The 288358-nt window shown below is 42.0% G+C and overlaps 1 protein-coding gene across 3 annotated transcripts; it reads right to left on the reverse strand.

Moving 5' to 3' along the window:
- Positions 1 to 4582: 4582 nt before the first annotated feature.
- On the reverse strand, positions 4583 to 108080 carry LOC126198924 (protein croquemort-like). Of its 3 annotated transcripts, none has more exons than XM_049935560.1 (9): positions 107883 to 108080; positions 95428 to 95572; positions 95186 to 95349; positions 94927 to 95068; positions 74950 to 75150; positions 70247 to 70458; positions 50296 to 50587; positions 32380 to 32453; positions 4583 to 5278 (listed from the first exon to the last, which is right to left on the reverse strand). In XM_049935560.1, the coding sequence occupies exons 2-9, from the start codon at positions 95545 to 95547 to the stop codon at positions 5065 to 5067; spliced, it is 1419 nt and encodes a 472-aa protein (XP_049791517.1). In that variant the 5' UTR covers positions 95548 to 95572; positions 107883 to 108080; the 3' UTR covers positions 4583 to 5064. The 3 variants fall into 3 exon arrangements, with proteins under 3 accessions (XP_049791517.1, XP_049791515.1, XP_049791518.1); XM_049935558.1 differs by having other exon boundaries at positions 95428 to 95575; XM_049935561.1 differs by lacking the exon at positions 32380 to 32453 and having other exon boundaries at positions 5094 to 5278; positions 95428 to 95575.
- Between the last annotated feature and the right edge of the window lie 180278 nt (positions 108081 to 288358).

Genomic DNA, 288358 nt, shown 5'->3' on the forward strand with positions numbered 1-288358 from the left:
TAAATGCATTTGCTAATGTGAACACTTTCTGTCAACAGATCTATTAAATAATTACTTTATGATCCACATTCTTCGAAAAAGGAGCTCTTGGAATGGAAAGAACAATAAGAAGGGACTAATAACAGTAACTGCATATATAATTTTCTTTTCAAGTACTTGGTAATTTCTTTTGTAGAAATAGTTGTGGTGCACCACTTTAATGACATAGATATTAAGATGTGAACAGACATTTCCCTTATCTGCATTGTTGTCTTTAGTGTACTATTTTTTCTGCTTGAGCTTTGTCATGTTTAGGTGTAAGTTATTGCATTTGCTGCTGCTGCTTGCCAGGCATAGTGTTACTGAATTTGACATTGTATTACTCTTTTAAGCCAGTTTTACTACTGATTTATTTTTATTGTTTGCTGCACATTGCCTTATATTAGTTGTAATATTGCAATTGCTCTGCTAATTTCTATAATGCTGCTTGCTTTGCAAATCTGCATTTTTTGTCATTGCTGTTTGCATTAATTGTTTTGTGCTGCTGCATTGCCTCGTCCCTTAGTTTAGCATCTGAGCTCAGTAGATTTAAGTTAGCTGGGGTAGGCCATATAAGAGAACAAGTCGTGATGAATTGGAAGAAATGCATTGAGAAGCTACAAGAAAATGGTTTGGCCAAAAAAGTATTTTGAAAGAGGATATGAACCAAAAAAGTAGGGTTTAGGGACAACAGGTTTAGGTAGGATTTTCTTGGAAATAAATGATGAGGTAAGATAATGGAAAATAAATAATGAGGTAAGGAATGTGTGAACACATAAATACAGAAAGCATGCTTCGATTGGATTTTTTTGGGTGGAAACAAATGTTGAAATAAGACGAAAGATCTATGGAATGAAGTTTTGGGTTGGACTGCAGTACCAAATGTTACACTGAAAACAAACCCTGCCCTTTCCTGTTGTGTTAATCTGCTATGTGTTTATGTACTCTTGTGTATTAGTATTTTTCCTGTCTTTATGTGTTTAGCTAATAAGATTTATGTTGTAGAATTTTTATAGTACTAAGCTACATTCACTATGATGAGGAATACTGTTATCCTCAAATATAATTTGCATTAATAATATGTTATTTACTTTGTAAAGATGTTTAGACATTATTTATTCTGTTTTGTTGCTCACATGTGAAGGTGATGTTTCAAAAGTTCTTCTGATCTTTATGTATGTACTTATGTCATGATTCCTGTAACACTGATGTACATGTATATTTCTATTCTTTTGTAAAGCCTGTATTACTACAAATGTTATCTGTATTGTTATGTTCTTTAATGATGTATTTTGTACCTTTGTTATTGTATTCTCATGTTATAATATTGTAATTGACACCAGTTCATCAAATTAATTAACTTGTAAGCATTCATTTCACTGCACACATTTCTGTTGGTCATAGTAATGCACAATATGTGAGAAGTTGGGACTGTTAGTGTTTGCACGTGTGTTAATAATTCAGCAAGGGACTGGACAACAGCATTGCTGGTTCTAAGGACAATTCCAAAAAGTTCGTGAGTGTACAAGTGGTGGTTTATGGACTTGCTACATTTTCTGCAAGACTTCTAAGGACAATTCCAAAAAACTTTGTGAGTGCACAAGTGGTGGTTATGGACTTGCTATATTATCTGCAAGACTCTTCAATGGTAATTGTGTAGCTGCACAGTCACAGCAGATGGCTGTTGGCCATCTCTACAAGGACTACAGTAGGTCTGCATCTTTGATGACCCACCAATACCATTATTTCTACAAGGACTACAGTGGGTCTACACCTTTGCTGACTCACCAGTACCATTATTTCTACAAGGACTGCAGTGGGTCTGCACCTCTGGTGGCCCACCAATATCATACTCTCTACCAGGACTACAGTGGGTCTGCTCTGTGATGACCTACCTACCAGTATTCTTCAAAACTTCAAATGACTCTGCTGTGGGTTTGCTCTGTTGTGGCCCATTACCTGTCTGCATGTCAAGAGGCAACACTGTCTTTCCGTTGGAAGGACAACACTAATTCTTCAAGACTGCATGGAAATCCACTAGTTCCGTGTGCATTTTCTTTTACTGCTCAAACATTGAGAAAAACACTGCTATTTTACTGTGATGAACGATCAGGACTGTCTTTATGGACTGTGAGAAAATTTTAGCTTTTGACCAACATTGTATCAATAAGTGTGTGCATTTGATATACACTCCTGGAAATGGAAAAAAGAACACATTGACACCGGTGTGTCAGACCCACCATACTTGCTCCGGACACTGCGAGAGGGCTGTACAAGCAATGATCACACGCACGGCACAGCGGACACACCAGGAACCGCGGTGTTGGCCGTCGAATGGCGCTAGCTGCGCAGCATTTGTACACCGCCGCCGTCAGTGTCAGCCAGTTTGCCGTGGCATACGGAGCTCCATCGCAGTCTTTAACACTGGTAGCATGCCGCGACAGCGTGGACGTGAACCGTATGGGCAGTTGACGGACTTTGAGCGAGGGCGTATAGCGGGCATGCGGGAGGCCGGGTGGACGTACCGCCGAATTGCTCAACACGTGGGGTGTGAGGTCTCCACAGTACATCGATGTTGTCGCCAGTGGTCGGCGGAAGGTGCACGTGCCCGTCGACCTGGGACCGGACCGCAGCGACGCACGGATGCACGCCAAGACCGTAGGATCCTACGCAGTGCCGTAGGGGACCGCACCGCCACTTCCCTGCAAATTAGGGACACTGTTGCTCCTGGGGTATCGGCGAGGACCATTCGCAACCGTCTCCATGAAGCTGGGCTACGGTCCCGCACACCGTTAGGCCGTCTTCCGCTCACGCCCCAACATCGTGCAGCCCGCCTCCAGTGGTGTCGCGACAGGTGTGAATGGAGGGACGAATGGAGACGTGTCGTCTTCAGCGATGAGAGTCGCTTCTGCCTTGGTGCCAATGATGGTCGTATGCGTGTTTGGCGCCGTGCAGGTGAGCGCCACAATCAGGACTGCATACGACCGAGGCACACAGGGCCAACACCTGGCATCATGGTGTGGGGAGCGATCTCCTACACTGGCCGTACACCACTGGTGATCGTCGAGGGGACACTGAATAGTGGACGGTACATCCAAACCGTCATCGAACCCATCGTTCTACCATTCCTAGACCGGCAAGGGAACTTGCTGTTCCAACAGGACAATGCACGTCCGCATGTATCCCGTGCCACCCAACGTGCTCTAGAAGGTGTAAGTCAACTACCCTGGCCAGCAAGATCTCCGGATCTGTCCCCCATTGAGCATGTTTGGGACTGGATGAAGCGTCGTCTCACGCGGTCTGCACGTCCAGCACGAACGCTGGTCCAACTGAGGCGCCAGGTGGAAATGGCATGGCAAGCCGTACCACAGGACTACATCCAGCATCTCTACGATCGTCTCCATGGGAGAATAGCAGCCTGCATTGCTGCGAAAGGTGGATATACACTGTACTAGTGCCGACATTGTGCATGCTCTGTTGCCTGTGTCTATGTGCCTGTGGTTCTGTCAGTGTGATCATGTGATGTATCTGACCCCAGGAATGTGTCAATAAAGTTTCCCCTTCCTGGGACAATGAATTCACGGTGTTCTTATTTCAATTTCCAGGAGTGTATTTGTTATTGTAATTATGAAAAATTTTTTCAAATCTGTATTGGCCACTGCCCAAAACAATTTGTAAAATTTTTTGTGGGGAGCATGGGGGCTATGTAAGTAGGCTGTTTAGGTTTTTATATTGGTAACGCCACGTAGCGCTCTGTATGAAAATCACTGGCTGTGCTGTGTGCAGTCTCTGGCTAGTTTGCATTGTTGTCTGCCATTGTAGTGTTGGGCAGCTGGATGTTAACAACGCGTAGCGTTGCGCAGTTGGAGGTGAGCCGCCAGCAGTGGTGGATGTGGGGAGAGAAATGGCGGAGTTTTGAAATTTGTAAGACTGGATGTCATGAACTGCTATATATATTATGGCTATTAAGGTAAATACATTGTTTGTTCTCTATTAAAATCTTTCATTTGCTAACTATGCCTATCATCTCTCCGCCACACACCGTTGGGTGGCTTGTGGAGTATAAATGTAGATGTAGATGTAGTAGTTAGTGCCTTCAGTAGTTTGAATCTTTTATTTAACTGGCAGTAGTGGCGCTCGCTGTATTGCAGTAGCTTGAGTAACGAAGATTTTTGTGAGGTAAGTGATTTGTGAAAGGTATAGGTTAATGTTAGTCAGGGCCATTCTTTTGTAGGGATTTTCGAAAGTCAGATTGCGTTGCGCTAAAAAATATTGTGTGTCAGTTTACGCACAGTCTTGTATAATTGTTCAAAGGGGACGTTTCAGGTGTATATTTTTATCATGTAGAAAACAGTACACAAAAAGTTACGTCTTACACATTGACTGTTACAGCGTTAAAGAGTTGTCTAACTACAGTGACTAGTAGTTGCTGAAGTCTTCCAACTCGTCCGGCGCAGTTAACAGGCAAAGAAAAAGTGCTCGTGGTAGATAAGATAATTGGCAGTAAAAAGTATCAAAAAGAATAGGTAACAAACGTATAGAATTGAAGAAATTTAAATATTAGTCAAGTTTGTATATATACGTTTTAATTAGCATTAAGCATCTACACCAGCGTCAAATTCAGTCCCAGGATCAAATTTTCAACAGGCAGTCGAGTGTTTGCTGCAATGAAGCGACGGCTGGTTCAGACTGTGTGGCATAACAGACATTAAAACTGACTCTCTCGAGTGCATAACTTCAAGCAGTTATTTGAGAACCCCTAAAAATCACAAAAGAAGCTTCAGGCAAGTGATAGACACCGCAGACTCTACATTATGTTGTACCAGGACTGAGAATTCGTTCAGAAAAGTATTTGTCTAGTGTTGTCTTTCTTATGTGAGATGCTGCTGAATCTGATGCCGCGGGAGCGACGACCGTGGCTCGATCTGATGCGCGTCGTGAGGCGTACTTAGCAAGACAGTCCTCGTCCACTGCACTTGTCATATCCGACACAAAATGTCATACCGGCGACTCCAGGCGCAGTTTATTCCGAGGGAAGTGGTCCAGTTACGAATCTTTCCATCCACGGCGCAGCGTCAAGATTCCGCCGACGAACACCATTATCAAGCCGATGCCTGCCATGCCAAAGAAAAGACCCATACCGAGCGCAGACGCATTCTTAATAAACTTTGCCAGCATGGCTAAATCTTCTGTTAGTACTGCCTTCTGATTAAACCAGAAAGCCGGAAAATAAATTCTTCCGGGCAGCTTTTCGTAGAACCTGTGGACAAACAGAACTGATAAAAAACAGAACGAAAATGTAATTAGTAAAATACACTCCTCTGCTGAATACATAGTTTCACAGCGCTAGCTGTACGTTTGGAAACCCGCAGTATGAGCCAATTCGTTATGAAGCCCGACACCATTATTTTAAGTGCTAAGCATTATTTGATTAAAAAGTATCGCAGGGGCTAAATTAGAGAGAATAAAAAAAAAAAGCTCGAAATTTCACTGAAGGTCCATTAATCACTAATAACGGTGCAACCAAAAGATAAGAGAAAAATAAAATTTTCTCCTTGTGGAATTCGTATTTGTATCAAATATTTACTCTCGACATAAAATTGTTACTGCTTTACCCTATACTAAATACTCGTAAGAGGAACGACAAAATGCTCATTTAATACCAGACCTGCGAGGGTGGTTTGATAGGTCTGGTAAATTTCCACGAAAGAATGTAATATTTTTGTTGCACCTTTGTGGTTGGTAAGCTTGATTATTCCAAGGATCGTATAAAGAATTTCAGCAATTTGCAGCGTACAATTCATTATTGACAGCCCTTTGAATTGGTCAGTGAATCGATTGCGATTCAAGATGAAGAAAAAAGTGTTTTGTGCTGTGATTAAACATTTGTATTTGAAGTTTTGGACTGCGGCACAAATCAAAACTGAGCTGGACGGAGTTCGCGCGGACTCTGCACCATCACTGAAAACCGTTTACTTTTGGATTAGCGGTAACAGTGGGGAAAGTGCATGAATTGGTCTTTCAGTTAGTTCCTCATCCATCCTATTCACCAGACTTAGCCCCAAGTAACTTCTTCCTGTTCCCTGACTTGAAACTTTGGCTTGCTGGGAACAAATTTTCATCAAATGATGAGGTGATAGTTGCGGTCAACTAATATTTTGCAGGCTTTGACAGAATCTATTTTTCCAAAGGGATGAAAAAGTGTGTATCTCTCAAAGGAGACAATTTCGAGAAGTAGGGTGAGTTCTGAAATTTTCCCGGCGTATTTCTTCTTCTAATAATTTCCGGGTATGCAGCCGGATCCCGTCGACATTCTGCCATGATATTTCGGCCCAGAGACGTCCGGCCATCATCAGGTGAGTACACAACTACTGAAGAGCCCAGGTGCAGTCGCGGTATGTATGCCGAATCTCGCGACTGCACCTGGGCTCTTCAGTAGTTGTGTACTCACCTGATGATGGCCGGACGTCTCTGGGCCGAAATATCATGGCAGAATGTCGACGGGATCCGGCTGCATACCCGGAAATTATTAGAAGTAGGGTGAGTTGTTTACGAAACAAATATTTTTCTTGCTTTTTTATCAGACTTATCAAACCACCCTGGTAAATTTTATGGTGTCGTACAATATTTCCGATAAACTTCTCCTTGGCTGAGCTTGCGATCTGGAAACTATTGAATATTATCTTGAAAACCGAACGCAGGTGGTATCAGTCCACGGAGCAATCGCCCAAGAACAAAAATTGGAGCATGGTGTATCTCAGGGATCTGACATAGGGCTTCTCCTGTGTCGTATTTATCTCAGTGATACAGGCTGTAACGATCACGTGTTACAGTTTGCAGGTGACATCACTCTTTTTGCCAAAGAAAAAACTTCACCACAAACTCTGCAAGCAACAGATGTGCTCTTTGAAAACGTCAAAGAGTAGTTCGTCAAAAATAAAATCAAGACGAACGAAGCAAAAACACATCATCTGATATACAGCCTCCGCACCGTTAGATGCCAGGATAATGTGGAGGCTTCCAAACTGCTGGGCTTCCCCCCTGACAGCAAACTATCATTGAATGTGCATACAGTGTACGTTCGTTCCAATCTCTCCCGTATACTGTACTTTTTGAGGACACTACAGGGTGTAGTAACTGACCAGTACCTAATAGTGCATTGTGAATTACTTCATAGCCACATTAATTAATTATGTGCTGCTGATATGGGGACACTCTTCAGGTTGCAAGAACGTATTGATGCTGCCTTCAGGAAGACTGGAACACTGCAAGCTAATATTCACCCATTTAGGAATAATGACTATTTTCAAGAAATATGTATTTTTGTGCCTCATCGGTGTAAAAGAAAACCAAGGAGATTTTAGCATGAGGCAAGAAATACATAATTGTAACACAAGAAACAAGAGGAACTTTGAAGTATCAAACTGTCGATTGTGTGAAACACAATGTTCTTTTCATCTGTTATATATATCGTTACCGTGAACAATTTTCTTCGTACACTATATGAAAAACTGTAAAAAGTCTTATGTACGTAGTTTTGACGCAGTCCATCCTGTCAAGACTGGTAAACGACGCAGCTCTAGTAATAAAGTAATATGACTATTGCTGTTTTTTGCGTCAACTTCCAAACATCGGCTCGAGCAACTGCTGCTGCTGCATCGGTCTCATCGGATTAGGGAAGGATGGGGAAGGAAGTCGGCCGTGCCCTTTCAAACGAACCATCCCATAATTTGCCTGGAGCGATTTAGGGAAATCACGGAAAACCTAAATCAGGATGGCCGGACGCGGGATTGAACTGTCGTCCTCCCGAATGCGAGTCCAGTGTCTAACCACTGCGCCACCTCGCTCGGTACCCGAGCAACAGCTCATCAAATGTTTCGTTAACATTTAGACTCAAAATGATTATTTCCGTTGCATAAATTGATGCTACCAAGGACTAGACAGAATTACCATAGAGACAGTTTCATTATCTGTGAGCAGTTTTGAATATACAAGGGTCACTCCAAAAGAAATGCACTCTATTTTTGTAAAAATACAGTTTTCATTCTGCAAATGGTTCAAGTGGCTCTGAGCACTATGGGACTTAACTACTGTGGTCATCAGTCCCCTAGAACTTAGAACTACTTAAACCTAACTAACCTAAGGACATCACACACATCCATGCCCGAGGCAGGATTCGAACCTGCGACCGTACCGTCGCGCGGTTCCAGACTGAAGCGCCTAGAACCACTCAGCCACTCCGGCCAGCTTCATACTGCTTGTGTGAAAGTTTTACAGAGTGCAGATACATCCTTCCCGCTTGTTTTAAAACTTAGTTCAACCTGTTACCGTGAGTGGCGCCGTCACAGCATGTCTTCAAGTTGGCTGCTACATTTGACGATCGTCAGAAGCAACGTGCTGTCATAGAATTCCTGTGCTGTGAAAACGAGACAGTGGAAAACATCCACAAGAGGTTGAAAAAGGTGTATGGAGATGCTGCTGTCGATCATTTAGTCGGTGGGCAAGCAGGTTACGTGATGAAAGCGGGCACGGCAGTATTGAGGACTGTCCTCGCAGCGGCAGGCCTCGTACTGCACATACTCCAGACAATGTGCAGAGAGTTAACGAGTTGGTGACTGCTGACAGACGCATCACAGTGAACGAATTGTCACGCTACGTTGGAATAGGGGAAGGAAGTGTTTGCAGAGTACTGAAAGTGTTGACGTTAAAACAGGTTTGTGCCAGGTGGGTTCCCAGGACGTTGACAGTGGCTCACAAAGAAACAAGAAAAACGGTATGCAGCGAACTTTTGGAACAGTACGAGAATGGTAGAGATGAATTTCTTGGAAGAATTGTGACAGGTGATGAAACATGGCTCCATCATTTTTCACCAGAGACGAAGAGGCAATCAATGAAGTGGCATGATACAAATTCACCGAAGAAAAAAAATTTAAAACCACACCTTCTGCTGGAAAAGTTATGGCTACGGTGTTTTACGATTCCGAAGGACTCCTGCTTGGGGACATCATGCCAAGTGCAACCACCAAAAATTCTAAAGCATTTGACGACACTGAAGAAACTTCAAGCACGACTGAGTCGTGTTCGACCACATCGGCAAAAGCAGGATGTTTTGCTGTTGCACGACAATGCACGGCCACATGTCAGTCAAAAAACCATGGAAGCGATCACAAAATTCGGATGGACAACACTGAAACACCCGTCTTACAATCCTGACCTGGCTCCATGTGACTATCATCTCTTTGGGAAACTGAAAGACTCTCTTCGTGGAACAAAGTTTGAAGATGATGACTCCCTTGCGCACGCTGCCAAACAGTGGCTCCAACAGGTTAGTCCAGAATTTTACCGTGCGGGTGTACAGGCGCTGGTTCCAAGAAGGCGGAAGGCAGTTGAGAGGGGTGGAAATAATGTGGAAAAATGACAATATTGTTCCTAAAGGATGTATCTACACACTGTAAAACTTGCAAACATATCGAATAAAAGACGTTTTTTTTAAAAAAAATAGTGTGCATTTCTTTTGGCGTGACCCTCGTATAAGGGGTTTTGGAGTAAAACGTTTTACAGAGGTGGCAGATTTTAAACACACTGTACAATCATTATCGCTTCGCGACATGCTTTGCGTTTTCCGGAGGACGCCACATGATGGCACCGGGTTTTGAACCTCATCTTCTTCTCATCATCATCAGACAACTCCAACATAACAGTACACTATACACCCATCCATTAAACTCTCCTGCACTCCACAAAGACACACACGGCACAATCATCACATATCTGCAACGAAAGGGGACAATGTGAGCTGAGAAAGAACGCTCTTGCCGCTATGCTCCTGAACCCACTCCACTGAATAGCCGAGCCAGCAATGCAGTTTTTACATTTTTTTACCGTAAGAATTTTCATTGTTGCCAACTCACCAAAAAAAAGAGCTTGTAATACGGTGCGTTCGGCAAGTCGCTGTGTACTGGGACACGAACATGGTGGTCTATCTGAAGTTTAAGGTGAGATTATCTCGAAAACTATACATCGGGTAAAAATAATGGGTAAGACAGATTCGTAAGCTCAAAGGGGGACATCAAATGATACTACAGGTGACACCCAGCCCCCGCCCCCTTGGGTGGGGCGGGGGGCAATTTTTAAATCTTAAATGGAAACACCCATTTTTATCGCAGATTCGGATTCTCCATAAAAAAGTAGTCAAGTTTTGTCTGAAACGTAGTTTTAAACCATTGACAGATGGCGATGAAATCGAGAAAAAAGTAAAATTGGGGAACAACTCTGATTTATTTAGAATTATCAAAGAAAGACATATCAAATCGACAAAAATGTGCACCAATTCTTTCGTTACGCCAAATTAAGCTATTTTTGTACAGAATGTACTGTATCCTACTTTTAGCGTTACCGAGGAACAACGACATGGACGTAGTAGAATGATGTTCCCATGGGGTGCTTCATTAGTGTGAGTCCCCCTGCCTCTCGCATGTTGGGGTGCTTCATTAGTGTGAGTCGCCTTGCCTCTCACATGTTGGGGTGCTTAGTTAATGAAATTAGCCACGAAGAAATTGTTCAAAATTATCCCCATTTGCTTCAGTGCATGAAGTCAAACGTCTGCGAAAGTTGTCCACAGTTTTGAGCAGCACTTCCCGTGGTATGGCTGCACACGCTCTTCGAATGCGTTGCTCCATATCGTTTCGGGTTGTGAGCTGTCTTTCATAAACAATATTTTTTAAATAACCCCCTCAAGAAAAAGTCAGGAGATGTTAGGTCTGGTGAACGTGGAGGCCACTGAATTGGTCCTCCGAGTCATATCCACCGACCAGGGCACCGTAAATTTAAAACGTTCCGCACATTTTTAGCGTAATGGGGAGCTGCTGCATACAGTTGGAACCACATTCGTCGCATAGTTTCTAAATCAACATCTTCCATTAGCTCAAGCAAATCATCGCGGAGAAGTTGTAAATAAGATTCCCCAGTAACATTTCGGTCAAAAAATACGGTCCTATCAAGTAACCGTTTAAAATTCGACACCAGCCCATTAACGACCATTTGTGTTGATTTTCAACGGGTCTGTGCCAGTATGGATTGACAGTGGACCAATAATGACAATCATGACGATTTAATTCGCCATTGATTTTGAAAGTGGCTTCATCGGTGAACATAATGTATCTAAAAAAAGTCATTGTCACCTCTTATCATTTCCAAGGTCCATTGGCAGAAATGCACGCTTATTTGCATATCTTTCGGCGTTAATGCCCGTGTCAGTGTGATATGATACGCATGATATTTATGTGCCTTAAAAATCCTCAAAACAGTTGATTTCGGTATTTCAGTTTGTCTGTGAATCGCATGACTACTGATTTCGGGATCCAGTTGAACACAGGCGAGAACGGTAAGGGCACGATCGTCATTTTCATTGTATTCGCGATGACGAGGGGGCGGTGCATATAGTCATTTCGAGCTCGTTGAGTGCAATTTCGAATAATGTTTTCGCTTGGATGTCGTCTGTTTGGGAAACGATCTGCATACAATTGAGGAGCTGCAGCGTAATTGTTATGGCATTCACCTAAAATTAACATCATATCTACAATCTATGTACAAGGATAGTGAGCCATGTTTCGCTAAAGAATAATTTACTTTCGTCAGTTGATGTTTACAGTTCACAATCTGAAAGTGAAGTGCCGTCTGATCGCATTACACTGGCCTTTATACTGAGCCATAGTTCGCAGTTTGGCCACGGTAGCGCCAAAGTCGGGTGAGTAATGCAATTGTGAAGAGTTCCCTAATGATATTTTAATACCATTCCGCTTCCCTCCATTAAACACTGTGGCAGGTAGGATACGTTTAGTAAAAAAAAAATAGCTTAATTTGGCGTAATGAAAGAATTGGTGCACATTTTGTATCGATCTGATGCGTCCTTCTCCAATCATTCTAAATAAATCAGAGTCCTTCCGCAATGTTAATTTTTCTCAATTTCAACGCCATCTGTCAATGGTTTAAAAAAATTTTCAGACAAAACTTGATTACTTTTTATGGAGAATCCGAATCTGCAATAAAAAAATGGATGTTCCCATTTAAGATTTAAAAGTTATCCCCCGCCCCACCCAAGGGGGCGGGGGCTGGGGGTTACGTGTTAGTATCATTTGATGTCCCCCTTTCAGCTTATGAACTTGTCTTACCCACTATTTTTACCCGATGTATAGTTTTCGAGATAATCTCATCCGAAACTTCAGATGGACCACGCTGTAGATTACATCGGAAATTCGAAACCAAGTTTGCAGACCTGTTTTTTCATAGAAGCGAGATTGCCTAAGGGCGAAGCACATGAGAGACGGATCACAGCGATCCGTCGCATGCGATCGCATCGTAGACCGCTCGTGTGAGCGCAAATGGCAGCGATCGGTCGCTGATCGCTGATGGCAGGGAAATCCCAAGCAATCTGATGAATCGCATGTGAAGTGTGGCAGTATGCATGCGTGGCTGCAACTCGCCTTTCTAGTTACCAGTAAGCGTGCTTGTGTGGTTTTGTTTCGTTTCACTTTGCGCATGCAGTGTAAGAACCTTGCGTTAGAATTTACAATTATTCAGGGACCATGAACCACTATGAGAAGTGAAGGTGAGACCAGAGTTGCCGTTTATATTATTATTTTGCAGGGATTTGCATTTTGAAACTTTTTCTGTAGAATTAGAATTGATGGGAAGTTTATAGTAATATTCACGGTACCACGGAGTACATCTGATAACTTGGGTTATTTATGAAACAATCACACGCATTATTAAAGTTCTTAACTCCTAAACAAATGACGTGTCATAATGTTAAGTGTATGTTTTAATTTAAATGTTCAGGACAAATCTATTATATAGTTATACTCAAACTGACCTTTATCTCATGTAATGAAACTTTCATTCAAACACTTCGTAAAGAAAGTTATGGTAATCGGCAGTACTGATATCGAAAACTTTCTAGACGCGTTAAGACTGCAAGTACTTAAAGTACTGTACTTGCAGTTAAACGATAGGACTAAAGAATCAAAAATGAATTGAGAACTAAAAAACGAAAAAACACCTTGTTTTAGGACACTGGAATGATGAAAGGAACCCACTTAACGTCAGTGGATAAAGTAATATATTGTATTAAGTAACATACGGTCCGCAAGGAAAGCATTTCAAAACAAGTTACTACATTACAGTGCCCATTTTTTTGAAATTTGTTATTTGCATGTATTCGTGGGAATATGGAGATCTATTGCAGCTGCTGCTAAACATAGCAGTCCATTTTCGTAGTGGAGCTTAGCTTCTCGACACAGTGACGTTCGTAATAAGGGCTGAGATTCCTTGGCAAATGGTATGCTACGGAAAGCCGCGATTAGTAACCCAAATGTGCGGTCCTTTAATTGGTTGAGTAACATGAACTGTTTGGATCAGCTGATGAAAGCTATTGAATACGATGTGCATCGTTCAGATGTCAAATTTTTTTAAAATTATGGTGCTTTCAAATGAGGAACGTATTATTTTGTTGAACATGTGTTTCGATAAAGTGATAGATAGATGGATTAACTGCAGGAGGAATTTGCTGAAAAATTCCCGGGAAAGCCATAACTCAGCGCAATGCGATTCGTCGACTAATTAAGAAATTTCGATGGGTAGGTTCAGTGTTAGATGTCGAACGAACTGGAAGACCATCTAAACCAAACTAGTAGAAGTTGCTGGAGATTTATGACTCTTTGGAGCAGAGTACAGCAAAATCATTGCGCAAGTTGCCACAAGAACAAGATATCGGGATTGTAACCATGCATGATGTATTAGGCAAACGCTGAAATTGTTGCCATATGAAGCGACAGTAGTGCAAGAATTGGAAGATGCGGGTCATGAAAAGTGAATCCCGTACTGCAAATGGTTTACATCTCTTTCTTAAGAGTAATATCACTGTTCTACTTGACGTCACCTTCTATATAGACGAGGACTGGTTCCACCTATCTGATCATGTTAACACACAATACACACGATTATGGTCAACCGAGAATCCTAGAGCAGTCCTTGAAACACTACTGCACGATCTGAGAACTGGTATGTGGGAAGCAATATCAACATAGCGCATTACATTGCTTTTAATGTCACCGAAGGTTGTTTTGACTTTCCTGTATGCTGAGTCAGTCCTACCGACAATAATTTCTCTTTAGATTTCTTCACATTTGTCATGCAGCCATTTCGTCCTAGCTTTCCTGCACTTCCTCTTTATTCCATTCCTCAGCGACTTGTATTTCTGTATTCCTGAGCCTCCCGGAAAAATATTTCTTCTGTTATCCATGGTTTCTTCGCAGTTACCTTCTTTGTACCTATGTTTTCCTTCCCAACTTCTGTTATCGCCCTTTTTTAGGGCTATTACTTATTGCTCTGCCTATACTCTTAGAGAACTTCAAGGGTATCTCGTCATTCCTTAGTACTTCCGCATCCCACTTCATTGCGTATTGATCCTTCCTGACCAATCTCTTAAACTCCAGCCTCCTCTTCATCATTACTGCATTGCTATCTGAGTCTATATCCGGTTCTGGGTGCGCCATATAATCCAATATCTGATTTCGCAATCTCTGTCTGACCATGAAGTAATCTAACTAAAATCTTCCCGTTTCACCCGGCCTTTACTAAGTGTACCTCCTCCTCTTGTGATTCTTGAACAGAGTATTCGATATTACTCAGCTGGTATTTATCTTTTCTCATTCTTGCCCAAAGCCCATATTCTCATACAACCTTTTCTTCTACTCCTTCCCCTACAAATGTATTCTATACCCCCAGAACTATTAGATTTTCGTCTTCCTTTAGGTACTGTATTACCCTTTGAATATCCTCATATGCTTTCCCTATCTCATCATCTTCAGCTTGCTCCTCCTGGATATCCGAAAGGGGGACTATTCCTGAATCTTTTGCCAATAGAGAGGTCATCATGACACTTTTTCAATTACAGGCCGCATGTTCTGAAGATAGACATTATGCGTCTGTTATGCAGTGGTTTCCATTGCCTTCTGCATCCTCATGTCGTTGACCATTACTGATTCTTCCGTCTTTAGGGGCAGTTTCTTACCCCAAGAACAAGAGAGTGCCCTGTACCTCTGTCCGCTCCCCCACCCTCTTTGACAAGGCCATTGGGAGAATGAGACTGAATTCTTAGGCCAGAAATCTTCGGCCGACATGTTGATTATTACTCAAAATTTAAGCGGTGGCGGATTTCGAACCCGGGACTAAGGGGAGCGGTACACCTCTCGATTGTATCCCATAATGTTTCGATGCTATAAATGTGATGCGATCTATGTGTCCAAATAATTAGTCGAATTGTCCAGAAAGTTCTTGAAACCAATCACGAACTACTGTGGACCGGTGACATGGCGCATTGCCACCCATAAAAATTCCATCGTTGTTTGGGCACATGAAGTCCATGAATGGCTCCACGTGGTCTCCAAGTAGCCAAACATAACGACTTCCACTCAATGACCGGTTCAGTTGGATCAGACGGCCAGGTCCGTTCCATGCAAACACTGCCCACACCATTATGAAGACACTACCAGATTGCATGGTGCCTTGTTGACAATTAGGGTCTATCGCTTCGTTAGGCTCTGCACCACACTCGAAGCCTGCCATCAGCTCTCAGCAATTGCAATCGGGACTCGTCTAACCAGACCACTGTTTTCCAGTCGTTTAGAGTCCAACCGATTGGTCACGAGCCCAGCAGAAGCGTTGTTTGTTAGCACTGACAACTCTACACAAACGCCGCTGCCTCCAGTAGTTAAATGAAGGCAGTCGCAACTGCGTTGTCCGTGGTGAGAGGTAAAGCCTGAAATCTTGATATTCTCAGCACACTCCTGATGCTGTGGATCTCGGAATACTGAATTTCCTAACGATTGCGGAATGCCCCATGCGTCTAGCTCCAACTACCATTCCATGTTAAAAATCTGCTAATTCCCATCGTACGCCCATAATCACGTCGGAAATCTCTTCACAAGAACCACGAGAGAAAAAAATGACAGCTCCACCAATGCACTGCCTTTTTATACCTTGTGTAAGGGATATTACTGCCATCTGTATATGTGTAAAACGCTATCCCGTAATTTTTGTCGCTCACCTGAAGATGAGAGGCATGTAGGCAATTGAAATATTGGATAGTATTAAAAAAAGCTGGTGGGTGTCTCATGAGTGACGACTCATCAGAAGACTGAGATACTCTCTTTGGCGCTCTAGTCTTCTGTTTTGTATCAGTACAACTTTCCCTCCTGTCAGGATTGTGTCGTCCGACTCAGAAAAACAGTTACTTTCCTGTTAGTGAATATACACTGCCTGACAAAAAGTAAAGGGGCCGGCCGGAGTGGCCGTGCGGTTCTAGGCGCTACAGTCTGGAACCGAGCGATCGCTACGGTCGCAGGTTCGAATCCTGCCTCGGTCATGGATGTGTGTGATGTCCTTAGGTTAGTTAGATTTAATTAGTTCTAAGTTCTAGGCGACTGATGACCTCAGAAGTTAAGTCGCATAGTGCTCGGAGCCATTTGAACCAAAGTAAAGGGGGAGGAGGAAAGGAAACTTCACGAGTTAAGAGGATATGTGATGTGATTTCAGTGACTAAAAGATGTACACTACTGGCCATTAAAATTGTTACACCAAGAAGAAATGCAGATGATAAACGGGTATTCATTGGATAAATATATTATACTAGAACTGACATGTGATTACATTTTCACACAATTTGGGTGCGTAGATCCTGCGAAATCAGTACCCAGAACAACCACCTCTGGCCGTAATAACGGCCTTGATACGCCTGGGTATTGCGTCAAACAGAGCTTGGATGGCGTGTACAGGTACAGCTGCCCATGCAGCTTCAACACGATGCCACAGTTCATCAAGAGTAGTGACTGGCGTATTGTGACGAGCCAGTTGCTCGGCCACCATTGACCAGTCGTTTTCAGTTGGTGAGAGATCTGGAGAATGTGCTGGCCAGGGCAGCAGTCGAACATTTTCTGTATCCAGAAAGGCCCCTACAGGACCTGCAACATGCGGTCGTGAATTATGCTGCTGAAATGTAGGGTTTCGCAGGGATCGAATGAGGGTAGAGCCACGGGCGTAACACATCTGAAATGTAAGGTCCACTGTTCAAAGTGCCGTCTGTGCGAACAAGAGGTGACCGAGACGTGTAACCAATGACACCCCATACCATCACGCCCGGTGATACGTCAGTATGGCGATGACGAATACACGCTTAAAATGTGCGTTCAGCGCGATGTCGCCAAACAGGGATGCGACCATCATGATGCTGTAAACAGAACCTGGATTCATCCGAAAAAATGAAGTTTTGCCATTCGTGCACCCAGGTTCGTCGTTGAGTACAGCATCGCAGGTGCTCCTGTCTGTGATGCAGCGTCAAGGGTAACCGCAGCCATGATCTCCGAACTGATAGCCGTTGCTGCTGCAAATGTCGTCGAACTGTTCCTGCAGGTGGTTGTTGTCTTGCAAATGTCCCCATCTGTCGACTCAGGGATCGAGACGTGGCTGCACGATCCGTCACAGCTTTGCGGATAAGATGCCTGTCATCTCGACTGCTAGTGATACGAGGCCGCTGGAATCCAGCACGGCGTTCCGTATTACCCTGCTGAACCCACCGATTCCATAGTCTGCTACCAGTCATTGGATCTCGACCAACGCGAGCAGCAATGTCGCGATACGATAAACCGCAATCGCGATAGTCTACAATCCGACCTTTATCAAAGTCGGAAACGTGATGGTACGCATTTCTCCTCCTTACACGAGGCATCACAACAACTTTTCACCAGGCAACGCCGGTCAATTGCTGTTTGTATATGAGAAATCGGTTGGAAACTTTCCTCATATCAGCACGTTGTAGGTGTCGCCACCGGCGCCATCTTGTGTGAATGCTCTGAAAAGCTAATCATTTGCATATCACAGCATCGTCTTCCTGTGGGTTAAATTTCACATCTGTAGCACGTCATCTTCGTGATGTAGCAATTTTAATGGCCAGTAGTGTATTTTACAAAGAACTTGGCAGTACGAGCCTACTTATGAATTTTACGTTGCACCCTGCACTGCTTCGGTTGGGAAGGGTGTCATAAAGCAGTTGCATCCTGTCCTGAGGCAAGACAGCTCACAACTGACACTGAGAAGGATATGACGTCAGAGGTGGTCCCACAACTATTCTGTCGTGGCCAGGTCTGGGGATCTTGTTGGCCACGAGAGTATTTCAGCATCACGCACACAGTTCAGAGACATGTCACGCGTGGATGAGCATTGTCGTGTTTCAAAACGGCACCACAGCTCTGTCGCATCAGAGGTAGCACGTGAGGACGCAAATATCCGGGACGTACAGCTGTGCCGTCAGAGGTCCTGAGTCACCGCGGATCGTGACCTGACGCCGTATCAGATGGGTTCCCGCACAGTGCCGCCAGCAGGAACACCGGTGTGCCTCCCCAAAATATCGGAACCCTGGAACTCTCCCCAAGTCGTCGTCACATTCGCTAATGATGGTCATCTAGGGCAGTGCTGAACACAATACGACGCCATTGAACAGCAGTTCGTGTTTTCCGGTCGCGGCACCACTCCAAACGTAGCCGTTTTGTTCTGGTATTAATATCTGTTTTGCTCTGGTATTAACGGCAGCTTTCGCGTGAGGCGATAATTCCTCAGTCCGGCTGATGCTAGGCTTCAGGATGACGCAGAATGTTGCAGACACTCAGTTACTTGTTCTCGGATGGCAGGGTCAGATGTGACGTGCTCGGTACAAAATACTGCGACGCTTCATTGTGGTGCTCAGACGTGGCCGAGCGGAACCTGGATAATGAGTATGTGTGTCCTCGCGCTCCCATGCAAACCAGCATCGGGATACTGTCAGATCCGAATGCCCCATTAATCTGGGTATGGCGCGATTCGACCAGCCAACCAAATGGATACCCGCAATGCGGCCCCCTTGAAACTCCGTCAAGTGCTGATAACGCCGACTCACGCGAGAATGCGGCAACTCCTCCACAGTGATCGCTCAACATCTGAGGCCGTTCACGCCCTTTATATATATCCTATCACATCTTCTAGCACTCCGGTGGCCATCTACCTATCACAGAAAATTGTAGCTCTGATCATTTACAGCCAACGGCCTTCATGCAGTGGTACCTGTGTTTCCGTCAGATCACCGAAGTTAAGCGTTGTCAGGCTTGGCTAACACTTGAATGGGTGACCATTCGGATCTGCCCAGTGCTGTTGGCAAGCTGGGTACACTTAGCCCTTGTGAAGTCAATTGAGGAGCTACCTGAATGAGAAGCAGCCTCTCTGGTCACGAAAGCTGACAGCGGATGGGAGAGTGCTGTGCTGACCACATGCCCCCCGAAATTCGCACCCAGTGACGCCTCTATGCTGAGGATGACACGACTGTCGGTCAGTACTGTTGGACCTCTGAGCCCTGTTCGGACGGAGTTATTCATTTGCAATCCTGCCAATAGTGCGTGGCTGTACATTATATATACAGGGTGGTCCATTGATAGTGACCGGGCCAAATATCTCATGAAATAAGCGTCAAACGAAAAAACTACAAAAAACGAAACTTGTCTAGCTTGAAGGGGGAAACCAGATGGTGCTATGATTGGCCCGCAAGATGGCGCTGCCATAGGTCGAATGGATATCAACTGCGTTTTTTAAAATAGGAACCCCCCATTTTTTATTACATATTCGTGTAGTACGTAAAGAAATATGAATGTTTTAGTTGGACCACTTTTTTCGCTTTGTGATAGATGGCGCTGTAATAGTCAGAAACATATGGCTCACAATTTTAGACGAACAGTTGGTAACAGGTAGGTTTTATAAATTAAAATACAGAACGTGGGTACGTTTGAACATTTTATTTCGGTTGTTCCAATGTGATACATGTACCTTTGTGAACTTATCATTTCTGAGAACGCATGCTGTTACAGTATAATTACCTGTAAATACCACATTAATGCAATAAATGCTCAAAATGGTGTCCATCAACCTCAATGCATTTGGCAATACGTGTAACGACATTCCTCTCTACAGCGAATAGTTCGCCTTCCGTAATGTTTGCACATGCATTAAAAATGCGCTGACCCATGTTGTCAGGCGTTGTCGGTGGATCATGATGGCAAATATCCTTCAACTTTCCCCACAGAAAGAAATCCGGGGTCGTCAGATGCGGTGAACGTGCGGGCCATGGTATGGTGCTTTGACGACCAATCCACCTGTCATGAAATATGCTATTCAATACCGCTTCAACCGCACACGAGCTATGTGCCAGACATCAATCATATTGGAAGTACATCGCCATTCTGTCATGCAGTGAAACATCTTGTAGTAATATCGGTAGACTATTACGTAGGAAATCAGCATAGATTGCACCATTTAGATTGCCATCGATAAAATGGGGGCCAATTATCCTTCCTACCATAATGCCGCACCATACATTAATCCGCCAAGGTCGCTGATGTTCCACTTGTCGCAGCCATCGTGGATTTTCCGTTGCCTAATAGTGCATATTATGCCGGTTTACGATACCGCTGTTGGTGAATGACGCTTCGTCGCTAAATAGAACGCGTGCAAAAAATCTGTTTTTTTTTTTTTTGGTCATCAGTCTACTGACTGGTTTGATGCGGCCCGCCACGAATTCCTTTCCTGTGCTAACCTCTTCATCTCAGAGTAGCACTTGCAACCTACGTCCTCAATTATTTGCTTGACGTATTCCAATCTCTGTCTTCCTCTACAGTTTTTGCCCTCTACAGCTCCCTCTAGTACCATGGAAGTCATTCCCTCATGTCTTAGCAGATGTCCTATCATCCTGTCCCTTCTCCTTATCAGTGTTTTCCACATATTCCTTTCCTCTCCGATTCTGCATAGAACCTCCTCATTCCTTACCTTATCAGTCCACCTAATTTTCAACATTCGTCTATAGCATCACATCTCAAATGCTTCGATTCTCTTCTGTTCCGGTTTTCCCACAGTCCATGTTTCACTACCATACAATGCTGTACTCCAGACGTACATCCTCAGAAATTTCTTCCTCAAATTAAGGCCGGTATTTGATATTAGTAGACTTCTCTTGGCCAGAAATGCCTTTTTTTGCCATAGCGAGTCTGCTTTTGATGTCCTCCTTGCTCCGTCCGTCATTGGTTATTTTACTGCCTAGGTAGCAGAATTCCTTAACTTCATTGACTTCGTGACCATCAATCCTGATGTTAAGTTTCTCGCTGTTCTCATTTCTACTACTTCTCATTACCTTCGTCTTTCTCCGATTTACTCTCAAACCATACTGTGTCCTCATTAGATTGTTCATTCCGTTCAGCAGATCATTTAATTCTTCTTCACTTTCACTCAGGATAGCAATGTCATCAGCGAATCGTATCATTGATATCCTTTCACCTTGTATTTTAATTCCACTCCTGAACCTTTCTTTTATTTCCATCATTGCTTCCTCGATGTACAGATTGAAGAGTAGGGGCGAAAGGCTACAGCCTTGTCTTACACCCTTCTTAATACGAGCACTTCGTTCTTGATCGTCCACGCTTATTATTCCCTCTTGGTTGTTGTACATATTGTATATGACCCGTCTCTCCCTATAGCTTACCCCTACTTTTTTCAGAATCTCGAACAGCTTGCACCATTTTATATTGTCGAACGCTTTTTCCAGGTCGACAAATCCTATGAAAGTGTCTTGATTTTTCTTTAGCCTTGCTTCCATTATTAGCCGTAACGTCAGAATTGCCTCTCTCGTCCCTTTACTTTTCCTAAAGCCAAACTGATCGTCACCTAGCGCATTCTCAATTTTCTTTTCCATTCTTCTGTATATTATTCTTGTAAACAGCTTCGATGCATGAGCTGTTAAGCTGATTGTGCGATAATTCTCGCACTTGTCAGCTCTTGCCGTCTTCGGAATTGTGTGGATGATGCTTTTCCGAAAGTCAGATGGGTAGTCGCCAGACTCATATATTCTACACACCAACGTGAATAACCGTTTTGTTGCCACTTCTCCCAATGATTTTAGAAATTCTGATGGAATGTTATCTATCCCTTCTGCCTTATTTGACCGTAAGTCCTCCAAAGCTCTTTTAAATTCCGATTCTAATACTGGATCCCCTATCTCTTCTAAATCGACTCCTGTTTTTTCTTCTATCACATCAGACAAATCTTCACCCTCATAGAGGCTTCAATGTATTCTTTCCACCTATCTGCTCTCTCCTCTGCATTTAACAGTGGAATTCCCGTTGCACTCTTAATGTTACCACCGTTGCTTTTAATGTCACCAAAGGTTGTTTTGACTTTCCTGTATGCTGAGTCTGTCTTTCCGACAATCATATCTTTTTCGATTTCTTCACATTTTTCCTGCAGCCATTTCGTCTTAACTTCCCTGCACTTCCTATTTATTTCATTCCTCAGCGACTTGTATTTCTGTATTCCTGATGTTCCCGGAACATGTTTGTACTTCCTCCTTTCATCAATCAACTGAAGTATTTCTTCCGTTACCCATGGTTTCTTCGCAGCTACCTTCTTTGTACCTATGTTTTTCTTCCCAACTTCTGTGATGGCCCTTTTTAGAGATGTCCATTCCTCTTCAACTGTACTGCCTACTGCGCTATTCATTATTGCTGTATCTATAGCGTTAGAGAACTTCAAACGTATCTCATCATTCCTTAGTACTTCCGTATCCAACTTCTTTGCGTATTGATTCTTCCTGACTAATGTCTTGAACTTCAGCCTACTCTTCATCACTACTATATTGTCATCTGAGTCTATATCTCTCCTGGGTACGCCCTACAATCCAGTATCTGTTATCGTCCCGTAATTTCTCTTGTGCCCAGTGACAGAACTGTACACGACGTTCAAAGTCGTCGCCATGCAATTGCTGGTGCTTAGAAATATAGTACGGGTACAATCGTTGTTGATGTAGCATTCTCAACACCGAAGTTTTTGAGATTCCCGATTCTCGCGCAATTTGTCTGTTACTGATGTGCGGATTAGTCGCGACGGCAGCTAAAACACGTACTTGGGCATCATCATTTATTGCAGGTCGTGGTTGACGTTTCACATGTGGCTGAACACTTCCTGTTTCCTTAAATAACGTAACTATCCGGCGAAAGGTCCGGACACTTGGATGATGTCGTCCAGGATACCGAGCAGCATACATAGCTCACGCCCGTTGGGCATTTTGATCACAATAGCCATACATCAACACGATATCGACCTTTTCCGCAATTGGTAAGCGGTCCATTTTAACACGGGTAATGTATCACGAAGCAAATACCGTCTGCATTGGCGACATGTTACGTGATACCACGTACCTATAGGTTTGCGACTATTACATCTATCACAAAGCGAAAAAAGTGGTCCAACTCAAACATTCATATTTCTTTACGTGCTACACGAATATGTATTAAAAATGGGGGTTCCTATATAAAAAAAAAAACGTAATTGATATCCGTTTGACCTATGGCAGCGCCATCTAGCGGGCCAACCATAGCGCCATCTGGGTACCCCCTTCAAGCTAGGCGAGTTTTGTTCTTTGTAGTTCTTTCGTTTGATGCTTATTTCGTGAGATATTTGGCCCGGTCACTATCAATGCACCACCCTGTATATATGGTCTGACAAAAATAAATAAATAAATAAATAAATAAAAAATAAAATTAAGCCCCTAGAAGATGGGCAAAAGTCAATGTATCGCTCTCTCTCTCTCTCTCTCTCTCTCTCTCTCTCTCTCACACACACACACACACACACACACACCACACTAAATAACTTTTTGTCCAGTAGCGAAATGAAAAGAATTTTCAAGGAAGTGTTTAGCTACCGGAGCGACTTTAATCAGCATGATTACCTTCCTTGTAACTACTAGGGTTGCCCAGAAAGTAATGCACCGAATTTTTTTTCTCAGCCGAAAGCATTGCTGGGAATGTGATACGTTACGTGTTTTTTTTTTTTTTTTTTTTTTTTTTAGGTCTCCTGAGTGAGGGCGCCTGGTTGCCGTCACTTCCGACAGATAGCGTAGCTGCAGGACAGTTTCAAAATGGCGTCTGTAGATGATGTACATTACAAGTAACGTGCCGTCATTGAATTTCACACGGCAGAGAAAAAAACTGTGGGGATTGTTCACAAACGCTTGTGTGTAAAGTGTATGGAGCATCTGCTGTCGACAGAAGTACGGTTAGTCGCTGGGCACGGAGGGGTGGAGCTCCACCATTTGCAGCGGTCTCGGAGACCGTCCACGGCTGTCACACCTGACATGTTGCAGCGAGCTGATGTTGTTTGGGCCGTTAAAGGATGCCAGTAGTGGAAGACATTTTAAGGACGATAAGGTGGTGATTCACACAGCGAAGCCCTGGCTCTGCTACCAGGACAAGGACGGGTACCGACAGAGTAACACGCCCTTGTTTCGCGCTGGAGGAAGGCCATAGAACGGGATGGAGATTATGTGGAAAAATAGGGTGTGTAGATAAAACACCATTCTTTCGTGTGTATAATTCTCATTATGTTCAACAAAAGCCGGCCGTGGTGGCCGTGCAGTTCTAGGCGCTTCAGTCCGGAACCGCGGGACAGCTATGGTAGCAGGTTCGAATCCTGCCTCGGGCATGGATGTGTGTGATGTCCTTAGGTTAGTTAGGTTTAAGTAGTTCTAAGTTCTAGGGGACTGATGACCTAAGATGTTAAGTCCCATAATGATCAGAGCCATTTTTTTGTTCAACAAAGAATTGTTACTTTCTGGGCAACTCTCGTATACTCGTTACGAAGATACGAACAGCAGTACTTTTTTTACATAGCACCCAGTATTTTTTATTCGGTAATCCACTTTCTCTCATCACGACCTGTTCAAAAACGTAAACATGACTAGACATGACGTTATTTAAAAAGTAACGAAAACTGATTTGTGTCTCCTGGTATTAGCACACAGTGCATGTCTTCTGTGTAACGTAGTTCGTGCTGACTGTGAACATGTGGAAACTCAAGGAAAACGCACACTGGTCACACAGGTGACCGCATTCAGCTGGAGGTCTGTGTGTGCGTATTGTACATCAAAGAAGGCAAGGTAGAAATCCTACTCATATATGGAGAATAAGGACAGAACCGATGACGTGTTAGAATGTGATATACACTGATTTTAGAAATGACAGTCTCCTGTTGCCACATTCTCGACGTTCGGATCCATCGCTACAAAATCGAGCACCGTAACTTCGGTGGCTTTGTCTGCGCTAGTTGCTCGACGACTCCATTGCCTTCCGTTAAAACCTACCGTTTCCTGAGGTGTCACACGACCGGAAAATATCTTTCGGTTTGATGGGTTCTTGTCAGGATATCGCCCTCTGCAGAGTTCTCTGCCGGTGTACGATTACGCCTATCTCCAACCGCAATAAAAGAAAAGCAATGATGATGCAGTTTTTGATCAGGGACTGCCCTTACTGTAGACAAAGTATGTTTAAAATTACTACAGTACTATACTACATGTACACTTATTGCAAATAAAAAAAAAAACAACATTACTGCATTTACTGTTGTGCTAACCCGTTTCTGATTGGAGAATTGGAAGACGCTGTTTCCATTGTCCGAAACAGTGCTTTTTTATAATTACTTTCTTTGTGATGCATTTGTTTATAAGCCCTTTGTTCTACAGTTGTACACTCCTGGAAATGGAAAAAAGAACACATTGACACCGGTGTGTCAGACCCACCATACTTGCTCCGGACACTGCGAGAGGGCTGTACAAGCAATGATCACACGCACGGCACAGCGGACACACCAGGAACCGCGGTGTTGGCCGTCGAATGGCGCTAGCTGCGCAGCATTTGTGCACCGCCGCCGTCAGTGTCAGCCAGTTTGCCGTGGCATACGGAGCTCCATCGCAGTCTTTAACACTGGTAGCATGCCGCGACAGCGTGGACGTGAACCGTATGTGCAGTTGACGGACTTTGAGCGAGGGCGTATAGTGGGCATGCGGGAGGCCGGGTGGACGTACCGCCGAATTGCTCAACACGTGGGGCGTGAGGTCTCCACAGTACATCGATGTTGTCGCCAGTGGTCGGCGGAAGGTGCACGTGCCCGTCGACCTGGGACCGGACCGCAGCGACGCACGGATGCACGCCAAGACCGTAGGATCCTACGCAGTGCCGTAGGGGACCGCACCGCCACTTCCCAGCAAATTAGGGACACTGTTGCTCCTGGGGTATCGGCGAGGACCATTCGCAACCGTCTCCATGAAGCTGGGCTACGGTCCCGCACACCGTTAGGCCGTCTTCCGCTCACGCCCCAACATCGTGCAGCCCGCCTCCAGTGGTGTCGCGACAGGCGTGAATGGAGGGACGAATGGAGACGTGTCGTCTTCAGCGATGAGAGTCGCTTCTGCCTTGGTGCCAATGATGGTCGTATGCGTGTTTGGCGCCGTGCAGGTGAGCGCTTCAATCAGGACTGCATACGACCGAGGCACACAGGGCCAACACCCGGCATCATGTTGTGGGGAGCGATCTCCTACACTGGCCGTACACCACTGGTGATCGTCGAGGGGACACTGAATAGTGCACGGTACATCCAAACCGTCATCGAACCCATCGTTCTACCATTCCTAGACCGGCAAGGGAACTTGCTGTTCCAACAGGACAATGCACGTCCGCATGTATCCCGTGCCACCCAACGTGCTCTAGAAGGTGTACGTCAACTACCCTGGCCAGCAAGATCTCCGGATCTGTCCCCCATTGAGCATGTTTGGGACTGGATGAAGCGTCGTCTCACGCGGTCTGCACGTCCAGCACGAACGCTGGTCCAACTGAGGCGCCAGGTGGAAATGGCATGGCAAGCCGTTCCACAGGACTACATCCAGCATCTCTACGATCGTCTCCATGGGAGAATAGCAGCCTGCATTGCTGCGAAAGGTGGATATACACTGTACTAGTGCCGACATTGTGCATACTCTGTTGCCTGTGTCTATGTGCCTGTGGTTCTGTCAGTGTGATCATGTGATGTATCTGACCCCAGGAATGTGTCAATAAAGTTTCCCCTTCCTGGGACAATGAATTCACGGTGTTCTTATTTCAATTTCCAGGAGTGTACGATTCTTGTAAGGAGTCATAAGCCTTGGTGCAGTCTATAACCGTTGTCTCCATAGAAGGAGTACGTTTGCATTATTGCCAGTCATAGTTCTACGTAAGAGGTGTGCTGCAAACATACTGGAAATTTTTTAATTTCTCGGGCTTCACGGCTGGTATACATCCGATTATTTTTAATTATATTGTTGGTACACGTGTTCCTGATGTACGTATGTTTGCCATTTTCTGCTGTTTTGAATATTTAGTTTATTGTTCACAGTCGAAAAGGTTATACGTGTTTTCAAGTGCTCGGCGAATTTTTACTTTCGAAAGTGATGGATAAAATTTAGCTTGAAGAAACGGATCAAAGTGCAGCACCGCATTTGAAATATTGAGTGTGGGGCATTTGGCGACTCTGCTATGAGTAAGACGTGTTTATGAGTAGTATAATTCAAAGGGAGCCGAGAAGACGTTGAAAACGACGACCGTCCTGGACGCCCTAGCGCTTCAATTGCTGACGAAAATGTGGAATAAGTGAAAAAAATATCTCTGGATAATCGTTGAATGACCATCAGAGAGGTTTCTGAAGATGTCGATATATCCTTTGGCTCATGTCAAGCAAATTTTTCGGACGTGTAGCAGCAAAGATTGTTCCGAAATTGATGAAGTTCGACTGAAGACGACGTTGTGTAGACATCGCTCAAGAATTGTGGAATGAAATCGACAACGATCCAGAACGTCTAAAGAAGGTTATAAAGGTGACGAAACATGGGTATACGGGCATGACTCCGAAATCAAGGCCGAGTCGTTGCAATGGAAACTACCTGAAGATCCAAGATCGAAAAAAATTCGATCGATCACATATGAAGATTCTTCTGACTGTTTTCTTCGATTAAAATGGTATAGTGCATCGTGAGTTCCTGCCTTACGGTCGTACAGCCAGTAAGATATGCTATCTGGAAGCCATGCGATGTTCGCGTCAAGCAGTTCGAAGAACACAAAAACAGAATTGCGGTAAAACAACTCGTGGAAGTTGTAATATTATTGGGATTACCGTCGCATGAAAGCTGTGAGTACCCTTGGAAAGACATTCACCTATCTGTATATTAAATGATCAACTTATGAGATGAGATCTATTCTTTGAAAGACATTTGTTTTATATAATTTACGAACTGTAAAGATGCGCATCTAGCACGGACGCTAATACATCGATTGCGCAGTCAAAGAAACATTTTAACAGAAGCTGAACTGACGTTCCGCTTCGATCTAAATAAAAGATGACAGTAACAAACTTTTGTAGATCTTCAGATTTTTAACGTACTTCTGCTTGTAATGTGAAAGCGTAAAGAAGGTCGACTTTAAGCTAGAAAAGTGAGCAGTCTTGCCAGCGTGCAGACAATATTATTAATTAATAAAATTAAAGTAATTTATGTTCGAAACTGTAAATCGGCAAGTTATTGTTATGAACGTGTTGAAAGTGCAAGAATTGTCTTTAACGTAGGAGAAAAGTAATGACTGTAATTTGTGACAAAAAAAACGTAAACCAAGGAGACAGCACAGGGCAGGCTGAAATCTGATCGCACCATACAGTTAGAAAAGTACTTATGTAAGTTATATTGTTTATAAATAAGCCCTAATTTGCAAGTGAGAATTGTTTGAATATATTTAGTGTTTACCAGATTTCTTATTCTGTTCTTTTCCTTTATACTTTTTAACCTCCATGCCATATTATTTTTATAAATGTCAAACAGCCTTTACTACAGCAGAGAATACTGCGGCATCCTGGTCGTGTACAGAAGGCCGCCCCTTGTCTTCTATACAACTCATAGCAGCCCCATTTATTAATGATTTCATTTGAAAATGCATTTTTTTACTGTTCATTGTTAAAGGTCCCTTAGGTAATTATAAAATTCATACTGATTACGTAAAGAAATCGGGGTTGTTCTTTTCCAAGTAATAGAAGTCTTTGCGTAATCAAAAACTAGCCTCCTTCTGACAACGATCAGGAGCCGACCAGAAGACGGACGTCTTCGACCGCTTTCGTGTCTCCTGTGGCAAAGCTGTGCCAAACTGGGAACACGACATTCTAGTATGAAACACAGATTTAAATTGAAAGAATTGAAATATATTCAACCTATAATTTCTTTTATCATACTAGAAAGATCCATCTCGATAATGCTCCGGCTGACACTTCAATGCTTGTTCGTGATTTCTCGGCAAAAATCAAAATTGTTATGTTGCCTGAACCACCGTTTTCGCTAGACATGGCCCCTGCAACTTCTTTCTATTCTCGAGGCTGAAAAGAACCTTGAAATAACGTCGTTTTGCCACAACTGATGAAATAAAAACAGAATCGATACTCCATAAAGAAAAGTGAGTTACAGAAGTGCTTCCGAGACTGGAAAAAGAGCTGGCACACGTGTGTTATATCTGAGGGTATTACTTTGAAAAGGACGAAGTTGCTGATGATGAATAAATAAATTCGTTTTACTTTTTGATCACATCTCGTACATCATTTATGCTCTCAGAAACTCTAGCCACTTTCCACTCCCACTGTTTCCTACTCACATATTGTTGTGCAGATATTTTTAGTGCAACACAGATATCGGGGGAGGGGGGGGGGTATAATTAAAGCATAGCTACTCACAGGGGTCCATTGTGAGTTGTAACTATCATAAGTCAGCTAAAATTCATTGACATCCAAACACAGGGATAGTCACCTTTGTTTTACGTAGTGCCCACTTTCATATGACTGTTAGTAGTAAAATTTTCTAACCGCCTACCGATGCCACAATAATAGCGATGTATAAGGGAGGGAGTTAACTTAATAAAATTTACAAATCAGAGATACAGAAAGTTAAACCATATAACAAGAATTACTTACCAAATACTTTATGTCAAAATTTCACGAAAAACTAATGAAAATGTTTTGAAAAATTCAACTGCCTACCGCCCACCATGAATGCTTGAACGCCCCCTAGTGGGTGGCAGGGACCAGGTTAGGGGTTGGGTTGTTTGGGGAAAGAGACCAGACAGCGAGGTCATCGGTCTAATCGGTTTAGGGAAGGAAATCGGCCATGCCCTTTTCAAAGGAACCATCCCAGCATTTGCATGGAGCGATTTAGGGAAATTATAATTGTTTTTTATTTTAATATACACGTGACAGCAAATAAAGAGACCTGTTGGGTCAGCATGAATGATCCATCCCAAACAAACCATTCTTGAATACTAATTTTGTATATTGTGTGTTTTGTGTGCGCTGCGCGCGAAGTTTGAATTGAGTTTGGCTGTGTGCCAGAGGCCGGCGGCTCTAGTTTTAACAAGTCGCCGGACGCAGATTTTTCAAACGTGACCTTGGACATGCGCCAACTTGTTTGTGCGCATGCGCGCTGTGGCTATAAATAGCGTGTTTCCCGTAGCTGACGCATAGTCGGCAAGATACCTCGTCGCAGGGTACATCGTGTCTTCCGATGGAGGCCTACTATTTATAAATCTATTTTGGATGTGGAGACTGACTATAACATGAACGTCAGTTCGTCCGTTTTGATTGATGTTTTAAAAGGACAGACTGTTTTTCGAGGAGGTCGTTTTGACTTTACTTTTTCTGTTACTGAAAATCCAGTCGGTCAGTGTTGGTTGACTGTTGCAATAATTCGTATTGATACTACTACCAAGTCTACAGCTACGTCTTTGGAGCAGATACCTTCTCGTGATGTTCTCGGTTACCGGACGTTCATGATTACTATGTCTGAAGTTCGTGGTGTTCGAGAAACTTCGACAAATTTTTTTATTGATAAACCTTTGTGTGTTAGGACAAGGAAGTCTTGCAAACTATTGCATGATGATAATATTTCTATTTTTGTACGTGGTAGAGGTGTTGATATGAAATGTAAATGTTTCCGGTAGCTGAAGCATAGTCGGCAGTATGCCTCATCGCAGGGTACATCGTGTCTTCCGATGGAGGCCTACTATTTACAAATCTATTTTGGATGTGGAAGCTGAGTATAACATTAACGTCAGTTCGTCCGTTTTGATTGATGTCTTAAAAGGACAGACTGTTTTTTGAGGAGGTCGTTTTGATTTTACTTTTTCTGTTACTGACAATCCAGTCGGTCAATGTTGGTTGACTGTTGCAATAATTCGTATTGATACTACTACTAAGTCTACAGCTACGTCTTTGGAGCCGGTACCTCCTCGTGATGTTCTCGGTTACCGGACGTTCATGATCACTATGTCTCAAGTTCGTGGTGTTGGAGAAACTTCGACAAATTTTTTTATTGCTAAACCATTGTGTGTTAGGACAAGGAAATCTTGTAAATTATTGCATGATGATAATATTTCTATTTTTGTTCGTGGTAGAGGTGTTGATAGGAAATGTAAAATAGTTGGTGATATGACTGTATATAATAGTATGTAATAAATTAAATTCTTCGTTAATCTATAGTTGGCTTTTTATTTTAATATACACATGACAGCAAATAAAGAGACCTGTTGGGTCAGCATGAACGACCCATCCCAAACAACCCATTCTTGAATACTTATTTTCTAATTTTTGTGTTTTGTGTGCGCTGCACGCGAAGTTTGAATTGAGTTTGGCTGTGTGCCAGAGGCCGACATATATGTCAAGAAAGATATATGAAATGTTCCATATGTAATGGACTGGGAATGAGACGTGGGCATAAAAGGTTAGTCAGTTGAAGAAAGGCACGATGTAGATTTCATTATTAACCCCCACTTACACAATTTGTTCAACATGAACAACGGAGACATCGAGAAGATGCGTTACAGTTCCAGATTTGCACCTGCTGGCCAAAATTGGAACAAATTTTTTCTAGTGTAAATCGGTTCAGCATTAACGCATTAGCGTATCTACCAAGTTTTGCTGCCATACGGTAATTATGGCCGGCGCTGGACCTACGTGAGTAGCTGGACTTTAATTATAACGATCTGGTAGAAAGATAAATGGGAGTCACAAAAAAAGAAAAAATGTCCAAAAGTTTGTGAATTCCTAAGGGACCAAACTGCTTATGTCATTGGTCCCTAGACTTACACACTACTTAAACTAACTTATGCTAAGAACTGCACACACCCATGCCCGAGGGAGGACTCGAACCTCCGGCGGGAGGGGCCGCGCAGTCCGTGGCATGACGCCTCAAACCGCGCGGCAGTAACAAATCTAGCTACATGCAATTACTCTGTAAAAAGCCACCAAAGACCACACATAAATCAGCCCGAGCATCCCTAAGAAACCGAGATTTCATTGTGGAGCTCGGGTTCACACTGGAAATGCACTAATTGGAGGCTGGTTAATACTCACGAAACTAGCTCCACAGGCTCCAACATGACGTTCAGCATGAGACGCGCGTTCACGTACAGGGGGATTCCCGTGAACTGAAAACATAAAAAGAGATCGCATGCAACAGAAGAGGCGCATCGGTGTTTGTGAACTCACATTAACTTGGAACAGAGTATTTAGATATTGGCTTGGCACAACTAGAATCAATTCAGGACCGTAATTGCAAGGAAAGAGTTTAGTTTGTCTTTTACTTCTTGCGTCTTGGAAATCAAGTGTTGTTTCTACATAAAAGAACTTCAAGTTCGCGCAAGAATTCATATGGTGAGGAATTTGTATATCATTACAGAATGACTACAGGCAACAGATACTTAGCGACATAAACATTGAACTAATAGCCGAAGTATAAATTAGATAGCAAATTCGTTTTTCATCCAGCAACGTAACCATTTATCTATCGAAAACCTTACAGAATTTCTCATCTTCATTTAGAAAAGCTTACTTTCGCCTAGGACGGCACATCAGCAATTACACAAAATTTGATCTGAAACAGAAGCTCCGACCACGTATCCGGTATGTTCCGCTCTATTGTAATGCGAATTATACAACCAGAAATCCACTTCCACAGTTCCGAAACCAGCTGGACTCCTTCATCCAAACTTCAGCTGATTGCGATCTGTCTCGGAGAAACTGCGGCTTCTTTTCTGTCCATTTTGGCAGGGAGACGTCCACTTCGAAGTATTATTCACAGCTAAGCAAATTTAGCATAGATTTAGAAATTTGGAATATATGGTTAACTGGTAGTTCTTCTGTTGCTCACAGACGTTCGCACTGAACAGTTTATGACTTAAAACAACAGTTTACAGAATACAAAAGGAGTTATTCAAGTAGAGAATTTTTTCTAGTCGCACGTACTGTCTCTGGGGTACTTCAAACATTTTAGATTTGGTATCTATTCGGAAGCATTCTTTAAAAAAATGCTATAGTTTATGCCTGAATGAAGTACGTTACAGTCATTTATACATAGCTACTCTCTTAATTAAAAATGTCGAAGACTTCTTTGTTTTTTTTAAAGCAACGTATTCATTTCTATAATCAAAATCACTTGCAAGTAGATGGTTCATTGGTAATTATTCCGTTGTTCAGAGACTATTGGGGAAGAAATCACATCTAGCGACAGATTCGGTATGCGGTAGATTCACCCAAGAACAGCAAAAATGTACGACGCATGCTGTCATTTAGTGTCGTGGAGTGCAAAGATAGTAGCATTACGACACTGGGCATGCCTACATATTGAGCAGAGCTGTCACGCGAACGTGAAGTGGCGCCAGAATTGCATTTTACATTGATTATTACAAATAACTCGAAGAATTGTCACTGGAAAATGGAAATGAGCGTGTGTCATTGTTGGCTGGGAATCCCCAACAGGGGAAGTTCGGCAGCGGAGTGCAAGTTTTATTTCAGTCGACGTCACATTGGGTGACTCGACGCCGATGATGAGGATGAAATGATGATGAGGACGACGCAATACCCAGTCCATGAGCGGAGAAAATCCTCCAACCCCGCCAGGAATCGGACCTGGGCCCGCTGCATAGGAGGCAAGACCGTAACCACTTTTTTTTTTTTTTTTGTTCGGTATTGTTCGTTGCGTTTTGTCTGGACGGACGCCACAAGACATCCCTTGAAGCTGATCATTAATTCCTTTACTCAGTTTTTTTTATTACAGAGGGCGAGCAGCACCATGACCGAACACGCCGAGCTACCGTGCCGGCTACTGATAGCTGTGAGCTAGTAACTGCTGTAATTGCCAATTACAGTTACAGATAAGACGCATTTAAACATTCCTGTAAAATATTTTTTCTACAATTGCAGTTGCACACATACTTCATATTCGTAAAATGCACTATTAACCCGGGGCATTTAAGACATTAACACCTGTCAGTATGACAGGCGCCAGCTTGGAAGGCAACAGGGGCTGGTCAGCTACACGCTACACTCCCGTAACTTCCCAGCAGCAGCGATTAACGCTGAGCGCCCATCCCACTGTAACGTCCTCCTCTGGTTTCACTTTCGGTAAAGAAAGAGGAAGCGGGCTGTGCAGCTGTATGCCGGCTGATAATCGTGTAGCGCCTACGATTCTCGAGCTCGTCTAAAAGACACGTGGTTTAGCACGCTACAGAGATGAAAGGATATACATTTCAGTGTTTCATACTGTTCGAGTACATATTATTATTTATTCATTGTAGTTTTAGTGAACAGGTGTATTTTTTAAAGATTTTAAATTATTTTCTGCGTAACGACTGAAGCAATATGGACGTACTAAACATGTCAAAAATGAGAAAATTCAGTCAAATAAATATGTGCTGGAATGTCCGTTGAAACATCCATTTGGAAGACTTAGTTTGAGGGGAGAAGCGACTTGATCGAACATGGACAGCCCACACCGAATCTTCCGCATTTAAATATACTAACTAAAAATTACGTCACACATTTTCAAGAATCATGGTACTCCTCCTACAAATGGTTATGTGGCTGTAAAGAGACATAAAAACTGTAGTGTTGGCCATGTGTTTTGTATTTAGGCAAAGTCAATATCTCACATCCTGTGGCTCAGTGAAGCTGTACCTGAAGCATCAAATCTGATGAAATTAAATGTAATCATTCCTCCAACCAATACTTCGGCGGAAACACCATTTTCGGCCTTGGATCAAGACTTACCTTCGAAATAAACAGTTGCTAACATGATTTTCTCACATTGCTTTGTTACCCAATAAAAACAACTGCTCAAATCCGTGAGGAAGCAAGTGTCATTCAACGATTCCGTGATTTAAGTTTTCGACAAGAAGGATTGCAGAATTAACCTCAGATATAAATCAAACTGTGCGTATCGAAACTTTTAATAACATCCTTATTCAGGCAGGTGGAATAACAGGTATTTTCCGAGTGTCTGGTATCGCTCAATAGGCCTAATCTTTGCGAGGTTGGGCCCTGTACTTTAATAGACAGCATACGACATTACTCAGTGTAATACTAGGGCGTGACGCGACGCAATAACGGATAATCGTAAAAAATAACATAATTATAAAAACAATGACAATAATAATAATTACAATAAAAATACCGTTACTTTTAACAATTTTAAAAGCGATTACAGTTACACATACCACACGCCTCGCCACTGTATGACAGGTACAATTCGGATTTCAACAGTGTGTGTGTATAAAGACTAGAAATCATTGCGACTATAATCGATAGTAAATTCCGAAAGCGTCTTGAAACTTGAACTAGGATTATTCAGTACTTTCCTAGTCGTTAACAGTACATGCTCATAATAATTACTTAACAGTGGTCGTATTCGATACTCCATGTGGTCATTGTTAGACGATGACGATGATGTTTGGTTTGTGGGGCGTTCAACTGAGCGGTTATCAGCGCCCGTACAAATTCCCAACCTTTCATGAATGATGATGAAATGATGAGGACAGCACACAACAACCAGTCCTCTCGAGGCAGGTGAAAATCCCTGACCCCGCCGGGAATCGAACCGGGGACATTGTTAGAACCAAATGTGACCAACGAATGTGAGCTCTATTACTAATCAAACATTTCGACTGCCGAAAATTAATGAAATTATGATTACAGTTCACCAGTAACCAGTGGAGACTATATCAACTGTTTTAACAGTGTTTTTAATAACGGTTTAAGGACTCATTTTCATAATAGTGAATGGTTATCTTTTCCAGAAAAGTTAAAACATAAAGAAAATTCCACAGAATTTAATGAGACAGACATTCTTTGAAATAAGGTAAAACAGAGGCTGTGCTTTAGAAGTACCTAGACAGGTGGGGTCTTTTTACAATGGAAGTTACAGAATCTCTGGTCATACGAGCAATAAACTACAAAGAAAGTGTTGAATTCGCGATCAGAGCTTGACAGACTGCAGTCCTTGCAAGAAAATTTTTCGTGTTTAAGCAAGTAGGAAGAAGAGAACTGCCTCTGCTGAGGATCGTTGCAAATGGACTGTTATATATTGGCCCAAAGGCTAATGGAGAAACACAAGGAAATTTAATTTGACAACTACTCATGAGACTATGTACCTTCGTCGTCCTACAGGTTGAAAGATGTGATCCACGCTAACAGATTCCACTCATGAAGCATGGAGAAGAGGACACTATTGTATGGGGATGTTTCTCCGTCAAAGATGTGGGCAGTTAATGCACCTGGTATCATGAAAGAACCTGGCTACTGGAACATTTTGGACAAACGTATGCCACAAAACGATGCAAGTGTACAATGAAAGTGACTGACTGAATCTTGTATTTAGGGTAATGCTTGTAAATTACTGTCCTTAAAAATATTGCAATTAATTTCATTCTAACAGGAAAATCATTTAAAGTCATATAATTTAGACTATAATCTGACTTGTGTACGTCATTATCTGAATGCACTGAACTGATTCCTTGACAATGTTTAACCTTAACATGAATTTTATGAGGAAACCATGTCCAGAAACTGAAAACATTTATCTGTGTTATCCTTCGTCTCATAGACTCGTACAGTGACGAACTTAACTGGTATGCTGAAATGGAACACATGCATATTTGTGCTCACAATGTGCGTTGTGTCAGCTGTTGCAAACGTGTTTAACTATTACTTTAGAGAGTCGTAGAAGGGAAGATGCGGAAGATTACTGGCTTGGATAAAAAAACGCTAAACAATCTAATATAAATCAACGTATCGTCAAGTCAAATTCTAAATAGCAATTAGGCTTCCAATTACAAACTTTTTAGATACGCACGACGCTAATTACTGAAGGCACATAAAGGGTTCCCACATATTACTGAAAGTACAAGTTCACGAAGTCGCATAACAATTATCGTTACAAATGACACTGAGATAACAAATTGAGAGATTGTATAAGAGCCTATAAATATAACCCTATTCCATGACCAAGATTCGAACGGGCTACTTCTGAGTCGAATAAAACCACACAAGCGTGCGCTAGCGACTTACACAGGCGGGTTGCCTGTAAAACCAACACCGTTATCGCTATGTAAGGAGTCATAATGTTTCACTCTAAAACATAAACTATAGCTTTGCTTGCCAGTTGATGGACTTAACAAGTACGTTACGGAACTGATTCATGTACTACCGCTCAAAAAGCTATCATATTCTACGCTTAGAGAACGAAGTGCTATTGGCGTCCTGTTCTACCGGCCCTGTCATTGCTGCGGACGAGTTATTTCCATATCTCGACGAGTAAATATGTTTTGAGCATTTATCATGAAATATATGTGTCTCTTGCTTTCATTTGCAAAATACTTCGTTTCGATATCTTGAGTTGTTTATAAAATATGGTGATTGTTATGATCCCAATGCGAAGGGTTAGGAATGGGCGCATGCGCAAGACCGTCTGAAATATATAAAAACCGATGAGACATTGTCCTGCTCTTAGTTTTAAATAAAATTTCGATATCTTATGTACATTTCATACACAGCAGTGTATGGGCGAAAATCAAATACTCACAAAGTTTTCGTACTGCGTTTTTACCTCTACAAACTGTTTAAAATTTCGTGCTGTGCTTTATTCCATTTGATGCAGCACAGTTAACTATGACGATTAAAGAAAAGGAATTCAGTCGAGCGACGATACGGAACTGTAAAATGTGCAAAAATCAAATTTTTTCGCTAAACAGTTTTCTTAAAATTGTGTGATAATAACAACAACAACAACAAATTGTTTCGTAGTGGCCAGAATGCCGTCTGTCAGCACAAGTAGCAGCATTAGGCGAGCAGTACAGCCACAAACAAAGGAGCTCTGCGCATAGAATGTAGGGAACACTTCTGTAACGGTCAAAGAGTTACAGTTTATAATTAATAGTTTAATATTGAGAGAAATACAATGAAAAATATGTAGGTATCAAATGGATTCAAACAGAAGCTGATGAATCGCCAGTCTTCGTGCTATGCCACTCAGAACAGCGCCGTTATAACAACTGCTGCTCTAAAATCCCTCATACTCTGCACAATTCTTTGCATGCAATGCTCAAAGAAAAATATTGACCTGGTGCTTGTGAGCAATGTAGCACGCTTAGTGCCGGCAGGGATGACGTCACTTCAGCGCACGCGCAGCCGAAACCAGACACTTGTGTCCCTTGTACGAGTTGATCGTAGCGTGGCTGACCGTCATTTGAGCACTCGACACTGGTCTCTAGTTATTGCGGAGAGAGAGCTACAAAACATGTTTCCGTCCATTTTATTTGCATACCAGCATGCATTCGTTGAGAATTGGATTAATTTTTGTGCGATCTCCGCCTCGCATTCAAAGAGAAATGGTATAATTTTTGTCTACAAGGTGTACAACTTTGCTTCCGCCGTTTGCCGATAGGATAGCGGTCGACAGAAACAGGTCGCAGACGTCAGACAGTTAGCTTGGACCTTATTCAACATAACATCATTCAAACATTAGTCGATTTGTGTCTGCATCATAAAGTTGTTCCTGATTGAAAATGTCAGTTTACGAGCCTAATTCTCTTCATTTGCAGGAGGTGTTACTGTCTTGTTTCAATATGAAGAAAACAGCGACTCAGTCTCATCGAATGCTCTCAAGTACGTATGGTAAGGGCGCTAATAGTGAAGGAACGTGTCGTGAGTGGTTTCAACGCTTCAAGAACGGTGCTTTTAACGTCGTAGATCGGCATAGTGGTGGAAGAGAGGATGTTTTCGAAGATGCACGATTAGAGACATTGCTGAGTGAAGACTCGCGTCAAACTCAAGAAGAATTGGCACCATTAGTGGGAATGAGACAGCAAGCTACTTCAAAACGTCTCAAGGCTATCGGCGTGATTCAGAAAGAAGGAACTTGGGCCCCGTGTGAGCTGAAACAAAGAGACGTTGAACGGCGTTTGTGTGTTTGTGAACAGTTGCTTCAGAGGCAAAAACGGAAGGGATTTCTGCATCGCATTGTGATAGGGGACAAAAAATGGATTCATTACGATAACCCTAAACGGAAAAAATCATGGGGGTATCCCGGCCATGCTTCCACGTCGACGGCCAAACCGAATATTCACGGCTCCAAGATCATGCTCTGCAGTTGGAGGGACCAGCTCGGCGTCGTGTATTTTGAGTTGTTAAAAGCAAGTGAAACAATCACAGATGCTCGTTATCGAGCGCAATTAATGCGTCTGAGCAGAGCATTAAAAGACAAACGGCCGCAATACAGCGAGAGGCACGATAAAGTGATTTTTCAGCACGACAACGCTCGACTCCACGTTGCAAAAGAAGTCAAAACGTACTTGGAAACGTTAAAATTGGAAGTCCTACCCCACCCGCCGTATTCTCCAGACATTGCTCCCTCTGACTATCACCTGTTTAGATCAATGGCGCATGGCCCGGCTGACCTACACTTCCGATCTCATGAAGAAGTCACAAATTGGATCGATTTGTGGATCGCTTCAAAAGATGAACAATTTCTTCACGCGAGATTCGTACACTGCCCGAAAGATGGGAGAAATTAGTGACCATCGATGGAAAATACTTTGAATGATACATGTGTAACCAATTTTTTACATTAAAGTCTCAGATGTTGGAGAAAAAAGGAAGAAGCAAAGTTGTACACCTTGTATATACACTCCTGGAAATGGAAAAAAGAACACATTGACACCGGTGTGTCAGACCCACCATACTTGCTCCGGACACTGCGAGAGGGCTGTACAAGCAATGATCACACGCACGGCACAGCGGACACACCAGGAACCGCGGTGTTGGCCGTCGAATGGCGCTAGCTGCGCAGCATTTGTGCACCGCCGCCGTCAGTGTCAGCCAGTTTGCGTGGCATACGGAGCTCCATCGCAGTCTTTAACACTGGTAGCATGCCGCGACAGCGTGGACGTGAACCGTATGTGCAGTTGACGGACTTTGAGCGAGGGCGTATAGTGGGCATGCGGGAGGCCGGGTGGACGTACCGCCGAATTGCTCAACACGTGGGGCGTGAGGTCTCCACAGTACATCGATGTTGTCGCCAGTGGTCGGCGGAAGGTGCACGTGCCCGTCGACCTGGGACCGGACCGCAGCGACGCACGGATGCACGCCAAGACCGTAGGATCCTACGCAGTGCCGTAGGGGACCGCACCGCCACTTCCCAGCAAATTAGGGACACTGTTGCTCCTGGGGTATCGGCGAGGACCATTCGCAACCGTCTCCATGAAGCTGGGCTACGGTCCCGCACACCGTTAGGCTGTCTTCCGCTCACGCCCCAACATCGTGCAGCCCGCCTCCAGTGGTGTCGCGACAGGCGTGAATGGAGGGACGAATGGAGACGTGTCGTCTTCAGCGATGAGAGTCGCTTCTGCCTTGGTGCCAATGATTGTCGTATGCGTGTTTGGCGCCGTGCAGGTGAGCGCCACAATCAGGTCTGCATACGACAGAGGCACACAGGGCCAACACCCGGCATCATGGTGTGGGGAGCGATCTCGTACACTGGCCGTACACCACTGGTGATCGTCGAGGGTACACTGAATAGTGCACGGTACATCCAAACCGTCATCGAACCCATCGTTCTACCATTCCTAGACCGGCAAGGGAACTTGCTGTTCCAACAGGACAATGCACGTCCGCATGTATCCCGTGCCACCCAACGTGCTCTAGAAGGTGTAAGTCAACTACCCTGGCCAGCAAGATCTCCGGATCTGTCCCCCATTGAGCATGTTTGGGACTGGATGAAGCGTCGTCTCACGCGGTCTGCACGTCCAGCACGAACGCTGGTCCAACTGAGGCGCCAGGTGGAAATGGCATGGCAAGCCGTTCCACAGGACTACATCCAGCATCTCTACGATCGTCTCCATGGGAGAATAGCAGCCTGCATTGCTGCGAAAGGTGGATATACACTGTACTAGTGCCGACATTGTGCATGCTCTGTTGCCTGTGTCTATGTGCCTGTGGTTCTGTCAGTGTGATCATGTGATGTATCTGACCCGAGGAATGTGTCAATAAAATTTCCCCTTCCTGGGACAATGAATTCACGGTGTTCTTATTTCAATTTCCAGGAGTGTATATAGAGTGCTGTAGCACATTAGCACATGGATACCGCCGCTACTGTGACTATCTATATTTTACATTTTATATATTTGTCTGCAGTTTGTGTAGTGTCAATAAACACAGGTACTTCTCTAGATTGAGCTGGTGTTTGATGGCTTTAACAACCGGTATCTGGTGTTTTCTTGTAGTAGGGCCGTAATGAAATGTATTGTTATGGCGTAACGTCAAGCGCCGGTACGCCAGTTGGGAACTATAGAGAAGGGAATGCTGTGAGAAGACGTCAGCCAGTCGCAGGCTGACCGACCCCTCTCCAGGACGACAACGCCACAGCAGCGGCCCCTATGTGAAGAGGACGTAAGAGCCACGAACGACTGGAGATACACCAGTTCAATAGCAGCTTAAAGACAACTGACTTAGATAGAAGCGTCAACGCTCGTCACTTTGCTTGTACATTCCATGTAGCACAGACTTGGAATTGTTTAAACTGAAGAAGATGTAATGTATCGTATGTCGCCCTTTGCGCGCCACACATCTGTGTAACTGATAAAGTTAAGTATTGCAATCTTTTCCTTTTGTAATAAAACTCATTAACACGATTTGTTTGAATGTTGTCTAGCATTAGCCAGCCGGTGTGGCCGTGCGGTTAAAGGCGCTTCAGTCTGGAACCGCGTGACCGCTACGGTCGCAGGTTCGAATCCTGCCTCGGGCATGGATGTGTGTGATGTCCTTAGGTTAGTTAGGTTTAATTAGTTCTAAGTTCTAGGCGACTAATGACCTCAAAAGTTAAGTCGCATAGTGCTCAGAGCCATTTGTCTAGCATTCCGAGTAAGCAGGTTTCCTAGACACCCCATATTTGACGACGAGTATGGAGACATAACATGTATTAAATGAACTTGTAACTAAAAATAGTCCGCAGCTCGTGGTCTCGCGGTAGCGTTCTCGCTTCCCGAGCACGGGGTCCCGGGTTCGATTCCCGGCGGGGTCAGGGATTTTCTCTGCCTCGTGATGACTGGGTGTTGTGTGTTGTCCTTAGGTTAGTTAGGTTTAAGTAGTTCTAAGTTCTAGGGGACTGATGACCATAGCTGTTAAGTCCCATAGTGCTCAGAGCCATTTGAACCATTTTTTGAACTAAAAATAAATATTTGTTCCAGACCAACCCCTGAAATATTTCCTGCTTTTCGTGAGTAGCGAACATTTGCCTTAACCATCAACCTATCTGATTAGTCCTCCGATTTCATACATACCTTACCGCCGCCACACATCACTAAAATACCGCATATCACGGCTGCTGGCTTTGGTAATGGCCTCAATACGACGAGGAAGAGAGTCCACATGGTTCTTCAGATATTCAATGTCTGTTGCGGGCTGGACTGGTGATATGCATGCCATTGCGTCAGCTTCCCTTGACTAGAACCAGCCGACACTGCAGACTGCAATGGACACGTGAACGTCGACACTGGCGTGCTGAGTGGCAAAATATTTTCCAACGAATCTCGCTCCAACATGTCCTACAGTGACGGATGCATACGCGTTTGATGCTGCCGTGATGAACGCAGTCGGGCAGACTGTATTGTTGAGCGGCATAGTGGGGAAACGCAATCTACGATGGTTTGGGGCACGTTGCCTATAACTCACGATCTCGCCTCCTACATCTTGAGGGCAGTCTGAACGGCTACCGCCACATCAGGGAGATTTTACAGTCCGAAGCACTGTCCCACCTGCAGGACGTTCCATATGCCATATTTCAGCAAGATAACGCATCAAGGAGTGTGCAAGTCTTCTTCGAGGAGCAACGGGTCTACTGCTTTCCTGGCCTGCCCGTTCGCCGTTCGCCTGACATATTACCAACTGAACATGTCTGGGATATGGTCCTCCTGCAGCCATAGTTGATGCTTTGTGGACGCGCCTACAAACTTCGTGGCAGCGTATTCCCCAACAGCATATTCAGGTGCCCTTTCATTCCGTACCACGATGTCTAGCAGCTCTGCCGGTGGCACGAGATGACCCTACTGAATATCCACAGTCACAGTGCGTGTACCAGTCTGTAATGCTAATCATTTGTTTAGTGTCATGTCCCTAATGAGTGGAATAAATTACATTGTGATCAGATCTCTTTTTCTTGGTGTTTCACTTTTTCCAGACTGTAGTTTTTGTAGTCTCATCAACCACGAAACGGTTAAAATGGAACAAGTTTTCAGAATCCTGTTTGATACTCCGATTTCATTTAAAAAAATGGCTCTGAGCACTATGGGACTTAACTTCAGAGGTCATCAGTCCCCTAGAACTTAGAACTACTTAAACCGAACTAACCTAAGGATATCACACACATCCATGCCCGAGGCAGGATTCGAACTTACGACTGTAGCGGTCGCACGGTTCCAGACTGTAGCGCCTAGAACTGCTCGGCCACCCCGGCTGACGTTTCATTTCAATTAAATAATGTAGCATGTAATGCAACTTCCTCTGACGAGAAATGAAAATAAAAAATTAGCTCCAAAATTCCCAAAGATTTTCCCAAAACAAGTTCCAAATTCCATAAAAAATGAACAAGCAAACAAATTTCCAGTTAACACTATTATTTGGATGTTAATCAGTAACTGAATCAGGAATCTAATACTTACTAATTTATTAACATACGAAAGAAAAATGGGATTCCAGTAAAATCAAACTCAAAATTCAAAATCGTAGTAAATTGCAATGTTGTTGTTATGGCCTTCAGTCCTGAGACTGGTTTGATGCAGCTCTCCATGCTACCCTATCCTGTGCAAGCTTCTTCATCTCCCAGTACTTACTGCAACCTACATGCTTCTGAATCTGCTTAGTGTATTCATCTCTTGGTCTCCCTCTATGATTTTTACCCTCCACGCTGCCCTCCAATGCTAAATTTGTGATCCCTTGATGCCTCAGAACATGTCCTACCAACAGGTCCCTTCTTCTTGTCAAGTTGTGCTACGAACTCCTCTTCTCCCCAATTCTATTCAATACCTCCTCATTAGTTATATGATCTACCCATCTAATCTTCAGCATTTTTCTGTAGCACCACATTTCGAAAGCTTCTATTCTCTTCTTGTCCAATCTATTTATCGTCCATGTTTCACTTCCATACATGGCTACACTCCATACAAATACTTTCAGAAACGACTTCCTGACACTTAAATCTATACTTGATGTTAACAAATTTCTCTTCTTCAGAAACGCTTTCCTTGCCATTGCCAGTCTAGATTTTATGTCCTCTCTACTTCGACCATCATCAGTTATTTTGCTCCCCAAATAGCAAAACTCCTTTACTACTTTAAGTGTCTCATTTCCTAATCTAATTCCCTCAGCATCACTCGACTTAATTCACTACATTCCATTATCCTCGTTTTGCTTTTGTAGATGTTCATCTTATATCCTCCTTTCAAGACACTGTCCATTCCGTTCAACTGCTCTTCCAATTCCTTTGCTGTCTCTGACGGAATTACAATGTCATCGGTGAACCTCAAAGTTTTTATTTCTTCTCCATGGATTTTAATACCTACTCTGAATTTTTCTTTTGTTTCCTTCACTGCTTGCTCAATATACAGATTGAATAACATTGGGGACAAGCTACAACCCTGTCTCACTCCCTTCCCAACCGCTGCTTCCCTTTCATGCCCCTCGACTCTTATAACTGCCATCTGGTTTCCGTACAAATTGAAAATAGCCTTTCGCTCCCTGCATTTTACCACTACCACCTTTAGAATTTTGAAAGAGAGTATTCCAGTCAACATTGTCAAAAGCTTTCTCTAAGTCTACAAATGCTAGAAATGTGGGTTTGCCTTTCCTTAATGTAATTTCTAAGATAAGTCGTAGGGTCAGTATTGCCTCACGTGTTCCAACATTTCTGCGGAATCCAAACTGATCTTCGCCGAGGTCGGCTTCTACCAGTTTTTCCATTCGTCTGTAAAGAATACGCGTTAGTGTTTTGCAGCTGTGACTTATTAAACTGATAGTTCGGTAATTTTCACATCTGTCAACACCTGCTTTCTTTGGGATTGGAATTATTATATTCTTCTTGAAGTCTGAGGGTATTTCGCCTGTCTCATATATCTTGTTCACCAGATGGTAGAGTTTTGTCAGGACTGGCTCTCCCAAGGCTGTCAGTAGTTCCAATGGAATGTTGTCTACTCCCAGGGCCTTGTTTCGACTCAGGTCTTTCAGTGCTCTGTCAAACTCTTCACGCAGTATCGTATCTCCCATTTCATCTTCATCTACATCCTCTTCCATTTCCATAATATTGTCCTCAAGTACATCGCCCTTGTATAGACCCTCTATATACTCCTTCCACCTTTCTTCTTTCCCTTCTTTGCTTAGAATTGGGTTTCCATCAACGCTCTTGATATTCATACAAGTGGCTCTCTTTTCTCCAAACGTCTCTTTAATTTTCCTGTAGGCAGTGTCTATCTTACCCCTAGTGAGATAAGCCTCTACATCCTTACATTTAGCCCGCATCTCGTGGTCGTGCGGTAGCGTTCTCGCTTCCCACGCCCGGGTTCCCGGGTTCGATTCCCGGCGGTGTCAGGGATTTTCTCTGCCTCGTGATGGCTGGGTGTTGTGTGCTGTCCTTAGATTAGTTAGGTTTAAGTAGTTCTAAGTTCTAGGGGGCTTATGACCACAGCAGTTGAGTCCCATAGTGCTCAGAGCCATTTGAACCATCCTTACATTTGTCCTCTAGCCATCCCTACTTAGCCATTTTGCACTTCCTGTCGGTCTCATTTTTGAGACGTTTGTATTCCTTTTTGCCTGCTTCATTTAATGCATTTTTATATTTTCTCCTTTCAACAATTAAATTCAATATTTCTTCTGTCACCCAAGGATTTCTACTAGCCCTCGTCTTTTTACCTACTTGATCCTCTGCTGCCTTCACTACTTCATCCCTCAGAGCTACCCATTCTTCTTCTACTGTATTTCTTTCCCCCATTCCTGTCTATTGTTCCCTTATGCTCTCCCTGAAACTCTGTACAACCTCTGGTTTAGTCAGTTTATCCAGGTCCCATCTCCTTAAATTCCCACCTTATTGCAGTTTCTTCAGTTTTGATCTACAGTTCATAACCAATAGATTGTGGTCAGAGTCCACATCTGCCCCTGGAAATTCTTACAATTTAAAACCTGGTTCCTAAATCTCTGTCTTACCATTATATAATCTATCTGATACCTTCTAGTATCTGCAGGATTCATCCATGTATACAACCTTCTTTTATGATTCTTGAACCAAGTGTTAGCTATGATTAAGTTATGCTCCGCGCAAAATACTACCAGACGGCTTCCTCTTTCATTTCTCTTCCCCACTCCATATTCACCCACTATGTTTCCTTCTCTCCCTTTTCCTACTTTCGAATTCCAGTCACCCATGAGTATTAAACTTAAGTCTCCCTTCACTACCTGAATAATTTCTTTTATCTCATCATACATTTCATCAATTTCTTCATCATCTGCAGAGCTAGTTGGCATATAAACTTGTACTACTGTAGTAGGCGTCGGCTTCGTGTCTATCTTGGCCACAATAATGCGTTCACTATGCTGTTTGTAGTAGCTTACCCGCACTCCTATTTTTTTTTATTCATTATTAAACCTACTCCTGTATTACCCCTATTTGATTTTGTATTTATAACCCTGTATTCACCTGACCAAAAGTCTTGTTCCTCCTGCCACCGAACGTCACTAATTCGCACTATATCTAACTTCAACTTATCCATTTCCCTTTTTAAATTTTCTTGCCTACCTGCCCGATTAAGGGATCTGACATTCCACGCTCCGATCCGTAGAACGCCAGTTTTCTTTCTCCTGATAATGACGTCCTCTTGAGTAGTCCCCGCCCGGAGATCCGAATGGGGGACTATTTTACCTCCGGAATATTTTATCCAAGAGGACGCCATCATCATTTAACCATAGAATAAAGGTGCATTCCCTCGGGAAAAATTACGGCCGTAGTTTCCCCTTGCTTTCAGCCGTTCGCAGTACCAGCACAGTAAGGCCGTTTTGGTTAGTGATGCAATGCCAGATCAGTCAATCATCCAGACTGTTGCCCCTGCAACTACTGAAGAGGCTGCTGCCCCTCTTCAGGAACCACATGTTTGTCTGGCCTCTCAACAGATACCCCTCCGTTGTGGTTGCACCTACGGTACGGCCATCTGTATCGCTGAGGCACGCAAGCCTCCCCACCAACGGCAAGGTTCATGGTTCAAGGGGGTAGGAGTAAATCGCAAAATCATTATAATAAAAATTCGCAAAGTAGAACCAACGTTCCCAAAGAATACTCCGTGTGAGTACTATTTGAGATTTGTGAGGAATGGCTAAGGATAATTCAATCCATTGTCACTATGTTACGAGAGTTAGCCGAAGCAGGTCATACTTCTGAATGCTCGTATATGTAGGCGCAATTAGATTGTTTTTTCAGAATTGATTATTGCGATCTACTATGACGCAGTGAAACGATACTTTGATTTCAAAATGTTACGTTATTTAGAATTCAGATAGAGGACTTGCATATATTAGACAGAAGTGACTTTTAATTAGATAACCTGAAGTTAACACTATTTAGGAAGTGAACACAGATAGACAATTTCATTCGTAATAACTAATGGACTATGGAACTTGGCGATAGTTACGAAGCATATAATTTATAATTCCCCCCAACACCTGGGAAAGCTTCTTCCTCACGGCTCTGTTAGGAAGTGACTAATATTGTGTAATAAACCAGCATATCGAGTCAATTCACGCCTTTATCATTCAGGTTTTACAATATTATGTATAGAGATAACGTGCTGCGATATTATTTGACTGAAGCGCTCGGTGCTTATACAGGGTGTTACAAAAAGGTACGGCCAAACTTTCAGCAAACATTCCTCACACACAAAGAGAGAAAATATGTTATGTGGACATGTGTCCGGAAACGCTTACTTTCCATGTTAGAGCTCTTTTTATTACTTCTCTTCAAATCACATTAATCATGGAATGGAAACACACAGCAACAGAACGTACCAGCGTGACTTCAAACACTTTGTTACAGGAAATGTTCAAAATGTCCTCCGTTAGCGAGGACACATGCATCCACCCTCCGTCGCATGGAATCCTTGATGCAGCCCTGGAGAACGGTGTATTGTATCACAGCCGTCCACAATACGAGCACGAAGAGTCTCTACATTTGGTACCGGGGTTGCGTAGACAAGAGCTTTCAAATGCCCCCATAAATGAAAGTCAATAGGGTTGAGGTCAGGAGAGCGTGGAGGCTATGGAATTGGTCCGCCTCTAACGATCCATCGGTCACCGAATCTGTTGTTGAGTAGCGTACGAACACTTCGACTGAAATGTGCAGGAGCTCCATCGTGCATGAACCACATGTTGTGTCGTATTTGTAAAGGCACATGTTCTACCAGCACAGGTAGAGTATCCCGTATGAAATCATGATAACGTGCTCCATTGAGCGTAGGTGGAAGAACATGGGGCCCAATCGAGACATCACCAACAATGCCTGCCCAAACGTTCACAGAAAATCGGTGTTGATGACGTGATTGCACAATTGCGTGCAGATTCTCGTCAGCCCACACATGTTGATCGTGAAAATTTACAATTTGATCACGTTGGAATGAAGCCTCATCCGTAAAGAGAACATTTGCACTGAAATGAAGATTGACACATTGTTGGATGAACCATTCGCAGAAGTGTATCCATGGAGGCCAATCAGCTGCTGATAGTGCCTGCACACGCTGTACATGGTACGGAAACAACTGGTTCTCCCGTAGCACCCCCCATACAGTGACGTGGTCAACGTTACCTTGTACAGCAGCAACTTCTCTGACGCTGACATTAGGGTTATCGTCAACTGCACGAAGAATTGCCTCGTCCATTGCAGGTGTCCTCGTCGTTCTAGGTCTTCCCCAGTCGCGAGTCATAGGCTGGAATGTTCCGTGCTCCCTAAGACGCCGATCAATTGCTTCGAACGTCTTCCTGTCGGGACACCATCGTTCTGGAAATCTGTCTCGATACAAACGTACCGCGCCACGGCTATTGCCCCGTGCTAATCCATATATCAAATGGGCATCTGCCAACTCCGCATTTGTAAACATTGTACTGACTGCAAAACCACGTTCGTGATGAACACTAACCTGTTGATGCTACGTACTGATGTGCTTGATGCTAGTACTGTAGAGCAATGAGTCGCATGTCAACACAAGCACCGAAGTCAACATTACCTTCCTTCACTTGGGCCAACTGGCGGTGAGTCGAGGAAGTTCAGTACATACTGACGAAACTAAAATGAGATCTAACATGGAAATTAAGCGTTTCAGGACACATGTTCACATAACATCTTTTCTTTATTTGTGTGTGAGGAATGTTTCCTGAAAGTTTGGCCATACCTTTTTGTAACACCCTGTAGATTTGAGATTACAACCGGTCTATAGGGAATTTGGTGTCGCTGGAACTAATTTGAACTTATCATTAATATTTAAATTGCAACTGATAAACCATCGATTATAAACGATTTAATTACGACATTTGGCGAAGTAAATATCTCCCACAAGTCACGAGTTCAGTTCATCAATGTTCTTTTGTAACGTCGATACCGATACATAAGAAAGAACAATCTCATTGCTGTACCGCTGAGTGTTAGCGAAGACCGAAGATCCGAAGGACGTTACAAGCAGTTACCTTACGTGCAACCTCCTGCCTGTCTCTTTTTCCTTCTGTCTCCTTGTTATGTTGTTGCATGCATTAAAGCACGCGTTAACGAACGCTGGCGCACAGGAAGGGATACAGGCGCGCACTTTCGCTCACACACACACACGCACACGCACACAAATGGGCGCGCTCTGACGCACACTCACACGCTCACGAGCGAATACATGGAGCGTCTAACGTGTGTGCGTACGGCAGCTAACTGACCGGCTCAATGCCGAGCGTGAAGTTGTGCTTGTCCGGGTCGGGCTGCAGCCCCTGGACGGCGGCGGCCAGCGAGGGGTCCGAGAGCAGGAAGTGAGGCCTCGAGACGAAGACGGGCGCATTGAAGCGGCAGGCGGACGCGTTCATGAGCCCCGCCGGCGCACAGTCCCTGCCCGCCAGGCAGAAGCACGCGCCCTCCGCACTGCTCGCGTTGAACACGTCATCCGACAGCAGGTAGCCGTAGCCGCGCAGCCCGTGGATCTCCGCTTCGCCGCTGTACCTCATCTTCAGTGTCCTGCACATAAATACACCGTGACAATTATAGAACCGTGTGAAACAAAATCGCCATAACTTACGAACGGTTTGAGTTAGGACATTCAAACTGCAAAAAATGATTCAAATGGCTCTGAGCGCTATGGGACTTAACATCTGAGGCCATCAGTCCCCTAGAAATTAGAACTACTTAAACCTAACGAACCTAAGGACATCACACACATCCATTCCCGAGGCAGGATTCGAACCTGCGACTGTAGCAGTCGCGCGGTTCCGGACTGAAGCGCCTAGAACCGCTCGGCCATTGAGGCCGGCTCAAACAGCATGTTTAGTGGAGGGACATGATGGGAATTAGTGTGTGCATGCAAACGCGCCTTGTCGTTGTCGGCCATTTGCACGTGAAAATATCACGGTGCAGCGGGCCTAAGCGTATAACGCTTGTGATGGCTTATTAAGTGAGCAATAACAGCCCAATTGCTTCTCAAAGGAAGTTTACTACAGAGTTCAAGCTGAAGACAACCTTTCAAGGTGTGCTAACTATGAAGAATTTGATTCGCAAGTTTGGGAGAACGATTGCTGTTCGTGATGATAGTGTTGGCAATGTCGGTAGTGCAAAAAGGGAGAAAACGCCTGAACACATCGAGAAGACACGCGTTGTGTTTCAAACCAGCCCCAGGAAATCGATCAGACGTGCTGCACAACAGGTGTGAATCGACTGAAAGACACTGCGACGCCGGCCACGGTGGTCTCGCGGTTCTAGGCGCTTAGTCCGGAACCGCGCGACTGCTACGGTCGCAGGTTCGAATCCTGCCTCGGGCATGGATGTGTGTGATGTCCTTAGGTTAGTTAGGTTTAAGTAGTTCTAAGTTCTGGGGGACTGATGACCACAGAAGTTAAGTCCCATAGTGCTCAGAGCCATTTGAACCATTTTTGACACTGCGACAAATTGTTGTTGAAGACCTGCAGCCGGCCGCTGTGGTCGAGCGGTTCTAGGCGCTTCAGTCTGGAACCGCGCTGCTGCTACGGTCGCAGGTTCGAACCCTGCCTCGGGCATGGATGTGTGTGATGTCCTTAGGTTAGTTAGGTTTAAGTATTTCTAAGTTCTAGGGGACTGATGACCTCAGATGTTAAGTCCCATAGTGCTTAGAGGCATTTGACTATTTGAATTTACACTGGACTCGCATTCGGGAGGACAACGGTTCAATCCCGCGTCCTGCCATCCTCATTTAGGTTATCCGTGATTTCCCTAAATCGCTCCAGGCAAATGCCGGGACGGTTCCTTTGAAAGGTCACGGCCGACTTCCTTCCCCGTCCTTCCCTTATCCGATGAGACCGATGACCTAGCTGTCTGGTCTCCTCCCTCAAAACAACCCCAACAATTTGAATTTGAAGACCTGCATCTCTTCCCGTACAAAATTCAGATCCATCAGCCTTGGAGCAGCGGTTCTCTTTCGCCAACACTATTGTCTACAGAACTGGCGAACAGGAGTTCGATGTGAATATGTTTTGCTTTAGTGACGAAGCCCAATTTTATTTTGATGGGTTCGTCAACAAGATAAATTTGGGGCGTTGTGGAGACTGAGAATCCACATTTCGGTATCCAGAAGTCTCTTCACTCTCAACAAGTGACTGTGGTGCGAAATGTCCAGTCACAGAATAAGTGGTGTGATGTTCCTTGATGACACGGTGACTATCGAACGGTGCGTGAAGGTTCTGGAAGATGTCGACATAAAAGTTTTCTGGGTATGGTACCGCGTCATAACGTAAAAACTACTGCTTCTGCAGAAAAACCAACGTTCTTCTGGGTCTAATGGTGCGTTCTAACTATGTAGTGTCCTTTATATTTTGTTGTTAGTGTTCACTGCGCATGCCATTACGTCATAATTTTAAAAAGGTAGTTAATTTCATTGGTCACTTAAGGAAGAAGGAGAGGAAACTATATTTTAGTAGGTTATTGCGGTGGAGGGAGAACGTGACCTCTGTTGTCTGGACACGGCATAGCTAGAACGCACCATTAGACCCAGAAGAAGGCCGCTGCAATCGTGGCCGAAACGTTGGTTTTTCTGCAGAAGCAGTAGTTTTTTACATTATGACGCGGCACGATACCCAGAAAACCTTTATGTCGACTGATTCTGGCCGCGGAAGCCTACGCAGTTATGTTCTGGAAGATGATTTCACCCCCATTATCTAAAGTGACACTGATTTTGGTAAGATGTGGTTCATACAAAGACGAAGCTCGACCCCATCGAAACAGGAGAGTGTTGATGGCCTGAGGAGCACTTTGGGGACCGCATTCTGGATCTGGGGTATCCAGAGGCCATTGGCATGGGCCTCGATTGGCAGCCATATTCTCCAGATCTGCACGAATGCTACTCCTTTTTGTGAGGCTATATTAAAGACAACGAGTGCAGCAATAGCCCCAAAACCATTGCTGAGCTGAAAACAACCATTCAGTGCGTCATCTACAGCATCGATACTCCGGCACTTCAGCGGGTCATGCAGAATTTCGCTATTCGTCTGAGCCACATCATCACCAATGATGGCAGGCATATCGAACATGTCATAACCTAAATCCGAATATCTGTAGTGACGTTTCAATGTTGAATAAAGTGTGTGCACGCCGTAGTTTGTAACTAATTTACGCTTGTTTTTCTACAGTTAAATAATTGTCCCCCTGTAAATACTTTTTTTGACGCTTCTCAACTGCAGTATTGCTCTGACAGAGAATTACCCTAACTCGGAACTACATAAACTGTAACACTCATTATGATGATTAAAATTCTTCTGGAGGTGGTACCGCGTCAGTGTATAAAATATTTTAAATACAGACTGTAAAACTAACGTTTCAACTGTATTACAACGGTTTTCCTCAGTTCAAGACTGGTTTTCGGTGAAGGAAAAGTGCCTCAGTTTATTGCAGACGATTGGAGTCAATGCGTCATATTTGTGGAACTTTATTGTCCCTAGAATATAACTGACTAGTCTTGACGAAAGGGAGAGGATAGGAAAGAAGCTATGCGTTGACTAGTCCGCCTTGTCAGTGATTCGCGACGGTATGCTAATCGGGTCTCGGTTTCTGGTGAGCATGTTTGTCTTCCCGGTGTGCGCGGAAATGCCCTCTACAACTGTTTGTTCACGCTGTCACGTGCGTGCCCGGTAAGGCTTCTGCTCCGCGACCGCTCGCCACCCGTAGAACTGGGATAGCCGGCGGCCAGGGGGGCAGAAGTTCATAGCCATCTCTCTATTGATGTTGTCAGGCTGCGTGATAATTTCAATAGCCTCTTGAATTTTGCGTTGGTGCATCCACGACTCTTTCTCCAGACACGGGCTTCCTGAAACACGATAGGCTATCCACAGTCACGGTGGTTTAAATACGCTGTGCTAGTCGCACATAGCGTTCGTGTGCTAACTGGCCTCCCTGTCTCTCCTATGTAGGCAGCACCTCCTGTTACGAGGGTTGCTCAGAAAGTAATGCACCGCATTTTTTTCCTCAGTCGAAAACAATGCTACGATTGCGAAACATTACATATGTAACTGAGTGAGCGCGCCAAGTTTCCGTCACTTCCGACAGGACAGTTTCAAAATGGCGTCTGTAGGTAATATACGTTACAAGCAACGTGCCGTCATTGAATTTCTCACTGCAGAGAAAGAAGCTGCAGGGAATATTAACAAACGCTTGAGCAAAGTCTATGGAGCATCTGCTGTCGACAGAAGTGCAGTTAGTCACTGGGCACAGAGGGTGAGGTCATCAAAGGCGATTCGGCGGAGCTCCACGATTTTCAGCGGTTGGGGAGGCCTTTCGTGAGGATTGACGCTTTACGACTAGTCAGTTGGAAGACATTTTGAGGACGATGAGGAGGTGATTCACAGAGTGAAGCACTGGTTCCGCCAACAGGACAAGGACTGGTACCGACGGGGCACACACGCCCTTGTTTCGCGCTGGAGGAAGGCCATAGAACGGGGTTGAGATTACGTGAAAAAATATAATGTGTAGATAAAACACCAATCTTTTGTGTGTGTAATTCTCATTATGTTCAATAAACGACTGTTGGAGAAGAAAATGTGGTGCATTACCTTCTGGACAACCCTCGTATATTGTAGGGCTAATAAAGTTTCACAAATATGACGTATTGGATTGGATCCTCTTCAGTAAGCAGAGGCACCTGTCCTCCACCCAAACCAGCGTTGCCCTGAGGAGGCCGTAGTAATACGATCGAAATGTTGGTTTTACTGTTTCTAATTATAATATTTTATACAATGACGCGGCACCACATCCAGAAGAATTTTAATCATCAAGACACCGACAGCGGAAGCCTAAGTAGCTACGTAAAACTCACTTTAAATATAGCGATTGGCTTTGTAGGACCGCTGCTGGAGGGGTGCGAAGTTGTTTTGTCGGTCAGGGTGGCATAGCTGCTTCCCATCCAGGCATTTCTTCTTCGAACAACCGTCTTGGAGTGTAATTTATGGTACCATCAAATGTTAGAAATATAATACCAAAAGTACAAACAGATAAAGGTCGTGTGAATAGGGCCTCCCGTCGGATAGACCGTTCTCCGGGTGCAAGTCTTTCAATTTGACGCCACTTCGGCGACTCGCGCGTCGATGAGGATGAAATGATGATGATTGGAACAACACAACACCCAGTCCCTGAGCGGAGAAAATCTCCGACCCAGTCTGGAATCGAATCGGAGCCCTTAGGATTGACATTCTGTCGCGCTGACCACTCAGCTACCGGGGAAGGATACCAAAAGTACAGAAATAGGCAAACTAATATGTCTTACTTATTTCTGTACCTTTGGTAATATACTGCAGGCATTTGATGATGGCCCAAGGTTGAAACTGTCCAGAAATATAATTCATATACATGGTGCATTAAAGGAATAAAACTGACAGGCTCCAGCGGTTAAAATGGCTCCACCATTTAGACGATACATTGAGGCTTTGGATCCGTATAAAAAAAAATCAGTTATGGAAGTTGGATGGCGGTAACAAAGGCAGCAGCAACTCAACGACACCTTACAGAGACGAACAGGCGCTGAGCGAGGTGGTGTAGTGGTTATCACGCTACACTCGCATTCAGGAGGAGGATGGTTCAAACCCGCTTCCAGCCACCCTGATTTAGGTTGTATATGATTTCCCTAAATCGCTTCAGGAAAATGCCGGGATGGTTCCTTTGAAAGCGTACGGCCGATTTCCTTTCACATCCTTTCCCAATTCGAGCCCCAATGACCTCCTTGTCGACAGGACGTTAAAAACTAAGCTCCTCATCCTCCTCCAGAGAAGAACAGGCGCTTACATTTAACGGACGCGGGCTAACTTCATGCCACAGACCATTCGGAGTTGGCGTGGCGGTGACGGGCCCTACGGGAACGCCGATACAAGACTACGTGTCCAGTCCGTGTAGGCCAAGATGGTCACGGCTCGACCGGTCGGCTGAACAGCACGCTTGGACACAACTTGCACAGCCGCGACAGTGGGCACCGGCGATCGCTCGTGCGCCCTTCCTGCCGAGAATCCAGTCGCTTGGTAGCGTTTATCATGCCAAAACGAAAGGAAAACGTTGTTGTGGCTGTAGCGTTGATATTATGTTTAGATGAAGACAAACTAAAGAAACGTTTATGAATGAAAGAATAATTGAAAGATAAATGTAACTTTTCTCACGTAAATCTATAGCAAAATCAAGTTGAAGAGTCTACAGACCATAAAAACTGGTTACGGTACGTAACAATTTTTATGAATTGCTGGAAATGATGATGATGATCATCTGCCTGTGGGAAAGGCCTGACTGGTTGCCTAGCGCAAGGATTTTTCGTTGACGCCATTTTGTCGACTTGCGTGTCGATGAGGGTGAAATAATGATGCAGTCAGCAGAACACCCAGTCTCCGAGCAGAGAAAATCTCCGGAAATCGAACCCTGGCCCCTTGCATGGCATTCAGCCGTGTTGACCACTCAGGTATAGAAGCGGCGCTGGAACTAACACAACCTAAAATTGAGACGAATGAAATGTACATGAGAGCTACTTTCCATGCTTAAGACAAGATAGTCAGCAACATTACGGTTTCAGGCCACAGGGAGAAGGTATCAAGCTGTGCGATTTCGCCTCAGCTGCATTGGAAAGTCAGCCCTGGAACGTGCTGGGCCATCTTCGACGCACTTCAGCCAGCTTTTGGTTCCTCACTGTGGTCGTCCTCCAGATCTCTCCCCTGTGCTAGTGATGATGCTCCACGTCACACACCTCCTTGATTCAGGATGAAACGTAGCAGAGCGTACAACAAGCGCATTGGCTCTCACACAATTTCAGCAGCACTTGCTCTTGCTGATTTAGCGTCCTGTCTCTGGAAAGACGCCCAGAGCGAACAAATCTGTCACAGCAGAGGTCTCGTCTGCAGCACGATTTATCTCTTTGCACTTTGCTGCAACAGCTTCTTAGGCCGTATTCTTCACATTCTTCTTGAAATCTCTTTCGATTTTATTTCGCACAAACGTGGCTATACTCTATACATATTCTTAAATATCCCAAAACATTGTACAAGCAAAAACAGCAATAGAGCCAGTGAGGAAAACCGAATGAGTCACTGACAGAGTGTGGGTAGCAGGTAGTGGTATGCGTAAGGGTAGCGATACACGAGTGGAAACGATGGATCCAGACTGCTAACCCAACCATGAATCCATCGTCCACGCACAGCCGAGGAGATCTAAGCAGACTCATTTGGCTAGCGGTGGACTTGAAGAGTGCCGCGCGGGATTAGCCGAGCGGTCTAGGGCGCTGCAGTCCTGGACTGTGCGGCTGGTCCCGGTGGAGGTTCGAGTCCTCCCTCGGGCATGGGTGTGGATGTTGGTCCTTAGGATAATTTAGGTTAAGTAGTGTGTAAGCTTCGGGACTGATGACCTTAGCAGTCCCATACGATTTCACACACATTTGAACATTTTGAAGAGTCGGGCTGTGAGTGGGGACGATTATGAAGTGCTGACTCAAGTGCCAGCTGGTGCTGATGACCTAGACCATTCTTTTGCAATATTTCTCCATGAGGTACAGTCGACACTGAGAGCCAGGCAGCTAGTCAGGTAGCATTATTGCACTTGTACTACACATCTGCCAGTCACTTGGTCACCTCCACTCATAGATGATCGCATAGGCTATACCATATTCAACTGCTGCTGCATGTCAACTATTAGCCCACCCATGCCCATTGTTGCATGCAGGTGACCAGCTGCCCAGAGGTATACACTCAAGCTGGAACAGCCTGCTGTAGACAGAGGCCCCGACATACATTCTGACCCACCAGCCGAGATGCTTACATAGCGGGTCAACGTCGACCCACTCGCTTGTGTATGTGGGCAATGGGCTCGGGTCGGATCCATGATTTGGGTGTCTCAATTCCATCAGTGGGCCACTATCTACTTACCCCAACCGCTAACAACCAGCCCACACTACGTCAATACAGGCAAATAAGGTTAGGTGGGTCGCGATTGTAGTTGGCGAGTGGGCTGTGAATGGGCAGGTTTAGGGCCACTGCATGGGGAACACAACATTTCTAGCTCTAATCGCAATGCTGGAAGCGTCGCTGAGCCTGGCCGGCAAGAGCAGCGCCTAACCTCAGACTTTGGAGTCCTATGACCAGTGAGTGGCAACCATAAAAAGAATGTCGGCTGTCCAGTGGACTCTGAACGGACGATATGGTGATCTTCTGGGCACGTATAAATTGGTGTTGGTGACAGATGTTGTTGGTGGCTGAGATAGCCAAATTGTTAGATTGCCTATGTCTGGTGCTTGATGGTTCCTGCAATACTGTCATAATACTGGCACGACAAGTGTGCCAACTTCTGCAGCTGGTGAAGATGGCTTGAAATGCTTTTGCCCCAGAACATAAAATATAGTATTATGGCTATTGTCCATCAAGCTAATTCTGGATTTGTAAGCAATCGATGATTGATGCTTAAAAATTTAAAGACTATGGAAGTACGAGTCCTTGAAGAAACAGAGTCAGTAGTCTCAGAAGTGAGCTGTTATTTTGCAAAAAGCTATAATAACATATCCAAAATTTGTTCTTGTTGATTCTTCACTCCAAAGTCTGGTTAGGTGCAGCTGTCCGTTCCAGTTTATCTTGTGCATGCTCTTCATCTCTCCATAACTACTAAAGCATACATGCATTTAACTCTGCTTACTTTAATGAAGCCTTGATCTCCCTCTACAATTTTTATTCGCCAAATTTCCCACCATGTCTAGTTGGGTATTTCTTTATCTCTCAGAATGTGTCCAATCAACATACCGTCTTCTTTTAGTTAAACACGTTTGCGAAATAGAAGCTATTGTATTCTCATTCATTCTTTCCTTATACGTCATCAAAGTGCAGTTGTGGAACATAAAAGCATGCACACATAACAAGGGCAACAGTTGGACACAGAATATCACGTTTGATGCGTCTGCGCTGCAGTTAGTACAATAACAGAGCTTCAGTGATCAGATTACTCAGAATTTTACCAACAGCTGTTCCATGCCACTGTCTGTAAGTCACTTCATTTAAACTCCAAGTACGCATTTCTGCGAAGAATGAACAAAACGTATGACTCAGCAGCTCTCATTTGGGAAAATGTGATTCTGTAAGTTCTGCAAGAATTAATGTCAAATGTTTCGAACTAGTATTTATCTAGTTATTTGGAAAACCCAGGCAATGGAACAATAGGTCTACAATTTTCACTTTTTGAGAAGTGCGGTCTTTAAATATGAAAGATGCATTCCAGTTGTAAATCTGCTCCTTCGGAGGTGGGCTAATGATAGTGCAGTGGGATCGCCAAAGTTTTTAAAAAGATAGTCCGGAATTCCGGCCATTTAAGATATATATTTTATTTTTAACCCCTTAATTGCTTGTTACTAGAAACTAAAGTATCTAATTTTTACCAAAACTGTTATACATATCGGAAATATAGTCACTAAACCAATGTACACGAAGGGGTACGACAAGGGCGCTGTATTTCTCCGACACTCTTCACTATATACATAGATGAAGTGATCAGTAAATGGAAAAGTGATTAATAAAAATTAATAAAAAAGGAATGTGTTTAGATCGTGACACTAGACTAAATATAATGTTATACGCAGATTATCTAACACTAATTGCAAAGAATGAAGATGACCAGATAGGGTACTTAAGTTGCAGCAGACAGCCTCATATTACAGCCTAACGTTGTCTGTAGATGAAACGAAAGTGATGGCATTTCAGGGCATATAACCAATACGATGTAAAATAGTGTTGAATACTAAACTCTTTGAGAAAGTTGTACGTTTTAAATACCTAAGTTGCGACATCACTTACGAATATAACCATGACGTAGAACAAAAATTAAACACATTTATTCCCATAATTGTCGTTCAAAGCTTACAGAATTAAAACAGGAAACAAACCCAGCTGAAGTTTTATAAACCTCAGCAGTGAAGCGTATCTGACAGCAAGAGACAAGAAAGTAGACTACAGGTTCAGAAAATAACGTTTCTAAGAAGGGCGGAAGGATGCACAAGGGGAAGATCGTAGAATGAATGAGGATACAAGGAAAGATATAGGAATATACACTGGGGTGTCAAAACTCATGGGATACCTCCTAATATCGTGTCGAACTTCATTTTTCCAGAGTAGTGCAACAACTCGACGAGACCTGGAGTCAACAAGTCGTTTGAAGTCGCCTGCAGAAATATTGAATCATGCTGCCTCTATAGCTGTCGCCGGCCGAAGTGGCCGTGCGGTTAAAGGCGCTGCAGTCTGGAACCGCAAGACCGCTACGGTCGCAGGTTCGAATCCTGCCTCGGGCATGGATGTTTGTGATGTCCTTAGGTTAGTTAGGTTTAACTAGTTCTAAGTTCTAGGGGACTAATGACCTCAGCAGTTGAGTCCCATAGTGCTCAGAGCCATTTGAACCATAGCTGTCCATAATTGGGAAAGTGTTACCGGTGCAAGATTCTGTGCACGAACTGATGACCTCTCGATTATGTCCCACCAATATTCGATGCGATTCATGCCGGGCGATCTGGGTGCCAAATACTTCGCCCTAAATGTCCACAATGTTCTTCAAACCTGTCGCGAAATGTGGCCCAGTGACAGTGCATTGTCATCCATACAAATTCCATCGTTGTTCGGGAACATGACGTCCAAGAACGGTTGCAAATGGTCGCCAAGTAGCCAAAGATAGCTATTTCCACTCAATGATCGGTTCAGTTGGATCAGAGGATCCAGTCCATTACATGCAAACACAGCCCACACCATTGTGGAGCCACCACCAACTTGCATAGTGCCTTATTGACATCTTGGCTCCATCGCTTCGTGGGGTCTGCGTCACATTCGAACACTACGATCAGTTCACCTGATCAGGGCACGGTTTTCCAGTCGTCTAGGGCCCAATCGATATGGTCACGAGCCCAGGAGAGGCGCTGCAGGCGATGTCGTGCTGTCACAGAAAGCTCTCGCGTCGGTCGTCTGCTGCCACAGCGCATTAACACCGAATTTCGAAGCACTGTCCTAACGGATACGTTCGCGGCACGTCCCACATTGTTTTCTGCGGTTATTTCACGCAGTGTTGCTTGTCTGTTAGCACTGACAACCCTAAGCAGACGTCGCTGCTCTCGGTCGTTAAGTGAAGGCAGACGGCAATTGCGTTGTCCATGTTGAGAGGTAATGTGGTATTATCGGCACACTTGACGCTGTGGATTTCAGAATATTGAATTCCCTATCGATTACGGAAATGAAATTCCCCATGTGGCTAGCTCCAACTACCATTCCGCGTTCAAAGTCAGGTAGTTCCCGTCGTGCGGTCATATCGGAAAGTTTTCCATATCAATCACCCAAGTACAAATAATAGCTCCGCTAATGCACTGCCCTTTTATATTCGAGTACGCGACACTACCGCTATCTGTATATGTGCATATTGCTATCCCATGACTTTTGTCACCTGAAGAGAATACAGGGCAAAATAGGAGAAAATGGAAGGAACTTGTGAACTGTATGGGTAGAGAGAGAGACTCCCAACAAGGCTCTCAGTTACAAATGCACTGGAGTACGAAATGTGGAATACCACACAATAGATGGAGTACCGTAACAGGGACTTTGCTTGATACATGAAGTGACGAAGAAGAAGAAGAATTAGTAGCATAATTTCTTCAAGGTTGGTTGGGAAAAGAAGGACGAACGAAATGAGGAATTCTGCCTGATGAATGAAAATTTCGTTTGATGCTGAGGTGCTATTCCAGTACAGCTGGAGAGCCGCTGCAATGCTGTTCGAGTTTAAGGGGAATACCAAGCGTACTGAGGTGTGAATCGGAATTTGGACTGAGGAGTGAGACGTGCTAGGGTGGTACGTGAAGCTGTGCAAAGTCACTTCTGCCATAGTGGTGTTGTGGTTAGCACATCTGCCTAATAAGCAGGAGACTCAGCTTCAAATCCTGGCCTTTTATACAAATTTTCATTTGTCGCTGCAGTCTGCATGCATACATCATAGATCTCAAAATGGCTCTGAGCACTATGGAACTTAACATCTGAGGTTATCAGTCCCGTAGAACTTAGAACTACTTAAACCTAACTAACCCAAGGACATCATACACATCCATGCCCGAGGCAGTATTCGAACCTGCGACCGTAGCGGACGCCCGGTTTCAGACTGAAGCGCCTAGAACAGCTCGGCCACAGCGGCCAGCACATCATAGATCTCTGGAACCCTGTAGTTTCATTTGATTGAAGCATCTATGCCTGGGTTTCAGGCAGGATCCCCGTTTTATTCGATGCTGAGGTGTGATTTCAACACAGGTGGAGAGCCTCTGCAATACTCTTTGAGTTTAGGGGGAATACTAAGTGGGATGAGACGGGAGGGCTGCTAGGGTTGACCGTGCAGTTGCGCAAAGCCACAGGGTGGCTTAGTAGTTAACGCATTTGCCTAGTGAGCAGGAGACCTGGGTTCGAATCCTGGACTTACTACAAAAATTCATTCGTCGATTCCTATTCAGTCTGAGACTTGAAAAAATTTCTGAAACCATATAGTTTCATTTGATATATACAGAATTAGAAAAATAATCTGTTTATTAAATTGTTCACATTATCCTCTTTCATCTAGTGTATTATACAAGGTGGTCGGAAATTCCCGTTACAGACGGGACCATTCGTTCACCTTCGCTAATGTGAAACACATCTCCTCTACTGAGCAAGTGATCATAGCTGTTAAGGTACGCACTTTAGAGCCCGTGTTTATTGGACATTTTTCTCGTTTTTGTCCACCCTACCACCACTGAAAGTTACCAACCCTACACTCTTCTCAACACAAGAACCGGTACATGTATTCAACTGTCAGAGGTATCAGAACGGTATTCGTTTATAACTTTCGACTCGTTCGTTTCCGGTACAGGGATCCTTACTTCAAATTAATACATTTATCTTTCTCCATCATCCTAGAAAGTCTGTAACATCACGGAATCACCCCGTGTATACGTACATTTACAGACGCCGCTCCTATAACTTTGACGCTCTGTAGTCTCGTTGGATGGCGTTTCCGGACATGGGTTCCTATTCAAAATACGATGTACTCACTCCCCTCTACAAGTCATAGAAGTCTGTAACGGGATTTCCGATCACCCTGTATGTGCAACTTTCGGAATGAGTTCAGTTGTTGCAAGTTATTACAACAATTGTAGTAATAATGTTAATAACTTTTAGCTGTTAAAGCTACAAACATGGATTTATGTTCAATGAGCTCGTCCAATTGCTGCAGTTCCAGAGCTGCCATTAATTTTATTCCAGCGTGTTGGTAAGGAATTTTTCGTATTTTCAACAAAATTTTATTATGACGATATTCAAAGTCACAGGACCCTCCATCTTAGTTCATCCCGGGACCATGCCGCCGGAACTCACACCTCTTTCCGCCGTTATTTCCATCCAGGTTATGTCACTGTTAGGGACAATACAACCTATCACTCTGTTATTCTCGTCAGGCTTCCCACTACAAACACGGCTGCGAGGTATTACACACACCAACAAAAGTTTTGCCTCACCTGGGTTCCGAGAGTTCCGGAACCTGTTACAGAAAATTGGAATAGAGAAAACCACACTTTGCTTATTGTACCACTATACAGCGAGACCTTCAGAGGTGGGATCCAGATTGCTGTACGAACCGGTACCCTTTAATACCTAGCAGCACGTCCTCTTGCATTGATGCATGGCTGTATTCGTCGTGGCATACTACCCACAAGTTCATCAAGGCACTGTTGGTCCAGATTGTCCCACTCCTCAACTCCGATTCGGCGTAGACCCTTAGAGGTGTTGGTGAGTCACATCGTCCATAAACAGCCATTTTCAATCTATCCTAGGCATGTTACATAGCATTCATATCTGGAGAACATGCAGGCCACTCTAGTCGAGCGATGTCGTTATCCTGAAGGAAGTCATTCACAAAATGTGCACGATGAGGGTGCGAAATGTCGTACATCAAGACGAATGCCTCTCCAATATGCTGTCGATATGGTTGCATTGTCGGTCGGAGGATGGCATTCACGTATCGTACAGCCGTTACGGCGCCTTCCATGACCACCAGCGCCGTACGTCTGCCCCACATAATGCCAGCCCAAAACATCAGGGAACCTCCACCTTGCTGCACTCGCTGGACAGTGTGTCTAAGGCGTTCAGCCTGACCGGGTTCCCTCCAAACACGTCTCCGACCATTGTCTAGTTGAAGGCATACGCTACACTCATCGGTGGAGAGAACATGATGCCAATCCTGAGTGGTCCATTCGGCATGTTGCTGGGCCCATCTGTACCGCGCTGCATGGTGTCGTGGTTGCAAAGATGGACCTCGCCATGGAGGTAGGGAGTGAAGTTGCGTATCATGCAGCCTATTGCGCACAGTTTGAGTCGTAACACGACGTCCTGTGACTGCACGAAAAGTATTATTCAACATGGTGGCGTTGCTGTCAGGGTTCCATAATCCGTAGGTAGCGGTCATCCACTGCAGTACTCGTAGTAGCCCTTGGGCGGCCTGAGCGAGGCATGTCGTCGACATTTCCTGTCTCTCTGTATCTCCTCCATGTCCGAACAACATCGCTTTAGTTCACTCCGAGACGCCCGGACGCTTCCGCTGTTGAGAGACGTTCCTGGCACAAAGTAACAATGTGGACGCGATCGAACCGCGGTATTGACCGTCTAGGCATGGTTTAACTACAGACAACACGAGCCGTGTACCTCCTCCCTGGCGGAATCACTGGAACTGATCGGCTGTCGGACCCCCTTCGTCTAATAGGCACTGCTCATGCATGGTTGTTTACTCCTTTGGGCGGGTTTAGTGACATCTCTGAACAGTCAAAGGGACTGTGTCTGTGATACGATATCCACACTCAACGTCTATCTTCAGGAGTTCTGGGAACCGGGATGACGCAAAAATTTTTCTGATTTGTGTGTATACATAAGCATAAGTTTGGTCTTTCTGGTTTGTCGCCCTGAAATCAATCTCCAACAGTTACTGTTGATTTGTATGTTATTGATGTTTGAAGTGTTTGTTGTTAAATAAAGGATAACCAACTATTGTGAAGCAACAAATGGCTTTCCGTAAACTCAGCCTGCACCTTCCTCCCGCGCGTTAAGTTGTTGTCGTATCGTGGGGAGTCTACTGAGATCTCAGTCACATCACAGAGTTGCGTTCATATTATACGCAGGCTTAAGAAAACGTGGGGTGCGGAGGAGCTAGACGACGCTATAGCTGAGAACGGAAGTGAAAAGGCAGAAGTGTTACGGAGGCAGCTCCATATCAAAACCACGAAAGGGCTTTCAAAATTAATGCCAGTAGTCAGAGGACGAGTTACAGCCAGACTGTGGAAATCCCTATCCGATCAGACGTATCCGGTCACCCTTATGTAATGCGCAAATGACTGCTCGATTACACGAGATGTGAACCCATCAGTGTAAAAGGAGGTGGGGAGTGCTGTGGTGTCAGTAGAGAAGCAGTAGTAGCAGAATGGGTCGGCAAGGAGAACTCAGCGACTTCGAAAGTGGACTTGCCTCCTGAGTAACCAATCCATCGGGGACATTTCAATCTTTCTAACGCTGTCCAAGCCGCCTACATCTACATCTACATACGTACTCCGCAATCCACCATACGGTGCGTGGCGCAGGTTACCTCGTACCACAACTAGCATCTTCTCTCCCTGTTCCACTCCCAAACAGAACGAGGGAAAAATGACTGCCTATATGCCTCTGTACGAGCCCTAATCTCTTTTATCTTATCTTTGTGGTCTTTCCGCGAAATTTAAGTTGGTGGCAGTAAAATTGTACTGCAGTCAGCCTCAGATGCTGGTTCTCTAAATTTCCTCAGTAGCGATTCACGAAAAGAACGCCTCCTTTCCTCTAGAGACTCCCACCCGAGTTCCTGAAGCATTTCCGCAACACTCGCGTGATGATCAAACCTGCCAGTAACAAATCTAGCAGCCCGCCTCTGAATTGCTTCTATGTCCTCACTCAATCCGACCTGATAGGGATCCCAAACGCTCGAGAAGTACTCAAGAATAGGTCATATTAGTGTTTTATAAGCGGTCTCCTTTACAGATGAACCACATCTTCCCAAAATTCTACCAATGAACCGAAGACGACTATCCGCCTTCCCCACAACTGCCATTACATGCTTGTCCCACTTCATATCGCTCTGCAATGTTACGCCCAAATATTTAATCGACGTGACTGTGTCAAGCGCTACACTAATAATGGAGTATTCAAACATTACAGGATTCTTCTTCCTATTCATCTGCATTAATTTACATTTATCTATATTTAAAGTTAGCTGCCATTCTTTACACCAATCACAAATCCGTCCAAGTCATCTTGTATCCTCCTACAGTCACTCAACGATGACACCTTCCCGTACACCACAGCATCATCAGCAAACAGCCGCACATTGCTATCAACCCTATCCAAAAGATCATTTATGTAGGTAGGAAACAACAGCGGACCTACCACACTTCCCTGGGGCACTCCAGATGATACCCTCACCTCCGATGAACACTCACCATCGAGGACAACGTACTGGGTTCTATTACTTAAGAAGTCTTCGAGCCACTCACATACTTGGGAACTAATCCCATATGCTCGTACCGTAGTTAGGAGTCTGCAGTGGGGCACCGAGTCAAACGCTTTCCGGAAGTCAAGGAATATGGCATCCGTCTGATACCCTTCATCCATGGTTCGCAAGATAACATGTGAAAAAAGGGCGAGTTGCGTTTCGCAGGAGCGATGCTTTCTAAAGCCGTGCTGATGCATGGACAGCAACTTCTCTGTCTCAAGGAAATTCATTATATTCGAACTGAGAATATGTTCGAGAATCCTGCAGCAAACAGATGTTAAGGATATTGGTCTGTAATTTTGAGGATCCGTCCTTCTACCCTTCTTAAATACAGGCATCACCTGAGCTTTTTTCCAGTCGCTCGGGACTTTACGTTGGGCAAGAGATTCGCGATAAATGCAAGCTAAGTAAGGAGCCGATGCAGTAGAGTACCCTCTGTAAAACCGAATTGGAATCCCATCAGGACCTGGCGATTTATTTATTTTCAACCCATTCAGCTGCTTTACAACCCCAGGGATGTCTATCACTATGTCCTCCATACGGGAATCTGTACGAGACTCAAACGTCAGTATATTTGTACGACCCTCCTGCATGAAAGATTTCTCAAATGCTAAATTTAAAATTTCAGCTTTCGTTTCGCTGTCTTCCGTTGCCAGGCCAGACTGATCAGTGAGTGACTGGATGGAAGCCTTCGACCCGCTTACCGATTTTACGTATGACCAGAATTTCCTTGGGTTTTCAGCAAGATCTTTTGCTAAGGTATGACGGTGGTAGTGTTTGAATGCTTCGCGCGTCGCTCTTTTTACAGCAGCACGAATCTCTACTAACTTTTGCCTGTCCCCATTCTCCCGATCTTTCTTGTACCGCGAGTGCAACTGCCTTTGCTTCCTGAGTATTCTCCGAATTGCGCTGTTAAACCACGGTGGGTCTTTCCCGTCCGTAACCCACTTTTTCGGGACATACTTGTCGCCAGTGTAGCTATTGGTGATTTAATTGTGACGTGGAAACTGAAAGGAACAAACACATCTAAATCAAGACTAGGCAGACTTCATGTGGTGACGGATTTGGACCGGCGAGCATTGTGGAGGATAACTCTAAAATCCCGCATGAAATCAGCGGAAGGAATCACTTGTGAGTTGCAAAGTGCTGCTAGCAGTCCAGCTAATACACTGACTGTGCTAGGGAGTTTGTGGTACGGAGTTAAAAATAATTGGGTACAACGGTCGAGCAACTCCTGCTAAGAGACACTTGAGGCGTTCTAACGAGCTACGGCACTGGACAGTGGATGACTGGAAAAGAATGATTTGGAGTGATGAATCACGTTACACCCTGTGCCAATCCGATGGGTGGGTCTGGATTTAGTGAATCCCTGAAGAACGTTACGTGCCATCATGTGCAGTCCCTTATTGCACTTAAGAAAACGCTATTTGCGAAAGGGTATGAATCATATTTTACAGCATTATGTCTGCTTACAAGAGGGGATCAGGAGACGATGATTTGATTAGCATAATGCATCATGTCATGAAACAGAATTTGTGGAGTAATGGTTTATGGATAATAAGTTGATAACATTCCTGAAATGGACTGATCTGCCTAGAGTCCAGACCTGAACCTATAACGGTACTTTGCGGACAGGCGTGTCAATTAGTATCATATTAATTAAAATGGGGGATAAATAGATTTTATTTTGGAAGAATTAAAAAGGGGAAAGTAATATGAAACTTTAATAACTGCACAGTTTTACTAAGTAGCAATATAATGAAAAGTAATAAAAATCAAAGTAGCAAAGACCAAGGGGGACAGAAAGATATAGGGGCGCGTTTGTTTTTTAATACATATAAAAGAACATGTAACACATTATTGAGCTCTCTACCTTCAGTTATCGCGATCGGGCTAGTCGATTAAAAAGTGGTACGCGACGGCGAAATCCGTTAAGGAGATTATTTAAAGACTCTTCAAGCACGTTTAAAATACATTACGTGTGACGAAGTGATCAGAGACGTTTATTGTCGGGTGAAGTGAAAATGATTCCGACAACATATTTCGAACTTTGTGTTAGCTGGGAAAAATACTCTTGGGAAACTATTATGGTTGTAGAACCCACGAAAATTGTACCCAACGGAAAGCTATAGTTTACGTATTTCTGCATTTTATAAAATTGTGGAACGCGTGTGCGCGGAACATTAAGAAAATCTTATCCTTGGACGGTTGCAGGGGTAACTGATACAAACAACGCGCCAGCATAAAAATAGTTCGCTTATTAACTACCAGATATTAATTAACGGGGACCTAAAATACTAAAAACAGTGCATACACCGTTAAATTGAACCCTGCGTGTGAAAGACAATCACATCGAACATTTCGAGAGCGAAGAATAGACATTTAATTGCCGAATTGATAGCCTGGGTCGTGTCGATATTTGGACATTATATGACACGCGATATTCAGAAAACTATATCGACCATTTTAATACTGAAAAGAAGGATAGGATCATCACCCCCAATCCCGATTCATATTTCATATCTAGTTACTGAAAAGAATAGTGTTAATAAACAAATTACATTTCAATTTTATCCACGATTTTGGCTTCATTACGTATTCTTGACTACATGATAAACAATATCTGTGGAAGTTGTATACAACGTATCGTCATAATATTTAACCAACCAATATTGTGGGACACCAAAAATGTAAATGCATGAAATTGTTCTTACAGTGAATATATAATGTGTGAGTGCTACGAACTATATTGCAAACTGAACATCCATTACATACTTGAATGTTTATCTGCGAAAATGGTCCTTGTCGGTACATGAGCATAGAGTTCGAATAGAATCGCTGGAACATTGCAAACCATTCAGATTAATCGAACATCTAAATACGCAAAATGCTGGTATCACCAGGATGTGTTCTTTCTCCTCACCCCCGTGGCAGTAATTGAATTATGAGTCAGCCGGGAATAACATTTAAATCAACTGACGACCATTGAGCTAGCGTCACGAATTTTCAAACGTCCACTGCCATGTATGAAGGCGAGTGACACCACGAGTGCTAACGTCGATCGAGGAGTGTCGTCGTGATCGTATTGAATGACATTGAGCGGTCACAAACCCAATGAAACTCTTTGGGATGAATCAGAATGTCGACTTTACTCCAGACCCGATCATCCAACGTTACTACTTTCACTGGCATCGATTGTTAAGGAGGAAAAGTCTGCCGTCTGTCTGCAGACATTCAGGCGCCGAATCGAAAGTGTCCCCAGCAGAGTTAAAAGTGCCATAAAGACGAAGAGTAAACACATCCCACATCAGTATGCACTAACGGGTGTCCGGACACTTTTAATCAAATAGTGTATTCTATTGGGTACAAACCACTGACGTAGCAATAGTGATTCATATTTGAACCTCAGACTTCAGGAGTCAGTAGGCAGTAATTTGATGTTGTTATTTCCTTTCTTAATTTTTTTTACCGCATGAAGGGCTTAAAGAAGCAATTGCATAAACTAAAGTACGAATTACACTGAAGTTTTTAATGTCTTCTGCGTGCGAATGTAATTCATTACTCGCCAATTATTCTAGTAAGTTTGGAGAGCGACGTACTTACGAACAAACATCAGGAGCAAATATTCCAACGTCAGCTGTGCTTTTGATTGGCGCCCAAAGTTCTCCAGTGGTACCGCTGATTTTGTTGCACGGCGAATCAAAGTAAGGAGTTTCATTCATATAATTCCAATTTGCCACTGTTCCCAAGAGGTCTAGATTGCTCTCGCCAGTGTACATGTTGAACACACCATCGTAAGTTTCCGAGCCATTCCTCTGTGAACAGTAGTGATAAAAACTTGTTATAATGCAGATCTTTGTAGCAATAATAGTAACTTAAAGCATTGATAGTCACAACCATACATTGAAGCTAGTCCATGTGTCTACTCTCTACACTCCTTGTACAGCCACATACACGCACAGTCTCTACAACAAGTATACGCCTGTATGATGAAACTAGACTGTTTTATCTTAGTGTCACACCTGTATAATAAGGATAAATCCGCAAGAGATGCCGCATGCGGTCTATAGCGCATCCCTCATAGTTTTGGCGAGCACCAACAGAGTGTGCACTTATCAACATTGCAATTGCTCAGTGGATACCGAGCCATTATAAAAATGTGTGCATTTCGATCGAGGAAGTTATGTGCTCTGGTGGAATAGCTCAGGTAAGTCCATAAACATCCCTTCAAAACTTTTTTCAGTGTCACTATTAGTTCTTAGTGTATGCTAAATAGTTAAATATTTCCAAATGATTGAGCAGTTGTATTAACAGTAAGTCCTATTGGCAGCGTTTTGGTTCCAGTGCTGTCAATTTGGCTACCAAGGTCACGAAAGGTGCAATGTCTCTCGCCTGCAGATTGGGATACATGTCGAAATAAAATCTGGTACATATGCCACACATTTTTTCGTTACGGATACTCGCAGCATAAATCGAATATCAGCTTCAAATACGTGAAAAATTTCTGTTTTGTTTATATCTTTGTTCAAATGACTTAGCAAGAATAAAAAAATATGTCCCTACATATGTGTAAAGAGTGTGGAGAATTATACCGGAAAAAAGTTGTGCGACTTGTAAGTTTCAGTTACAGGGGGAGTGCACGATTTTCTATACGTTCTGTATCGAGCGTGGCAGAGGAAATAATAAGAAAACCAGATGAAATAAGTTCGTAAATCTTAACTTTGTTTTTTTATTTGATATTTCACTAGTATTATTGGGTGTATTAACTAAAGATAAATCGATTATATGTCTTAGTTTTAATTTTTTCAACTGTCAGTAAACTAGTTATACAAACCAGTGAACTACGTAGATATCATTAAAAACTATTGTTAACATTTCATCGTTTTTTTTCTCCACCCCACAACATATTTATAACCATAAATATGCTTATAGATATTATATGCTTATATATATATATTAGGTTTTGACTTGGAAACAGTTTTTAGCTTGTCGCATGTCAATGTAAAATTGTTTTTATTGTCACACAGTACGTTTAAATGTCGAATTGAAAAAAATCCAAAAAAATTTATGTCTTAGACAATTGGTGTGTTTAATTGAACAAATCGAAGTTTTACTAGATGTGTACTATGGGACTTTACATATGCGATTTTGAAAATGTTAGCCATCTCTCCCAGATTTACTTTACTTGAAAAACTTCATTTTCGCCATTGACTGAACGATTATAAAGAATACACTATCGCAATGCCAACCTCGTATTCATTTTCGGGAGGGTAATAGATACCGTAAGAACAGCAGTAGTCAATGTTCTCTCTCACGGACAACTGCTGCAAGTAGCAAATGCTTCCTACTCTTGTGCCAGTCACCTTGCAAAATCTGTTTGACTTTCACTCTGAAGGATAAAACACTAAAGTTTTATATTGGGCTAAAAGTGGCAAGCATGAGTGATGCTTCTCAGGTATTATGAGACTGTGTGTTAAAAGTCTTCCATTTACTGGTGACCATATTGCGGTGAGTGTCAGTTATTGCGGTGTTAACCATTCCTTGAAAAGATTGTAGTGTGTTATCTGGACTAAGGATGGAGTTCAAAAGGCCAGGGGATTTGTTCTTAGGTGTGGAATTTGGTACAATATAAGATAGAAGAGGAAGAATTCGCGTAGATGCTGAATAATGGCAGGATTTTAACAGCTTGGCGACGGGTTTCAGAGGGAGCGTGCAGCAAAAGAAAGCAGTGTTGGAGGAAGCGCACTCTTCTACAACTGTGAAAAGGGGGAGCTGACGGATTGCAGATAAGGGAGGAGTGTATGTTGAAACGTCGAAGGGATGCGGTAAAAAATAGGTAAGGTCTCCAAAACCCGAGGTGTTCAAAAGAAACGCACTAATGACGAAGTCATAGGAATCAAATTTTTGGAGAAAAAAACAGTTTGTCTTCGTAGATTTGCTCATTTACGTAATTGTAAAGATTTACTTCTTTCGCATATAATCTTTTTCACTCGTGAAATGTAAATGTCACGTTTTATGTAAGCGAACCGGATAAAATATTAATTACCCACTTAAAACAGCGCCTCGAAGCGCTGTATAACTTGAACCAGGTGATCATATGACCAACAACGGCTGTGAAATGATGTGTACGTGCAAGTCTATCATAGGGTATCAGCGCAGTGAGATTGTCGTCATGGGGATGTGACAAAGTGGCTGAAAAGAGCTATCGTGTTTGGACATGCCGATGAACATACTGTGAATGACTTTCCCCGATTTGTTGGTGTACCAGAAAGTACCGTCTACAAGAATGGGGTACCACTCGCAGCCATGTAAGTTGGTGTAAGAAGAGTGGTCGTAATAAATATCCAAACCGACAGGGACGAGAGACGAGTGTTACGCCTTTATCAATGACAATCGGTTTGAAACCCTACAGATATTGATGCTGTAAGTGAATGCAGGTCCAACCAGTCGTTTCCGAGTGAACACTGCAAAGGGAACTACATGCAATTGACATTTGGCGTCAGAAAGCTCGAGAACCTCCATGAACCATGGACCTTGACGAGGTGGGCTGACTTGGGTGTCTCAGAGATACCCATAAAGTAAGTGTGACCACAACGGAGTGGTACCTGTGGAGAGGCCAGGCTAATCCGTGGTTGCCGAATAGGGGCAGCAGTCTTTTTGCTTCTGCAGAGGCAACAGTCTGGATGACTGACTGATCGGGTCTTCTAAACATTAGCCAACATGGCCTTGCTGTGCTGGTAATGCGAACGAAAGAAAGCACGGGGAAATTACAGCAGTTACTTTATTCCCGAGCGCATACAGCTTTACTGTACGAGTAACTGACGTTGACATCCTCTTGTTTAAAATATTCCGAGGTAAAATAGTCACCCATTCGGATAGCCGGACGACATGCCATCGGAAAAAATAAAACTGGCATTCTACCGGCCTATTAGAGGGTAGCTTAGTGAAATTAGAAAGGGAGATTGGTAGGTTGAAGGTAGATGTAGTGGGAGTTAATGAACTGAGGTGGCAGGAAGAACAGTACATTCTGTCAGGCCAGGTTTATGAACACAAAATCTTATAGGGATAATGGAGGAGTAGGCCTAACAATAATGAGAAAATAGGCGGGCGGGTAAGCTACAATGACCGGCATTACAATAACCAGTAGCCAACAACCACCAAAATAATAATAATTTACATGTCAAGAGATGAAAATGTATGGTAAAAGAAATCTTTCAAATAGTTTAGGGAGACGAAAATTTGCCATCGTAGAAAAAGAAAGACAAGGAAAAATAGGAAAGAAACGACAGAGAAAGTTGTCTCGTAGTATCTTGCACAGAGAATAATCTGACCATGGCTAACACTTGTTTTAAGGTTGTGTAGGTGTAAAAGACCTGGGGACACTGCATGGTTTCAGACTGAGTGTATAATGGTAAGACTGAGATTTGTAAACCAGATTTTCAACTGCAAGACAATTCCAGGAATAGATGTAGACTCTGATCACAATTTGTTAGTTATTAACTGGAGATTAAAACTGGAGAAATTACAGAAAGGTAGCAAATGAAGGAGAAGAGAGCTGGATAAATTGAAGGAATCAGACGTTGTTGAGACTTACAGATGGAGCATCAGACAACAATGGATTGAAACTGGGTGAGGGAAGGGGGATCGGAAATATTACAAATAGGTAGCTTTGAGAGATGAAACAGGGTATAGGGAAGACAGCAGACGATCACATAGGTAAAAAGGCAAGGCCTTGCGGAAATTTCTGGATAACACAGGAGATGTTGAATTTAACGACGGAGGGAGAAAATATAAAAACCGCAGCAAATGAAGCAGGCGTAAGAGAATACAAACATTTAAACCATAAGACTGGCAGAAAGTGAAGGAAGGTACTTGGTTTGAACTGACTGCTCCGATCGATGATGCACTTCTCGACAGAGACAGATTACGACTACACTCGAGGGAGTCGGACAGTCATTATTTGGAAAGTATCAAGTATGCAATGAGGCTCAGAACAGATTCTCTGAACATCTTCCGTAAATTTGCTCCTAGACGTCTCTAAATAACGTGATATATGCACAACTGTTGTTGTTCATTCTCAGTATGTTATGGTCGTCTGAACAGAGTAGCACATAAACGATGGATTACAAAGGAAATGTTCCTTGACAAAAAATTATCCTTTGTATGTGACTTACCACCTCTCGGCGTTTATCGGTGATAATGTGAAACACTTTGGCATGAGTTTGCAGCAAATATTTATGCTTTTGATTGTCATTATTTGATGGTTGCTTAATTTCAGTAAAAATAATGTTATCTTGCTTACGTACATCAACAAAGTATCCGAACTCCTCAAATGGAATTGGTAATGACAGCTCATTTGTAAAGTTGAGCAGAAGATCGAAGTATCCGTCGAACATTAATTCCCTCACAGATTTGGTCACAAACATTGTTTCGTTAGTGATATCCAAAAGTGACGAAACAACCAGCTTTTTCCCAGTACTCATGTGACGAGACATGTAGTTAAGAACCTGTAAAAGACGACAATCGTTTTAAAAACACAGAAGATTTCGTAAACACATTTTCTGAGTAACAACAATAAATATCTCATTCTTTATGCATTATGTGTTTATGTCCTTTGCACTTAAAGTAGCATTAGCACTTCTAATTAATCAATAAACTGTAAGTTATCTTCATATTTTATTTTCTAATTTAGCTGCTTGGTGCTGAGTGTAACAAAATAAATATGCATTAAAAATAATACTAATTACAAAATATTCTTTTTCAATCGGTCTTTAAATGGGAATCGTGGAAAATGCAATTTAATAGCACAATATTTTTTACTTTGGATGTCAGACAGTGTATAACTGTCAATACGTAGTGCCACATTATACACGCAGTATTCTTCCTTGCATTTTTCTTCCAAACTGTACATTTTCTTTCCATTTTCGTTACTGTACATTCAATCATATGCAGTCATACACACGAAGCTGATGGTTTCATTTGTGACGGTCGAAAGACAAGAGGCCTTCGGAACTGAACCATTTTCAAGACGACAGATGACATGAGCACCGTTGCTCAACCCCTGAAATCGCTAATCATGTATGGCCTCCTCTTTAGGATCAATAAACAAGATCTTAATATAAAAAGCTTAGTCAGGATAAAACTGATATACACAAGAGGATTATCAATGTGGGCATATAAACAGAACGGTGTTTCACGTGGCACCAACCGTTATAAAAATAAGTCAGACGCAAAAGAGTCTCTAAATAACAACTAAGGTAGGCGAGTAACGAAACTAGGTCACATGTGGAGGATAACAACATTAAAATTCTGATACAGTGGCATCCATGTGACAACATAGTCATTAAAATACAATAGCAGAAAGTAATGTTACATGATGGGACTAACAATGATAAAAGAAGTTCTCGGTTAATAAAGAAGGAATTCTTGCGACACTTAAAACAAGTGCAAAGCATTTAGTGCTTGAGAAATCCATAGTTATTTAGAATAAAATTGTGTTTAAATAGTAATTTGTTCATTTAGCGCAAACTCGGACTTCTGGTTCATATTGTGCAAAATTACGATTATTTCAAGGATGACAAGGATGCGTCCTTTTGTATGGTGACGGAGATGCTGAGGTTTTTGTTGATGTCAGGGAATGAGTGTTTACAGGCCTTAAGATGGCTGCTTAAAGTAGACTTTGAATTAATTAGATCCCGGTGTTCTCCAAATCTGATAGCAAACGTCCGTTTTATTTGCCATATGTATTGGCAGTGACAGCCCCCACACTTGATTTTGTACATTACTGGCCATTAAAATTGCTACACCACGAAGATGACGTGCTACAGACGCGAAATGTAACCGACAGGAAGAAGATGCTGTGGTATGCAAACGATTATATTTTAAAAGCATTCACACAAGGTTGGTGCCGGTGGCGACACCTACAACGCGCTGACATGAGGAAAGTTTCCAACCGATTTCTCATACACAAACAGCAGTTGACCGGCGTTGCCTGGTGAAACGTTGTTGTGATGTCTAGTGTAAGGAGGGGAAATGCGTACCATCACGTTTCCGACTTTGATAAAGGCCAGATTGTAGCCTATCGCGATTGCGGTTTATCGTATCGCGAAATTGCTGCTCGCGTTGGTCGAGATCCAATGACTGTTAGCAGAATATGTAATCGATGGGTTCTGGAGGATAATACGGAACGCCGTGCTGAATCCCAACGGCCTCATATCACTAGCAGTCGATGTGGTGTCACCGCCAGACACCACACTTGCTAGGTGGTAGCTTAAATCGGCCGCGGTCCATTAGTACATGTCGGACCCGCGTGTCGCCACTGTCAGGATCGTAGACCGAGCGCCACCACACGGCAGGTCTCGAGAGACGAACGAGCACTCGCCCCAGTTGTACGACGACGTTGCTAGCGACTACACTGACGAAGCCTTTCTCTCATTTGCCGAGGGACAGTTAGAACAGCCTTCAGCTAAGTCCATGGCTACGTCCTAGCAAGGCGCCATTAGTTACTTCATGAATCTAAAGAGTCTCACTTGTATCATCCAGAATGCTGTATACCAAAGGACAATATAAAAGTTAAGTGTTCTAGTAGCTACGTTCTTTTCTTTATCACATTCATTACGAATCCTGTTCCAGACTTAACGCCAGACGGCGTGAGTAGACGCGTGCCCTTTCGGCTACTTCACTGTGGACTGGCTGCCTTAACAGTCCACTACAGTCGAGATGACAGGCATCTTATCCGCATGGCTGTAACGGATCGTGCAGCCACGTCTCGATCCCTGAGTCAACAGATGGGGACGTTTGCAAGACAACAACCATCTGCACGAACAGTTCGACGACGTTTGCAGCAGCATTGACTATCAGCTCGGAAACCATGGCAGCGGTTACCCTTGACGCTGCATCACAGACAGGAGCTCCAGCAATGGTGTACTCAACGACGAACCTGGGTGCGCGAGTAGCAAAACGTCATTTTTTCGGATGAATCCAGGTTCTGTTTCAGCATCGTGATGGTCGCATCCGTGTTTGGCGACATCGTAGTGAACGCACATTGGAAGCGTGTTTTCGTCATCGCCATACTGGCGTATCACCCGGCGTGATGGTATGGGGTGCCATTGGTAACCACTTTTTCGCACTGACGGCACTTTGAACAGTGGACGTTACATTTCAGATGTGTTACGACCCGTGGCCGTACCCTTCATTCGATCCCTGCGAAACCCTACATTTAAGCCGGATAATGCACGACCGCATGTTGCAGGTCCATTACGGGCCTTTTTGGATACAAAAAATATTCGACTGCTGCCCTGGCCAGCACATTCTCCAGATCTCTCACCAATTGAAAACATCTGGTCAATGGTGGCCGAGCAACTCTCTCGTCACAATACGCCAGACACTACTCTTGATGAACTGTGGTATCGTGTTCTAGCTGCATGGGCAGCTGTACCTGTACACGCCATCCAAGCTCTGTTTGACTCAATGCCCAGGCGTATCAAGGCCGTTATTACGGCCAGAGGTGGTTGTTCTGGGTACTGATTTCTCAGGATCTATACACCCAAACTACGTGAAAATGTTCAAAATGGCTCTGAGCACTATGCGACTTAACTTCTGAGGTCATCAGTCGCCTAGAACTTAGAACTAATTAAACCTAACTAACCTAAGGACATCACACACATCCATGCCCGAGGCAGGATTCGAACCTGCGACCGTAGCGGTCGCTCGGTTCCAGACTGTAGCGCCCAGAACCGCACGACCACTCTGGCCGGCCGTGAAAATGTAATCACATGTAAGTTCTGGTGTAATATATTTGTCCAATGAATACCTGTTTATCATCTGCATTACTTCTTGGTGTAGCAATTTTAATGGCCAGTAGTGTATTTGCTAGGGGAGTTCCAGTTCCGCAATTTGCCCAGCAATCAAGGGAAACCGAAAATCAGGGTCGGAATCTGGGATGGCAACAATTTTTATTTAATTCTTAGCCAATGTGTTTCAGACAAATTATAATAAAGTCTAGTGTATGCGACAAAGTATTTTCTTTGCGTGTACAGAGTAATCACAACGACTTTTACAGTATACCTATGTTCCTGTAGTGCGAGGCTGTAGTAGATACATTCAGTTGGTTGAAGAGTTGCCTGAAATATGCGTGTCCACACACAGTGCTAATTACTGTCTCTTCCTGAATGAATATTTATGCCTAAGTGGGGAGTTGCCGCAGAAAATTGCCATAAAGAAATTCGAGTCAAACGTACAAAGAACTTGAAATCATAAGCCCACTATCAGTTACACCTTGCATCCCCTCTAGCCTGAATGCATTCACAAATTCGGTTGGAAATGGTTTTCATGGAGCCATTGTATCTTCTCCTAAGGCAAGCTGGCCCACGACTGTTGTAAGTGGTCCTAGATATCATGGTTACTGGCGCTGGGTAGAATTTTGTTGCATTCTCCTTTGCACACGCAGGTGGACACAGAGAAAAGTCAATTGATTAACAAAATGGCTCTGAGCACTATGGGACTTAACATCTGAGGTCATCAGTCCCCTAGAACTTAGAACTAGTTAAACCTAGCTAACCTAAGGACATCACACACATCCATGCCCGAGGCAGGATTCGAACCTGCGACCGTAGCAGCCGCGCGGTTCCAGACTGAAGCGCCTAGAACCGCTCGGCCACCAAAGGCCGGCAATTGATTAACAGACACACACATAATCAATAAACACAACTCTCTATTTAGTAATGATCTTATCTTTTGTAGCTGTCCTATATGCTATCCTCTGACTGAAGAAGCGTGGGATTATCTCTATATACATTGAAGCGTCTAAGAAACTGGTATAGGGATGCGTGTTCAAATACAGAGATATGTTAATAGACATAATATGGCGCTGCGTCTGCAACGGCTATATAGGACAATAAGTGTCTGGTGCAGTTGTTGGATCGGTTACTGCAGGTACAATGGCAGGTTATCAAGATTTAAGCGAGTTTGAACGTGATGTTAGCCGGCCGGTGTGGCCAAGCGGTTAAAGGCGCTACAGTCTGGAACCGCGTGACCGCTACGGTCGCAGGTTCGAATCCTGCCTCGGGCATGCATGTGTGTGATGTCCTTAGGTTAGTTAGGTTTAAGTAGTTCTAAGTTCTAGGGGACTGATGACCTTAGAAGTTAAGTCCCATAGTGCTCAGAGCCATTTTTTTGAACGTGATGTTATATTCGGCGCACGAGCGATGGGACACAGCATCTCCAAGGTAGTGCTGAAGTTGGGATTTTCGCGTATGACCACTTCGCGAGTCTACCGTGTACTTCAGGAATCTGGTAAAACATCAAATCTCTCTGCAGAAAATTCTGATACTTCTTAGTTTTGGAACCCAACGAACACAGAACTTGTACGCTAATTATTGTTTGGTCACGATCTCACGTAAAATGGTCATAGAAATCTGCGATTAATGACGAGACACTGCAAACCGTCAGTTTTCGCGAATTATCACGTCAATTTTCTATATGATATCGTTGCTGACTAGAAATGTAAACCAAGTTCTGTCATCACAATTAACATTCGTCCCTTTGCCCTGTGAGGTGTCCCTCGTTTTGAGGGGTATTTATTTTTACAAATGTTTCATTTATTGAAACTCGGAAGGCAGCCGAAGTCAGTTCACTGCATTGAACAGGTCTGCAAAATAAGCCGGTTCCCACGGAGGCAGTGATAACGAGGTGCGATGGCGAATCACGAGAGTGGAGAGGGGGAACGCGAGCCTTGGGAACGGATCTTACTTGACAGTAAAGATGTAGGGGAACCACTGCTGTTTTACTTTATTAAATATTAATGATTAAAGTCCTCTTTTGGCATAACTGGTGCTAAGAGCAGGCTTTGAATCATTAGGGCTTCACCACAATACTAACGCTGTGCAGTAAACTAGCGAATTCAGTAAACAAATGATTATTGTTAAGTTACCGAAGATGTGCAAAGGATGAATAACTGTTACGATGTAAGCAAGAGATTTCGGTTGTGCAACAAGCTCGCCAGTCGGCGATAGGGTGTACTCTGAGCCTGTTCACATGTGAGAGTTAGTGATAGAATGCATGCATATACTGTTCATGTATAATATTCGGCTTTACCATGCTCTGGGAACTTATTAACGTTGTGAAAGGAATCATTTCATTACACTAAACTGATACTATTTTACTGTGGTGGCAAATAAATGCAATTTAATGGCACCCTGGGGCTTATTTAATAGAAACTGGTTACCCGCACCACTAATCAGAATTACACGTCGTCTGCTTACGTCTTCTGAAGAATCCAATGCGGTACCAGATCTGCTTTTGGGGACATCACCTACAAGAGTTTGGTATAGTAGAGGTAGGAGGAAAATCTACGCGCAGGTTCACTAAGGTAGTCGAAGAAAGCACCATCTTAACCAGCACAGTCTCCGGTGGGAAGACTTGTCCAGTATACTGTACGTCACCTACGCCGCTTTCTACGGAATTGCGATTGAACCGAGGAACTTCTGTGTAGGTTCAAATATGGTAGGGGAGTCTGTAACCTTTAAACAAATGACGCCATTGATACCCAGCATGTTCACTCATCACATTCGATCCGCATGCAGAACAAATTTCGCGGTGATTGTCAAAAGTTTTGAGATTTTTTGCCTCTAAAAACCGAACTATACAACTAATTTCACATCTGATACGATATTTCAGTTGCAACATGGTTCTGACCGGCAGCTGTAGAGAAATGAGAAGCAATGTAGCTGGCCTAAGCACGCCAGTCAATTTCGTGAACCAATGTAGCGACTGGCAAATATTTAATGCAGTTCGACTGGTCTGCTTTAATGTTGTTCCTTACCAGAGGACGTGTTTACATATTCAGCACCACAATGCAGATTTTTTTCTTTCAACTATTGAATATGGTGACACTTTTTAACGTTTGGGGCGGCAATATAGGGATCGTTAGTGGGACCTGTGGTCGGCCTGAGAGGTAAGGTAACGAATGCCATGAAACTTTGTAAGGGCACTGAGCTCATTTTATAACACAGACACTGTTTCAATTTGAGGACTGCATCTTCCTGGAGTAACGCCTCCATCTCTTCCACTAAAAATGTAGAATACTGGTTTCATGAGCGTGAAAAAGAAGTAACACGTTCTACCTCGTCTCCAGAATTACTATATTTGAAAACAATCGAGATATAGTGGTACTCAGGCTGTTTCGGATCGTAGCAGTGGTACTACGACATACGGCTATTTCACAAATCTTTACCAGCTACTCGTTCCACGGCTGAAAGACTGTTCAACGCCGTCATTCGGGTGTGGTACGGATGGTGTAGGGTCAGCATAACGCTCTCCGGTCTCTGTCAGCTTTTCATATCGTGGGGCCGCTAGTTCTCACTCAAGTATCTTCTCAGTTAGCATCACGAGACTGATTGCTGTTCGTTACAGTCCTCCCAGCAACGAAAAATTTCTAGCAGTTCCGGGTACTGAATTTGGCTCCTCCACAGGGTAGCTGGATATCCTTCCCACTCACCGACGGAGGCGAGCAAATTTTGGCAATGGTATTTATAATGATAATAACATTGTTCCGTCACACAAAGTGCTTGTTGAATGAGATTTTCACTCTGCAGCAGAGTGTGCGCTGATATGAAACTTCCTGGCAGATTAAAACTGTGCCGGACCGAGACTCTAATTCGGGACCTTTGCCATTCGCGAGCAAGTGCTCTACCATCTTTTTTTTAATGTGTTAAAGTAAGAAAAAATGGGGTAAAGGTGGTTTGAAGCTCAGACTGAGACTTCAACGGTACTTTTTTTCCCAATGTCAGACTTACAACCTTTGCTGACATACATTTTGTTATACTTTCGCATAAATAGTGTCTGCAATATCCAAATGTTGACAAATAGTGGCTAATTAGAAAATTAATTAAGTAAGGAAATGAATAAAACTGAAAATGTCCAAATGAAAAAGACATGAAAACATCGCGGGTAGTACAAAAACAAAGGAAACATGCTCCTCTAGCAATGAAATGAAATTCGTGTCGGGGACGACACCTGCTCACGACCCGACATTCGATAGAGCAAAAGAGCCATCTATCGACCCGTTCTCCAGACGTTGGTGTAAGGCTGGGTCGTCTTCTCGAAATTTAACTAAGGGTCCGTAAGAGTGATCGATGTCTATCTCGGCTTCTTCGTCTATCTCATCTCTCACCCGTCACACCCCATCTGGCCGACTCGCAGGTAATTAGCGAAGTGTTGCCTATATTTCTTATGCTGTTGCAGCTTCGTGTGTCCATCAAGGAGAAAATGCCAAAAATCCATTTTGTCCTTTTCCGATTCGCTCTAGACGTAGCCCACAACCATTCCCCGTACCCATGTCACTGCTTTGGTTTTTTGGGCCGGAAAATAAGATTCTTGGGGGAAAAAAAGTGTGTCTGATGAAATTGTGTGAGGGGCGGAGCGTAACAGGAACGCCAATATCTGTCGTGCCAAGTGCCACACCGGAGCCGTCCCACTACATGCTAAACGATGTTAATCAGTGTCCACTGTTGCGCAGCCTAAACATAGTGAAGTGTCTGCCAAATGAATCGGGTGCCGCCGTTGGTTCGTTGCGAACTTCCTATTTACCACCACATACCATGTTGAGCGTATCGACGTTGGGGGGTAAAAGTTCCGTATAACGTGCCATATCTGTCGCCAGTTCTTGTCTGGGTACTTCTTTTCCAGGGTATTCCTGGGGTACAGGCGCAGTAAGAGTTGGTATACATCTCGCGTCGTCGGTATTCGTTGTTGGGAAGGATTCTCTGACATAGCTAAGCTCAAAAAAAAAAAAAAAAAGACATCTTCGGTGAAATATGGCCCACATTGACGGGGGGCAGCATTGAAGTGGGCGCTAGTACATCGGCCAACGCACCCGAGCTATTGCGAAATTGACCGCGCCACTGCCGTAAAATCGTACTGACGAATAACGCCCGTGCCTTTTCGTATACGTTCACCAGACCAAGTCCACCCTCTCCAGGTGGTAGCGTAATCGTTGTGTATTGGATCTTAAACAGGTGTTCCACACCCACGTAAGTTCCGAAAGTTGCTTGTATCCGTGATGCCATTGTGCGCGTTAAAGGCAGGACATGCGCTACGTGAGTGAGTCTCGGTGCTAGGTATACGTTAACATAGGTCACCCTCTGAATCATATCCAACGCTCTTAATTTCTATAACAGCACGATTGCCCGCATCAGCTTCAATATGCGTCGGTAGCTATCCGCTGCTGTCCACTGCACATCCGTGTGGAACACCTAGACATTTTATGGTGTTAACTAACATGAGCGGGCGTTCCTCCCCCGGTTTTAATCCTCGACAGACATTCATGCAGCGCGACTTCTGTAGATTAAGCACGCTTCCCGCCGCCATCCCGTATCGCTGTATCCATGCCAACGCCGTACGTACTTCGACGCCTGTCCTTGCCATCAGCATCACATCGTCAACATAAGCGCGGCAATGAAAGGTCAGTTGTGGCAACGGCACTCCCTCCAGCCGTCTTCGGAGAGCATATAGACTGGGTTGGAAAGCCACTGCATACAAAAATATCGAAAGGGGGCAACCTTGACGAACTGACCTAGAAATAACAATGTAGCCAGTGGCCCGCCCATTCACCGAGACCTTTGATCGCACGCCGTGTAACAGTCGCATGATCATTAGAATGAAGGCCTGTGGGATTCCCAATCTGCCCATCACTGCGTGCAAAAAGGTATGATCCACTCTGTCGAACGCATGATCGAAGTCAATAGCGACGAGTGCCCCACGCACTCGGCATGCCGCTGCTAATGCGATGATATCTCGGTAGTCACCGAGCGCTGTATGTACGTTACTCTTACCGCCGAGGCATGTTTGATCTATGAGGAGTCTATCATAAATTTAGGACCGTAGGCGAGCCCCAAGGATGCGCGCGAAAATCTTATAGTCGCAGTTCCAGAGAGTGAGTCGTCTATAATCTCCTGGCCTTCTGCCACCGCGTGGTTTGGGTATTGGGATGATGATACCCTCCTTGAATTCGGCAGGTATCTCAGTCTGCGGTAACAGGAGTTCGTTGTACATCTGAATCCACGTTCCTCCCATGAGGTATGCAAAGGCGTGGCAAAATTCAATTTGGAAGCCGTCCTGCCCTGGGGACTTGTTCGGAGCCCCCCTGGCAATTGTGTCTGTCAGCTCCTCCTCCGTTATCGCTGTGGTGAAAGCCTCTGTATCCAGAGACGGTCCTTTTTTGGCATTTCGGAGATATCATGTAGTGTCTCGTGGTTCACTTGTACAGGTCCGTATAACTGGCGGAAATAGTCAGTAAACACATGCGCAATATCACGCTGGTTCACAACTTGCCGGCCAGTTTCAGAGATTAGTTCCCTGATCAATGTCCTTCGTCGTCGTTGGCGTTCACGTACTACGTGGTGCATGGAGAGGGCTTCGGCAGCAACTGTGTCCGCCAATCTCGCCCGTACCATTATCCCTTCCATTCTTAGTCTCGTCAGCTGTAATAACTTGGCTTTTATCGTGCGCATGGCCGTGTGCCTTTCCGGCGATGGTTGTTGGGTCATCAGCTCCCTCAGGGCTGTAAAATAAAAATTCGCCGTCGTGCGGTTCCACTGCGATTTGTCTTGCCCGTATCGTATCAACGTTCTCCGTAACGTTGGTTTTGCGCATTTGATCCACCACTGGAGAACCGAGGTGTATGCTCGTTGGCGGCGAACGCAGGTCTCCCAGACCTCCTCTATCGACCGGCGACATGCAGTGTTACGTAAATGGGCGCTATTCATTTTCCAGGGACTCTTACTCCGCCATATCTTCTGACGTGTTAGTTTAAATCGTACAGACGTACGCCAGATGCTCCGTAAAAGCCGCTGGCCAGATTTCGGCATCAAGTATCGCCGTCCGTAGAGCTCGTGACACATACGTTCTATCAATTCTACTCGCCGAGTGTTCCGTTACATACGTATAACCCGTTCTGTCACCATGCTGCAGTTCCCAGGTATCCACAAGCGCCATTTCGGTAATCAAAGCACGCAGTTCCATGCATGGCACATAATGAGGTACTTGGTCCTTTTGGTCGAGGACACAATTAAAGTCGCCGCCCACTACATAGTTATCATAGCGTCCAGCGAACAACGGTGCTATCTCTTCGGTGTAAAAGGTCGCCCTTTCTCTTCGTTTTGTGGAGCCAGATGGTGCGTATAAATTGATGAAACGAACGCCGTCGACAGTGATCGCTATTCCACGTGCCGAAGGGACAGACATGACTTCCTCCGATCCTATTCCTTCCCTGGGGTGGATCGCCACACCGCGTACACTCTCATCGTGCACTGAATAATGTGCCTCGTAGCCGTAGAACTCCGGCGGCGATGTGAAACGCACTTCTTATAGGAGTATAATATCCACGTCCGCAGCGTGTAACATATCTTTCAGCATTTGAATTTTAAGCGGTGTCCGAATGCCATTAATGTTTATCGTTGCAATGCGGTACGCCTGGCGTGTGTTCATCAGTTGTAGAGGGATGTCATCAAGCGATGGTGTTGAAAACCAGATTGCTGTCGTCTATCTGCACCCCCGGCGCTCCTCACCACACTAAGTTGTTCAATATTCCCCGGCCCCTCCCGGCGTCTGGCCAGGACTGTCCTCAATCGTCGCGTTCGTATCTTCATTCTATTCCTGTTGGTCCATTTCTTGCGCCCAGTCCCCCAGCATATTTCCGGAACTGGCCGAAGGATGGTAGGCAACGTTATCACCGCTCTGATGTTGGACAGTTGTCATCTCCACTTCTGCCTTCCGGTCATCAGAAGGAGAATTCAAGTTATCGTCGCTGTGCAATTCCTGCACCGTCTTCTCGGTATCTGTTGAATCCACTGGTCTCAGGTCGATACTGTCGTTGTCGTCCACTGTCCCCTCGGGACTATGGCTATCGTCAGCAGAAGTCAGTCGACGCTTCTTTCTTCTCTTCGGCGAATGCTGTTTCCGTTGCCTTGCTTCCGCATCGGCTGTTTGGGGTGCGTATCCTCCGTCTTGGGCCTGGCCTATCACGCTCTCGGTGGAAGCACTGGCAGCCACCACGGATGAGCCTGGAGCGGCCGTCAGCTGCGTCTCTTGTGTGGTGTCCTGTGTTTGCTGTGGTGGAACCGGTGGTCGGTGTTCCAGTCCGTTGGTGTCCATGTTCTCTATAGGGGGCAGCTGCTGGTGCCCATCGGAAATCTCCCTCACATCGCCTCTCAGGGCTTCCACAAAGGTCAACGGTAAGACAGTCATCTGTTGTGGCGCCTGAACGTCATCCCGTGGAGTTTGCACTAAACGTCGCTGGAGGCATTCCGAGCGGACGTGACCTTCTTTCCCGCACCCCGAGCAAGTGCGAGGTTGCCCATCATAGATTATAATCGCTCGACAACCTCCAATGTACAAATAAGAGGGGACGTGCTTTCGCAGTTCTATCCGTATTTGTCTCACCCCATTTAGGACGGGGTATGTGGTAAAACTCGTCGATTTTTCGGCCACATGGGATAGAACTGTACCGTATGGTCGAAAGGCGTCGTTCAAAAGTTCAGACGGGACCTCAAACGGAAGTTCGAAGATCCGTATAGTGCGTATCCCCATTCCCGCGCGATCGACCGTAACCGCACCAACATTCCCGTCGGCATGACAGAAACTATACCCGTTCGGTGATCGTTGTAGAAGTCTTTCGCAAGCAGCCTCGTCAATAAGCTTGACATAGACAACGCTTGAAACGATCGATAAATGGATTCCCACGATTTCCTGTGGATCGATTTTTACCTCTTCTCTTAAAAAACGTTCAATCTCGTGTGCCTTTGGTCGTGTATAGTCGTTCGCAAAACTGAACTTCAAAGTCGTTTTTCTGTACGAGTGTGCCATCTAGTTCTAGACTCACAACACCGCAAACGCGAAGCTGCTCCGGCGTAAACAAACAGGCGCGGGCACCACAGCGCGGCCGGCGGGCAACACGGTCCGCACTGTGTCACTGCCGAAGGCAGACTGTCCATCTGAGCTACCCAAGCACGACTCACGCCCCGTCCTCACAGCTTTACTTCTGCCAGTACCTCGTCTCCTACCTTCCAAACTTTACAGAATCTCTCCTGCGAACCTTGCAGAACTAGCACTGCTGAAAGAAAGGATATTGCTGAGACATGGCTTAGCCACAGCGGGGATGATATTTCCAGAATGAGATTTTCACTCTGTAGCGGAGTGTGCGCTGATATGAAACTTCCTGGCAGATTAAAACTGTGTGCCGGACCGAGACTCTAACTCGGCACCTTTGCCTTTCGCGGGCAAGTGCTCTACCACTTGCGCGCGAAAGGCAAAGGTCCCGAGTTCGAGTCTCGGTCCGGCTCACAGTTTTAATCTGCCAGGAAGTTTCAAAGTGCTTGTTATCATAAAGTTCTGTATGATTGAAATAGTCAAATGAGAAAATTAAAGTACAGTAATACACTGAAGAGACAAATAAACTGGAACACCTGCCTAATATCGTATAGGACATCCGCGAGCACGTAGAAGTGGCACAACACGACGTGGCATGCACTCGACTAATGTCTGAAGCAGTGCTGGAGGCAACTAACACCATGAATCCTGTAGTGCTGTCCATAAATCCGTAAGAGTACGAAGGGGTGGAAATTTCATCTGAACAGAACGTTACAAGGCATCCCAGATATGCTCATGTTCATGTCTGGGGAGTTTGATGGCCAGCGGAAGTGTTTAAACAAATAAGAGTGTAAAAATATGGCATTTCCGTCTTTGATCGCTATTTTTTTATTTTCAATGACCGGTTTCAGGCTAGCTGCCCATCTTCAGATCATATATTGCAGTTACAGAGTAACTTGTCAGTACAGAACTATCGGTTCACTGTCAGTGACAGTGAACCGATAGTTCTGTACTGACAAGTTACTCTGTAACTGCAATATACGAGTATGATCTGAAGATGGGCAGCTAGCCTGAAACCGGTCATTGAAAATAAAAAATAGCGATCAAAGACGGAAATGCCATATTTTTATTTAAAGAACGATCGCGGAAATCCCATTAAGACAATCATGTCTAGTTTTGATAAATAAGAGTGCTCCTGGAGGCACTCTGCTTCAATTCTGGTCGTGTGGGGTATCGCTTTGTCCTGCTAGAACTGTCCAAGTCCGTCGGAACGCACAATGGACATGAATGGATGCAGGTGATCAGACAGGATGCTTATGTATGTGTCACCTGTCAGAGTCGTATCTAGACGTATCAGAAGACGCAAAACACTCCAACTGTACACGCCCCACACTATTACAGAGCCTCCACCTGCTGACATGTAGGGTCCATGGATTCATGAGGTTGTCTCCATACCCGTACACGTCCATCCGCTCGATACAATATGAAACGAGACTCGCCCGACCAGGCAACATTTTTCCAGTCATCAACAGTATAATGGTGTTGACGGGCGCAGACGAGGCGTAAAGTTTTGTGTCGGGCAGTTATCAAGGGTACACGAGTGGGCTTTCTGCTCCGAAAGCCCATTTCGATGATGTTTCGTTGAATGGTTCGCACGCCGACACTTGTTAATGGCCCAGCATTGAAATCTGCAGCAATTTGCGGAAGGACTATGTGGTGTCACCGCCAGACACCACACTTGCTAGGTGGTAGCTTTAAATCGGCCGCGGTCCATTAGTACATGTCGGACCCGCGTGTCGCCACTGACAGTGATCGCAGACCGAGCGCCACCACACGGCAGGTCTCGAGAGACTTACTAGCACTCGCCCCAGTTGTACGGACGACGTAGCTAGCGATGCACACTGACGAAGCCTCGCTTATTTGCAGAGCAGATAGAATAGCCTTCAGCTAAGTCAATGGCTACGACCTAGCAAGGCGCCATTAGCATTACATAGCTTGTATCTAAAGAGTCTCACTTGTATCGTCAAGAGCGATGTACCACAAGGATGGATTAAAGTTAAGTATTCCAGGAGCTACGTACTTTTCTTTATAGCATTCGTTACGTATCCTGTTTCAGACCTATCTACTAGCCTGCGTGAGTTAACGCGTGCCTTTCGGCTACTTCCGAGTGGCGTGGCTGTCTTGTTACGCCACAACAGACTACACTTCTTTCACCCTGAACGATTCTCTTCAGATGTCGTTACTCACTTACTTACTTACTCCACGGCACTATGGTCCTCTGAGGACCTTGGCCTCCTCAATCGCAGATTTCCAATCGTCTCTGTCTTCAGCACGCCTGCGCCACCTCGTCACTCCCACTGCTCTCAGGTCGGCTTCCACATCTTTCAGCTATTTCACACTCGGTCTTCCTCTCCCTCTTCTATCGCCAGCATGTCCCATCGTCATCTTCTTCGGGAGCCTTTTTTCTGTCATATGCTGGACATGTTCAAAGCCTTCCAATTTTGATTGAGGTTACCAAATCAGGTTCTTTATACAGAGCCCTTATTTCTTCATTAGTCCTAATTCTCCATATCTCACCTTCTTTTACAGGACCAAACATCTTCCTCAGCACTTTCCTTACCCATACATTTAGCTTCTTTTCCAGAGCCTCTATTAGTACCCATGCCTCACTGCTGGTTTGATCACTATTTTGTAGAATGTCAGTTTTAGTTTGCTACTTAGGTTCTTGATTTTGAGCATGGTATATAGTGATCTATATGATCTGTCTGCAGCCTTACTTCGGTTTGTTATATCTGCCTCCACTTCGTTTTGTGATGTTACTACTGAGCCAAGATAAATAAAGTTATCTACTCTTTCAAAATTGTACCCTTCTAAATGTAGATCATCTGTGTTTCTGCTAACTCTCTCAGTGGCCATATTCTTAGATTTTGTCTCACTAATTTCTAAACCAAGGTTGTTGGCAGCGGCTTCAAACTCTTTGATGGCTGATGTGAGTGCCTTCATACTTCTAGCACTTATTACTACATCATCTGCATAGCCTAAGGTTTGCAGTAGTCTATTGTAAATATTGCCTCCTGGGTTTGTGGTTATTGATCTTACTGCATTCTCTAATACCAGGTTGAATAGTACTGGGGATAATGGGTCTCCCTGTCTTAGGCGTTCTTCCGTTGGGAGCGATCCCGACAGACAACCCTGAACTTTAACCTGGCTTTTTCTGTTTTCCAGGGTCATCATAGTTAATTTTATTAGCTTCTTAGGAAATATGAATGTCTGCATTGTTTCCCACAGTGCTGATCTTTTAACTCTGTCATAGGCCAGTTGAAAGTCTATAAAGTGATATTCGAATCTTACATTAAATACGTAAGTATTCTCTAGCATCATACGTACTGTAAAGATATGGTCAGCTGTAGACCTCCCAGATCTAAAACCTACCTGGTACTCGCCTAGAATCTTTTCTACTCTTCTACTTACTCTCCTTGTTATAGACGTAGAGCCGCGCGGGATTAGCCGAGCGGTCTGAGGCGCTGCAGTCATGGACTGTGCAGCTGGTCCCAGCGGAGATTCGAGTCCTCCCTCGGGCATGGGTTTGTGTGTTTGTCCTTAGGATAATTTAAGTTAAGTAGTGTGTAAGCTTAGGGACTGATGACCTTAGCAGTTGAGTCCCATAAGATTTCACGCACATTTGAAAATTTTTATAGCCGTAGAAAGGATTTTGTACACGATACTGAGCAGAGATATTCCTCGGTAGCTCTTACACTGCATATGTGATCCTTTCTTATGTATAGGGCAGATGGTTGCTAACATCCAGTCCTCTGGCATTTTCTCTATTTCCCAGGCCATTGTAATTATTTTATGTATCCTCCGTACTAATATTTCATCTCCGGGTTTTATCATTTCCGCCGTTACCATGTCGTGTCCAGGAGCTTTGTTATTCCCAAGTTGCTTTATAATTACTCTTAGCTCTTCTATCGATGGTGGCTGTGTGTCTGATGCATCATCATCTCCATCCAACTATTGTTCTTTTTCAGTTTTTTCTCTAGCCCCTTCATTTCTCTCTTCACTTACGACGTGTCTGTTTGACAGCAACACTTCAAATTGTTGTGCCCATGTTTCTATTATTTTTTCCTTCCCAACTATCAAACTGCCTGTCTCATCTTTCACCATGTCCATCCTCTCTTTATTCGTCCCACTCCATAAAAGAATTTTCTCCCCTGCTTATTTTCACTGTATTTCATCCATCCTTTCCCTTTCCTCTACTCTCTTTTCAAATCCGCGCTAAATTCTTAGCTACCCTTCTCTTCTCTTTAAACATAGCCACATTATTTCGTGTAGGTCTCCGTAACATACTTTGTCGAGCTTGATTTCTATCCTCTAGCACCTTTGACATCTCCTCATCAAGCCATCCGTTTCTTTTCTGTTTTCGTCTTTTTCCAAGTACCTCTTGAGCTATTGTATTCAAAGCTGTCTTAATTTCGTATTAGCACGTTGATATCCTTTCCCTCCATCCCGCTGATCCTTTGCAACTTCTCTTGCACTTTGTTCCTATACTCTTCCTTTTTCTTTTGATCTTTGAGCATCTTCACACTGTAGACCTTACTTTTCTCCAACCCAGCCCTTCTGGCTTTAACTGCAATCCTTTCTAAGGTATTGATTCTTACCAAAAGATGGTCTGAGTCAATATCCGCCCCTCTGCGGCTAATCACATCCAAAATATCTGAGGCATGTCGTCCATCTATCAGTACATGATATATTTGATTTCTCGTCAACCCATCTGGTGATATCCAAGTCTCCTTATGAATGTCTTTGTGTGGGGAAACACTTGCTTTTAATCACTAGTCTTTTGCTAAAAGCAAATTCAGTCAGTTTCCAACCACTGTTATTTGATTCCAGATGATTACTATGAATATATGCCTTTCTCTTTACCTACTTTAGCATTACAATGCCCCAGGATAATTTTGACATCATACTTTGGCAGCTAATCATATTCTTGCTCCAATTACTCATAAAATTCGTCTTTCCTTCTTTACCTACTTTAGCATTGCAATCCCCCGGGATAATTTTGACATCATACTTTGCCAGCTTATCATATTCTTGCTCCAATTTCTCATAAAATTCGTCTTTCTCTCCTTCAGCTGCATCTTCCGTTGGGGCATGCACACTAATCAGCGACAAGTTGGAGAATTTTCCCTTCAGCCTCAATCGACATAATCTGTGGTTTATTGTTTCATATTCCACCATGGCGTAACTGACGGACTTCTTAACCATAAAACCTGTTCCCAATCTATTTTCTTCTTCCCCGCTATTGATCAAGGTATAATGCTGGAGATCAACCACCTCTGTTTGTTTCCATTTTATCTCTTGCAGTGCTGATACAGCAACTCGGTACCTCAGTAATTCCTCCTCGAGCTTCCTACTGGCTCCCGCCTGAAAGATAGTTGTTACATTCCCTGTTCCGATATGCCAAAATTGTTGTCGTTTGACCTGCCTTAGTTGTGTTGAGACAGTCCGGTTCTCTCTGTGAATTGGTTGTTGTACAATGAGCTTTTTCCGATATGGTGTTGTTAGCCCCATGACCAACCCACAACCTGGAGGACCTGGATTTGTATCGGGTTTACTCCCTTAGGGAGACTGGCTTCACCACGCCTCTAGAGCCCTCCCTGCTCTATGTTGTAGGGAACTGAAAATGACAAGGTAAAAGGATAGGGTTAGGATAGGATAGGACAAGAGACAGGATTGATAGATCGTTGTGAGACACACTTGGTCCGGTTGCTCCCCTTCGGCCTGTCCAGCATGGGTGACCCTGCTGGTAGCTACGCTACCGCTGGCATAGCCCTCTGGATCCAGAGCACACAAACCTCCTCGCCCGCACAGACAGCGCTACGTTAAGGCGGTGTCTCCTGAGGAGGCCATATGTCGTTGGTCCTGTTCTTGCAGAATCTTTTTCCGGCCGCAGCGTTGTCGGAGATTTGATGTTTTCCGAATTCCTGAAGGACACTGTAGACTCGTGAAATGGTCGTACGCGAAAATCCCAACTTCATCACTATCTCGGAGATCCTGTGTCCCATCGCTCGTGCGTCGACTATAAATCCACGTTCAAACTCAGTTACATCTTGATAACCTGCCATTGTAGTAGCAGTAACCATTCCAACAACTGCGCCAGACACTTGTCTTATATAGGCGTTGCCGACCGCAGCACCGTATTCTGGCTGTTTACATATCTCTATTTGAATACGCATGCCTATACCAGTTTCTTTGGCGCTTCAGTGTAATTATTATAATACTGTGGACATCTTTGTTAAACAGGAAATACAATAGAAAATGTGGCAAGAGCAAAAGTCTAAGAAACAGTCAGATTGTGTAAACAGTTAAGAAAAATGACATTTAATTCAAGTCAGTATCCCATGGAATGTTTGATCAGTTTCCTCGGAGAAATTTAGGAGTCCGTCCACATTATGTTTAGGACAAAGTTCTGATTATTGACAAACATGACTTAAATAAAGTGATTAAAATTGAGACAAACGAGAATAAAAACAATCTGAACATTAAAACCTTACTCAGATGGGAGGAGAACTGAGCCTTTCCACAAGCATAAGAGGCAACATTACGGGAAGAGCAAAGTAAGCGGGCATATGAAGTGGAAGATCTAGGAAATGGTTCAAGTGGCTCTGAGCACTATGGGACTCAACATCTGAGGTCATGAGTCCCCTGGAACTTAGAACTACATAAACCTAACTAACCTAAGGACATCATAGATATCCACGCCCGAGGCAGGATTCGAACCTGCGACCGTAGCGGTCGTGCTGTTCCAGACTGAAGCGCCTAGAACCGCTCGGCCACAGTTGACGGCCAGATCTAGGACACCAAAAGTTTCTTCAAGTAACGAGTTCCGATGGTAGAATGTATTAAAGTATAATTAAAGAAGTTCTTGACACTGTATATTAAGATCAGAACAAGCTATGCAAGTGTAACGTATAGAGGAACTGGAAATGTCATAAGAGAATATCCAAATTAAGCAGTCATTTAAAAGACGGGACGGGGAGGTATTAAAAAAGGAAAATAGTAAACTGTACCAGCACTATGAGAAAGTTGTGGGTTATCTACTAAAGCATGTATAACTTTCAGTTAGCTAATAAGGGAAAGTGGGAAAGGGGGGAGGGCTCAATAGGCCAAAAGAATTGTGAGATAAGAAACAGACTAGATATGTATCAAAGACTATTCAGACTATGAAACTCATGAAGACTCTAGTAATCATGCAGAATTGGGAGAATGGTACAAAAACGAAAAAAAAACCCTACAAAGAAGTCAGTCATAATTAATACTACCAAAACCAGCAAATTTGCATGCCAAGGAAGAATTTTCTCAGTAATTGCATTGTTTAAACTCGGCAGTCAATTGCGATGGAAACAGTCTCTACGTACCGCAGGCACGACGTTTATAGTTGTGACAAGATCATCTTCAGGGCCAACAGAATTTTTTTCATCAAAGTACCATGTTCTTATAGTCTGAAAAGTTACCGTTTCGTTCTCATTCCAGGCTGTGATATTTCTTTTATGATATTCCCTGAAAACATGAACGTTTTGAAGTTACAAGTGATTATTCCTCCATAGTCAAACGGCACATGTTAATCATTTCCAGATTTTAGATTCTCAAATAATCCAAAAGAAGAAAAAAGCTTGCCTGTATACATATGGTCCCATTTCCACTAAATTCGGTTTAATTGTTGGATCCTGTTCGTACTCAGCTGCGTTGGAAACATTGAAAATGTAGAATTCCATGTACATCGGGATGGGAAGTTCTATCCAGTTGTTGTAGCTTGTCGAACCTTCAGATAAAACTAGTTGCTGACGAGAGAGAAAAAATATTGTTAGGAAAGTTATATTTTTAAATAAAACACATTTCATTAAATATTAAATACTCACAGATTTTAAAATACTGTCCACTATCATGCTCATGAATCCTCCCAAGAACACTCCCACTACGAGCATGCCCCCTCCAATGCCGAAGACGAGAGTTTTCTTCGTTCTTACTGTGCATCTCATTTTTCAGGTTGGTTGTTTGCCTTTTCTTCTAGAACAATAGATACACAAACTCGAAAAGTATAGTTACTATCTGATGCAGTGGAACAATACTTCAAAATTCCACATGATCAACCGGCTAAAATTCCATTTGCTCCGTACAATCCTTGTATTAAAACTAAAATTTAACAACAGAATTTGCTACGCATTTTTTCACTATTTCAACACAGAAGCGCATGCTTGTTCATATTATCTAGAATTATTCTACCACAGACTGAAGTGTATATGTATTGTTCGAGCTGAGCCTATCACCCTGGAAGACAAAATTTCGCTTCAGCGCCACTCGGTTTCCTTCGGTCAACGTGACTCGAGCAAAACTCAGCTGCATCACAACCATCTTTCATCATCAAAAACTCTCATTTTTATTTTACTGACAAAATGTTCTGTCGATAAATAGTAGTATTTTTGTTTTTGGCAGTTATTTTCGTAGACAACTAATGCCCATCTTACAGAAAATTGTTATAGAGTCACTGATGGTTTCTGTTAAAACCATGTGCACTTGTTGCTACTTTTACAGCGCTAGATGTACATTTTTCTATCTCACCAACCACTCTGCAACTATTTAACAGAATGATCTCCCCTACGCCAACCTTCATGGATTCCGAAAACAACGATCATTTTAAACCCAGCTTGTGCTGTCCGTATGATATCGTGAGTCATGCATCAAAGCAGTCTGGTCATTTATTGTCTTCCGAAAACATTTTGCTCAGCACCACATGTACGGTTGGTACCGAAAGTACGACCGTCTGAGATATTAACCGAATTTTGTGACTGGATTGGGGATTTCTTGTTAGAGCAGACGCAACACGATATCTTGAACGGAAAGTCATTGACAGATGTAGAAGGAAGTTCCGATATGCCTAAGAAATGTGTATTGGGATACTTTCTGTACGCGTTGTATATTAATGACACTGCACACAATATTAATAGTAATCTGTGCACTTTGACAAATGTTGCGGTTAGCTCTAATGAAAAGAACTGCACAAATATTCAATTGGATTTCGATAAGATTTCGAAGTGATCAAAAGATGTTCTGAAATGTAAAGCTGTGCACTTCACAAAACAAAAGACCGTAATATCAGTAAGTAACAATTGGAATCAGTCGGCTGATACAAAGATGTAGGGTATGAAATGGTGCGAGCACATACTGTTGAATGACAGATAAAGCAAATGCTAGAATTAGGTTCAATGTTAGGCTAGGGGGAAAATTCAGGAACACTGCTTACGGAACACTCATGCGACTCACACAAGAATAATGCTCAAGTGTGGAGGACCAGTACCAAACAGGACTACAGGGGATATTGAACGCGTATAGAGAAGTCAGCACGAATGGTCACATGTTTGTTTGATGCTCGGGGAAGTTTCACGGAGATGCTGAAATAACTGAACAAGTAAATGCTCGAAGACAGTCGCTAAATGTTTCGTGTATGCGTAGTTAACCACGTTTTAGCAACCGGCTGTAGGTGATGAATTTAGGAATATACTACAACTCCCTGTGCCTTGCTCCCGTAGAGATCGCGGTGACGGGAATACACTAATTACAGCGCACTCAGACGCGTTCAAGCAATCTTTCTTCCCGCGCTCCGTACATGAATGGAACGTGAAGAAACCCTAACAACTGGTTCAATTGGAAGAATCCTCTGTCATGCACTCCACAAGGACTTGCAGAATATGGACATAAATGTATACTGAAATTGTGCTTCAACAACACTGATGTGACATAGGCATTATATTAGAAACAGTCATACTAAGTGTCATAGCAGAAACTTTTCAAAAAACAGTCATATTAAGGGTTATACAGACATTTTTGAAATTTAGAGTGAGACACGAAGTTGAAGAAAAACTTTTTCAACAGTGTTCACTATTTTCTGCTTCATACTGCAAATTTCATATACACTACTGGCCATTAAAATTCCTACACGAAGAAGAAATCCAGATGATAAACGGATAGTCATTGGACAAATATATTATACTAGAATTGACATGTAATTACATTTGCACGCAGTTTGGGTGCATAGATCCTGAGAAATCAGTACACAGAACAACCACCTCTGGCCGTAATAACGGCCTTGATACGCCTGGGCATTGAGTCAAACAGAGCTTGAATGGCGTGTACAGGCACAGCTGCCTATGCAGCTTCAACACGATACCACAGTTCATCAAGAGTGGTGACTGGCGTATTGTGACGAGCCAGTTGCTCGGCCACCACAGATCAGACGTTTTCAGTTGGTGAGAGTACTGGAGAATGTGCTGGCCAGGGCAGCAGTCGAACATTATCTGTATCCAGGAAGGCCCGTACAGGACCTGCAACACGCGCTCGTGCATTTTCCTGCTGAAATGTAGGGTTTCACAGGGTTCGAATGAAGGGTAGAGCCACGGGTCGTAACACACCTGAAATGTAACGTCCACAGTTCAAAGTGCCGTCAATGCGAACAAGAGGTGACCGAGAGGTGTAACCAACGGCACCCCATACCACCACGCCGGGTGATACGCCAGTATGGCGATAACGAATACACGCTTCCAATGTGCGTTCATTGCGATGTTGCCAAACACGGATGCGACTAACATGTTGCTGTAAACAGAACCTGGATTCATCCGAAAAAATGACGTTTTGCCACTCGCGCACCCAGGTTCGTCGTTGAGTACACCATTGCAGGCGCTCCTGTCTGTGATGCAGCGTCAAGGGTAACCGCTGCCATGGTCTCCGAGCTGATAGTCAATGCTGCTTCAAACGTCTTCGAACTGTTCGCGCAGATGGTTGTTGTCTTGCAAACGTCCCCATCTGTTGACTCAGGGATCGAGACGTGGCTGTACGATCCGTTACCGCCATGCGGATAAGATGCCTGTCATCGCGACTGCTAGTGATGCGAGGCCGTTGGGATCCAGCACGGCGTTCCGTATTACCCTCCTGAACCCACCGATTCCATATTCTGCTAACAGTCATCGGATCTAGACCTTTATCAAAGTCGGAAACATGATGGTACGCATTTCTCCTCCTTACACGAGGCATCACAGCAACGTTTCACCAGGCAACGCCGGTCAACTGCTCTTTGTGTATGAGAAATCGGTTGGAAACTTTCCTCACGTCAGCACGTTGTAGGTGTCGCCACCGGCGCCGACCTTGTGTGAATGCTCTGAGAAGCTAATCATTTGCATATCACAGCATCTTCTTCCTGTCGGTTAAATTACGCGTCTGTAGCGCGTCACCTTCGTGGTGTAGCAAGTTTAATGGCCAGTCGTGTATTGTAGTAATTTCTGAGTAGCAACTATGCAGTCTTTAATTCTCCTAAATACATTTCCTTATTGCTCACAGTACATTAACAATTAGCACCTGTCAACTACAGTTACTACACTAACATTAGAAAGGATATCAAATAACAGACTGTTACTTACTGTTCGTGTACGAGGGAGTGCTGAAAAGTAATGCCTCAGAATTTTTTATGTGATAACTCTCAAAGATTTATAAATAAAAGGAGCTTTATTCAAATTCTGCGTCTTTATTCTTCATGTCTACATATATATTCCTCAACATAGTCATTCTGGCAACGAATGTGTTTCTCCCAACGAGACACCGGTTTATCGTTACTGTAACTGTAGAATGTTTGACTTTCTGGAGGGAGCCACAATCTCATCTCTGCTTGTACCGCATTTATCACTATCAAAGTAAAGTCCTCGAACGTGTTCTTTAACTTTTGCAAACACATCGAAATCGGATGGGGTCAAGATGAGGTTAGCACCACCGTTTCTTTCATTACGAGCACGAACAACCCAACGTTGCACATGACCGATGTCCAAAACAATCATAACCGTACACTGCTTTCATTCTTCTATGGGCTTCTGAAGTGTTGGCAGAAGAGCCAACACCGTGTTGCTAGAGGAGGCCGAAATGCACGCGTTTAATTACACGCAGGCTGGCGTGAGGTCTGGAACAGGACAATGTCTTGAGAATTGCAAATCAAGTACGTAGATGATGTAATACTTAACTTTAATCCATAATTGGAGGACATCGCTCTTGATGATACAAAAGTATAATAAGCTCCATATAACTGGTAATGGCGCCTTGCTAGGTCGTAGCAAATGACGTAGCTGAAGGCTATGCTAACTATCGTCTCGGCAAATGAGAGCGTAATTTGTCAGTGAACCACTGCTATGAACGTAGGCTGTACAACTGGGGCGAGTCTAGTAAGTCTCTCTAGACCTGCCGTATGGCGGCGCTCGGTCTGCGATCACTGACAGTGGCGACACGCGGGTCCGACGTATACTAATGGACCGCGGCCGATTTAAAGGCTACCACCTAGCAAGTGTGGTGTCTGGCGGTGACACCACAGATTCAGTCGGAGGCACGTTTTCTGCGGTTAGAAACTCGATTACACCACGCTGATTCTCTCGTACCGATGTAGTTGTTGCACACCGCCATGTTACACGCTACAATTCGAAGCCCTCTAGTGGCACAGGTATGCAACTTTCTTCAACGAAGCGGTAAAGTCGACCGAATAACATCCATGACGTCTAATACCTCAACCGACACTGAGAACAGAATAAAAGATTCGGAGACATTGCTTTTCAGCACACCCTCGGTCATTATATTTTAACTGCAGCATAAAAAAATGGTTCAAATGGCTCTGAGCACTATGCGACTTAACTCCTGAGGTCATCAGTCGCCTAGAACTTAGAACTAATTAAACCTAACTAACCTAAGGACATCAAACACATCCATGCCCGAGGCAGGATTCGAACCTGCGACCGTAGCGGTCGCTCGACTCCTGACAGTAGCGCCTAGAACCGCACGGCCACTTCGCCCGGCAACTGCAGCATCATATTACATCCATTTGCTAATGGAAGTCGTCCTAAACAATACATCATAATTTCAGGAGAACAGTGATGTCTATACCTGTAACACCAGAGGAACAAATGACCTTAACTGCCCATTATTAAAACCGTCAGTCACTCACAAAGGTGTTCAATAAGCAGCAACAAGACTTTTTGATTATTTGCCCAATAACATAAAATGTCTGACAGTTTGCAACCTAAAATCATTTCTCCTGGACAACTCCTACTATTCAGTGGTCGCATTTGTGCTTAAAACAGGTAGGCTGCTATAAAAAAACCTTTTTTAAGTGTAGCTGGGTAATTACGACTAAAAATAACGTATTCTTTAATATTAACACTAATCGTGTATATATAGCCTGTAAACTGACTCCTTCCACATCATTTATGTAAAAGAAACTTTGAAATAATCTACATGATATACAATTAACTAATGAAATTATAGTTCGAAGGATACATTATTAAATTTTGTATGTGACTTGTTGGTTGCAGGATGCAAAATTTAGTACACAGAACTGCAACCAGTGGTAGCAATACAGTTAAGTATCTATTCGAACTGAGCTTGGATGACAAATACATGTGTATAATTCCATGCTGCTTCAACTCTGTAAAAAGTTTGTCAATCACAGTGACTGGCAAGTGTTGGCGTGCTAATTTGTCAGCAGCCTGTGACTATACCTTTTAATAGTAGGGGTATCTAGAGACCTACAGACCAGGCCAACACTCGAACACGCTCTGAATTAAGGGGGGGGGGGGGGTCAAGAAAGGCCAGGAAACATGCGGTCTTATGTTATCTTGTTGAATGATAACGTCACGGAGATCTCGAACGTACAACGCAGTCATCGTACTTAACACATCAGGAGCGTAATGAGTGAGTCCAAAATACCGGCTCTGCACACTGGAAGTGATTAGGGTGTTTACCCCATACGATCTAAATCTAACCGTACGTTTCCACACATACTCTGCAAGCCACAGTACGATGCGTGGCGGAGGGTACGTTTACCCAGTACTAGTCATTTCACTTCCTCTTCCACTAGCAAATAGAGCGACGGAGAAACGACTGTATGCCTCCGTGCGAGTCCTAATTCCTCTTATGTTCGCGATCCTTACGCAGAAATGTAAGTTGGCGGCAGTAGGATCGATACACAGTCAGCTTGAAATGCCAATTTTCTAAATTTTCTGAATAGCGTTCCTCGAAAAGAACATCGCATTCCCTTCAGGGATTCCCATTTCAGTCCACGAATCATCTCCGACGTTCCCTTTAATCTGACCTGGTGTTGATCCCAAATATTCGTGCAATACTCAAGAATGGGTCGCACTAGTGTTGTTTGCGGTCTCTTTCACAGATGAGACGCTCTTTCCTAAACATCTCCCAATAAAACGAAGTTGACCATTCGCCTTACATGATCCTTCCGTTTCGTATCGCTTTGCAACTTCACGCCTGGATATTTTATTGACCTGGCTGCATCAACATAATTTACATCTTTCTATTTTTAGAGCTATCTGCCATTCATCACATTGATTAGAAATTTTGTCTTCATCATTTTTTTGCTCCTACAGTCACTCAATAAGACACCTTCACGTACGCAACAGAATCATCAGCAAACAGCCGAGCAGAGTGGCCGCGCGGTTTGAGGCGTCGTGTCACGGACTGCGCGGCCCCTACCGCCGGTGGTTCGAGTCCTCCCTCGGGCATGGGTATGTGTGTTGTTCTTAGCATAGGTTAGTTTAAGTAGTGTGTAAGTCTAGGGACCGATGACCTAAGCAGTTTCGTCCCTTAGGAATTCACATAAATTTGAACATTTGAACATCAGCAAACAGCCGCATCAGATCATTTGTGTACACGAAAACAGCAGTGCTACTCTTCCCTGGGACACTCCTGACGATATCGTTGTCTCCGATGAACCTTCGCCATCGAGGAGAACAGTATAGGGTGCTATTACTTAAGCAGCCTTCGAACCACTCACATATCTGGGAACCTATGAGCATGCTAATACCTTCGTCAATAGCCTGCAGTGTCAAATGCTTTTCGGAAATATGGAATCTGCCTGTTACCCTTTATCCATAATTCGCAAGTTATCATCTGAGAAAAGGACAAGCTGAGGGACAAGCTGAGTTTCGCACCATAATGATAGACGCTGGCCCCATAGGACGATGACAGGTGGAATCTGACAGTGTTCGCTATCCTCGGAATCACCACACACGGATACGTCTCAAGTGACGCTGCACTTAGAAGCAGGATTTGCCTGGAAAGACGATATGGTGCCACCGCTGCATCTAGTGTTGTAGTCAGCTTCTCCAACGCGAGACTCACTAGAAAGACACGCCGTGGCGCGTACATCACGGACGTGACTCGGCAGGTCTTACGAGTGCCAGCAGCCGTCTCCGTCGGGGGGTGAGTAACTAGTCCAGAAGAATTTAATAATTCCCAACTGTGTGTTTAAATGCATGCAAGTTCTCGACAGCACGAGACAAAATGAAGACCTTTAGTGGGTACCTTTTCAATTACATATTGGTTTCTCGTGAGCCCTGGACGAGGCCGAGCGTTCGCGAAGTGTGGCGGACAAGCTGACTAGCGTGACGTCACAAGTTCGTTGAGGGGCCCGTATATCTCGTTGGTCCAGCACCAACGTCGGCGCTCCTTGTTTTTTAATCTTATGGGACTTAACTGCTAAGGTTATCAGTCCTTAAGCTTACACACTACTTAGCCTAAATTATCCTAAGGACAAACACACACAGCCATGCCCGAGGGAGGACTCGAACTCCGCCGGCACCAGCCGCACAGTTCATGATTGCAGCTCGGCGCTACTGTCTCTGACGCCGCGTCAACGGAGCAGTACTGATGGTCGCTCTGCTGATACTGCTCTCCAGACGTCGCACCGTCCGTGTGGGTGCTTGTCTCGCTGTAAACAAGTCTGTTTCATGGCTGTATGACCCTACAGGACCGAGCCAGTAAAACGTCTGTCCTCTCGGTCATCGGAGCAGCTGAGATCCTGCATCGTGTTCAGGATGGCCGTTCTGAACCCGTGGATTCCATATTCGCGTTGTTACGTAAGGTTCCGACCAACGTAAGCAGCGACATCGCAGAAAGTAAACCGCATTCCCAACAGGTCACAGTCCTGCCGCTGTCTTAATTGTACATGTGCTGATAAACGTCCTTCTTGCACGAGGCATGAAACAACCTTCTCCAAAGCAACTGTATCCAAAAGCGATTTTTGATCGAGAAGCCAACCTGCCTAATCTTTCCTTATCTACAGAATATAGATAGTGTACCACTCCAGATGTTGTCACTTAAGTTAATGCGGACGAATGGGGAAAACAATGCTGTAACGTTCCAATACAGCACTAGTAGGGTGCAGTGTGACCAGTCACAGCGATTAAATATCTAGGCATAACGTTGCAAAGCTATATGAAATGGGGTAAGCTCATCAGATTGGTAGCAGGGAAGGTGAATGCTCGAATTCGCGATATTGAGAGAATTGTCGGAAAGTGTAACTCATTCACAAACGGAATGGCATATAGAAACGCTAGTGCGACCCATACTTGAGTACTGCACTAGGTCGGATTAAAATCAATTATAGAAACAGTTCAGAGGCGTGCTGCTTAATTTGCTACAAGTACACCACTGGCCATTAAAATTGCTACACCACGAAGATGACGTGCTACAGACGCGAAACTTAACCGACAGGAAGAAGATGCTCTGATATGCAAATGATTAGCTTTTCAGAGCATTCACACAAGGTTGGCGCCGGTGGCGACACATACAACGTGCTGACATCAGGAAAGTTTCCAACCGATTACTCATACACAAACAGCAGTTGACAGGAGTTTCCTGGTGAAACGTTGTTGTGATGCCTCGTATAAGGAGGAGAAATGCGTATCATCACGTTTCCGACTTTGATAAAGGTCGGATTGTAGCCTATCGCAATTGCGATTTATCGTATCGCGACATTGCTGCTCGCGTTGGTTCTGTTAGCAGAATATTGAATCGTTGGGTTCAGGATGGTAATACGTAACGCCGTGCTGGATTCCAACGGCCTCGTATCACTAGCAGTCGAGATGACAGGCATCTTATCCGCATGGCTGTAACGGATCGGGCAGCCACATCTCGATACCTGAGTCAACAGATGGGGACGTGTGCAAGACAACAATCATCTGCACGAACAGTTCGGCGACGTTTGCAGCAGAATGGACTATCAGCTCGGAGACCATGGCAGCGGTTACCCTTGACGCTGCATCAGAGACAGGAGCAGCTGCGATGGTGTACTCGACGACGAACCCGGGTGCGCGAGTGGCAAAACGTCATTTTTTTCGGATGAATCCAGGTTCTGTTTACAGCAACATGATGGTCGCATCCGTGTTTGGCGACATCGCGGTGAACGCACATTGGAAGCGTGTATTCGTTATCGCCAAACTGGCGTATCACCCGCAGTGATGGTGTGGGGTGCCATTGGTTACACGTCTCGGTCACCTCTCGTTCGCATTGACGGCACTTTGAACAGTGGACGTTACATTTCAGATGTGTTACGACCCGTGGCTCTACCCTTCATTCGATCCCTGCGAAACCCTACATTTCAGCAGGATAATGCACGACCGCATGTTGTAGGTCCTGTACGGGCCCTTCTGGATACAGAAAATGTTCGACTGCTGCCCTGGCCAGCACATTCTCCGCCGGCCGAAGTGGCCGTGCGGTTAAAGGCGCTGCAGTCTGGAACCGCAAGACCGCTACGGTCGCAGGTTCGAATCCTGCCTCGGGCATGGATGTTTGTGATGTCCTTAGGTTAGTTAGGTTTAACTAGTTCTAAGTTCCAGGGGACTAATGACCTCAGCAGTTGAGTCCCATAGTGCTCAGAGCCATTTGAACCAGCACATTCTCCAGATCTCTCAAAAATTGAAAACGTCTGGTCAATGGTGGCCGAGCAACTGGCTCGTCACTATACGCTAGTCACTAGTCTTGATGAACTGTGGTATCGTGTTGAAGCTGCATGGGCAGCTGTACCTGTACACGCCATCCAAGCTCTGTTCGACTCGATTCCCAGGCGTATCAATGTCGTTATTACGGCCAGAGGTGGTTGTTCTGGGTACTGATTTCTGTGGATCTATGCACCCAAACTGCGTGAAAATGTAATCACTTGTCAGTTCTCGTATAATATATTTGTCCAATGAATACCCGTTTATCATCTGCATTTGTTCTTGGTGTAACAATTTTAATGGCCAGTAGTGTAGGTTCGATCAGCACGCACGTATTACGGAAATGTTTCAGGAACTGAAATCCCTGCAGAGAGGATGACGTTCATTCCGAGGAACACTACTGAGAAAGTGTGGAGAACTAGCATTTACGGCTGACTGAAGAACGATTCTACTTCCACCAGCGTCTTTTTCCCGTCGCTCTCTTTGCCAAGTGGAACCAGAAAATGACTAGTAGTGGCATAGGGTACCCTCTGCCGCACACCGTACGGTAGTTTGCGGAGTACGTCTGTCGATGTAGATGCATTGTGCGGCTGCACAGAGATGCTTATCATTTGCGAATCCATCCCTGTAGTAACATTTCATGACAATTTAGCGTGTATTCGATGCAGGGCCAGTTTGAGAACATTTTTCCCCACTAACAACTTATGATTTTGCGGCCCCTCCATTCCCTAGTACTCTTTCACACTTGCCAGTTTTCGCTACTAATTGTGACACACACTGTATACAAACCATGCACATTGACGCCCTTCTCAGCTCGGTGCTCCAAGAGGCGGCTTATGTCGCTTAGGCCTTAAACCGGCCCTGGTTACATCCATGGTGTTGCGACTTTAATACCTTGCAATGTATTAAGTGTAGAGTAGGAGAAATTCGGGTATCACCGCAGTGGTCAGCACTGTGGATTCTCATTCCGGAGAACGACTGTTCAAATCCGCAGCTGCCCATCCAGATTTAGACTCTCCGTGATTCCCCTAAATCGCTCCAGGCAAGTGTCGGGATGGTCCCTTTGAAAGGGCACTGCCGATTTCCTCCCCATGCATTATAAAATTCCGAGCTCGTGCTCCGTGTCTAATGACCTAGTTGTCGACGGAGTGTTAAACCCTAATGTTCCTTCCTTCTTCGTGTACTATATTATAGTCGGGCAATATGGAATAACGTGATTTTTCGGCCACCGAGTGGTACACAAAAGCAGTAGACGCATGATCTACCTCAAAGTGTTTCTGTGGAGCTCTGTAGCGAGTCCAGTTCGTCTCCCGGCATCGCGTGTGTTAAGGCGCAGAAAAATTGTTTGTTTAGATTGGCAAAATTTTCTGAGTGAAGTTATCAAAAATATACGGTACTTATTGAAAATGTACACTAAAGATTAAAACTATGCAATTAATTAACAGGGTGGTAGATCGTCATTTATTGCTCGATTATTGGCTATAGTTACAGCTGGTTTTGGTGTTCCGCTGTGAAGTCCTAGATGACATGTCCGGTTATGTGGAATATTTGGTATTGGATAAAATTCACCTTGACTTTGCATGTGCTGAGAATGAAGACTACATTTGTGTCTTTTGCAAACAGATCAATGTAAAACGAATCACTTGTAGTTCAGAACTTTGCTTTGAAGTTAATAAACGTAACAGATTTGTGGTTGAATGTAATTATATTTTCTGTCACTGATAATTAATTAAGAGTTTAAATTAATATCACTCTCTGAACTGTATTTTGTCTTCATAAAATTTTTTATCGCTAAATTTACGTCATCATCTGCATTTTTACAATCCTATTCCACGTTTCCCAACTGATCCATATTAGCCTCCAAATGCAACTCCCTTTCAGAACTGTTTCATCGGTGACACATTTTTAAATTTTATCAAGAGAAATGCAAAAACGTATTGGCGGATAACTGAAGTTTATAATAAAGTGGCCGGCCGCTGTGGACGAGCGGTTCTAGGAGCTTCAGTCGGAAACCGCGCTGCTGCTACGGTCGCAGGTTGGAATCCTGCATAGGGCATGGATGTGTGTGATGTCCTTAGGTTAGTTAGTTGTAAGTCTAGGGTCTGATGACCTCAGATGTGAAGTCCCATAATGCTTAGACCCATTTGAACCATAATAAGGTGTGTTTGGGAGCTAAGAAAAATTCTATTTGGCGATACAATTACAAATGTAAATGTTATGCCATGATACCCTAATTCATCTAACTGCTAAAAAAACATTGAAAACAGATTTTTCTGTCACTTTGACAATAAAAAATGTCAGTAGTATGATAATTCGTGTGACAAAAATGTTTTTAAAACTCGACGTCTTACAAAGTTTAACGAAGACTAGCAATCACTTTAAAATCTATTTACCTGTCTGTAAGCAAATAAAATATATCCACCAGCTTCAGTTTAAGGAAGATCATTTACTAGAATCTGCTCCTAAGCTCAGCGATACAGACGTCTTTTGACACAGGCCGTCGCATCCAAACGTACTCTCTCCCGCTTTGCACACAATAACACAATAGCCAGTCAACATACCTGCCACGCAAACAGCGCCGATGATCTCGTAGCACCCACCGTTGTGTCTATGCTCCTCCAGCACTTCTGCAACTGCTGAACTACTGCTAGTTCCCCGGACGGCTGTGTGACGCTAGGTTTGGACACGTGGTTATCTGCGGTGCGTGCCACACGGCCCTTTTGGTGACAGATGATGGCGACAGCAGCGGTACGTCTGTCGGCTCCTCAGCAGCATTGCGCTGCTGCAGGACACAGCTTCTTTTAAGTGTCCCTTTATCGTTGATAAGATGTCAGCTGTGTTCCCTGGTAGACAATGCGTGATATTCGTTGGTAGCAGAGTGATAAAAATTCGAGGTCGAAGGTATCTGGCGATCTTTGAATTTTATCACACAAACCCGGCACGCTTTAGCGAAAGCAAATCATTTGTGCTCTTCGCTGTACAGAAGTGCTCTGTTTGGCGCGTGGTAAATAATGTGGGAACTATCACGTTAATCTTACGTCGCTTTCGATGCCGAATTACATTTCTCATTATAGCAAGATTCTTTTGAATCGTCTATTTGAGGATATGAGTGTCCAGTTACTTCACCCCCCCCCCCTCCTCTCTCTCTCACTAACTCACAAGCCATAACCTCCACTTCTCGCCCATCGTAATCAGGGTTTCTAGCAGATTTTCTAAATAAACAGTTGAAAAGAAGTCATCAGTGGGGTTTGAACACTGGATCTTAGGTACGACGACCTCACGCTCTACCAACTTACTTAAGCGAGATATTATAAACAACCTCTCACAGATACGCTTTTCCTGTGCTCTGTAGTTCTGACGTTGCTTTTGATTACCGTTTACGCATTTTCCACTGAACTACAGCACGTAGCACAAAATAAAACTCTATCGACGTACAACGTTTGGTACGGATCTGAGTGTTTAACATCTGGAGGTTTGGGTGTGAGCTTAGAAACAGATTCTAGTAAATGATCTTCTTTAAATAGAAGTGGCAGATACACTTCATTCTTACAGACAGACAATGAGATTTTAAAGTGATTGCGGATCTTCGTTAAACTTCATAAGATAACGAATTTTCAAAACATTTTTGTCACACGAATTATCATACTATCGACATTTTGTATTGTCAAAGTGACATAAAAATATCAAGTACTACGTTGGCGTTTTTCGGGCGTATCATCTGCTTCAGTTAATCAGTTACCAATGAATTAAACGATGTATTTGTTACTTTTACGTGAAGGAACATCTCATACGAGACAAACGATATATATTAAGGATTACTTTTATTTGGCCACGATATATCCATCCCCAGCATCGATGAAGAAGTTCCACATTTGCCCTTACACTTGTTTCTGACTGTACTACACAATACGATAATAAGCTGCCAAATCATGTATATTACATGCAGGAATGTTTAGATAATCCTTCACTGACACTACTTTGGAAGGTCTGTGTTGTGGGTAAATCATGAGGTAAACTCACCATAAAAGAATTCCATATGGGGGAAGGTAGACAAGTGACAATCATAATGTTTGTTTTGAAGATGAGAATATATCAAGTTGTAACAGATTACTAGCCACAAGAATAAAATGATTGATAATGGGGGAGGCTGTGATGCAGTGTAAGTAATGGAAGTGATCTTGCTCCTCGGTAAATGTTACGTATTGTACTTAGGGTATGATCGTTAATTTTGTTTGCGAAGAGTGGATTGGCAAAAGGTGTAAATTTGAAGTCATGTTCACGCTTATCCAGCAAGTTTCTATGAATTATGACCCAATTTATGTTCTCCCATATCCTTGATGAGGTAAGCTTAACTAGAAAATAATCACTTAGGAACGATTAGAGCATAAGTGGAAATGTATACAGGATAGTCAGAAACAGTTTGAAAAGCTTGTAAGAGTGTTGCAGTGGAGGGTGTGCTGAGAACTACTTCGATGTGTTGCGCCCTTTCTGACTTATTTAGAATTGAATTTAGCCAACCGGTCATGGCGCACACAAATTCAAGCACCTGCTAAAATTCGGCTATGCACAGACAACTGTGGGTCCATGAGTTACCACTTATTGAAATGCTCATTACCAATTCAAACTTGCCTTTTTCGGAAGTGGTAAATTTAAGTCAGGTGAGCAAAAGCTATGTTTGTTCGGTTGCAGCAAACTAAATGAAGAACCCGCTTGGCAACACCGCCTCTGGCAGGCTCCTTGAATTTGCCCGCACGATCACTTGACTGGCTAACTTCAATGTTAAATTACTAGGTAGCGGCGTAACGTATCGAATTTTTTTCCCAACAGTTATTTCTCAACACAACCTCCTCTGCAACCCCTTATAAGCTTTTCAGACTTTTTCTGACAACCGTGTGTGATTGATGAGCCTAGGAGAGCATGGAGGCGCGGTAGCGCACCAGTGACCTGTTGATAGTTACAGCCTGTGTAAAATGGTATAAAGGGTTTTCCGGGAGATTATTTACAATGATGTGTATCGGAAGTTTAAGTGTCGGTATCTCAGAGTACTGAAGGGTAATGTGAGAGTTATTCAGTAAGATTTAACCTAGCGATATTGGAGGTATTGCAACTTCTGTCGAGCTTGGGTGTTTTAGAAGGTGTTGAATTGGTTTGATTGGCAATAATTGGCTCGGATCGGAGATCCGACTGTTCCGCAGTTAATAAAAGTAGTGCGTCTGTTTCGCTCGTTCAAGGTTAGTTCAGTCGAAGATTTTGTCTGTTGTGGATTAGTGGCCAGCCTGTGAGATTTTTGACAGACACTACATACGTGTGGGTTGAACATTCTATGGTAATAGTAGTTAATAGTTGTTTTAACTGTACGACTAAGATTCTCAATTTTAATTTTAGTCCTCATTATAGTTGAACCATTTACCGTGGAACAACTTGACTGAGCAGATGCCGCTGTATTATCGATTCAAAAGGAAAGTTACGAGTGGTTTAAATTAGCGTGTTTAAGTCCCGCGATTGGTTCAAAGCCTGAAGCTTATTATGTTAGATGTTAGAATTTAAGTGGCGATGGCACTTAGTGGTTCATTTTTGATTTATTTTATTTATTCCGCCCAGTAGGGAGTAGCCAGCCTTCGTAACATATGTACTTACTATTGTGATGTGAAAGAGAAATAAACGTGTCCTGACTTGTTAGTAAAGTGAATCCCATCTTCTGTCCGCTATCTAAAGAAAATGAAAATAAATGATTAAAGAAATTAATCAATTTTAAGAAAAGAAATATTAAGTAAAGAATCCAGAGAGATTTAATCACATGTTGTTGTTGTGGTCTTCAGTCCTGAGACTGGTTTGATGCAGCTCTCCATGCTACTCTATCCTGTGCAAGCTTCTTCATCTCCCAGTACCTACTGCAACCTACATCCCTCTGAATCTGCTTAGTGTATTCATCTCTTGGTCTCCCCCTACGTTTTTTACCCTCCACGCTGCCCTCCAATACTAAATTGGTGATCCCTTGATGCCTCAGAACATGTCCTACCACCCGATCCCTTCTTCTGGTCAAGTTGTGCCACAAACTCCTCTTCTCCCCAATCCTATTCAGTACCTCCTCATTAGTTATGTGATCTACCCATCTAATCTTCAGCATTCTTCTGTAGCACCACATTTCGAAAGCTTCTATTCTCTTCTTGTCTAAACTATTTGCCGTCCATGTTTCACTTCCATACATGGCTACACTCCATACAAATACTTTCAAAAATGACTTCCTGACACTTAAATCTATACTCGATGTTAACAAATTTCTCTTCTTCAGAAACGCTTTCCTTGCCATTGCCAGTCTACATTTGATATCCTCTCTACTTCGACCATCATCAGTTATTTTGCTCCCCAAATAGCAAAACTCCTTTACTACTTTAAGTGTCTCATTTCCTAATCTAATACCCTCAACATCACCCGACTTAATTCGACTACATTCCATTATCCTCGTTTTGCTTTCGTTGATGTTCGTCTTATATCCTCCCTTCAAGACACCATCCATTCCGTTCAACTGCTCTTCCAAGTCTTTTCCTGTCTCTGACAGAATTACAATGTCATCGGCGAACCTCCAAGTTTTTATTTCTTCTCCATGGATTTTAATACCTACTCCGAATTTTTCTTTTGTTTCCTTTACTGCTTGCTCAATATACAGATTGAATAACATCGGGGAGAGGCTACAAACCTGTCTCACTCCCTTCCCAATCACTGCCGCCCTTTCATGCCCCTCTACTCTTATAACTGCCATCTGGTTTCTGTACAAATTGTAAATAGCCTTTCGCTCCCTGTATTTTACCCCTGCCACCTTTAGAATTTGAAAGAGAGTATTCCAGTCAACATCGTCAAAAGCTTTCTCTAAGTCTACAAATGCTAGAAACGTAGGTTTGCCTTTCCTTAATCTTTCTTCTAAGATAAGTCGTAAGGTTAGTATTGCCTCACGTGTTCCAGTATTTGTACGGAATCCAAACTGATCTCCCCCGAGGTCGGCTTCTACTAGTTTTTCCATTCGTCTGTAAAGAATTCGTGATAGTATTTTGCAGCTGTGGCTTATTAGACTGATTGTTCGGTAATTCTCACATCTGTCAACACCTGCTTTCTTTGGGATTGGAATTATTATATTCTTCTTGAAGTCTTCCCCCATGAACCATGGACCTTGCCGTTGGTGGGGAGGCTTGCGTGCCTCAGCGATACAGATGGCCGTACCGTAGGTGCAACCACAACGGAGGGGTATCTGTTGAGAGGCCAGACAAACATGTGGTTCCTGAAGAGGGGCAGCAGCCTTTTCAGTAGTTGCAGGGGCAACAGTGTGGATGATTGACTGATCTGGCCTTGTAACATTAAACCAAAACGGCCTTGCTGTTGCTGGTACTGCGAACGGCGGAAAGCAAGGAGAAACTACAGTCGTAATTTTTCCCGAGGACATGCAGCTTTACTGTATGATTAAATGATGATGGCGTCCTCTTGGGTAAAATATTCCGGACATAAAATAGTCCCCCATTCGGATCTCCGGGCGGGGACTACTCAAGAGGACGTCCTTATCAGGAGAAAGAAAACTGGCATTCTACGGATCGGAGCGTGGAATGTCAGATCCCTTAATCGGGCAGGAAGGTTAGATAATTTAAAAAGGGAAATGGATAGGTTAAAGTTAGATATAGTGGGAATTAGTGAAGTTCGGTGGCAGGGGGAACAAGACATTTGGTCAGGTGATTACAGGGTTATAAATACAAAATCAAATAGGGGTAATGCAGGAGTAGGTTTAATAATGAATAAAAAAATAGGAGTGCGGGTTAGCTACTACAAACAGCATAGTGAACGCATTATTGTGGCCAAGACAGACACAAAGCCCATGCCTACTACAGTAGTACAAGTTTATATGCCAACTAGCTCTGCAGATGATGAAGAAATTGATGAAATGTATGACGAGATAAAAGAAATTATTCAGGTAGTGAAGGGAGACGAAAATTTAATAGTCATGGGTGACTGGAATTCGTCAGTAGGAAAAGGGAGAGAAGGAAACATAGTAGGTGAATATGGATTGGGGGGAAGAAATGAAAGAGGAAGCCGCCTAGTAGAATTTTGCACAGAGCATAACTTAATCATAGCTAACACTTGGTTCAAGAATCATAAAAGAAGGTTGTATACCTGGAAGAATCCTGGAGATACTAATAGGTATCAGATAGATTATATAATGGTAAGACAGAGATTTAGGAACCAGGTTCTAAATTGTAAGACATTTCCAGGGGCAAATGTGGATTCTGACCACAATCTATTGGTTATGAACTGCAGATTGAAACTGAAGAAACTGCAAAAAGGTGGGAATTTAAGGAGATGGGACCTGGATAAACTGAAAGAACCAGAGGTTGTAGAGAGTTTCAGGGAGAGCATAAGGGAACAATTGGCAGGAATGGGGGAAAGAAATACAGTAGAAGAACAATGGGTAGCTCTGAGGGATGAAGTAGTGAAGGCAGCAGACGATCAAGTAGGTAAAAAGACGAGGGCTAATAGAAATCCTTGGGTAACAGAAGAAATATTGAATTTAATTGATGAAAGGAGAAAATATAAAAATGCAGTAAATGAAGCAGGCAAAAGGCAATACAAACGTCTCAAAAATGAGATCGACAGAAAGTGCAAAATGGCGAAGCAGGGATGGCTAGAGGACAAATGTAAGAATGTAGAGGCTTGTCTCACTAGGGGTAAGATAGATACTGCCTACAGGAAAATTAAAGAGACCTTTGGAGAGAAGAGAACCACTTGTATGAATATCAAGAGCGCAGATGGCAACCCAGTTCTAAGCAAAGAAGGGAAGGCAGAAAGGTGGAAGGAGTATATAGAGGGTTTATACAAGGGCGATGTACTTGAGGACAATATTATGGAAATGGAAGAGGATGTAGATGAAGATGAAATGGGAGATAAGAGTTTGACAGAGCACTGAAAGACCTGAGTCGAAACAAGGCCCCGGGAGTAGACAACATTCCATTAGAACTACTGATGGCCTTGGGAGACCCAGTCATGACAAAACTCTACCATCTGGTGAGCAAGATGCATGAGACAGGCGAAATACCCACAGACTTCAAGAAGAATATAATAGTTCCAATACCAAAGAAAGCAGGTGTTGACAGATGTGAAAATTACCGAACTATCAGTTTAATAAGTCACAGCTGCAAAATACTAACGCGAATTCTTTACAAACGAATGGAAAAACTGGTAGAAGCGGACCTTGGGGAAGATCAGTTTGGATTCCGTAGAAATGTTGGAACACGTGAGGCAATACTGACCTTACGACTTATCTTAGAAGAAAGATTAAGAAAAGGCAAACCTACGTTTCTAGCATTTGTAGACTTAGAGAAAGCTTTTGACAACGTTAACTGGAATACTCTCTTTCAAATTCTAAAGGTGGCAGGGGTAAAATACAGGGAGCGAAAGGCTATTTACAATTTGTACAGAAACCAGATGGCAGTTATAAGAGTCGAGGGGCATGAAAGGGAAGCAGTGGTTGGGAAAGGAGTGAGACAGGGTTGTAGCCTCTCCCCGATGTTATTCAATCTGTATGTTGAGCAAGCAGTACAGGAAACAAAAGAAAAACTCGGAGTAGGTATTAAAATTCATGGAGAAGAAATAAAAACTTTGAGGTTCGCCGATGACATTGTAATTGTGTCAGAGACAGCAAAGGACTTGGAAGAGCAGTTGAACGGAATGGACAGTGTCTTGAAAGGGGGATATAAGATGAACATCAACAAAAGCAAAACGAGGATAATGGAATGTAGTCAAATTAAATCGGGTGATGCTGAGGGGATTAAACTAGGAAATGAGACACTTAAAGTAGTAAAGGAGTTTTGCTATTTAGGGAGTAAAATAACTAATGATGGTCGAAGTAGAGAGGATATAAAATGTAGATTGGCAATGGCAAGGAAAGCGTTTCTCAAGAAGAGAAATTTGTTAACATCAAGTATAGATTTAAGTGTCAGGAAGTCATTTCTGAAAGTATTTGTATGGAGTGTAGCCATGTATAGAAGTGAAACATGGACGATAACTAGTTTGGACAAGAAGAGAATAGAAGCTTTCGAAATGTGGTGCTACAGAAGAATGCTGAAGATAAGATGGGTAGATCACGTAACTAATGAGGCGGTATTGAATAGGATTGGGGAGAAGAGAAGTTTGTGGCACAACTTGACTAGAAGAAGGGATCGGTTGGTAGGACATGTTTTGAGGCATCAAGGGATCACAAATTTAGTATTGGAAGGCAGCGTGGAGGGTAAAAATCGTAGAGGGAGACCAAGAGATGAATACACTAAGCAGATTCAGAAGGATGTTGGTTGCAGTAGGAATTGGGAGATGAAGAAGCTTGCACAGGATAGAGTAGCATGGAGAGCTGCATCAAACCAGTCTCAGGACTGAAGACCACAACAACAACAACAACTTCTTGAAGTCTGAGGGTATTTCGCCTGTCTCATACATCTTGCTCACCAGATGGTAGAGTTTTGTCAGGACTGGCTCTCCCAAGGCCATCAGTAGTTCCGATGGAATGTTGTCTACTCCGGGGGCCTTGTTTCGATTCAGGTCTTTCAGTGCTCTGTCAAACTCTTCACGCAGTATCGTATCTCCCATTTCATCTTTATCTACATCCTCTTCCATTTCCATAATATTGTCCTCAAGTACATCGCCCTTGTATAGACCCTCTATATACTCCTTCCACCTTTCTGCTTTCCCTTCTTTGCTTAGAACTGGGTTTCCATCTGAGCTCTTTATATTCATACAAGTGGTTCTCTTATCTCCAAAGGTCTCTTTAATTTTCCTGAAGGCAGTATCTATCTTACCTCTAGTGAGATAAGCCTCTACATCCTTACATTTGTCCACTAGCCATCCCTGCTTAGCCATTTTGCACTTCCTGTCGATCTCATTTTTGAGACGTTTGTATTCCTTTTTGCCTGCTTCATTTACTGCATTTTTATATTTTCTCCTTTCATCAATTAAATTCAGTATTTCTTCTGTTACCCAAGGATTTCTATTAGCCCTCGTCTTTTTACCTAATTGATCGTCTGCTGCCTTCACTACTTCATCCCTCAGACCTACCCATTCTTCTTCTACTGTATTTTTTTCAGCCATTCCTGTCAATTGTTCCCTTATGCTCTCTCTGAAACTCTCTACAACCTCTGGTTCTTTCAGTTTATCCAGGTCGCATCTCCTTAAATTCCCACCTTTTTGCAGTTTCTTCAGTTTCAATCTGCAGTTCATAACCAATAGATTGTGGTCAGAGTCCACATCTGCCCCTGGAAATGTCTTACAATTTAAAACCTGGTTCCTAAATCTCTGTATTACCATTATACAGTATAATCTATCTGATACCTATTAGTATCTCCAGGGTTCTTCCACGTATACAACTTTCTATCATGATTCTTAAACCAAGTGTTAATCACATAGTTAGAAGCTTTAACGCTTGTGGAATAGGCAAAGACGTTTAGAATTTATTGTTGATTAAGATAAAAAAATGTTCAAATGTGTGTGAATTTCTAAGGGGCCCAACTGCTGAGGTTACCAGCCCGTAGTCTTACACACTACTTAGCATAAGTTAAATGAACTTATGCTAAGAACAAAACATACTCCCATTCCCGAGGGAGGACTCGAACCTCCGGCGGGAGGGGCCGTGCCGTCCATGACATGGCGCCTGAAACCGCGCGGCCATTAAGATAAAAGATAAAGTTGGTAATGAGAGTCTGAAAAATTATATGAAATACTTATGAAGGAAAGATAAGGGCTAATCTGAGTTTATATGAAAAGAATATAAGATTTTTGAATAGTTAATATTACGAAACATTCTGTTTTGGTATCAAAGATGGAGATCATCAGTAGTCAGTCAGGTTGACCATGCTGACGTGTATTACATTCATCGCTAACTGTAGCGGAAACAGAGTATCTAAGCTTGAATAGCCGTATGAATGGTAATAAAAATAGCTGTGTTACTCATCTGAAAAGCATTACTTAGAAGGTACTGGATTTCGTAACTATTGAATTCGCAGTTCAGTAAGTTTCATGAAGTGAATGAGCAGCTATATAACCCTGCGAAATACGAAGCGGAACACTATTTACGTGTGACTGATATTACATTCCAAAAGGAAATAATTCATAGCTATTCAGATATTTAGTACCAAAACGGGCTTTATGCGAAATTCTAGTATTATTTTGACTTCATGTCTTACTATATTAATGAAGGAAACTGGCTTCAACAAATTACGATGTCGTTAACTTGATACGTCATTTGTTTAGAAGAGAGAAACATTGGTGCAATAATTTTGCGAGGCATTCCGATTATAAGTAAAAGAACTACTTACGGGAAAAACTAAATTTTCACTCGTAAGCTGCCGTCATTGAATGCTGTTACCGAGCCATTAGACAAATTGTGTGTGTGTGTGTGTGTGTGTTACAGCGCTATAAGCTCCTAATAAATCTCTAAAATTAAACCTGGCAATAGCTAAAGTCAGAGTAACCAAGATTATTGAAATGGTTGAACTGGAAGCGCGATCGCATTGTAAAATCCCGTGATCTTCTAACGGAAAAGAAGCAATCAGTACAGTGTTAGCGTTTCGCTCTTACGATGGTAGTAAAAGCTCGTGCTCCATTTGAAATTAACGCGAATGATACTCAATACAGCACTGTGGTATTGCAGCTGCTTCAGTTAACACAAACTTAGAATGAAATAGCTTCATATCAAACGTCTTGTACATCGCTATACACTGTGATTAAAATAGATTTACTCGCGAGTGTACAACGGAGTGACGCCAGTAAGACGGGGTGCAATATGAGCTACCAACAGTGGTATAAGCCGAAGTTCTACATCTAGTGTAAACGATTTGGTTACTAGATATTATTCGTGAAGATGCGTGTATGTTCCAGTCAGAGAAAATAGTTCCGCACTACTCTCAGTAAAAGTGTTGTTTGATGAGAACTGATACCTATCATACACTACTGGCCATTAAAATTGCTACACCAAGAAGAAATGCAGATGATAAACGGGTATTTATTGGACAAATATATTATACTAGAACTGACATGTGATTACATTTTCACGCAATTTGGGTGCATAGATCCTGAGAAATCAGTACACAGAACAACCACCTCTGGCCGTAATAACGGGCTTGATACGCCTGGGCATTGAGTCAAACAGAGCTTGGATGGCGTGTACAGGTACAGCTGCCCATGCAGCTGCAACACGATACCACAGTTCATCAAGAGTAGTGACTCGCGTATTGTGACGAGCCAGTTGCTCGGCCACCATTGACCAGACGTTTTCAGTTGGTGAGAGATCTGGAGAATGTGCTGGCCAGGGCAGCAGTCGAACATTTTCTGTATCCAGAAAGGCCCGTACAGGACCTGCAACATGCTGTCGTGGATTATCCTGCTGAAATGAAGGGTTTCGCAGGGATTGAATGAAGGGTAGTGCCACGGGTCATAACACATCTCAAATGTAACGTCCACAGCTCAAAGTGCCGTCAATGCGAACAAGAGGTGACCGTGACGTGTAACCAATGACACCCCATACCATCAAGCCGGGTGATACGCCAGTATGGCGATGACGAATACACGCCGGTCAACTGCTGTTTGTGTATGAGAAATCGGTTGGAAACTTTCCCCATGTCAGCATGTTGTAGGTGTCGCCTCCGGTGCCAACCTTGTGTGAATGCTCTGAAAAGCTAATCATTTGTATATCACAGCATCTTCTTCCTGTCGGTTAAATTTCGCGTCTGTAGAACGTCGTCTACGTGGTGTAGCAATTTTAATGGCCAGTAATGTAGTACGATACACAGAATATGCTAATGTACGGTGATCAACGTTGCTTATTAAATCAATGACTCTGTATCAACTGAAACAACGAAAAGCAGGTGCTCGTTTTGGCTTCTTTACAAGGCAGTGGTAGAAAAGTGTTCAATTAAACTCAGACATACACTAACGGAAAAAAATCGCGACCCAAAAAGAAAAAAAAAATAATAATAATTAATGTCAACTACTGAAATTTAGGGACTACATTTTTCTAGTTAACATATTTAAGTGATTAACAAGGCAAGGTCGAAGATTAATGTGAATGCGAGATAAGCTATTGCCAATGTGAAGTGCTGGTGCACTAATAACCAGTGTAAGCACCAGAATGTTGAACACAAGCGTGTAAACGTACAGGCGTCGGGTGTCAGTTTGAGGAATGGAGTTCCATGCCTGTTGCACTTAGTCGGTCAATACAGGGACGCAGGGACGGCTGGTGCCGGTTGCTAGAGTTGCTGTCCGGTGATATCCCACACTGGGGACAGATCTGGTGATCTGGTGAGTCAGCAGGCCAAGGCTGCATGTCGGCAAGTATGTTTGGTCATCACAGCGGTATGTGGGCAAGAGATATCCTGTTAGAAAACACCCCCAGGGATGCTGTTCACGAATCGCAGCACAACAGGTCGAATCACCAGACTGACGTACAAATTTGCAGTCAGAGGGCATGAGATAACCACGAAAGTGCTCGTTCCATCATACGAAATCGCACCCCAGACATTAAAGGGTTGGTTGCAGGCCCTCAACTGGTCTCCTTCTAACCAAAACACGGCCATCACTGGCACCGAGGTAGAACCAGCTTTCATCAGAAAACACAACAGACCTTCACCCTGTCCTCCAATGAGCTCTCACTTGACGCCACGGAAGTCGCAAATGGCAATGCTTTGGGGTGGGTGGAATGCACGCTGCAGGGCATCTTAGTCGAACCTGTTCTTGAAGTAACCGATGTGTAACGGTTCGTTGTATCACTGTAGTGCCAACTGCTGCTGCAGATCCAGTACGATGCGTCAGAGCCATACGGCGATCACGATGGTCTTCCCTCTCGGCAGTGCTACATCTTTCAGATGTATAAACAGGCCTACCACCTTTCATTTCAGTTGCACAACTCCTTGGCGTTGCGATTTTTTTTCCCGTCAGTTTATTTACTTGACGCACGAGTGCGGTGCGGCTCACTGGTTTACTGAGTGATCTGCTTATCCAAACAAGCCACAGTACATGGGCCATTCGAATAACTTAGTACAGCCACTAATATTTTACAAAATTTGAAGTGTAAATGCAAATGTGGAAGTTCTCCATTCGTGAAAATTCGAGGCTAAATGAAGGTAATTATTAATAATATTTTTTGTTTTATATGTAGCCAAGATTGTTTCGACTTCGCTGCAGATGTTTAGCTAGGAAGCCTTTACACATCCTTCATATAGTCCCGATCCCTCCCTATGCGATTTACAGAGTTTGCAAGCGCAGATGAAAGACATTCGTGACCGCCGTTTTGTTACTGACGAAGATGTGCACACCTGGGTACGATCACGGTTTCGTAGAAACCGCAAAAATGGTCTCATAAAGGCACTGACCGTCTTGTCTGACAACGGGATAAGTGTGTTAACAGTTATGGCGAGGACTTTTGCAGTAATGAATAGTTTACTTAACTTTCTTTCCACGTGTCTCCTCTTCATTTCCCTGCTCGTCGTACCTTTGTCAATAGCTGCTTTCTTTGGTGTTGTGATTATTGAAGTGTTTTTGTAGTCTAAGGATATTTCACTCGTTTAATATGTCAAGTATAAAAGGTTCCTGAAGAGGGGCAGCAGCCTTTTCAGTACTTGCAGGGGCAACAGTCTGGATGATTGACTGATCTGGCCTTGTAACACTAACCAAAACGGCCTTGCTGTGCTGGTACTACGAACGGTTGAAAGCAAGGGGAAACTACAGCCGTAATTTTTCCCGAGGGCATGCAGCTTTACTGTATGATGAAATGATGATGGCGTCCTCTTGGGTAAAATATTCCGGAGGTAAAATAGTCCCCCATTCGGATCTCCGGGCGGGGACTACTCAGGAGGACGTCGTTATCAGGAGAAAGAAAACTGGCGTTCTACGGATCGGAGCGTGGAATATCAGATACCTTAATCGAGCAGGTAGGTTAGAAAATTTAAAAAGGGAAATGGATAGGTTTAAGTTAGATATTGCAGGAATTAGTGAAGTTCGGTGGCAGGAGGAACAAGACTTTTGGTCAGGCGAATACAGGGTTATAAATACAAAGTCAAATAGGGATAATGCAGGAGTAGGTTTAATAATGAATAAAAAAAAATAGGAGTGCGGGTAAGCTACTACAAGCAGCATAGTGAACGCATTATTGTGGCCAAGATAGATACGAAGCCTACGCCTACTACAGTAGTACAAGTTTATATGCCAACTATCTCTGCAGATGACGAAGAAATTGGAAAAATGTATGATGAGATAAAAGAAAATATTCAGATAGTGAAGAGAGATGAAAATTTAATAGTCATGGGTGACTGGAATTCGTCAGTAGGAAAAGGGAGAGAAGGAAACATAGTACGTGAATATGGATTGGGGCTAAGAAAAGAAAGAGGAAGCCGCCTGGTAGAATTTTGCACAGAGCATAACTTAATCATAGCTAACACTTGGTTCAAGAATCATGAAAGAAGGTTGTACACATGGAAGAACCTGGAGATACTAAAAGGTATCAGATAGATTATATAATGGTAAGACAGAGATTTAGGAACCACGTTTTAAATTGTAAGACATTTCCAGGAGCAGATGTGGACTCTGACCACAATCTATTGGTTATGAACTGTAGATTAAAACTGAAGAAACTGCAAAAAGGTGGGAATTTAAGGAGATGGGACCTGGATAAACTGACTAAACCAGAAGCTGTACAGAGTTTCAGCGAGAGCATACGGGAACAATTGACAGGAATGGGGGAAAGAAATACAGTAGAGGAAGAATGGGTAGGTCTGAGGGATGAAGTAGTGAAGGCAGCAGAGGATCAAGTAGGTAACAAGACGAGGGCTAGTAGAAATCCTTGGGTAACAGAAGAAATATTGAATTTAATTGATGGAAGGAGAAAATATAAAAATACAGTAAGTGAAGCAGGCAAAAAGGAATACAAACGTCTCAAAAATGAGATCGACAGGAGGTGCAAAATGGCTAAGCAGGGATGGCTAGAGGACAAATGTAAGGATGTAGAGGCTTATCTCACTAGGGGTAAGATAGATACTGCCTACAGAAAAATGAAAGAGACCTTTGCAGAAAAGAGAACCACTTGTATAAATATCAGGAGCTCAGATGGAAACCCAGCTCTAAGCAAAGAAGGGAAAGAAGAAAGGTGGAAGGAGTATATAGAGGGTCTATACAAGGGCAATGTACTTGAGGACAATATTATGAAAATGGAAGAGGATGTAGATGAAGATGAAATGGGAGATACGATACTGCGTGAAGAGTTTGACAGAGCACTGAAAGACCTGAATCGAAACAAGGCTCCGGAGTAGACAACATTCCATTAGAACTCTTGACGGCCTTGGGAGAGCCAGTCCTGACAAAACTCTACAATCTGGTGAGCAAGATGTATGAGACAGGCGAAATACCCTCAGACTTCAAGAAGAATATAATAATTCCAATTCCAAAGAAAGAAGGTGCTGACAGATGTGAAAATTACCGAACAATCAGTTTAATAAGTGACGGATGCAAAATACTAACGCGAATTCTTCACAGACGAATGGAAAAACTGGTAGAAGCCGACCTCGGGGAAGATCAGTTTGGATTCCGTAGAGATATTGGAACACGTGAGGCAATACTGACCTTACGATTTATCTTAGAAGCTAGATTAAGGAAAGGCAAACCTACGTTTCTAGCATTTGTAGAGTTAGAGAAAGGTTTTGACAATGTTGACTGGAATACTCTCTTTCAAATTCTATGGGTGGCAGGGGTAAAATACAGGGAGCGAAATGCTGTTTACAATTTGTACAGAAACCAGATGGCAGTTATAAGATTCGAGGGACATGAAAGGGAAGCAGTGGTTGGGAAGGGAGTGAGACAGGGTTGTAGCCTCTCCCCGATGTTATTCAATCTGTATGTTGAGCAGGCAGTGAAGGAAACAAAAGAAAAATTCGGAGTAGGTATTAAAATCCATGGAGAAGAAGTAAAAACTTTGAGGTTCACCGATGACATTGTAATTCTGTCAGAAACAACAACGGAATTGGAAGAGCAGTTGAACGGAATGGACAGTGTCATGAAAGGAGGATATAAGATAAACATCAACAAAAGCAAAACGAGGATAATGGAATGTAGTCGAATTAAGTCGGGTGATGCTGAAGGAATTAGATTAGGAAATGAGATACTTAAAGTAGTAAAGGAGTTTTGATATTTGGGGAGCAAAATAACTGATGATGGTCGAAGTAGAGAGGATATCAAATGTAGACTGGCAATGGCAAGGAAAGCGTTTCTCAAGAAGAGAAATTTGTTAACATCGAGCATAGATTTAAGTGTCAGGAAGTCGTTTCTGAAAGTATTTGTATGGAGTGTAGCCATTTATGGAAGTGATACATGGACGGCAAATAGTTTAGACAAGAAGAGAATAGAAGCTTTCGAAATGTGGTGCTACAGAAGAATGCTGAAGATTAGATGGGTAGATCATATAACTAATGAGGCGGTATTGAATAGAATTGGGGAGAAGAGGAGTTTGTGGCACAACTTGACCATAAGAAGGGATCGGTTGGTAGGACATGTTCTGAGGCATCAAGGGATCACCAGTTTAGTACTGGAGGGCAGCGTGGAGGGTAAAAATCGTAGAGGGAGACCAAGAGATGAATACAATAAACAGATTCAGAAGCATGTAGGTTGCAGTAGGTACTGGGAGATGAAGAAGCTTGCACAGCATAGAGTAGCATGGAGAGCTGCTTCAAACCAGTCTCAGGACTGAAGACCACAACAACAACAACATACAAGGTGGAAGAACTTTATCTTGACTGATTGCCCTAACAATCTTAAAAACTCTCAGGGAACGTCCCCTACTAAAGATGCGTCGTTTCAATATAGAGCTTTCAAGGCTTTCAGTATCAAATTCTCTTTCCAGTGAGCATTACTCATATAATCTTTATCATGTTTCTCTTCCTCTTCCCATTGCCTTCAAGATCATTTCCCTTATACGGCACTGCCTTAAGGGCTATGAGCTTTGCTTCATCTTCGCTACTGCGAAACACATTTTTTGTAATGAACGAATGCTCATAACGGATAAGGTTTGCATTTTACAACCAATACTTACTAGACACTTTTTTATTAGTTTGGCTTATGTATATTCTTCCAAAATAAGGAAAGCAAAGAGCTTGCAGTAGAAGAGATTTGATTCACATTATGATTCACATTATGGAAGATGAAACACTGCTCATAGCTCTTAAGGTATGCATTTTAGAGCCCATGTTTACAAAACTCTTTGCTACGACTATAATATGCCTGAATACTGACCATTCCTCCTGGGATACTCTGTTTATTGACTAGATGACGTGGTTCAGATGCACACCGCTTATTTTATAATCGGATAACAATATGTTATTTCTGTTTGTTGCGAGCGTCATCTTCCATTAAGCCACATTTAAAGAACGCTGCCTTTCACTACACCAAGTGGAAATTTTGGCCTGCGACGTTGCTTTGTTGTGAACGAGAGCATCATAAGCCTATAATTAAACAGTACTGTTGATTTCATCTGTCCAGTGACGCAAATATATTGTTTCATCAGAGAATGCTAACTTCGCTAAAAATCTAGCCTCGAGATTACGGAGCCCACTGAAATCCTGTGATGCCTGTTTCAGGGATTCATAAGCAGCCCTAGCTATAAATACAAGTGTGGGTACCCCCTTCGTTGCATGGACGATAAATCGCTGAATTGTAGATGCCACTTGATTTGCTACTGCTGATTTCTCCCTGATGAGACTAGCCAATAGCGATGTCTCTGGTAAGTCTACTGGTGGGCAAGCAATCAATCATTTACTACAGGCTCGGCTACTCGTATAGGCACTGGTTGTGCACCTGTAGACTGAGCACTAAAAAACGCAAAAATAATCAAGCCTGTCGAACAGTCAATGAACAATTTAAAGCACAAATCTGAAACACCAAACAAGAAATTAAAAGGGTCGTATGGACAATGATGTGTCTTGACAAAACTGTAGTTTATTACTGTCAACAGACACGTTACCTTAATTGGTGGCCGTGCAGAAACTAATGTACACAATAATTAACATAATTTTAGTATATGAGGCAATGTTTTACTTGAGCAGTGACATGGTCGACCACCCTAATGTCGGTGAATTCCTCGTATTAGTCTAGTTCACTCGGTCTAATGAATAACAGTCTTACGTAAAGATCACTTCAGTCGCTCGTGCTAACTCACAACGAATTAAACACGTCTCTACAACTGCATTTTTTTTACCGAAAATGAGTAAGTTCAAACTGCCTACCACGGCTCTTAGCCGCACACTTCTTACCCCGACCAAGAATACCGACCAAACACCAATTCAAACTGCTGTGCTCTCTTGTTTCTCAACGTGGTCAAGTGCCCACTACTTGAGTCATGTTACTTCTTAAATTTTAGACCAGTATCCGAAACTTAACAATTTTCTGAACAATCTTCATGTCAAACAAATAAGATACACTATGCAAACTAAAAGTGGAAAGGGTTGAAAGTAAAGAAAAGTGAAGGAACTAATGATATCAGTTCCATCGGCAGTTTATGTGGAACCTGCGGTGACGAGTGAAGATGTGTGCCGGACCATGCAGCTGATATCATCAGTTCGTTTCTTTTCCTTGCCCATCTGTACCCTCCACCCTCAGTTTGCATAATACGCATCATAGCTGCGTATTCCGCGTAATATATGTTCTTTCGGACATGTCCGAAAGAACAGACACCACGCATTCATATAAATAAGATATTTTTACATTACATTTGCATTCCAGTATTATATAGATCTATTTTCTGCATGGCTGTCACATATATGTTTGAAATATGATTGAAATTACCGGAACTGACACTAGTATGAAATACAATTGTTAGAATGGAAATAACATGTAAACGTGTATTTTATCTCGTCGCTTGCGCTTTCCCTGTCTGAATTTTTCTGACTGCGAGAATGTAAATTACATTCGTCTGCGAGAATGTAAACTGCCAATAACTTTAAACCAAACAAACACTGCATGAATTTATGTAACATAAAAACTGAATCTGATGCAACACTATTGATTTGAAATTGATCCTGGTAATAAAACAAAACTTGGTCAATTTGAAAATAATAGTCCTATCCCTGAAATAATAAAATTTATTACCTTTATCTGCGCGATGGTAACGTTCTTCGCACTACTCTCTGTCGGTACTTTAAATTGTATAGTTAGCAAACAGCTATTGTGCGCAGCTGTTGCTTAGCATACATTTTAATTAAATAGAATATGATTGAGACAATAACTTCTTGAGAAGAATCGTTAATCAAAAATGATATGGGTCTGAGAACTGATATTGACTTGGGGTAAGTATCAATATCACACTAACTTTAAAACCTGTATTTTGACTCTTTGAAAATTAATAATGCTTACAAGTAACACACCCAATAAACTGATTATACATTAACAATTAGCTTTACAAGTCATTGGATGTGAGTGCTATACAGTGTCTCAATTATCACTTACGAGTACGCGTATTGCATTAGTAACAAAACAACGATTTACAACTTCTGTTGAGATTCCTTTTACAGTTAACAAACATCACAGTATCTTGCAAATAAAAAATCATTACTGCCCATAGCGAGTAAGTATATACCGAGCACACCTCAGATACAACAAGTCTTTTCACTTTAGTGTCCTCCATACATCACTCCATCTAAAGTTACTCTAACACATTACCCATAACACGTTGAATCAGCGATCTCTGTTGAGCAGCGACGCTACTACACAATCGATACTACATTTTACCATCTCAGGTTCAATATAATATTTTCTTACAAAACGTGAATTAATTTACCCTGTGTATATATCTTTCAGGTGAAATTTTGTCTTTTAGATAAGTATATTTCATTATGAATCGCATATTACATGTGCGCCATTCATCCATACGATGTATGTTTACTATGGCAAACGAATCTTCTGGATTTTGGACTCAGGGTCATGGGCTTTAGCCTAAAAATTGAAAGGTACAGGTATGCCAACACCTTGTAACTAAGAAGGGTTCACTAATCTGGAGAATTAGGGCGAACTCGCAAAAAAGCGCGACTACGTGAAGATGTTGTCATTTAAATGTCTTTGAAGGTGCCAGATAAGTCGAAAAGCCAGTTCTCTTCTTTTACGTTCTTAATGCTGCCCAGCACATATTCTTCTTTTTCGTCCTGTGATATGAGAATTTTTCGTTCTAATTCCCAACTTTTACAGTACCATAATTTTGGCAGTAGACTTCCACAGCTCGGCAACCGATGTTGTTGACTCAAGCGACAACTGATTCGGCATAAATATTTTTATTACCTTTCGAACCATGTTACTTGAGCTGGGCATTATATCTTAAGATTTTTGTCATCGTTAATTTTAAAGTATGTAATCCGAATTTAATATGAGTATGAATGGCTGAAATAAGCAGAAGAACAGCGAAACAATGAGTGCCCGACATAAAGCTATCAATGTTTCATATCCTGTACAAAAATTGACGAACTTAAGATTGTTTTGTCCGAAAATAAATTTTCTACAAGACAGCATAGTAGTTTTTGAAGAAAGTTCAGTATAATATTTTATATTGCTTAGAAATAAGGTGACATTTCTCTGATTATTATTTTTATAGCAGTTTTCTGGTTAGTTTAATTTTCTGCGAGTTCATCGGTAAAGCTTTAAATGTTCGATCAAACAGTATATCATCTTGTACAGAGCTGGGATAATTCTGGTGTGGTAGATGCATTGTTTTGGGCGTCCAAAGATTTTTCGCTGATTTTAAGCCACCGGTGACTGAAATCTTTAACGTATAAATAACGAAACGATAATCAACTGTAAAACCAGTTTTTTTATTTCCAAATGCAGCACTCAAAATGCATCGAAGTGCTACGAAACACAGTGTAGTGTGTAAATGCGAAATTTTTCGCACGTAATGAAAGAGTTTTGCAAACCCTTATTATAAGTACCGTAAGAACATATTTTTTATTTTATCTATTTGACTTTAAACCAACTCATGTCGTGCGATTTGCGTAAAACTGAAATTTAGGTGCACTTTATGTGCAACTTTAGACCACTATATATACTGGCAACGGATAAATCTTTCACGAAACAACAGAACGACCATTAATTACATGTATTTGTCTCCCGTTTTAAAAAAAAATTTGAATCGATTCGCACAAGTCTGAAACATAGAAGTGGAGCACGCCAAAGAAACTCACACAAAACGTGTTTTTGCACGTAAAATCAGAATGAAGCTAGATTTTTGAAAGGCGAGTTTTCAGTTTTAGCGTAAGAATGCTTATTTTCTTTATTTTATTTACTTTAAGGGCAGATGTCGGGCAAAACTGCGAAAAAATTCCAATTTTCTAATGTGGATTTTATTAGATTGATTCTTTAAGAATAACGCTGCAAAGTTTAATAATCGACTTCTGGCTAGAAATATGTTTTAAAAAAGTTTGTTTGGGCGTCTGCACCTGGCACGCCCGCTTTTTCTACCTGTGATCCACGACTACTCCAAGCTAGAAATTTTTTGTGCCTTAGTTTTTCGTTCACACAATCGAAAAACAAGCTGCAAATGACTCTAGAATGCTGTGAGAAGGATTATATTTGCGTATTCCAATGTTTATAACGTGTTTTTTTGAATATTACATGCTACAAACTTATTTCAGTTTTTAGTTTTGTGTATACCTACGCCGCGCCGGATTAGCCGAGCGGACTGATGCGCTGCAGTCCTGGACTGTGCGGCTGGTCCCGGCGGAGGTTCGAGTCCTCCCTCGGGCATGGGTGTGTGTGTTTGTCCTTAGGATAATTTAGGTTAAGTAGTGTGTAAGCTTAGTGACTAATGACCTTTGCAGTTAAGTTCAAATGGTTCAAATGGCTCTGAGCACTATGGGACTTAACATCTGTGGTCATCAGTCCCCTAGAACTTAGAACTACTTAAACCTAACTAACCTAAAGACATCACACACATCCATGCCCGAGGCAGGACTCGAACCTGCGACCGTAGCAGTCGCGCGGTTCCGGACTGCGCGCCTAGAACCGCTAGACCACCGCGGCCGGCTGCAGTTAAGTCCCATAAGATTTCACACACATTTGAACATTATGTATATCAATCTGTTTTGCTCGATATGAGTCATATCAGTTGACTCCCAATGAAAAAAGCATGGAAATGTCAAATTTCAATTGGAAAAGGTACAGGAAACTTAAGTAATAGTGTTACAGATGCTAAGTGTGAAGAACAATTTTGCGAAAAAGTCACTAAGTTCAGCGAAGAAGAAAATTAGTGAAGGAATTGATGATGCTGTGTACAGTGCCAAAGACGAGTTTTACGGTGGATTTTAGGTTAACTGCCTTAGAAATACTTGCTCACATGATTAATGTTTCATGTGCGTGTAATAATTGTGAGTCAAAGGGCTCTAGACTCTATGATGACAGTGAGAGAGTTGGCACTGTAAGTAAATACATATTTTGCATAAAATTTGTAAAGATAATGTTCTGTTCAAGACTCCTGCTCTCCACGGGTAGATGTACGAGGCGAATAAAAGATTATGGTACCGCCATGAGATGCTTAGGTTTAGGCAGAGAAGACAAAAATTTGTTTTGTGGCATGATGAACATGAACTCCGGTGATTAGATACAGTGATTACAACAGAACTCACCTCAGTGATCTTGAAGTTGAGTGCAAGGAGGACATGAAAGCAGCTGTTGAGGAAGCTGTAGATATTAACAATGAAGGGTGAGAAGGACACTGTGTAGTGAAGATTTGTGTGTCCCCCCTTGTGATGGAACCTGGATGAAGAGGGGCCATACATCGCTTCATGGTGTATCATCTGTCGTTAGTGTGAATACAGGGAAAATCTTAGACTCTCAGTGTGACACAAGAAAAAACAATGATGACAGTGCCGAAGAAAGGTGGCAGCGAGAACACAAGAAAGTTTTAGCAATAATTAGCAGAGGTCAAGTGGTCGAATGGCAGCAGCTGGGATCAAAGAACTATTCCAAAGATCAGTTGAACAGTATGGTGTTAGCTATGTGAAATATGTAGGTGATGGAGATTCCTGTGGTTTTAAAACTGTTTTAGAGAGCAATCCTTATGGCTCACAAACTAAAATTGAAAAACTGGAATGTATGGCGCATGTTCAAAAGCGAATGGGAGGTAAACTTCTAAAAGACTGAAGAAAGAAATGAAGGGAAGATGGAAAGCCACTGGTAGGTGTTAACAGACTGACAGACAAGGAAATTCACACTTTAGAGATATGTTATGGAAAAGCTATCACGGAAAACCTACGTAGAGTGAAAACAGTGCAGTAACCAATGTAGGCAATATGCTTTCAGAAACCTTTCACAGATGATAATCTTCAACATTCCCTTTGTGACACACCGTGGTGCAAATAACTTCCGGTAGAAGCCGCTGGAAAGCCATACATCCACAAACATGCTTTGCCACTTGCTGTTTCAGATGTTATAAAACCAGGTACCTAGCCAGTCCTGAACTGCTCAAAAAAATGTGTACATCGGAAAACACAGAATACAAATGAGAGCTACAATCACCTTATATGGATGCATTGTCCAAAAACACTATTTGTGTCCTAGCCTAGTGTTCAATAGTGGGAATGTAGGTAGCAATAAGTGCCTGCAAGAAACTATGCTTCCATCCAGGTGCATTCATACTGAAAATATTCAGAAGCATCGATGAAGTGCGAGTGGTCAAAGCTCAGGCAGCAGAAGGAAAATTGCAAAGTTGGCTATGCAAAAGAGGCAGGGGAAGAGATTACTCCAGGTAGACGAGAAAGAGCATAAAGATTATGCATATGGGCAGCATTAGTCACTAGAGGGATAGCAATATTGTCAAAAACTGAAATAAAAAATTTAAATGAAAATTGCAGTAAACTGATTTTTTACCAATAATGTAGCTTTTCTCAGGAACTATACAAGCTAAAATCTTGAAATATGGCATAGTTCTTAAGAATTACTTACTTTTTTGTTACCTTTCTTTGAGAAAATTTGTCCTTTACAATTTGGGAAAATAGAGCAGTAGCTGAAAAATTAATTTCAAAGTAATTATGACCTTAAACAAAAGCCTCTTCCAGACGTTTTATTAACCTTTTATGTAGATGTAAACTGTAAAATTCAGGATTTGTTGATTGATACGTTTACGTGAAAAGGTACATTATACAAACAATGGTAATTAAAAATTCAAATGGTTATAAAATGTATGTCCATGCCCACTTTCAAACAAAAATTTGCACAGAATATCGAGCATTATGTTGTACATAATAGTCTCAAGTTTTACTAATTTAGCTGTAATATTTTTGAATATATGTATGTACAAGAAAGGATTTTGCCCTACGTCTGTCCTTAAACCGTTTCCACCCATTCGACTCACGTAAGAACAAACTGTACGTGCTATATTTAGCTCGGCTTTAAACCATCGTGCCTCAACAACGGATAAAGATTAAGGGGTGACAAAAATTCTTCTTGACGTTATCCATTTATGTACTTTCATGCAAACTTTGAACCGATATGTGTAAGTTTAAAGTATAGAAAGGGCTTGCTTCAAAAAGCTCTCAGAAAAACATGTTTTTTTTGCATGTAAAATCCAAACGAAGAAAGTTTTTTTTTTTTTTTTCAAACGGTTAAAACTTGTCTTAGACCAAGGTCCGATACACCGGTGGACCAAATTTGAACCATCAGTACTCGCTCCATTCTGGAGTTATTGAACGGTGACTATTTCTACACGTAAAATACGAATGGTGCACATGAAAATGGTACCATTAACTTAGCGTTAATATCTGCTCAATTAAGATCTTTCGCAAAAAAATTAATAGATGCACAATTTGCCTCTGCAGTAGCTCTGGTTCGTCGTTCGAACCATGCTTAATACACTGTAACGTAGCTAAAGTAATACAGATCTTTGGAGGATGTAAAATTTAGTGTTAGATACAGCCAGAACGTCACAATGTTAGCGTGCTGCCTGAAAGTGTACAGCAATGTGGTTTACTTGTTAACGCGATGATTCCTGGAAGCGACTGCGCAGCCGCCTGTGGCTCGGCGGTCCAAACCTTCCTTTCGGCGTTCACCTCACTTGCTTTACACAGACACCTTACTCGCCACTTATAAGTCGCTCAAATACAGCCTTCGCTCTCCATGAGCAGTTTATACGTATAAAATCTGGGATTCTAGTGTTACATAGTTTGGTGGCTGCCCGCCACGCAGCTTCATAGTCAACGATCCTCGCGACATCAATACTCCTCTTGAATTCAACAGCCCCCACGACGGTTACTGATAATCGCCCCATCAGCCTACTCACAAGATTTGTACACTACAGAGTTATGTGAAAGACGACGCGCCAGGACAGCCGAGAGCGCTAACGCGCTGCTTCCTGGAATCGGCTAGGCGCGCATGCCACGGCCCGATGTGCCAGCCAGCCAGGATATGGTTTTTAGGCGGTTTTCCACATCCCGCTAGGTGAATACCGAGCTGGTCCCCACGTTCCGCCTCAGTTACACGATTCGCCGACATCTGAACACGTTTGCACTATTCCACGAATTACACTAGACACAGACAACTGGGGTACACTAATTCCGTCCCGGGGGGTATGGGGTGGCGGCAGGAAGGGCATCCGGCCACCCATTCATACTAACCTTGCCAAATTTGTTCCTAACAATGCCGACAGCGTCAGTGCGGGACATGGCACCAGTGAAAGAAAGAAAGAGTTATGTGCAAGACAAGAAAGCCTTGCAGTTTTAGAATTTGTGGATTCTGTTGTTGTTGTTGTTGTGGTCTTCAGTCCTGAGACTGGTTTGATGCAGCTCTCCATGCTACTCCATCCTGTGCAAGCTTCTTCATCTCCCAGTACTTACTGCAACCCACATCCTTCTCAATCTGCTTAGTGTATTCATCTCTTGGTCTCCCTCTACGATTTTTACCCTCCACGCTGCCCTCCAATGCTAAATTTGTGATCCCTTGATGCCTCAGAACATGTCCTACTAACCGGTCCCTTCTTTTTGTCAAGTTGTGCCACATACTCCTCTTCTCCCCAATTCTAATCAATACTTCATCATTAGTTATATGATTGACCCATCTAATCTTCAGCATTCTTCTGTAGGACCACATTTCGAAAGCTTCTATTCTCTTCTTGTCCAAATTAGTTATCGTCCATGTTTCACTTCCATAAATGGCTACACTCCATACAAATACTTTCAGAAACGACTTCCTGACACTTAAATATATACTCGATGTTAACAAATTTCTCTTCTTCAGAAACGCTTTCCTTGCCATTGCCAGTCTACATTTGATATCTTCTCTACTTCGACCATCATCAGTTATTTTGCTCCCCAAATAGCAAAACTCCTTTACTACTTTAAGTGTCTCGTTTCCTAATCTAATTCCCTCAGCATCACCCGACTTAATTCGACCACATTCCATTATCCCCGTTTTGCTTTTGTTGATGTTCATCTTATATCCTCCTTTCAAGACACTGTCCATTCCGTTCAACTGCTCTTCCAAGTCCTTTGCTGTCTCTGGTAGAATAACAATGACATCGGCGAACCTGAAAAGTTTTATTTCTTCTCCATGTATTTTAATACCTACTCCGAATTTTTCTTTTGTTTTCTTTACTGCTTGCTCAATATACGGATTGAATAACATCGGGGAGAGGCTACAACCCTGTCTCACTCCCTTCCCAATCACTGCCTCCCTTTCATGCCCCTCTGCTCTTATAACTGCCATCTGGTTTCTGTACAAATTGTAAATAGCAGCCGGCCGCGGTGGTCTAGTGGTTCTAGGCGCGCAGTCCGGAACCGCGGGACTGCTACGGTCGCAGGTTCGAATCCTGCCTCGGGCATGGATGTGTGTGATGTCTTTAGGTTAGTTAGGTTTAAGTAGTTCTAAGTTCTAGGGGACTGATGACCACAGAAGTTAAGTCCCATAGTGCTCAGAGCCATAGCAAATGTAAATAGCATTTCGCTCCCTGTATTTTACACCTGCCACCTTTAGAATTTGAAAGAGAGTATTCCAGTTAACATTGTCAAAACCTTTCTCTAAGTCTACAAATGCTAGAAACGAAGGTTTGCCTTTCCTTAATCTTTCTTCTAAGATAAGTCATAGGGTCAGTATTGCCTCACGTGTTCCAACTTTTCTACGGAATCCAAACTGATCTTCCCCAAGGTCAGCTTCTACCAGTTTTTCCATTCGTCTGTAAAGAATTCGCCTTAGTATTTTGGAGCTGTGACTTATTAAACTGATAGTTCGGTAATTTTCACATCTGTCAGCACCTTCTTTCTGTGGAATTGGAATTATTATATTCTTCTTGAAGTCTGAGGGTATTTCGCCTGTCTCATACGTCTTGCTCACCAGATGGTGGAGTTTTGTCAGGACTGGCTCTCCCAAGGCCGTCAGTAGTTCCGATGGAATGTTGTCTAGTCCGGGGGCCTTGTTTCGACTCAGGTCTTTCAGGGCTCTGTCAAACTCTTCACGTAGTATCGTATCTCCCATTTCATCTTCATCTACATCCTCTTCCATTTCCATAATATTGTCCTCAAGTACATCGCCCTTGTATAGACCCTCTATATACTCCTTCCACCTTTCTGCTTTCCCTTCTTTGCTTAGAACTGGGTTTCCATCTGAGCTCTTTATGTTCATACAAGTGGTTCCCTTTTCTACAAAGGTCTCTTTAATTTTCCCTTAGGCAGTATCTATCTTACCCCTAGTGAGATAAGCCTGTACATCCTTGGATTCTATGGCTTGAAAATCACTGATGATACTTTGAACTTATATAAACAAAGGCAGACGTTAGTGTTGTTGAATCGTCAGTTAAATAACTCATAGTTGCAAAATGTTAACGAACTTCTCGTAGAAACAGACATTGGGGATGATCAGTTTGGATTCAAGAGAAATACATGGTCTGACACATATAAGTGCAGATGTTTCTATTCATGACTGACAACAGTGTACTGAATAGCATTACATCAGAATTTGCTACATTAGCAGACTAATGATTGCAGCTGTTAAGAGTAGTGTGTTTTAGATTGGTTAGTACCTCCAAGAACACTTGGCAAGAGCATGCCATTAACGCTTATTTCTCCCTGGGCAGCAGATCAGGTGTTGAAGTATGGATGTTTGGACGCAAAACGGTTAGCTTGTACTTAGACGTGTAGTCCACGTAGTAGTGCGGTTGTGACCGCGAAGAAAACATCAGGTAGTAAATTATGTGACATGTTTGAGGGTAGGCTGTTCGACGCAGTGGAGAAACGATCAACACATTGACGTGTATAAAAAATTCCGCAGTTACACACTGCATAAAAATGTGCGAGATGATACTGACCCCCCCAGCTTCTCTTGAAAGAAAATTAAACTGTATTCATAGCATTTGCAGATTCAGAAAGAAAGCTATTAGGAATTAAATGCAGGAAGCAATAGGTTGCGTACAGCTTGTACAGAACCTAGACTGCCTTTCTAAGAGTCAGTTGACATGAAAGAGGGAAAAAATTGATAAGGGGCTGGCAGAGTTTTAGCTTATCCCTCGTGTTATTCTGTTTATGCGTAGATACGTCGTTTTCCCAATAATCGAAGTATGCCACCCATTTCATGTATTCTTAAGCACACGTGATCATTCTATTTTAGATTCTCACAAACGGTTACACCCAGGTATTCATATGAGTTAAGAAACTCTACTTGTGGCTAATTGGTATTGTCATAATATAATATCTTTCTGCGATTTCTAAAGTGCATAGTACATTTCAGAACATCCAGAGCGAGTTGCCAGTATTGGTATCGCTTTGAAATATTAAAAATATCTTACAGGATATTTGTATAGTTTTTTCAGATAGTACTGTATGACATTATTACATTATAGATATATTATGTCATAGATAACCACATCATCTGCAACAGCCTGATGTTACTGTTAATATCCTCTGCCAGATCAATAATATAAAGGGTGTTACAAAAAGGTACGGCCAAACTTTGAGGAAACATTCCTCACACACAAAGAAAGAAAATATGTTATGTGGACATGTGTCCGGAAACGCTTACTTTCCATGTTAGAGCTCTTTTTATTACTTCTGTTCAAATCACATTAATCATGGAATGGAAACACACAGCAACAGAACGTACCAGCGTGACTTCAAACACTTTGTTACAGGAAAAGTTCAAAATGTCCTCCGTTAGCGAGGATACATGCATCCACCCTCCGTCGCATGGAATCCCTGATGCGCTGATGCAGCCCTGGAGAATGGCGTATTGTATCACAGCCGTCCACAATACGAGCACTAAGAGTCTCTACATTTGGTACCGGGGTTGGTAGACAAGAGCTTTCAAATTCCCCCATAAATGAAAGTCAAGAGTGTTGAGGTCAGGAGAGCGTGGAGGCTATGGAATTGGTCCGGCTCTACCAATCCATCGGTCACCGAATCTGTTGTTGAGAAGCGTACGAACACTTCGACTGAAATGTGCAGGAGCTCCATCGTCCATGAACCACATGTTGTGTCGTACTTGTAAAGGCACATGTTCTAGCAGCACAGGTAGAATATCCCGTATGAAATCATGATAACGTGCTCCATTGAGCGTAGGTGGGAGATCCTGGGGCCCAATCAAGACATCACCAACAATGCCTGCCCAAACGCTCACAGAAAATCTGCGTTGATGACGTGATTGCACAATTGCGTGCGGATTCTCGTCAGCCCACACATGTTGATTGTGAAAATTTACAATTTGATCATGTTGGAATGAAGCCTCATCCGTAAAGAGAACATTTGCACTGAAATGAGTATTGACACATTGTTGGATGAACCATTCGCAGAAGTGTACCCGTGGAGGCCAATTACCGGCTGATAGTGCCGGCACACGCTGTACATGGTACGGAAACAACTGGTTCTCCCGTAGCACTCTCCATACAGTGACGTGGTCAACGTAACCTTGTACAGCAGCAACTTCTCTGACGCTGACATTAGGGTTATCGTCAACTCCACGAAGAACTGCCTCGTCTGTTGCAGGTGTCCTCGTCGTCCTAGGTCTTCCCCAGTCGCGAGTCATAGGCTGGAATGTTCCGTGCTCCCTAAGACGCCGATCAATTGCTTCGAACGTCTTCTCGTCGGGACACCTTAGTTCTGGAAATCTGTCTCGATACAAACGTACCACGCCACGGCTATTGCCCCATGCTAATCCATACATCAAATGGGCATCTACCAACTCTGCATTTGTAAACATTGCACTGACTGCAAAACCACGTTCGTGATGAACACTAACCTGTTGATGCTACGTACTGATGTGCATGATGCTAGTACTGTAGAGCAATGAGTCGCATGTCAACACAAGCACCGAAGTCAACATTACCTTCCTTCAATTGGGCCAACTGGCGGTGAATCGAGGAAGTACAGTACATACTGACTAAACTAAAATGAGCTCTAACATGGAAATTAAGCGTTTCCGGACACATGTCCACATAACATCTTTTCTTTATTTGTGTGTGAGTAATGTTTCCTAAAAGTTTGGCCGTTCCTTTTTGTAACACTCTGTATAGTATGTGCACGGGCGGGAAGGGTTCAGTACACTTCTGCGGAGCACTCCTGAAGTTACTTTTACATGATTACTTTCCTTCCAAGGTAACATGCTATATCCGCTGTATCAACTAACCCTCAATCTGCACATAAATTTCATTTGACGTCTCATTTGATTTTTTTGGAAATTTGTGGTTAATTCCTATGGGCCCAAACTGCTGAGGTCATTGGTCCCTAGGCTTACACACTATTTAATCTAACTTAAACTGACTTACGCTAACGACAACACAGACACCCATGTCGGAGGGAGGACTCGAACCTCCGACGAGGGGAGCCGCACGAACCGTGGGAAGGCGCCTTAGACCGCGCGGCTCATTTGATCATTATTCCGCCACTGTGTATTTGCGTGCTACTGAGTCAAAGGTGTTTCGTAAGTCAAGAAATACTAATTCACCTGAGTTCTTGATCGATGGCGTTCAGGACGTCACAGAGAACAGCGTGAGTTGGTTTTGGCTTAACCAATGTCTTTGGATCCTGGTTGGCATGCTGTCCGAGATATATCATTACGTTTGAACTCGGAAGTTGTTATAAGATTCTACAAGATGGCTGTCACTTATCTGGATAATGGTTCTGCGAATCACTTCTGTTACCCTGTTTGTTGACAGGTGTGACCCGTGCTTTCTTCTGACCACTGGACTGTTTTCTGCCGAAGGATCTACGGAATATTTTGGTTGAAAGAGGGGTTAACTCAACCATAAATTCGGTATATAATATGAAAGAGATGCATTGCACCGTAGAGCCTTGTTCAGTTTTAATAATTTGTTTTTTAACCCTACTGACCCTAATATCTTCATCATACAACTTTGCAGTGGTGCTAGATTCAAAATGTCATAGTAGATTCAGCTCTCCCCCTGTAAAATATTATTTTATCTGTACCAAAATTTCTTAGCTATCTTTCCGCCAGGTCTGGATTGTGCATTCCATTTCAAAGCACGTGTTGTGATCAGACTCTAAAATTCACTTTTTTTTTTTTTTTTGTGTATTCGGGATATCCACTTGATGGTTGCAACTGACAAGACTATATCCTATCGTGACTAGGACATTTGTTTGTGGTGTGGAAAAAAGGAGGGGCAGCTCATTATGAAGCTTTGGCAGGGTGAATGCAGAACTGTTTACTGCTGTCTTCACGAAGAGGTATGCAGTCAGCTGTTTCCAGATGAAATGGTGCATGTGCAAGTAAGAATGACTTGTCATTCTTCATATGTTATTGGGTCAGATCTTCATGCTTCTGTGTAAAGGGCAGATGAAGCTGCAGAGGGACAACATATAACCTGCCATACGCCTTATCCATTGGCTTGGAATGACGTAGGAAATAGGAAAATTGATTCACTCAAGCAGTAAGTATGTCGAAAATCATTCAACACCACTTGCCACTTCACTCCATTGGCTAATCCCAATCAATTCGTGGCAGTGGAATGGTATCAATTTTTCCCATCCCTCTGAAGGTCAACCACATCAGAGTTTGTCCATGTCGAATCGATGCCGTTACTGCACGCCACACCAAGGTTCCGCGCTACCAGTCAGGTAATGCATTGAGTGTGTTTTCGGGTGTAGGCCCCCCAGCCACATGAATTGTGGACAAGCATTTGAGTAGATGCGCCAGCCACTATGAAATACTGATCGTTTGATTTTAAGAAAACTATTCGGTGAAAAAAAAAAGATTTTTCTCATTTTATAGCCTGATATCTTCGTCCGATAATGGACTGAATTTCTTCTCATTAATCGTCATAGTTCCTGCGTTGCTCTGAAATTAAGTAAAGCACTGCACAAAGTTTTAAGAGTCTGCAGCAGTAAAATCACATTCCGTAGAGTTTACGTGTGGTTCACTGTAGGTCGTACATTGCTGTCTATGAAATACAGCTAACATATCGAAATTGTGTTTAAGTCCAGAGTAGAATGTCATCTTTCTCGATTCTCGAGCTGTTAATTTGTATGTCTCTAGCAGGGTCACGCACAGTGCGCCCAGTTCTACCCGTGCTCATTGTGAATCGTGAGGTTGTAAAACCTATTGCATCTCGTAAATGGTTCAAAATATCAAATGAAGGTCTCTCGCAAACGATAACATGCGAGGAACTGTGTATTTTGTCTTTTGATTAATAACTGAATTTTTTATCTGTGAATATACGCAAACAGACTCTCAAGTATCTTGATACTACCTTGCAACATTTTGGAATTAGTGGAGCGTCAGGTCTCGTATGACAGTGTAGCAGTTCACTTTGTTTCCGCTCCTATTTGTGGAGTAGAATAATGCAAACAATATGTGCCCATAGTTTACGCACTGTGGCATACAGGTTCAGCCATGTCAGCGTTGTAAACAAAACCGGTGTGCTAGACAGCACCAGGCTAGCCGTGTTAAATCCTGCTCGGTGTTTCACGGCACGCAAGTGACAGACGTGCCCTAGTCGTAACGATACGTATTATCAGTGCGGCAAGGCCGGTCACGTTCAGTCTGCCTGTCACCAGAAACACAAGTGCAACAGGCACGCCGCACTTTCTCCAAGGTCTGTCAATAAATGTTCAAACCATTTTTGGAAGCCAAATCGTGATTCTCGTGTTGATCACTGCAAGCCAAGCGAAGGTATCACACACTTCTTCCAACGTCAGGTCGAAAAGTTGTTTGTGACTCTGCAGATTACAAAACACAAAATATGCATGCACTTAGACACGGTTGCGTCCGTGACTCTTTCTGAAACGAAGCGCTTACGAAACTCTAGGCAAGCCCAAGCTACACTACTGGCCATTAAAATTGCTACACCACGAAGATGACGTGCTACAGACGTGAAATTTAACCGACAGGAAGAAGATGCTGTGATATACAAATGATTAGCTTTTCAGAGCATTCACACAAGGTTGGCGCCGGAGGCGACACCTACAACGTGCTGAAATGAGGAAAGTTTCCAACCGATTTCTCATTCACAAACAGCAGTTGACCGGCGTTGCCTGGTGAAACGTTGTTGTGATGCTTCGTGTAAGGAGGAGAAATGCGTACCATCACGTTACCAACTTTGATAAATGTCGGATTGTAGCCTATCGCGATTGCGGTTTATTGTATCGCGATACTGCTGCTCGCGTTGGTCGAGATCCAATGACTGTTAGCAGAATATTGAATCGATGAGTTCAGGAGGGTAATACGGAATGCCGTGCTGGGTCCCAATGGCTTCGTATCACTAGCAGTCGAGATGACAGGCATCTTATCGGCATCAATAATTCAAAAACAGTCTTAATCGCGTTTATTATTATTATTATTATATCTGCCACATTTCGTAACGTCACTAAAACAGTCTCATTCAGTTTTGTCCCCATGTGAGAGTGAAAATATTTTTGGCACTGACTTCTTTGTCCTGTTTTGGTTGCACATTCAACGCAATGTTCTGTTTGTAAATTCCTCTGTCACAATTAATAAAATATTCTGGGGTAGTATGCCATGACCGAATGAATTTCACATTAAAACCCAACGATTCGTCCTCGTCTTCGAAGGACGTTTCGAGTGGGATCGTAGCTTCCTTGATTGCTGATTCACTCGCTACTGACTGCCGCAAAATTCGATTTACATGTGCTCTGTGCACATGCTTTGAACACCCGAGCGCAATTGGCCGTTGTCTGCTGTTCGTATCACCCCATAGTGGAAGACTCGTACGCATCATCTTCAGCACTGGGATCCGGATGTCATTCAGTTTCACACCCTCCTACTCCATACTGAAATCTCTGACATCTCTGTATGGCCTTTCACGGCATATCCTTCTGGCTGCCAGTACTTGAATCCTAACAAAATGAATGGGGTAGTCTCCTGATTGCAAAGCTTGTTCCACAACAATGATCTATCGATCCACCCCCTTCTACGTTTGCCCTTTGCTCTTCTAGTCGTACTTTGACCGTACTTTTCGTGGTACCAACATACACTTCCCCGCAACTACTCGGAAACCTATAAATTCCTGCTTTTTACAGAGTTTTGCCAATATCTTTGGCCAATTTTAGGTGATCCCGTGTCTTCTAGGTGGATCTGTAGAATACCACGATGCTCTGTTTTTTCAAGATTTTTCCCATGCGATCGTTCGTCTTTAATGAAAGCAGCGAAACTTTCGATTTCACAAGCACTTGTGTGTTTCTGTGACTTATGTGCAGCAGTCTTAATACTCTTTTTATCTGAGCGGACGAACAACAATTCTTGAGCAATGCATTGGTGAGGCGTTTTAATACCGCGGCAAGCACCTCTGTTCCGTAGATGTTCCTTGCCTACCCGCTGAAGTATTTTATGATCTCTACCTATTGTTGCGGCTGGTGGTTTGAATCCGCTGTAGGTAACGGTCTGTGGGCGTGGATTTCCGGTAAGCCGTATGGCCTAAGCTACTGTCTTCCTCCTTGAAGAGCGTTAAGACCACCGCGCAATAAGAGTAGCGATGAACAAGCGCCTGTGAAATCGAAAATTTTCTTAGCTGATGAACGCATAAGAAAAATCTTGAAAAACGGGCATCCTGGTAATCTAGAAACTCATCCGGAGATACAGGATCACCTAAAACTGGCGAAGGATGTAATTTTGGGGAAGTGTACGTGGGTACTACGAAAAGAACGGGAAAAAAGAAAAAAGACTAGCAGAGCAGAAGGACAACTGTAGAAGGAGAGAGGTTGACAGATCAGCTGTTGTTGAACATGCCTTGCACCCAAGAGACCAACACACTCATTTTCAAAGGACTCAAGTACAGGTAGCCGTAAGTAGATAACATGAAAGGCTTTACAGAGACGCCGTAGAGATCGTTAAATACCCCAAGGAGTTTAGTAGGAGGAGGGAGTGCGTGAAATTGAATGACATCTGGAGCCTGGTGCTGAAGAAGATGTGTACTATTCTTCCACCACGGGGTGGTAGCAACATGTGACGTCAAGCCACTGCGCGGGGGCACGCGTAAAAGAAATCCTGCTGCAGTCAGTGGCTAGCCACGGTGTGAATCGGACACTCAAAGAAGCTACGATCCTCCCCACCCCCCCACCCCCCTTTGAAAATCTCCTCAGCAGTTGGGGACGAAACGTAGGGTTTTAATATGAAATCCATTCGACCACGGCGTAATAGTCCACCATATTTTATTAACTGTGACATTACCAGCTGTGAATGTTTACATTTTGCATTTAGAGCATCTCTGTGCCTACAGACATGGCAGCGGAACTTTGTGATGGATTTGGTGACATTTTTCGAGATGATCTAAGTAGAAATACAATGGGCATTTAAGCGCAGATAATTATCTTACCGCGTCCAGTACCATGTTGCACATCCAGTGTCTGGATAACCACCTGGGCTCCTTGATTCCCCCACTCCCTATCGACCGGGGAACAACTGAGAATTGATCATGTCATGTGACATAAAAATGGCGGAAACCCCCCTCCACGACCCTCTGGACCAGTGAGGACCATGGAGCCCCTCCACACCTTAATTGTTTATAACTGGGACTGTTGTGTTCAAGAAGTTACTCAGGAGCTAGACAGCATAGTGCGAGGATGTGCCTGTTTGTTAATTACAATTACGTACAATCATATCAGTTTAGATCTATTTTTTAGTACCAATATTACGTGACACCAGTAGAGCATATGCCCAGACAGATATGTAAGTTCAAATGGCTCTGAGCACTATGGGACTCAACTGCTGAGGTCATTAGTCCCCTAGAACTTAAAACTAGTTAAACCTAACCTAAGGACATCACAAACATCCATGCCCGAGGCAGGATTCGAACCTACGACCGTAGCGGTCTTGCGGTTCCAGACTGCAGCGCCTTTAACCGCACGGCCACTTCGGCCGGCGATATGTAAGTACTCTCATTTTTATGTATTTGTCTATATTTTCCCCAGCTTTACGTATTTTTCACAGTTCTCTTATTTTATAACTGGAGGCACTCTGGGGCTTAGGGAGACATGGTGTCTATTTGTTTATAACAAGTTACGTCACTCTAGTTAATAATAATATTTCAAGGCACCAGCATAGATCTCACCTTGGCAGATTTGTAAGTACTCACACTTTTACATACTTTTACCGGGTTTTCCACAGTTTTACGTGATACTGAGGCCCGCCTCCTTAACTTCATCTTCTACGTCTGGGACACTCTGCAACATAGGGAGAAGTTGTATCAACTTGTTTATAACGAATTACGTCACTCGAGGTCTATTTGTTAAATATTTCGAAGCACCAGCAGAAGCCTCACCCAGACAGATAATACGTAAGTGCTCTCAGTTTTATGTTATTTCCACAGTTTTGTGCATTATACCTATTTACGTGAGTTACGTGTGAACACGATGTCACTTCGTGTCACGACGTCACGTCACAATGTCGCGTCACGTCACGCTGCGTCACGTCGGGTCGACAGCACAACTTTCGCAGCTTTGGTCCCGATTTATGTATTACTGCTTAGCTGTCGCTCCGTTACCAGTGTGTGACGTCATAGTGCTATAAACGAACATGTTTGTGGAAATAGTGGTATCACCCAGAATTCTACAAGCCGAAGATTTTGTATGAGGAATACCACACTACATTTCTAGATTATATGACGGCTAGTAAAATTTTGATGCCTCAAACTCAAGATACTTTACGTGTTGCACACCTCTCTACAAGGAGTCGTCCAGTGGCTGCGGTAACCCCAGCGTAACATCATGTCGCCTGCTAGAGAGTAGGTCACCCCCCTCAGACTCCGACGTGATGGGACGGAGCCACGAACGCCGAAGCTCGCGAAGACAGTGCCTAACACTGATGGCCGAGAGACCTCCCACCCGCGGTAGTAACGACAAACAGATCCCAAGTCGTAGCTGGAAATATAAAAGACTGGTTCATTCCTAGATTACGAGGAAGTACTCAACTATATTCGCCGGAGATAACCGATATGGCATGGAACTGCTGAAACGATCTAGGATACCAGGTCGCAAACGGGAGAGATCCACATGTCTGCGTAACTCTACTGTAGACCATCTCGCCAGAATTGGTAGAGAAATTTGCACAATGTATGTGTTATCACCTCAGATCTAATAGCTATCACAAATGGCTCTCAATCGTCCAGGGGGAGGACGTCCTGTCACAGCAATAACGTTTCATAACTTTCCGACGCTTTTTCTAACAATTTAACCACCATGCACGACCCCTGCCCGCTGCTCTATAATTTATCTGTGGAAGAGCTAGACAACCCAGTCTTAACTCATAGACACCTATATACTCACGAGAGGAAATCTGTGGACTCCTTTTCGGATAACCGCAGCTAACAGTTTTAGCGCGAAGCACATCTCTCCCCACCACCCTTTCTTTCTGGGCCAACCAGCAACGTACTCCCGCCCTGATCCCTCCAACCAACATGCTAGCGGGAGTGACTCTATTGTCAGCTGGGCAGCCTTTGAGGTTGAATGAGGATCCATAACAAAATAAATCTTGCAAGTATATGCGGTATTACTGTAAGCCTTGTATACTAACCACGGAAAATCCGAGTATGGTATGTAATTTTGACTGGTCTGTAGAACTGCACAGACGCACTCTGCACAGTCAGCACACTACTGTATTTGCTACGAAAACTTATGCGTGCATTAATAATAAGAATTCCTCAAACATGAGCAGGTTTGGTGTATTAGACATATAACCCCTACTACACTTGATCCACACCTAGTACATTGGGGAAAAAATGTAGCGAACAATACAATCGTAGGACCTCGTCAACTGTATGCTAGATCTGCTAGACATGTAACTGTAGCAATATGGTGTCTCTAGAAGACTTATAAATAGATGTGGAAATAATCATCTACGACATCGCCACTCGCAAACAAGACCAAGAAGTGGTTACAGTGCAGCAGAAAAAATAAACTCTTCCTACATAAAAAGTCATAGAATTGTAGAGGTCACGACGCTATAAAATATGACCTTAGAGACCAAGCACTGTATACTGATAAACCGATTCTCCAAAGACCATTTACGAATGTGATTCAAAAATATATACAACACACGCACGATGATAGTTGGAAAAATCGGATGGTGCGTAACGGATAACAGTGCAGTCAGCACCGAATTTATGACGAGACCATATGTGTCTTTTTTTTCTTTTGTTATGGTTTTAGGGCGCAAAACTGCTACGGTCATTAGCGCCCGGATATGTGTCTTGTCGATCCAGCACCGCGACTCCTGCAGAAGCAACTGTGAACCTGCAGACAGCTCTGCGAATACTAATCAAACTTCGGCCATGCAACACATCCTCGTACAGACGTACAGATGCCCGCCAGTCGCGGGGTAGTGGCTTCTCATTGTCTCCAAGTAACCGCGGGAGGAATCATGAGCAATCTTGGAGATGAAACTTCATGGCAGATTAAAACTGTGTGCAGGACCGAGACTCGAACTCGGGACCTTTGCTTTTCGCAGGAGAGCTTCTGTAAAGTTTGGAAGGTAGGAGACGAGGTACTGGCAGAAGTAAAGCTTGGGTAGCTCAATTGGTAGAGCACTTGCCCGCGAAAGACAAAGGTCCTGAGTTCGAGTCTCGATCCGGCACACAGTTTTGATCTGCCAGGAAGTTTCATATCAGCGCACACTCCGCTGCAGAGTGGAAATCTCTTTCTGGAATCTTGGAGATGGTGTGCGAGGGTGGGGGAGTATCGCTGACTTGTAGCTAGTCTAACACTCTAACTGTTAGCAGCACGTGCTAACGCCTTCGCCTGATAACTACTGCCGCCTCTTAAGACGAATGCTCCAGCCATTGTTGGAAAGAAACAGGATCGGTGGGTGGCCCATGTGCTGCCGGTATCAGAGGAAGCTGGCGATTGATAATATTATAGTGTGTACCACCTGGCGACGACCCGTAACAGCCAGAGGCATAAAACATACTATCATTAATTTTTATTACACGACTGTGAGCTGCTGCATACAGTCTTATTAGCCAAAAAAATCATTATTTAGTAGCAAAAGCATTCCATTCTTGTGATGGTTACATTAATATCAGCAGGCGTCGGGCATTAAGACTCTACCACGAATCTGCCTCCTACATTTCGTTAGAGCTCCGATAACACAATGTCGTCGATAGCAACGAAACAGTCATATAATATCGGAGCCTAATACTTCTGGGATGAATGGTAGCAGAGTCTACCTGCGCAGCGAAATTCTATCAAGTCGATTGTGCTAAAACAACATTCTGAGACAAATGCGAAGTAACTTGTCATATCTGCTATCGTGATGGGACTATTAGAAAATGCGTTGTGACGATGCATGTAGTGTTAAATTACGATCGATGTATCACAAGTCAGGCTCAAACACTGTTCCCTACGAAGAAGAGGAAAAAAAAAGAGTTATGGTTAACCAATTTGTTTTATAAGTTTGCTGACCAACTTTGTATCAGCGGCACGTTTGTCACTGTAACACATTTTTTATAAACCGTTGTAGGTCCTGATTATATTTTTAGAAGTGGAGTATCAAGGCCTGAATCCTATCATTACCGAACAATCCATTGAAACTACAGTAAATTGGAAATTTGTGGCCGCGTGGGATTAGCCGAGCGGTCTTGGGCGCTGCAGTCATAGACTGTTCGGCTCGTCCCGGCGGAGGTTCGAGTCCTCACTCGGGCATGGGTGTCTGTGTTTGTCCTTAGGATAATTTAGGTTAAGTAGTGTGTAAGCTTAGGGACTGATGACCTTAGCAGTTAAGTCCGATAACATTTCACACACATTTGAACATTTTTTTTTATTATTATTATTTGTGGTAACTCCTATGGGACCAAACAGCTGAGATCATCGGTCCCAAAGCTTACACACTACTTAATCTGACTTAAACTAACTTACCCTAAAGACAGCACACACAGCCATGCCCGAGGGAGGACTCGAACCTTCGAGGGGGACAGCCGCGCAAAACTATAGTCTTCAACAACATATACACATCCAGTTAAAAATACAAGAATATTCGAATTTTAGTGGTCATAATCAGAAAAGACATAATGACCACCGGAGCTAGTATTACTCACCTCCAGCAGACAACTTGCGGAACGATCTTAGATATACATATTCGGTAATTTTAAAAGGCCTGCTCGACAAACTACGTCTCCTATAAGTGGCACGAAGGCATAACTTATTCTATATCGCAACCAACCAGATCCTGCAGAGCAGATGTGAAGGTATTTGCATTTTCAGGTGTACTCTCATCTGAATTTTTCATACTGATTTGCTCTGACAAGTCGACTGTCATCTGGATATGCAGCATGGAATCCTACCTATACAGCATGTTATTTTATAGACCATTACAGTCCTGACTGTCTCTTTTTAAGTATGGTATCGAGGTATTACAGGGTATCGAGGTATTACAACCTATCGTTATCGAATAATCCATTAAAATTACAGTCTTTCACACAATTTATACACCCAGTTAAAAATGTAACACTTCTTTATTCTAATTTTAGGAGTCATGACAAGAAAAGTTGTACCACATGATCTAGATTTGCCCCCTCCCAGTAGACAAGTTCCGGAATGATCTTAGGGGTACAAATACGAAAACTTTAAGGCGTAATGATCTAGGTCTGCTCGACAAATAATTCACAAGAGTTTTCTACACTGAATTGCTTACGACGAACAGACAGTCATTTGGATGTGCAACGTCAGTAATGTCTGTACCCCGTTTGGGTTGTGTGTAACGGTTCGTCAGTCCATTTTGGTGGGGGTGCATGTGCTTCCACCCAGTCATATCTACTTTAATTCTCCAGATGGTGGTGGGTTGATCCCACGTCAGCCTATATTAACACTTTTATGCATCTGTCACTTCGCTATTATTGTGTAGGTAAACCCATGAAATGCATATTTCAGTGTTAAATAATTAAAACTATAGAGACGTAGGTCTATAACAGATTATTTGACCTGACTGTCAGGAAATCTCTAGAGACGCCACCCATATCTACCTTAACTCCCCGCAATGTGGTGTTCTAGATATCACATCGAGCTGTCTTAATATTTACCACTTCTCTCTCACATGTCATCTTTTTATCCGTATGTTAAACATAGGATGGAGATTATTCATACCGATGACAGAAAACAGCACTCCAGATAAAGATGAAAGCACTTTTGGCCACATAGGGTCAGTACCCTTTCACTCACCTAATATACACCTTTAAACCTCCCCACAGTAAAAAATATAATTATAGCCCTCATTCACATTCAGCGTAACACAGTTAAAAATACCTCCCAACAGTAAAAATATAATTATTTATATCATTCACATTCAGCGTAACCTTCCAACAGTTTATTATTTCGTAACCTAGGAATTATAAAAGTGTGACTCATTTATAACTTTTCAATAATTGACTGTGAATTTAAACAATGAAGTCGCCGGATAACGTATATATATATATATATATATATATATATATATATATATATATATATATAATAAATTTTTCTGGCACAGCCCAGTGCAATGCTGGCCGATAGATTTGTCATGAATAAAAGGAAACAACTGATTTTTCTTTACAATAATCGGGATCACCATGGATTGGAGAAATTAGTAAATTCTTTAAATTTAGATGAATAACTGTCAAAAGTTAATTTTTATAAGAAAGATTATTATTAAGAGATTTTTTTTAAAAACATTTACATGGGACTTGATATAACAATACTACATATGCGCGAGGCTGCTTTTACCTTATACTACAATACTCAGGCACCGCCATCGCTCCACACCGGCCCAGCCAACTCCATACACCAGATCGCTCGCTAGCAACTACTTACTCCTACTGCTACACAGTTCCTACTGCAGTCAACACTGCTCTTTGGTCTGAGATTCTCTTATAGCTTACATATCGCAGGCAGCGCGTGAGCAATCCATCGAAATTAATCATGGAACTCTTACATAACCCTCCACTGGGGGGGGATTTGGCAGTGATGGTGAGTCAATTGGACTTGCCATGAGCAACAAATTTTTCTATAGTCTATTTAGTTTACTAAGTCTACAGTCACAGAATATATACACATATATAACATTACTGATAAATAATATACGTACAGAACATATTAAGAAATGAAATAGAGTGCACACACACTGAGTTCAGAACGTATTAAGAAATGACAAAATGTGTACACAATGAGTACAAAATATGTTAACAAATGACATAAAGTGCATATGCACTGTATAAGTCTTTAGCATTTTTTTACAAGAACTGAATACATTTCCAAATGAAATAAAGTGCACACACACTGTAAAAGTTTTTAGCATTTTGTACAAGAACTAAATAAATTAAGAAATGAAATAAAGTGCACACACACTGTAAAAGTCTTTATCATTTTTACAAGAACTAGGAAAGGAATGGGAAGGATAGCATCATGGTTGTAGCACAGTGAGTTGCACCAGAAGTCCATATGTTTCCACAGAAGCACAACACCAAGTGAGACAATCTGAAGTTCTCTTTCTGAAATATTTATCAGTGTACCCAAGACAATGAAATGTTGCATTAATATTGTATGTTATCATTTTGGTAGTACATTAGGTACACCAAACAGTAGGACCATAATAACATCTCCACCGTTCAAGGTGGTGGACAGCTTGATATGTCAACACCACGTTCTTGTAGAATCCATACTCTTACATCAACGTAGAATTAGTGCAAAAACCAAATATAGTGCTCCATGATCATGAGGATGGACAGGACATACGGATATTGCAGTAATTGGTGGTAATTACGTCAGAAGGTGAAGGACATTAAGTCTTATGCAAGTCATCATTCAGAATTACATTAGTGTATCAACCGATCTTAATAATTAATTGGCACTCATTGGCCATTTACTAAACATTTATGTACTATGTATGGACTATTACACAACATTACTCATAAGTCATTTAATTACAGTAATTATTGGCATCATAAGTCTTCTCATTACAGTAATTATTGGCATTCATTTATGCAGTGTTACAAAACATCATTCATAAGTCATCTCATTACAGTAATCATTGGCAAAACATTTACATATAAGTCATCTCATTACAGTAATTATTGGCATTCATTTATCCAGTGTTACAAAGCATCATTCGTAAGTCATCTCATTACAGTAATCATTGGCGTAGCATTTATGCATTATTACAAAACATCATTCAGTATTACTCAGAAGTCATCATTCCAAACAAGAGTTATTGCATGTAGCATTAAGCTGTTATTGTTTATATATGATATCATGTAAGTGACATAAGACATATTTAGAATGTAAGACATTGGAACTATTACTCAAGGTCTGTAGTCCAATAATACATAGACATAATGGAATCAATACATCAGAAAAATGTGCATTATATTTAGGACTAGAAATATATCTTGAACTGGTAGCATTATTTAGTTGTATACTGGTAATAGTTGGAACTGGTAATAAGTTTTTTTTGTGCTAGCAATGCATTGCGTTGAGATCAATAGTTAATTGCTGTGGCATGAAACTATTTGATTTTGACTTATTGCTGTAAATAAGGATTAATAACGTCATTCATCACGAGTCAGCTGTAGCAAGATTATGAAACAAGTAGAGTATATATGATCAAATTCATGAATGATACACACAACTGGGTAAAAAAATGTAAGTACTAGAACAGGTTTAATAAGTAACTGCTTATAGCATATTAATATCATGAATGATTCTCCTGGAAAAAATACAAAATGGATTATTGAGCTGAAAGAAGAAATGTATTCATATTATGCTGAAAAGTAGTAAACTTCGAATTAACAGGTAATGAAACGTGTACTCAATATGTATGTACTCTAGCTGTCTTTCCCAAAACATTCAGTCATTATACTATGCGAATTAAGACATACTGTCAAAAGGAACTGCAACAAATACATAAATAACTACATAGCATTTCTTAACTAATACAAAATACATAAGCTTCATCATTATCATCATCTGCAAAGAAAAACTTCTTTATGCATGTTACCATATTTTTCATACAACTATTCATCATCATTTATTATCATCTGCAGAAAAATAGACACTTCATTATTCATATTACCATTTACTTCATACAACTATTCATAGTATAGAGTTTCTTACTTCTAGCATATTTCATCACTAAAATTAACATGTGTAGTTCTCTCTGACAGCCTGCATCAATCGCCTCGTATTCTGAAAGAAAAATAATTAGTTAAGATTGTTATTATACAGTGTGTATAGTATATTCATGTTAATGCTTGTTAATTCTGATCCATTTACTCTCCATGACACGGTATTGCATTTTCTTTCTTTCATTCTGATGGTAAAATTTCCATTTCATAGTAGACCACTGTGGTTGTATAATTTATTTCTTTTACACGTCATTGCTCTCTGAAAATGATGAATATGTATTAATATCTTGCATTTAAATCATATACCCATTAAATAAAAACTTGTTTCTAGTGATATGACTAAGCATACAGCATAGCATGACAAAAAACGTATTAGGTCAAAACCATAAACAATTTTCAAGTGAAAAAAATGTACACACAGTCTCATAATGCAGTAGCAAAAAAGCTGGAATAGTCAAGATATTGAGATATCATAAGGTAAAATGTCAAAGTCAACTGGTGTTTGTTATATCTTAAAGATTACATAGTGCATACAGACAAAAATTCTACTTTCGATAGGAAAACCATCATATATACATAAAAATGGAAAATGTGCACGGTCTGATACATAACGACAAGAAAAGCGACCTGCTAATCTTACCTTGCCGGGCACTTGCCAAGAAAAAATATGATCATCATCAGTAAGTAGTCACATAGATATAATTGCATAAGTGGTCATATAATATGTAAGTTTATCTGGAAAAATGTGCATGGTCTGATGTGTAACGACAAGAAAAGCGACCTGCTAACCTTACCTTGCCGGGCACTTGCCAAGAAAATATATAATCATCAGCAATAAGTGGTCATATAAATATCAGGAAATTGTATTACAGTGTGATAAGTCATAAAGTATGTTTATCCAATAAAGAGTTTAATATTGGAAATATGGTGATTGCCCTTGCTTTGTCTGGTTCTCAAAGTTTCGACATGTACTACATTGGGGTGAGGAATACTTCGTATTCTATATGGATCTGCGTACAGAAGCTCAAATTTACTGCCTCACTCTTTCTTCTGTTAGATAAATAGTGTGTGCGTACTAATATCTTCTGTCCAATGTGAAAGTCACGGCGTGTACAAACCTGTTTTTGCTGCCTTCTCCGGCGCTCTTCGGCACGTTTGATGTTGTTGAGCGCAATGTCGATTATTTCATGGTGGCGTAGTCGGCGAGATGTAGGAAAAGATACTAATTCTTTAATTTTGTTGGGTGGTTCAACATTTTTCAATATTACAGTTGGACATAGCATAGTAGATTCATTTGGTATGGAGTTAATTACATCCTGGAATGAGTGTATGTGTGTATCCAAATCAATATGTTTTTTATGGCAGTATATTCTACATAGTTTACCAATTTCTTTCATCAGTCGTTCAGAAGGGTTCGAAGAAGCGTGATACCTGGATATATAGATCGGAGAAATGTTTCTAGCTCGTAACATACGTGTCCATATTGCAGATCGAAATTGTGGTCCATTGTCGGAAATTACTTTTAATACATGCCCTACATTCAATAAAAAATGTTTTGCAAATGAATTCGAAATAGATTTAGTAGTAGCTTTGCGTAACGGAGTGAAGGTAACAAATTTCGAAGTGAGTTCAACAGCGACAAAGGTGTAACAAAAACCTCTATTAGATCTGGGAATCGGACCAAAAATGTCTACAGCGGCCATATGTCTCAATTTAATCGGTACAATAGGATGTAACGGAGGAATATGTGAAGTCGTGTCTGATTTAGCTTTCTGGCAGATTTTACGTGACACTAAAATTCGTCGAATACGTTTCTCCATGTTCGAAAAATAGCAGTTCTGTCTCAGTATAAGAAAACATTTTCTGGCTCCATAATGCGAGTAACTTAAATGAGTATACCAAATTAATTTGTTAAGAAGCTCGTCGGGAATAGATAATAACCAGTTGTTGCTGTCATGGTAAGAGTGTCGAAACAGAATATTCTTGCGTACAGTATAATGGTTTCTAATGGTAAAGTTATTCCTATCTTGCCTAAGGTGTTTAATTTCTTTCCATACGTTGTCTTTGCTCTGCTCTTGTGCTATGTCTCGTAATGACGACGAAATGAAAATTTGAAACGCAATTTGTGGAATATACATGAGACTAAAATTTGCTTGGCAGAAGTTGGTTGCGATGTCTTGCTGATTGTTGCTGAGAGAACGAGATAGTGCATCTGCTACAATATTTTGTGTGCGGATATATGGAATAGGATTATGTTTAGCTTTAAATGTGTCGTGCTATTTAACTTGAAATTCATACATAAAACCAAACATAGTACCAAGGATGTTGTCAAAAACTGGAGCTTGCTATAAAAGAATATTGCGTAGTTTAGTACGTTCGTCGTCTGTATTTGCACTGCTCTGTTTTACTTTCTCACAAATTATTTGCATAACGTCGTAGTCGGCTTCGTCTGGTGTATCGTTGTTGTGTACGTACGTATCTGTGGACAATGTGGAATGACAGTTTATGTTACGTGATGTCGAAATGACCTCTGTTCGATTAATTGCTTGTTCTTCTGCAGATAAAGCGTGCTGAAATTATAATGCCAGTTGTACATTTTCATCCTTTAACATTAAATAGGAATTTTGAAAGTCAATAACTGCGTCATGTTGTACCAAAAAACTCGTACCTAAAATAACGTCTGTTGTCAATAAGGGAACAATCCAAAAATTTGAGTGGAACGTATGACCTGCAATACAAAATGATAAGTGTGTCTGTAATTTTACATCTACTTACCAGATACTGCTCCTTTTACTTTAGTTTTGCCTAATGGTAACGTAGGATAGGTGTTCTCTCTGTTACATTCGTTGAAAGTTTCTTTATTTATAACAGACATAGGTGATCCAGAATCGATTACTGCTGAAAATGTGTATGATCCAGTCTTTACTTCGATGACAGGGTAAGAAATGGTTTTTTGTATAACTGGTTTTTCATGCAAAAGTGTGTCTCGGATGTCGTCAAAAGTAACGACTTTCTCGTGAACAAGAATCTGTATGTCAAAAGTATTGCTTACGTCGATGGAAGATGCAACCTGTACTGTATCTAGTTAAATTCTTTCTGACGTACTGTTATTTGCGGGAGGATGCTGTGGCATTTCAACTATATGTACTGTTCTGTTATTTCGTCCTGACGTATTTGGCTCGGGATGATATCGACTGTCTGATTCATTCATGATATGATAATCTGTTGTTGTGGATGACTCTGCTGCTGGTATGACCGACTGTTACGCTGAAAACTGTGCTCATTACTTTTACGTGTGTCATAATAATCATTGCTATACGGCGCATTGCGATTGGAATTGAAATGATGTGTTTTCTGTACGTAGTGATTTCCTTCTTGCTGTGCGTTACTATTTGGTGGGGCCGACGCTATACGTGTAGGCGGTGAAACATTAAAGCTTGGTTGACCTTGCACATTATATTGTTGGTTAGGTATGCCAACTGGCTGGTTTTGTTGCTGTTGTGGTGAAAATCCTCCATTGTTGCCAAAATGTGTCTGCGATTGCTGAAAATTTTGTACATATTGATAATTAAAATTTTGTCCATTTTAAAATTATGCTGGTATTTTTTGTCATTTCGGGAGTGTCTAATGAAAACTGTCACTTTCTGTAAAACTTATCATATCAGGTTTTCTTTACTCATTCTTAATCCTAGATAGATCGATGGTTGAAGAGCTGTTTTGATAGATATAAAGGATAGTAAAAGAGTAGGCAGCAGTACAGAAAACTAAAGACGAAATAGCACTACTACGGCTCGGGGCCCTGTGCACGCTACGGCACACACTCATCGAAGCGTAATGAATCCCCTGAGGTCACATAGGCGCGGCAAATAACTTTTAGTTTCTGCGTTACACGCCAAGCTGTTGGAAATGCAAAAGTAAATTGTTGTATCCAGTCCAAAGGGTGAATCTGTGTTCTGTCATTCTTAAATACCTAAAATTTTCTCACGGATAAAAAGTGCTTATAAACAAAATTATCGTCTCTGAATGTCTGAACAGGGTCAGGATTGTATGAGAATCTATTTGTCTGTGTCTGTTCGGATTCTAAGTCACGTACACTCTGTAGATCACCTAAGTTACACTGGCTGTGTGAGTGTGACAAATGTTCGGAATGTGGCGTGTGCTGTGTCGTGTTAGGGGTTGAAACATTTTTCAACTCTGTCACTTCTTGCTGTAAAGATGACAATTTTCTACCTAATGTATTGTTGGACGAACCTATCTCACTGACAGTCTGCTGTAAATTTTGGAATTCGGGTGTTTGATTAAAAGAAACTGGTGAAGTATCGTCTGATTTGATGTCATTGTTATTTTCGATAACGTCAATACGACTGGCCAATTCATCAAATTTTTCAGTCAGTGCTTTTACGAGATCGTCGTTTTTAGTGTCACAAGCATTAATTTGTTTTTGTATTTTACGTGTGGTTTTGTTCAATTTCTTAACGTCTGCTTTAATGGCATCGGGATCCTGTATTAATTCTAATTGTTCAAGTCTGTTGGTCATTGTCTGAAAGTCTACTGTATATTTATTTTTCAAAGTCTGAATATTAGTATCTGTTTTTGTTTTTAGATCGGATATTTCACCGTGCAATTCAGTGTTCAACTGTTTGATAGTATTGATTTCGTCTGATACTGTAGCAATGTTGTTGTCTACGTATGTTTTTGCTTTCGTAAATAACTTCGCTTATCTTTCTGTCTCTCTATAGTAATTGTTTCCATGACTTGTTTCTTTACTTTATTCTGTTCCTGTATAAATTTACGGTGAGGCGTTTCACTGTTCTGTAGGTGGTTATTTTATTTATTATTTAGCGTATGGCTAATACAGACATATCATGAAATTACATATACATATGTACATATTGACACACAAGAAACTTAAGTTTGTAGCGTTGCTCACGTCCGTAGGTTTAACCTTAAAATACCCTACACGTGCCTCCTGGGTGGTGCTAATTGAGCAACAGTAATTACAGGCAGCCAGACTATCCATAGGATCTCCTGGCAATGACATATCAAGTAAATAGCAGAAACAGTTCTTTTCAGAGCTCATTAACAAGAAGCATTGGACCAACTATCAGACTCCTTCAACTGTAGGTGATGATTAAAACGTTCGTCAATTTGGCTGTTCTGTTGTTCGAATTTCTTATCTACTTTCGCATCCAGTGTGCGTGAAAGTTCTGCTGGCATTAATTTAAACTCGTCGCGTAACTGTGTTGCGTTTTCTGAACATTGTTTATCAACTAATTTCATCTCTAAGTAATTTTGTTGTGGCTGCATGTGTATTACATATTTCTTGTGCAACGGATCTAATTTCTTCACTACTATTCCTAGCACTAGCCTTAATTTCCTCACGTAACTGTTTTTTAGTTTCGTTACATTGCTCGGCAACGGCTGTAATCTGTTCAGTAAGCTGTTCAGTAGAGGTGTCAAGTTTTTCATTAATATGTTAGAGTTTCATTAAGTTGTTTGTAATTGTTGTCTTGTTTTTCATTAGACTGTTTGAGGTTTTCATTAAGTTGTTGTTTGAGATTTTCATTAAGTTGTAGCAATAATGTCATAACTCGATCCATGCCAAAATTAGCTGCTGTATTCTCTGTGCTGCGTGATGGTGTATCTGCATGTGTCACGTTTTGTGTAACCATTTGGTCATTGTCTGATTCACAAAAAGGTTTGCCAATCGGATGTGCACTGTTGGTCACTACATCGGAATCAAATAAATTTGACGTGTTTTGTGTATATTGTTCACCTTCGTTAGAAACATTTATCTGTTCACTATGTAAATTTTGCAAATAAGGTGTGTCAAACTGGGCAGCGTTCATTGTAACGGAAAGTGCCGCGTCATCAATTGTCGTTAAATTTACAACGGACACAATTGAATTTGTTTGCTCATCATTTAGATTAGAATCATTACTGGTGGTCGGTACGCACTGATTGTCTGTAACTGGAGGATTATCATTAAGACACTGAGTGTCGCTAGTATTATCAGTCAAATTATTCAAGTCGGCTTTTTCACTCATTAGGGATCGCGATTTACTGTTAGCAGTTTTTCGTGGCATTTTCACAAGTCAACGTCAAGCACAAAATCAAACAAAGACAAAGCAAAAATGTAACAAATACAGTGACAACAAAGAGCAATAAATTTCCGATGATCTGTGAAAGAAAGAGTGACAAATCAGTAAATGCGTTGCGCCAGATGCAAACTACATTTAACAATAGTGTAAATAAGAGCAGATATATGACTACTTCTCAGAAATTCACAAAGAAAATACGATCCTGGCCGGTTGTCGACAACTGTAAACTCCTCACAGAAAAAATATAATTATAGCCTTGATTCACATTCAGCGTAACACAGTTAAAAATACCTCCCAACATAATAAAAATGTGACTGACTCATAACCTTTCAATAATTGACTGTGAATTTAAACTGGTAAATTTTGGACGTCAGCAGCGCTGCGTCATGGCCCTGAAAGGTCATTCCGAAAAAAAATGAAAATTCTTACCTCAATGAAGTCGCCGGATAACATATATATATATATATATATATATATATATATATATATATATATATATATATATATATATATACCTGCTCTTATAATAAATTTTTCTGGCATAGCCGAGTGCAGTGCTGGCATGAATAAAAGTAAACAACTGATTTTTCTTTACAATAATGGGGATGACCATGGATTGGAGAAATAAGTAAATCCTTTAAATTGAGACGAATGATTGTCAAAACTTAATTTTTATAAAAAGGATTTTTATTAAGAGTTTTTTTAACATTTACGTGGGACTCGATATAACAATACTACATATGCGCGAGGCTGCCTTACATTATATCGCTCAGGTTCCGCCATCGCTCCCCACGACCAGCCCAGCCAACTTCTTACACACGACCGCTCGCTAGCAACTACTTACTCCTACTCACAGAACACCAATATCTCCTACTGCTACACAGTTCCTACTGCAGTCAACACTGCTCTTTGGTCTGAGATTCTCTTATAGCTTACATATCGCAGGCAGCGCGTGAGCAATCCATCAAAATTACATCTGCTCGAGTTCGCTAGCACAAATTCTTTAATCATGGACCTCTTACAACCTGCACAACACATCACATCCTTTAGACATCTGTACATACACTAGTTGGATTTCTCCTTTGCTTTATCAGAATTATTCTCGTTAGATTTTTTCCCCAATATTCTTAACATACCAGTATAAACTCTGGGAAAGGCCCCACTTTTGACGGTTTTAGAAACCGTAAATAACAATCATGTCCCCAGTCTTGATTCAGTAGCGTGCACCACACCTCCAGTTGTAACATGCTTGACAAACGGGCGATCATCCCATCCCTGTCGCACTGAGAGAGGGGAAAAATATGTTTCAACAGAATACTAATTTATTTACAAGCAATATCTAACAGTGCTTGGAAAAAGAAATCTGGTTTATAAACAATAATGTTTCAAACATTTTTACAACCGATGGACTATGATGGGGGGACCTCGATGGATGGCAGATAGAACTGTCGCCGACCCTGAACGATTCGGCAGTGGTAGAAATGGCCTACAGCTCCCAGTAGAGATGAGATATGGATTGATTGGTGAAGTATTATTACGGCGTCTCTGATGATTTCGTTAGGACAATAGCTGAGACCTACCACACAGATCTGCTGTTGTGGTCAATATTGTTTGTGGGTACCAGTCCTAACTGAGTGATGTCTCCATCTGACAGTATTGTGGAGAACGATGTGAGGGATTGGGAGAAATATGTGGTCTTAGTTGGAGTCAGTGTTAACAATCTCCATGTAGCAGATAATCAGAACTATATGCAGACCGAAAATAATTAATAAGCTTCCCTCGGTCTTGAGTCTAAGTACCGTTAAAGGCAGTTTTCGAATATTCTTACTCCCTCTAGTAGACAAACTACTGCTATTCTGCAAGTTATCCGTTGTTTGATACCGCATAGGTGTAATTGGCACAGAGTACAACGGAGCACGTTGTAAATGCTGTTTGTTATAGTTCAAAAACACTTAAACAGTCTTGCACTGGCTCAAACACATGACCCATTCTATAGTTGTGTATTGTAGCCTCCGGCCTGGTAATACAATGGTCTCTAGCCAAAAACTACGTAAACGTTCCTCATAGTCACATGTCTGGACACCTTACAAAATCTATTAGATGGTTAGCAATAACTTTGTTCGGTCCTGGGCCTGTACTTTGACATATAAATTTACCACTTACCTTTTCAATAGGAGGTCATCCACTTTAGGTAGCCAATTAATACTGTCTTATAGTTGTCCACAATCACGTAGCTGTTTCCCTGGCAGTCTTCTTCCATGCAGGAGTCATGATTTGATACTACGTAGTCGTTGTATGTGGTGTCACAACTACCCTAATATCGATTCGTTAACAGCTCCTCTCGAGCGATTACCCCATCCGTCTAATGATTGTTTTTTCTAATTTCATCTGTGGCGACATTTCTATCACTTCCTCTATATAAATAACAACAAAACCCATACATTATTTTCCCATGTGTCAACTATATAGTTGATTTCAATACTTTTAGCACAGATCTCAATCAATTAGGAGGCTTTCTTTTCAGACATCAGTGTACTGATGGGTTTGATGCTACCCATCACGAATTTCTCTCCTGTGCCAAAATCTTCATGTCAGAGTACCAACTGCAACATACGCCCTCATTTACTCTATGTATTCCAATCTCTGTCCTCCTGCAGTTTTTACCCTCTACAGCTCCCTCTAGTACCATGAAAGTTATTCTGTGACATCTTACCATATGTCCTATGATCATGGCCCTTCTTCTTGTTAGTGTTCTCCATGTACTGTTTTCCTCGTCGATTCTCTGGAGAACCTCTTCATCCGCCTAATTTTCAACATTCTCCTGTAGCACCACATCTCAAATGCTTCGATTCTCTTCCGTTGCAGATTTCCCACATAACATGTTTCGCAATCATACTATGCTGTGTTCCAAATGTAGAATCTCAGAATTTCCTTCCTCAAATTAAGGAATATGTTTGACTTCTCTTGGGATGGAATGCGTTTTTTGCCATTGCTAGTCTGCTTTCGATGTCCTTGCTCCACCCGTCAAGGTTTGTTTTACTGCCTAGGTAACTTCATCTACTTCGTGATCACCAGTCCTAATGTTAAGCTTCTCGATGTTCTCATTTCTGTTACTTCTCATTACTTCGTCATTCTTCGATTTAATCTCAATCCATATTCTGTACTCATTAGACTGTTCATTCCATTCAGCAGATACTGTAATTCTTCTTCGTTTTCACTGAGGATATCAATCGTATCATTGATATCCTTTCACCTTGAATTTTAACTCCACTCTTCCTTTATTTCCAACATTGCTTCTTCGATGTACAGATTGAACACTAGGGGCGAAAGATTACATCCCCGTCTTGCACCATTTTTAGTTCGAGCACTTCTTTCTTGATCTTCCACTCTTACTGCTAATTCTTGACTCTTGTACATATTGTATATTAACCGTCTTTCCCTACAGGCATGTTGCAAAGTGATTCTCATAGGTCACTCAGGACTTTCCAGGGATGGGTCCATGAATTTTGCCTTATACACTTTGATGTCGGACTTACGGCACATCTGGACTACGTGGATATCCTATGTGATTTCCATTATTTTTTCAGTATTTATCCGTATTTTCCGTATGTAAATGTAAAAGTACAAATATGTTACTATTGCTTATATGGCCAGATGTCATCCAACTCTGGTACAGCGCCGAAACCCAGCCATGGTATATACCTATTCTTTCAAATGGCAACACTGACGCTAAGAGACATGAATTGCTGTTGGAGGTCGTGTGTTGACGTTATTCTGCTGCAAATACACATTGACGCTATTTCTCGTGCTGACTTCCCACTTCTTCGCTCCACTGACGACGGAGGCGGCGGCTGTGGGGGAGCAGGGGCGGGATCGGGGCCGGTATTGGGGGCGGTGACGGTTTCGTTGGATTTAATGAAGGACGATCCCTCTTGCCCCCCTGCCCCCCTGCCCCCCCTGCCCCCCTGCCCCCCCCCCAGATAATATGTGGGTGGATTCATACCAAACATTACCGAGGAATTACTGCGATAAAGTTCAAGTGGCTCTGAGCACTATGGGACTTAACATCTATGGTCATCAGTCCCCTATAACTTAGAACTACTTAAACCTAACTAACCTAAGGACATCACACAACACCCAGTCATCACGAGGATAAAGTTCCAACGCAAGAATTTGCGCGGATGATTCCGCCAAGAATGTACTTAATGCTGGATCCAGTCCCGAACAATATTCGCTGACCTATTTCTGGCGCTTCCACAAAGGCCATTACCCATGTTCTGTTTTTGTGAAGCTGGATCCGCCCAGAATAAGCAACGACGTTCTTGTCGTGTGTGTGCGCCGCAGCCGATTGGCGCAGCGCGGCAGCGCTTATCTGTGGCGGCTCGGCCGCAGTAGCAGAGCCCCGTCCAGCCGGTTTGCCTGCGACCTGCAAGCTCGGCAATGGCTGCTGGCGTTATCACGAAAGTGCGTGGTCAGTAACTTTAAGACCCTGACCAGCTTGGGCGCCTGGGCACCAGAAGCAACTGGCGGGCGACGCTCACCGCACTAGCGTTATCAGTCTCGAGTGGGTAGCACTTCACTGATAGCAGCTGTGTCATCTCAGCCGCTGGCCCGTTACGCATTCGTGGCCGCTGCTTGTTGGCCAATACCAGTACGTGAGCGCTTCTTACGTTAGCGCCAGCATGATAACGCTGCAGCCGCCGCTAACGCAGGTGGTCCGTCATTCGAATGCGTCTCCAAATTCATCCCAGAACAATGTCTCCGGCGCCACCACCTCCGCTGCCGTCCTCGCCACTGTCCCCGTAGTCTCCGCCTCCAATGCCGCCCCCGTACCCGCCCCAGCTACTGCTGCAGCTTCCGACGTCGGTGGAAGGAGGCAGCGGGGGAGTCAACACACGAAATAATGTTCTTGCGTGTTTATAGCAGAATAACGTCAACACACTACCTCCAACAGCAATCCATGTGTTCTAGCGTTAGTGTTGCCGTTTGAAAGAATAAGTATATACACTCACTGTTTTGGGGTTCAAATGGTTCAAATGGCTCTGAGCACTATGTGACTTAACTTCTGAGGTCATCAGTCGCCTAGAACTTAGAACTAATTAAACCTAACTAACCCAAGGACATCACACACACCCATGCCCGAGGCAGGATTCGAACCTGCGACCGTATCGGTCGCTCGGTTCCAGACTGTAGCGCCTAGAACCGCACGGCCACTCCGGCCGGCACTGCTTTTGGGCTTTGTACCAAAGTTAGAAGGCATAAAATAAAACAAAACCACATTTGGTCATATAAGCAATAAGAAATATTTATATTTGTACATTTACATATTGAAAATATTGAAAAATGCGGGAAATAAAAGAAATCGGTAGAAACTATGTACACTATACGCCCACATAGCATATCTGCATTTATACTTAGAGTGTAGTCAGATGCGACGTAAGCACAACGTCAAAGTGTCTGAGGTTTGAAAATACAAATGGAGATAGATTCGTCAGTCTGTATCACGTTATTTGTAAAACGTTCGTTTTCTTCCACCTTGTGCAAAAGCCATTCACTGAACTGTACTCAGTGAATGCGGTTTTCTGGCCGCTGGTGTTAACGTGTAGTGATATGGATGCAGTTCTTCATCGTGCAGTACTTCAACAACCAGTATTTGAGATATCTGGAACTGCCTCGAAATAGCGAATGTACTTCGCAGAGGTGACAGGTGAACGGTTTCAAGAATGGCGTCCTCTGCTTGTGGAATACGTCTAGTCCTTGGACGACCACTGTCCATTACTGTGGACGATTGTTACCAGTTTCCCGAAGCCGTTGCTGCAGACGACGAAAAGCATTCTTTCGGGATGGTGTCTTCAAGGGTACCGCGCAGTATACACAAGAGCAGCAAGCAACAATTTGGCTGTCGGAAGGATACAGCACCAAAAGAATATCGACGTATTCATCATTTGTGTACTCCATCTGGAAGGCACCCAGGACCAGTTATGATTTTGCGCTGCGCGTTTATTAGAAACATGCATGTAGATTAAAGGATCCCGCTATCATGTGATTTGCTATTGTTATGTGACGAAATGATGTCCTGCCTATAAACGATAACTAGGGAATGGACGTCTAAGAAATAAAAAAGGAAACCTGAAGAGGATTCGAACCACAGCTCCATGGTGGAAGTGAGTTTCATGTCTCTGAAATCTACTCATTGAGCTACGACGGCTGGGGACTTAGTGCCGGCTGACACACGTTCCTCTATACATTCCGATGTGCTGCATGTTGTGACAATATTTCCAGCTTTCACACACGTGTTTTCAAAATGCACTCGATCCGATTTTGGTAGGTAAACTTTGCCTTCAATCTGGACGAGGAATCGCATACCTACCTCCAATTACGACATTTTTTTCACCCTGTATATTCACATTTATAATTCGTGTGCAGCTGCGGTCGCAGGTTCGAATCCTGCCTCGGGCATGGATGTGTGTGATGTCCTTAGGTTAGTTAGGTTTAAGTAGTTCTAAGTTCTAGGGGACTGATGACCTCAGAAGTTAAGCCCCATAGTGCTCAGAGCCATTTGAACCAATTCGTTTGGATATGATACAAAATTCGTTTTACAACAGCAGTCTGGTATTTGCCAACTAAGAGCTCTACGGAAACTGAAACCTTTAGAGACTGGTGGTGCCCATGGGCCTTGCGCTAGAGGATCTTGCCCCTGCTGCCCCTTCCCCCCTCCCCCCCTCTCCTAGGGCTTGTTTTGTGTTGTTGAACGAATCATAGTGGAGCTAAGTGAATTCGAACATGGACAAATTGTTGGCGGTTATGTGGTGTGTGCTTCTGTAACCAAGGCATCCGAAGTGTTCCGTGTTTCAAGAGGCTCCACTTCGAAGATTTAGAGCGCAGACAGGGAAAGCGGAGGAACATCATCCGCTAAGTCACAACGCTGACGAAAGTGTGTGATGCATTTCGTGAAGGACGATCTTTGAAGAGGCTTGCGACGAAAAGTGAGAGGACGACAGCTGAAAAAGTCACTACAGAACTAAGTGTGTTACTCGTCAACCATGTCCGCCTCGAAACAACACGAAGGGACTTCCAAATTCTGGGAATTCCAGGTCGAGCTCGGATTCCAAAACCACACATCGGTGATGCAAATGCTCGCAACAGGAACACGTGCTGCCGGAGTCATTAAACCTGGCCTGTGGAGCAATGGAAGGCTGTGATTTGGTCAGATGAGTCTCGCACACTGTCTCCAACTTCTGGAAGAGTTTACGTCCCAGGAGTGAAGCATGGCGGGGGTTCGGTGGTGATTTTGGCGGCTACAACACGGTATTCCATGGACCCCATGACTACTTCGAAAGGTCGCATTGCTGCCAACGATTATGTAACCATATTGGAGATCAGCTCCTTCTCATAGTACATGTTTGTTCCAAAATGATGATGCTGTGTTCCAGGACGACACGACCCCTGGCCGCCCAGCTCGCATTGTTCAAACGGCTCTGAGCACTATGGGACTTAACATCTATGGTCATCAGTCCCCTAGAACTTAGAACTACTTAAACCTAACCCAAGGACAGCACACAACACCCAGTCATCACGAGGCAGAGAAAATCCCTGACCCCGCCGGGAATCGAACCCGGGAACCCGGGCGTGGGAAGCGAGAACGCTACCGCACGACCACGAGCTGCGGACGCGCATTGTCCAGGACTAGTTTTATAAGCACGACGACGAATTGTGGCATCTCTTCGGACCACTACAGTTAAACACATCTCAATAGTATTGACCCTCTGTGGTCTACTTTGGAGAGAAAGTGCATGATCGCTCTCGACCTTGTTTCTATTTTGCAGGAAGAATGTGTAAGATCCCGCTGAAAACCGTACTAAACGTGTATTTATCGATTCCGAGACGACTGGAAGTTGTATTGAACGCCAACGCCTTTTCCTACACAGTATTAGGCACTGTAACATGCGGTGTTTTTGGTGTTTCCATAGTTTTGCCCACCTTTTGTACAACGATATGCGTCCCCAACGTATGCATTGTCGCCAACAACAGAGAACAAGGGCTGACTAAAATGTAACATACATGTTAAACTAGACAGAAATGGGTTTATCCATATGTTTGTAATGTTTTGGCTCATCGGTGTGTATCGAACGGCCGTGGGCGTTAATTCATATCGCAATATTGGGGTGCACTTTTGGGATGCAGTATTTATGATTACGACAACCCAGTTATTATTAATTATTTTCTCTGTGCAGTTGTCCGTATGTGATTTTCTTGCTTGCTTTCTTTTTACATGATGTTAACGTTTTATTTTTCCACGACTCAGTATTGTTTCAATTATTTACCTCATGTGTATTCTAAAGAACCCTACAAAATGGACTGATGATCACGTAACACACTGAGTAAATAATAATAAAATTGATTGAATAGCAGTAACAATGATGACAATAATGAACAATATAAAATGTTATATTTAAGCTGTTTCTTATTTTACACGTTGCTTAGGTCAACAGATATTCTTAATGTTATCTTTCTGGTGCCTTTGATCACGACGTCTATTTATGTACTGTTTCTTTTCTTTCATATTTCTTACGGGAGTTACGACTGCTGTTAACTTATTTTTGGAGAAGGAAGATTCAGATTTAGCATCCCGCCGACGTTGGCGTGTTTAGAGACAGAACTACAAGCTCCGAATGCGGGAGGACGGAGAAGGTACTCGGCTGTGTCCTTTTCAAAGGAAGCATTCCGTTATTTGCCTTAAGCCGCGTGTGAAAATCACGGGAAACCTGATTTTGATGGCCAAATGGAATTTTAAGCGCCACCCTCCCGACTACAAGTCCACTCATTCTTATTTCTCCACCAGCTCGCATTGTTCTTACTGACCAGTGTTCGAAATAATTCAAGAATGAGTAAACTGGGGCACTGACAGCAGAAAACAGCGGAAGTGACTATACATTTAACAATGTTGCGTCTAATAACCTTGGCACGCCGGCACGTGTATCTTCTGAAGGACGTATCACCAAATAAGTCATCTGGACCTGATAACGAAAAAATCCCACTCGTGGAAAGATGTTATCTGTGCTGTGCGTCAGTTCTGTGGGACGACACATGCCACGTGCACTCAGTTTTGACCCTGTGCAGGATAGGGCAACTGGATGTAGAGAAAAGATGGAGGTCTCGTAACCGCTGGAGTGCCAGTCTTCTGCACACCATTTGGCGTCTGCGGTGCGAAAGCCGCCAGTGCGCGCGAGGTACGCTCCTCAACTATCCGCGTTGTAGTCAACTCACAATGCATTTCCAGTGCCTGTGCAAACCTACAAAACTGTTCCTATGCATATCTGAATCAGCAGGCAGTTGCCAATGTGGGTTTGCTGTATTACTATAAATTTGATGTACATTTTTGTAATTGGCTCCATAACTTTGAGGGTAAAGGTTATAACAGCTCTTTCTGTCTGTTTCTCAAATTTGTAACTGTATGCCCTTGCGCGCCACCTATTGGTTGTTATTGGCAAACCACGATAGTGGCTGTCAGGCAACACGGTGACCTGTCTCTATATGGTTCTACATTGTAAGCCAACATACACTCGTGTTCATAAAGTAAGAGTAATTACAGAATGTGGTGCCGCACAACGTGGCAATACACAAAACTGGCACTAATAGCATTGGCACATAGGGAACACACACGACACAGATCGGTAAGTCCACAGTACTGGTGATAAGTTGATAAAACCGCCCCGAAACACATCTGCTACAAAACGCCGCTGTTTCCTGCATATGTACCCCGACATCAATATGGGATATGATCACCATGCACATGTACACAGGCCGCACAACGGGTTGGCATACTCTGAATCAGGTGGTCGAGCAGCTGCTGGGGTATAGCCTCCCATTTTTGCACCAGTACCTGTCGTAGCTCCTGAAGTGTCCTAGGGGTTTGAAGACGTGCAGCGATACGTTGACCGAGAGCATCCCCCAGTGCTCGATGGGGTTTAGGTCTGGACAAGAAGCAGGCCATTCCATTCGCCTGCATCTTCTGTTTCAAGGTACTCCTCCACGATGGCAGCTCGGTGGGGCCGTGCGTTATCCATCAGGAGGAAGGTGGGACCCACTGCACCCCTGAAAAGGTGGACATACTGGTGCAAAATGACTTCCCGATACATCTGACCTGTTACAGGTCCTCTGTCAAAGACATGCAGGGGTGTACGTGCACCTATCATGATTCCACCTCACACCACCAAACCACGACCTCCATACAGGTCCCTTTCAAGGACATTAAGGGCTTGGTATCTGGTTCCTGGTTCACGCCAGATGAAAACCCGGCGAGAATCACTGTTCAGACTATACCTGGACTCTTCCATGAACATAACCTGGGACCACTGTTCCAATGACCATGTACTGTGTTCTTGACGCCATGCTTTACGGGCTCTCCTGTGACCAGAGGTCAGTGGAACATACCTTGCATGTCTCCGGGCGAATAAATCATGTCTGTTCAGTCGTCTGTACACTGTCTGGAGACAACTGTTCCAGTGGCTGCGGTAAGGTCCCGCGCAAGGCTACCTGCAGTAGCCTATTTCGTGGTCGTCTGCGGGCACTGACGGTCAGATATCGGTCTTATTGTGGTGTTGTACACTGTGGACGTCCCGTTCTGTAGCGCCTGGACACGTTTCCTGTCTGCTGGAATCGTTGCCATAATCTTGAGATCACACTTTGTGGCACACGGAGGGCCCGTGCTGCAACCTGCTGTGTTTGACCATCCTCCAGTCGCCCTAGTATTCTACCCCTCATAACGTCATTAATATGTGTTCTTTGAGCCATTTTCAACACACAGTCACCATTAGCGTGTCTGAAAACGTCTGCACACTTACTCGTTGCATCGTACTCTGACATGCACCAACACACCTCTGTGTATGTGGACTGCTGCCAGCGCCACCGTGCGACGACCGCAGGTCAAATGCACGCATGGTCATACCCCGAGGTGATTTAAACTCGCAAACCGCCTACCAGAGCGTTGTTTCACCATGTTGCAGCATTATCCTCAATTTATGAGCATGAGTTTAGATAGCCGGTTAGACTACAGATATTTCGCAAAGTTAGTCATAGTAGCTATTTTGCGGTAGTTAACACTGTCTAACGTCAATTGCAGTGAAAATATTGCACGTTGATGCAAATGAAAAACACAATATTGTGTATGTTCCACAATATTAAATTATTTTGCTAAACAGTTTTCCGCTTGCAAGATCATCAGACTTCAACTGACTAGTATCGTCAAAGGAGGTACAACATTTGTGAACAACGTTGAAAAAGATGTTACACATCAACAGAAAGTCACGAACGCAGAGTAAATATAGCCTTTGATAGTGAAATGGTAGTGCATCTAAAATAATAAAGCTAAAAAGTAGAACAAACCATAAAAACATTAAGACTAAACTTGAGGAAACCGTGATTATATAACAATGCAATTAGCAGTCCCAATAAAATAAAATTAGTTCTTAGCAAGAATAGTGAAAGTAACTGGAAGGGTTGTTTGTAATAACTTATAACTACTACATATGGATGGTGACACAGAAACAGAGTAAAAGTTAGAACTGACAATTGTAACAACAGGATCTATGGAATACGTAGTCAATCATAATAAAATAAGTATAGGAAAATAGAGGAATAGAATGGAACATACAGTGTGGGAGGCACTTAAAAACTGTGAGGGTTAAGTTAAAGAGCTGTATTTGGTCATTTAGTGGGAAGCCAGGACTGTTGGCCAGAAGGTTGTTTATTTTGTTCGTGGCCTTTGTTTCCCAAGTGGAGGACATGGGACTGTGGCTGGTAGCTTGGCCCTCACTCACTGCACGCTCATCAAATGCAGAGTCAACGTCCAGCTTTGTTCACGTTCAGCTAAATTAGTTACTATGCCTCTGCCTCAGAACGTCAATTTCACCGCCAAGACAGAGAAAGCCGGAAGGCTGCCATTTATAGATGATTTCGTATAACGAATGTCGGATGGACGTCTCGGGCACTCTGTGTACCGCAGGCCGACGCACACTGACTTAGCGCCCAGAGTTTTTCACCATCCAATCCAGAAGAGAGCAGCTTTAAATACACTGGTACACGGAGCAAAAATTATTTCTGATGTGGACCACTGGGATTCCGAAATTAATCATCTGAAGTATGTGTACCGAAAGAACGGCTACGGGTCACGTGATACGAAATCAGCGTTCTCCACGAAAAGGAAACGTGAAAATGTTGAACATCCACGTGATGAGCCACCTATTGCATGATTCCCTTCTGCGACGCTACATCCAGCAAATTAGGCAGACTCTTGGGAAGAGGTTCAAATGGTTCAAATGGCTCTGAGCACTATGGGACTTAACAGCTATGGTCATCAGTCCCCTAGAACTTAGAACTACTTAAACCTAACTAACCTAAGGACATCACACAACACCCAGCCATCACGAGGCAGAGAAAATCCCTGACCCCGCCGGGAATCGAACCCGGGAACCCGGGCGTGGGAAGCGAGAACGCTACCGCACGACCACGAGATGCGGGCTTGGGAAGAGGAAGCGTCCGATCTAATTTCCGACCTCCTAAGAAGATACACTACTGGCCATTAAAATTGCTACACCACGAAGATGACGTGCTACAGACGCGAAATTAAACCGACAGGAAGAAGATGCTGTGATATGCAAATGATTAGCTTTTCACAGCATTCACACAACGTTGGCGCCGGTGGCAACACCTACAACGTGCTGACATGAGGAAAGTTTACAACTGATTTCTCATACACAGACTGCAGTTGACCGGCGTTGCCTGGTGAAACGTTGTTGTGATGCCTCGTGTGAGGAGGAGAAATGCGTACCATCACGTTTCCGACTTTGATAAAGGTCGGATTGCAGCCTATCGCGATTGCGGTTTATCGTATCGCGACATTGCTGCTCGCGTAGGTCGAGATACAATGACTGTTAGCAGAATATGGAATCGGTGGGTTCAGGAGGATAATACGGAACGCCGTGCTGGATCTCAAAGGCCTCGTATCACTAGCAGTCGAAATGACAGGCATCTTATCCGCATGGCTGTAACGGATCGTGCAGCCACGTCTCGATCCCTGAGTCAGCAGATGGAGACGTTTGCAAGACAACAACCATCTGCACGAACAGTTCGACGACGTTTGCAGCAGCATGGACTATCCGCTCGGAGACCATGGCTGCGGTTACCCTTGACGCTGCATCACAGACAGGAACGCCTGAGATGGTGTACTCAACGACGAACCTTGGTGCACGAATGGCAAAACGTCGTTTTTTCGGATGAATCCAGGTTATACTTACCGCATCATGATGGTCGCATCCGTGTTTGGTGACATCGCGGTGAACGGACATTGGAAGTATATCACCCGGCGTGATGGTATGGGGTGCCATTGGTTCCACGTCTCGGTCATCTCTTGTTCGGACTGACGGCACTTTGAACAGTGGACGTTACATTTCAGATTTGTTACAACCCGTGGCTCTACCCTTCATTCGATCCCTGTGAAACCCTACATTTCAGCAGGATAATCGCATGACAGCATGTTGCAGGTCCTGTACGGGGCTTCCTGGATACAGAAAATGTTCGACTGCTGCCCTGGCCAGCACAGTCCCCAGATCTCTCACCAAATAAAAACGTCTGGTCAATGGTGGCCGAGCTTGCCACAATACGCCAGTCACTACTCTTGATGAACTGTGGTATCGTGTTGAAGCTGCATGGGCAGCTGTACCTGTACACGCCATCCAAGCTCTGTTTGACTCAATGCCCAGGTGCATCAAGGCCGTTATTACGGCCAGAGGTGGTTGTTCTGAGTACTGATTTCTCCGGATCTATGCACCCAAATTGCGTGAAAATGTAATCACATGTCAGTTCTAGTATAAAATATTTGTCTAAGGAATACCCGTTTATCATCTGCATTTCTTCTTGGTGTAGCAATTTTAATGACCAGTAGTGTAGAATCTACGCCTTAGAATTCCTGGAATTTACAATGTCCCTTGTGAGTGCGGAAGCAATTACATAGGTTAGTGTGTTCCCACTGTTTCCGACCGCTGTGCAGGACATCAACGGCAGATTAAAAATCTAAAAGTGCAGAAATCTGTAGTTGGTGAGCACAGTCTCACAAAAAACATAAAATACAGTATGATGAAACAAAAGTTCCGTCCCAGGCTCCTGTTGAAACGTCCCCTTTGAACAATTATACATGACTGTGCTTAAACTGTCACACACTTTCAAAAATCCCTACAAAAGAATGGCCCTGACTAACATTAACCTATACCTTTCACAAATCACTTACCTCACAAAAATCTTCGTTACTCGAACTACTGCAATACAGCGAGCGCCACTACTGCCAGCTAAATGAAAGATTCAAACTACGGAAGGCACTAACTACAGATAGGCACAGTTAGCAAATGAAAGATTTTAATGGAGAACAAACAATGTATTTACCTTAATAGTGTTGAAAAATCATAATATACATAGCAGTTCATGACATCCAGTCTTACAAATTTCCAGACTCCGCTATTTCTCTCCCCACATCCACCACTGCTGGCGGCTCACCTCCAACTGCGCAACGCTACGCGCTTTTAACAGCCAACTGCCCAACACTACAATGGCAGACAACAATGCAAACTAGCCACAGACTGCACACAGCACAGCCAGTGATTTTCATACAGAGCACTACGTGGCGTTACCAATAAGAATACCTAAACAGCCTACTTACATAGCCCCCATGCTCCCCACAAAAAATTTTACAAATTGTTTTGGGCACTGGCCAATACATATTTGTTAAAAAATTTTCACAATTACAATAACAAAGAAATCAAATGCACACACTTTGTGATACAATGTTTGTCAAAAGCTAAAATTTTGTCACAGTCCATAAAGACAGTCCTGATCGTTCATCACAGTAAAATAGCAGTGTTTTTCTCAACGTCTGAGCAGTAAAAGAAAATGCACACAGAAGTAGTGGATTTCCATGCAGTCTTGAAGAAGTAGTGTTGGCCTTCCAACGGAAAGACAGTGTTGACTCTTGACATGCAGACAGGTAATGGGCCACAACAGAGCAAACCCACCGCAGAGTCAGTCGAAGTTTTGAAGAATATTCGTAGGTAGGTCATCACAGAGCAGACCCACAGTAGTCCTGGTAGAGATTATGGTATTGGTGGGCCACCAGAGGTGCAGACCCACTGCAGTCCTTGTAGAAATAATGGTATCCACTGTAGTCCATGTAGAGACGGCAAGCAACCATCTGTTGCGACTGTGCAGGTGCACAATCACCATCGAAGAGTCTTGCGGAGAATAAGTCCATAAACCACCACTTGTGCACTCACAGAGTTTTTGGAATTGTCCTTAGAACCAGCAATGCTGTTATCCAGTCCCTTGCTGAATTACCAACACACGTGCAAGCACTAACAGTCCCTACTTCTCACATATTGTCCATATACTATGACCAACAGAAACGTGTGCAGTGAAATGTAACCTACAAGTTACTTAATTTGATGAACTGGTGTCAATTACAATTTTATAACATATGAATACAATAACAAAGGTACAAAATACATCATTAAAGAACAGAACAATGCAGATAACATGTGTGGTAATGCAGGCTTTACAGAAGAATCGAAATAACATATACATCAGTGTTACAAGAATTATGACATAAGTAAATACATAAAAGATCAGAATAACTTTTGAAACATCAACTTCACACGTGAGCATTAAAACAAAACAGAATAAATAATGTCTAAACATCTTTACAAAGTAAATAACATAGTATTTGAAAAATTCTACAACATAAATCTTATTAGCTAAACACTTAAAGACAGGAAAAAGACAAATACACAAGGGTACATAAACACATAGCGGAATAATACAAAAGGAAAGACAGGGTTCGTTTTCAGTGTGACATTTGGTACTGCAGTCTAACCCAAAACTTCGTTCTGTAGATCTTTCCCCTTATTTCAACATTTGTTTCCACCAAAAAAATCCTATCTAAGCATGCTTTCTGTATTCTGTTCACATCCTCTTTCAAAATTCTTTTTTGGCCAAACCATTTTCTTATAGCTTCCCAATGCCTGGCAAACAGCAGCAGCAAATGCAATAACTTATACCTAAACATGACATAGCTCAAGCAGAAAAAATATTACAGTAAAAATGGCCATTTTTAATATCTATGTCACATCTTAACACTAGAGTGATGCATCACGAGAACTTACACTAGCAGATAAGTTACCAAATCGTAAAAAAAATTATTTATGCAATTCCTGTGAAGGGAAATGTCTACTTATGTGCCCTCGTTTTCTTGGAAGTAGATCATAAATTTCTTATTGACTGGATCCGTAGGCATAAAATAACTATATTAGTACATCTATTAAATTTTATTTTAACCAATGCTGCAGTGCAGCTAGAAACTAGATATTAAACAAATTGAGTAAATAAATACATAAAGCAAGCCATATGGCATTTCTCTCAACTAGCAAGACAATAGCCGTGAAATGTTTCTCATCATTTCATTAGGCATTTTAGTAAATACCATAAATTAAGAGCTCCACAGTATAATCATATGTTTTCAAGTTAGAGCGTGTCATATTTGCGATGCTTTCTACAAAGAAATGTCAATAGCGAGGATAATGGCCTCCCTTTTTTTTCTCCACCTGTGCCTCTGAAAGGCACACACTAATGGCTTTTTTTCAGGTGACTGTCGCGCAGCTGGGTGCTCATGACGCATTACGTGCAGGTGGTCACTTAACTTTCTTACCAAAATATTTACGACACCAGTTTCCGCTACAGTGACAGTCTCATATGAAAATTTCACAGGTCGAAAATTTTCGTTACAAATGTGTAGAAACAAATTTCCTGTAAATATAACAGTGTCCAAAAAATTTTCGGTGGAATTGTGATACATTCACACATGTACACACATTTCATAACTCTTTAAAGTACGATTCTCAGCTTATTGATCATAAACGTACCTCAACAGCATAATACACATCGTCATCGCAATAATAACATCATAACAGATCAATCACATCTCAGAATCGTTGCAGCTTCTTTCAATAATTTCAAAACCTAAAAAAAATTCTCTGCTCATGTCAAAAGTTTCATCTACCTCAAACGTACTTTAAAAATCATGATCCCATACCAAATACATAATTCAAAGCTCTCATAGTATCACAATGGTTCCGAAAAAATATGAACATTTCACAAAGTACAGACAAAATACAATTTCATAAGTGTGAAGTTACCCAACTGTGTAATTACGCAAACATCTGTCACTGATGTAGTAAAATAAATGTTTGTCTCTCCCAGTTAAATGATCAGATAGTTGTGTAATTCTGTGTTAGAGAAATATGGTACTGATGTGTAAAGTTGTATAAGCAAATACCATATTAGCTAGGGCTCTTTGTGCTTGCCAAACACATGGTACAAAAAGTAAGCGCGTACCCCCCTGAGGATTAATGTAATTATACCCTCAGGTGTTACAGATTACAGCAATGGAATGAAATGTATCACGGAAAAACTTTACGGAAAAACTTTGTATCATTGTACTTCAAATATCTTTAAAAATAAATGATTTAAGTACAAAATTAATCACTCAAATACGTGTCCTGTAGCGCTAAATGTGCGTCTTGCTGTAAGATAATCTCTGTGGAAGTGTCGTAGTTATTGTCCTCCGAAAGCTAAGTTCTGCAGAAGCCAATGTACTTACCTCATGATAAACAAAAGTGAAATGCCTTGCGTGTAGATATCTTAGTTATTACGCTTATTGCCGTGATGAAGAAAGTACTGTGCTGTAACGTATTGTTGAGCTACGGAAAAGGCAGTCTCATTGTAGCTATACCACAAAAGTTACTACTAAAACATGTTTCACTTTCCAGAATAATACAGAAAAACTGTGCAGATATAAAACAGAAACACTGCAAAAGCAACATTGTAAATTGTCACTCATTAGTAGCGTCGCGAAAAATCGTGTAGCTGTCACATAAACTAACCACTGTGTCATCTGGTATCTCACTGAAAGTACTTTAAATCCAGAATGTATTTTCAAGTAAACCAAAATGTTGCATTAAAATCTCTTTAGCAGTACCAGTATATGTTCTAAGTATGTAAGCCTTATAGTTGTTACGTAATCGTGCAACTAACAAGCAAGAATGTACACACACAATAACACTGTGACGTCTGTTCACTATAACAATGCATTCGTAATTTCTGTTTAAATAAGTTCTCTTGGTTCTTGATTGGATATTTAACTTCAAACATTGTTGCATGGTAACAGTTTCCAAGTCTGACAATGCATACTAGAAATGTGAAGTGAAAAGTTTTATGGCAAAGACTAAGTTAAAAAGCAGATTATCTTTCAATAAACGGTTTTACATGTGAAATGTGGTGTAAACCTTTACTCTTCCTAGTACGCAGAGTTTCAACTTCAACGCAATTATCGTGTGGTATACGTCGGATCCTGTAAGGTCCATTGTAAACTAGAAAGAATTTGTGACTCAAGTGTTTCTTCTTATGTGACAATGAATGAGCTTTAATGAGAACTCTCTGACCAATATATAATTTCTTTGCATTTGCTTTACCGTGTAGTTTTCTCCTTTTGTCTGCTGCAGATTTTATATTTTTAAGAGCCAAATCAATTATGTCTTTGTGTCGAAGTTTACGTGTATTCGGGAAAGGTACAAGCTCTCTGATTCTGTTCGGTGGTTCTTCATTCTTCAGTACAAGAGTAGGTGGTAAAGCAGTGGAGTCATGTGGCATTTCATTCAGCACATTTTGAAATAAGTGTAAATATCTGTCCCAATGCTGATGCTTTCTGCGACAATAAAGTCTGCAAAGCTTATTGATTTCTTTCATAATCCGTTCAGACGGGTTACAATGTGGTGAGTACAATGAAATAAAAACAGGTTTGATTTTATGATTCCGAAGCATACGTGACCAATCAGCAGATCTGAATTGCGGTCCGTTTTCGGAAATGACTTTACTAACGTGTCCAACTTCACGTAAAATTTTTTTAGCAAAGGCGTTGGATACAGACCGTCCAGTGGCTTTACGTAACGGTGTGAAAGAAACAAATTTTGAAGTAAGTTCAACAGCGACTAGAACGTACGAAAATCCATTAGATTTTCTGACAAGGGGTCCCAAGAGATCAACAGCAGCAAATTCTTTTAATTTAGAAGGAATAATAGGAAACAACGGAGCACGATGTGACATAGTAGATGGTTTCGCCTTTTGACAAAGTTTACAAATAGACAAGACTCTTCGAATTCTCTTTTCCATATTGTTAAAATAACAAGTCGTTCGAAGAATATGATAACATTTTCGTGTGCCAAAATGTGCATAGCTGAAATGAATGTACCAAATGAGCTTATTAATAAATTCGTCAGGAATGCAAAGTACCAATAGCTTGTCATCAACAGTGCAGCGTTTGAACAGTATGTTGTTTCTAACCAGATAATAATGCCGAATCTGTGTGTGTCTTTTCATGCCATTTGCTTTTGATGTCTTTCCAAATCGGATCTTTATCATGTTCATGAGCAATGTCCTTTAAAGATGTGGTGATGAAGTTTTCAAAGGCGACTTTCTGAGTATAAAGAATACTGAAATTTTTTTCGAGCTTGCCTTCTGTGTCACTTTTCTCAAGCCCAGCCGGTGCGCGTGACAGTGCGTCCGCAACAATGTTGTCCTTGCCGGGAATGTAGACTATTGTGAAGTGGAATTCTTGCAGAAACAATGCCCAACGTTTTAACCTGTCATGATTTACTTTTGAGGACATAAGAAATTGTAATGCACGATGATCACTGTATACTTTTACGTGCTTACCAGAAAGAAAGAAACGGAATTTGTTAAATGCCCAAACGATAGCTAAAGCTTCTAATTCAGTAACGGAATAATTTTTTTCAGATTTTGTTAGCACTCGGCTAGCAAAAGCAATGGTTTTCTGAACGGTAGTGTCATTTTCTATGGCTTCTTGAAATAAATGGGCACCAAGACCGACTTTAGAAGAATCTGTGCTAAGGCAGAAATCTTGTGACAGATCTGGATGAGCTAGTATTGGCGCGTTAAGTAGCGATTATTTCAAAGAATTGAATTCCGACTGTGCTTGCTCGTCCCAGTTCCAAATAGTATTTTTTCCAGTGAGAGAACAAAGTTTTGGTGTAACAAGAATTTGCATATTCAGAAAACGACGGTAAAAATTTACGAGACCTAGAAAACTGCGGACTTGTTTTTTTGTGGATGGAACTGGAATGGCTCTGATTGCTTCTAACTTTTCAGGATCCGGCTGAATACCTTCAGAAGAAATAATATGTCCCAAAAACTTCATCTTTGACCTACCGAATTCAGACTTCTCCAAGTTAACTGTAATTCCAGATTCTGCAAAAACACTTAACAAACTGTTGAGGATGCGATTATGTTGTTCCCATGAAGCTTCTGCTATTAGAATATCGTCCACATATAAGGTGATGTGACGTTTTAAGAACTCAGGTAATATGGAATTTAGCCCGCAAATGAATGCTGCCGAAGAAATGTTCAAACCAAAAGGAAGTTTCCGAAACTGATAACAAACGCCGAAACAAAGGAAAGCTGTGTATTTTCTACATTCTGGATGAAGTTCGATCTGATAAAAGCTGGATCTGAGATCAATGGAAGACAACACTTTTACACCATTAAAATTTTGAAGAAGTTCTTCCAACGTTTGCGGCCTGTCTGTTTCAGGAATAATGATAGCATTGATTGGTCTTGAATCTGAGACAAGCCTGATCGATCCATTTTTCTTCTCAACAACATGTAATGGATTGTTGTATGAGCTTACTGCAGGCTCAATAATGCCCTCGTCAAGCATAGATTGTATTTCTGTTCTAACACTGTCCCTATAATGTGCTGGAATTATGTATGGTCTAACAAAAAATTTAATATGCTCACGAACACGAAGTTGGTATTGAAATCCCTTGATTGTTCCTGTTTTGTGAGTAAAAACTGTGGAATGTGCTTGTAAAATCTCAAAAAGATCCTACCAAGACTGTCATTACAATTGCCAATTGTTTGAATTTTATTCTGAATTAACTCATTAGTTTCAAATATCCCGTCGATATCATCCCTGTCAGTACTTGCAGAGTGATTGTTAGTGTCTAGTTCCGTAGAAAATTCCGAACTGTTGTCTAACAGAAGGTAAAGCCGATTAATTTCCTCGTCATGGTTTGAGAGCCAATCTTCAAATTTCAAAGCTATTGACTTACCTTCTTTCTCTAAACTTATTTCAGCATCATGAAAGTTTAAGATTGCTTTGTATTCATTCAAAAAGTCTACTCCCAGTATAATTTCCGTCGACAATAATGGAACAATAAGAAAGTTCATAGAGAAGCTGTGGCTTTGACAAAAGAATTCTAAGTTGGTTTGTTGGCGTACATCTACACTTTTTCCAAAGATTGCACCTTGTAATTTAATCTTACGTAACGGAAGTGTGGGGCAATTGTTCGATTTCTTACATTTGCTAAAGGCTGTTTCACTAATTACTGAAAAGGGACTGCCAGAGTCAAGTACTGCGTCATTTACTGTAATGTGAATCACAGGATATGCAATGTTGTTATATTTTACGTCGTGTTCCTGGAGTAAGATGTCCCTAATGTCTTCCATTTTTACGGAATTACTAGCTACGGCAGCTGCGTCGTCAGTTTCACACGTACGTTTCGTGGCTGCCAGCGGTATGAGTCATTGCCTATTGTCTCTTTGTTGGCGCATGTCATTATTGGGATTTGGAGACCTAACTTCTACAAATTCACTTTGTCGAGAGGGCCCTGATCTGTTTGAATCCCGCCAGTTCTGATGCAATTCAGGTCTGTCGTTACGATCATATCGTCTGTTGTCATGTCGGTAGATTCCATAGTTACTTTCTTGTCGGTCACGTGGTGGAGAACTTCTCCCTAAATCGTAACTGCGCGCTGGTCCGTTGCGTCTAAAGTTATTCTGTCTCCCTTGATAATATTTATTTTGGTTCCCATATTGTCTGTTTCTCTGATTGTCTCTGTGATAGACTCTACCACGGAGAGGTGATCTTTCCCTGTAGTTATTACTACTCTGTCAACGGTTGTCATACGGGTGGTGTCTGTTTTGGTCACGATTTGTGTTGTGAGAATAGCCTTGTCGTGTCCAGTTATTATTTCTTTCATCGCGGAATTGCGACGGATGTGACCTGCAATTGTTGTGTTCCTGTTTTCGCGTTCCGCGATTATCGGTGTCAATTTATAATTCCTGTAAGAGTCCCTGGAAAGCTTCAATGTCGTCTTTGCAACGTCCTGGCAAAATAATATGTCGTAAATGTTCAGGTAATTTGACTAAGCAAATGCGGATGAGTTCTGAGGGGCTGTATGGGTTTGACATGTACTGATTCTTGTGCAACATGTCTTCAAAATATTTCACAAGACTGGAGAATTCAGATTGTTCGAAATTTTTCATCATTATGATGCTATGTTTTACTCGGTCTTATGTAGCTTGAGACCAATATGCTGAGAGGAAGGCATGATAAAATTCTCCTTCACTGTGACAATCGTGAATGACCGATCGCATTCTTACAGCTGGTTCATTCTCTAAGTAGCCACACATAACTTCTAATCTGTGCTGCAATGACCAGTTGGGAGGAAAACAATGAGAGAATTGATGAAGCCATGCTCGTGGATGAATGTCGTTGCCAGAATTCTTAAATGTTTTGAATTTACGTGTAGTAATGAACAGCTTATAGTCAAAATCGTCGTGTCGGCGAGTCGCACATCGCTCATTGTTACTTCGTTTCGGCGGTTCCATCTCAAAATTCAATGCGCCTTGCCAATTTCTTTCATAATTTCCGAAGTGTCCTGTGTTATTATTTTGTGGTTGCTCCGTATTTCTATGTCCCTCTTCCCGTACTGGAGCGCGAGTGTCCTCTGAAATATGTAATTCTTGTATTACTTGTGCCAACTGATCTTGTACTTCCCGGATTTCTCTTTTGTACTGTGTATTGATTTGATTTTGACTTTGTTTGAATTTTCTAATTTGTCCATACTCTTCAGTGTCAGTGAAAGCTACAGGTCTTGTGTCATTCAGATCATCATCTACCTTTGTAGATAAGTTAGTGAACTGATCTGAAAATTCGGCTACTTTATCCGATAGTGAAATTATTTCCTCTGTGCGTTTTTCTGAACCAAGTTTCAGAGTGTCCATTTGTGTTGAAATCGTATCTACTGTGTCCTTTAAGTTTTCCTGAGTTTTTGCAAGTTGCGTAACCGAATCGGTAGATGCAACTGAGTCAATTTTAGCTTGCAAGGTCTCATGATTTTCATGAACAATAATTTGCAGTTCTTTTCTGGCTGCTTCGTGATTCTGTAACGCATTTTCATGCCGCAAAAAATAGGTTGAAAATGCTCACAAATTTGTGTTTTTACGTCATTACAGGCTTTTTGACATTTCGATTAAATGTTATGTAACTCAGTAGTTAAATCTTCACGTGTTTGTTCAAGTGTGATGTCTAACTTTTGAAGCTTTTGCTGTGTTTGTCTCTGATTTTGTTCCATTGTGTCTAATTGTTGCTATGTTTGTCTCTGATTTTGTTCCATTGTGTCTAACTGTTGCTGTGTTTGTCTCTGATTTTGTACCATTGTGTCTAACTTTTGAAGCTTTTGCTGTGTTTATCTCTGATTTTGTTCCATTGTGTCTAACTTTTGAAGCTTTTGCTGTGTTTGTCTCTGATTTTGTTTCATTTGTTGCATTAATTGCAATAGTAATGTATTAGTGTCTGGAATGTGTTTCTCTATGCTTTTTGGCAGTGCATTTTCACCGGCAACATTCACGTTTTGACAAGCAGAAAATGTGTCTTGACTCATTTGTGATAACGGTGAGGACCCAAAACCTGAGTCTACAGTATTTGCAATATTGTGTTCTGTCATTTCGGATTCCTGAGGCGAGCTGTTGCCGACCGATCGATCGATAACGCTTCCCCGTTCACTAATTGTTTCACTGCCTACACCATTATTTGCAGCCCGCTCCATTTCCCTATGCACAATTACCAAATTACTACTTTGAACATTAGCTAATTCATTACTCTGCGGCGCTAACACACTGCTTTCGTCTTCACTGTCATTTCTCAGTTTACTTTGAAGCCTAGTATTACGTTTTTCACACGCCATTATTGTCACAATATTTCACACGACAACACAGAAAAGCACAATTTGAAGAGCAAAATAACAAAACACATTAACATAGCATTGAAAATAATATCTAGTTAATTGCAAGCGGAGCTGCGAAATACTTGGTGCAAATCTACATGCATGCCACAACTGTGTACGACAATGAAAAACTACAACTACAAAGGAAATTCTCTCTATAATTACGCGCTAGCAATAAACAAAAGCTACACTAATTACACAAACTACAAGAAAAAGTCAGAAGATTCCAGTGAGGTATCCTCGGCTAACGGTCGACATATGAAACGTCCCCCTTTGAACAATTATACATGACTGTGCTTAAACTAACACACAATATTTTTAGCGCAAAGTAATCTGACTTTCAAAAATCCCTACAAAAGAATGGCCCTGACTAACATTAACCTATACCTTTCACAAATCACTTACCTCACAAAAATCTTCGTTACTCGAACTACTGCAATACAGCGAGCGCCACTACTGCCAGCTAAATAAAAGATTCAAACTACGGAAGGCACTAACTACTGATAGGCATAGTTAGCAAATGAAAGATTTCAATAGAGAACAAACAATGTATTACCTTAATAGTGTTGAAAAATCATAATATACATAGCAGTTCATGACATCCAGTCTTACAAATTTCCAAAATCCGCGCCATTTCTCTCTCCACATCCACCACTGCTGTCGGCTCACCTCCATCTGCGCAACGCTACGCGCTGTTAACAGCCAACTGCCCAAAACTACAATGGCAGACAACAATGCAAACTAGCCACAGACTGCACACAGCACAGCCAGTGATTTTCATACAGGCCGCTACGTGGCGTTACCAATAAGAATACCTAAACAGCCTACTTACACTGTCTGTAATTAGGCTGCATAAATAAGATGAGAAAATCTTCAACCGTGACAGCGCATATAATCTCAGCTGTGCTCTGGAAGCGAGTTCTCGATGGAGAGAAGAGCCAGAAATATACTGCGGGAGCGGAGGTGCCACCGGCGCAGACGTTGACACCATATACGACAGTATGACGTAATTACCGACGAATCAGAAGCCTTCTATAAGGCCACCGCAGCAGCAATTCGACATTCAGTTGCTTCTGACGAAGACTATAGTGTTAATCGCCGAAAGCTCGAGGTTTTATCCTGAATTGACGCGGCAGGAAGTCTGAGAATGTTTCATACAACATATCTCTACCTGACCGACGAATATAACACTCAGTAAAAGTAATATTGTATAACCTGCTGTTGACTAGTAACCAGGTCTACTGAAAATACTCTGGGCTGTGGTATTCCTCACATAGTAGGAAATCCTATAGTTGCATGACTGCAGTGTTTCGTCTACACTCTGTGATACCTGTCCTAGGGATATGATACTACACCAGTTGCTGCAAACATTAGAAGGAACAGCACAAGGAGCAAAATTTTCAATTTGTTTTTCCTTTTGAAACTTCAGTCAGTTTACACACGCTTCTCACACTGTGTCCTGGCGGAGGTTCGAGTCCTCCCTCGGGCATGGCTGTGTGTGTTTGTCCTTAGGATGATTTAGGTCAAGAAGTGTGTAAGCTTAGGGACTGATGACCTTAGCAGTTAAGTCCCATAAGATTTCACACACATCTGAACATTTTTTCTCACACTGTGTATCGCATTCTGTTTCTCCCTTTTCCTGTATTTATTCATTTCATTGTAGTCTTCTATGTACTCCACAGATTCTGCTGCTACAGTTGCCAATTGTATCTCTTACTCTGCTTCTGTGTAACTTTCCTGATATAATACCTCCTCAGTCAATTTTTAGTTGTAAAGTACTATTCTTGTTTTATTGGGATTGTTAATTTATTTTAAATTGTTGTATAGACATGATTTTTTCCGAGTTTAGTGTGAAGTAATTTTGGTTTGTTACCTTTGTATTTATTAACTGTTTAACTTTGACACTTTTAATTGCATTACCACTGCAATGTCTGTTGAATCCTGCCTAGTCGTCGAACATGAGGTGTCTAGGAAACCTGCTTTCTCGGATCGCTAAACAAACAATTCAACAATTCAAGCAAACCGTATTAATCAGTTTTATTACGAAAGGAAAAAATACAATTCTTAACTTTGTGTTAAACAGACGTGTCGCAAAACAATCAATGTACTTCAGTACAACAATTTCATGTTTGAGCTACATAGAATGTACGAGCAAAGTAATGAGCTTTGACGCTTCTCTTCAGGTCGCTGGTCTTGAAGCTTCTCATAGAAGTGGCCCGCGGCCAGTCGGGTGCGGCGCTTGTGTTCTCTTTGCAGAGGGGCCGCTGAGGTTGCGTTGTCGTCCTGGAGAGGGGTCGGTCAGCGTGCAATTGGCTGACGTCTTCTTCACAGCCCTCTCTGCTCTCCGTTCCAGACTGACGTGCCGGCGGTTGACTTTACGCCGCAACACTCTCAAAGATGATATTAACTCTGTATTCATTGCTCAGTCTCGATGTGTAACGTCTCTTTCAATGTTGTTCACGAATATTGCATCTTCTTTGACGCCACTAGCCACTTAGGAGTCTGGTGGTGCGCTTGTAAACTGAAAACATGTTAACAAAATAAATTACTACTGTAGAAAAAACAGTATACGTATTTAATTATCAGGTAGTTGTACTGAGAACGAAGGAAAAATCAGGTAATATGGTACGTTCTTTTGTTGCACTTAAAGTTTCAATATTGTTAATGGATATGTTTTCAAATTTTTTGGAGACTTCTACGTACTGTTACGGAACTGAGAGCCAACTTCTCTGTTTGTTTCTTAGATCTGAAGATGAATGTTGGTAAACAGTAAGTGATTATCTAATTACTGTGGGATTGTCTTACAATGAACACTAGTATAATTTGTACCATATTTTCTTGTATCGAAACCGTTACCTATGTAAGTGGGCTGCTTCTGTGTTGGCAGCGATGTGTAGCGCTATGCATTGGATCTCTGTCTGCGCTTTCTTTGTAAGAGACTCATGTGGCTGGTTGGACTCGTTGGAAGTTAATCGCCAGTAGTGTTGGGCAGTTGGAAGTTAGTCGCCAGCAGTGATGGAAGTACTGTTGGGCAGTTGGAGGTGAACGGCCAGCAGTGATGATGTTAGATGTGAGAAGTTAGCATTGATGGAGGGTAGAGGTCTGAAGTGCCAGCGTAGGCTAACGATCTGTACATCTTCGACTTGGAGATTGAGGAATGGAATGTGTGTGAAATCTTATGGGACTTAACTGCTAAGGTCATCAGTCCCTAAGCTTACACACATTTTTTTTTTTTGTCATCAGTCTACTGACTGGTTTGATGCGGCCCGCCACGAATTCCTTTCCTGTGCTAACCTCTTCATCTCAGAGTAGCACTTGCAACCTACGTCCTCAATTATTTGCTTGACGTATTCCAATCTCTGTCTTCCTCTACAGTTTTTGCTCTCTAAAGCTCCCTCTAGTACCATGGAAGTCATTCCCTCATGTCTTAGCAGATGTCCTACCATCCTGTCCCTTCTCCTTATCAGTGTTTTCCACATATTCCTTTCCTCTCCGATTCTGCGTAGAACCTCCTCATTCCTTACCTTACCAGTCCACCTAATTTTCAACATTCGTCTATAGCACCACATCTCAAATGCTTCGATTCTCTTCTGTTCCGGTTTTCCCACAGTCCATGTTTCACTACCATACAATGCTGTACTCCAGACGTACATCCTCAGAAATTTCTTCCTCAAATTAAGGCCGGTATTTGATATTAGTAGACTTCTCTTGGCCAGAAATTCCTTTTTTGCCGTAGCGAGTCTGCTTTTGATGTCCTCCTCGCTCCGTCCGTCATTGGTTATTTTACTGCCTAGGTAGCAGAATTCCTTAACTTCATTGACTTCGTGACCATCAATCCTGATGTTAAGTTTCTCGCTGTTCTCATTTCTACTACTTCTCATTACCTTCGTCTTTCTCCGATTTACTCTCAGACCATACTGTGTACTCATTAGACTGTTCATTCCGTTCAGCAGATCATTTAATTCTTCTTCACTTTCACTCAGGATAGCAACGTCATCAGCGAATCGTATCATTGATATCCTTTCACCTTGTATTTTAATTCCACTCCTGAACCTTTCTTTTATTTCCATCATTGCTTCCTCGATGTACAGATTGAAGAGTAGGGGCGAAAGGCTACAGCCTTGTCTTACACCCTTCTTAATACGAGCACTTCGTTCTTGATCGTCCACTCTTATTATTCCCTCTTGGTTGTTGTACATTTTGTATATGACCCGTCTCTCCCTATAGCTTACCACTACTTTTTTCAGAATCTCGAGCAGCTTCCACCATTTTATATTGTCGAACGCTTTTTCCGGGTCGATAAATCCTATGAAAGTGTCTTGATTTTTCTTTAGCCTTGCTTCCATTATTAGCCGTAACGTCAGAATTGCCTCTCTCGTCCCTTTACTTTTCCTAAAGCCAAACTGATCGTCACCTAGCGCATTCTCAATTTTCTTTTCCATTCTCCTGTATATTATTCTTGTAAGCAGTTTCGATGCATGAGCTGCTAAGCCGATTGTGCGATAATTCTCGCACTTGTCAGCTCTTGCCGTCTTCGGAATTGTGTGGATGATGCTTTTCCGAAAGTCAGATGGTATGTCGCCAGACTCATATATTCTACACACCAACGTGAATAGTCGTTTTGTTGCCACTTCCCCCAATGATTTTAGAAATTCTGATGGAATGTTATCTATCCCTTCTGCCTTGTTTGACCGTAAGTCCTCCAAAGCTCTTTTAAATTCCGATTCTAATACTGGATCCCCTATCTCTTCTAAATCGACTCCTGTTTCTTCTTCTATCACATCCGCCAAATCTTCACCCTCATAGAGGCTTTCAATGTATTCTTTCCACCTATCTGCTCTCTCCTCTGCATTTAACAGTGGAATTCCCGTTGCACTCTTAATGTTACCACCGTCGCTTTTAATGTCACCAAAGTTTGTTTTGACTTTCCTGTATGCTGAGTCTGTCCTTCCGACAATCATATCTTTTTCGATGTCTTCACATTTATCCTGCAGCCATTTCGTCTTAGCTTCCCTGCACTTCCTATTTATTTCATTCCTCAGCGACTTGTATTTCTGTATTCCTGATTTTCCCGGAACATGTTTGTACTTCCTCCTTTCATCAATCAACTGAAGTATTTTTTCTGTTACCCATGGTTTATTCGCAGCTACCTTCTTTGTACCTATGTTTTCCTTCCCAACTTCTGTGATGGCCATTTTTAGAGATGTCCATTCCTCTTCAACTGTACTGCCTACTGCGCTATTCCTTATTGCTGTGTCTATAGCGTTAGAGAACTTCAAACGTATCTCGTCATTCCTTAGTACTTCCGTATCCCACTTCTTTGCGTATTGATTCTTCCTGACTAATGTCTTGAACTTCAGCCTACACTTCATCACTACTATACTGTGATCTGAGTCTATATCTGCTCCTGGGTACGCCTTACAGTCCAGTATCTGATTTCGGAATCTCTGTCTGACCATGATGTAATCTAATTGAAATCTTCCCGAATCTCCCGGCCTTTTCCAAGTATACCTCCTCCTCTTGTGATTCTTGAACAGGGTATTCGCTATTACTAGCTGAAACTTGTTACAGAACTCAATTAGTCTTTCTCCTCTTTCATTCCTTGTCCCAAGCCCATATTCTCCTGTAACCTTTTCTTCTACTCCTTCCCCTACAACTGCATTCCAGTCGCCCATGACTATTAGATTTTCGTCCCCCTTTACATACTGCATTACCCTTTCAATATCCTCATACACTTTCTCTATCTGTTCATCTTCAGCTTGCGACGTCGGCATGTATACCTGCACTATCGTTGTCGGTGTTGGTCTGCTGTCGATTCTGATTAGAACAACCCGGTCACTGAACTGTTCACAGTAACACACTCTCTGCCCTACCTTCATATTCATAACGAATCCTACACCTGTTATACCATTTTCTGCTGCTGTTGATATTACCCGATACTCATCTGACCAGAAATCCTTGTCTTCCTTCCATTTCACTTCACTGACCCCTACTATATCTAGATTGAGCCTTTGCATTTCCCTTTTCAGATTTTCTAGTTTCCCTACCACGTTCAAGCTTCTGACATTCCACGCCCCGACTCGTAGAACGTTATCCTTTCGTTGATTATTCAATCTTTTTCTCATGGTAACCTCCCCCTTGGCAGTCCCCTCCCGGAGATCCGAATGGGGGACTTTTCCGGAAACTTTTGCCAATGGAGAGATCATGACACTTCTTCAATTACAGGCCACATGTCCTGTGGATACACGTTACGTGTTACCTAAATTATCCTAAGTACAAACACACACAGCCATGCCCGAGGGAGGACTCGAACTTCCGCCGGGACCAGCCGCACAGTCCGTGACTGCAGCGCCCTTGACCGCTCGGATAATCCTGTGCGGCTGGAGATTGACTATTATCCATGATTATATACCTTTGTACTAGATGTCAATAACGATTTATATTCATGTCTGAACTGGATGTCACATTATTAAGGTAAAAAAATACATTATTTGGGTTGCAACAAAATCTGTCCTTTGCTAACCACATGCTTATTAGTAGTTAGTGGCTTTAGTAGTTAGGATCTTTTATTTAGCTGGCAGTATTGACGCTCGCTGTATTGTAATAGTTCGCGTAATGAAGTTTTTTGTGAGGAAACTGCTTAATGAAATGTGTAGGTTATTGTTAGGTTTTCTTTTTAGTTAGAGCCATTCTTTTGAATTAATTATTTGAAGTCAGGTACTTTTTTTTTGAGCAGTGAGATTGCGTTGTGCTAAGATATTGTGGGTCTCAGTCATTCAGCAATTTAAGTACAGACTCACACATTTAAATAAAGAAGTTTCAGCTACTCACCTTTCATTGCCAGCTCGTGTGTGTACATGCCCCATCTTTCCGCCAGAAACTTGTAATGTAACGGGTTAAACTGACTTTAAAATGTATAAAGAATTTTAAAATTAATCTTTGGACCCAGAAGTTGATATAGAAATATCGAATTGTAAGACAACTTTCAACTTTGAAATACGACCTAAATAAATGTGCATAAGCAGCTATCTGGTAATAATTGACTGTATGACTAACCGTGGTCTAAGCTGTCGGCACGGCAGCTCAGACTCTCTTGCTCTTCGGGTGGGAAACTTCCCTTAAAGGCGCAAGAATCTGCAATGATCAATGGCACAAGGATGCAAAAGGCAATGAAAACCGCTGCGTTAAAGACATATAATGTGTATTCATAGGCCATGAAATCTCTTTCCTTGACAAAAGATTCCCGACTAGTCCCCCATTCGAATTTCCGAGCGAGGACTGTCAAGGGGGCAGAGAAAAATATTGAATAACCAACGAAAGGGTAACGTTCTACGAGTCGGGGTGTGGAATGTCAGAGTTTGAACGCGGTAGGGAAGCTAGATAATCTTAAAAGGGAAATGCGAAAGCTCAGTTTAGTTATGGTACGGTCAGTGAAGTGAAATGGAATACAATTGCGAGACCAGTACAGGGTAATATCAACAGCAGCAGGAAATGGTGTTACGTGAGAAGGATTCGTTATGAACAAGAAGATGGGGCAGGATTGTTCTCATCAGAATCGACAGCAAACCAGCATCGACAAAAATTGTCCAGCTATACATGCCTACGTCACAAGCAAAAGACGAAGAGATTGAGACATTATCTCAAGATAATGAAATGGTATTTCAGTAGGTAAAGGGAACAGAAAATCTAGTAATCATGAGGGACTGGAATGCGGTTGTAGGGGAAGGAGTAGAAGAAAGGGTTGCGGAGAATATGGGCTTGGTAGTAGGAATGAAACAGGAGACTGACAGATCTGTAGAAAATTTCCGCTAGTTATAGAGAAAACTCTGTTCAGTAATCACAAGAGGAGGAGATGTACTTGTAAATGGGCGGGAGGTACGGGACGATTTCAGTTAGACTACGTAATGGATAACCAGAGATTCCGAAATCAGATATCGGATTGTAAGGTGTACCCAGAAGCAGATATCACTTCAGATCAAAATTTATGAGGGGCTTTCAATAAGTAATACATTACGTTTTTTTCTCGGCCAATTTAGGTAGAACAAATTCGATTTTGTCGTGGGACATCGCGGAATATTCCCGCTTCGTCTTCTATACTTTCATGAAGCTTCGATGGCGGCGCTAAACATTGCTTTCAAAATGGCTTCTGTAATGGAAGTGCGTTTCAAGAAGATAGCTGTAATTGAGTTTCTTTTGTTGGAAAAACAGAACATCACAGATATTCACAGGCACTTACAGAATGTCTACAGAGACCTGGCAGTGAACAAAAGCACGGTGAGACGATGGACGATGTTTCTGTCATCATGTCAAAAACGTCCCGCAAACCTGTCCCGATCCACGCGTGCTGGACGGCTGCTCACAGCTGTGACTCCTGCAGTGTCGGAATGTGCGGACACTCTCATTCGAGGTGACGACATGTCATAATGAAACACCTCACTGCGCAACTGGAGGTCTCTGTTACTAGTGCTGACATACCCGTCCACCAGAAGGGGTACTCAGATGTGTGTGCCCACTGGCTTCGTTGTCACCTAACAGAAGACCATTAAGATCAATGAAGGACCATCTGTGTGGAATTGCTTGCGTTTCGCAAGGTTGACAAATTTTGTCACAGGCGGTGAAATACGAGTTCATCACTTCGAACCGGAAACAAAATGGCAATCCATGGAATGGCGCCACACCAACTGTCCTCCGAAGAAAAATTTCAAAGCCGCACCCTCGGCCGGTAACGTTATGGTGACGGTCTTCTGGGGCTCTGAAGGGGTTATTCTGTTTGATGTCCTCCCTCGCGGCTCAATGGTAACTCCGAAGCGTATTGTGCTACCTTCAGGAAATTCAAGAAACGACTTCAGCGTGTTGGTCACCACAAAAATGCAAAGGAGCTTCTCCACGGCAACGCAAGACTTCAGCCAGGTCTGCGCTCCCGAGAAGAGCTCACAAAATTTCATTGAACTGTTCTTCCTCCATCCTACAGCCCGGAATTCGCACCTTCTCTCTTCCAACTGTTTGGTCTAATGAAGGATGCACTCCGATGGGAGCAGTACGTGGATGATGGGGAGGTTATTATTGCTGCAAGGCGTCGGCTCTTACGCCGACCGGTAGAGAGGTACCACGCGTGCATACAGGCCTTCGCAGTAAGCCGGCGAAAGGCCGCATCACTGAACGGAGATTATGTTGAAAATAGGATTTTGTAGCCTAAAGAGTGGGTAATAAGATGGTGTAATGGAATCCCGAATAAATCCAACCAGCTTTCAGAAAAGAATGTGTTGCATTACTTGTTGAATTCTCCTGTAGTAATAATGAAGAGCAGGCTGGAGTTGAAAAAGCTAGTCAGGAAGAATCAATGCGCAAACAAGTGGGATACGGAAGTACTAAGAAATGAAGAGGTACGCTTGAAGTTTTCTGAGGCTATAGATACTGTGATAATGAATAGTTCAGTAGGAAGTTCAGTTGTAGAGGAGTGGATATCTCTGAAAGGGGCGATCACTGAATTTGGAAAGAAAAATATAGGTTCAACGAAGGTAAGTGCGAGGAAACCATAGGTAACAGAAGAAATACTTGATTTTATAGATGAAAAAGCAAATACAAAAATTTTCTGGGAAATTCAGATATACATAAATACAATTCACTCAGGAATGAAATGAAGAAGAAGTGCAGGGAAGCTAAGGCGAAATGGCTGCATGAAAAATGTGAATAAATCGGAAAAGAAATGATCGTCGGAAGAAATCACTCAGCATACAGGAAAGTTAAAACAACCTCCGATGAAATTAAAAGTAAGGGCGGTAACATTAAGAGCGCAATGGGAATTCCGTTGTTAAATGTAGAGCAGAGAGCGGATAGGTGGAAAGAATACACTGAGGGCTTCTATTAGAGGCAGGACTTGTCTGATGATGTGATAGGGGAAGAAACAGGAATCAAGAGTTCGGAGATGTAGTATTAGAATTTAAAAGAGCTTGGGAAGACTTAAGATCAAATAAGGCAGAAGAGATAGATAACATTCCTACAGTCACTGGAGGAAGTGGCAACAAAACGGGTAACGACGTTGCTGTCTAGGATGCATGAAACTGGAGATATACCATCAGACATTCGCATAACCATCACCCACACAATTCCGACGATAGCGAGAGCCGAAAAGTGCGAGAATTATTCCACAATCAGTTTAACAACTAATGCATCCTAGTTGCTAGTTGAAGGAAAGGCAAAGATACCAGGGAGGCAGTTTTGACGTTGTGGTTGATAATGGAATTAAGACAGAAGAAAAATCAAGACACATTCATAGAATTGTCGAATTGGAAAAAGCGTTTGGCAATGTAAAATGGTGCAAGCTGTTCGAAATTCAAAGAATAATAGGCGTAAGCTATAGGGAAAGACGGGTAATAAACATATGTACAAGAAACAAGAAGGAGCAATAAGACACGAAGATCAAGAACGAAGAGCTCGGATTAAAAATTATGTAAGACAGGGATGTAGTCTTTCACCACTATTGTTCAATCTATGCATTGAAGAAGCAATGACGAAAATAAGAGCAAAGTTCAAAAAGTCCAGATAAAAGAATATAAGTGATAATATTTGCTCATGAGATTGCTATCGTCACTGAAAGTGAAGGAAAATTATAGGAAGTGTTGAATGGAATTATGAGTCTAATTAGCACAGAAGAAGGATTGAATCTAAACCGAAGAAACACGAAAGTAATGATAAGCAATAGAAATAACAACAGCGAGAATCTGAATATTGGAATTGAGGATCACAGAGTAGATGAAATTAAGAAATTCTGCAAAATTAAAAGTATTATGACAAAGCTTGTTTGTCGTAAGTTCTAAATAGTTGTTTACCAGCTTAAAGATCTATTATTCTTTCATTGAAACCCAGTGGTAGCTTTGCTACCTTGACAACTGATTTTGCTCCAAAATAACGACACAGTTTTTGATCATTTCAGTAATTGCATAAAGCCCATTCTTTAAAGACTCTAGCTATTGTGCTACATAGTCTTTCACAGTTTACATCAATCTTCTCTCTAAGTAAAAAAGTCAATTTGACAAAAGATAATTAGCTTCATTTCAGTAAAAGTAAAATTATTCCTAAGACATTAAAATTAAATTGCTCCTTCAGAGCTGGAACCGAAATATTCATAGAATAACATTCTTAACAGAGGGGTTGTTATATGGAAAGGTAATACTTCTTTTCTTCAAGTCTCCGAACTGCATGCAGCTGTGTTAAGGATAAAACCTAGTTATAAGAAATAGAAAGCGGTATAGAAGTTCAGTGAAGTATAATTTGTATGTATTCCACATTTATAAATAAGACACTTTGTTCTTATCACGCTTTGGTAAAGAAGTCAATGATAATTTTTAGCGGCTGACTCTGAAGTAAATTCAAGTTAATTTCCACATGGTCAGTATTAATTAAAAGCATGTGTAAGTGTGGAACAAACGCTAGTATTCGACTGAGTAGGCAAAAGCGTCAGCCTTCCTGGTAACCGTATATGCCACGAACGGCCGTTTTTATGCCAACTCTCGCAAAGACGCACCACGGGCCGTCCTTGCACAGAAATGGACGAACAAGCGGTCGATGCTGCAAGCAACAGCCAGAAAGCAGGACTGTGGTTTCCAGACATCAATAATTTGATTCTGTACAGCATTTAAACAAATGGTTCAAGTGGCTCTGAGCACTATGGGACTAACTTCTTTGGTCATCAGTCCGCTAGAACTTAGAACTACTTAAACCTAACTAACCTAAGGACATCACCCACACCCACGCCCGATGCAGGATTCGAACCTGCGACCGTAGCGGCCGCGCGGTTCCAGACTGTAGCGCCTAGAACCGCTCGGCCACTCCGGCCGGCAGCATTTAAACATTGCGACAAGTAAAAGCCAATTAATTCACACTTGTTATTTTAGTAATTAAAAAGATTAAACCCTAACATGCAGAAGTTAGAGGTTAAATTGCCTGCAATCAGTTTTGCAAGAATTTAGCGGACAGGTCAAATGGGAAATCAGCGGGTTTGCTTATACGTGGCTTTCCCGTGATAGGATTTCTCAGAAATTCTCTCGCACAGCTTGGCATGTGGCACGCGAAATTCGGGCTATTTGGGTGAAAAAAAATACCAAAATTGCTAAAGTCTATGACGACAACCTGTAAAGCTGTAGGCAGAACACAGTTTAGAATAGCTCGTATATCAGTTTGTTTTAGACAGTATTCGAACATTAGTGAGGCAACAAAAAGAAAGTAACAATCTGGCATCTAATGCCAATGTACTCGATAACAAGAAAAAAAGGTTCAAATGGCTCTAAGCACTATGGGACTTAACATCTAAGGTCATCAGTCCCCTTGACTTAGAACTACTTAAACCTGACTAGCCTAAGGACATCACACTCATCCATGCCCAAGGCAGGATTCGAACCTGCGACCGTAGCAGCAGCGCGGTTCCGGACTGAAGCGCCTAGAACCGCTCGGCCACAGCGGCCGGCTACTCGATATCAAAGTACCATTACAATCCAAGATGGATCCAAACAATGTAAGCCGTCACGCTACATTTGTAAACAGAGGGTACGGGAGTGGAGATAGCTGGACTACCGTAGCTGTTGAAAGGCATTATGTTGGGCAGAAATCCGCTTACAGCCGGTAAAATTGTTGTTTATTAAAACACGACCGGATGCGCACCTTTAAGCCGCATCATCAGGTGAACCTACATGGTAAAAAGCAAAGTACAATGTCACCACTTTTTGTTTATATTAAAATTAGTAAAGGGACGTCTAAAATATACCCATATCGTTAAAAGATAACAGGAACACCCGACGCTCCTAGTTTACTGCTAAGAGAATATCGTCAATACTATGGCGAGCGACAAGTAAAGCAGATTTTTTAAAATTTGCCTGCATCTAAACAGGAAAAAGAAATTTTTTTATACTGAGCGGACACTTAATAAAAAAAATAAAAAAAAACAATAAACCAGGCGCTGGACTGGCGATAAAGCATTGTCGCAAGTTACTGTGTGGAAAGAATCAGGCGACAGAGTGAAAGCAGTACAGTTCAGAGCACGGCAAGGCAAACGCGGTCCGCAGGAACGACAGAGACTAACTGGCTAGTGGAATGCAAGTTATCGATGTAGGCAGTGTGACGTCATGTGTTTATGACGTGGAGCGTTGTGTCGCTATCTTTAAAGCGGGAATAGTACAGAATTTTATTGCATACTAGCACCTAATCGTACAAACAATCACAATTAGCTAGAATGATATGGTGCTTTAAATCCAAATGGTTGTTCAACGTGAACTGTGCGTTTTTTTTGTGTTTAAAAATTTCCATTTCTTCTAATATATCCAACATGTGGTTTTACTTGTTTTTTGCGAAGTATTTTTATATTTTCTGATGGGCTTGTGATACTGTGGCCCTCATCGCGTAGGTACACCGCTAATGCAGATCGCGGGCTATTTACGTTTAGGTGTTCCTGAAATCTTATTTGAAATGACTACCGGTTTGTCTTATATATTCCTTAGGGCAATCATTACATGTAATGCAGTAAACACTCACTTAATTATATTTATTCACCACAGATGTTTCCTTGTGCTTGAGTTTTCTGCCTAGATCCGAAAATGTAAAATACCCTGGAATAATGTTTTGAATCTTATACGTCTGCCGTTTTTTTCGGCTGCGTTCCTTTGCTCGGCTGGTGTAAGCATTATAAAATCTGCCTCTGATTCACTACGGGAAGGAAGACTTTTTTTTCAGTATACTTCTATTAATTGCTTTGACAGATTCTGGATCGTAACCATTTTGATACGGTGTATACTGTACAACCTCATATTCAGCCACTTGAGCTACCCTGGTAAGGGGCACTTCATATATGAACCGTGGTGGGATTGTTGGCGTCGCCTTTCGAATTCCTGGCGCCACTAGCGCTATCTTTCGTGTAATATCCCTCTGATCTGGAGCCATCGAGGTCTTTACTCGAGGTTGTTGATGGGGACGGGGAGTGTAGTGGCGTGGCGAGTTGGGGAGTGGTAACGGAGCGAGGAGGGCGGTGTGAGAGCCTTGGAAGGCCGATCCCCTCGTAACATTTGTTGGCCTTCCTATCTGGTGTAGCCTTGTGATGCTTGCGTATAAACCTTCTGGTGCACGCCTTGTGAGCAAGCAATTCAAACTCTTGGTTACGTAATTGAAGCAATTTTCATGAAGGCCAGCCTGTTTTGTATTTGGTAATCTTACTTAACTGAAGCTGTTATCACTGAAGGCCTGGCTGTTTCTTATTTGGTAATTTTACTTAACTAAAGCTATTATTATTGAAGGCTTGCCTGCTTTGCATTTGGTAATTTTACTTAACTGAAGCTGTTATCCTTGAAGGCCTACCTGTTTTCATTTTGGTAATTTTACTTAATTGAAACTTTTTTAAAGAAGACCTGCCTGTTCCCTTTTAATTAAATTAAGATCTATTTCATAATTTGGATTAGCTCAAATTATTATTAAGTCCTACTTGTTTTTATTGCCCTGTTATTCATATCTGATATCTTACTTAGTCTGTGTTGTAATTAACTGAAATTGTGGTTGTCAAAGGCCTGCTTGTTTCAGGGGTATTTATGTCAGTAATGTTGTAACGGGAAATGACACCTGATGTTACATGGCCCTAACCTTTCGCCTTACATCGCTTCAGTACATACGGTTTCAGTACATACAGTTTCAGTACATAGGTTTAGCATGGCTCGGAATGCTGCGGATTTATATTACACTGGGTGACACAACTTGTGACACACAGGCAGTCATGTCACCCATTGACATATAAATCCGTAGCATTCCGAGCCATGTTAAACTGAATGTATGAAATGCCGCTTACCAGAGAAGCTGAAGTGGCTGACTATGAGGTTACAAAGTATATAGCGTATCAAAACGGTTACGATCTAGTATTTGTTAACACAATTAATAGAAGTATATTTAAAAAAAAACCTTCCTTCCAATGGTGGATCAGATGCAGATTTTATAACGCTTGGACCATCCGAGTAGACAAAGGTATGCTCTATTTTTGTAGAATACCATATCTCGGCGTAATACTCGAAAAAATTGGCGGGACTATGAGATCCAGAAACATTATTCCAAAGTATTTTACATTTTCGGATCTGGGCAGAAAACTCAGGTACGTGGTAAACGCTGTAGTGAATAAACATAATGAAGCGGGTGTACACTGCATTAAATCAATGACTGCCCTAAGAAATATACAGCACAAACGGGTAGGTTATTTCGGTAGGATTTCAGGAACACCTTAACAAACGCGATCTGCATTAGCAATGTACTTAGGCGGTGAGGGCCACAGCATCACAAGCTCTTCCGAAAATTGAAAAATACTTCGCAAAAAAGAAATAAAGCCATGTTTTCAATATATAACAAGTGGAAATTTTTAAACATAAAAAAGAAACGCACAGTCCACGTTGGACAACCATTTGGATTTAAAGCACCATATCATTCTAGCTAATTGTGATTATTTGAACGATTAGGTGCTAGTATGAAATAAAATTTTGTGCTATTCTCGCTTTAAAGGTAGCGACCCAACGCTCCTAGTCATGAGTATATGACGTCACACTACCTACATGGATAGCTTGCATTCCGCCAGCTAGCTAGTCTCTCTTGGCCGATTTTGCCTTGCCTTGCACTGAACTGCCCTGCTTTCACTCTGATAAGATACTGCCACCTGATTCTTTCCACACAGTAACTTGCGTGTGCCACGACTAAAGAGGTTAGCAGTGACAATGCTTTATCGCCAATCCAGCGTTAGTTTATGAAAAAAAAAAATTAGCGTCCGCTCACTATAAAATGTTTTCTTTCTCCTTTTTACATTCAGGCAAATTTTAAAGAACAGGGCGCGTCTTTTTTACCTTTTACCCGCCATAGTATTGATGATATTCTCTGAATAGTAAATTTTGACTAGGAGCGATGGGTATGCCTATGATATTTTAACGTTGTGAGTGTATTTTAGACATTCCTTTACTAATATTACTATCCAAAAAATGTGGTGACGCTGTACTTTGCTTTTTACCATGTAGGTTTACCGAGCGGGGTGGCGCAGTGGTTAGACACTGGACTCCCATTCGGGAGGACGACGGTTCAATCCCGCGTCCGGCCATCCTGATTTAGGTTTTCCGTGATTTCCCTAAATCACTCCAGGAAAATGCCGGGATGGTTCCTCTAAAAGGGCGCGGCCGACATCCTTCCCAATCCTTCCCTAATCCGATGAGACCGATGACCACGCTGTCTGGTCTCCTTCCCCAAACCAACCAACCAACCAACCATGTAGGTTTATCCGACGATGCGGCTTAAAGTCGCTAATCCGGTCGTGTTTTAACAAACAATAATTTACCAACTGTAAACGGGGCTCTTCCTAACATTATTAACAATGAATACTGAAGACGTGAATCGTTTTTCAAATCCTTTAAGCGAATCATATTAAAAGAACGACTGAAACCGAAAACCATGAACAGGAAAATGTAGAACAGGATCGAAAATTTGCAGTTGAATAGCAATCTTGCAATGTCGATCCTCAACTACACCCTCTCTTGCAGTTTCTCATCTGACTGAAACCGACATCAGCACATGTATTTCTTCAGGTCACCACCATTTCGAGCCCGAGGACAAATGACAAAGCCGCAGTTGAAACATCCCACAACTCCCCCGCCAAAGAAGTCCAAAGGTGTTCAGACAAGTTCCTGTAAGGGTATAATGACCTTCCTCTTCGACTGCAGGGGACCTCTGCTCATAGAGTTTCTTGATCGTGGAACCACAATCAGTCCGGAGTGCTATGAAGACGCTTCGTAGAAACTGCGCCATAAAGTCAAAACTCCCAGGAAAGCTGTCTGATGCAATCATCCTGATGCACGACAACGCCCACCTCACACTGCCGGGTGGTCGAATGCTACGCTGCGCTTCGGCGCTTTGGTTGGGAAACACTGGAACATCCTCAGTACAGCCCGGATCTCCCACAGTGTGATTTTCACGTCTTTGGCGACTTGAAGAGTCATGCGTGGACGTTGGTTTGTGGACGAGGATGTGCAAGAGTGGGTAAGGTTGTGGATCCATCAGCGTCCGACCGCATTCTACGACGCAGGCACTGATCGTCTCCCAGTGGGATAAATCTCTTAATGCGTTTGAATGGTTGCGTTTGAATGGAACCGTTCCATGGTCTTGTTGTGGCGCGTGTTCGGTTTTCATTTGACTGCCTCTTATCCAGCATGATTTGTTCCACCGTGTACTAACTCTACGGATTGATCGATGAGAGGATATGGAACAAAAAAGATCTAATGAACTTACGTCCGGAAATGCATGGTTTCCGTGTTATAGAGCATTTATTCAATCATACATTGTTACAGAGAGTGCGGTATAATACGCGCTGTGCCATGCAACCACAGTCACAGAACGTGCTGAAAATGGTTTCCATGTGTCTCAACGCACGTGTGTACGCGCCGTAGCATGTTCTGTCTCACACGTTCGCATCGGACAGGCTACATCCGAACACTATCAAAGGCAGCATGAATACGTTGCTCCAGTATCTCCACATCTGGAATGGGTTCTGCATACACGATGCTTTTGACATGGCACGGGTTGAGATCCGATGAACGCGTCCGGACGTTAACGGCGAAGTGGGCTGGAGCACCATCATGTAGCAGCCGCACAACCGTATCATCAATGGCACTTCTTCCAGCAGCCATCAGGGGAGGCAAAGTCACCTGTAAGAAACGCCCATAGTTCCGGCCTGTTAGCCAACGAGGAAGGAAGACTAGTCGCAAAATACGGTCGCCAATTATCCCGGTCTACACATTGCGGCTGCACCGACGCTGATGACTCTCCGTCACATACCATGGGGACTCTGTATACTATCCCACAGATGACTGTTATGAAAGTTGGAGATACCACTCCGCATATCGGTGACCTCATCTTTGAGTAGGATGGATGACACAAATCCCGAAATCATGGTTGCCTAGTGAAGAAACCAGTGACAAAACTGCTCCTGATGAGGAAAGTCTGTCGCTAGTAAGACCTCCACACGCTGTAAGTGATAAGGATGGTAACAATTGTCATGGAGAATGTTCCTCACGGTCATCTGGCTTACCCTGCACTGGCGGAACAAGTGCCTGGTACTGCCCGGCAGTCTCCATCCACAGTGCTACTCATATTTTCCTCCTAGTCTGGTATCCGAACATTGCGGGTACCGTACGTCCTTCATGATTTCCTGCTTCCTGAAACGACCCTGTCTCAAAGAAACGGCGAAGCACTATTGCCGACATTGAGTGATGTGGCTACTGTCGGCGGGGACAGATCTCCTAACACAACATTGTTGCCCGCCGCCCGTTGCCATTTGCCTTTCAGTAAGCAGACGCCATGTCTGCAAGCTCTCGATTCGAATACGGAACCATTGTGTACGACGCCGTATCACATCCAATACTAAGTTAGTCAGCAAGAGAAGTGAATCGGACACATTACCAATTATTATGGCAGGAGAGGGCGCTAGGGCACGACGTATGAAGAACAGTCCCACCGTGTAAGAGGAAACCATGCATACTGTAACTGTGGCTACATGGTACAGCGTGTATTAGATCGCAGTATCTCTAACAAAGATGATTGAATAAATGATCTCTAGCATGGAAACTACGTATTTCCGGACATAAGTGCATTAGACTATTTTTGTTCCATAGCCTCTTATCGATCAATCCCAAGAGTCTGTACACGATGGTAAAAGTCACCCTATATTTCCTTTACAAAGTATGTGTAATGAAATTAGCTATCAGATAGTAGTGCAAAAGGGAAATAAGAATTAGCCAACAATTCGGAAACAGTGATGTCTGAAGACACCATTAGCTAAGCTAGTGATATACCAAGGAGGCTTAAAGTGAACATGTGGACCATAAAGACGAAGTGGATGTGGAATAAAGAAAGAAACTAGTCAAGAAAGTAGTTAAGAAAGGAAGATGTCTCCAGATAAACAATTAGCGTAAAACGATGAATTTCTTGGCAAGACTAAGATACAGGAAATAATCTGTTGCGGGAAAGTGAAGAAAATGGACAAGAGGGTACGAGAATTTAAATTGTAATACCTATCGAGGTTCATTGGAAATGATTTGTACATATTACTAGATTCACGCTATTTCCAAAGATTTCTCTGAGATGGTCAAAGAAGAGACATATGTAGAAACCGTGCCTGTGACAAAAGTGCAAGCAATATGAGCCGCTGGGAAAGTGAGCAAAATAACCAAACATCAAATACTGCGTGATTTCAAACATAAGGATAACTATTCAACTAAATGTTGATGGCAGTCCCTGGATTGATTACTGAAATTACCTTAGGCATAGACCGGTTGATTAAACAACGTATTATTATCGACTGTGATGGAGAAATGATATCAAATAGAAGGTAAAGTGTTACAAATTCCTTTTGAATCAGCCAGTACAATAGAAGGATGTCAACTGAATTGCTCAGAGGTTAGTAGGACAGCAGATTTCTGAAAGGTACGAGTACCACGTGTGAGTGATGGCGGAATGTAGCGACAAAGAACGTGACTTCCTACCGACCATATATATGTTAGTGGAAAATAAATGAGTTTTGTCAGACAAACTAGGAAAGCTGTTGGATATGAAAATCACTTTGATGTAATTGACCATGAACCATTTTTCGAGTCACCTTATGCAGTTCCTTTAGCCGAAAAAGCAGTTCAGAAAAACTCAGTTCAGAAGTAAATTCACTGTATATTTGAGAGAGGAATCGTTGAAGTAATCTGTTGGTGACTATAAGCAAAAGAGATGGCAGTGTGCATATAGTACTTGACGTTAGAGCACTGAATAAAATAGTGACGAGAGGAACTGACTGTCCAGAAGATCTAGGCGAGTTACTTCAAGAATTTCAGGACATAGAACACATGACCAATTTAGATTTAGCAGCAAGTTACTGACAGGTGCCCTTGGCACCTGATACTTGGAAATATACTTTCATTTTCGCAGGCAAATGCTATTACAATAAAGTGATACAATTTTGCATTGTATATGTTCATTTCCCTGAATATTAGAGTATTGGATCAAACTTTAGGTAACTAAATAAAATCTGAAATTTACGTGTACATTTATGACCTGGTGATAGTAACGAAAACATGGGAAAAATACTTAACACTGTTGAATAAGATGTTTAAGACTACACTTCTGGAAATGGAAAAAAGAACACATTGACACCGGTGTGTCAGACCCACCATACTTGCTCCGGACACTGCGAGAGGGCTGTACAAGCAACGATCACACGCACGGCACAGCGGACACACCAGGAACCGCGGTGTTGGCCGTCGAATGGCGCTAGCTGCGCAGCATTTGTGCACCGCCGCCGTCAGTGTCAGCCAGTTGGCCGTGGCATACGGAGCTCCATCGCAGTCTTTAACACTGGTAGCATGCCGCGACAGCGTGGACGTGAACCGTATGTGCAGTTGACGGACTTTGAGCGAGGGCGTATAGTGGGCATGCGGGAGGCCGGGTGGACGTACCGCCGAATTGCTCAACACGTGGGGCGTGAGGTCTCCACAGTACATCGATGTTGTCGCCAGTGGTCGGCGGAGGGTGCACGTGCCCGTCGACCTGGGACCGGACCGCAGCGACGCACGGATGCACGCCAAGACCGTAGGATCCTACGCAGTGCCGTAGGGGACCGCACCGCCACTTCCCAGCAAATTAGGGACACTGTTGCTCCTGGGGTATCGGCGAGGACCATTCGCAACCGTCTCCATGAAGCTGGGCTACGGTCCCGCACACCGTTAGGCCGTCTTCCGCTCACGCCCCAACATCGTGCAGCCCGCCTCCAGTGGTGTCGCGACAGGCGTGAATGGAGGGACGAATGGAGACGTGTCGTCTTCAGCGATGAGAGTCGCTTCTGCCTTGGTGCCAATGATGGTCGTATGCGTGTTTGGCGCCGTGCAGGTGAGCGCCACAATCAGGACTGCATACGACCGAGGCACACAGGGCCAACACCCGGCATCATGGTGTGGGGAGCGATCTCCTACACTGGCCGTACACCACTGGTGATCGTCGAGGGGACACTGAATAGTGCACGGTACATCCAAACCGTCATCGAACCCATCGTTCTACCATTCCTAGACCGGCAAGGAAACTTGCTGTTCCAACAGGACAATGCACGTCCGCATGTATCCCGTGCCACCCAGCGTGCTCTAGAAGGTGTAAGTCAACTACCCTGGCCAGCAAGATCTCCGGATCTGTCCCCCATTGAGCATGTTTGGAACTGGATGAAGCGTCGTCTCACGCGGTCTGCACGTCCAGCACGAACGCTGGTCCAACTGAGGCGCCAGGTGGAAATGGCATGGCAAGCCGTTCCAAGCGAAAGGTGGATATACACTGTACTAGTGCCGACATTGTGCATGCTCTGTTGCCTGTGTCTATGTGCCTGTGGTTCTGTCAGTGTGATCATGTGATGTATCTGACCCCAGGAATGTGTCAATAAAGTTTCCCCTTCCTGGGACAATGAATTCACGGTGTTCTTATTTCAATTTCCAGGAGTGTATAATAAAAGGGAGAATGACACTCAGATTAAGGAAGGGTGATTTGTAAAGGAAAAGAGAAAATTACCATCAAAACTACCGAAAAAAATCCTGAGAAGGTGAACGCTATACGAAATTGTCAGAGACCAAAAGTTCAAAAGCAGTTAAAGGCCTTTTTAGGCTTTTGTTCGTCTTGTCGCAAGCATTTGGATAACCAAGCATTTAACGATCGAAATTTACAATTTGCTCATAAATAACAGTGCATTTCTATGGAATTAAGAGTGTAACGTAGCTTACAGCAAGTTTAAAGGAAGTTTGGCTAAGGATTTTCCATTGTTCCAGTCAAATTAAGCGAACTATTTCTCATATCTACATACAGTTTAGATTATGCGTTGGGGGTTTCAGTATTTCAGGAAACAGAAACAGATGGAAAGACTGAACATAAACCAGTTGCTTTTTCCAGTCGTATCCCTAGCAAATTCTAAAGGAGTTATACAGTTTCTATGAAAGAGGCTTTAGCTGCAATATGGAGATTCAAAAGTTGCAGGAATTGCTTATGGGGGCATAATACCATCGTACATTGTGACCATGGGGCTTTGACTTTCTTAAAGGATTTTCGACTGTCGTACTGTACTCAAGAGATGGGCGTCGTTTCTTCAGTAATTCGACATGGAAACTGGATTTATCAAAGGCATTGAAAATTACGTACCAAAGTTACCAGAAAGTGGCGAAGTGCCGAATAAGGTTGAGGAAAATGACGGAACCTTCTGACTTAGTTGCTTTAAAGCTGTAGATGGAGAAGGTGTTATTATGGATATTTGTTGCAATATGAGACAATACCAAAACACAGATGAGGATCTGGAATTGGTGAAGGTCGATTTTGACCACGCCAATGCTGTCAATATTAGAGCTTATTACAAAACGTACAAGGGGGTTTTGTATCTAAAGAGAGTAATAGATCCTGGAACATGGAGTGTTCGGCAATGGGGTTATTGACTATTTTCATTTGGCATAAGGTCATTGTGGTGCCAGAAAATAAAATGAAAATTTTTTAGAGTATGTAACGTTCCAAAATTCAAGAAGGTGGATAGTGCAAAGAATCAGATCGTGTGAGAGTTGCCAAAAAGCCAAAGTGTCAAATGCTACCAATAAAGTCACAATGCAAACATTTAAACCAGACGATGTTATGAAAGTGGTCGCACGATAGTATATAGTTTTGGTTTTATTTCACTGTGCATAGACTGTTCAAAAATGGTTCAAATGGCTCTGAGCACTATGGGACTTAACATCTGTGGTCATCAGTCCCCTAGAACTTAGAACTACTTAAACCTAACTAACCTAAGGACATCACACACATCCATGCCCGAGGCAGGATTCGAACCTGCGACCGTAGCAGTCGCGCGGTTCCGGACTGCGCGCCTAGAACCGCTAGACCACCGCGGCCGGCGCATAGACTGTTCAGTGAGTCTCATCCTATATGTATTATTACAACAAACGTTGTACAGTAAATAATTTTTCTGTTATTTGTATGTTGTCACAGTCTTGTTTTGTTATGTTTTTTGTACCGGACTGTAATATTTTTGGAAAATTGGAAATTTATGGCAAGTTCTATGGGGCCAAACTGCTGAGGTCATCGCTTCCTAGGCTTACACACTACTTAAACTAACTTAAACTAACTTACGCTAAGGACAACACACATATCTATGGCCAAGTGAGCACTCGAACCTCTGACGGGGGGAGCTGCGCGAACCGTGGCAAGACGCCCCAAGACCGCACGGATACCCCGCGCGGCATATTTTTGTAAAGAACCAATGGAGAGTCAAGTAAGTTTCATAACCGACATATTTTTGTAAGGAACCAATAGATGATCAAGTCGTTGTTGTTGTGGTCTTCAGTCCTGAGACTGGTTTGATGCAGCTCTCCATGCTATTCTATCCTGTGCAAGTTGCTTCATCTCCCAGTACGTACTGCAATCTACATCCTTCTGAATCTGCTTTGTGTTTTCATCTCTTGGTCTCCCTCTACAATTTTTACCCTCCACGCTGCCCTCCAATACTAAATTGGTGATCCCTTGATGCCTCAGAATATGTTCTACCAATCGATCCCTTCTTCTAGTCAAGTTGTGCCACGAACTCCTCTTCTCCCCCATTCTATTCAATACCTCCTCATTAGTTATGTGATCTACCTATCTAATCTTCAGCATTCTTCTGTAGCACCACATTTCGAAAGCTTCTATTCTCTTCTTGTCCAAACTATCTATCGTACATGGTTCAAAATGGCTCTGAGCACTATGGGACTTAACTTCTGAGGTCATCAGTCCCCTAGAACTTAGCACTGCTTTAACCTAACTAACTAAGGACATCACACACGTCCATGCCCGAGGCAGGATTCAAACCTGCGACCGTAGCGGTCGCGCGGTTCCAGATTGTAGCGCCTAGAACTGCTCGGCCACCCCGGCCGGCTTATCGTCCATGTTTCACTTCCTTACATGACTACACTCCATACAAATACTTTCAGGAACGACTTCCTAAATCTATAATCGACGTTAACAAATTTCTCTTCTTCAGAAACTCTTTCCTTGCCATTGCCAGTCTATATTTTATATCCTATCTACTTCGACCATCATCAGTTATTTTGCTCCTCAAATAGTGAAACTCCTTTACTACTTTAAGTGTCTCATTTCCTAATCTAAATCCCTCAGCATCACCTGACTTAATTTGACTACATTCCATTATCCTCGTTTTGCTTTTGTTTTTGTTCATCTTATATCCTCCTTTCAAGACACTGTACATTCCGTTCAACTGTTCTTCCAAGTCCTTTGCTATCTCTGACAGAATTACGTCATCCGCTAACCTTAAAGTTTTTATTTCTTTTCCATGGATTTTAATACCTATTCCGAGTTTTTCTTTTGTTTCCTTTACTGCTTGCTCAATATACAGATTGAATAACATCGGGGAGAGACTACAACCCTGTCTCACTCCCTTCCCAACCACTGCTTCCCTTTATGTCCCTCGACTCTTATAACTGCCATCTGGTTTGTGTACAAATTGTAAATAGCCTTTCGCTCCCTGTATTTGACCCCTGCCACCTTCAGAATTTGAAAGAGAGTATTCCAGTCAATATTGTCAAATCCTTTCTCTAAGTCTACAAATGCTAAAAACGTAGGTTTGCCTTTTCTTAATCTAGCTTCTAGGATCAAGCCATAAAAAGTTATTTTGTATACAGCGTCAATCATTTAAGTCTATAATTTCTTTGAACTAATTGCTTGAGGGCTAACCGCTACAAGCCTAAGGATGAGACGTATTTTAGAGATGGAACCACAACAGGCTATCGTCTTGGTTACCTTCCTGCCGTCTCGAAGGACCCAGATTTGCGGCGAGCTGAGTACAAAAGCAAGTGCGGATTGGCTTCCAGTTTCCCGCCACACAGCCAAGCTGTCCGCATGATGCTCGCTGTGAACCTCTTTGGGGTGAGCAGCTGATGGCGTCGCCCCTAACAACGGTACACCAGCTGACTGAATGACGTACGGAGCGGGCCGAACGGCGCCACAAAAGGCGATCCCCAACTGCTCAACAGCACGAGAATGCGCGCCATGTCTGCAGTAAAGATTTGCCGACCTGCATCCGTAACCACCTGTTGTAGTGCAGAAAAACTTGAAGCCGTCAATATAACTGTGCCTATGATGATACACTGCGAATCACGGCAAGCGATCTATCCTTACTTGTTGGTTTTGTAATTGAGTAAGTAAGGTCAGTCCGGAAATGACGGGCATTGTAGAATGCATGCTGTGCTGAACATTGAATTTCTCTTAAATGACTTTTGTAACGATGTTATTGAAGAACTGGGACATTAGGTTTTATTTCTCTAATGGTCAGGATGATCTGAGACAGAAATCCCTTCTCAACACTTTTAAACAGCGAAAACAGTGGGAGAGGACACTTTTGAACTAAGAAATAAGCATTTCGCTGTGAATAAGGATACTCAGCTTAAGTAGCGAGACGATACTTTTAAACCATGAAGCACGAATTTCGCTATGAATAATGATACTCAGCTCAAGTGCCGGCCGGTGTGGCCGAGCGGTTCTAGGCGCTACAGTCTGGAACCGCGCGACCGCTACGGTCGCAGTTTCGAATCCTGCCTCGGGCATGGATGTGTGTGATGTCCTTAGGTTAGTTAGGTTTAAGTGGTTCTAAGTTCTAGGGGACTGATGACCTCAGATTTTTAGTCCCATAGTGCTCAGAGCCATTTGAGCCAATCAGCTCAAGTAAGTGAAAATATACTACAGCAGTTCGTCGATCACATGAATGGTGTCCATCTCAACTGTCGAGGTGGAGAAGCACGGCAGGCTATCATTCTTGGATGTTTTGGTTGAGCGGAAGGCTGGAGGTCTTGGTCATTCAGTGTACCGGAAACCAACACGCACTGATCGGTACTTGAACGCCAATAGTTTCCACGACCCTGCACACAAGAAAGCGGTCCTGAACACGTTGGTTCATAGAGTCAAGATTATCTCCGACGACGGCGACCTACAGTCTGAATTGCAGAACTGAAATCGTGTTTTCGGGGAAAATGGATACAACAAAAGAGACATCGCAAACGCTTTCAAGGGCCGCCGACGAAAGACACCTGGTGAATCAGTAGAAGAGACCAAACGGACTGCATTCCTGCCATACTGTGGAGCAACTAGCAGTAAGTTAGGACGTCTGCTGCAGAAACATGGGCTAAGACCAGTGTTCCGGCCCGCCCCCAAGATTCGAGATATGGTGCGCCCTGTTAAAGACGACATTGCTTTTCGAGTGTCCGGCGTGTATGGTGTACCCTGTGAATGTGGCAGCATGTATATTGGACAAACAATTCGCACGGTTGCGGAGCGTTGTACTGAGCACAAGCACCATATAAAACAAAGGGAGCTTGTCAAGTCGGCCACAGCGGAGCATTACCTAGAAAACGGACATAAAATACAGTTGGAAAATAGAAAAGTGTTGGCTCATGCATCTACATATTGGGACTCAGTTATAAAGGAAGCGGCCGAGATTAGTTTAAGCGACAACAATTTCAACAGAGACCAGGGGTACACAGTCAGCAGGGCATGGGGGCGGGCGTTGGACATCGAAAGAAAGCAGAGACAGATGCGCGACGCAGGAGCAGCAGTTTCAAGCGTGGAGCTTACCCCTAGCGCCACAGACTTGGGTTGCGGCCACGGGCAATAGCGCCGCTACACTACAGCTGCCCGGGTCGACTTACACGCGCGCGCTACATTGAGACTATCTGATTGGCTGCTGCTGATGTCATCTTGCCTATATAAGCGAGAAACCGGAGCAGCCCAAGCAGTCAGTGAACTCCTGACGACGATGGCGGAAATGGTCATCGAAAGCTCGAGGATTTTATTCGATTTGACGAGGCTTGAAAACAGACAACGTTTTATTCATGTATACCTTCGCGAAAGACTCCGAGGGCACAACTGAAGATACGGCTGGCTGGAGTACGTAGGGAAGTAGCCAGGCTGTGTACTGGAGTCACATGACTACCATCGCTGGGCTACGAGGGCAGGGCCAAGCTGCAGCTATCGAGTGTGGGCTGTCTGTCTACCACTTCTCACTGCTGTGTGTAGAGAAATTCGCCTGGATGGAGGTTGTGGAGTTACAGTCAACAAGTGCGGGCTGTCTGCCCGTCATTTTCTCGCAGCGTGTATGTAGTACGGCACCCACATAGGTGCTACGTCTGTCACGTTTGGATAGCTGTGGATGTGAAAGTGAGTGGATTTGTATACGAATGTGCTCAGCAGTGACTGTTACAGGACATGTAGTCGCAATGCTTCACAATCTGTTCTGTTATATTTAGATTGTTTCCCTCCTTACACCTGTTCAGATGATACAATAGCTTGACGGGTGTGTGAAGAGCGCTTCCTCAGTATTTGAGCACAACGTTGCTTGACGGACATAATCGTTGATCAGTATTCGGGTGACGTTACTGGACATACATTGCGATGGCATGAAGAGTGCTTCCTCAGTGTTTGAGCAACGTTGTTTGACGGAGATTGTCGTTCATCAGTATCTGGGTGACGTTGTTGGGCAGGCATTGTGACTGATCATGTGTACGAGCGACGTTGTTTCGCCTGTCATTGAGGTTCGTTACGGCGTTGTCTTTTAGTTATATCTCCTACGTCATGTGTATGTTATTCGTTGGGTTGAGTTAATGTTGCCACCTTACGTGAGTTTGTGGTCTTATTAAACTGTGTATGTGAGCGCTTTGTTCTCTAGTATAATTGAGGGGCCTCTTTTGGAATGTCAAGCTTGCTTCTCCTTCGTCCCCTGTTTTAAAATTAGTTTGAAGTTTGGCTTGTCTTTTGCTTACATACACCAGTAATGGCGTCTCTCGTAAGTGCTTAAGTTAAATTATGAAGCTTGAAGTCATTCGATTAATTTAACTATTTATTGCGCTGGTAATGGCGAGATTGTGTACAGATGGTTCAAAATTTGTGAAGCCATTGATCTCTGATTTCCACTATTTGACTGTGTAAAATTTAGTGTGCCAGTTACGTGAAGATTATGTGAATAGTTCACAGTGTGCCCAGCTAATGGTTTTATATTTGTTAGGCATGTTTTTAGAGAGTTTTATGTCGAAGACTTATTTTCAAAGAAACTGCTAACTACTTGCAAATGTCTTTCGTGATTCTTAAGAGAAATCACTACTGGTTGCGAAGTAGCTGTTATTGTAAATTTAAATATTTGTCTCAACATTGTTTTGAAACTGGTCATTGCCATTCAGTTTTATTATCACTTAAGTTGAACGATTGTGTCTTAGTAGAATTTATATGGTAGAGTGTTGCTTCTACCAGTTGTAAAGCGAAAGATTTGTTTCGTTATTGCCAAATGTCATGAAATATATTTGGAGATTAAACTGTGTTAATATAATCTAAGATAAACCCGCTGTTACAGTGAAGTGGAATATTCCGATTGTGTTGTAATTAATAAATTATAAACTGATATTAGTCCAGCAAAATCACGAGTCCGTTCCATTTCCCCACTATCCATACCGTTTCAGTCACCCTTTAATGTCCAGGTGACCATCATAAATCGCGGTGATTTCAGTGTAATTATTGACTTTGAATGAAAGTGTCATTTCTGTTCGTCTCATTGCATATTTCTTTCAGTTACCTTACGTACTACAGTGTAGCACGTCTCTGTATGTATGGTCCATGTTTCATCGAGCTATGTTATTTGGCAGTGATAGTTCATGCGAAAAGTTACTTTCGTCCTTAAGGTTTGTACACCACCGTATTTTGTATAGTTCAAAAATGGCTCTAAGCACTATGGGACTTAACATCATCAGTCCCCTAGACTTAGAACTATTTAAACCTAACTAACCTAAGGACTTCACACACATCCATGGCCGAGGCAGGATTCGAACCTGCGACCGCAGCAGCAGCGCAGTTCCGGACTGAAGGGTCTAGAACCGCTCGGCCACAGCGGCCGGATTTTGTATAGTTGAATGACTGTATTGAAAGAGATTAGAGGACCTGAAGGAAAGTTAGGTTGTGTGACTTGCATAAATTTCAGGGGGAACGAAATTTGATTCTTTGGGTCTTTTGAGCGTGATAGCATAATGGACGATCAAAGTTTCCGTTCGAAAGCCATACAGCCCAGAATTGGTACGCCAGTCAGGCAAAACTGCCATGAACATTTAGGAAGTAAGTAACTGCAAGCTACACATCCTCGCCCGGCACGAATCATTGAATCTTGAAGGCTTTTTGTTATTCATTTATTTGTTGAGTCTGATCTGATTATGGCCATCAGGACTTCTCTTACGTCGGACCAGGGTTTCACACATACAGTATCTATTACATCATAGTTACCTTAGAAATAAGTTTTAATGTGACATCTAGTGGCAGTGTGAGTAAATTACACTGACTATGAAACAAACAAAGTTAATACCGACATTATTTGTAGCACTGCAGCTGCTGCCACTAATAGTGATAATAGTACTGCTGCTGCTACTACTAGTATTACTAGTAATAATAATAATAATAATAATATAATAATAATAATAATACTTGTAATAATAACAGTAATAATGACAATAATTGGAACATTAATAACAATATTGATAGTGACAGATACAAGAAGAATTTGTAGCTGTACAAAATGTTTTCTGATGTAGCGAGTCCCGGGAGAAGGAAATTTAAGGAGATTGCATCAGCTAAGATTACTGGGAAATGAGGAAGAACAGGTTAGAAGGAGGGATGTACGAGGGTAACGAGTGCGTTCAGCGCCAATCTCAATCCTTATGGTTGCTTTAGTCATTAACTGTCTTCTGAAGCTGCGAATGTTTTTCATTCAAAATAACGCGGGAGGTTACTAGTCGGTTTCCTGCTACTGAGAAGCCCTTCGAGAAAGTGGCTGAATGATCAAGTAGGATAAAAAGGATTTTGCTCTGATCGGAACTGTGTTTCTGCCATGTCCTTCAGAAAAGAGCGTTATGGCCGGGGGAGCATACTAGGGTCAGTGTACGCTAAGACAGAGAAACGGAGTGTTTGGAAATCTCTGCGCTTGTCTCTACGCAGCCAGGATAGCTGTGCATACGATGGTGAAGTGTGATCAAAGAGTCGAACACCGTAGATATAACAAATACGGGCATTCATAACCAGTTCTAGGTGCCGAGAACTTTCCTGAGAAATGACTTTGCAGTATAACGTTTGTAACGCCGGAAATGCATATCCTCCTATTTCCATCTATTGCACTGCAAATTTTTTTCCTTATTTTGCTACCTGAAGATATAACATTTCTGTGTCTTTGTATATTGTAATTGTTTTACTATTTGTATATATATGCATTTATGTCGATGTATAATTGGTTTGTTTTGTGAATATTATTTGTATTTATACGCTGGGTCTGGCCTAGGGAAAACTATGCTATCGAACGAATACATCGATAGGTCGTGTGGAGAACGAAAGTGTTCAGGATCTTTGGTAGTGTGAACTCGGCCGCGTGGAGCGCGGGCAGAGCAGAGGGAGTCTGGCTGGAGTAGTGAGTGGAGCAGGTGTGTTGTGTGACGCTCCCGCGAGTTGCCGCGCTTTCGGGGTTTGGCAGCATGTAATTGCGCTCGACTTGCTATGTTAGTTTCTGACACGGTGTCACGGACGGGAAGCATTAGCTGGCGCACATGAAGAGCCCGTTTCGCCTGGTGACCGTGTCGAGAAGAAGGCGCGCCAACATCCAGCTTCTGCAACAGCGACGGCCGACAATGAATGACTGTCGCCACCTCCTCGATCGACGATTTCAAACCTTCAATCAACCAACAAGGAAGACTAAAAGCACGTAAAGTTTCAGAACTGTATGGCAGACCTCAGCTTTTAAAATTGTTGCATCACAAAATTACAGCAACTTGGCATGAACCTTTGTTGCTCATTGTCCCAATTGCATTACCAAGCAGGGTCCCTTCCTTTTCCGAAATGAACCTGAGTGTCGTTGAAATTCAAACGCCAGCATTAAAATAATATAATTCGATTTCACTGCTTTAATTTCAAAGTTCAGTTAAAGTATTCATAGCTGGCTACAATATTTAGATTACACGAGCACTTATTAAGAGTGCGAGTTTCGTTAGCACATTTTAGCTTACCTGTGACTGCAGCTCAGCTTGGTACGTACTAAATTTTACTATTGTTAATTGTTCAGAATCATTTAATTCAAGTTCGAAGTTAAATCTCTTACTTCTAAATTGCGTAGATTCAAGTAGCTTTTGAAATGATTGTTGAGGTAGCCCAAGACTAACTGTATTTTATTGAATTTCGATATGCTTCAGAAACAAAGTTCACTATTAATCTGAGTCACTAAATTAGCTTTCAATTTTCCGGTTTTATTAATTCTTTTGCTAAATTAAGTCAGAGTGTAGCGAAATTTATTACTTCTGACAAACTTTCAGTTTTCACACTACACGTGTCAACCTTCAGTTGCCACGCTTCTAGTGCTAATTATATGTGTAATAACCTTTCTTTTTCAGTTACTATAGTAATTGTCCTTAGGACTGGCGACCGTAATTTCCCCCAAATCTCAAATATCTAATTACCGCAAGTAAATTGTTGACGTAACGGCCGCACATTTACTTTCTTTATTAACTTTACCCCTTTTCAAAATTAATTTCCACCAGTTTCATTTGCATTTTTCCTTTCGTTTAGATGTAACCCTTTCCTCCCTCTTTACCGACAGATTAACTTCGGTGACGATTGCTTTTCCCAAATTTCCATTAGATACACGCGGTTTAATTTTTCACTGTCATTAAGGTCGATAAGTGAGGGAGAGGTTACACGTTGCTGTAATCAATAATTGGAAGTGTAATAGTTCGTTCAAGGTTCTTTTTCACATCTAGACGGAAGGGCTTTTTATGTTTTTGTGGGGCAGGCAGAGGTGGTATGATGTCTTCTTTCACATTGCAGTTACGTGCTCTGTCCAATTTGCGCCTTCATATAAGGGACCAAAGACGTGATAATCTCATGGGTACAGTTCCATAGTGGTGGAGATATCAGGTGCCTTGAAATCAATTATGAATGGGCCCTGATCGATGCATGCCTACCAACGTTTGGCAGCCAAGAAAAGAATTACATCACGCTGGTCCTGTTTGGACACATTTATTAATATCGTCGCTATGGCTCACGTTTCCACACACACGTCGGAAAGACGAAGATTCTACACTATCCCTTGTCTACATGTTGGTGCTTATATACCAGATTCAGAGTAGCGCTACATTGCATATACGCTGCTACGACGCCCTCGGGCAGAAACTTTTTGATCGCCCCTTATACATCAACAATTTTCAGAAAATTATTGATGACTTACCAAATAGTTTTACGAGTATTTCTTAACCGCCAGTATTTGTGCTGACACTAAATGTCCTCCGGATGAGATTGGAAAACATATTTTTATCTACTTCCTCGAAATTACGGCATACTGAAGTGACAAAGTTAGCATTGACAAATACCCAGCAGGCCGCGGAGGCGTGGAAGAAGAATCACAGGGTTAGGAGAGTTAGAAGGACCTTTGCAGTAGGATAGAAGGCGTTCGGAATGTCACATCGGTTGTCGAATAAATAGCACTCGCTAACTCATAAATTCTTTCCTGTTTCTGTTGATGCTTATCCGGTGAGACGTTCTGCACGTCCGAACGAAATGGAGGTGGAGACACTTAAACCCAACAGTTCATGAGGTCTACATCACATGCCTAATGTCAGGTTTTTTTTGTGAACAAGTGCGTTGTCGATTAACCTGGGGCAATTTTTCAAAATATCAGTCTTCAAGAAAGAGTTGTAGCTGTAGTAGGAGTTACATAGTATGGCATTAATCTGTAACTTTGATTTGACGTAAACAGTACGCAACAGAATCCTTTTCATGTTTGTGTCTGAGGAGTCAGGTGACGTAAGCATGATTTCCTGTGAAAGAAAATGAAGCGAGATTGGATGATTTTTTACGTATTTTTAAACTATGTATTATAGTACGATGGTAGGAGGGTCGAGTAGAACGAATAACGATATTATTTTGAAGTAAAAATGAGCCTCAATATCGATTGTGTATTGCTACCACATGAAAAGGTAAGCTTTTGTCATCGGCTCAGCAACATTGATTCCTATTTGCCTTTCAACTTACATTGTGACTAGTTACGTACCTAGCCACGAGCAAGGTTGAACCACCTGAAGATGTCGGACAGTTGCTCGGAGAAAATATTGTGGAATTTGCACAACGTGATCCGGCGGCAAACCCGTGGAGACTATTTACAACACATCCGCCGGGAAAGCTTGAAGAGTCACACAATACCTTGTTGTTTACGCCCCAGGTAACTGGTCTCTGCAATGCTAGCGATGTACTCACGGTGTGCTTCCTCCATGGATGATAGTGCTGTGATTTCTTATTTCCACACTTCTTTTCCCACCAAGAATCGCTGGGAGAGCTACACTGCAAAGGATTACGTGAATCTTGCGGTAGATAAATTCAAGAATGATATTGAGAGCGTCAATCAGTCACTTTATACACAGTTTTTGAATTATGCAGAGTTATTATGTGATATTTTTTCTGGTTGACAACAGAGTAGATTACCGGTCTTTGCTCGGGGCACTACAGCACTTAAGACAAATATTGGTATGGTGGCTTTAAAAAGATCATGGCTAAATTACTTCCACATGGTTGTCCAATCTAACATTGGACTATGTTTCTAATAACTGCGTCGCACATTAGATCCTAATCTTTCTCTATTTCTTCTTTAATAGTAGTCACTATTGTCATTAGAGCTGACAAGACTGGTTTACCGGTAACAATAAAGGACTCCTGCGTTGCTGCCCTCTCTAAGTCTCGGTGGAAACGGGTAGCCGTCGAACTCTCAATGGAGCCTATGTTGAGTGTTCTTTCTAGTTCAAAGGGTGTCGAATGAGACATAGTGACTACATGTAAAAGCGCACAGCTTTTTCTCCCAATCTGCACAAGAGGAAACGGCAAGTTAGCGAATTCACACAACACGAGGTCCGGCACACACATTCTCTCACTTCATAACACAAGGAGGAGCAGTTTCGAATTTTATCAAAGCTGTTTTCAAAGATATTTACACACGATATAGAGTTCAGTGGCACCTCCTACCTCCGGCAAAATTCCGTTGACAATTTTTTTCTCCATTTCCAGGATTCGTACGAGCGCCGCTTCGCAACAGAACTTCAACTACGCAGGTTATGGTCGCCTTGATACGTATCTGCTGTTCTTGTTGTGGCCTGATAACGTAAACAGACACTGGTGAAGGCTCTGGGTGTAAATTTATCACTGCAGATAAGAAGCTCCGTAAACAAAGCGGACGGCAAGGACGCTAAGGTACCTGGGTCCATGTGCGTCAGTTTTCCACCTTCATTATGATTAAGGAAATTCCGTGAAGTTACTCTTATGCCACCACATAGGACAGCTGACACGTTTATTTTTTCTCGTAAAATATCATTCGTCACAATTTTAGAAAATGTTTGCCATAAAGGTGGAATCACGACTGCTGATACTTATTATTCTTATTATTATCCGTTACGTGTCATTACAAAAAAATGGCTCTGAGCACTATGGGACTTAATTTCAGGGGTCATCAGTCCCATAGAACTAAGAACTACTTAAACCTAACTAACCTAAGGACATCATACACATCCATGCCCGAGACAGGATTCGAACCTGCGACCGTAGCGGTCGCGCGGTTCCAGACTGTAGCGCCTACAACCGCTCGGCCACCCCGGCCGGCCGTGTTATTACACATCCAACGCAGAACGTTTGCTACATGTTTCGATCGTAAAATATCTCTGTAGGTGACTGAAATTAACTCTTTGACAACAGAATGTGAAATCATTAAAGAAGTCTAAATGAATTATCATTGTGAATCTGAAAAGGCTGAGAAATAATAATCGATATGGAGAATCAAAATCATTCAGTCTTAGAAAAGGTCTTTGCAGGAAGCGTGAAGCTAATCATGGGCGTAGATATTTTTTCATGTTATAATAGGGCACATTCATTTATGTTAACGACGTTATTCTATTTAGCAATGCTACTAGTTTGCTGACGTTTGTCGTACAGCTTTCTGAAGTATCTGGAAGTCTTTTCGGTGATGCTGCTGCAAGTAATCTCAGAAGCTGGAATCTATAAAGAAGTCATTAATCAATCTCCAAAGATCGCCTCGAATCCGTCTGTTTGCAAGTAGGGCTTTATCGATGAAAAGTGGATGATAGTTGTCCACTACATAGATATAAAAAAGGTAATAGTATTTCCCGACGGAAATGGGCCGCGACTGCAGGTTCTTAGTATATATCCGTGCTGTACCAAAGAGATGCAACTATTGCGTACTTTTTAAACATTAATGATAATGTAGTTTTGAATGACCAGTATACTTTCCCATAAAAATCGACCTAATTCTGATGCTGAGTCGTAATATTTTATCTGACTCTGCTTGAATCGAAAATAAAGTATTGGTAGCTGCCAACAATGCATCTATTACACAAAAGACTTACTCGCAGGAGTTCCCAGACATAAATGAAGTTATACGTCATTAATAATGTTAAAAATGGTCCGATCATAGATTAATATTGCGATCCAAAGAGCACTGAGCTCTTTCGCAATACTATCGACATTGTTCATAGTATATGTTGATCGAATACTTCTACCTGTTAACACAGGAGAGAAAGTGATAAATTTCCCTTAATTTACGCCTATGGTCACAAACTTTTGTTAACAGATTACCGGTTTCGTTTTGTAATGACCATCTTCAGATCTGTTTTATAAAAACAAAATCCTAATGTACTGCAGCGGCCGGCAGGAATGGCCGAGCGGTTCTAGGCGCTACAGTCTGGAACCGAGCGACCGCTACGGTCGCAGGTTCGAATGCTGCCTTGGGCATGGATGTGTGTGATGGCCTTAGTTTAGTTAGGTTTAAGTAGTTCTAAGTTCTAGAGGACTCATGACCTCAGAAGTTAAGTCCCATAGTGCTCAGAGCCATTTGAATTTTTTTCTTTCTTTCTTTCTTTTTTTTTTTTTTTTTGTGCTGCAGCCATAGTGGCATCGTCAAATGTGAAGTGCAAAATCAGCACCAGCATATATTTGACGATGCTGGTGCTGATTTTGCATTTAACATTTGACGATGCCACTATGGCTGCAGTACTTTAGGATTTTGTTTTTATGAAACACATCTGACGATTGTCATTACAGACCGAAACGGGTAATCTGTTAACAAAAAGTTTGTGACCATAGACGTAAATTAAAGGAAATTTATTCTATATACGGGTGACTGTTTTTATTCGAGACAATGTCGCAGCTTGTGAAACAGAAAGTGATAGTTTCGTGGTTCGGATCACAGGGGATCGACCCTTATCTAAAGCCTTTGTGGGGCTCCTATCTCACTTCAAGCGAGTAGTTCCATCCTATTTTCGTGGCTCGAATGAAGTGATATCGACCTTCACCCTAAGCTTCTCTTGTCTTCCTATCCCACTTCAGGCGAATAATTCCATCCACACTACTTGCTAAGGACGCAGAGTTATGGTTTCGTGGCTCTAATGACAGCATGACGACCAATATCCAAAGTTTCTGTGGGATTCCTATTCCACTTTAAGTGAATAATTCCGTAGATAAGTTGATGACTTTACTTTCCCCTGTTGTTATCAAACCTGTATTAATGTCCTTACCGAATTACCTTCTGCCTTAATTATACCACTCAACTGGCAACAGGGGAATTCTAGATAGCAAGACGATAGTTGATTCGAAGCCTGCAGTGAAATTGGCTGTTGATTATACACTGAAGAACCGAAGAAACTGGTCAACTGCCTAATGTCGTGTAGCGCACACGCGAGCACGCAGAAGTGCCGCAACACGACGTGGCATGGAGTCAATATCTGAAGTAGTGCTGGAGGGAACTGACACCCTGAATCCTGCCGGGCTGTCCATAAATCCGTAAGAGTAAGAGGGGGTGGAGATCTCTTCTGAACAGTACTTTGCAAGGCATCCCAGATATGCTCAATAATGTTCTTGTCTGGGGAGTCTGGTAGCCAGCGGAAGTGTCTAAACTCAGAAGAGCGTTCCTGGAGTGACACTGTAGCAATTCTGGACGTGTGGGATGTCACATTGTCCTGCTGGAATTGCCCAAGTCCGTCGGAATGCATAATGGACATGAATGGATGCAGGTGATCAGTACGTAGGTAAGCCCGCATCTCGTGGTCGTGCGGTAGCGTTCTCGCTTCCCACGCCCGGGTTCCCGGGTTCGATTCCCGGCGGGGTCAGGGATTTTCTCTGCCTCGTGATGGCTGGGTGTTGTGTGCTGTCCTTAGGTTAGTTAGGTTTAAGTAGTTCTAAGTTCTAGGGGACTGCTGACCATAGATGTTAAGTCCCATAGTGCTCAGAGCCATTTGAACCATTTTAGTACGTAGGTAAACATCTGTCAGAGGCGTATCTAGACGTATCAAGGGTCCTATATCACACCAACTGTACACGTCCCACATCATTACAGAGACTCCACCAGCTTGAGCAGTCCCCTGCTGACGTGTAGGAACCATGGATTCATGATGCTGTTGGTCCTCACGATACGGCTGGTCCCGGCGGATGATCGAGTCCTCCCTCGGGCATGGGTGTGTGTGTTTGTCCTTAAGATAATTTAGGTTAAGTAGTGTGTAAGCTTAGGGACTATTGAGCTTAGCAGTTAAGTCCCATAAGATTTCACACATTTGAACACATTTTTGATCCTCACGATACAAACTGACGGGCCTAGGCGAAGCGTAAAGCTTTGTGTCGTGCAATCATCAAGGGCACCTTCGGCACCAAAAGCCCATATCAATGATGTTTCGTTGAATGGTTCGCACGCTGATACTTGTTGATGGCCCAGCATTGAAATCGGTAGCAATTTTGCGGAAGAGTTGCACTTCTGTCATGCTGAACGATTCTCTTCAGTCATCGTTGGGCCGGTTTTTGCAGGATCTTTTCGCGGCCGCAGCGATGTTGGAGATTTGATGTTTTACCGGATTCTTGATATTCAAGGTACACCAATGGTCGTACTGGAAAATGCCCACCTCGTCGCTACCTCGGAGATGCTGTGTCCCATGGCTCGTGCGCCGTCTATAACACCACGTTCAGACTCACTTAAATCTTGATAACCTACCATTGTAGCATCAGTAACGGATCTAGCAATTGCTCCAGACACTTGTTGTCTTATATAGGCGTTGCAGACCGCAGCACCAAGTTCTCTGTAATAAATTTGCCTGTCTATACCAGTTTCTTTGGTGCTTCAATGTAATAGCTACAAAGGGCGTCTATTCGATATCTTCTGTCGACCACTCGTCTCGGGTATGTAATTTATGTGCTCTGCTAGCGAAGTCGCCACAAGGACTCGCCAATGTCTCTTATTGCTATCAGCAAAAGAAAACGAAATACTCTGAGCCGAGTGATAAAAACAGTACAAATTACTAACAAAATGAGGAATGCATGTCCAACGTGATTCAATATAACACAGGCACTGCAATATAATACCACTACTAGGAAGCTGCCGTCATCAGCACACTTTTGATATCAAATTGATATGAAAATCAATTCAACTGATCACTCCCCGCCCCACCCACGCCCGCCCCCACTCCCGAATGACGTCACGTGTTTTTATCAGTCTGCACGTTTGCCCCAGCCTCATCTCCCCTCTCCACCCTCCCCCTCCCATAACCTACCCTATTAGGGGAATTTCGAATTTTGGAAAGAATTTCCAATTTTGGCTAGAATTTCTTTGTTCCAAGTCTGTGCTGACATCTCACCCCACCCCACATCCAGGAACTGGGGGGAAATAAAAATGGTGGTGTCGTTTCCGGGACTCGAACCCTGGTCCTCCTCGACGGAAAGCTCAAATGCACCCCCCTAACACAATTATATCACCAGAGGTGCTTGGTATTGATGGGAAATTAAAATTGGCAGTACCTTTTCCGGGACTCGAACTCTGTTCCTCCTGCACAGAAAGTCCAAGTGCACCCTCCTAACACACACCACCACCAGAAATACTTGGAATTGGCGGGATATTAAAAATGACGGTGCCCTTTCCGGGACTTGAACATTGATTCTACTGGACGGAAAGCTCAAGTGCACCCAGTAGCACATGGAAACTGTCCAGATGTTGGAGAGGAAGGTTAGGTTAGTGTAATTTAATTTGGTCGGGAAACTGACCCAAAGATCGGTCCTAATTACATAATTAATCATAAAAATTGGGCCTAATTACACAACCATATCCATAGCGCTACAGGAGGATGGCATAAAATCGCAATATAGCTCAAAAATTGACGATACCATACAACTGGTGTTATACTGCTGGGAAAAAATTTTGCAGTACCACTCGAAACTAGTGAGAGACACACTTAGACTTCGCCCTGCACCTAAAAGCTGGTAGGAAAAAGGTAGGGCTGTAAGATACTACCTTTATCCTTTTTGGTGCGAAATAAGTTCAAATGGCGAGATGCTGGTGTTGGCCAGAGAGGATATTAAAAATGTATTACCTGTTAGCATACAGTATCTATCGTGAAACTTCCTGGCACATTAAAACTGTGTGCTGGACCAAGACTCGAACTCGGGACCTTCGCCTTTCGCGAGCAAGTGCTCTACCATCTGAGCTACCCAAGCACGACTCACGCCCCGTTCTCACAGCTTTACTTCTGCCAGTACCTCGTCTCCTACATTCCAAACTTTACAGAAGTTCTCCTGCCAACGTTGCAGAACTAGCACTCCTGAAAGAAAGGATATTGCGGAGACAGTTTTAATCTGCCTGGAAGTTTCATATCAGCGCACACTCCGCTGCAGAGTGAAAATCTCATTCTGGAAATATCCCTCAGGCTGTGGCTAAGCCATGTACTACATTTACAAGCAATTTTAGAACACAGAACGAGAAGTGGTGTCGTGATCGTATGGATAGAAGCGACTTAAAATCGATAACATGATGGAAAATACGTATAAACTGGGGATAATACGCCGAAATCAGGGAAAATTGAGGGAGTAGTTGCATGTGTTCTGACTGGTGCAGAACAGTTCTTGTACATGGGAACGAGTATACGACAGCAAGAGGAATACGGGAACACGTTGAGATGGAAGCACCGGCACCTGGGGAAACAGTCTTCTACCTTTCGTCGAGGCAACATTTTACCGTATGTTGGGTTGGGTTGTTTTGAGGGAAGAGACCAAACTGCAAGGTCATCGGTCTCATCGGTTTAGGGAAGGACGGGGAAGGAAGTCGGCCGTGCCCTTTCAAAGGAACCATCCCGGCATTTGCCTGGAGCGATTTAGGGAAATCACGGAAAACCTAAATCAGGACGGCCGGACGCGGGATTGAACCGTCGTCCTCCCGAATGCGAGTCCAGTGTGCCAACCACTTACCGTATGTCTATTGAGGTAATAGTGACACGCGCGAGTTGGCTGCTGTCTTTGATGCTTTCCTGAAAAAAAAAAAAAAGAACCATCTGCGTCTAAACTTACTTGCATATGCGTTAAAGGATGACAGAGAGTGGATGGAGTGATCGGTTGAGATGGAGTTGTAACGAGGTAGGATTTAATGGTGGACTGATCATGTATTCTAGAGAGAGAGAGAGAGAGAGAGAGAGAGAGAGAGAGAGAGAGAGAGAGCGACATGTTGCTCCAGATCGTTAGACTATTTTTTTCCGTTGTTGTATCGGGATGCATCAGTTGTGTGACTTAACCTGAGTCCGACTCGCATACAACTGCGTGTTCTGTGTTAACAGTAAGTCTCTCGGTCGTCAGAGGACTTCCATCCTATTCCGACACATTCCTCTAGACTAATGAAGATTTGTGCGACGTATTTCATTCTCCTGCCGCACCTTGGGCTTAAAATGGAGTATTCAATTTCATAACTGCGGTGATTCTAAGATAGCGACAGTTGTTTGTGAGGTACTACAATCCCCGTCTATACATCTGCCTGGCCGGCCGCGGTGGCCGAGCGGTTCTAGGCACTTCAGTCCGGAACCGCGCGACTGATACGGTCGCAGGTTCGAATCCTGCCTCGGGCTTGGATGTGTGTGATGTTCTTAAGGGGCTCCGGAAAGGTTCAAAATCATGAAAAGTTCAATTTTTACTTTTTTGCGTATTCTGAATCTGCAGACTATTACCTTTTAATAGATATATAATTTATTCAATTCCGAAGACTACAACTATTTTTAATTTTTTTTTGAAATGTGTTCTACATGGGCGTGACCCACTGTGGCGCTGTTAAACTGCTGTCAAATGGTGTTATTATTAACGTCCGTGTTCATCAGGTACATTTTAGTGATGTGAGATAAAGTATGTGTTGTGGCTAACCTGTGATGGTTCAATATATATCGCTGGTGTGATTGTCGATTGTGTCATGTTTATTTACTCTGTCGTTATCTCGAAAATATTCGTAATTAATTCTGTTTCTTGAGTCTCTGTTTTGTTGAAGTATAATAATGAGTAAAAGTAAAGTTATTAGAAATCCTCTGAAGGCTTTTAAGAAAAGGAGAAATGTTGGAAAGCCAAAGGTATGTGTTATTACTGTAAACAATAAAGACGATGAAAATCCCCAACATAGCTTGTGTCCCAAAGAAGAAGACAGTTGGTGTAAATATAACAAAGGATTGCTAACTGGTGAAGTGTACACTCATAAGCATAGTCTGCCTCATGCAATAATGGAGGTGATAAAACCTATTTTCAGAGACTTAGCAGCACCTGAACTGTTGAAAAAGTGTATTCACGGAAAAACTCAAAACCCCAATGAAAGTGTAAATAGTGTTATATGATCGAGAATCCCCAAGACTGTATTTGTTGGAATAGAAACACTTCACTTTGGTGTGTATGATGCTGTTGCGACTTTCAATGATGGCAACATTGTAAGGTGCAAGGTATTTGGAAATATGGGAATGAAGATAGGTCCTAACATGGTACGAGCGATGCTTGCTTTAGACAAGGAACGCCTTCGGGCTGCAGACAGGGCTGTAAAGAGTCTAGAAATACAAGCAAGAGTAAACAGGAGGAGGAACAAGAGGAAGCTGGAGGAGGAGTTTGCAGAGGATGAAGATAATCCATCCTATGGACCTGGAATGCACTAAAAAGTTAATCCAATCTTTGTCGCTCGATTCCCAAAACTTTTATTTTCTCATACTAATTACATGTTTTCTAAGGATCTTCCAAACATATTTGTTTCAAACTTTCAGTAAATGTTACACAGTACCTTCTGCATAATTTAACACAGCTTTTTCCAAAAAACTGTATATTTTTGAATATATAAATAAAAAATTGCAAAAAAATGTTCTGAATTTTCATTACAATTGAAAAAAAAATCATCTTTAATAACTGAACTAAAATTTTGTAAAATCCCTGTGTTAAGTTGTAGCCCATATTCCAATAAATAATCTGTAAAAAGTTCAACTTCCTACCTCAAATACTTTGTGAGGAAAGATGTAATTTATAAGCGTTATTTTAACATTGCAAGTATAGGGCGTTCCGGAGCCCCTTAAATTAGTTAGGTTTAAGTAGTTCTAAGTTCTAGGGGACTGATGACCTCAGATGTTAAGTCCCATAGTGCTCAGAGCCATTTGAACCATACATCTGCCTGACAGATGTCCTGTTTACGGAGTTAGTGGTGGCATGTTGTGTAATTTCTCATGTGAAACACCCCTGCTATGCGTTCGTCTCTTTCTTTGTAAGAGGCATTCTCCGTTACTAACGATCATTTTATGTAGGATTGAAGCGAGCATAGTACGAGTATAATTTCTGAACCGTGATCGGACGTGCACAGTGGGTAGAAAACGCAACGATATAACATTATAGCGTGTTTGAAGTGCAGAACATTGTAGGCTTAGGAATGCATATCTTGATGTTCTCTCTTACCAATGTCTTCTTGGTAACGACCCCAGACACTAGAATAATACTTTGTAATTGATAGCACATTTGATTTACGTAAAATGCAGCAAACTCCATCCGTCTGGATATCCATCATGCATAATAACCACCTGTTTCTTGTCCTTAACCGTCTGTTATATCATCAAAACAGATTCATGTCTACTAAACACCGATAAAGGGCGCTAACGTCCTCGACATTCGCGCATCTGGAGAAATCTTGTGCTCTTGGATGGGTGCGGGACAGCAGTTACAGCCTCGGTTCGCACTGTTCCGACACGAAACGTAGAATGTAGCGGTCTACTTCTGGTCAGGTGCCGGAAGCATTGGTCAAAGACAATGCGAGGAGATCTTTTGGTCTTTAACTTTATCCTAAGAATGCGAGAATGCCCTGTGACTCCCATCCACGTAGAGAAAGATCGTATACTATGCGCTATGATCAAAGTGCTAGAGACACGTAGGTTACTGTCTGGTATACTTTACTGTGCTTGTTCGAGAATAACAATGAATGAACGTACTTCACAGTAATCTATTTACATTCGCGATGGTACTCGCAAAGTAGTGTAGAGGCTGTTTAGTGATGATACAGATTCTGCTAAGAATGCTTCCATGTCATCGGTCGGCGTTGAAATTACGATAAAATTGCTAAAATTGATCGCACTGTCAACTATGATCCTTATTATTACAGTACATCGACGATGTCTTTTCCATCCCAACCGTCCACTAATACGCTGTTGATTACCACATATAGCCGGCCACGGTGGTCTAGCGGTTCTAGGCGCTCAGTCAGGAACCGCGCGACTGCTACGGTCGCAGGTTCGAATCCTGCCTCGGGCATGGATGTGTGTGATGTCCTTAGGTTAGTTAGGTTTAAGCAGTTCTAAGTTCTAGGGGACTGATGACCTTTATGTTAAGTCCCATAGTGCTCAGAGCCATTTGAACCATTTGATTACCACATAATGACTGAGTGACATAGCTTGTCTGAGATGGAGAAAGAGTCTTGGTGGAGGAGGCAACACCTCCTGGGAATGGCTAACACCGAAACAGTGATCGCGTGCATGGCGGCAATATGAGAAATAAATCAAGCAGAATACAGCGGAATCAGCTATCTCGTCATTGTGAATGATGAGTTTAAATGTAGAGGTCGTCAATCACCTTCCTACAGTAGTTTGGAAACGCTCCACAATGCCTCAAAACTGTCCCAGTTTCCTTATGTTGTGACTTTCTTTTATTACAATCATCCAGTGTGTGGGTGTGTTGTGAAATCAGCAGCACCAACATGTTTTCTAGTACTCTGGGGAAGCCAATGGACCAAAACGTGTTAATGTCAGTTTAGAGCCGGCCAGAGTAGCCGAGCGGTTCTAGGCGCTACAGTCTGGAACCGCGCGACCGCTACGGTCGCAGGTTCGAATCTTGCCTCGGGCATGGATGTGTGTGATGTCCTTAGGTTAGTTATGTTTAAGTAGTTATAAGGGACTGATGACCTGAGAAGTTAAGTCCCATAGTGCTCAGAGCCATTTTTTTGTCAGTTTAGAACCTGACACAAACGTCGAAGTCGTGGCGGAAAAAAAATTATGTCATTGTACAAAGCGTGTTACAGCAGAAAAAGCGGTGTATCAAACAACGAAACAGGGACCCTCTCCTGCGACTGATAAGCTGTGGTAGATGGTTCTCGTATAGTACAGCCCGGGTTCCCGGGTTCGATTCCCGGCGGGGTCAGGGATTTTCTCTGCCTCGTGATGGCTGGGTGTTGTGTGCTGTCCTTAGGTTAGTTCGGTTTCAGTAGTTCTAAGTTCTAGGGGACTGATGACCATAGATGTTAAGTCCCATAGTGCTCAGAGCCATTTTGGTATAGTACAGGCGATGAAACTTGACTCAGGTCTGTGCAAGTGACATGGATCACTGGCTGCCTGCTCCAATGGATCAATAACTGTATATTTAATTGGATCGCCGCATATGCTCGATGCCGTCACGTAGACAGTATTTGTTTTCGATATATCAGAAGAGAAATATGCAGTTAAAATCTACCATACGAAGTTACCAGAGCTTTTATAGTTCGTAATTTTTCTCTGTTGTATGATACAGAATAAAGATGACAGATTATTTGGGAGATAGACGTGAATGGACCTTGAGGGACGCAGATCTGATTCGGTCTGCAGTACCTGTATTATGTTGAGTTTTCCTAATTTTCCCGTTAAGAAACACCACCGTAACTGTCCGTACTCTCTTTTATATTAAATCGTGTCGCAAGAGCAGGCTTCGTTTGGCACTAACCATACACATCGTACGGTCGGAGGAAGGCAACGGCAAACCACCTCCATTAGGACCTTGCCTAGTAAGGCGGTGCGGGTCTCCCGCATCGTTCCCCTACGCTCTGTAAAGAAGCACGGGACTTCATTTCCATTTTTTTTTACATGTGGCGGAGCTAAGAGTACATGTTCCCATTTCCACTGAGTGGTTAAAACACTCTCCTATAGCATTAACTCAGCTCACTCTGTTTCTAAACAGACTGCAGAATGTGATAGATATTGCTGTCCCCGACTTGGGATAAAATTGCTAATACTGATCCTCCTATCAACTGCAGTGTGTATTACAGTACGTCACTCCATATCAATGGTGTCTTTCCCATCCCGACCGTCCACTGGGTATGCTGTTGATTACTGCATGATGATTGAATGACACCACTCAGTGAGATGAAGGAAGCTCTGACAGAACACCGGATATCTGCTACTTGTTGTTGTGGAACATGGGATTAAATGTAGATGTCATCACCTCAATACAGTTGTTCGGAAGTGTTCCTCATTGCTACAGATTGCCGGCCGGGGTGGCCGAGCGGTTCTAGGCGCCACAGTCTGGAACCGCGCGACCGCTACGGTCGCAGGTTCGAATCCTGCTTCGGGCATGGATGTCTCTGATGCCCTTAGGTTAGTTAGGTTTAAGTAGTTCTAAGTTCTAGGGGACTGATGACCTCAGAAGTTGAGTCCCATAGTGCTCAGAGCCATTTGAACCATTTGCTACAGATTCTTCCTATTTCCATATGCTGCGATGCTCTCCATGTGTTTTTATTTTTATTTTTCTTACCAATAAGATAAGAGTACCTCTTTTTATTTGTGCTACCTCACGCCTGTTATGAACAGCACCTTCTGGCGATGGTCATCACCGGAACAGTAATCATGAACATGACTGCAAAATGAACGAACAATGCTCTTCGAAAAGGACCTCCGACACATCCGCTACCCTGTCGATGGGGAAGATGAGATTAACTGTATAGGTCATCACCTTCGAATAGCTATTGGAAGCACTCTACAATACCGCAAACTCTTCCAGTTTCCATATCTTGCGATATCTTCCACATTTTTGTCAATGAGAAACATTGCCTCTGCGTTTTAGTTGTATCAGCCCGTGTTGCGGTAGCTGTATAGTTTATACCATGCGATGTTCAGGTTTCTGTGAGAGCCAGAAGATCAAAACGTGTTAATGTCGGTTTAGCAGCAGCTGACACGAATCTTAAGGTCATGGTACAGAAAAAAAAACGTGCATGGCAGTGTACACTGATTGGGTGTGTTACAACCGAAGAAACAAAGTATTAAACTGCTTATGAAGAAACAATACAGGAACTGTCTCGTGTGATTGACAGTCTGTTGGATATGGTCATCCTACGGTACAGGTGATGAAACTTTACACCCGTCTGTGGAAGCGACTTCAATCACGTTCAAGCAGCGGAGGGACTTTTAAAAAGCAGCGCTAGTGTTTTTGCTTTATGGTATCCTTGGAAGATAAGTTAAAAAAGGTGACTTGTTTCGAGATATGAGAGTGGCATGAATATGATTCACGAGTGACTGTAATCATTAAAAAAAGTCTCTACAAGATCCAACTCAAGTACGTGGTAGAATGGATAGAATTGATTCCAAATCACAGACAGCATTTCTACCCGAAAGCGTAACACTATCAGCGACTCGTGTGTGTGCCTGTAGACTGAAGACTGCTTTTTATGCAGGGTGATGGTTAGACGCTACGCTCATGTTTTTAATAGCCCAGGTCTTATGCGAAATTTATGGTGTGAACTGTAGAATTCCACTGTGGTGAGCTTCAAATGTCAGTTCTCATAGTCTTCCTCGAAAAGAACATAGTCTTTTTCCATGGATTCCCATTTTACCTACCAGGTGAGTGTCATCCGAATACGGAAGAAAAATTGCTCGCCATGCAAACTGACTCTCATGATCAATTTAATTACTTATCCTATCAAACTGATATCAACGACCTACCGTCTGGTGGTTGGAGGAGATGACTAGGGCAGCAAAGAATGGTTCTTGACAGGCGCTTTTTTTCGTTGTGACGATATCTTTTAACGAAATTTCAATCTCCCTACTACACAGGGCGAGATAGGCTCTCACGATTTTTTTTCGTAAAAGCTAGTATTATATAGCGTTGCATTGGTAAAATTGGACCTGTCATGGAGTAGAAAACAGCTACACTCTCTTGAATTACAACTTGTTGTCGTCAAACGTAAAATGAATGTGGTTTTTTTTTTCGACATGTGAGCCAATGGAGTGAAAGATTGGCTGAAATATTTGTCATACTCGAGTGCATGATAGTTTATTTACAGACACTGAACGCGAGAGACACTCTCAGATTGTGTAATTTTTTCAACAAGCCTAAGGAAATAGCGTAATATAGATTTTTTTCTTTAGAGTTTAAATTCTCGCCTTCTCTGCACTCCAATGACGGTTTCGGGATTACAAGGACATTCTGCGGTGATCGTCAATTTTCGCATCAAAATAACCGAATTTTCTTTTTCCTGATTTTACACATGGTGGACCTGTATCTGCTGATCATTTGTGATCAGAGGAGGTGCACTTCGTTGGGCATCACAAAATAATGTGCTTCGAGTTTTATCCTGCAGTCGATAGTAAGAACTGTACCGAATTTGCTCATGAAACTAAAAGATAATGGACTTTGCCTATTTTCGTGGGAAGAGGATATTTATTGTTGTTGCAATTCTGCTTTTCCTTTTTTAATAGTTGCTTTATTATAGGAATCGCGTTGATGTTGAATAGTCCAGTGCAGAATGGCGGGCTGCTGCAGGCGAGTTCCGTAAGAGATCACAGCTCTCGCTTTAGACAAATAACCCTCGGTCAGGCTAGCAATCATTTATCAAGGTTTCGTTCTGAGGGATGCTGGCATCGCGCTTTGTATTGAAGGCACTGTGGTGTGATGCTGCGCTTTAGATGGAAGGGGTTCCTGTTTCGCAAGCAGCCGACTTTTGTAAAAGCCATCTGGAGCGTTTTCCAGATTAGGAGGGTTGTGCTACTAATTTTCCCTTTTGTGTTGTGTAGGACTGTTGCCTCAAGGTATACCGAGTATTGCGAGTGACTGCTGAGGGCCTGGTGAGGCCTGTGGCTGTAGAGGGGTCGGCAATTGAGCCACAGGAAAACAGCAAAGGACGGGCAGCGGGGAGCCAGACGCTCTGCGGAGCATCTGGCCGTTTGGAGAAACACGTGTCCTCCCCATAGGTCGATGGTGGGTAGCAGGGGAGGGGGCGACGTGTGAGGGGAGGTGAGAAGGCCTCGGTTTTTGGCAGTTCGTGATTGTACATCCAGGAGAATGCCCGTTCAACTACTGCCCCTTTCGCAGTCTTTTAGGACGACGATTTTCCCCAGTACATGTGCTGCATTATGACCTGTTCATTACGAGTGCTGTTCTTTTTTTCACGACATTTTCGAAGTGTAATTAGAATTGTGACGTATTTTTTCCATCAGTGATGATAGCATGTATTGGCTTCAATTAGCTGGGCTGTAGGGTGGTTTTTGAGTAGGCTTCGGTAGCGAACCCTGACATCAAACTACAATAGATACTGTATGCACAGATAATAAACTTTTTAATATCCTCTCTGTCCAACACCAGCATCTTGCCAGTTGAATGTAATTCCCATCAGAAAGAATAAAGATAGTACTTTACGCCCCTGCGTTTTTCCCACCTGCTTGTAGGTGTAGGGTAAAGTTTGAGTGTGTCTGTCACTTGCTTCGAGTGGTATTGCGATTTCTTTTCGCAGCAGGATGACATCAGTTGTATGGTATCATCAGTTTTTGAGGTTTACTGCGATTTTACGCCATCCTTCTGTAGTGCTATGCATGTGGTTGTGTAATTAGGCCCAAAATTTATGATTAATTATGTAATTAGAATCGATCTTTGCGTCAGTTTCCCAACCAAAATAAATAACGTACATTAACATAACCTTCCTCTCCTGCATCTGGACAGTTTCCATGTGCTTGGGGGTGCACTTGGGCTTTACATCCAGCAGAATCAAGGTTCAAGTCCCAGAAAGGGTACCGCGATTTTTAGTTTCCTACCAATTCCAAGTGCCTCTGGTGGTATAATTGTGTTAGGGGGGTGCACTTGGGTTTTCCATCCAGGAGGACCAGGGTTCGAGACCGGAAATGGCACTGCCATTTTTAATTTCCCGCCAATTCCCGGGTGTTGGGTGGGATGGGATGTTGGCACAGCCCCGGTACAAGTGATTCCCGCCAAAATTCGTAATTCCCGCCAAAATTCTAAATTCCTGCCAATAGGGTAGGTTGGGGAGGGCAGGGTGGAGAATGGGGAGGAATCTGGGCACACGTGCAGGCTGAGAAAAACAGGTGACATCATCCGGTGTTGGAGGTGACCGTGGTTGGGTCTGGGAGGGTCAATGGTGGGGGTGATTAATTTATGAATTTAATTAATTTGTATGTCATTTTGATAACAAAAGTATGCTGATGCCACCATCTCCCTACTAATAATACCTATGGGACGTTCCAGCTGCAGACCAGAAACAGTGTATCACTTGAAACGTCCCCTTAGAAAACTTAATGAATTACTGTGCTGATAAACCTCTTACATTATTTGATTTTCAAATAGCTGAGCAGAACTGAACGTACTCAGACATTTCGATCTTTACTTATTCTGATCAACACTAAACTGACAGCCAATATTTTTAGCGCAACGCAATCTGACTTTCAATAATCCCTACAAAAGAATGGCCCTGACTAATATTAACCTATACCTTTCACAAATCACTTACCTCACAAAAATCTTCGTTACTCTAAATTTGCTAGCTGTATGTATGTTTAAGGGCTTTTGAATCGTTTTAAGTGGTTATGTTGTAGTGTATTCAACGCAAGATTCAATGTTCTCGGTTCAGTATTCACTATGGCAAGCCTAAGTTCATAAAATGAGTGTGAGTTTACACTTGTTCAGAGGGAGATTTCATTGATGTTAGTACTATCTCCGCTATTTGCCTTGTTACTGGCACAGTAGTCGTTTTAAAAGGGTACGACTACACCCTTTACGTGATATGAGGTGGGGTCTGTCGGTACAATATTCGTGTCTCCTGTATTTGGACAATTTTAAGCAGTTGTGTTTATTTGGATTTCAAGCAGCAATGCTGTAGAGTAATTGTCACTTCAATTTCTCTGCCAAAATTTAGGAAATTCCTCCAGTAGGATAAGACACTCAAAAATAAATGTAGTAAATAAATAAAGACAGTACATTACATACTCAGCATAGACTGAGTCTATTTCCCTCCAATTCACAAGTGGGGGAGAGGAAGGGGAGGGGAGGGTGGGAGTTGAAGTGGGTTGGGCCAGGAGGATTTCCTAGGATGGGGAAAAGTGACTGAGAACTGAACTAGGGAAGGGTGACAAAAGAAGTTTCCCAGCATCAGCATCCCTTTTCACAGAGGTATGTGTGATGAGGAGGGGGAGGGGTGAGCGATTCCTCAGAAGGACTGATTATCCCCAGGGGATCATAGATCAACTCAAGGGGGTCATAAATGAATTAGCGTAACAATCAGTTAAGAGAAGGGGGATAGGAATAACAAATGTATGCTTGCCACTGAATGTATGGAACCCACTCAAACAAAATGCACCACAGTGGCTTTGCCTCACTACTACCTTAATACTGGGGGAAAGGTTATTGTCACATGCACGACAGACTTGAGGATAAACTGAGCAGCCATCAGTAGCACAGCGTGCAGGGTTTGATGATTCTATACATTGAGATAAAAAAAAAGATCATGTAAAGCTTTAAAGCAGCTCAATACTGTTAGCTGTTTCATTTAGGAAGTCATTTAGACCGAATGTTGGTACTTTACATGTGCTAGATAATCATAGCCTGATACGACATGGCACAGAGTGGAGGCATCCATTGGGGTACATCAGCGAGCAGCAAGTGACTGTCGTGGTGGCCATGGTAAGTACCAGCCTGCCACTGTGGCACGTGTTGGTGGAATGATGTCTGAACCTGGGACAGCTGTTGCAACTGGTCGGCTGATGCACTGCTGCACCTAATCATACTGCAGTTGGCAATATAGAACTGAATGAGTCAGCTACAATCTGATACTTGTACTATTCGATTCCTCTAATTAAACACAGTGTTATAGTCACATGAAACCACTAGAGATTTCGGTGTTAGCCAACCATAATCAGTGACCTGTTCTGGTGCAAAGAATTGCCGATTGGTACCTGACACAGATAATAGTGTAGATCAGCAAACCTCTTCTCGTCACATTTCTGCCTGGTGGGCTTCAGCCAACTAGTCCATAAAATACCTGTTTCGCTCAGTCAGCTGAGGCAGCACAGGTGAAGTAACATCAGCGAATAGCACCAGTGGCATCTGCCATAATTTGGGAGCTCTAATCACTGCTGTTCCAAATCATATGCCTACAGTCCAGAAAGTATTATGCTGCAGAAGAGTAGCTATGACCAGTAGAGAATGGAGATGTCAAGGTGATGTAGTCATATCCTTTATTAGTTATCTGCATTGCCTGCCCCAGAGTAGTCAAACACCCTTGCTGAACAAGTCAACGAGATTGCTGCATTGTACTATTCTATGTATGCTTCAAGAGCTCTGTGTATATCAAAGTGACCCCCCTCATGTGTCAGTGGATCAGTGCATGTGTGAAATTTCTAAAACCGTATAGTCAGGATCATTTAATCATGTGTTGATAATATGTTTATTTCTTATTGAACTTGTCATCCTATGAATTAATTGTTTTGCGCATATTTTGTTAATCTTTGTTTTGAGTGAGTCAAATTTCACATGTTACATCATAAAAGACCACCTACCCACACCGTTGGTGTGTACTTACCTGTAGGTTATTATTTTGTCTGTCACAAACATTCGCCATGTCTCCGCATACTATATATCTATTAAGTTCACAGAAGACCTAGGAAGACTTACATTCTATACACAGTTTTATGTGTTACAGAAACGTGGGTAGTCATACGACTTTCTTGCTGATAACTCATCAATATTACTTTCAGTGTCTAAGAATCTGAATATTAACAAACGTTGGGGTTGTTCTGGCCATTTTAAAGCTAAATTCACTTAAGGGTGTCAATATACCAATTCTCGTGATAAATGTATAAATGTGAGTCCATAAATGAGACGATTGACACCACTCATTTCTTAGACACAAATACGAACGACGATCACTCAGATGATCTTGTAGTGTGAATGGGGAAGGAGCCAATGTAAATGTCAGCCGGAGTGAGGTTTGACGATACGCTGCTTAATGTAATAACTGTGACCTGTGAACCAATCTTTGCTACTAATTAATATCCTGGATCATCAGTCCTTGTAATAAAGAGGAGAAAATCTTGAAGAACATAACTTTTGCACACAATCCAGTAGTATAAAAAATTTAAGGTTAGAGTGGTCTTCTTCTGTTTGATTCTGATCGAGTAAATGTGGTATTAATAATCACAAGTCACACTAAGACCAGCAGTGTTTCTTGAAGATAAATAATCTGGACAGCTCAGAGGTTGAATGATCTATCTGAGAAATTGGGGACGAAATTTTACTTCTGGATGCCCCACTGCCCAGCTTAAGAGGTTCAACTTCTGTGCAAAATTTTAAATAACACAGAGAGTTATGGAACACGACAAGCCTTTAGCGTGCCGGTCCCATTAATAATTTGGATATATTGGTTATTCTTAGGCTAATAACAGGGAAAATCGGTAAGGAAATTATTAATGATATCATAAAACACAATGACTGGCACTTGTGTGCCCTGTGTAATTTGCACGTCTCTCCCTTAAACCTCGGTGGCGTTTTTAATGGATTATGGATATATGGGATGCGCGTGAGTGTGCAGAGCATTGGACTCAAGACAGGACAACAGGAAATGCTTTGGAGAGAAGGTCGGTGACCGGTGGATGGGATCGCAACTGGGTGGCGCGAGATTCCGGGCTTTCCCATGTTTTATCACTTCTTCTGAGGATTAGCAGGTGCCCCTCGTAGAAAGCGCAGGCCCCCGTAAATACACCCTAGCCTTATAGAGATCCTCTCTGAGTTTCTCCAGTACTGTTGCGAGGCTAAGGACACTGAGAATGAATGTGCAATTGGTGTAAGGAAGTGTGGTGTGAAATCATAGAGTTGAAATGAATGCTATTTGGTGGTAGGAGAGAGTTTTCATGTTATCATTGGGGACTGGAAAAGACGCGCTATTTTTGGCGGGATTCTCTGTTGGAAGAAATTCTCGTGGATGGACCGCAGTGGTTCGTAGTTTTGCGATTGGTGACTGGCACCATTTTGGTGGCAAAGAATACGCAGAGTGTACGTGATCGCTGCATGAGAGCACTTAACGGCAGGATGCGAAGGCGTTCACATTGTAGAGGCACTTGTTGATAAGATGCGAAGGTGTCCGCATCGGACAAGCTCTTTCTAGTGGGATACAATGGTGTCTGCATTGCAGAAGCTATTGCAGGTAGAATGCGGAAGAGTGTGGTTCGACTTGCAGTAGATGGCGCCGTATCTTGGTATCCTGCTCAGGTGCGGATGACTCTGTCTTTGCGAAGGGAACAGCACATCTGCACTGCGCATCTCAGGGCATCACGATCTTACTTACAGTGAGCGTAATTGGTAGCACCGACAGAATGTATGCGTGTGTACTGTGTATTGAACGGGGCACCTAGAAACGACGGAGACGCTTCGTCCCGCCGTAGCCCTCAGTGGTTCACAACCCCACAACAGGCCACAGCAGTCCATCCGCCCTACCGCCGCCCCACACTGAATCCAGGGTTATTGTGCTGTTCGTCCCCCAGTGGACTCCTCAGGAACGTTTCATACCAGACGAGAATAACCCAAAATGTATGCGTGGTAGAATAATGATGGTCGATGTGTACATGGAGACAATGTTTGTACAGCAATCGCAGACATAGTGTAACGGAATAAGGAGAACCAGCATGAATTCGTCGAGGCAGATGGATAACCGCCTTAAAAACCATCCACAGGCTGGCCGGCACACCAGACCTCGACACATACGCCGAGCGGATTCGTGCTGGGGACCGGCACGCCTTCCGCTCGGGGAGCAGCGCGTTAGACCGCGCGGCTAGCCGGACGGGCTATACTAACAGAGTAGTTAAACTGTTTTCACACTTGTGGAATCGAGGACGATCGCCTGCCTCATCACTTTCCTACTGGTAATAAAAGGGTAGTCTTCTGGATTGTACCCGCCAACTACCAGTCACTGTGTAGATCAAACATTATTGATTAATTAGTTGTCAGTTAACACTGAAGATCAGAAGTAAGTAAATTCTTAGGAGGGCAAGAAGTAATAATTGATAACGGACCGACACTGCTTTCCATTTAATCTTGATATAAATTTGGATAGAGCGAATTATAACAGGTTTTGGTTAGTCATTAATACGGTGATCTCATAAATGTGTTTATGAATAAATGTTAATATTGAGTTTAATCATTGGTTCTGTTCGACCTTGCAGGCTTCTATCTATGCAGCGCGGGGTAGCTGCGTGGTCTGAGGCGCCTTTCCACGGCTTGTGCGACTCCCCTCGTCGGAGGTTCGAGTTCTTCCTCAGGTATGGGTGTATGTGTTGTCCTTAGCGTAAGTTAGTTTAAGTAGTGTGTAAGCCTAGGGACCGATGACTTCAGCAGTTTGGTCCCACAGGAACTTACCACAAATTTCCAAATTTCTATCTGTATTCTAGAGGATATTAGCAATCAGTTCAAAATCATCACCAACGTATTACTCCAGTCAGACAGCGGTAGCCAGAGGGAGATATTTGTTTTGCAAAAATCTCTACTTTAAGAGATGTGCCTAGGGTCATAATTTTCTTGTTACCTATGTAACTTTGTGCACAAGCATTTAGAGGTTAGCTCCTAACGAGGTGGCCTACCCACAGTTACTTTTGGAAGGTTAAAAGAAATTCATCTCCATGGGTTTTTGCAGAGTATGTATGTATTATGGATTTAGGTAGTATCAGTAAAATAGTTTTGATGTGTTAAATTGGCTACATGTGTTGATGTGCCAGTCATTTGTTTCATGTATTACGTGATAGGCGGCTTGTGCATTTGTTTGAGCAGGCTTTACATGTGTTTTAATAAGCTAGGTTTGTGTGGTGGACTTTACATTAGTTTTGATGTACTAGGTAGTTTCTGTGTTTTCATTAGATTTTTCTTATAGAAGTTCGTTAGCATACATTAAATGTGTTCGCAATCGCGAATATGGACTGCCATCAACAATAGTGAAAATTCGTGCCGGACTTAGATTCGAACCCGAATTCGATTATCTCGAGCGGTCGCCATACCGTTTGGCTAGCTGAGCAAGCACGACTCACGGCCATACCCAAACTTTCATATATAGTCAACCATGTGTCCGCAACCTGTACTCGAAAATCCGTTATGTGTGTTCCCATATGGGGGAGACATTTTACTCGTGCGGTGTCGGCAGATAAATGCGATGCATGCATGTCTGAAGAAAGTTTGCGTTCTAATTCGGTATAGCACAGGCACTGCAGTATTGTAAATATCGTATCGTATTGTCAGAACAGATTCAGTATGTGTTTAGTATACTAGGCAGCTTTGTGTGTCCAGAATGAGATTTTCACTCTGGAGCGGAGTGTGCGCTGATATGAAACCTCCTGGCAGATTAAAACTGTGTGCCGGACCGATACTCGAATTCGGGACCTTTGCCTTTCGCGGGCAAGTAGGAAGTTTCGCAGGAGAGCTTCTGTTAAGTTTGGAAGGTAGGACACAAGGTACTGGCAGAAGTGAAGCTGTGAGGACGGGGCGTGAGTCGTGCTTGGGTAGATCAGTAATATCTCTGCTTAGCAACGTAAACAGAGATCGCAGTTTGGTTCGCATTGTGAAATAATTTAAAAATATAGTTGTATTACAGACAGTTATACTTTGAGCGGTGTCCATTATCGTTCATAGCCTTCTGACAAGCAATTACACAAAAGTTTCGTTTATCTGGGACCAGAATATCGGCTTTTCCGGCCGTCCTGAGCGGACGCGCTGTGGCGCTTCTGTTTGGATTTCATGACTCTGCGTAACAGTGTTGTGTAAAATTGTGATTGCGGTGATGCAGCATTTTAGTTTCCTTGTTTTCGCGAGCTGTTAACTGCTGACATGGCAACAATGTCTCCCAGAAAGCTTACCCTAAGATTTGTATTTGACAAAGCAACCCGTAATGTTCAGCCAAGTTCACCAGAAATTCATGACTGGATCGTTGACGTTATTGGCATTACGTCGGATCAGACGCACACTGCTTATTATGACTTGGAGCAATACTGATTTTTTGTGAAGCTGCTTTCCCCGTTGGTGTTGGAACGGATTTTGCAGAAATTTGAAGGAAAAGCTGAATTCCGCCATCGCGATAATTCGGTGAGTACAGTTACCATTTCAAATGCTGATGTTGATTATCAACAAGTCAGAGTATTTAATTTGCCCCCTGAGGTAGAAAACTGCTACTTAAAAGACGCATTATCTAAATACGGTGACATCAGGCAAATTCGTAATGAACGATGGTCAAGCCAGCATAGATTGCAATGCTTTAGTGGTGTTCGTTCTGTCGATATGCATGTCAAACAAAACATCCCATCTCATATTTTAGTTTGTGGCTACAAAGCGCACGTTATATACAATGGAAAGACTTTGACTTATATATGTAATGAAAGTGGGCATCTCCGGCAAAACTGTCCAAAAAAGGTGTTTGTATTGCAGAATAATTTACGACAGCGTAAAAGGTTAACACTGGCTGATCTTGTGACTGAAAATCAGATGACGGGTGGTGAAGTATACAGCATTACGGGGAATGTAGACGACAGGCCGCAAAATACTCTTGAAGCATTTCCACCTTTACTCAGGAAAGGCACTGTAGACAATCCGGCTGGAAAAAGTAGTATAGCCACTAACAAGAGACGTCGAATTTGTGACGGCAGTAGCACAGATGAAGAAGATATCAACCTGTCGCTGAAAGCTGTAGGTGACATTCAGAAAACAGTACTGGAAACGGTTTCAGACAATATTGTCAGCATAGATTCGAACTCTGAGTCAAGTACATCAGTAGACAAATCGAATACGCTACCATCACCCGAACAGGTCGAAGTGACATCAGAGTCCCATTCTGTAGCGCTGCTCGGTGACGCCACAACCCCGCGCTGCAGTACCCGTACGTCAATCAATGCAGACAGATTCACTCGCGGATGCAACTGAAAGCAAACATGACGAGGTAGCGAGTGATTGTCAACAACAGGCGACGTCACAGCCCAAATCCCAAGACGAAGAAGCGGAGTTTTACAGCAATAACACACAAACAGTAAACGAAAGTGTTCATAGAAGTGATGGGGCATTGGAAGAATGTTTGCAAACTGCTTCTGCGCTGCCTTTGGCAGACGAGATGGTGGCACACGACTGCCCCTCAGATCCACCGACACCGCTCTCGGTGGAAAACTGCTCAGGGGGTGGGCGGAGCAGACATTCGGTGAAGGCTAGTGTCAATGCAAACCGCAAGAAAAGTACAAAGAAAGGTTCTAATGCCAACCGTGACGGTGGTCTCCAGTCAGATTCTCAGGAAGTATCCGGCATGGAGTGGCACGAAATGATAGACTAGCGGGAAAAAGGTCACACCCCTATGTTACAGTCATATACGATTACCACGTTAAACATTAATAGGATACAGTCGGATGTTAAAATAGCTGCTCTGAAACAGTTTCTGTATGAGTCAGCGACGGATATTGCTCTCCTACAGGAAGTGGTATTCCCACAATTAAATTTTTCCAATTACGTTGATTTTTACAATATTTCCACTGAAACAAATGTTGGCACGGCCATTTTAGTTAGAGAAGGCATCCACGTACATGACGTTGATAAATTAAAATCGGGGCGAGGTATTGGAATAAATGTAGCAGGAGTTACTATAGTCAATTTATATGCTCCTTCTGGCAGCAGTAATAGAGCTGCAAGACCCACATTCTTTATTGAAAGCGTAATTTATTTACTGAGGAAAAACCCCCTCCAACTTATAATAGGGGGAGATTTTAATTGTGTATTGAGTCGAAAGGATCAAATCCCCAACTTCAATTACTCAACTGACTTGAGACGTCTTGTTGTTGATTTAAAATTAAAAGATGCGTGAGAAAATACCCAACAATGGTGAACTTCGCTCATATTGTTGCGAATTCCTGTAGTAGAATTGACAGAATTTACGTATCGGAAAATTTAGCAGATAAAGTACTGAAAACAGAAACTGTTCCCGTTAGTTTTTCCGATCACAGTGCGTTGTTGACCTGCGTAAATTTAACACCACAGCCTACCCGAAGAGTAAGAAGCCAGCGGAATCTAAATATATCGTTATTATCAGAAGAAGACTTAGAAGATGCCCTAACCAGAGCTTGGGAAATGTGTCTCCGTTCACTGAACAACTTTCCAAGTGTGATAGAATGGTGGACCCAACGAGCGAAACCGAAGCTAAGGACAGTTTTAATATCTTTTAGTATAGATATGGCCAGAGAAAGGAAACAGACTGTAGAATTCTACTACAGCGTGCTCAGGGACCTCTACGATCAGACAGATGCAATTCCTACAAGATTAAAAGACATCAAGAAAATAAAAGCAAAGTTAATAAGTCTGAAACGTAAGGAACTGGAGGGACTTAAAATAAAATCCAAAGCAAAGTCAGTCACTGAAGATGAGACTGCTGCATTGTACCACCTTGTCAGACACGCCAAGAATAGAAGAAGAAGTTTCATGGATGAACTTCAAATAGATGATGGTACCATAATCACCACCCAGAAGGAAATAATTAAAGAGATCTCAGCGTACTATGAACGTATGTATGCGTCAGGGGAAACAAACGAAGAAGAATACGATGAGCTCTTTGGTACATATCTTCCACGAATATCGCGAGATGATGATGAGAACATTTCTTCGGACATCACCAAGGAATATGTATTAGAAATCGTGTGCAGCTCCCCTGCTAGAAAATCTCCAGGACCTGACGGACTGCCCATTGAATTCTATAAACGATTTTGGACCCTAATAGGAGAAAAGTTCACCGAAATTGTCAATGAAGTCTTACAAGGAAAGCCAGTGCCTGCAGAGTTCAAACAATGCAAAATCGTGTTGATTCTGAAGAACAGAGGCTGCAAAAAAATAAACAACCTACGGCCGATTTCGCTTTTAAATTCAGATTATAAAATTATAGCTCGAGTAATTAACAAGCGCTTTACACCATGCACTGCTGACATCATAGGCCAACAGCAGACTTGTGCTTTTAGAAGAACGATTTTACAAACTGCGGCTTTGTATCGCGATGTCATTGCGCTAGCGCAGGCAAGTAACATAAAATGTGGACTGCATTTCATAGACTTCCATAAGGCATTTGATCAAATTAATCACAAATACCTGATAGAGATAATGCGCCGAATGGTCTTCCTGCCAAAAACCATCGACATCATCAAGAACATGGCAATGGGTGTTACTGCACAAATCTCCGTTAACTGTCAACTGACCAAAAAAAAAAAAAACTGAAATAAAAAGGGGTGTTACCCAAGGAAGCCCCTTATCCATGCTCCTGTTCGTTATATCGCTGGAACCTTTCTTGAGACAGCTACAGCACAGGTTGACAGGCATTACCATTCAAGGAACAAAGACCGTGGTAGGTGCTTACGCGGACGATGTAGGCGTAATCATCAGAGACCAAACAGATGTGACACAACTAGAGATGACACTTGCAAAATACTGTTCCGCATCAGGTGCGAGGATAAATGAAAATAAAAGTAAATTTCTAAATATAAAGCGGCTTGCTAACTTACGCATTGAGTGGGCGAACCATGTTAATGAACACAAAGCTCTTGGAATGGCATTGACAACGTCCCTTTTCAAAATGATAGCAATAAATTGGCGGGAGGTGACAAGAAAAATCAACGTAACATAGACCAGTTCCAGAGAACACTGTTTATCAACACGTATATTTTATCCAAGGCCTACTACATAGCACAGGTTCTCCCCATTCCATCAATGGTGGCGAAGACGATCATGTCCACCTTAGCAAAGTTCTTGTGGAAAGGGGAATTGTTTCGAGTACCGGTGAAGACAGCAGTTTTGGATCCAAGCAATGGAGGAATGGGTCTAACCGACATCAAGTCTAAAGCGATGGCATTGTATGTCAAACGAACATGGAGCATAATGTGTAATGATCCAGGGTGCATTACAGCAAAACTATACGATATTGTCAGGCCAGAAAGTGTAGAGCCGCCGATAAATATACAAAAAATAAGTTAAGCTGAAACACATTAGGGAGTATTATCTTGAACTAAGTTATCTCAGCAAAAAGATTTTAAACTCCAAAAACGTTACAGCAAAGGCGATTTTAGCTGAAAGACGGAAACATGAAAGGAAAAATAACATAGAAACCAAATATGCTGGAATAGCATGGAATGTGGTCTGGAAAAACATCAGTAGTGATGTTCTTTCGTCTGACGTGAGAACAGCGTGGTACAAGGTAGTCAATAACATCATCAGCACTAATGAGCGTCTCTTTGCCATCGGTTTAAGTGATACAAACCTGTGCAGAAAATGCAACCTCGTTGATAGTGTGCCTCATCGTTACACTTGTGGAGATCGGATTATCAACTGGAGGTGGACCAGGGAGAAAATTGCTCAAATAACAAGAACTTCAGCAAATAATGTACCGACTAACATTTTCTTCAGACCAGAGGAGAGTTACTACCCTCAGGCAAAAAATAACGCAGTGATTTGGTTAATGGGCAAATATACGAGTTATGTTTTTAACAATATTGGGAGCGATGAACATATTGAATACAAGATGTATATGGAAAATGAATTCGAGAAAATACTCAAATATCAGAATCACAATAAGAAATATGGTAACATGCTCCGAATTGTCTTCAACCGAATGGGTATAGGTTAGGAACTGGATTCCTAGTAGAGAGGGAATGGATTGGGTCACGTTCACGACCCTAACCTCATCTGCAAGTCACACATGAAAAATAAATCAGCGGTACAGCAGATACAAGAATATGGCGAGAAACATCTGGTATCTGATATAAAGGAAGATCTTGAACTCCCTATAGATGCGTTTAGAAGGCTGGAACTGACAAAAATAACAAGGCAGTGAAATATTTTGTGATGTCGCTGTTCGGGACTTCTCTTCTGTCCATGTAATTTAGCCTGGAAGGAACACACATCAAGGATTTACTGAATGATTAATTTGGGTCTGGGAAATGATGATGAGGAACCGGCTGCAGAAGAAGAAAATGTGCATGCTGATCTGCCACCAGTTGAAAGTGACAGTGAAGGTGCTAAATTGTGCTACTTTTTGAATGCTGTAATTTATGACTGCAATTATCTGTCACCTTATTTATGTCATTTCATTGTAGCCATTTTTGTAACTGTTTCTGGTGAATAATAAAAAAAAAGTTGGTAGAGCACTTGCCTACGAAAGGCAAAGGTCCCGAGTTCGAGTCTCGGTCCGGCACACAGTTTTAATCTGTCAGGAAGTTTCAGCTTTGTGTGACTTTGCTGAGTAAGATTTTTGCAAATGTATTACTCTGGAATGAATTATTTTTATACGACACCACTCGGGTGTCCAGATAGTTGTGCTATACGTGTGACTGAAATATTGTTGATTGTGCAGTGCTTTTCATGATGTTGGTCGATCAGCAGTGAAGCAAATTTGTTCTAAGTTTGTTTTGGTAAAGAGGCGCCGCAATTGCTTGCTATGATTGCGGAGAGGATTTTGATTTGACATATCTGGGTATTGTGTGACATAGTGAGCGAGTATAGGATGACAATATTTCATTTGTTGCGAGTTTTAAGCTCTGACATATGAACAGAAATGGCTACCTTCTGAACAGTACAGCACCTGTATGGTGGCTTTTGTCAGTGCACCGTTGTCCAGTTGAGGTGTTTCTGTCGTTGTCTATGGAAGTGAATTTTTGACTTTGTAGCTGTTCTCTTTCAGTTTGCGAGTATTGTTTGATTTCTAGATTCGTGTTTTGTGGAATTTGATTATGTTAGGGAAGGCACGGCCATTAAGATCTGGTGAAGCAGTTGATTTCCGAACAGCAGCGAGGAGAAAGAGTGGGGCACTCGATAATCGTGCGATGACAAATGTTGCAAGGTCCTGCACCGAAACGTTAACGAGCTGAAGTACAACTTGGTACGAAAGTGCCTCATGGGCGAGAAGATGTGCGAGTCGGTATATATCTGTGTTGAGCGTGACGATTTTAACCTACTGTGGCGGATTTAGATTTCCTGTAGGTTACCACATTGTGTGAGCTACTAATTGAGCTGTGAGGAAAGGAATCTTGGCGTGACTACAGGAAAGAGGACTGATCCGGGGGTGCGAATTATTGCATTACAAAGACGATGAATTTCGCAGATGGAGGAGATACCAGTGGACAGGGAGGACGCTTAGCAGAGTTTGAGTCCCTGCAAAATGGCATGCAGAGATATAGGCCCAGTACTCGCATAGGACAGAGGTTAGTGCCTGCAAGTGAATTGCAGAGGTACGGTTTCTTTATTACTGTTTGTCGGCCTGAGTGTAGGTGAGCTGTAGACTGGAGAGGACTGATTGCCTGTGGTTAATGTTGCTGTACTTTTTGCTATGTTGTGAGCAGTGACTGTGTAAGGTGGCAGAATAAATGGTCAGATTCACACCTTACATGAGACCTTTACAAATCGCAATGAGAAGTTGAAGATCACACCTAACATAGATCGACAGTTATGAGAACATTTGCCTATCAGTATGTAATGCAAAATGGGATGACAGTCAATTGACAGTAATTAACATACCATTCCTATACAATGCATATCTTTCAGCGGAAGGTAGAACAGGGAACGCAAGTCGAGTCGATTTTAGTTTTGAAAAGCCAGCTCCACAATGGCGTAGCAAAGCCGCGCTGTGGGAGTTACACCAGAAACCACTTAAAGGGGTGGCAGGGAGGAGGACAACGACACCGGACCAGGTGATTCGAGTCGGAGGACCGCCTGTAGCGAGGCATCTGCTCAAGGGCAGAGAAGAAGCTTTAGAAAACTGTGTTTTGAAATTCCAAAGGGATATGAACAAAAGCAAGTGACGCATTTTCGTCCAGCGAGTGCGATACATGGAAACGTCAATGTACTTTAGGCGTCTAGAACAGGCAATTGGCGGAAACTCACTCGGAAGGAGAAAAATACTGAAGTTTTTGACGCAGTTTGATAGAAGGGACGTTGCGATTGTCAGAGTGTGTTTCTACAAAATAAGAGGAACGCTCTTATTGGTCAAAAAAACCGTTACGTGAAAAAGGAACCCAAGTGGACGGAGGCAGTTCTGCCATGAGTAGAACAAGAGAGAAATTTCAGAATGGTCTCTTCTCTGAACTGGCGTCAAGTGCAAGATGCAGAGAAGAAATTTGTGTGGACACTGCGTTCACAGCGGCTGCACTCCAGTTAAAGAATTAGCTGTAGCAATGTTTAGCTCCAACTGTGCAGAAACGAACCAGCCAAATTAGTTAACTGTTTTTGCGATAACTGAGAGGGCACTATAATATGCACGCTGCTCCAACCATGCGCGTGTATGTCGCCAGATAATAAGACTAGGGCTGCGTACATGTTTTCTCGCATAACGAGAAACCTAGGGAAAGTTTCTGCTGGAAAGTTCAGCAAAGGCCAGATTAGTTTTGTAGGAATTTTAGTGGCAGAGAGCGGCCTTGCAGACAGCAGCATGTCGCAGCTTAAGGTAATTACCGCGTGCAGAGGCGTAAACTTTGTTGGTTCACCAGCTTGCGTCCACTGTAAACTCGAGTAGCCTTGGGTAATCTTGCGCTCAAATTTGTCACTTGACTAACCATCCACCGTAGACTTCATTGTCATCCTAAATAGCACCGAACTTTGAACCGGAACCGGAATCGAACGATTTTCATAGTACTGACCAACATTATAACGTATTCAATAAAATTCTTCAGGGTATCAGACCGCATCGTCATAATTTAAAATGCGTCAACGTTTCGGCCAGCGTTGCAGCTAGCCTTCTGATACCCTGAAGAATTTTATTGAAGAAGACAACGGCCGCGGAAGCCTACGCTTACATTATAACGTATGTGTAGGAGAAATTTTGTAAAGAAACGTCCAATTAAACTTTCATGTTATTGTGCTTAGGATTTTTTCAGAGAGTTAATACTTAACATTGTTGTGTATAAACTTATTTCATTTTTGATGTTGGCAAGATGCGTTATCCATTGCGCTTTTTTATGTTGGCGAGTTGAAAACTGTATGAAAAGCTGTAATTTGGTGAAAAATATTGCGACATTAAACTTGTCATTTCACCTCACACAGTTGTTCTCAATTCTATAATAGGTTCGCAGGAGAGCTTCTGTAAAGTTTGGAAGGTAGGAGACAAGATACTGGCAGAAGTAAAGCTGTGAGTACAGGGCGTGAGTCGTGCTTCGGTAGCTCAGATGGCAGAGCACTTGCCCGCGAAAGGCAAAGGTCCCGAGTTCGAGTCTCGGTCGGGCACACAGTTTTAATCTGCCAGGAAGTTTCATATCAGCGCATACTTCACTGCAGAGTGAAAATCTCATTCTGGCACAATAAGAATGATCGACATCAACAGGACCTCAGCTGAGAACAATTGTCAGGCATTAACAGTGTGGTACGTCCCATCTCCAACCAGGTGCGAGCTAATTTCGTGTATTACTCTAACCCTGAACTTGAAGTCTGAGTGCACAGTACCCATTTTGAAGAAAAGTGATGGAGAGAGGGAGAGGAGGAGGAGGAGAAGGGGAGAGAGAGAGAGAGTTTTGGCAAAAGGGCAACCAGGTGACATGTATGGAGTCAGTGAAGATATAACCATTAGTAATACGTAATTTTTCTCTTCTTTCTGTCATTTTTTTCGCTTTCTTGGACTAAGTATTCATATCTTTGATGTTATATCATAGCTGTGTATGGTGATAAAGTTAACACGTAAATACAGTTTTTTTCTAATGGATAAATCTGTTTTCTTGTTATTAATTGGATATGGAAGGACTTTAGATACTTTCGTTTATTTGATCTGCATTTGTTTTGTTAACTGTGATTTGAAGAAGTGCTGCGTAAATCGTAGACATGAAAGCACAGAGAACGATATAGATGGTTCAAATGGCTCTGAGCACTATAGGACTTAACATCTGAGGTCATCAGTCCCCTAGAACTTAGAACTACTTAAACCTAACTAACCTAAGGACATCACACACATCCATGCCCGAGTCGGCATTCGAACCTGCGACTGTAGCGAAAGCGTGGTTCCAGGCTGTAGCGCCTAGAACCCCTCGGCCTATCCAGCCGTCAACGATATAGAAAATAACAGCTAAGCAACAGTATATAGCGAGCGACAAAATGGCAGGATGTGCATTGTTGATCTGAGATGCAAGAAAAATTGCTGGAATAATGAATCGTGGAACTTAACTACAAACGATTGGGATTATCGTCGCAGAGCATAATGAAAGAAGTGATCATTATGAATAGAAAGCTCGTACGGTCTGAGTATTACTAAATGGACTGTGTCGCAATCGAGACTGACAATGCTTACGTGAGTAGGCATTATAGCTATTGCTACGTGAGAGTGAAACTGTTCATACATTTAAACGCATCGCGATAGCCAATGCTCCATAAAATTGCGTATTGTATTTGTCTTCCTAATAAACGACCGAGTTGTGGCGGCGAACATAATTACAACTGTAATCAGGTGCAAGAACGGTTCAAATGTTCATATGTGTGTGAAATCGTATGGGACTTAACTACTAAGTTCATCAGTCCCTAAGCTTACACATTACTTAACCTAAATTATCCTAAGGGCAAACACACACACCCATGCCCGAGGGAGGACTCGAACCTCCGCCGGGACCAGCCGCACAGTCCATGACTGCAGCGCCTTGGACCGCTCGGCTAAACCCGCGCGGCAAGAACGGTTGTACTGACAGTGAATTTGCGATTGCGGTAGTCACATACAAACTTGAAAAAGTTACATCGCGGTCGGAAATTATCACGAACAGTGTATAAAGTACTGAAACGAGAACCAGGCGTGTATAAGGAGTAATAAACGTCCACTTGCGAAATCAGTCGAGTGTCAGCAATAATTACGTGTATTCAGCCAGTGACTTATTAAACGCCACTGCAGGTGTCTTTGCGACATAACCGTGAAGACACTTAGCCAACACACCTCGCCGTGAGTATCCGACAAACGGGGTTGTTGTAATGACTTCATCCGTAACGAGTTGCCGCCGTCATCTCAACACACCGCCACGCCTTCCAACAATGAACAGATAACCTGTGCGCTTTTCCCTGGTAAAGACTAATAGAATTTATCAGTTCATATTGGAAATCATTTCTTTCTTTATAAAATTATTTTCTTCTTTCTTTTCCTTTCCTTAACTTTTGCTACGCAAATAAAACTGCTGGAGGCGAATTATTAACTTTCAACGTATCGGTAGCTTTGTTGATTCACCTTAGTTATGGACATCCTTGGTTCAGTTAAACTATCTCTTTCTTTAAATTAATGCTACTGCATTTGCATGTTTTTTATGTGCCTTTTGAAGGGATATGTTGCACGCGTCTGAAGTGTTATTATCAAAGTGATTTTGTGTACCTTCATGTCTGATATGATCGCGCGCTTAAATCGCGGTGTCTGCCGGTACTTTCTGGGCACCGACGAACAGAATTAAAGTTGCTTGTTCGCGATGGGAGGAAAACTGAATGCGACAGCTGTTAAACCATGCAGGCTATATTTACATCGTACTTAGGGTCATGTTACCATACTTTCAAGAGTGATAACTTGGCTGCTGACGGTCACAGGCACAAGTTAACAGATGTTTAAACTAATCTCACAATGTTTATGGGATCAGTAACAGAAATTGAAAGGATAAGTCATTCTCTCACTTATTTTCATATTCAAGATTATTGTTATTACACTCCAGACATCCTATCTGTGAGACGACAGGAAGTTACCAACATGAGCAGGCGTTGATAGGAGCATGTACTATGTTAATGAACATGGTATCTTTATGGTAGCTCTACTCTGAATATATTTTCTGAAGTTGAGAACAAGCACGCGGTTTGAATATTTAATAGTAAATATTGTAGTGGACTTGGAAGCCACATGTAGCTGTTAGGGAGAGGGACATCTGAAAGCACTTACTAGGGAAAGTGTGCTGAGCACAAGAATTTCTCACAATGGTATGCAGAAAATGCTTTCGGCCGAAGATGCGAAAAACAGCCAACCTGCCTCTACTTGTCGGATGTTTCTGGTCGCGGGAGGGATAGGGGTACAGGAGAGAAAGTAGGTCGCCAAGCCGAGTCATTAATGTAGCAGACGCATGGCCAGGTAGACTAGTAGAAGGCTTACAAGTTAAAGTGATTTTGTAGCTGTGTAAACTTGCAGTCCCCTGCAGTCTTTCAAATCAAACCGCAAGACCAGTGTAGTCATGCAGTTTGGCGACTTTGGCGACCGCTGCCTAGGATCTTCAATTGATGGCACCTTCTATGACTGTCAGATGCGACTTCCGTTACAAGGTTTCTGTTTTCCCATGCTGAAATTCATTTTGTGCACTGAGATAAAATTATATTTGCGTAACCATAAGAATTGCTGGCGCTAAATACATTGATGATTTTTAAATTTTTGTGTGTTGCTTGTTCGTGTTTTCATTCATTTGTTATTGTGACTTCTGTGTCACTTGTTGATTGTTCAAAAAAATGGTTCAAATGGCTCTGAGCACTATGGAACTTAACTTCTAAGGTCATCAGTCCCCTAGAACTTAGAACTACTTAAACCTAACTAACCTAAGGACATCACACACATCCATGCCCGAGGCAGGATTCGAACCTGCGACTGTAGCGCCTTTAACCGCTTGGCCACCACGGCCGGCTGTTGATTGTTCCTGACGGAGAATGGCGTGTGTTAACCTGTGGGATGGTAGATTATTTGAGGCTTATGTATGTTATCGCAGATTAGAGTTGTTTTTATTTGATGTGTGTTGTCAGGAATTCAGGATTAATGGTTCCCTAGAACAGATTTCAGGGTCTGTTCCAATGTAGTGAGAGTATTCGAATCTCGTCACGAATGGATCAGCGACACACCGGTAGCACTGATCAAGATAATCTAGCCGCCGATTCTCAGTCGAAAGCAGCAGCTGACGTTGCGGATATGTCGAACGCAGAATTTTCTGGTTATGACGAGGTAATTCAGTCAGGGTATGAGAGCGAAGGAGAAACCGCAGCAGAGCGTCATGTTTACCGAACAGGCACGGTGTACGGTTAGTGAGAATGGCAGATCAGATTTATGAACAAAACACCACAGAACGGTGGAATCCTGGAGTTGTTAGCGGTGGATCTCAATTTGAGGCCCTCACGCAATTCATGTAGAAAGCGGAGAAGATGAGACAGGAAGCTATGAAGAAGACGCGGGATACAGAGAAGATAGCCACGAAGTAGAAGAAGAAATTAATCGCTAAGGAGACGAAGGAGATATGGATGGTAGCTGAACAGCTTGTTGAAAGTATAGAATAGGTTAAGAAGGAAGTCGCGGGTGTTAAGGAAGAGGTAGAAAATGCCAAGAAAACGTCAACAGAGATGCGAGAGGTCGCAAACGAGGCAAAACGAGATGCCAGGTTGGCAAGTTTAGTAGCCCAAGGTGCACGCAAGAACCCTTCGTTGGCTAAAGAACAAGTAAAACAGGCCAAAACCGAAAAGTGCAATACCAAAAACGTTCTTTACAAGCTCCAAAAGCAGGGCACAAGAATCGTCCAGGAAACACAGAAAAAAACTAGCGTGAAAGTAAAGCACTTCGAAAAGATCGAGAACAAACAGGCAGAGATATCAGAAGTCAAGAAGTGTAGACCCGGATCACCTCACAGCAAAACGAGCTAGCAAAAGGCGTCCAGCAAGCACGTGAGCGGGTTGCGCTGTCAGGATCACAGTCTGGTGCGGCAGTACTCCCTCGTGATCACGGTAGGAGAGACGAGCATGTATTATAACATTGCAATATGAGGCTACATCACCCGTACAAACGCGAACTCCGTAGGAGAACACACCGGCCGTCATATAGTGCACGGCAGAGCGCGCGCTGGCAGATACCGAACCAGAACACAATTGTGTAGTTATTCGGCAGACGAGAACATTACTCCGTGAGTCTGACGACACAAGAGAAGGTCTTAAAAGTGCACAAGGATCGTTTGGACACCGATTTGTGGAGACATCTGCTGCAGAAACGAGGAAGAATTTGTTCGCAGAAAATGTTGAACCATTCGACTATAAATATTACTTATGCGTTCAAAATTTCCAAATGCACAAAGAGAATAACAAACTTTACATCCAAAACGTTGGATAGGTCAGAATGTAAAGTGCTACCGGAATCGTCGCCACGAAATAAAAGTTGAGATTTACCTGCGGGTTTTCAGAGGAGTCGATTGCGGAACGTATGCGCAGTGTTGCGGAGTGTTGTCGCTCACACAAAGAGTTCAAGGGCGCGTTCCTTAACACATATTGGTCACAAGACACGCAAGGAAGGCTCAAGAAGAAGATTATGTCGGGCAAGGCCTTAGGACATGGTCCAGTGAAGTTTTTAGAGTCGCTAGTTAAACGGGCTAGTTAAACGGGCCGTCTTGGAGCAGGATAGACACCACAGGACATTTTAATTTCCACTGTCTATACTTTTACGAATAAATTCATAAAACTTTATCAGAATGACCAGGAAGGATTCAGAATTCACAATCATAGCAGTGGAAGTTAAAAAAAATAACAAAATATTTTTTTTACATGTGAAAGTTAATTATTTTTTTCATTTCCATTGGCTGCGTTTGTTGCTATAGGTACGTTTCTTCATAAGTAATAGAGATTCTTCGATGAATTTTGCACAGCATATAAACCATACTTACAGGTGTATGAAACTCTAGAAATTATTTAATTTATGAAAAAATGAATGTGCTGTTACATTTTAAACTTTATGTTTAGAAAAAACTTAAATATTGTAGTTAATTATCTCAATTTTTACCACAGTTTTTAATATATTTGGAAAATTCTAGAGTTTCTTACACCTATAAGTATGGTTTGTATGTTGTGCAAAATTAATCGAAGAATCTCCCTTACTTATAAAGAAAAGTGTACCTATAGAAACAAATGCAGCCAATGGTAAGTAAAAAAAGGTGAAATACAAATGTAAAAAAAAATAAATTATTTTCTTATATTTTTGAACTTCCACCACTATAAGTGTAAATACTGAATCCTTTCTGGTCATTCTGACAACGTTTTATGAATTTATTTTTAAAAGTATAGACAGTGGAAGTTAAAAGTTCCTGTGGTGTCTCTCCTGCTCTAAGTCGTTCCGTTTGACGTCCTACCCCCCATAAGAAGAGTTTTTGGACCAGACGTACAGTCCAAGGAAATTATGAGGGACGGTTATACCAACTTATCTCTGCACTACCAACAACTCCGTATCGAATGGTGCAACGATACCACTGAATTAGACTGTTGTTGTTGTGGTCTTCAGTCCTGAGACTGCTTTGATGCAGCTCTCCATGCTACTCTATCCTGTGCAAGCTTCTTCATCTCCCAGTACCTACTGCAGCCTACATCCTTCTGAATCTGCTTAGTGTATTCATCTCTTGGTCTCCCTCTACGATTATTACCCTCCACGCTGCCCTCCAATACTAAATTGGTGATCCCTCGATGTCTCAGAACATGTCCTACCAACCGATCCCTTCTTCTAGTCAAGTTGTGCCACAAGCTCCTCTTCTCCCCAATTCTATTAAATACCTCCTCATTAGTTATGTGATCTACCCATCTAATCTTCAGCATTCTTCTGTAGCATCACATTTCGAAAGCTTCTATTCTCTTCTTGTCCAAGCTATTTATCGTCCACGTTTCACTTCCATACATGGCTACACTCCATACAAATACTTTCAGAAATGACTTCCTGACGTTTAATCTATACTCGATGTTAACAAATTTTTCTTCTTCAGAAATTCTTTCCTTGCCATTGCCAGTCTACATTTTATATCCTCTCTATTTCGACCATCATCAGTTATTTTGCTCCCCAAATAGCAAAACTCCTTTACTACTTTAAGTTTCTCATTTCCTAATCTAAACCCCTGAGCATCACCCGACTCCATTCGACTACATTCCATTAACCTCGTTTTGCTTTTGTTGATGTTCATCTTATACCCTCCTTTCAGGACACTGTCCATTCCGTTCACCTGCTCTTCCAAGTCCTTTGCTGTCTCTGACAGAATTACAATGTCCTCGGCGAACCTCAAAGTTTTTATTTCTTTTCCATGGATTTTAATACCTACTCCGAACTTTTCTTTTGTTTCCTTTATTGCTTGCTCAATATACAGATTGAATAACATCGGGGATAGGCTACAACCCTGTCTCACTCCCTTCCCAACCACTGCTTCCCTTTCATGCCCCTCGACTCTTATAACTGCCATCTGGTTTCTATACAAAGTGTAAATAGCCTTTCGCTCCCTGTGTTTTACCCCTGCCACCTTCAGAATTTGAAAGAGAGTATTCCAATCAACATTGTCAAAAGCTTTCTGTAAGTCTACAAATGCTAGAATTGTAGGTTTGCCTTTCCTTAATCTTTCTTCTAAGATAAGACGTAGGGTCAGTATTGCCTCACGTGTTCCAACATTTCTACGGAATCCAAACTGATCTTCCCCGAGGTCGGCTTCTATCAGTTTTTCCATTCGTCTATACAGAATTCGCGTTAGTATTTTGCAGCTGTGACTTATTAAACTGATAGTTCGGTAATTTTCACATCTGTCAACACCTGCTTTCTTTGGGATTGGGATTATTATATTTTTCTTGAAGTCTGAGGGTATTTCGCCTGTCTCATACATCTTGCTCACCAGAAGGTAGAGTTTTGTCAGGACTGGCTCTCCCAAGGCTGTCAGTAGTTCTAATGGAATGTTGTCTACTCCGGGGGTCTCGTTTCGACACAGTTCTTTCAGTGCTCTGTCAAACTCTTCACGCAATATCATATCTCCCATTTCATCTTCATCTACATCCTCTTCCATTTCCATAATATTGTCCTCAAGTACATCGCCCTTGTATAGACCCTCTATATACTCCTTCCACCTTTCTGCTTTCCCTTCTTTGCTTAGAACTGGGTTTCCATCAAAGTTCTTGATATTCATGCAAGTGGTTCTCTTTTCTCCAAAGGTCTCTTTAATTTTCCTTTAGGCAGTATCTATCTTACCCCTAGTGACATAAGCCTCTACATCCTTACATTTGTCCTCTAGCCATCCCTGTTTAGCCATTTTGCACTTCCTGTCAATCTCATTTTTGAGACGTTTGTATTCCGTTTTGCCTGCTTCATTTACTGCATTTTTGTATTTTCTCCTTTCTTCAATTAAATTCAATATTTCCTCTGTTACCCAAGGGTTTCTACCAGCCCTCGTCTTTTTACCTATTTGATCCTCTGCTGCCTTCACTATTTCATCCCTTAAAGCTACCCATTCTTCTTCTACTGTATTTCTTTCCCCAATTTCTGTCAATTGTTCCCTTATGCTCTCCCTGAAACGCTGTACAACCTCTGGTTTAGTCAGTTTATCCAGGTCCCATCTCCTTAATTTCCAACCTTTTTGCAGTTTCTTCAGTTTTAATCTACAGTTCATAACCAATAGATTGTGGTCAGAGTCCACATCAGCCCCTGGAAATGTCTTACAATTTAAAACCTGGTTCCTAAATCTCTGTCTTACCATTATATAATCTATCTGATACCTTTTAGTATCTCTAGGGTTCTTCCATGTATACAACCCTCTTTCATGATTCTTAAACCAAGTGTTACCTATGATTAAGTTATGCTCTGCTTAAAATTCTGCCAGGCAGCTTCCTCTTTCATCCATATTCACCTACTATGTTTCCTTCTCTCCTTTTTCCTAGTGTTGAATTCCAGTCATCCATGACTATTAAATTTTCGTCACCCTTCACTACCTGCATAATTTCTTTTATCTCATCATACATTTCATCAATTTCTTCGTCATCTGCAGAGCTAGTTGGCATATAAACTTGTACTACTGTAATAGGCATTGGCTTCGTGTCTATCTTGGCCACAATAATGCGTTGACTATGCTGTTTGTAGTAGCTTACCCGTACCCCTATTTTTTATTCATTATTAAACCTACTCCTGCATTAGACTATCTGAATGAAATATAAAACGCAGGAGACAGCAACAGAAACAATTACAAGTGTCAAGGGCCGTCAGAAAGAAACAACAGGCGAAATGGGGGAAAACATCGATCACATGGAAACGACAGCTCGAACTATTGAAATAACAACCTATCACCGGCGGAGAACAGAGGCAGAGGAGGCAATTACAACAATAATTACAACGAACGGCAAAACAGAAACTGGAGAGAACCACAAAATCCAAACCAGTTCCTGAGGAACTGGAGAATTACAGCAGCAAGGAAACAACTGGAAGAACAACAGTTAATGTCAGTAAAATAATGAAAAGTATCAAAATATCCATAATAGGCCATCTAAACTGTCACAGGGGAAACATAGCAGAAGTCTAAATAGAAACTGATGCTCGGCTGCTGCGGACACAGCCCTAAACAATGCCACAGAAACTATCGCAACGAGCAACAGTAACATATTACAATACGTACAAGCAAAAGAGATTTTGCGTGAGGAAACAGAAGTCATGATACGACCGGATTTACATTCGATTATTCGCATCACCACAGGCAACGTCAACATGACAGGGATTGTGGACAGTGGAAGCCACGTTATGGCGATACCTAAATCTGCAACAAGAGATGAATCGTGAATCATCCATGGCCAGAACTCAAGCTGAAGAAAACAAAAATCACTGACACGCTGAGAGGAAAGCTCTCGGAGGTGCAGCTACAAACCCAGTTAATGTTCATCTGCCGAGGCCACACCTTAGAAAAGAAAGTTTTGATCGTCTCTTCACGTGCAACTGAAGTAATATTGTACGTTCAATTGAGGTAATATTCGGTATGGATTTCCTGAACCAACATCAGGCAGTATTGGACGTGGGATGAGGAGAGCTCACATCGCAAAAGGATGGCGTCATAAAAATTACATTTGCTGATCGAGCAACATGTACGCAAAAATTACTGCCGAATACCTCAACCTCAATTACACCACCAAACGGGAGGAAGATAGAAATCGATCGTGGAGTCATGATCGTAGTCGCACCGTGTAACAGGATGAACCAATTCGGCGGGAGGTGCGCTATGCTATTCATAACATGTTATGAAACCTAGAAAACATTCCAACGCATAGCAAAGAGAATCTGGGACAAATATTACTTGAAAACGCGGAAGTTTTTCTGCCAAAAACAGGAGCAATCATGAATTTCGAATACACATTCCTACTGCGCGAGCAAACTAAATTCTTCGTGTCACTTGACCAATTTCCACTCGCTTACCGTCACAGTCTTCTTGGATATCAAGAGAATGCTATACGACGATATCGTTGAACCTGCAACCTCCACGTTAAACAACCCCCTCACGGTAGTTGAAAAAGTCCGACGACTCAATCTGTTTGGTGCTGGATTCACGCCACATTAATACCAACATAGAACAAGAAACAGACCGTCCCGAGAAGCTGGCTCAACAGTATTTTTATTCCTCGACTTGCCGTCCAGTTTCAGGCAAATCCAGACTGCAGGAAGTACACTGCATTCCTCGCCTCCGGTAGATGTAACCAATTCAGACGGCTACCAGTCTGGTTAAATATGTTCTCAGCTGCCTTCATTAGGGACTCGATAATATCTTAATGGATTCCATAAAACAATGTACCACCGCTTTCGTGGACGATCTCTTGGTTGCGGAGCTAACGTGGAGAGCACACAACGTGATCTTACGGAAAATACTACTACAGAACTTCAAGGATTGCAGCGTAACTGCCAACATCGTGAATGGATTTGGAATTACCTTATTAACTATAATTCAATGATGACGAGATGTACTACGGGAAGGAACTATTGGGACCTCATTAGTAAAATTCCTTGGCCATATAGTCACTGCAGAAGGAATCTTAGCAGACTGGGACGAGATCGAGGCAACAGCCAAATTTGCAACGCCAACATCTAAGAAACAACTCCATGGTTTTCTCCGTGTCGCCAACTTCTACAAGATATTCATTCAAGTGAAGAAACTAGCTACACTGGGATGAAGATGCCGTGGTGCTGGGACGATGTAGCGGGAGATGAACTCCAGACTCTAAAAACCGCGCTGGTTAATGCACCGATTCTGTCGCACACCAATCTGGCGAGAAATTTTTGTATGGTGACAGATAGCTCACACCCGGGGCTTGGCGTAATGATCTTCCAGAGATACCAGGAGGGGGGAAACTCGGTGCGTGCCACCATCACTTTTGGAAGCTGTGTTCTCAGTAAATGCAAGAGAAACTACACTGCAACCGAGCTGGAAGTTTTGGCGGTCTTTTTTGGTTTTAAAAAATTTCGATTTTACTTTTATGGGAGAAAAACAAAAGTCTTCAACGATGACAAAGCCTTGAAGTTCTTACTCACGGCGAAGCTCCGCAATGAGATACTGACGAGATTGGCACTCATGCTACAGGGTTATAGTTTAGAATTACTCACGTACTGGGGGAGGAAAACATCATCGCATACGTGCTGTCACGTTCGCCTGTGGGATTGGAAACAATTAGCGCAAACCTACTAGAAGAAGAACACTGCAGGCTGTATTATATTAAAAAGGTGTCGTTTGAGAATTATGTCACCATGAGCTAAAGGTCATCAGTGAGGAACAAGACAAGGACCAAGTCCCGCTTGCTCTAAAGAAAAGATTAAAAGACAAGACGCAAGCTAAGCTCAGGCAGTTCTGCCTATTACAAAAGGGAATCTTGTTCCTCCGCAGTGAAAGGGAAGGAGCTCTCTGTCATGTTTTAATTCCAAATGAACGTGTGAATAAGGTCATCTGGCACATTCATTTTAGGTAAGCACATTTTGGAGCCAGGAAATGCTACCTGAAATTACGCACACTATGTAACTTTAAAGGTATGGGTAGAATAATTTAGAGGGTTTTGGCGGAGTGTAAAGCCTGTAATAAATCAAAGCACGTTACAGCGACAATGCAGGCACCTCTTCATTCCGTAATTCCATCTAAACCGAAACAACTTGTGGCAACCGATTTAGTGGGCCCTCTTGTGTGCACAAGTATATAATGTAGTTGTATCTTGGTAGTAATGTAGCTGACATCTAAAAATGTCAGTTTAACCTCTCCCTGAAAAAGGCAACCGCACAGAAAGTGTGCAGAGCTTTCTGCAAAGATTTTCTGACACAACTAGGTCATGTAGATAGGATTATCTCCGATAGTGGCCCCAATTTCGGTCAGAGAAATGGAAAGCAATGTTAAGAAAACACAGGATTAAATCTATATATGCGTCCATACGGCAACCGTCCCCGGCAGAATGGATAATGAAAAAGCTGGGAAACATTTGCCTTATATACTGCGCGAAATGACACGCCATCTGGGATGCTTTCTTACGTGACTTGCTGGACGTGATCTACGAGTAGCCACATGGGATCACTAAAAGAGTACCAGAGACGGTTCTCAAGAGCAGGCTACCCAGAGATCTAATTCGTGAAGTCGTAGACTTTACCACTCGAACCAGAGTGCAACAGAAGCACGTTGTTGACCTGGCATTCAGGATATTGCGCGAGGTGGGAGTGAAACGGAAAGAGATCTGGGATAGAAAAGCACGCGTAAGAGAATTCCGCGTTGGTCAGAACGGGTTGGTTAAAAGTTTTCGTCTGTCTAACAAACAGAAATAGTTGTGCCATAAATTTTACCCTATCTATGTTGGACCTGTCTGTATCCGCATGATCGCTCTCATGAATACACTTAGACTCAAGACCCCGGAATCAAGGAAATCTCTTAGTATTCACCATATCTATCATGTGAAACCATTTGTAGAATAGATGAATATAGTAGTTCATATATGTCAGAGTAAAGAATCGATCTGTACGTAGAACTTCAATGGATTAGCCAATTCTAGATGGTTTTGTGTTGCATAGTCTACATTATCCGGTTACTGAATTTTTTATTTGATGTGATGTGTCTGAAATGTCATGTAATAGCTTACAGTATGACTTCTTGTGGAATGTTCTCGAATGAGTTGCGTGGTTGTTACATCATCGTGTCAACGCTTTCTTGTGTCATGACAATCCACACCTGTTGATGAACTAAGGTCTTTGGCACATTTAATTTAGCAGATGCATAGTCTACCGATTACTTAATAATTTTAAGAATAATAATTACGAAGGAAATTTGCGATAGCGAGTCTGAGCTAATTTACTCGTAGCGACGCACACTCCAGTCAGTCATGCTCGTGGTTTGTCGTATACACGAAAAATCGGTAACATATAATATTGGATTGTTAGATGACAGTAGTTCGAGCCTTGAAGTTATTTACCTCCTCTTCTTCTTTGAAGACAATGTTATGGCGTCCAGCTGGCTCAGCTTAAATTTCTTGGTTCTCCGAAGTGTTACAGGTATAGGTAATGCAGATAGGTAGATCATGTGAAATAAGACACTATTAAATGAACTTGACTTCATACTATAAGAATTAATGTATTTAACATTATCAGTGAACTAAACAGAAATCCTCGTCCTGTCTCTATCATGGGTGGGAAAAGTCAATCTGTAGTGTCGGCAGACTTGCCAACACTACGCACACTAATTGAAAGAGGCGGCCAAGATGCACGCGCTAACTCTCGAAGGATGGAGTGAGGTCTGAAACAGGAGACTTAATGAATGTGATAAAGAAAATACGTATCTTTGGAATATACTTAACTTTTAATACATCCTTGTATACATCGTTCTTGATGAGACATCTGGAGATTGTGGCGATGCAAGTGACTCTTTATATACAAGCTATTTAAGGCTAATGGCGCCTTGCTAAGTCGTAGCCATTAACTTAGCTGAAGGCTATTCTAACTGTCTCTCGGCAAATGAGAGCAAAGGCTTCGTCCGTATAGTCGCTAGCAACGTCGTCGTACAACTGGGGCGAGTTCTCGTACGTCTCTCGAGACCTGCCGTGTGGTGGCGCTCGGTCTGCGATCACACAGTGGCGACACGCGGGTCCGACATGTACTAATGGACCACGGCCGATTTAAGCTACCACCTAGCAAGTGTGGTGTCTGGCAGTGACACCACACAATCAGTACAAGACTGATGAAACTTCCCATAGGAGTTTTCACAAACTTAAGAAAATTAATGTTCTCCATCTTTTCTCGCTAGTTATGTAGGCTTGATTGCTGTGTGATACTGCATTTTAATTTTTGCTGTAAACTACTTAGGCGAATGAATGGACAAAAACAGATAGAAAAAAATAAAACATATACACATATAGGTAAACCAACAAAAGTTCCAATACAACAGCGTGGCGTGGTCCACCATTAATGGACGACAGTATACAGCAGTGGTACCCTTTCTACGGTATGTGGCGAAATAAATAAAAAAAATTAAATTTATTGGTCTTTTGAAAAGAGAAAAAATTATGGATATGGAACTTTAACTTTAGAATTTTTGAAAGGCTTTTTTACGGACTGTATTGACCGGCTTGAATGCGGACAAATTCAGTGCTGCGTGAAATTTGCCTGTAATATGATTTACAATTTCGATTAATAACATTATTGAATTCTACGTCATTGTTGATTTAATTAGAGTTCTCACCTTAGACGTAGATTTAGTCCTTCTGCCACAATATTAATTCATTAGTCGCCATCTGTGTTCTTTTCTTTGTTGACCATGTGTATCTTCCTAAGTCGGCATCAATTTACTTCACGAAGATGGTAGAAACAAACGAATACAATGCTACATCGCTTTAAATAATTCTCGTAAAACTTAGATACTTTTCACTATTTTTTATTCACAAGACAATAAGACTTGCCCTGCTCGTCCCACAAACCATAAATACTAACAAGATGGCTGCCTTTCAGCACACACCAAACATTATGTCCATCCCCTACAAGGTAACAATCCAAAGTGTATCTTAACTCCTTCTTGGAGTATGAAACAAAAGAGAATTCTATATGAACATTACAGAGATTATATTCTACACTCCTCTCAATTTAATCTTTGGCGCAGACTTTAAAGTATTGTATCTCTCTGTGTCAGAATATGTCATTACACATATTTAAATCTATTTTCAGTTATATTATATCTTTGGCCTGACCGTGGTTTAAATTACCTTTATTGATGGTCAATCTTATTTTAGTGTGTACCCCAGACGTGCCAGGTCTCTCTTATTTTACAGTTTTATTTACATATTCTGAAAGTTTAATTTTCGAAGTGGATGTCGTGACAAAGGGCATGTTCAAAGCTAAAGTGAGCGGCGACATTATTACGGAATAACAGCTACATGCCTCTTGCAGGTCTAGTGTCACATATATTAAGCAATGTTTGTTGCGCACGCTACTCGTAAGTCCATTGGTGCAACGTGCCTAGGCGGTAAAGTTTTCAGTCAAAGATGAATTTCATGTTGTCAAAATGTCCATTGTCAAATTGTCCATAGAGCTGCTCCATAGGATAATGTGTATAGGCAAGTGCGTGAATGAGAGTTTCCGTTGCTACAACGGAATGGCCTGTCATTTCCGACTTGTGGTACTGGAACCACATTGTGCGTCACATATTTCAAAGGCCATCCCGTACATTCAGCATCACGTTGAGATCTCCCTAAATTTCAAGTAAGTCCATAGACGTTTTCACCATATATGTCCCCTTGTAGCAAAGTCTAGCTTCCCTCGCCGCTACAAAGGAACCGGAAACGTGTGGCTCGTAAGCGTCCACACCTTCTCTCACCGTAATACACGTAAATGTCACCTTTTTAGAGCACATGCCGAGGATTTGATAATAGAATTGTTTCTCTTGACGCCTGTTTTGTTATAGGGTACATACATGAGCCTATTTCTACATGTCTCTGATACGACAGGTACATATAGGGAACGATTTATACATATTCGCGTCTAGATTGCACTTCAAACAGCAGATGTGTTTGTCGTGAAGGAGTGATAGCGAAGCATGATTGTCCATTTATACAGATAAAAAGTAACACATTTAAATTATTTTCCCATTCTTTCATCATTTGATTCTTAAATAAGTACACCTAACATAAGTAATTCACCTGAAACAGGTACAATGCTTATAGACTTATTTAGGGTTATAAATATTTTATCTTCCATTTTCATTTCAAGTAACGGTTATCTCACTGAGTTGGTTATAAAACTTCCAGTTTGTCCACATTATGTCTTTTTATCTCTAATTTAAAATCAGTTGGTGACAAACCACAAACTATACTGGTCCCAAGTAAAATAGTTCTCTTGATTTTTACGTTGAATTCAAATGTATATTTCATCACCTCTAACGAAATGAAATTTCACACCTACTTTTCTGAAGACTGCTTAACTGTCTTAGCTATGGTGTTAAATCTTCCCTTGAGAATTAGTCTGAAAAAGCTTTCTATACTTCCTTTTTTTTAAGAAAGTAATTAGTTGGATTTGTTTTATGAAGCTGATTAATCTTTTCATTAAAATGTGTTGAAGTGACATCGTTACAGAGCTGTGTTGGGATACTTGTCGCTGACCGCGGTGGTCTCGCGGCTCTAGGCGTGCAGTCCGGAACCGCGCGACTTCTACGGTCGCAGGTTCGAATCCTGCATCGGGCATGGGTGTGTGTGATGTCCTTAGGTTAGTTAGGTTTAAGTAGTTCTAAGTTCTAGGGGACTTATGACCTAAGATGTTGAGTCCCATAGTGCTCAGAGCCATTTGAACCATTTGAATACTTGTATACTCGGTTTTGTAACAAGATTGATTAACTTATTTTCTAAATATAGTTTTCTAAGTGCATAATAGCCACCTATAGGATCTTTTAAATCCACTTATCTCCCACCTTTCAAACCAATGTATCCTTCAATTATTTTATAAATGTAATGTAATTCCTTATGAAATTGTTTAATTATACTTTCTATTATTGGATAATGTTTTGTTTCTAACTCATTTAGGTTGGTGTAGTTTATTTCCAAAAATGTCCAACTATTAAATATAAAATATCATTAAAATCATAATTATCTAACAGCAGATTCATAACAAATAAATTAAATGATCGCAAATAAATTCGTTTAAATTGAGTTTTCTTTCAACTTTTAAATGTAAATCATTTTTTCCTAAATAATTTATAATTCTTTTAGTGTATTACTACCAAATGAATCAATAACAAGTTTTATATTTTTCAGTTTATAATAACGAACCCAGTGAGTACCAACATGTTCAGATGTATCTAAATTTACTATTTGACATACAAGAGTTTTGGTTTTATTGGGTAATTCATCAGTCACGAATATTCCATGGTAGTATTTGATTTTCAACTTCTTAGCAAGTTTTTCTATATGAAAATTACTTAATGGATTTGGATATAAATCGATTGTTTTTTTGCATGTTTTTATACTTTTTTCATTCCCGTGCCAGCTTTTTTTGCATTCTTAAATTATGTATTTTTTTGTCTTCTAATTCTTTATCAGCTTTCTTTTTATTTATTATTTCATTTGCAATAGCTGCACAAACACCAGCTAGTGATCCAGTAGTTGCTAAACATGGTAATTCAGCCAATAGAATGCTAAAAATCCTGCTTTGTTTTGTTAGTCTGGGACGTTCTTTCTTTTTTGTTAGATATTCAGTAATCTTTTTTACAGCATGTATCCCTAAAGTTATGATTAAGTTACCACCTGTTTTACTGTCTCTCTCTCTTTTTTGTACTTCAGTTTGAAAGTTATCAATACTATTTAATTCTTCATTATTTAATCTATTTTTAATCGATTTTGGCTTTATTTTACCACTAGACAGCAAAGTATAATCAATACTAAAGATATTCATTTATGTAAATACAAAATTACTAACAATTTTACAAACACCATCCAGTTTCATCAAGTTTGATACCAGTTCCTAATTTTCGTTGTCTGTACATTATTGTTCTAGCTTCACCAAGTAAAGCATCTTCAGAATACATTCTTTCTTTGCAATCAACTGAAGTTCTTCATCTGTTTCATGTCTTTTTCCCACATCTTTATTATCTTTAAATGCAATATTTTGTTTTTTACAATCTTCAATTCCTCTATCACCTCTATTTAGTATTTCTTCTACTCTTGTTCCAGGACCACAGCAATTACAACTGTGAAGATGCATGTCAAATGTTAATTAATTTTTTTCCATATTTTTCACTTTTCCAAAATGTATGAGGAAGATTATTCAAAAATCTAATGAAGTATAGAATTCGTTTTGGATTGCTGCTGACGAAATCACAAAATTTATTTATTAACATGTGAGTTATTCCAACTTTTTATTATAATAATTTTTATTTCCAGGTAATTCTCTCACCATGAATTAGAGATAATGTGTTGGTTAAGTGACAAACATTAGCCATCCAGACATACTTGATTGGCTTTTCTGAATATTTCTGTATTAGACCTTGACCTGATTTGTCATGTGAAATGAAATCTGTATCGACTATATTTTCTCTTCTTAAGTTTGGGATATAATCATCAACAATTAGTTTAATCAGACCTTTATATTTTTTCCTATACTTGATTTTGTACTATTTGAAATATTATCAGAATATTATACCCCTCAATGGTGTAGTGTATCTGCATCATTAGATAAATCAACACCATCAAATTTTTTACCCATATTGTCTATAATCATATGTTTTTAGTTAAAAGATTAATTAATCCATCTATAGCTTCATATTGTTTATGACCTATAGTTATTTTTATCATAATTGACAATTAACAGACCAACAGAGCTTAATCCAAAAGTTGTATCTTCACAGTGGTTGATATACGTTAACATTCTTTCATTTTTTAATATATTACTATTGGTTAGTTAGTTAAAAATGTTCTTCATTTATTATTGTTAGTAAATATTCTTTATGTTTCCTTTTATTTTAATTATTCATTTAGTTATTGGTTTTAGTTGGTTTAGCTTAGTTCCTAATTTCTTTTTGTCTTTCCTCTCCTGAAAAAACTGGAAAATGTAAATAATTCGTTTTAAATACCACAGGAGAGCAAGAGTTGTATTCTGCAGCGGCGATCTCATGGAAATTCCTCATCGATTTCTGCTCCACCTGCAGTCTCTAAAACCTTTGCTCGCTAAGCATATATTTCAGCACAACAGTGTCTACATTGTTTGACGAGTGTGGATAATAGGTCCAACAATTTAGCAAGTTAATGTTTATTAAATAAGAGATAACTATGGAAAATGCAGGTTCGCTCTATCATTGCAAACTTCAACTCTGAGCGATCTACATCTCCTAATATTTGTACCATGATAGTTAACTAATTTTGGTATGGAGATATACACGCATTAAATACTTGCTGTTTAGTTATTGGATTATTATTTTGTGCAAATGACTATCTGAACATTTACTATACACCACAATGGCGTCTCACAACAATACAATCTCTCTTGTCCTCTCAGATGTCTTCTCTCTCCATTTCCTTCACAAAGAGCCCATAAAATACATTTTTGGTTTGGTAAGATACAGAGATGCAGTCATAGCATGGAACGTCCGATTCTCGCAATTGGTATATGCTCTTAACCACAATATCAATCTGCCACACCCAAATTAGAGTTTTGCATACGTTGATACACTATGTTGGCCTTCTTGGGCACGAATTTTTTTTCTTAGACAATTCGAGGCCAAAATTACAATAAAAAATGGCTCTATTGTTTTACTACTATATTACTGAGTGGAATGTGCTTGTGGCTGTTGACAACATTTGCCGCTTATATAATCTGAGTAGCTTCCATAATCACTTACTACTGATCATAAGGTTAAATAATTTGACATTAAACAGTCAAGTAACTGTGTAAACGGCTAATGTGGCCATGGACTTCCGATCAAAATAGCCCTCCCATTCAGGTAAGGGTTCCTAAGGGTAACTGTGGAAAACCTGGAACAAGGCTAGTTCCACCTAGTAATTTACAAAAATTATCTAAAATTTTAACTGGCAGATCTGAAAGTGTCTTTATATGATGTTTCTTACATTGGTGGAGTCTTGCATAAACAAATGTGAAGATATCTTGGTAGCGACATCAGCATGACATCTTGTTGAAGGCGCAGGGCAGATGTGGGGATAGACAGTGGATGACCCTCTTGCTACTGTGTGTGGGATGGTAGGGATGGTCAGAAACAGAATTGATCTTCAGTTAGAAGAAAGGCTGGATCAGACCCTCATATGGCCATTCACAGGGCGGTGATGTGTGAACATGTAACACATTCCAGAACAAGTATCAATGCTAATCATTACTGACGAAAAGCGCTGTGAAAGAATGGGTTAGTGCATATACTTTTCATTCTCACACTACTAGTCTGAAGTCAGAGATTCGGAAGAAGTAGTACCCAACTTTATTAATTAGAAATCGAGTAATCTTTCGTCACATTCACCAATTTTTGTTCATATATAGTCACTTATGAATATCGGAGTACCATATCAACACACTCAAGTTGTCCATGGTAAACTCTGGTGATAATTTCCTTTAGTGTCTTCACATACTATTTTAATGAAAGACAATAATCGTTATTGTATTTGCCACACTTGGGTGTATCTTTGTTCTTTAGCACACAGATAATCACTCTTTCGGCTCTTTGCCAGTTCCTTTTTATGACACTGCACCAGCACATGTTCATAGCTTATTTTGCACCCAGTAACACACAACACTTCATTGGATGTTCATTGTTGTTCACAATATACGTCACTAATCTGCGCTTCTGTCAGTCTTCAAAACTGATTCTAATTTTTACTGAATTCAGTTAGAAATTTATTTACTAACCCCGAATTTACATAAATGGAGCTCAGTTGGTTCTCTTAATCAGTTTTCATAACACTTACTTTAAATAATGACAACTTCATTTCAGACACCCCACAACAGAAACATTCAACCTGTTCCAGCATCGTCCTTCCTTATATCCTGGTTTGAAATCTATCTCAACCAAATTTCGTAAAAACTCCAAGTGAACTGACTTTTCTCTGTAAAATATTTAATCATCTGTAGTCATATGCCATTGCCATGCGTATATGTTGTCATATGCTCTTGAAATGAATTTCTCATGTACCTAATACTAACATTTTCATAAAAAACTGGAACAGATATTCTCTAATAACTACAGTCCTAACTGGAATTAAGATATATCATAATTAACTTTCCCTCAACAAAAATAAAAATCATGTTGCTGAAACAAAACATATATATTTACATAATCACTATGAATAATCTCTTACCCATTTCTGTTGAACCATCATACACTCATCTGAAATTATAAAAAGAAATTGCTTATATTATTGTTGGTTAAAATTATTTTTTTCTCTGCCATTCCTTCGTTTCTCCAGGAGTGAAACTTTTAAAAACCATGATGGGGATATAATCCATTTATATTTCTTGTTTCAGGATGACCTAATAGATATGCTCCTGGATCTGGTATCCTAATTACCTCAAATGGACCTTTTTACATTAATTGCCATTTCTTAGTTGTTTTGTTTAGTAATGACGCATGTGGATGTGTGCATAATAATACTTTTCCCCCAATGCAAGAGAATTGTCTTCGTAACATCCTCTTGTCAAAATCTATCTTCCTTTTTCTTGCCTTTTCAGTGTGATTTATTAATGCTATTCCGATCTTATCTTGCTAATGGTTTCTTCTTGTGGTATCTTCGGAATCTTATCTATCCATTCATTTCTTTCTATTCTCTCAAACATTAGTTCAGCTGGTGTAAAGTTTGTGGCCATATGAGGCAAACTGTTCATGATTTACTCAAAATTATTGGGATATTCTGTCCATCTTCTTTGTTGCACATGGCAATAGGTTCGCATAAATCTGTTTAATTCACGAAATACCCTCCCAATCGTGTTCGCCTCCAGATTATATTTGGAAGTTTGCTCATGCTAGTGCATGCCTTCACCTATACCGGTAAAATTTGTAGCATTGTCGGATAAAACAGCTTCCCAAGGCGCAGAATGTAGTCATTGAATAGATGATCCAGAATTGGTGCTGCTCTAGCGTTTTCCATTGGACAGAATTTTACATATTTGCTAAATACGTCCAAAAAAGCTACAGAATATATTTACATCCTCCTGTAGCCCTCAGTGATGGTCCATAGATACCGACCGATAAAACAGCTATCGATTCTTCAGTAATGATCGAATGTAACAAGCCTTTTCTACCGCTGTTGTTCGTTTTTGTTTTCTGACGTATGACACATTTTCTCAGTACCCTCCTTCTGGGTAGTCACAGTACATTCTCAGTTTGTTTGCACATTTCACAACACGAAAATGTCCCCAAGTATTGTGAGTATACGTTATTAATCTCTCCACATGTTCTTCGTGTATACACACACATCAACACTGATTCATATTGCTCCGACGATGAAAAAGTACATCATTCACTACCTTATAGTGCTGACTTATTTTATCTTCTTGTGGATCTTCTAATTTCTGTCGAATGTTTATCCACCTTGGATCACATTGTTGGAGTCAGGTCATATCTACACATAACTCTAAACAGTATCTTCGGTTTACTTGATCTCTCATCAATAATATTAGAAAGTCGTCTTCATTTTTATTCGAGATGATGCATTCCTCTAATCCTTCTGGAAGACAGGATAATGCTTCTTCTATGAAATTCTCTTTTCCTTGGATATATACAATACGAAATTGGTATTCCTGAAGAGCGACCGTTCACCTTCCTACTCTTGCTTGTAATTGCTGACAGTTTTATAAAATGTTAAGAGCTTGATGGTCACAATATACTGTGGTTCTTGCGCCATACAAATAATAATGAAACTTTTTGAACACCCACACTACTGGAAGAGCTTCCTGTTCTGTTGTAGTATGAGATCTCTCGCTACTTGAGTGTCCTACTAGCAAAAGTTATTGGGCAAAAGGTGGATTTGCCATTTATTATTCGAATTTTGAACAGACATACACCCAAAGCAACAGATGAAGCATCAGTCATTAATCCAAATTCAGCAGACACATCAGGATGAAATAGAATCTTCACATTGGACAAAGCTTGCTAGATGGCTTCGAATGCTGACTGTCATTCCTAAGTCCACTGCCAATGCACATTCTTGCTTAACAAATTTAATAATGGCTCAGATGATGATCCTCAATGAATCGACGAAAAAGCCATGCAATACGTAAAAATCCTTTTAACTGTCTTTTCGTTCTACGAAAAGGAAAATTTTTTATTGCATGGATCTACTTTTCATCGGGTAAAATACCTCTTGAATTTATCAAATGTCGTAAGAATTTTTATTTTCTTCTGGCAAAAATGTGACTTTTGTAGATTCACTGTTATTCCCACACTAGAAAATCTCTCTAATACTCATGTCAGTATATTGACATGTTCTTCCCAGGTATCTGTAGCTATCAGGATGTCATCGACAAATAATGTTACATGACTCCTTAGTTCAGGTCCGCCAGCCGAAGTGGCCGTGCGGTTAAAGGCGCTGCAGTCTGGAACCGCAAGACCGCTACGGTCGCAGGTTCGAATCCTGCCTCGGGCATGGATGTTTGTGATGTCCTTAGGTTAGTTAGGTTTAACTAGTTCTAAGTTCTAGGGGACTAATGACCTCAGCAGTTGAGTCCCATAGTGCTCAGAGCCATTTTTTAGTTCAGGTCCTACTGCTTCATCCAACACAGATATGAATACTCCTGCACTGGTATTCAAACCAAATGGAAGAACCTTGAAATGATAATTCCATCCGGTGTATACAAATGCAGTATACTTTCTTTAATCTTCATCTAACTTGACCTGCCAATATGAAGCACACAAATCAACTGTTGTAAAATACCTCACTCCATTGAACTTTTGAATCAGGTCATCTCTATTTTCTGAGTGAGTACATACTGGTACAACAATTATGTTAATTACATGACCATCGAGTACTAGACTTACTTTTCCACGTGGTTTTGGCACAATGAGAAGCGGACTGTTTGAAGGTTCAATCAGATTCCAGTCTATCATCGTCTGTATTTCTTAGTCCACTGCATTGAATAGTTTCCAAGGAAAGGGAACACACTATGGCAGTATGTTCTGCGTGACTTGACATTCAGATGATATGTATAACCATTGATTATACCTGGTTGCTCTTCGAATACTCTCATATACTTACATAGTAGAGCAGACAATTGTGTCCTTTGCACTTCCTTAAGGTGCTCTGGCTCACTTAACTTCTGTTGTATCTGCTTGCATGCTTCTGCTACCTGCATTACTCTAATCGAACTAGTCTTGAATTGGCGGCGCTCTTTTATTATTAATTGTATTTTGGCCCTCGGCAGTATATTCCATGTTTTCCCTCTTTCCTTAGCAAGTCTACCTGGGCTAGGGCTCCCTCAATCCATAAATTTACCTTCCCAGTAGAGAAGTCTAATCTTGCAACCTTCTCCTGGATAGCCTCTAATACAAGGACACAATCGACTATTAATTTATCAACTACTAGGAACGAGCATGTTATTGCTGAATTTCCTAGATTCAATTTTAGCATCGTCTGCATACTCACGGGTTGGAGTTCGTGCCAAATGCTCCTAGTATCTTGTAATGTTGTGCAGGAAAAGTCGGTAATTCGGTCTTATTCATTAATTTATTAAATAGTTTAATAGGTACTGCATTTACCGATGCGCTCGTATCAAAAGCTACTGTCACTGGAATGCCCACTGTTATAACTTTAATTGCAGATATGGGTTCTAATAAGTATTCTTCTGTACATTTGGTTGTGTTGGTATAAAACTCCTGTTCTATTAACTATCCCTCATTATATCTCATCATACAAACTTCTTGGCCACAGCCCCTATGCCTTTCCTCGACTGCTCCTCTGGGGCGCGATTCGGTTGGAATTATTTTTACGAGCGCGATTGATTTCCATGAATCGCACTCTCTCTCACTTTGTAATAACTGGTGTCTATTGTCTCCAGTCGTTATTCATTGACACAGAAGACTGCGTCTGTTATTGTTTTGCCAATTCGTTGTATTTGGATTTACATCATATCCTGGATGGTATCTTATATCTAATCTGTCTGTTTTTACCATAACGAAAATTATTCCCATTGCCGCTACGGTGGTTACGATCTTGATCGTAATTATTAAAATGCAGTGGGGCGTGACTCGCATTCGTTTCTTGCACGGCTGCCGAGGCATTATTCGCCTGCGAGTACGAGCTGTGTCTATCTGCTCTTGCCTTAATATTTTCTTGGACCAAGTTAATGGAGTCCAAGATTGACATAAATCCTTGTAGGTTGTCCTCTGACACGTGTATTAAAAATTTCTCGCGTCTCAGCTGGAAGTTTAGACTTCAAAATCCGCAAAATATCCTTATGCGTTATAGGCTCATTCCAGTATCTTGCTTTGTTTAAATACTTCTCAAAGTATCGCCGTAGACTTCCAGATTTTGCACAGAAATGTACTGGGTTAAATACTTTTCTCCTTAATAGTTCTGGCACGGGACCAATACTCAGTGAGAAACGCCTTCTCAAATTCCTCTAAGTTTCGCGTGTAACCGTCATATCCGTGGCCCATAACGCGCTACACCTTGGATATAACCTGAAACGTAGCTAATCTTTTGCGCGTCAATCCATACCCTTGGTAATACTCCACGAATTCCTCATATGAATACTACCGGGTTATTGAATTTCGGTCAGGTGAGAACGGCTGAAACTGCTGATGCTTCAACAGTTTTTCTTCCATTACTATTGCAGCGTATACATTATTAGCTTGTGGCTCTGCGTGCATTCCACTGTAATTTACTTTTCCAATACGCGAAGCATGTCCGTTACCAAAACATGATTCGTGGCTCGAGGCCTGCGTTCACTGTGCTTGACGTAGCTCGTTTCTAGTCTTTTACTGTCCCTGGAATCTGTTCCCCATATTTCGAAATATTTTCGAAAGAGTGGACTATTTCGTTCTCCCATTGTTTGAAATTCTCTCCTAATTGATCTTTTACCTCCTTAATTTCTTCCTTAATATTCTCTGATATTGGTAAGCTGTCATAGGCAAATCGCTTACCGCTTCTTTTATGTTTTCGTCTACACATTGCAGCACCTGCTGTTCTTTAGCGGATGCCCACTCGTCTAGTTGAGCTGAGAAATCTTGCTGGTGCTTTTTGAAATTTGCATGTATTAACTGATCACACCCGGAAGCCATGCTAGTCACAGTTTCTGTTAACTCCCCTACGGAGATTTCTACTTCCTCCTGCTTCGATCTAATGGTTTGCATTTCTTGGGTAATGTTTTGAATTTCCAGAGGAAACTGCTTTTGCGTATTTCACAATTCCGTTAGTTCATTTGAGATTTGTTGTTGCTGGCTAACTGTTGCCTGAATTGCAGCTAACATGTCAGTTTGTTTTTGACACATGTCTACTTGCTTCAGCGATACAGTTTGTAACACTGCTGACATATCAGTTTGCTTTTGCGATAGTGTTTGTACTACCAGTGACGTATCAGCTTGTTTCTGTGACATGTCAGCTTGTTTCCATGACAGGTCAGCTTGCTTCTGTGAGACATCAGCTTGTTTCTGTGACCTGTCAGCTTGTTTCTGTGACATGTCCTGCACCAGTACTGACATGTCCGTTTGCTTTTGTGATATTGTAGCTACCAACAAAGATAAGTCTCAGATGTTCCAAAACTAAAGTTAAATGGTTTGTCTTCTGTTGAGACGAAGCTGCAATCTCCTCTGCACTAAGAATTTCAAAGATTTCCTGAACCTCAGAAACTTTCTCTTTATCCATTGTAATTTGTGATCGAGTCTTGGCTATAACCCAATTGGGCATCCAAAATACCTATTTGTTTTAATGCATCTAATTATATTACTTCACATGAAAAATTCTCCTGAAAAGAATGCACAGAATAATAGCCTATGACTACTTCTGAAGAAAATACAGAAATGAACTGAAAATATAACACTATTCTACAATGTACAGGTTGAGACTTTTCAGATCATAGACCCAGAATGAGGCAAGAATGTTGATCATTGTGTGTCCTTGCCTTATACAGCTTGCAGCGATGTGAAGTTCTGCAGTGGGGATTGGAACTACTTAGTTCACACGACCAGACTCCACCAATATCAATTGTTGTACACGAAACACACACACACACACGATATATGGATTAGCATATAATAGTAAAATACAGTATACGCAACAATTGCTAATTGTTTGACTTTCTGTACTCGTACACCAATTTAGTGTTTTATTATTATTCGTTAGTTAATGGAAATTATTTTTATTTATTTATTATTATTAATAAATACTCTTTATGCGTGCTTTTATTTTAATTATTGGTTTAGTTGGTTTAGCTTAGTTCCTTATTTCTGTTTATCTTTACTCTCCCAAAAACCTGGAAAACATAAGTAATTCGTTTTAAATACCACAGGAGAGCAAGAGGTCTAGTCAGCAGTTGTGATCTCGTGAAAATTCCCCGTCGTTATCTGCTCCACCTGAAATCTCTAAAACCTTTACTCGCTACGCCGGTCGTTAGGCACAACTGTGTGCTACGTTGTTTGATGAGTCTGGAAGGTAGGTCCAACAATTTAGCAAGTTAAAGTTCATTAATACGGAGATAATAGCTCGACGAATAATGACTGTGGAAAATGCAGGTTCACACTATTGTTGCAAACTTCACCTCCAAGTGATCTACATCTCGTGATGTTTGTACTGTGATAATTAACTACTTTCGGTATGGAGATATACATACCTTGAATACTTGATGTTAGTTATTGGATTTTTATTTTGTGCAAAAGACTATTTGAACATTTACTATATACCATAATGGCGTCTTACAACAATACAATCTCTCTCTTCCTCTCACAAGTCTGATCTCTCCATTTCCTTCACAAAGGGTCCATAAAACAAATCTTTGGTTCAGTAAAACACCGAGATGCGTTCATAGTACAGAATGTCCAATTTTCGCAAACGGTATATACCATTCACCACAATATCAATTTGTCACATGCAAATTAGAGTTTTGCATACATTGATACACCATAACTTATATTTATTTTTCTAACATCACTCTCCTTCATTTTTTTAACATCATTCTCGTTTACTTTTTAACTGTGCCCAGAATTTGAGCTAGGCTACCTTTTTTTCTCTCTTCTTTACGTTATGCAGTGCATCTTATATTTTTTATTCACTTAATGTATAGACATACTTACCAATATCATCTTCAGACCAATCATGTAGTTGTCTAATTGGTGATAAATCTCCAAAATCTTCTGTATGACGACAATAAAGAATCATTTGGTTTTCACCCTCTCTATTTTCTTCAATAGATTTCAGAAAATTGTCCTCTAAATCTTGGATTCCTGGTTTTACTTATTCGATTGTGTCGATAAATGGTTGATCTTTTTTATATTTTCCATATTCTGTTCTTGGTTATTTTTCCCAAACTTAAATTGTTCTTTCAATCTTCAGCTTTCTTTGTATTTCGTTTAGTTTTTTAACAACCTCTGGGTCATTCTTTGCAAAGATTTAATAAAGATAAAAAACATTAAAATTAGTTTTAAATATCTAATGTTCTTGTTTAACATTTATGTTATGTTTAACCATCTTGTTCAACGTTTATCAAATGTTGTATTTTATTTCTGAATTTGCCTTCATTTGTTTTTCTAGAGCTTCCAGCATTTGCTATATTTGTCTTAATCATCAAACTTCTTTAAATCACCTCTGATGAACTTACAGAAAGTATGATTTAAGTTGTGTCATCCTGTCTAAAAATATTTAAAAAATTAAGATTGCCTTGGAGTAGTTGTTTTCATATTTTTGAATAAGTTTGAACTACTAATTAAAAACAATCTGTTGCTTTACATCTACTTCTAGTGAAGTATTCTTTGGCTATATCTTGATTTTCAAGAATGAAGTCGTCAAAAACAACAACTGAATTATTTTGACTGTCATCTAAACGAATAATTTCCTCATTATTTCCAGTAAAAGTAGCAACTTTTTTATGCTTATCTTCAATTTCTTTTTCACACATTTTCATAAATTTCGAGTATTTTGGTTGATTTAAGCTCTTAGAATAAATGTACAAATGATTAATTTTATTCCAATTCAACCATCTAGGTGGTAGAATGTAATTATCAATCATTGGAGTCGTTTTCCCACAACCGTTTGGTTCCTATTATTGCACATTGAATAGAACTTGGTAAAAGTTTACCATGCTTATATTTAGATTTCTTCTCATGTGTTCTAATTTTCGGTTCCAAATCATTTAATTAAATAATTTAATCATTTAACTAAGTAAAATTGTATTAATGCAAACGGGTTGTCTATTTAAGTTAAGTGATAAATCATCTGTCCCCCACAAACAAAGATTAACTGTACCTGTATGAGAAAGTTAGAATAATGTGGCATTTGTTGGTTTTTGTTCAAATTTTTTAACTCTGAATATTACATCGAAAAATAATAAATTCTATTGTGACAGAAACAATTGAGATTCCTGTTGGCGAGTTTAGTTTAAAAAATTAGAAAACTTTATACACACAAGAAAGAAAATATTCACAATAAAGTGGACGAAATTTTAAACAGACTAATTTCTGACAGCAATGTAAAATTGTAGGAGGATGTTAAGGATAGTAGTGGACAAATTTTAGGTTTTAATGGTCAAGTTATTGAATCCACTAAAAAGACCATTGGTAACAATGTTCCTAAAATTATTCTATTTTAATTAATATAAATTTTGATCTAGCTGATGGATGTTTGTAAACATGACCTGAGGTCATCAGTCCCCTAGACTTAGAACTACTTAAACCTAACTAACCTATGGACATCACACACATCCATGCCTGAGGCAGGATTCGAACCTGCGACCATAGCGGCCGCGCAGTTTCAGACCGAAGCGCCTAGAACCGCTCGGTCACACCGGCCGGCAGGTATCAGTAGGTTAACACTCCTTAAAATTATTACTATCCATTACCAATCATATCACTGCCTGCTGATTCAGTAATAGAAACATACGGATATACCACCTTGCCTTCTACGCAGATCGAGCCACAATTTATTCCCTTCAAAAAACCTATCACAGTAAATATTCTTACACTTGCACAAGATATGACCTAGTATAAAACTAATTGGAATTAATAACACTGACCGATGGTCATTCGTTCAAACACTGTTAATGTAACAGGCCTCATTCTATATAACAGAGGCATGGCCTTACAATATCAAGCACTCAAATTAAGAAAACAACACTTACGTGAGAAGGATTCCAGCCAGGATGGTATTGCCTCCAACACACACACAGGCTATCTTCGAGGCGGCGTAAACCTTAGGTTTGCATCGTAGGCCGGTAACTTGTTGACCAGACTGCACACGACATCCGTCTGTCTTCGCGCCGCCCGCCGCTACCAATTCTTAAGCCGTCGGCACACGGACCGTGCATCCAAACGTTGAGCGTTGAGCGTGCCGAGTTTCTGACGTCATAGCGTGGAACAGCACATTCGGGTGTCTTTCCGAACGTGCAGAGCAATATCTAGTATGTCAGATATTCTCAGCGTGCGTCTGAGCGTTGACCAATCAGATGGCACAACGCCACCTACGTCACACGCACGCCATCTCCCTTCAGCTCAGAGCTGTGAGGCGCCATATTGGCGTTCAGTTCATGCCTATACGTATATATGCCGTTTCTGAGCCCCAGAAAATTGAGAATCACTCGAAAACCCCTTGATTAACTGTGTTATTCCTTGCAATAAAATACTGAAAAACGTCATATTCGTGGCAAAAGAATTATTGTAACTAACGTATTATGACAGTATGTCATTTGAAGGTAGCGACAGGCTGAGGATCCTCAAAAAATTTGTTGTTCGTGGTACAATTTATTATAATTAAATTTCAGGTAGTTACATAGCTACGATTAAAGCATTTAGCATGTGGTAACATGTCAGAATTTTCCATGTACGAATTGTTGTCACTTTAGCGCGCCGGCACGGTAGCTCAGATTTTTTTTTTTTCCTGACATTCGCGTATTTAATAGGTTTTGATGTTTTATTATTAGTTTAATGTAAGTATGTACCACATATCTGATGTTACGTAAATATTAGTTCACCTTCTTTTGAGGAGCAGGTTTGCTCGATTGGCTTAATCTAGAGGACAGCTTGCGCTACTTGTATAAAGATATTTTGTTCCTTTTTCTTTTGAGTTTCATAATTCACATCTTTTAAAAATTCTGCTACTGGGTAGGAACATAGATCAAGTAAGAATGACCTAAGGGTTTTCGCAAAATATGAGAAAGATAAAATAACGGTTATCTTATGTTTGAGAACTATTGTAAATTTGTGTCGCACTGTTTGTAATGGAACTTTTATAAGCCTGTGTCGTTATTGATTGGACATGGTACTTTCCTTTTTGCCTTAAAACATGTACATCGATATTGAAGATTTTGTGTATGTTACATATAGAACAACGTGACTAGGATATGGACAATGGAGGCAACGTGCGTTTTAATAGAGCTAACGTGGGAATTTTACGCGCAGCCGTTCAGTAAAGAATGTGATACACGAATAGAAACATACCACAACTGCCGCTGGAGTGAGTCGCGATCGCGTATACCACGTTGGGGCCCACGTACCGTATGCACAAGTTGCATCGTTCCTGAGCGTTCAGCAGCACGTTGAACTCGGCACGCTCAACGTTGACGTTCGACAGCACGGTCCGTGTGCCGACAGCTTTAGGCAAGCCGGCCGGGCTTGCCGCCGACCGATTTAACCTTACGCCGTTCTTGGAGACCTGCGCCGGACAAATTGACTCCCCAAAACCCACAACTTACCAGCAACTTTAACTGATAAAATTCCGGATGAAGCACTTGCGTATATCGTAATGTATGGTAAAAAGATTTTGACCTATGATGCAGAGCAAAGAATTTTAACTGAGCATTTTTAATAGATCATGATATAACTTTGAATTTTTAAAATCGGTTGAAAAATAAACAAAAATCGATGTCTCAAAACTGCCTTCGGGCCAGAGCTGTTGTGTAACTCCTATCTGTTTGAAACCTTGCGGCTGACTGAGATAAAACTCAATGGTCGCAGCTGGAGCCCCTTAGCCAACTGCCTCACCTAACCCCGCAAAACCAGTAACATACTTCGACCAAAGACATAAGCTCGCGACACCCGATCGACTCGAAATTGGCAACCTAAGCAATTAGTGGCGCCAGTGGAATGCCGTACCGCCAACATTAGAGCCGCCACGACTCAGACTTCTTTTGCTGACTCTTAACAAAAAAATTTCTTAATAAATCATGAACAAAATCGAGAGTTACCAGTTTCACTCATTCCCTGTGAATGAGAAAAGTAAAAATAATTTAAATGTACCCAGCACGGATACAGAAATTAATATAAATATTGGTGATGAATGGTACACCCAAGCCATGCACATTTATACATGGACTTCAGTAGTACTGTAGTTGATGGTACAGATTATCCAACATATGATGGAAAATCCAATGAAAAATTAATAGATAATTACGTGCCAAAACTGTTTAATTTTATAACCGTAAAGAAATGAAATTGTATTTTATCTAGAATTGAAAATCCTTTTATTTCTTCATCACCTCTGTTAAATTTGACTTCATCTGTTACTGATAAGTATGGAAGGTTCTATTTTTAACAATGAGAAAATAAAGAGTAGGAAAAATGAAGTACCTTATCCACTTGGAATACTTAGGGGATTTTTTAAAGATTGTAAGAAAATTATGTGGGAAGGTGATCTGACTGTAATTTTTACTTGGAGGTCAAGTGCTGGACATGCTATTTTACGATGGTCTCATTTCAACCAAGCTGGTGTTGAAATAAAAGGCACTCTTCCAAAAGAAGGTAAAACTGTTGTACAATCTATGAAGATTCATGTATCAATAGTTAAATATGAACCGAATTGTGAACTTGAACAACGAGAAAATAAACTGAAAAATCCGATAATCCTAATGTCTTTTTATGAACTTCAACCTGTAGAAGTTGCAGGATTAAGTTGTCACAAGACTTTTGAGTTGAATATTAAAAATTTCTATAATCCTACAGAATTTGATATGTCTTATTTCATATTTGTTACATTTCATATAAAACGTAAAAATACTCAGTTACATGAATTTCGTTATTATATCACGTTAAGTTACAGAATTTATACCTGAAAAATGGAAGATACGAAATGTGGAATATTAATCCTCCAAATAATTTTCTGAAAGCTTACGGTGCGTTTCTCGACTTTAGACGAGCTACACTACTTAAAGCAGACACTGTTGCGTCTCCATATAATTTCATAACGAACTACGCTACGTGATTTACATGACTCGTAGAAAAAATATTGTTACAAGTCAGAAATAACTATAGAACTTTGTGCAAGTTTAACTGATAAAATTCCGAATGAGATACTTGTGTATATAGTAATGTATGGTAAAAAAATTTTTTTACATATGATGCACAGCACAGAATCTTAACGGAGAATTTTTAATAGATCATGACATAATTTTGAATTTTTAAAATCGGTTGAAAAATAAACAAAAATCGATGTCTCAAAACTGCCTTCGGGCGAGAGCTGTTGTGTAACTCTTATCTGTATGAAACCTCGCGGCTGACTAACAGATAAAACTCAACGGTCGCAGCTGGAGCAATCTGCTCCTTATCAAACTGCAGCTTCTTATTCTAATCTTCGTCTCTCACACGAATATGAACCTATCACTCACTCATGTGTCATTTCTTTACTGAATAACAGATGGCTCTGATGTAAGTTCCACTGACTTTAATACTTGAACATTCTTCATTTCAAACGTCACTAACAATAATATCAGTGTTTTTATTGATATTTACATGTTGTTTAGAATTCGTCTCTTCAAATAAATGTAATATTGTGAAGAAAATAATTTAGTTTATTTCACATGTAAAATGAACAGGTGAAAATGAGTAAATTAGAATCAACTGTGTTTCTCGAACACCAACTATATATACAAACTGTCGACCTTCACTTTCTGTGAAACTGTGCATCAGTACGTCGACTGATGGACTGTGTCCATAGTTCTGATGAAGTCTTAAGTACGTCAAATGTGGGAAGAGCTAGCCATTTGACATAGCATTTTCTATCCTCACCTGTGTACTTAAAACGTATCGAAAAAAATGAAGCGGTTCAGTTAATTGTGAGGTTAGTCTTCGTGAAGCGTTGTGTGAACAGGGTCAGAGACCTGAAACTCGGGAACGAGTGGAAGGAGTTCGAACAAAACGTTTTACTGTTTTTGTTTTTTAAATCTTACGTCTGATAAAGAAAAAAGAATTAGGAAAATTTTGGGTAAGGGATAGAACATATAAAAACCGTTTCTATTTATTTTCTTACGTTTCCTTTTTTATAGCAGAGATAATTTTTACAATAAGTGAACGTAATAAGAAAAAATATTCATTCCTCTTAATTTTCTATGTATTTTAACATAAAATATACACTTTGTAATGAAAATTAATGAATTAGATTTGAAATCTGGTCGACAGTAGAATCATTCAGCAGGTCCTGAGTAAATTTTTTAAAGAAAACGAGTGAGTGAGTGAAACGAACAAATGAGTTTTCTTTAAAAATTATGCTAGAAGCTGCTGATGATTCTACTCACATTTACTCTCCTATTAAACAACTTCCAGTTGGATAACTATTTTCTCCTGGATTTGTTTGATTTCTCTGTTTTGTCTGCAATTTATTTACAGTTGCGTTTTTAGTATCCAGTTCGTGTTCTATTTCGTTTCTATTTGCCGTTTCGTCTTAATCCAAATCATTGTTGAACTCCTCTAGATTTTTTGACATTATTCTATACTTTTTAATTTTATCGCATCGTATTTTTCAGATTGAGCATGTAATTTTTATATAAGCATAGGCTTCCACAGCCGTTGTCGCAGTCAATAAAATTCTTCTGGGTATGTAACCCCATGTGCCGTTGAGTAAAATTATCCGACGTTTCGGGCAATACTGCAGATGGCGTTCCTCAGGGTGTTTTGCTATCTGCTGATGAGAAAAGTTTTGGTTCTTATCCACAGTCGGAAGAGGTTGTTACCGTAATGTTACTGGGTATTGAGAATGCCGAAAACTAATGTTAGACGTCGTTTATTGCTGTTTGCGTTATTTCTTTTCACTGGTGGAAACAGATATTCTCGGTTGCTGTTTGCTTAACTGCTTGCTATTGGTAGAAACAGGCGAATGGGACGGTTGTGACGGAGCGCTGTTTACTTGCTACCCCGTGCTGGGTGAGGCGTGCCACTAGAACTCTGTGTAGTTGTAGCCGCTATGGTGTCCCTCGCGCCTGTGTGTGTTGTTTCCACAGACATACATTACTAGGCTGGCAATATCGTATACACTGTCATTGGTGTCGCTGAAGCCACGGTTTAGAACTGCAATATGGCGGCGTTTCCAAAGGACGTATAAACAGCTGTTTACGTATCGACAAAACAGTCGTAACAAATGCGAATAAACTGATACGACTACGTTGCTTTTAAAGTTTTGACACAAGTCAGTGCATGCGTCGTGTTTAGCTGTAATTTTTCGTACAACAGACGGAGGATACAAGGAAAGGAACGTATCTCATTGCAAGCGTAACTAGAAACATCTTACGTATTTTTGATTTTGTACTGTATGGAAGCCTAAATAATTTCATTACAGTTTGTCACATCCGAAATTCCGGCAGTATTTAAATAGTCTGTGTATATATTAAGGGGTTTAATGATTAGTATTAACAGATGTAGCTTAATGATGTGCCTTTAGCCAGTTTTATTCAACTTCGGATTTTCTTCGAGAGGTATGCTGGTTATGAAAGTGCTTCTGTAAGTAAAGCGTGCTATATTTCGTTGAAAAGAAGTATCTTTACTCATTTGGGTTTTATTACGCAAAATACAGTCTGGTTTAAGTGTGTATATATGTGACTTGATGCTCTTCTCATAACACGGCTCTACATTGTATGTCTTAAATCATACGCAAATATTTGCTCAACTGCAGAAATTCTTTAAATCGTCTCGTAAAGCTTACAAGGCTATTTCGTTTCAGAAAATCGGGTTAGTACCACACACAAACTTCTTGACGACGCCATCTTACCTCACCAAACAGGCTTCAGTATAAGCTTCACCATTGCGTCTAGTAATGTATGTCTGTGATTGTTTCGCGTGAGCCAGCGTTCCGTAGCGCTGTTAGTGCTGGCAGCCAAGACGCCGGAAGTCTGTACCTGTCCTCTCTATTCATGTTGGTGGGTGGCTCGATTATTTCTTTCGCCTCTCCAGTGTTACTCCTGAAGGTAAGACGCTGTTCTGCTAGTACGCGGGCTCCTCCGAATTCTATCTGTTTATCTCATTTACCCTGTTTCCTGCCAGCTCTGACTCGGTTGTCTTACACGGATATATCTCTGTTGTTCTAATTTCCGTGTGCTGATCGCTCGCTCATCTCGCCTACATACACGAGTCCACATTCACGCCCGATTCCGTAAACTCCCAGCAGCATGTAGCTTGTCAACTGCACCTTTCGCTTAGCCAAGAACATCTTCTGTTCTGTTGCTGCTTCGAAACATCGACATGATACTTGCCCGGCAGAGAATTTTGTCAACAAGTTCAGTGACCACTTGAACATTACTAGTAGGTCGACGTTTTACGCTTACTCCTACACTTCCCTACATCCTTTGTCGCCATAGTTTTATCTATCGTCATCATGCCATAACCATTGGCTCCAAAAATAGACCTGAGGTCTTGTAGATCAGCCTTCAGATGTCCCTCATCGCTAATACTGTGTACCCTCTTGGTTAAAATGTGCAGGGCGGATTTCTTCTGTATGGGGTGACAATGAGAGATGGCATGTAGGTTTCTATTCGTGCTGATGGTTTTCTGTATACTTTGTTGCCAAGTTTACCATCAGGCATTCGGTAAACTTCAACGTCTATCTCCATAGAAAATTGGATTTCGCTGTGACGATGATTGAAGTGTTAGTGGAAGTTCTCTAGCTATTCTACCCTACGCAACAAGATAACGAAGGTGTCATGCAAATGTCGGAGCCAGCATTCAGGGCGTAATGGGGTAGACTGGAGTGCTGGTTCTTCAAGTGCTTCCATGAGGATATCTGCTACAATAGGCAAGAGAGGGGAAGCCATAGCTAAGACCCCTGCCTGTTTACAGAATTCCCCTTTCACCCGAAATAGGTCGTAGAATATCCACATTGACAATGCGGTCAACCCAGAAAAATTTTACTGATCTGAGTTTCAGTTTATCTTTCACTATACAGCTGAGTGTTCGCTGTTTTGAAACTTACTGTGTGCCGCACTAGATCTTAAAACTGGAACCTTGTCTTCAATGTGTGGCGGTTTTTGTGTATCATCAACATCGACAAGTGCGATGAATATGGATGATAGGATACTCTATGGTATTCTGCGGTTTGAATTCGCTCTGTTTCTTTTTAGCAGTTGCATTGATTTGATTTTGTAAACGATACTGACAATATTATACACAAGTATAATAAATTATTCATACTACAACTTCTCCCAGATAATTATTTTGTTCAAATTGCACAAGAATTCCACCTGACGTAGTGTAATAATGTTGACTGTAAGCTGTGGTCATATCACTAAAATTACATATCGTACATCAGAGCTTTTATAATTTTAGTCTTCGATGGATTTAATTATTCTTAGCAAATTGATCATGAAAGGGAACCACAGAATACCACCCGCACACAACACTGACGTATGCTACCAAAAATATTTGTCTCCGTGATTCGTACATAGTTTAATTTTGGCCACATACATCAGCAATGAAATCTTGTTCAACAATAAATACCATCAGCACTGTTCTTAGAAAATGCAGTCTGATTCGATTAATTTTTTTTCTTTTATAAATAGTGTTCAGTACCACCGGTGCACATTTATTTCTTACACATCGGAATACTGAAAGTTTGCAGTTTCAAGTAATTTAAATTTGCTGCAGTAATAAAAGTTAAGATGGCGGCCAACAAAAGATAGAGGATTTCTTTTTTAATTAAGATTTTCCTTTTCCCAATATATCATTTAAATCATTTAAACTGATGCTACCAATAATAAAAATGATTAAATTGTTTTTCAAATTAGTTTAACACAAACCCATGCTATTTTCAACTAGAAGTACAGACGAAGTTGCTATATAATCGCAACTAACAATGGCTGAGCTTCTTGCAGCTATGATAAAACAATTAATACAAAATTATAATTAAAACAGGAATTGAATTTTCAATAAGTAATCGTAAATAGTCTTAACGTATTTGGCTCTATTTGTTTTTATCAGCAAATGAACATAAAAGTACAATAATTTTACATTAAATGTTTTTCATTTAACAGACCTCAAATCGATTCGCGTCTTGCTATGTACATCAAAAGAAGACGACAAAAGGGTACAAAAAATAAGAAAAGAATGATATAGATTAACAAAGAATGTGAGACAAATATTGTCTCTGTTTTACATAATTATCATAATTGAATGAATATTATCCACACGTTCATATTCCACTCGTAGTAAATATATATATCGTGGCTGTTATATTGCCCCTTGGGCTGATAAAAAAAATAGTTTATTCACCATGTTTATTTCGCATCACCCTTTTTTTTATCAGTCCACATAACCCACGAAGATTCATTGTTTTTAATGTCCAAACATTTAACTTCAATGTAACTTGTCACAGAAAATTGTATTTGAATTCAGCAATATATAAAAAAAAACCTCCGTGACTGTATTGCCTCGGAAATTGCTTCGGATACTTCCTGGATTATCTTATCCTCCCCCCCCCCCCCCCCATTCGGGTTAGCTTGAATCGGAAAACCGGGATCAAAACCGTCCAAGGGGCTTCAAGACAATACATTCACCTACTATTTACAGTCAGGTTTGACATAGTTGAGATTGTACAAACTGGAACACAAATTTATGTTTCTGTCGTATGTGCGAAATACATTGAAGTTTTATGATGGTTCTTCAACAGTTTTAATACATTTCTTGTGTATGACAAAAATTTCTTCCACGTCGACCCGTCGGAACGCAGTCAGGTAGTGACTGCCGCCGGTCCGCCCCTGGCCGCGTCAGCGTAGCGTTAACTGCCGTTTGCTGCTCACTGATTTCGATCTGCTGCGGCCGGAACTACCCCTGCAGCAGCTCTGGATTCTCTTGTGCCTCGTCATTCAGTTCAAGACGGGTACACGAAATGTCAAAATACATGTGGCAGTGACAAGATAAACACTCTTACCATCCTGTGGAGAAAATTTGTTAGTGTCCATATCACTCGCATTCACACAGAAGGAATTAATTTTGTCCTGTATCTTGACACTGTTCAATACAATGTAGTGATTCATTTAGGAATTCATCACAATATACACATTTCAATCACGGCACTGTTAATCACACACGTGTCCGAAGCGTGCTTTGTGTATACTCGAAGAATGTGATTACCCTTTCTCTCTTGCGACGCGCTGCGAAGGCAACGTTGCATTGTTTTTGTGCGGCGCGGCTGGCTCTACAGTCAGTCATATAATATTTTACCCACAAAGACGCTCCGAATCGAATTATTAGAGGTCACGAGTTCCTTTTAACTGCCAATATTGGCAACAGAACTTAACGTCCATAGTGTTGCTGTTACCTTCGACACTACATGAGTGTTCTTAAGGTTTCTTGATCACAGTTTATCACTGTTCACATTTTTCGCTAAATAAATCAGTGTCCACTAGACTTTTGTGCAGTTCTTGTAAGACACAGATCAAGTTTCTGATAGCTGTGAGTACATGTCCATAGTACTTACACACAGTCTATATGCGAACATCTTTCATGAAAAGAAGTCTGGTACATTTGCACATATTTTCGCATTACAATGACTGAATAACAAGATCAAAATTTGATCCAGTTACGTAAACATCATACAGTATAAAACTTTAGGAATCTGCTACATTTTTGTAATCATTAGATCATTCTCGAACAATCAAGATAACAGTACATTTCCATGTTCATGGCAAATACACATATTTTATCATTTCTTGGGACAGAGATCCATGTTTGACTTCTTTTAACCGGAATGTCCCTGATAAGTCATTTTATATGACATCATATTAAATGTGTACATTAATTAGTACACAGTGAGATACTATTCGAGAGGTGGCTGACAGGATCACACAGCTCACACATGACCAACACTTGTTGCATGTTGGGACTATATGACTCAATCTCATTTAAAACATTTTATGCATTTCATTGATATGTACGCTACAAAAAAATACATTTATTACGTCTAATACAATAACATTTAAGTGACCTTTTAAGAAGTTACAGATTTCTTTTATTAAAATGTGTTTATCATGGAGATTCTTTACTCCTTGCACAAATAATTCAAGAATATTATATTGTGACACTTGACGTGTAAATCTACAAACTAACAAACATATAGTATTATTGCATTACTAAAACTAAACATCACATTTATTAATGTTCAGTCCATTAGCACCTCTTATTAGTCCTTTCTAAATACAAACATTTGGTTGCAAATATTTTTTCATGTCTTTATGGCAATATAGCCCTTAGTCCAGGGAACCGAGTAAGCTGCTCTACAATAGTCTTGTGCAGGAATACATTCATTTTATATTGATAATCTTTTATGATACCAGGTTGTTCAACGAATACTTCATGATATTCAGACAATAATTCGGTCAATTGCTTAGCCTCAGAAGTATTAATGCAAGGTGTCTCCTTTATTTTTTCTTGTATTGTTGCCACGATGTCATTCGCATGCTGGGTACATCGTTATTTCGGTTTTGACTACGTATCTGCGGGTGCTCGTGGTTCAACATTAACATCTTCTGTTTACTGACAGAAAGGTGTACCTTTTGCATTAATGGAAGGTTTGCACCGAACTCCCGATTCAACATCAAAGTTATCGGTCGCTGTTGGTGATTAAGATCACACGTCCCCCGGGCAAGATTAATTATACCTTCCTTTTCCCGAAGGAACTCAACGGATAAGTTATCTATCAATAGGAACGTGCATGTCAAGCGATCGTACCCTAAGGTAACTTCCGCCTGTGTCTGGATTTTTACGGTTTGTGTCTTATTTCCCAATGCTCCAATAACCTTGCAATTTGCGATGGGTAAGATTGGTAATTTTCCTAGTTGCGAAACCTTCTTGAAGAATTGCATATTCATTACGGATACATTTGCAACTGTATCGAGCAGAATTGTAGTTGCTATTCCATTTATACTCCCGTTGACACTTGCTTGAATTATTTCCTTTTCTATCTTATCAGAAATGACAAGTTCTTGATATAGCTCATCTTCTAATTTATTTCCATCCTGACATCGAATCATGTTTATATCGTGCTTCTTCGACCTATTGCCTTCCTTGTTGCCCTCGGTCGCCTGGCGAAGGCCTACAGGGACCGCAATTAGTTTGTCGGCTTCTGTGAATTTTGTTTGGTGTCAGAAGGTACCTCTTTTATTTTCACATTTTGTGAATTTTCTGTTGTAGTTGGAGGTGGCCTGCATGTATCCCACCACGGTGGATATTGGCTGTTTGACATCGGAATAGCTTGGACATAGTTTACCGGCTGGCCTGTATTAAAAGAACCTTGCAACGGTTGCCAATGGCTTGGTCCTGATTGCCGCCAATACTCGTTATCTCCGCGCATATTCTTTGGCTTATGTTTGCACGGACTGTTTGGTCTGTGGTCATTCCGTCTTTTTCGGTTATTAATGTCACTATGAAAATTTGAATTCTGATTGTGATGCTGCCTTGGATTACCATTCAGCTGTTGGTATTCTTCGGCTTTCCTATAATCCTTGTTATTATTATCGTTGTAACCACAGTCTTGGTTGTATTGGTTTCTATTACTGTTATTGTTGTAATTGCTGTATCCATAAGATTTATTTTTATTTCGTTTAGGACTAGTTTCGCCCCTATTTCCCTTGTTTGAATTCCATGAATTCTTTCCGTTCGGACTGTTTGTATTGCTGGTGACATCAGAAGTTTTTCCGG

The sequence above is a fragment of the Schistocerca nitens genome, chromosome 8, assembly GCF_023898315.1.
Source record: "Schistocerca nitens isolate TAMUIC-IGC-003100 chromosome 8, iqSchNite1.1, whole genome shotgun sequence".
Classification (NCBI taxonomy): domain Eukaryota; kingdom Metazoa; phylum Arthropoda; class Insecta; order Orthoptera; family Acrididae; genus Schistocerca; species Schistocerca nitens.

Excerpts from the sequence above, each read along its gene's own strand:
- LOC126198924 (XM_049935560.1), bottom strand. The coding sequence starts at position 95,547 with ATGAGATGCACAGTAAGAACGAAGAAAACTCTCGTCTTCGGCATTGGA. Across the intron at positions 75,151-94,926 it reads CTATAAACGTCGTGCCTGCG|GTTCTTAACTACATGTCTCG; the intron begins GTACGTAGAGAC and ends CGTCTTTTACAG. Across the intron at positions 70,459-74,949 it reads AGTTCGGATACTTTGTTGAT|AGGAATGGCTCGGAAACTTA; the intron begins GTACGTAAGCAA and ends TACTGTTCACAG.